This window comes from Thalia democratica, chromosome 5 (genome assembly GCF_965202585.1).
Source record: "Thalia democratica chromosome 5, ktThaDemo2.hap1.1, whole genome shotgun sequence".
NCBI lineage: Eukaryota > Metazoa > Chordata > Thaliacea > Salpida > Salpidae > Thalia > Thalia democratica.
The window spans coordinates 32,884,121-33,172,478 of NC_139169.1; the positions used below are offsets into that span (position 1 = coordinate 32,884,121).

Below are 288,358 nucleotides of genomic sequence, written 5' to 3' on the forward strand. Positions count from 1 at the left end.
TATTATTTTATATTATATATAGTAGATAAGTAATAAATACTCCAATCGTATATTGATACCTATTTAACTTGATTTTTGATTTATTACTATATCAATTAAAAATAAAAAAATTTGTGGTTTTCCGAGTTATAAACTCTACTTGCTTCTTCAATAGCAAATATTTTAATATTTTATTTACAACAAATATTCTTTTGTTAAACAAATATTTAGGCTTATCTACGTTTTCACTTTAAACTTCTGGGTTTGCGTATTTTTCGGTAGCGCAACAGAACGCTATTTTGAAAACATTTTTCCAGCTGCCAACTTCTTCTGTTAATCCCATTTGCAAACAGCCAAACTGTGTGTAAAGTGTCCCGTAACAAAGTTTATTTGATATACAAGCGCTTTGTTAACAGCTTTCGACGAAAACACCGAACAAAGAAGCCAAACAATCGTCGAAAGCATTTAAATTTGCTGCTAATTTATTTTGGGCCACTTGAAAAATAATTCTTTTGCACCTGAATAGTTGGATTTAAATTCGCCTGCGAACAGCGACTCTTTGTTGCGATGGGGGCAAGGCACTTCAAAGGAGAGACGGAAAAGTGAAAATTGAAACTTCCCCTATTGATTAAAAATAGAACTTTTTTTCAACTTGAAGTTGTTTTCTTGTTTGCTCAGGTGGGAAATTACTGTTTGGTTTTTCTTCGCACTTGAAACTGAATTGACACGGATTATCACTGTTGTTAAGAAAACAGCGAATTTTTTTTGCTTTGAGTAGCTTAAAGTTTTTATGGCGTTTTGAAAAATATTTTATTTAAAAACATGTTTTAAGTTAAGCTCTATACTTGAAGGCAAAAGTACAGTTTACAGGTGTGCAGGAAAATTGTTTTTATTTACTTTACATAAATGAAAATTTGGTTAAAGTTTCAACTAGCTTTAATTGATTGGCCTAACTACTAAATTGTATTAAATTTAGTCGAAAAGAAACGTTTTTGAATAGTTTCACAGATTCTGTCTTAGATATAGCATATAGACAAAAGCTGTTCTTTCTCATAGATAGTTTTTTGTTTAAAATAAAAACTATAAATGTGACAAAAAGTAGCTTTTCCATAATCTATCTAAACTAGTTACAAGTATATAGCTTTATTTGATCTAAACGTCACTTAAAAGTTTGTAGTAAAAAAAAAACTCAACATTCATTTTATTTAGTAAATAGTTTTAATCCGTTACGACTTAAGGTTTAACACATCTTAAAACGTTTATAATCAATACAGCTACATAACCTAACAGCACCAAATTGAAAATGATTTCAATAACAACAAGACAAACATTTAAACAACTGCAATCTTTTTGTTATCTGTCTTACTGCAATTTCAACAACCATCTTTGGAAGTTGTCAGCTACTCATACATTAACCAGATACAATTTGCTGATAGCAAGTCGTATCAATAAGCGGCCGCATACGTAATTAGTCATGATTACATTTAAAATACTTCAACTGTTTTACATTTTACTGAACTTTTAGGTGAAATATGACATAGTTGGTTTTAACACTTTAGCTAGAAAAAAAAATAGAAGAAAAAAATACAATTACCGCTGTATAATAAAATGTACTTGTATTAAACGACCGAAATATTTAAGTATCAAATTTTTTTAACATATACATATTTACCTGTTTTAAAACTAAAATTAACTCATTTAATTTTTAAGGTATTTGCAAAAAAAAATAATGTTAGCATTACGTTGCAGAATACTTAAACTTTAACTTTTATTAAAACTAACAGCGTAAATATTAAAAAAAATTAAACTAAAAATCTTTTTATTTTGACGAAAAAGTTTTGTAGTTTGAGATTCAACGAATTAGAAATATTTTTTTAAGTAAACTATTAAGGTACTTAAAGTATGTAATAATTCTACAAACTCACTAATAGTTATTAAAAACCTTAAAAAGCTAAAAACTAAATTGGTTGTTGTAAAAACATAAACAAAATTAAATTTATGAAATATATAAAACTTTGAATCGTTTTAAAACACTATTCTTTTAGTTTTCAGAACGCTATTAACATATTTATTGTAAATAAATTGTTTGTATAGAAGTAAGTTGTGATTTAAATTTGTGTACAAAGCATTAATTTTGACATTATCATAGTTGATGGTTCAAACTTCAACCTTGTTATGATAATTTGTTTACAGTTCATAACTAAATTTACTTTGATAAATTAAAGGTGGTTATCGTTTAAAAGTATTACACTGTAATTAAGTTGTAAATCATAAAATTCAAATTGAAAAATATTTTAAGAAAATGGTTAAGATTTTTTTTCAATGCTTACTAGAAAGCTAGTCAAAAAGTATTTTCTTTTGAGACTTTTTTTTATCACAAAAAGAAGAATCTCAAAAGTAGGCAAAGTTTGTTTAACCATTGCAATAAAATAAAAATGCATTTTATGAGAACATGTTTTACAATTTTCTCACCGTAATAAACTTTATGGTCGTTTTTAAAGTGAGAACATTTTCTTAGAAACACATTCTAGTTTTACAATGTCATTTAACATTGAAAATAAAATTTTACTTCCATGAATGTGCGAAAGTCATACTCACAATTACTTAAGATAATTTTTCATCAAAAAAGTTATTTACCAGAAACCATTAAAACCTCTAAATCTTTATTAGACGCTTTATTAGTAACAAAATCTAAGCACAAGTACTTATAAGAAATAAAGCTATTTTTTCGAAAGTTCTAATAACTTGAATAAACTTAAATAAACAACATAAGTAATTTATACACTACTTTTTAAAACAGTTTTTAAGTAATGTAGTACCAATTTTTATCAATATAAGCAATATTATTTTCAAGCATATTATACCTGTACACTTAATTGGCTAAATTGATAAGTTTAGATCTATGCAATATTAAATTTTAATTGCAGACAAACACTAAAGTAAACAAATGATAGGCAAAAGTTTTTAGGTAAAAACTAGAATAAAAGTCAAAACGTTTTGTTTAAATTATACAAACTAATAATTAGCTCAAAATTGTCTTACTAGTTATAAGTAACTTACAATTCATTAGAAAACAAAGTAATAGGATATTTTATGAAGATACTTGACAAAAGTTTTTAAATATGTAAGAACACCAAAAATCATTTTGTGTTTATTGCAAAACAAAAAGTCTAAAAAAAATAATTTAATAACATATGAAATGATAACTGTAACATTCACGCTCTAGCAACATCAGATGAATATAATTTCTACTGAAAGCCACATAAGAAGCAGATGACAGTTAGACTAACGATTAATCAGCTTGTTAAATTTGATGGATTAATATGGCTTGAAACGGGTCCAGCATTTATATTTTTTGAGTGCCTTTTTGGTAGTGTTTTAATTTTCACCGATTTCAGTTTATCATGATTAAGAACGTTTTAACTACTGATTAATAACTTTGCTTTGAATATTTTGTTCAATTTATAAGTTTGCCATTGGTATGGGACACAAAATGAATATTTAAAATTTCTGGTGTTAAATGCATTGATAATTTGAAAAGTAGTTTATGAAAAAATATTCGAAGTAATTTAGTCATTTTACAGTTTTTAAAGTAAATAAAAAGTTAATAATGTTATAAATGTTCCTAAAAATTTATTATTTCAATAATTGAGCTGTTTATAATTCAATTTACATAAATTTTACCTTTTATTTGCTCTATGCAAGTTTTCTTGAAAAGTTAAAGCGTTTGGTTTATAATTTTTCATAAAGTTTCATTAACCAAAACATGAAAGCTAGAAGTATTTGTGTGATTTAAAAGAATATGGTTGTTGCGTTTAAAAATAAACAAGCAATTTAAAGCAAAATCTTAGGAAATGTGTTATCATAATGTTGTTTTAAGAAGACGATCAAAGTTTTGTTTGTTTAGTGTTTTTTTTTTTCAACGCGTATTGAACTGGAGTAACTTCTGATGAAAATTAAATTGTTATTTTAGAGTTTATTTTTAATCCTGTAAACATTTCAAATACATTGTTACATTTGACACTCCTTTATGGACAAATTTAAGGTAAATAGCGTGTTAATGAGAGAAATTTGACAATATATACTTTTTTGTACTTGTAATGCGTAATAAAACCACGTAACATTACTATCAAAAATAAAAACTAAAAAAATTAACATTTTTTTGAAAGCTTTTATTTTGTTTATATAATTTGATTAGTATTTATAATTTGTTGACAATAGTTTTGTTCATTAGTTAACATAAACCATAATAATATAAAAGTTTACCTTACTTGTTATCTTACTTTATTAGTAATTCTAGGTTAACAATATGTTTGTGCTTATGTTTATAAACTTTATAAACTAGTTTGTTTGAATACATTTTTCAAAAATTCATTTGTGTTTGTTATAAGTACTAAATACAATGTTACATTCTAAATACGCTGCTATCTTTATACATGTAAGTGAAAGGGCATATAAAACACAAAGAAGCAAAATTTAAAATAACTTTTCAAATTTGCGAAGAACAACACAAGCTTTTCTCGTAATTTTTAACGCTTTTGAACACTTTTTATTGTAATCACTTTGAGCATTAAGCTAATTTTCCATCATCACAACTTTTTTTTCCTTCTAAACACCGTGTTTCGGTGGCGGAAGAGAATTTTGAAAAAAAAAGAGAGAGAACTTTTCCGACAAAAGAAGCATTTTTGGGCTTGATAAGATCAAACGTTAATTGTGTTTATATTGGATTTGTTAGAATTAATTCGGTGCAGATTAGCAGAATATGAAAAAGTGCGCTGAATTCGGTTGTGTATCAAAGTAAATTTTTGACAGTAAGTTTGTTTGTTAAACAAAATCAGTTTTTTTGAAGCTCAATGATAAAGTTTGCAAGACATATTATAAAACATTTGCAATTAAGTAAGCAAGATATGCCGAAATATTTTGTATACAAAGTTTTATTTCTTACAATAACTTCAATTTGATAATTTTTGACGACATAGCTTTGTTGAAATTGTTTGAATAAATTTCTATATTATTGGATTACTTACTTTAGCCTTCTCTAAAAGTAGCTTATGTTGATGATTTTTAGAAAGTAAGGAAGTAGTTAAATGTTAGAAAAACTAAATTAATTAAAAATGTATGTTTATTCAGCTAGTACTCTTACAGTGTTACAAAAAAAAATGTAAGTAAATTTCTTTTAATGCGATTTTTAGAGTAACAGTTTTCATTCAGTAGTATTTATTGACACTTTGATGTTTTTAAACATTTTTTAAAGGAAGAAATCTATGTATAACAAACAACAAATTTAAAAACGTTTTTTTTTACGGTATCACGATATTTTCATATTATTCACGGTAGTACTAACTGCTCATTTTGTCACATTTTCTCAATGTAATTATAAGGGTATTTTCTAAAAACTTTAAACTAAGTTTATTTTTTGAAAAGGTCAAATAACTGTTATATAAAGTTACAAGACAGAGCAAATAAAACATTTTTTTCATGTTTTGAATCCGACTTTATTAAAGACTAACACCTTGAGTTCAATTACTAAAACCAACACGTGCTCTTAATTTATATTAATTTATCAAAAACTTTTCCTAGACGTAGCAGCTAAAAAAACAATAAAAACTCCTAAGTTCGTTGAGTTTTAAGCACTGTTTTTTTTATCATGTTTACAGATTACTCAGAGCCTGAATCTTAAAGTTTTTTACCTAGACAGATTTATTCGAAATTATTCACATAAAAAGCAGTAAAATTACAGCGGCCACTTCTAATCCTACTTTTAATGCCTCTATAAATAGCTGTTTCTGTTGCTTTCAGTTGGATTCACCTTCCTGAAACGTCCAAATTTGTCGGTAATCCGCGGCAATTACCTCCGTGTTGTTTGTAAACAGCCACTTCCGCCTAATCTCCACGGCAACCGTCGCTTGGCGTCGTGCTTCACCGCGTTTCCACGGCAACAACCTACGTCGAGGCGACCCCGTTGATCCAATGCAGGGTTTGGGGTCGGATTACGAGTGATTTGATTGGTTGCCACCCAAATAGAGTTTCTAAGATTTCACCCAATGTGATTCGAAGCTAGTTTATTTAAATTAAGTAATAAATAAACAACGAGATGCAAATAAGATTGTAATCGCAACTGGTGAGGTTTGTTTAAGATTATAAAGGATTAAAGGTATTAAATGTTAATTATTTAACTACAAAACTTATGTTATTTTTACTTGGATTTAATTTACATTAAGATCGTTTTGCGGTCTGGCAGATGCTGAGTTTGTTTTCAAGCTTGAGGTTTAATGCTTATTAGTTCGTAATACACTGTAACTTCTTATAAATTTGAGATTTCTATATAGCGTATAATTGAAGTTAATTTTTCTAAAACGGTTAATTACAATTTTTTATTTCATAGCTTTTATAAGTTCTTTTTATACTATTGTGATTTGATTAAAGCTAATTAAACGTTATATAATTGTAACTTGGCTTTAATCTGCGTTTTGTTTTTGTTTTGCATGTATTACAGAATTAACTAAATCATATTGATGCTAAAAATCTTACTTAAAATCTGAATCCAATATAAAAGCAAGGCTTTGCCAATTATACATGTGTTTAAATAATTTGATTGAAATAAGTACTTTTGCAATTTTGCAGCTTCAACTGTGAAAAACATTATCAAAACCTAAGTAGTAACAGAAAATAAAAGTTTTTTTTCGAACATAAGTCCCGAACAAACAGAAAACAAATGGCAAAAAATACAAAGTTTGTTGGTTTTGTCTCACATGTGTGTAACAGGACACTGGTGCAACTTCCAAGCGAAATTATCTCATCGTTGTTTGTACAACCCCGTTTAATTTGGGCGCACATGCCTTTTAATTTCCACATGACGAGTCAGCATTTCTTGCCCATTTTCCAAGGTCAAAAGTTCAACGTGCTAATTTGGGGTTTCGAGTTAGATAAGAGTTTGAGTTTTGTCCAAGGCGTCGGATGTGAGGAGTAAATTTGTTTTGTAAACATAAGTTTTAATAATAGAATACATTTTAGTTTCAACTTCTGTTTGCTCATATTTTTTTGTATCTGTTAAAAGGCTAATATATATAAAGTTAGCTGACTAAGTTACAAATGCTGCAACTTAGTTGTTGGTGTGGTTCACTTAAATAAAAAAGTTAAGACAAACAAAATTTGTTTTAGGTGGTTACAAGCCTTCTGTTTCGGTTTTAAAACAAACTAATAAAAAACAAATATGTGCTTCTGACATATCAGCATAAAAGCAGCATCGCTTGGTAAACAAATGTTTTGCATTTTTGCAACTCAACTTTGGTGCGAGAAAAATCCGAACTTGTCCAGCTGCTAACGATTGCAAACAATGGACTGCTTCACAAACGGTCTTGAACGTTTCAACACCAAAATTAATCACTCATCATTAAGCTTTTCCAAACACATATCTCACATGAGAACCATCCAATTTAGCGCAATGAATGATTTGTAGATAACAGTTTTGGATTGCAATTCCCGTGAAGCTTCTCGTAAGCGATTTGTTTAACAGTTGCAGAAAATTAATTGTAAACAAATTAGTTTGGTGCTTCAGCATTGTAAGGGTCTTGTTGTTGGGCGTTTATAAGATTTTAAGTTAACTTCTACAAAGTTTAAACACAAAATTAATAAACTTCTTTATAAAATTAAAGTTGTACTTGGTAACTTTAATAGTCAACAAGCTTGAATAAACATTAACAATGTATTTAATCTAGATAAAAATGTTTTTAACGAGGTCACAATAAATGCTTTTAAAATGGTCTTAAAACACAATGTTTAAAATTAAATAAATTCAAACAAAGAGAAAAGCTAAACAAATATATTTACATTTAGTCTGTTTTAACGACACTTAACCAAACGAAGTTTTTACATAATTTTAATTGTTTATAAACAAATAAGTAACACAAAAATGCTTTTTAGTACATAAAAAATTATTTTACACCAGCATAGCTTATGTACAAACAAAAAATACTTAACTATCAACTTGTTTAGTTTTCTTTTTTTTTTAACTTAAATTTTTACTTGAATACAATTTTTTAACACAACAAAAAAAAAAGCTGAATGTCACCAGCTTTGATGATGCTTAAAAGATTTAAAAATTCCACGGTCACCTATTCAAAGCACAGTGTGTAGTTGAAACTACATAGCGGAGACGGAATACTTATTCATCATTCATTTACAAGCAAACAAAAAAGTCTGGACAGCAACAATGGTGATTAGCTCACACTATGTTGGTTCAACAGACGTAATTTAGAAAGTAATTATTTTACAAGTATTTCAAGAAATTCATTTCACTGAATCATAAGGTAGGTCAAAGTAATATATAAAGTTTTTAATTAAGTACACACTTTAATATTTTGTTGTAAGTTGAATGATTGTTATGTTTTTTATTACACTTTAGTTTGTACTTTTAACTTTTCAGATTTTAAATTGCTTCGACAAACTAAAACAGAAATTGTTGCAATAGCGTAAATCAGAATGCTAAAATAATAAGCTTTATACCTAGAAACTGTTTATTTTTTACTTGGCCAAAATCATTTAATTCAAATTAAAGTAATTTATAAGCAGCTTTACTTGACGAGTTTCGTTTTGATAGCATGACGTGTTTTATTGTAATGACAGCTTTGCCGACAGTAAACAAATAATTGAGTGTTTTAAATTTACAAGGTAGTTTGGTAAAAATTTACAAAAACTCCGGGCTTTAGTTAACTTTTTTGTTTGGGTAAAACTTTAATTCGGTATGTTAGCAAAGTTCAATAGGTTACTAGTAAGTTTTACAAAGTGTAAAAAATTATTAATTTAAACTTTTAATAACTAAAATAACATGTAAACTCAATAAATTTAATAAAATATTTCGTAAAAAGGTTTATTTTTTACGAAAGTTTTTATCTAAATATTATATCCTGTATTAAGTAATTTAATTAAAAGTCAAAATTTATGAATTTTTCAAGTAATTAAAGTAATCGTTTGAAGTATACTTTAAATGCCTGCCTTTATCATTAAAGCAGTCTACGTCATAAACGTTAAATGTTTAACAAACTTTTAAGTTTGACACACAAATAATTTTTAAACAATTTTTCTACTTTTGCACTATTATAAATTTTTCAGCACGCAATTTAAACATACTTTCGGTTAAATTGTCATTAAAATTTAAAACGACTTTATTCAAGTTAGCTTTGTTTTAGCAAAGAATAGTTTTACAAATACTTTTAGACAACCTAAAGACTTTTTATTTATACCAGATGTAAAGTATTTTTGTATATTAAGTTTTAAACATATTTACTATCAAAGAAAACTGACATCAAGTTTTTCAGTTAAGCAGCTTTATACTTGTATCCTTTTATCACGCAAAATTTTTCTGTTCTCTTAGTTAAAAGCTAAGTAAGTTTCAGATTAAAAATTTAACACATTGAAAAACCGCTTTTAAAGCTGTTTTTTATTTATGCAAACTTTATAAAGTTTTATTTTTCCTACATCAATTAAAATCGTATTAAGTTTCAGGTAACATATTTAACAATGAGGCATATTAGTTAGTAAGCAATGTTTATTTTTTACTATAAACGCTTGCATTATACCTAAAAGGACTGTTTTATTTTATTTTATTTTACAATTTTTTACATAATTTTTTATCAGCATAAACTTTTTTTCATTGAGTAAAAGTAAACTTCCTGCTGATGCTTTAACAAACAGAATAAATCTGTTTGAAAGCGTTATCTTTTTTTTTACTTATCACAAAAACAACACAAAAAATTCTTCAAACCAGATAAATATCACAACAAAACAACAAGTCATCGGCAAACGTTGTTATTCTAATTAAATAATAAAGATTCTCAGATTACAGATTTTAATTTCGATTACAACTTTTTCTTTACTCGCTGTTTTGTCATCGTCAGTCGAGATAAGCTCACGGCAACAATGATGAAATACACAATTGCCTCGCGTTGCCAAGCAATTTACTTCGAGTGCATCAGTTGTCATGAGAACGTAAACACCCATCACGCCCCATTTGACGCCTCAATCACCCAACAGCGAGTCCGGGCGATTCGAAATATTTCGGCATTAAAGTTTATCTCAACATCCACTTGAGTTGCCGTAGCAACCGAGCAATTACCGCTTCTCAGACGGGGCCGCCGCTCTCCAAGGCGCCCAGATTAGTTCCGGACACTTGAACCCGGCCTTTTATCGCCGAGATCAGCCCGCCCTGCGTCGCCAATAGCAACGCGAAGAAAAAAAAGCAAATATTTTGTTGCTAGGGAGCTGCTACTGCTTCTGGTGAACGTTCGTGTTTGCTTTCGTAATTATAACGAACGATCGTTAAAGAGCTGCTCGCCAGTTTCCCATGACAACCGAGCAAGTTGGCATGGTTACAATGATGCGCCACTGTTGCCATGGCAACCACCACTGCAGGTAGCAGCGGCGTCGGCAGGTTGGGCAATAAAAGCTGATGATGTTAATTACACGGCAGACTGGCATCATATGTATTATGATGATTAATTGCCGGTTGAAACGTTCGAATTTGGAAAAAACTGAGGTTAATTTGAATATATTTCAGCAAAAACAAATTATTGTTCATTTCTTTTTTAATGTTAACTTTATTGATATTGTTTAATTTTATTGCTTTTTAATGACTGAAGTGTGTATTAAAATTGTTGTTCTAGCTATGCAATTTTAACTAAGCCTTGTTGGCTTTAGGCTTTTAAACAATTAAATTTATGTTATACGCAATTTAAATAACTTAATTTTCAAAATTTCACACATTTGCCTGACAAATCAAAATATTTAAACACCTTTTAACACTTTCTTAAGCAAATTAGACTTAACATTAGCAGCCGTTTCAAAGGCGTCACGTACAATAGAAAGAACCCGAGAGAGCAAATACCTTTCACACACATGGACAACAATTGAAAATCAAACACTTTTGTCTGTTTTGCACAAAATTGTTGTGGGAGAAAGCTTCAATGGAGGGCTGGGCCCTGTAAGCACTGTGCAAACTTTGCAAAGTCGTGGGCATAAAAGGGCTATTAAACGTGCTTTTTCGTACTTTTTTTACTTTTGTGTGTGGAGAGTTTTCGTTTCTGTATGTTTTAAACTTGGATTAGCGGCCGATTTGTTGTTTGTTGACCTTTTCATACGGGGACGTTGGTTCTTGGGCCCGTTGTTATGGTGACGTTTTAATGGACGCGGGACGTCAGCGGTGGGCCCTTTGATTGTTTTGTTGCCATGGTGGCAGCGAACGATGGGGCTTATATTGTGTCGCTTCACAAAAGCATTTGATTTATAATGTAAAAAAAATGTTTTATGAAGCTCTATTTTTTCTAGAGAAAATTAATAATGGTTTTTATAGAAACAATTGTTGCGTTTTGACTCTAAAGAAAAGTTTATTCAAAGTTCAAAGCTTCTGGGAAATTTTCGAAGCCAATTTTTTTTTAGGTTCAAAGCAAACATCAGTACTCGTATTACTTTTTATTTTATAAAAGCTTAAAGTTGTTTACCTTTTTTACATTAAAAAGTCAAACTTTTAAACTTTAAAGCAAAATGACTTACTTCCATTCGGTACGTTTTGATACTTTAAATTATCAAAGACTCTAACAACGCATCAATAAGAGTTCAAAACTTTTAGCTTTAAAAAGGAAACATTTTATATTCATAAAAGCTTTTCAAGCGTGGGAAACAGTTCAACGCAGGAGGTATGAATTTTTCGCAAAAAATAAATGGAGACAAAAAGCGAAAATAGTTTTGTGTCGCCATGACAGCGGTTTTGGCGTCGTGATTGACAGCTGCTAGTTGCTAGGGAGTTCGGATGTCGGGAGTCTCTGACGCCCATGTGAGTTGCCAAGGCGAGAGAATTCGTTGTTAGGTGATAAAAAACACCTTAAAAAAAAGTGTACATATTTAAGAATTACATGACAATTTAGTTGACTAAAAATGCACGCCTAGTAGTTATTGGTGTTTATTGACTTAATCTATTGAATTGTATTTATTACTTTGATTATATTTCTTAGTGTGTGGTACTGAATCAAAATTACAGATTTATACATTTAGTTTTACAGCTGTTAATTATATCTATATACATATATCTTATTGAAAGTTGTGCGCAGATTTTAAAAGGTAAATGTTTGTTTTTTTAGTGATTTATTTATTTGTCAGCCAGTAAAATACTATAAATAAGTTTAGGTTTTAATTCTCAATAGTGACTATCGTGAGTTAAGTAGAATTACATTTCAGCAAAACAAACTTTTATTGCTTAGGAGAAAATGACTTTATTACGATGAAAGTGTTTACCTTTGAAATTAGCTTTAGAAAGTTTGATGAACTGCTAATTCATTTACAACGTCATAAACGATTTTTTTGTTTTATTTTAAGAAATTTTTTAAAGATTTTTTGTTGTTTGTTTGTATATAAAATTTAGCCGGCTTATTGAATTCGCTCAAAACCTTTGGTTTGTCTATCAAATTAAACTCAGAAGCAATCCAAGAAAACTATGAGAAAAGTAAAATGTGCATAACAAATTACCTTTAATTACCTTGATTATTTTATTTTTACGTAATCCTTTTTAAAACGAAAAAAAAGGCGTACACAGTACATTACCTAAAATAAAATTTCTTATCAGCTAGTTTCCATTACCAACATACATCGCAAAAATAATGGCCAGCAGAAACTACAATATCATGTCGTTGTAGTAACTCGGTTGATATTTCAAAACACTTTTTATCGGCAAGTGTTTTCACAAACTTTGTTTGCCGTTGAATTTGTTTTCTTCAAGTGTTGCATTGTTGTTATTGCGTTGAACATTTTCTTTTGAACCTCAGCACTCGATCATGTTTAGCTTTCTTTGACCCTGTCCGGTTTAAATACATAAAAGTCACTTTCAACGACAAAGTTTTTTAAAACGGATATTTTTTGTGAAAGATTACAGTATAGCAGTTTAGTTAGGCATGACTTGGCTTATAAAGATAAAGATTTACTTACAGCAAAGGTTAAATCTAGTCGTAGTACTTTTTTGAAATTTTTTTTAATATAGGAAAGTAAGCAGAAAATGAGTGTTTTACGTATAATTTAGATTAAAAAAGATAATATTTTAAGTAAAAAAAGTTAAGTATTTTTACGAAACTATTGTACAAAATTTAAAATAAAATAAAAAAATAGTTTTAATATTCATCATGTTAAAATTAATTAATTTAGTAGTCTACATATTAAACTGAAAATATTACATGACTATAGATAACAAAATATAAAATATATTCATGAAGTCCTTCGTTTATTGATTTAAAATATACCAAAATTTACTTGAAGGCACAGCATTAAAATAACACAATTTTCAAAAACCGAAAGTCTAGGTCGTAACTACATTCAAAAAATTAAACAACGTTTTATTAACTTTCTCCAAGTATTCAGTGTCTTAAACGAAAAAGACTCGAATTTGTTTGAATAAAGCTTCGACGCTTTGTCGGTAAACATAAAAGTCGCACAAAGCTCACACGAAAAACTCGCTCGAGATTTGCAATCAAAACAAAGCGGGCAGCATAACACAATCCCCCCCCACAACATCACAGCAGAAAGACGGATAGAAGTTATGGGGCATGCGACGGGTTAGTTGGTCGATCAGTCTGCATTTGCGATGATTTATGTCCGCCGGTGTCAGCACTAATGGACTTTATGCTACCGTAGATAAAAACTAGTTTCTGTTACGTCATTGTTTGTTTTCGCTGTTTTTTTCTTTGTACCAGGGTGAATATTTTTACAGTTTTTTTTTCATTTGGATTCGACGTGTGAGGTTTCGATTTATTAAGAACAGTTTAAAATGGTAGGTATTAAACTGTTTTTTGTAAAAACACGACAATAGTTTTTAGTTTTTTTATTATTTTATAATTAAATATTTATTATTAAAAAACAAAGTATAAAGATTAAACTAAAAAAAGGTTTAAATAAAACTGTTTTATTAAACCATGTATTTGGGTTCAGCAAAGTTCATAAAAGCGTTTTATGTGTTTAGCTCAGTTTTCGTTAATAGTGTGTTTCAAGTTTATAAATATATTTTACGGCACAATGCAGTAAGTACAAAAAGGTTGCTTTAATGTTTTTATACGTTTGATAACAACAATAGAGGTTATACATAGTATTTAAATTAGCAATGCAGAAAGTTTATTAATGGTTTTAAATCAATTAGATTTTAACTAGATTTGGTTGGCTTAACATTAGTTATTTTCAAAAGTTATACAATTATTTTCTCATAAGTTATATTTCTTAATACATCAGTTACTTGTAAATAAATTGGAATGGTTAAAAAATATAAAAAGATATGAATTTTAATTAGCTAAATTTAAACATTTGTACAGTCAAACACGCAACTAATTGCGAAAACATTTTGTTTAGCCGACCTTATTAGTTTACTAAAACAAATTTAAATGTTTCAAATTATACAAGCTAAGTTTTAGATAAACTTATTAAAGCATATACCGTTGAGTTTTTGCCAGTTTTTAATCTATCCTGAAAATAAGTTATGATCAAACATATTTGATCCATTTTTACATTGTGAAAAAATATATTCATGTTCTAAATTTTAGGAATAAATCTATACTTGTTCTAAATATAGACAATTTTTGTTCTTAAAAACTCTTAAAACAAAATAGCATACTAAGTGTTTAATAAATATTTAGCAGGTAGAGCTATCGAAGCTCTTTTTTATTATTTCAAACGAGCCCCGGTTTGTCTACCGAATGCTCGTCTTTTTCAAGTCGAAAGTGTAAACAAAAGCGCAGACACAAGAGAAGGCACGCACCTACAAAGAAAACATCACAAAAAGAAAACATCAAGAAGGCAATTAAACGTGTTGCGTTCAAAAGTCGGCGTACGTTTCAACGCTCGTCAGCACGTGATTGAGTGATTAGCACGTATCGCATCAAGACCAAACACTCACACACGAGCAGGAAGCTTTTCCATACGTTTTCGGTCAGTCGCTCGTGTTTGCTGCGAGCAAATAAACCAAAAGCGGCACCCCAAAAATAAAGCAGTCTTATCTTGTATGTTGAAGAGGCTGCTAAAGTTAATGATCAATTTCAAATTAGCTCGTAAAAACTTGTGTGGCGATGCTCGAACTTTGTTTAACTCAACGTGCGATGGACGAGCGCAGTGTTATGATAGTAGTAGCCCAACATGTTTGTTCTCGGATTTTCTTATTTGTTTTGCTTGTCTTTGAACACAATGTGCCTCGCTCGTCGCAGCTTCATTTTATTTTGGTTTTGAAACTGTTTTAAGTTGGTTTGTTTTTTGTAAGGTTGCGTTTAGTCGAGTATAAAATTATAATTTTTTTTTACTTAAATTCATACTTTGTAACTAGATTATTAATACGCTTGCTTTACATTTGACTATTTGTGTTGTTAGTTTTGAGAAAATTTGCAAAACTTGGTTAAGTTTGTTTATGACAAAAAAGCTGTTTATGTATTGTTGCTTTTCTTAAGACTATAATAGGTTCTTTTTGTATTAAAATTTCACTAAAAAGACTACTTACATAGAATAGTAATATATTTATGAAGAATACGATGTTTGCTTATTTAATGAATTAAACTTTTAATCGTAAACTTCAGTACAAGAAAAAATGTCAAACAGACTTCTACAACTTTATAGTCTTGTAAATCATTAATCAAAAATATAGTTGTAACAATTGTTGTAAGTAAAATACGTCAAGCACAATAAAAAAATGATGTTTTTAAAAAAATATAAAGTATCACAACTTTTAAATAATTTATTTTATATTATATTTATCTGTCAAATAAAATTACTTCAAAAACATAAAGAATTAGATTTTTAAGTGTGTAAAACCTATGTTTAACACTTTTTTTTTCGAAAATTCAAAGCAAAAAATTAAATACTCCTGTATAAAAACAATTTAAAATACATAGAAAATTTATTATCAAAAGCATTTTAAATTTAATGTTTTATTTAATTGCACAATTAAAGTATTTTAAACTTTAATGCGACAAAACTTGTTTTTGAAAAATATTATTGTTATGTAAATTTCAAGAACAAAAATGTTTCTTTTTATTATTAATTTTTAACCAAACTGTTAATTAAAAGTGTAATAAATACTGTTTAATTTTAACAAAGTACTTTTTACCAACTTTCATTTAAACTTAAAACATTTATACAACAGAACTTTTTATAAAAATGTTAATAAGCGCACTCCTCCTTCTGACAACCCTCCAACTCACCTCCTCACTCAGCTCGCGGAGGGTCTCATCATCGCACGAGGGTTGCGACAGCGCGCGTCCCAGGGAGTGCACGGTGACGGGGGTGAAGCACGAGATACTGGCCATGCTCGGGAGGGAGGACCGACCGCGACCCATATGGCACCACGGGAGGACGAACAGCAGCAGGATGGAATCAGGTTTCAGCAGGAAGGTGGGATGAGATTTTTGTATAGCATTTATTTTATTTTTAATTTTATTGTAAGTACTTTAATTTACTTTTAGGAACTAATTCTTTGCATTTGTTTTTTTATCTCTTTTTTATTTTTTGTTAATTACTCTAGAATAACTTTTTTTATAGTTGCATTAGGTAGAGGGGTTAAAAATTATTGTTGATTGTAACTTTTTTGGTATATAAATGCTTTTGTGAAAAGTTTAAATCTTTTTTTTATATATAAATAGACTCATATTTTAATAAAAAGTATTCAGTTCTTTTAAAATAAAAGGTACATGTTTTAAGGCTTCAAGTTTCCAGTACATGAAGGGGGTGTACGAGCTCAAAGACACTCTGAAGCGTCACGACCAAACAAATTCCCCCAACCAGCAACCCTCCCCCCTCCAACCCACCACCCAGCCCTCCACGCAACCCCCGACCACGGGAATTCCCCCGTACCGAGGCAGGTTCGGCAAGGTGTTCGACGTGGGCGAGGACGAGCTGCGGTTGGTGGAGAGCAGCAACGAGATCATCAGCTTCCAATCACTAAAGAAGAAGATCCATCAGAGTCAGTTTGCTTTCATGTAGCTAATTTGTACTTTTACATATTTATACGGATTACTAACGGTTTAAACGTTTAGGCTTGGTGTAAACTAAGTTTTGGATTAAAAATTGGCAAAACTTACTAAAAGTGTAGAAACTTATAATCTATAGATGAATTTAAAACTTATTCAAAATTACAATTTATTAAAAAACAGTTAAACAGCCTTTTAGTATAAGAATGATTTTATATTTTGACATTCATAAGTTTGAGAGTTCGAAATTCTTATTTTTTGCAAAACTTCAAAGAAATTTAATTTTTAATACAAAACAACTTATATTTCGTTATACATTTAAACAAACAAAATTTATATACTAAGTAGAAATCATGCAAGGCTTCATTTATCGAAAGTGTATCTCGTCATATTTGCATGTTTACAAAAAAGGTTTAACCATACGGTTTTATAAAATCTTTGAAAGATTGATTGATGAAAAATTATATTTTATTTTTCTTGTTAAAACAACTGATACGACATTTTTAACATAAGATTAGGTTGTTTTAACTGTTGTAAACACGTTAGTTACTAGCATAAGTTTTTTTTCAAGAATATTACGTACTAATGTAACAACTTTTTTAAACTTTAAACATAAAGTTTTAAAGACTTTACAACATCGCTACAAATATAACATTTTATACAATTTTGCAAAATGTTACACTAAAAAAAGCGTAATTTGAAACATTTAAGTGTGATTTTAAAATTGGAAAATGTTTATTTTTGTAAACGTTTTTAATCTTATTAGTAGTAATATTCCTTAAACTATTCCAGCACAGAAACAGATTAGCTAAGTAAAATTACTTTTTGTTTTTTAACTTTTTTTGAACTTTTCCAACTTCTAGTATAATTATTTTTTCGATTATACATTTGAAAAAAATGATCGTTTATAAACTTTTTGGTTCAATATGTACTATAAGTCAAGGTTAAACTTTTAGATCTGATTTACTAATCACATTAGTTTAAGAAAAAATGCTTATTTGCATTACATTTAACAATTAAGGTGTTTGTTTTCATGTTGCTATTTAAAAAATTAATAAATTAATTCAATTATATAAAACTTTAAACCGATATATGCAAATTATTAATTTTGAAACTATTTTCATGTTTAAGTTTTTTAAATGTTGTCGTAACTACATCTTTGAATAAATAACGACATGTTAACTCTGATTATGTTTTATTTTCACCAAAACATTATAATATCATATCCATAACAAAATACTGTTTGTTGTGTAGCAATAAAAATACACGACTAAATACGATTTATAAACATAGTTGTTGTGGCTTTGAACAGGTTTTTCTTGTAACGAGTGTATTTCGTCTTGCAAACTTTTGTTTACACAATTACTTTAAAGCTAATTTTAGTTTTTAAGTTTGACTTGAATTAATAACGGGTTTTGAAACTTGTTTTAAGTCACTGTAGAGTAAACATACTGTTTTATGGACGTCTGTTTTTTGCGTTGTTATGTAATGTATTTTAAGTATAAGTTATAATTTTTTTAATATTTACCAAAAAAAAAATAGTACGTGTTTAATGAGCTTTAATCCAAAAAGTTTTTGATTTAAAAAAAAAACAAATTCAATTATTACTTGCAATTAAACAAGTTGTAAATTATTAATACTTTATGTTTAAATAAGTAATTGCAACTTAGTTTGATTTACAATGATTCAATATACAGCTTTGTACTTTTGTAACTATGCCAAAAATTTTATTAAGTTTATTTTTAAATATCATACAAAAAGTAAATTTAAAATAATGACTTTAAAAACTAAAAGATATTTTAACATTTTAAAATTACTGAAAAGTAGTATTGGTATTCGATTAAACAAAAATAAGGTCGGCTAATGCATTTTTACACAAAAACTATAAAGTTTACATTTTGAACTTTGTACTTTGTCTTATTTACCAGTTTAAATTTAACATAAAGTATTAAAATACAATTATTAAAATACATTTAATAACAAAATAGTTGTAAATACATATAGTTAATATACATATTAATAACGGTTAAATAAGTTATTTCCTATATAGATTATAAAAATATCTATTTATGACATTAGACAACTATTGCTTACTTTTATACAAAAATAATTAAATGATAACTGCGTTTTTTCTTAGCTCACTTCAACAATTTACATCAAAAGTCTTATAAGCTCAAACTAAATATTTCATAATAGGTGTTTGACTTTTTGTTAAAAAACTATTTTTTGACTCGGAAATAAAATCAACACTATCTTATTACTATAAACAAAAACTCCTGTACCAATACTCTTACTCCTGAGCCCTCAAAACTTACTACCATAACACTAACTTGACACTTATATTTCAACAGGAAACTTCCGCATCGACTACTCGTACTTCCAGGTTCACCACTTCATCCTGCAGAGGGTTCAACCTACTAAGGAGCTGGCAGCAGCAAGGTTCAGGATATACTGCAGGTTGAACAACGAGTTCATCCACAGGTTGAACGGGAGCTTGACTATAAAGGTGTACGACGCATCCATCGCAAGAATGAGCAAGTATGTTTAGTTGGAGTATCATACTTTTCTATATTTTTATTTATGTAGGATACCGTAATTACAAAATATTAAAACGTGTTGAACTGCTACTTTTTATTTTCTTATTTTTATTGTAAGGCGCCTCAGCAGCTGAAAAAAAACACTATTTTTAAAAAGTTAAAATGTTATAATATTAAATATTTTATGTACTTTTTGAAAGAAGAATTTTTTATTATAGTATGAAAATTTAAAGTAAAGCATATTCATAAATTAATTTAACGTAAGTTCATAGGAAACAAACTCTTATTCTCATTATAAGTTTTTTTAATGCTTTAATTTAGTTTTAATTAAAAGTATTTTGATTAACTTTGAGATCTCAAGCGTATAATTAATCACTTTTAATTTTTGTCTATACACTTGAAAACCAAGATAAATTAATTTTTTGCTTTTACTACAATATAAATTACAAATCAGATTACAAAATATTTAAAAGAAAGTCATTTGCTACTAAAACAACTTGTAAATATCTTGAAACCAGTGCACGAATGAAAAAAAAAACAAAAACTTGTAAAACATCAATGATCGCCCAAAGTCTGATTTAAAACAATTAAGGCAATTGAAACAAAAACAACAAGCGCTCGTTTATGATCTGATCTGAACAGTTTGAACTTGAAACAGTAGCAGTGTTTAAAAGAAGGGGATTAATCGATTAAGGAGGGTTAACATGCTTTCACGTAGTCGCATGTCTGCTACCATACATACGGGGGGAAACGCTAATTAGCAAGCAGAAATAAGTATTTTGATATCGAAACAGTGGCTCAGTTTTTCGGATGATAGAGGGACACATCTTCATTTCGGTTCCCACACCAATAAAAAGCCATTTTTGGCACCGGCACAAAGCAGCGGGCAGGTCCGGTCTTTTCTTGAAATTTACTGCAGCGAGTAATCGCCAATGTAAACAAGCGAAAGTAAATTGCGGCGGATTAATGAGGCAAATATAAACAGAATCGCATTTTAATCCAATAAGACGCGCGGCTCTCATTGGCTGCCGGTTTTAATCCAATCAGGTGAGCCGATGTGTGTTTGTAAGCCGCGAGCTCAGCCGACTCTACTTGCGATTTTCCTCGTCAAAACTGTCATGCTGAATTTGAAATTAAATGTTAGCCTCATCTGTGTTAAGCTGATCTGGATTAATAAAAAATTACATAAAATTTCCTATCTCGTTGAAACTAAGCGTTTTACTCAAGAACAAAATAAACAATAAAAATTAATTAGTAACGTCGGTCTGAATATTTTTTTAATATTAGTAGTCGTACATTTTTAAATAAAACTCTATGTAAATATTGTTATCATAAAAAAGTTAAATTATAGAACTGTTTCAGTTCTTAAGTTAAACAAATTGAAACTTTAATTGTCTATTATAGCTTTTTATTTTATTTTAAAAAGTAGGAAAAATAATATATTAACAGTTTCTTTGAACTTTAACAGTTTAATATAACTATTTAACTGTTGCTACTATAGGCACTAATCTATTATTCTTTAACAAAAAAAAGGTTACTGTAACAAAATTAATTAAAATATTTTCTAAAAAACAACCAAATAAAAATATTTAGCAGCTGTAAAACAACTGTAACTTGGGCATTTAAGCTAAATTACTATTTTATGTTTATAACTTAATTTTCACACAGGGAAGATAGGTCGAGGGCGCAACCACTGGACGCGAAGAAGCTGACCAACCACAAGAAAGGGTGGACAATGTTCGACGTATCAAGATCACTCAACCAGTGGATGGAAAAGAGGAGGGGGAGGCTGGCCAGGAGCCAGGTCGCCGGTCCAGCAGGAATATTCACCCTGTTCGTCTCAGTTGAAGACGATAAAGGTGAGAAGGTTTTAATAAGGAGTTTTCCTTTTTTTTATGAACTTGTTCAATGGTGTGTTAGTCAAAGTACTGTATGAGTTAATAACAGGTTAATTACTAAAATTAACTATATCATAAATTCGAAGATATATATTGTTGGTATATATTTTTTGTTTTGATATATATATATAAAGGTTTATTTAAAGATGCAAAACTCAAAGGACTCGAGTTTCGTGACTATTCACTCATCAGCTTCAAAACAAGTTTAAAATAAAGCACAAAACAAAATCACTAATGAAAGTTAAAAATTTTTTGCATAAATATATTATGACGTAATTTTGAAAGTATCGAAAATTCATTAGTGATTTTGTTTTGTGCTTTATTTTAAACTTGTTTTGAAGCTGATGAGTGAATAGTCACGAAACTCGAGTCCTTTGAGTTTTGCATCTTTAAATAAACCTTTTTAATAATAAAGCCCTCAAGGTGGACTCAGTGTGAAAAATTTAATTTATTAAGTTAAATAACTTAATTCTATATATATATATAAATATATATTGTTGAATAAATATTGAAACTGTAATACTTTTATTACTTATAATACTAATGAAACTGTAGTTCTTTTTTCATAACTAAAAATGTTGTGTTTTTTTAAGTAGTTTAACTAAATGCAGCTTTTAGCAGTAAACTAAAACTTTTTAAACAGTTAAACAAATTTTTTACCTTTGTTTCTAAGTAAATGATGCCTTACTTTTTATTAAGCAAATAATTTATCAAATCACATTTTCAAATTACTTTTAAAAGATTTTTTTAATCACTGTTACCTTTATGAGTTTGTTTCAACGCTGTAGCATATGAAGCAAACAAAAAAGTCCAAAAACAATAGCTTTCATAAAACTGTCTGCTTTTGAAAACATTCAAAAAAGTTCGAATTTGTGGCATAACTGCTTTCATCTTTTCGTGTGAAAATTTATTAAATACCCGTGCACTTCACTGGCTAATTCCATTTTAATACAATGCCTCAGATACGAAAATTGTCCTTGAAAAGGGCCAATTAGGTCCAGGTGACACCCGTCATTATCACCCATCAGCACCCACGTAATCCAATCAGCAGCGCCGAATCAAAGTTTTAATCCAATCAAATTCATATGAACTGATATGTTGCGAAATTCCTCATAAAGGTTTTCGTGAGAAAGGCTTGTGTTGCACAAAGTTCAAACATTTTAAGTTTGATATGTATGTTTTTTAAACTTAAGGTCAACTTCGTCTAACCAATCCTAAAGTTTTAATATTAAATTTATTAATAAAACTAACATTTGACCACTTATTCATTTTATCTGTATAAAAAACCTTCAGTAGAAGCATGTTTTTTTTTTCTGTTGCAAGTTTGTAACACAGAAGCAAAAAATTCAAACTGTTAACTTATTTATTTTTAAACATTAAAGGATGACACTTTTCTTCATTAAGTCTTTATTTCGGCTTACAAAACTATTACATGCTCCATTTACAATATGCGCCATTTTGTCTTACTTCTTTTGCAACGTATAAACTTTGAAATATTTACTCTCTAAAAGTTTAACGTGCGTTTTATACACAACTTAAAGTTGTAATTTTAGCTGGGTTTATTTAGTTCATATACATATTAAATGCTTAAAAGGCTAACATTATTTAACAATTTAAACTTTAAGTTTAGCTTTTTATTAAGTAAATGTCTAGATCGCAGAGTACTTTCTAAGTTTTGACATGTTTATAGTTCATTCTGATCATTTAATTTTACAACTGCCTTTGTCTTATACACATTTTTTTAGGCAAACGTTTAGATGTTTAAAAATTTAACGACATTTATAAATTAAAGCGATTCAAAAACATTTTATAAATAATAGATCTTTTTAGAATTATTATGTAAAAAAAGTTAACGACATTTTTCGATACGTTAAAGAAGTATTTGTCAAAAAAAATATTGTTTAGTTGTATAAAAATCAAATCAGCAATGTTTTAAAATGTATAAAGAAAAACTTTGTTCAGTATTTTTTCAAAACTTCAAACACATTAAACAAAAAACAATGAGTGTTAAATTAAAATGGAATGCCTTTATAGTATAATAAAAAAAACAAAACAACCAACGTATAACACAGGCAGGAAGATCAGACCGGTGAAGTTGAAGGTGCTGGGCAGGAGGGCTCACGTCAGCCGCCAGTCCTTCCTGGCCGCCTTCTTCGCGGAGGAGGACGATCTCGCCACCAGGTCGCTGTACCACAGCAGGAGGAAGCTGAAGAGGAAGAAGAGGGAGGCACCGCAGAAGAGGGAGGCCACTCTGAGGGACAGGGGCTGGAAGGCCGGTCAGTTTGTGATAAAAATTGTTTTAATACAAGCTTTTTTAAGCTTACAAAAGTGTATCCGAAAGTAGGAAGTACTTAGAAATAAGTTGATTAAACTTGTTTGTGAAGAAAAAATAAACGAAAAATTATAAATTTTACAACACCTAAGAAGTACTTCTTAAAAACATGCTCTATAAAGTTTGTTGCAACATTAAGATTTATGTAATAATCAATTTCTATATACTGTCTCAATAAAGTTATTTTTTAGATGACGTCTACCCACCTGCATTTAAATTATATTTTAAAATTCTAAAATTATTCTAGACTTCTGTCAAACTCAACCCAGCATAATTGGTCCAATAATCGCAATTAAGGCTTTAGTCGGGCACAAAACGCAACATTAATACATGATTACGTTATGTTGAAACTGAAACCTCATTATTCCAGACTTTTTAAATAAGCACCTGCTGTTTAGACACATTAAAATGGCATTGCGGTATGGACAGTTTAATCATGTGGTTTCGCTAATCCTCAAACAACTGGTTGCATTTTAAAACATTCGTTGCGCTTGAACGGTTTTTGTTTGTTTTTTGTTGTCTAAGATTGCAGAAATTTACGGTTTATAAATCTTATAGTCGTTTAAACAGCTTTTTTTTAGAGTTAATAACAAACAAATGACCGTTTCTATAAATACTTTTAAAGAAAGCATGTTTATAACATTGGTTGTAAAAAGTAAACCTAATACTTAAACAGAAGCTATATACAAAAACTTAAGGAAATTGAAGCGATTAAATTAAGTTAGAAATTGTAAACATTGTTGTATTTAAACAACGATAAAAACTAATATGTTATAACGATGAGAGGAACTAAGAAGTGAAAAAAAAAATATTTACACGAGACAACTTATGTTTGTCTTTCTTTATAATGTCCTACAATGAAAACATACATTAAAGGTGCAGTTCTTATTGTTATTTTTTAACGTTAGCTTTTTAATGTATGAATAAAAATAAGATTGTTTGCTTTTTACAAGAGATATGAATAAAATGTTTATGTAAACTTTATTTAAAACACACAAAATTTGCTATAAATACTATTTTCATTCACATACAGACTCTTCATCGCAAAAGTACTCGGGAAACTCGCTGGCCAACTCAATACTGCCGCAGAATATCGGTGGTCAGAACGTTGACAGCAAACACCTTCCGTATGGTGGCGCAAAAGAGCAACCGCAGAGAAGGCACAGCAGAACCAACAAGGCGAGGAAGAACCGCAAGCGAAAGAAGAGTCAGTTGGACCATTTTTTAATAAATTTTCTTTATATACTCCGAGATATATTTTTTTGTTATTACGGTTTATTGAAATTTCTTGGAAAGTATTGTTATAACAAGTTTAGTATGTAAAATTTGTAGTTTGTTCGAAATGATTATTTTTATTTGTTTTTGTAGATCGCGGTCAGAAATATTCTCCACAGACGACAGCCCCACCCTCCGAAAATGAATTTTGTAGAAGGATGTCGCTGAAAGTCGACTTCAGAAAACTTAATTGGGAGGTTAATAACACCTTACCTATGTCCTAAGTCCTATAATTAAATAAAATTAGAAACTATATAAGGAACTTTTAACTTAGTCTTTTTCAAAACACAAGGTTTTAAAACTGTCCTTTTATCGGTTTTTGTTTTTTTTTAATAAAAATTTAGGATTTAAATTTATTAACTTATATAAAAAACTATATAGTTTTTTTAGCAAATTTTGTGTTCTGATAATTTTTAATCCACTTTCAACAGTTTTCCTAGGTTCTGATAATTAATTTTTTATTAATTAGTTACATTAGTTTTACCTAAACCACTTTAAAAGCTTAAATTAATTTGTTTGAGTGAAAGTATTAAAACGAGCAACAACTTTCAGGACTGGATAGTGGCACCGACCCACTACACGGCTTTCCGGTGCGAGGGCTTGTGCGCCTTTCCCCTCCAAAACCACATGAACGCCACCAACCACGCCATCATGCAGTCCCTGGTCAGCCTCATCCAGCAAAACTCCCCTCACCATGGCAACCGCCACCACCAGGAGCCGCTGTCGAACCCGTGCTGCTCGCCCATCGACCTCGACCCCATCACCGTCCTCTACTTCGACGACTCGAGGACGGTGCTGTACAAGAAGTACAAGGACATGATCGTCAGGTCGTGCGGCTGCAACTGATCGGGATTTTTGGCGGGAATTAAGTGACAGGTGAAAGAGTTTCGGCGGGTAAACAGTCAAGATGGTTGAGAACATAGCGAGAAGTTTTGTAATTCAAGACAGCTTTTTTTTTTGTGGGAGGTTTACTGAGTGTATGGCTGGTTTTCAAGAGTTAATGATGTCAGCTGAAGCGAACCAATGTTTTTTTTTTTAGTTTATCTTATAGAAAATTTCTTATTCCATTTTCTGTGTCTGTAGCCCTTTTCTTCAATACAAACTAAAAAATATTTTTTAATTTTCTTTTAACAATACCAATGATAAAAGTGTCAGTTTTGTTAAAGTAGGTTACAATAAAATTCACTGTGAGTACCTATTTATTGAATTAACTATTTTTCTTAATTCTTAGCTGTAGTTATATAGTTAAGTTTTTTAAAGCAAGAAATTACTTACTTATCTAGTTAATAATATTTTTGTATAACGTTAATTCTATTAGCAATTTAAAATATACAACCATGTATAAACTACTTTTTATCATATAAATGTAAATTTGTAGTAATACAACTTGAAAACAGTTTTTCTTGTACAAAAATTACTTATACCTATTTACTTGATTTTTTTTTTTGTAAGCTTTTTTATACTAATAAACTTTTTTTATTAACGTCATTGTTTAAATAACAAAAATATGCTACAGCTGTTTTAATTGTATCTATAAAAAAATGTTTGTAAAAGTTTATAAGGACTATTTACAAACAGAATGATGTATTACAATAAGTAGGTTAAAATTATTTTCTCTTGACAAAAATTTACAAACTATATATGTTCACAATATTTGTCATCTAAGATTTTGTAACTATGGATACTTAAATCACGGTCCTTAATCTATAATTTAATTGATACACATAAATCAAAAACTTAAAAAAAGTTTCTTAACGACAGACATTTTTATTTTTTAAAGTTTTACATTATAAACATCAAAAAAAACTAGATTTTAGCTAATTTTTAACAAAAATATATGAGAAAAGCTGCTAAACAATAGAAAATAAAAGACATTGCTTTATATGAAAATATCCGAATAAGTAATAGTTATATTAGATGCATACATATCAATTTATTTAATGCATTAAATCAGGGCGTACATTAGAACTTGATTTCTTTGATTTGATAAAATATCATTTAGGTAATAAAATGTTTTTTACGGAAAATATTTGTTTTGAATATTTGAATTTGACGAACCTTCTATTTTTATCATTAAAATTATCTATGTACAGTGTAAAGTACATTTTACATTATGAAAACAAAACTAACAAAATTTGTTAATAGAAAGAACTATAAACTAAATATCGAAATAACAACATAGCTTAAAACACTTTTATTATACTAAAAGCACAATATCAGAAATTACAGACTCTTAATATTAACTAATCAGTTAAACAGCAGTAAATGTACTAAATAATTCCAATGCAACAATTTTGTTGTTAAGACTATGAAACTAAAAAACAGCACAAGTATTAAAAAAAAACTGTCGCACCTTAAAAATTAAATTAAACTTTGCATCATTACAAGGAACACGAAATTACCTGAACAGTTTTAAATAGTTAATGTAAATTAATAAAGACAGAACTTACATAAAGTCTACCTATGGGATGAATTTTTATACTGGAAAAGTTAAATAAATGTAAAATTTAAATACTTGTCTAACTGACCAACGATCAACAAAGAGTGCATCTCCCTGGAAGAGTTGATTTTAGTCTGATCGCGCGATCGTAGCAGTGCAAATGAACAACACGTCCACAGCGTGAACAAGCTCTTCTGGGACAATCTACTTCGTTGATGCGGAGACACCTGTCGCACGGACCGGCAAGCGGTTTCAAGCATAAACAGCACGTTTCATCTTTCTTCCCCGGTTTTCCACTGGATCCAGATCCTTTGTTTCTCCTTGTTCTCATCGCACATTTGGAACTTTTAGTAGGCATTTGGCTGTTCATTTTTAATGTTATGCTGAAAATAAGCCAAAAAATAATGGTTTTAATATTTTTAAAGTTATGTTAAATTACTAGTTTTCTGAAAAAACCGCATTATTAGTCACAAAAAAAAATTATACCTCTGTATAAATGTTTAAAGTAAGATAATAAGTTAATTTAAGTAATTTGACAACTGTTTACTTCAAAAAATTGTGTTTTAATTTTGCTCTATGTTAGCATTATTAAGATAATACATACTTATACTTTAAACAATCGTTCATTTTCATTAAAGAAAAAGGTAATTTTTTAATATGATAATTAATAATCTACAATTTCATTTTAGCATTATGTTTAGCACAGTTTAATTTTATTAAAAAGGCAATACAAATGAAAACAATGCTTATTTTTGTTTAACTTTAATCAAAACTTGATATCAAAAGTTATATTGATGATATTTTTGAATCATTATTTCCCTCAATATAATATCTGTATTTGTACCTCTTTCAATATATTCAATTAAAATAATTTCGTAATTGGTTACCTTTAATTAGGTTACCTTAATAAGAAATAATAGTAATAAACAATAAATATCAAGGTATTTCTTCACTTTTTATAAAGACTTATATTACTAATAGACTTATAGCTAGTGTTGCTTTGTTTACTAAACACTGAACACTTAATATATTTTCTATTATAACCTCATATGCTCCTAAGTTTTGTGAATAATTGATATTCAAAATGGCAAGCCTAGTACAGAGTAACTGTTATATTTTTTTGTAGAAAATTAAACATTTAAGTTGCGCAACATTACTTACTTTTGAAATGTAAAATATCTTAATACCAATTAATTAGTTAAAAAATATTTTATACTAAAGCTTTAAATATTTTTTAATTACATTCAATTGTTGAATTAGTTTAACTCAAAGCACAGGGACAGACAAAGTTGCTATAAGTGTTATTTTTATTCAGACTTATCAAGGCAAAAGTACTCTGGAAACTCGCTGGCAAACTCAATACTGCCGCAGAACATCGGTGGTCAAAACATTGAAAACAAACACCTACCTTATGATGGCGCCAAAGAGCAACCACAGAGAAGACACAGCAAAACCAATTGGGCGAGGAAAAATCGCAAGCAAAAAAAGAATCGGTTTTGTTTTTATTTAAGTTGTACTATATAGCTCTAAAACTTATATTATACATCATAAAACGATTTCTCAGTTATTTTTGGAATGTATAACTTTAAAAGTTTTAAAACTTAAATTTTAAGTTTTGTAGAATAAAGTTTTTTTGTTGAAAATGGTCAGCAATATTCTCCGTAGACAACAGCCCCAACCTCTGAAAATGAATTTTGTAGAAGGATGTCGTTGAAAGTCGACTACAGAAAACTTAATTGGGAGGTTAATGACATTTTTAAAATAGTAACTAATCTTTTTAATTTAATTTTTAAAATAGTAACTACAATCATAAAGTTTTATAACAAATAAAAAATAGAAAATAGCTTAAGGAAATATTCCCCTAGATATTTTACAATTCATTTAAGATAGTCTATTTATAGCTGAGTTTATATTTTTGCTAAAATTTCTGTAAACAATTTAATTCAGTTAATATTCAGTTTATTAATATGTATTAAAAATATAATAAACGTTTTTTCAGCAAACTTTGTGTCAGCATTATTTTTAGGTCGTACGGCTGCAACTGATAGGGATTTTTTGCGGGAATTAAATGACAGGCTTCTGCGAGTAAACAAATAGTTGAGAACATAGCGGAAAGTTTTGTAATTTCAAGAAAACTTTGTTTTTTCTGTGGAATGTTTCTGTGGAAGAACTGAGGTATATAGGGGATTTTTAAGAGTTAATGGTGTCAGCTGGAACATTTTAATGTTTTATTTTTGTTCATTTTTTGGAATTTTTTTTATTAATTTTCTGTGTCTGTAACTCTCTTCTTCAAGATGAATTGCTTTACAAATATTTTTTGGTATATTATAAGCAAAAACATTGAAAAAAGTTTTTATTTTGTTAAGGTAAATTACTTTGAAATTCACTATGAATAGTTGTTTATTATACTGACTGTTCTTTTTCCTCAAACGCAATTCTCTTAAGTTTCCACAGCATAAAATATTCTGGCTAATTCCTTTTGTTTTGAAACACTTTCAAACAATATTCAGCAATTACATTGTTGTAAAAGTTTAAACTCTACAATCGTGTATAGTTGTTAGCTAAGATAGTTGTTTCTAAAAAAAAATCTTTAAAAATTAATTTTACGGACTGTTTAAAAAACTAAATATGTGATAAAGAAACTTGTAACAATTCATTTTATTTTATAGAAATCTTTCTTTTTTTTAACTTAACAGCTAAAAACTAAAACTGCACTTCAGTGTAGGATAGGCAACATTTCTTGTCGGCGAGCCAGATTAAATTAAAACATTTCTAGCTAGCACCGTTATTATGAAAAGTTTTACTTACTAGTGAAAAACGTGTTCAAAGTAGTAACAAACTATAATAACATTTTTATAAACAAAACTGTGCACTAAAAAGAAACTTAGAACAGCATCAATTTCTTACGGAAATCACTATACTTAATTAGCAAAATATTTTTTAGATTTTTCTGTAGAAGAAACTCTGGTCAAGTTCTTTAACACTATATTTTCAAAACATTTTGATTCAAAAATTTTTATTTCATTTTATTGTCTTATAATATTAATCAAAAGTACTATTGTAAAAACATGACATTAGTTGTTATTTAGTAATATTTGTTAAATATTGAAAAAAACTGAAGTGTATTTATATTCAAATCTGTTTAAAATTATTTTTGTACATTTCGTTTTTACAATGATGTCTTTTAAGATTTTGTTAACATGTTTGACGAATTTTCTTATATTATTAAAGTAAATATCAATGTTCAGTACATTGTACAACATGACGACGAATTTATTATATATAACACTTGCAATGATAACTTAAACTAGATATGCTAAAAATTATGCAAAAAACTACACAGCTTAGAATTCAATTTTCATTTTTTGATAGAAACAATAGCAGAAGAAATAACAGGTTTATAAAAAAAGTAAGTCACTTAACTATAATACACTAAGTTGATTTATTTTATTAAGTGTATGAAACTAAAAGCAGTAGTTATAGGTGTTCAAAATTAATTTTTTAATCTTAGAAATTTTTTAATTAAATTCTGTAAAGTTGAAATGAGCACGAATCTCACGAAGCTCTAACAAATCAATTTTTAAGACAGACAGTTTGCAATGCAGTCTACCCCTGTAGATAAACTATGCGATAAATGTTTTAACAAAAGAGATTGTACAAATGTACAGTTTAAAACAATTCACAATCACGACACCTGCTTTTAAGACGAGGAACTGGTTGTAGTGCTTTTGCGTTCTCATTGCAGTGCAAATGATAAGCACGTTTACAGGCATTATAAGATTTTGTAGGACATTCAACGCTTTTGATATTTCTACATCTTGAACACGGAACTGCGACAGGATCGTTACAAAACCAGCATCGTACATCGTTCTTCATTGGTTTCTCAGCAGATTCTGAACCTTAGTTTTTCTTAGCCTTCTTTTCAGAGCTGGAATTAGTGGTAAGTATTTGGCTTTTCATCATTTAAGTTATACTAGAATAAAAATAAACAAACATATGCTTAAAAACTTAGTAAAGATGTATTTAAACTAACTGTTTTTTACTGTATCGTATTGAAAGTTTTGAAAAGACTTTTAAAACTCAATGTACTTGCACAACAAACTAAGTTTGTTCAGAAACACTTAACTAATCAAGCAATTGTTAGTCTACCTTAAAAAACTTTAACATTTATTTTGTTCTATGTTAGCGCTATAATGATTATAACTTAATACTGTAAATAGAGATGAAATTATGTTAAGAAATTAAGTGAAACTTTAAAATTATTAACTACAAGGTGCAAAAACTGTTTAGCGTAAGTTTAACTAAAGTCAAAATGGAGTTTTAACTAAAAAAGACATACTCTAAGGCTTAGTTTTGATTAGCATTAATCAAACTAAGACAAAAATGTTTATAGTAATGTTATAGGTAAATTAATACTTCTTGGTAAATAGTGTCTTTATTTATACATTAATTAACATAATTTATTCAAAAAAAAAAGTAATAAAATGCTTAAAACCTTGATTAGAAGTATTAGTTTTGAAAAACTCAAATCAAGGTGTTTTCTACTTTTTTATATAGTCATATTTTAATTTAGCCAATAAAGTACAGTACAAAGTAGCTGCTATTTTAATATTTTTCTTCAGAAGTAAGTTAATTAATTTTAATAAGGAAACTATCTAAGTTTTCTTGAAATAGTAGTCAGTTATTTTATTTAAATATTAATAAAAGTAAAACAATTCGTTTAAGGTTTGCTAAACTAAATTAATTAAAAGCACAAGAGCACATAAATTAATTTAAGGTGAATTAAAAGAGGTTACAGAATTTAATACTTTTATTTCTAACCGATAAACTAGTTTTATCTTATTATCTTATTACTACGGGTGTGTTAAAAGTAGTGTTCAAAACTAAATATAGTTAAGGATTAGCCGACAAGTTATACTATAATTAATAAAATAAGTTTTGTTTATAATTATTTTAGCTGTTTTCTTAAAGTAATGTATTTTATTAGGTCTTTTATTTCTAAAATGTATATTTGCTAGTTATCTACTGTTTTAATATTTTAGGATATTGAAAATAAAGTACTTAGTAATAATAAGATTTATTATCAATCTTTCAACAAATTTATTGAGTTCTAAATATTTATATAGTAATAGTATTATGCATCTAATTTATGTTATATTTTTGAGACTTCGCAATTTTGTTTAGTACAAACAATAAAAGTCCGATGTAAAACTATCAAATTATTATCTTTTTATTTATAGCACTTTTGAGCCCAAAGTTGAAGTATGTTATCAAATTGTTTTTGTGTTTTACTAATGTTTTAAATGTTGAACTTTTAAACTGACAAGAAGTAAGTTCTAGCTGAGATATAGCACAACAATTTTGTAAAATCTGAAAACATTTCTTACTTAAGCATCTTTCCCAACATGTGTTCGAATTTTTCATAAAAAAATGAGCTAACCAACAAAAAAAAGTTATATACTTTCAATTAGAAATTATTAACAAGTGGGTGATATATCTTTTGGAGCCGAAAGTGGCATTTTAGTTAATAACTATTTAATTATAATCTATTTCTAGACTATACACTACAACTTTACTTTAACAATTTTAAGTGCTTTTTTGAATATTTTGTTTACACTTATTTAGTTGTAAGTTATTTAGTTGCTATTTTTTAAAGTTTTTTTTTTTTGAAAGTTTGGTCATGTTAAATGTAGACGTCAAACAACGTTAAAGTCCATGTTTTATTTTTGTATCTCATAATTTCTTAAGTTTAGATTTATGAGATTACTATATCAAGTTAATTTACTTACTTAATCAAAACATAATTGAAGTGATAATTTAACTTTCTTTAAACTTTGCATCCAAATTTCTCTTTAGCTTTTATAATACTTTCATTTTATCAACTTTAAACTTACTAATTACAAAGTTTCAAATAGTTTACTTCAGGTATAGATGAAGCGAATTAGTTTTAAAATAAGTCAGGCTAAGTACTTAGCAGTTATAAGAGATTAAACTACCAATATAAGTGGCTAAACTCAGCTAGTTATTGTTTTTTAAGTACATTAAGTTATCAGGTCTGGTTGTTGTACATTTTTGGGGTAATTTTTGTTCAAAATCTGTAAATGCAAAAGGTATTTCTAGATTCATTTTAGAGCAGCTTAAGACTGTGCTCAAATTTTTGATGGAGCAAACTTTATGGAAGGAAAGGAAAGATGAGTTCAGGCTAGAATAAAGAATGTCTAAAGAAGGGCCCACTACACAAATTTTCATTGGCATCATATGTAATTAGTCATTAAGAAATCATATAAGTAAAATAAGTATAGCATTAAGTTTTTTGAAAATTTTAGGAAAATTATTAATTTTTTTGATAAACTAGTTGAAAGTACAATAGTTAAAAAGACAAGAGGAATGATCTTATACTAGGTGGAGCTTTTTTAGTAGAACTTTAAACAGGTTAGTTTACTACTTCAGTGAGAACAAAACTTGTTCTCAGAAGGTATCTACCCAAAGCAAAGTAAGAAAAACTGTTTTAAAGGCCCTGAAGTTTAAGACTCTTTTTGTTAGGGATACCATTTTTTTTAATTTTATTTAACCTATTTTTCTTAGGTAAAATTGATTTTTCTGAGGTTAAAAAGTTTTAGGTTTGCAAAAAACCGTAAACAACAGCTTCAGGGAGTCTATATAATATATTGAAGGCATTTAAGTTCGTGATTTTATTTTTGACATCAGGAAACAGCAAGTGAGGTTATTAGTAAAACTTTAGTAAAGTTAGAGAAAAGCATTGAAAATTTTGAGATAGGTCATTCGGTAGCACGTCAGATGTTTAGAAAATATTTTTATAAAAGTTGTTCTAAATTGCAGTTAGAAAAGATTGTTAGTAATATTCCTTAAATTTATTCTTCAATTAATATTTGTAAACTTAGGCCACAGTTTAAAATATGTTACTAAAGGGATAGTTTGTGTGAAGAATCATTAAAAAAATTATTGAATAAAATTCAGGAATAAGGTTTAGATCAGGGTTTCCCAAAATGGGCCAAGTTGTTGTTTTTATTCCTAATTTCAAAGGTTTTTCATTATCACTGTATTTTTCTCTGTATTAATAAGTTTCAAGGTGGTTATGGTTTACAAAATTTTAAATAAAATTAAGTTAGCATTTTTTTGTAATTTTCAGTTAACTTAACCTCTTGAAAACTAGTTTTTGACTCTATTTTGTTTAATTACTGTAAACGTGGTATACTACGTGGTTTCTAAAAAAAATAGTTTTAAAGGTGAAAACGTTGAGAATATCACTTTAAATTAGAAATACTTATTCAGTACCTGTGATACTCAAAGTTATTAATAAATTCCGCCAATCCTGTATTTTGTGGAAACTCTTCAGTATTTGCAGGATCACGAGCATGGCCCTGCCACAGTTTTTCAGCTTCCTGCTTGTTGTACAGAAATATATCCTAGACAGTTTTTGTTGCTCTTTTATGCTGTTCACTTTAGTTTGTAATGAAAGAATTTTAGATGTGGCAAGATATCAAATCACACTTAATAACTGTTTAAGTTTTATGGAAAGTTTTTAGCTAAAGTCCTCGTTTATCCGAGCGTTTAAGAGAAATCTCGCAAGGTCAAGTGTTATACTGATGCAAGTTGAAATAAAAATAAAATAAAAATAAGATAAGAAATTCCCGATATAATGTTGAATAAAGTTAAAAACATTGCTGTATAAACCAGCCACAGAAAGGGGTGGAAGAATTCTAGCCACAGCCTGCTGCAGTAAACATGTTAATCAAAAAAAAAAAAATTGTATTATTCGATTGTTTTGTGTAGAGTTTTTATTTGACAATGTTTTTTTTTCTCATAAACGTTTTTATAATTTTATTTTCAAGCAATTAATTCTCATTTTAATGTAAACATTCTCAAAGTATAATATTGAAATAAAAACTTAATTAATTTTTATCTTATTCCATTTTTATTTTTATTTATTTCACATGTATTTAAAAATGTAAAAGCTACTGTTACATTTAATTTATGTGTAAAAGTTTTGACCATATATAAAATACAGGGTTGCTAATTTACCTAGAAACCTTGAAAAACCTTGAAAAAACCTGGAATTCGACAATTTAGGCAAAAATAACCTGGAAAAACCTGGAATTTGAGAAATTTTGAAAAAACATGGAAAAACCTGGAAATTTGATTAAAAAACCTGGAAAAACCTTGAATTTTTAATAATTTTAACATTATCAGTAGTAAAATTTCGATTTGACACGAAAAATCTATCATATAAATAAGATTTTTTTGTCATCATAAAAAAATTTTTTATTAAAAAACACAATTAAAGTAACTTCACAGTGTCTTTTCAATGTTTTTATACTATTTAATACAGTTTCTTATATAGAAATTAACCTAAAACTAAAAATAAACCCAGAAATGTGTACTTTTAAAAACTTGGAAGAAATTTAGAAAACCTAGAAAAAGAATTGAAAAACAAGTGGCAACCCTTTAAAGTATCTTATAAACTTTATGTTCTTTATAAATTTGTTAGTGTTATCAATTGTTCATTAATATAACATCTTCATTCTTTGTCATGTCTAGTTTTATATAGAATTTATCTGAGTATTATTGAATATTAGCTTTTATTATAAGTAAGTTTACATTAAACTATAGTTTATAGTATTATTGTACACTACATTAGAACCCTACACAGATAAAATGTTTTAGAAAAAGCTTAAATAGTGTGTTACAAAATAACTGCAAATAATGAGGTTTGTTTCAACTTGTTTAAAATAAAATTGCAATTTCTAGTTATTTTTACAAGCATTGTTGTTTAAAATATAAAGATTTTTTATATATTTTTTTTTTAAAGGATACATACTGTCTCTACTGTTTCAATTTCAATTTAAGGCAATTTAATGGTTTACAAAATTAATAAACTATTTCATAAATTTATTAAATAAACATTTTAATTTTTTGATAAATGTTTGTTTCCAGGTTATGTTAAATGTTTTAAAATGGATTATTTTTATAATCAAAAAATAAAAACAAAAAAGCCAACACCTTTTTATTTTAAGAATTGTGTATGTTTAGTATTTAATGATAACAAATGTTTCGAAAAGTTTTTTAGTAATTTCTATATTTTGCTATTTTATGAATTTACTTATAAATTTAAGATAAAAACTTATGTTTTTTTAACATATATGGCATACTTTGTGTCTAAAAAATGCAAATCGTTTTTTGTTAACTTACTTTTAATTTTAGCGTAATTTTTTGTTTATGGTTTTTTAAGTTTAACTTTTTATTTATAGGGCTTATACAAATCAGTTTCATTAAAAATCTGTTTGATTCTTTTTTACAGCTAACAATTTGGCTTAACAACTTAACTGGGGGTCAAGAGCAACATAAATTGCCTTGCATACAGTTATTACTCATGCTTTAAAATTCCATTTATTTTAGAATTTTTAACATAACTGCACGCTTTCAAACAAAATTTAATAAAATTAGAGGTAATTTAAAATTTTCTGTTCCCGCTATGACGTCATTCTTGATGTGTTTTTTTTTGTCAGTGTTTTTATAGGTACTATTTTATGAGCACTATTTTATGGGTAGAATTGCTGCAATCAATTCTGCCCATAGTTTGATGTGATGTCATTAAAATTATGGGTCGTATTGAGATGTTGCTGCAATTAAATAAAAATAGGACAGTGTCTAGGGGTTAAATAAATATTATAGATAATTTTTCTATTTAAGATTTATAAACAAAACAATAAAAAACAACTTAAATACAAATAAACTAATATCTGAATTATATTTACATATATTAAAATTATATTTTGTAAACTAACAAAAGTAGTGGCTAGACTTATTAAAAGGTTATCGGATTTTTATTTTTATTTTAGACTTAATAAAGAAAAATAAACAAAAACTTGAATACACTTAAACCAATTTTTTGATTAAAAGTATTTCTTTTTAATTTATATTTAGTAAACTTATAGAAGTAGTGGCATTGCTATATGTGTACTATTTTATAAGCACTATTTTATGCGTAGAATTACTTCAATCAATTATGTATATAGTTTGATGGGATTTCATTTAAATTATGGGTAGTATTGAGATTTTGCTGCAATAAAATGAAAAATAAAACAGTGTCTAGGCCTTATATAAATATTATGGGTAGTTTTTGTAGTTAACATTTTATAAATTAAAAAATAAAAAACAATTTAAATACAAACAAACTAGTTGTTTGAATTATATGTACACTTGTTTAACTTATATTTTGTAAACTAACAAAAGTAGTGGCTAAACTTATTAAAACATTATGACTAATTTTTTGTTTAAGATTTAATAAAGAAAAAAACAAAAACTTGTATACACTCAAACCAATTTCTTGATCTATAAGTATTTTTTTTGTAATTTATATTTTGTAAACAACCAAAATTAATGGCTTGGCATGTTATAAATATTTTGGATAGTTTTTGTAGTTAAACAAAATTTAAAAGTTAAACTTGAACAAACATAAACTAATTGTTTGATTTATAATTGTATATATGTAGTTTATATTAAGTAATCTTATAGAAGTAGTGGCTTGGCATTATGTGTGCTATTTTATGGGCACTGTTTTATAATTTAAACAAAATTTTTAATTATTAAACTAAAAAAATAATTTTAATAAATTTACATATAAATCAAACAACTAGTTTATTTGTATTTAAGTTGTTTTTTTGTTTTTTGTTTATAAAATTTTAACTAGAAAAACTATCCATAATATTTATATAAGGCCTAGACACTGTTTTATTTTATATTTAATTGCAGCAACGTCTCAATACTATTTATAATTTATATGAAATCACATCACATCAAATTATGGGCAAAATTGTCTGAAGCAATACTACACATAAAATAGTACATATAAGCCCAAGCTACTACTTCTATAAGTTTACTAAATCTAAACTTTAAAAAGCTTATAAATCAAAAAATTGGTTTAAGTGTATACAAGTTTTTGTTTATTTTTCTTTATGAAATAAGATAATTTTTGTAGCTAAGATTTTATGAACAAAAAAATAAAAAAACAACTTAAATATGAATAAACTAATAGTTTGATTTATATCTACATTTTTTTAAATTATATTTTGATAAAATTTAATAATTAAAATTTTGTTAAAATTATAAAATAGTGCCCATAAATTAGTACACTTGAGGCCAAGCCACCACTTTTATAAGATTACTTAATATAAACTACATATATACAATTATAAATCAAACAGTTGGTTTATGTGTGTTTAAGTTGTTTTTTATTTTTTAGTTTATAAAGTCTTAACTACAAAAACTATCCATTTAATTTATATAATACTTAGACACTGTTTTATTTTTCTTTTAGCTGCAGCAACATCTCAATACTACCCATAATCTTAATGACATCACATCAAATTATAGGCAGATTTCATTGCAGCAACTCTACCCATAAAATAGTGCCCATAAAAAGTCCAACTGTGTTTTTTTTCACATTCGTAACTTTTTATAGCTAGCCACGTCCCTGGTATCAAGTTTAGAAACAAATCAAATTGTAGTTAGAGTCCTCAAAATTTTAATAACAGTGAAAAAGTATATTACCTTTTCAATAGTAAACTTTTATATATTCCAGATTTTAATCTAAGTAAGTTTAGTTGAATTCAATTTCTTATAATTCAATTTTTTATAACCATGTTTTTTGATAAAAACTTGAATTATAACAATATTTAAATCATCAATTCAAGACAACTCAATACAGTTTCATTGGCAAAAAGATTGGCAAGCCTGTAAAATAATAAGACTACTCATATAATTTTAATATAAATAGTTTCTAACAGCTACATAGTTTATTTCTCCTTAATTAAAAATTTCAACTGCAAGGAAATTTATCAACATAAGTGAGAAAGACCCTTTTTTATGAAATTTGCAGTCTTTGCAATAAACTCACTAAAGGAGGTAATGCTAATACGTACAGCACTTCTTCTTTAATAAAGCATTTGCATTCAAAAAATCAAAGAGAAATTTTAGAGGCTTGAAAATCATCATCATCATCATCCATAAAGCAGTTAGTGACAATTCGGCTCTAACTCCAAAACATAAAATGTAGTCTCAATGAATCAAGCTAATATTGAGAGTTATCGCCCTGTTTATCAACGGAAAATAAACGATAAAAAACAATTAAAATGCATTAAAAAAATTATGAAAATGAATGCTATGTACAACCAACCATTTTCAATAACTAGTGATCAAGGTTCCATGTACCTGTTGGCTGCTTTAGTGGCAGATTACTTAATTCCAAGCACGAAGTACTTCAGTGATACAATGCTTCCTCAAAATTATGAAGGTTTGAAGATAAAAATACAAACTGAGTTTTCTAAAGCTTTATTTTTGTCATTTACAAGTGCCATATGGATAAATTTAAAAAAACAAAGACATCATATTTTTCTTTAACAGCACATTGGTTAAATGAAAGCTTTGAGTACAAACACCGATCTCTGCACTGTAAGGAAATAGAAAGTTCTCACAATGACTTTATTTTTTGAGGAAATATAAAGAAGATGCTTGAAAATTGGGATACTTTTATTAATCAAATCACGTTTTTCTGCGCGAAAATTCATTCAACATGAAGGCTTGTATGTTGATCTTCGAATCCTCTTCAGCACTCACACGCTTCAACTGAAAATTAAAGTTTTCAGAAAGTAACATAAGTTTTTTAATAGCCAAGGCCCGTCAAAACATTGGCCACTTTAACCATTCTTCTACAGCGTGCAAGAAACTTTAAAAACACAGGTCACTTAAGGTTCATCAGTGTCAAAGCAGAAAGCGTTGTTACTTGTGCAAAATGTTGAAAAAAGGTAGAACTCAACCTACCTAATGCAGAAAAGATTAAAAAATATAAAAACAAATGTTCTGAACTACGTGGCTAACAACAAATTAAACTCGAAAATATTCTTACAGCTGATGAATGGAAACTTGTTAGCCTCCTAAATGAACTGCTCGAACCTTTTTATATAGTGACGCAGAAGTGTAGTAAATAAAAAGCATTGCTGTTAAATGTAATTTCGCATGTAGTATACTGAAAACATTTTTTAATCATAAAGCTAATAGTAAACCAGGTCTAGATCAAAGTAGTTGTACAACCTTGGCAACCTTGGAAGAAAATATAAAAGAGACTTTCAAAAGGAGGTTTTATACTACTAATAACAGCACACATATAACAATATAACTTATTTTTAATCACAAAAGCTGTTGATCAACGGTATCAACTTTACTTTTTCCCTGTTAGGCTACTGAAATCAAAGTAAAAAGTCATAGTTGTCGTGAGACTGGTCAAAGTGGTCAAAGTCCTCTAGTACCGTCTAATAAACCTAAAACTCAAATACCTACAAATTATGTTCCCAAAATTTTTGTCGTTCTGTTCTACAATTAAATCGGAAAAAATGCAAACATTCACGAAAGTGAGCAACAAGATTCAGTTGATGAGCAAATTTAAACAGAAATTAAGTTTTTTTTTGGCTAAAGAAAATTTGTCTGCTAAAGAAATTGAAGAAGCTAAAGTCCTATCTTTGTGGAACTCAAACGAGAAAAAATACACATATCTTGCCAGCTTTGCAAGAAGGTATCTTTCGGCACCACCATATTTTGTTTATTTTGAAAGGTTATTTTTAGAAGCTGGTAACTTGTACAAAGAAAAGCGATTGCTTTCAAAAACCGGCAAAAAAAAATTTGTTTTTTCATCACAACCTGAGGAAACAAAAACAGATTTCTTTGTAGCTTAATGGCGTTGATATGAGTTAATGTTATTAACTAAACTACTTACTTTTGTATATGTAAAAAGTTGCTAAAAAAGTAATTGTAAGTAAAAGTCTAATGTAAAACCTATCATAAAAAAATGGTTTTAAAGCGTTATAACATTTAGTTTAGTTTTATTTTACGTCATAGACATACTAAATTCAAAGTTAGTCGTATAAGTAGCTTTAAATCTAATATTTAAACTGAGATTTTGTATAGATAGGTTTTTTTACAACGTTTTTTTTTTCTAGTTTTCAGTAAAATATTAGACAAAAGTTTTTTTTTTTAACAAGATATTTCTAATAAACAATTTTTACTAATTAATAGTATTATAATATTTAAATTTTATAAGTTTGTTCTCTACTAAAAGGGTAGGTGTCTAAATTGCGCGGGCGTACAAAATTGCACGAGGGGACAAAATTGCACGAAAACACAAAATTGCACGAAGATACTTTTGCACGATGACTAATTTGCACGAGAGCATAAAATTGCACGAAGATAAAATTGCACGCAGACAAAATTGCACGAAGGCTCACTTTTGCACGAAGACACTTTTGCACGAGGGTATATTTTTGCACGAGCAGACAATTTTGCACGCAGACACTTTTGCACGAAGGGTCATTTTTGCACGAGTGACAATTTAGCACGGAGGGTCAATTTTGCACGGGTTTTGTTTCCTTCCCAAGGACGGGTCAAAATTGCGCGTAGACATTTTTGCACGAGGGGACAAAATTGCACGAGAAGACTATTTTGCACGAAATTTTTTAATAATATTTAAAAAATAAGAAAATAAGAATTAAAAAATTTATAACTTAATAATAAAAAATACAAAACAAAACTATATAATATTCAAAAAAAAAATCTGAATTATAATATTTAATAACTAAATAACGAAAAATAAAAATCAGAATTAAAAAAGTTATAACTTAATAATAAAAAATACAAAACAAAATTATATATTGTTCAAAAAAATAAAAAAATCTGAGTTATTAAATTTAATAACTAAATAAGGAAAAATTAAACAAATTAAAAAAAAAACAGAGTTAAAAATTTTATAACTTAATAATAAAAAATACGAAACAAAATTACATATTATTCAAAAAAATAAAAAAATCTGAATTATAAAATTTAATAACTAAATAACGAAAAATTAAGAAAAAAATATTAAGTAAAAAATAAAAAATAAAATAGTGAAAAATTTAAGTGAATAAAAAAATATATATAGTACTTTTAAGTAAAAAAATATTTTCCAGTAAAAAAAAATTAAATGTTAATTAGATTCTTTTAAATAATAAAAAAAGTTAGAATATAAAAAATCAACTAACTCAATAATAAATAAGTTTTAAAAAATCAAAAACCATTTAAGATTTACAAAAATTTAAAATTAAATAATAAATACATTAAATAAAAGTCCAAAACAAAAGTTAATAAGATTAATATAAAAAGTCAAATTAAATGAAATAAATAACTAAATAAATTTAAATTAAATAATAATAAATATAAAAGTCAAAATGAACAATTTAAATAATAAACAAAAATCTATCAAAATAAATTATATAAATAAAAATAAAAACTAGATTATAAAATTAGATTCTAACCGTTATTAAAATACAATTACCAAAAAAAGAGTTTTGTTTAAACTTTTTTTTTTGTTAAAAATAGAAATTAACTAATTGTAGCTGTTGTATTATTTTGTTTGTTTCATTTAAGTCTAAAGCTTATATTTCCTTTTTCTTCTAAAAATGTAAAAATAAAATTGCTTCTGACAGTGCTTTTTCGCAAGTCTTGGTTAGATAAAGAGAAAATACAGAGCAGGAGAAACTTAAGAGCTAATTAGACTAAAACGCGTGCAAATACTGATGCAACTAAGATAAAGTTTAGAAAAATATAAAATAATGATATATAAATTAGGTTTAAAACTTTTATATAAAACAAAAAAGTACAATTTTAAGTATAATTTATGGAATTACAAAGCCGTAACAGAACTTTTTGTACAATGCATGATAAAAATTTCAAAAGACGGATTTTCTCTTTTCTAAATTTATTTAATTGTTTCACTATTTCGCATGCTCGTTTTTTCTGTACAAAAGTATCTTCGTGCAATTTTGTCCCCTTGTGCAATTTTGTACACTCGCGCAATTTTAACACCTACCCATGTAAAATTTTATTTATTATATTTTTTTTAATCTTGTTTTATTTCATATTTAAATTAAGTATAATTATAATATAATTTATGTTTACATCAATACATGTCTATTTTTAAATAAGGATTATTTTAAGTATGATAAAACTCCAGTTTTATTTTTATTAAAATAAAATTTTAATTTATAATAGTTTTTAAACACATTAATTTAGTTTAAATAAAAAAAAGGTTTTACATATTGAAAAAAAATTAAATAAAATTAATTTAAACCTGGTTAAATTAGAATGAACTACACTAGCACATGCTTATTATTTTTTTTTATAAAACATAAAGGTTTTATTATATTTTTTATTTAGTTATTTTAAGTTGATATTTTTTGTGCAAAATTGACCCTCCGTGCAAAACTGTCTGTCGTGCAAAATTGACCTTCCGTGCAAAATTGTAACTCGTGCAAATTCGACCTTCCGTGCAAAATAGTCTTCGTGCAATTTTGTCCCCTCGTGCAATTTTGTGCCCGCGTGCAAATTAGTCTTCGTGCAAAAGTATCTTCGTGCAATTTTGTACACTCGTGCAATTTTGTTCTCGTGCAATTTAGTCCCCGCGTGCAATTTAGTAACCTCGCGCACTTTTGTCTTCGCGCAATTTAGACCCGTTCCCCTACTAAAACTACATAAAACTTAAACATTTAGTATTCAAAACCGGAACCGGCGAAATTAAAAAATAGATCCGGAACCGGTCAAATCTTAATTTGAAAAATTAGATTCGAAACCGGATCTGGCCGGATAACAAATTAGAAAAAAGATTCGGAACCAGACGGATCTCAAATATTGGATCCGGTAGATCACTAATTTTAACACAAACTGTATTACTTCAGGAACAAAACTTTCTAACATTGATAAAAATCGTATTTTCCAGATAGTTAAGTTATTATTGAACATTTCAAAAAGGTAGTTTTTAAAAACTATTACATAATGAGTAATAAACGAAAACACATCAAAATCTCAAAAACCAAAAAAGTTGGTAAAAATTTAAAAGAACAAGAATTTGTTGGGTTCTGCAAAAACAAAATTTTTGAAACGAAAGATGAAAAAGTTTTGAAAACTCACTTCTATCAAAAAGGTTTTTTTTTACACAAATATTTCAAAACACTTTTGAAAAACTATCATTTATACTAAATGTTTTAAAGATATGTGTATAGTTTCTAACAGTTTATTTTTGCAATTTATATCTTTAATAGTTAAGATTTGGTTCTTATTCAGTGTAAAAACTATATAACAATACTTTTGTTAACATTGGTAAAAAAAATTTCTTTTGAAATAAAACTACTGCACTTTAAAATCAAAAATATAGTTTGTGTTAGACTGTTTATTTTTTTTGTTGTGCTAGTGCAATTAGCATATATATTTTCACGTAATTATTGACCAGCAGTTTTAATTTATTTTGTATATGCAGTGCCAATCAAAGGTAAATATCCAGCTTATTTTCTATAAATTAAACTAGCTTAGTTTGTACAACACTGAAAACAGTTTAAATTTTTACTTAATTCTGTAACTTAAATTATTTGTTGATATGTGTATTTACTTTGAAAACATTTCTTAAAAATAGTTATCATTTAATTTAACTTATTTTCTTTATAATATACTTTAAGAACGAAATTTGCAAATGCATATATAAATACCTACACTTTTTTAATTTAGTTATGTATTTTTATAAATGACATTAATAACATAAAAGTGTATTTTTATTATGCCATAATGTTTATTACCAGGTTTGGTTGAAGAGATTTTCCGACCTTGTAAAATATTAAAAATATTTTAAACTGCACTTAACAATGTTATTTATCTAAAATGTTATTTGTAACTTATTTATGCATGAAAAGTTAAACGAAAGTAAGATGTTGCATATTCAAATATTTCAAATTTATAAGTTTATAATTGGGTAAAATATGTACTAACTTTAAAATATTGAATTAAATGATTTATGTTAAATTAAGATAATCTAAAGAAAAGTAACTAAAAAGGCTTAAATCTAAACTAAGTATCAACAAATCATCAACATCATCAACATTACTCAAAAATCGATGAAAAATTCGAAACCTATTTTGTACTATTTTTGAATACTCATATAAGTCTTATCTACTTTCCAGTTTATTAAAATCGAATAGTTAATCTTTACTTTACAATAAACTGAGCAATGTTTTTTTAGTTAAGACAAATATTTATATATGTATAATATTATATAAACTTTAACAGTTAACGCTTTTCTACTGTTTTTTTTCAAACAGATAGTACGGTATCTATTGAAACTCTGAAGATGAGCAAAATTTTGTTATGTGAAAATAGAAAAAACAAGGTTCAAAAGGTTTTGAAAAACAAAACAACTTTTAAAAGTGTGGCGACTTACTATGAAATAGCTGCCATATATGGTTTGCAAAGTCTTTCTAAAGATTTATTGTGCTACATAGAACGATGCTTTACTGCAGTTGCGGAAACCAAAAACTTTCTTGAGCTAAGTTTTGCTCTTGTTGCAAAAATATTCTCAAGTCCTTCTCTGCACATCACTTCTGAGCTAGAAGTTTACGATGCAGTTAATGATTGGTTGAGCCACAATTTCGACGAAAGAAGGACTTTTGCAAGCGATCTTTTACTAAACGTCCGTCTCTGTTTATTAGAAAAAAATGATTTGAAGTGCTTTTTAGGTAAAAGTTCGGCTTTTACAAGAGATGATGAATGTATTACAATCATGCAAAACGTGTTAGATGGGAAAAGTAAACATTATCAAAATAAGCTTGCAACTAGTTACAGATATTGTGAACAAAACATGTTTGACATACATGTTTGTGGAGGTTTTTCCGGACCAATATGGGATACAGTCGTTTTAAGGAGTGTATATAAAATAGATGGCACAAATTTAAACAATGCAGTTACCAATCAACCTGACATGAAAAAATATAGATGCTACTGTAAAGCAGTTTACCTGAAAGGTGAAATTTTCACAGTCTACGGACGTGGAGAGGTTGCTGGACGTTTGTTAAGTATAAGCACATCTGTGGATAAGTATTCAATTTCAACTGAAACTTGGCAATGCGTAGCGGAGGACAGTGTGGGGCAAACAGATTTTTGCGCTTGCGCTTTGATGGACAAAATATACATTTGCGGAGGTTTCAGGTGTGACAAGTCTAGAAATCTCTCTACACGCGACACTGAAAAGATTTTTGACACAAAAAACTGCTCGTTCAGACAAATTTGCCAGATGAGGCACAAGAGCCATGCGGCTTGTTCGGCTTACCGAGGAAAAGTGGTCGTTTCTGGTGGAATTGTTAATCGTGTAGCTTCGAAAATTGTTGAAGCGTACGACCACACAGCTGATGAATGGGTGGAAATGGCAAGCATGGTAGACGCTAGGTATTACCACTCTCAGATAACCGTGAAAAATAAATTGTTTATAATCGGATCCGAGAGAGAAAGTTGTGAAGTTTTCGATGTCAATTGCGGAAGGTTTGTATTGATAAGTGATCCGAAAAGAAGTGTACGAAGTGAATTTCCGACATTCCAAGTAGTTTCCATCGGTGATAAGATTGTTGTGTACGACTACCGAGTGCATTACTTTTCTTGTTACGACGTGGAAAAAGACGAATGGACTGAAGAAGCGTTTGAGTTGTCAAAAATGCTGAACGCCTTCTTCTGTGTGAAAGTACCTCAGTTGAATATCTAATGGCATGATAGAATTATATAAACTCATCTATTTTTCCCAGCGCTTGTAACTGCAATAAAAGCATGTATTTCACCTTTTGATCATTTTCAATATTTTATTAAACTAAAACTGATGAAACAAATTTTCGATAAACGAAGCTTCGAACTTTGATTTAAGTTGTTTCATGTTTAACCTTTTTTATTTTAAGCCGCTTTAGTACTTTTTCTAAAAGATTTTTTTATATACAAGGTATCACTAGGATATTTAAATATATAGCAATATAATTTTTACTCTAACGTTCTTTTAAAATGAAGTAGTGCATTATTTCTTGATATAATCAAGAAAAATTTCCATAACATGGATGGTAACTTAAATTTAGCGGTCACAAATCATTATTAAGCTATTGTGACGATACACCTATCCTTTATTTAGTTTGCTACAAAAAATGAGTCGGACGTTTTTTTTTACATAAAACATAATTATACATTTACAATTTGGATACTACAAAAAATTAACAATTGTAATATTTACTTTGTTTTAAGGGTGAAATAACTCTTTTTGTTTAGTTATGAAATGCATACTTAAAATATTTTATGGAACCTACTTAATTGAAGTCTGACAACTTTTCTCGAAACTATTTTAGTCATTTTTTATAATCAATAGATAGTGTATTAGGAGTAATTTAGGACACATTGAAAATTTCATAAATATTTACAAATGATGTTTTTATACAGAACTTCATTCTCTTTTTACAGTTAAACGCGATTTTAATCTACTGTAAAGTATTTTTACTTTAAATAAAACCATTTTTTAACTAGCAAGAGTTTATATAGAACTTTAAAAGCAACGCTTATAAAAATTATCATAAGGTTACAGTATAGCTATGTCAATAAAAAATAAAATTTCCATCGCTTGTACTTTAATGTAACTACGCCAAAGCTCAAATGATGTAGAGTTAATTCTAAATAAAATAATGCTAGTTTTAGTATAACAGTCAGCTGTTTTATTGACCTTGAGTATATTTTGATTTCAACCAACAGCACTATTTACCAGGGAAAATTAATTAAGTTTTACCAAAAAATTAGTTGAGATATCCTGCTTGCGGCTGATGTTTATACATTTGTAACTACCAAGTTTTGGTTTTTTATTAAGCATTTCTTAAGTTAAACCTTTTTTGCTATGTCAATTTAGTTAAACACTTTAGATGATATATTTCCTTATATAATCATTATAAAGTTAGTTCAACTTGGTTAGACAACTAAACTACAACTATTATAAGTCAGCTGATTTTATAAGGTTGTTAAACAGTTATCAAACGAAGTATTCTACAATTTGTGCTTAAAAAAAAAAACAATTATTTAGTCTTAAATTACAACAAATGCAAGGTTGTAAAATCTGATCAAGCGCATAAAAAACAGTGTTAAGTAACAAACTTTGAATAAAAAAATTTCCCGATGTTGTTTATATTCTCTCCTTTTCAGTAGAGCTCTTTCCGATAGACCAGCGGTTTTTAACCTTTTTTTTTTTTTTTTTACCGCTTTTTGAAAGGTTATTAGCAAATATATCCCCAATATACAAAATAGGGTTTTATTTTGAAAATAAAACTAAATTTTTGAACTTTAAACGTATTAAACATAAAAAATGGTAAAGTATAAAGAGTTTATTTAACTTTTAAAAATTAGAAATAGATAATAAATTATAAATTAAAAAGCCATAAATAAACATTAATTTACATAACTTGTAATAATAGAAATTTTACACCTAAAACAAGAGAATTTAACCAGGTTAAGGATCTCTATTATAGACCAATAACTAATCCTAAAATTTATTACTGTTAAACATTTAGGACGTCAAAGAAATACACTTTAAAAATAGTATAATTTATTAAGAAATACCTTTTTATAGTTTAAGTGCGTTAAGGTGATTAAAACTTGTATTTTATTAAACAATATACTACATAATTTCAGCAAAAAAAGATATTGTTTGATCTTTAACGTATACATGACTTGATTTAGAAATTCATTTCTTTAAAACCTTTATATTTCAAGCTGAGAAAACCCTTGGTTATAGGATAGGCAACATTTATAGTTTACGGGCAAGATTTATTTTAAAAAACTCGGCTAAACCTGTTAAAAGTTTCATAAGGGGCAGCAAAAAGGTAATCTTTTTAAATTGTACTTAACAATCAAACAACTTTTAAAAATCAGCATTACATTGAATTAATCATTGTATAAACACTATATTTCAGTGTGTACTATTTAAGTTAAAGTAGTTTAAATAGATATTGACTAACAAGATCCATGATTTTCCATTCATCAAAAAACAAACGTTTTGGAAAAAATGAATGTTAGTACAAACTTAGGTACAACACTAATAAAAGTAGTATATAACTTTGAGTATTTTATTAGATAAAAATCTTAAATAGACAGTAGTTATTACAGCCATTATCAACAGAGTTGATATGTTTCGCGCCATCAATAATAATAAATGAACTTTACCGCAAGATCGACAACACCAGCATCCAAGACAACCTACGACCGGTTTCGTCCTAATAAGGACTCATCAGGCAGGCATAGTTTCGAGAAACTGCTGTTGTGATCTAACCAAGCGGGCTTAAGTACGAAGTACTAAAATTTAAAAAACTGACACAGCTAAATCGTTCACAGCCCAACGTCTCGAACATTGTCAGCTTATTTAAGCTTAACAGACACGGTCATAAATCTTTGGCATACCAAGGTAACACACCATAGACTACCATACCTAATGACTTAAAAGTGCAGAATCATTTTTTAAGGTACTAGGTCGTTCTAAGAGACTTTTCACTAAATAAACAACTGAATCATCAAATATTATATGTAGGATAAAATGTATTACTATTTTCATATTTTTAGAACTGTACTAATAGTTATTACACCAAAAAATACTCCCTGCTGATTATGTTGGCTTGATTCTAATGCAACCATCCAGTTTACAACGTAGAAAGTACTATTGTATTATATTTATTTTATTAATACAACTTAATTAATAAACTAATGTATCTTTTGTATTGCTACATTCACAAAGTCTTGGGTGTAATTGCTTTAAATTATTAAATAACTAGCTAAATTACTGATGAAAAAATATTTGAAATATCTAATCTGAAAGAATCAGTTACTTTTTATCAAAACATGTACAGTTTAACTTAACAATGAAATATATATACTAAATAGCATATAAAGTTATGCTTACTTTCGATATACTTTTATCAAAACAAGATATAGAAAGTAATGTTATAGCATTATTTGAACAATTTTTCTCTCCTTAATAACATTTTTATTTTAACTTTTTTAGCGTATTTAACTAAAATAAAACCGTAATAAAGTATTAGCTTATCATACTATAAATACTTTTAATGAGTTATAAGATTACAACCACGGCAACTTTTTACTTTTTATATCAGCATTTACTTTCTATTAGTATAGTACAGTACAATGCAGCTGCTATATTTACTGTATACAATAAAAAAAATAAGTGGAAGGTTTGCTGAGACGTATGGCTGTTTTTCAAGAGTAATGATGTCAACTGAAGCGGATCAATGTTTTTTTAGTTTATCTTTCATATAATTTCATATTTTATTTTTGTGTCTGTAGCCCTTTTTGTCAATACAAACTTAAAAACTATTTTTTTGAGTTTTATTTAATCAATACCAAGGATAAAATTGTCAGTTTTGTTAAATAGGCTAATATAAAATTTACTGTGAGTACTTATTCATTAAATTAACTAGTTTTCTTTATTCTTAGCTGTTGTTATATAGTTAAATTTTCTAAAGCAAGAAAATACTTACTAATTCTAACTTATAATGTTTTTGTACAACGTTTATTTTATTAGCAATTTAAAATATACAACCGTGTATAAACTACTTTTAATCATATAAATGTAAATTTGTAGTAATACTATTTTAAAACAGTTTTTCTTGTATAAAAAACTACTTAAATCTACTTACTTGAATATTTAAATTGTAACTTTTTTTTATACTAATTAACTTTTTTTATTAACATCATTGATAAAATAACAAAAATATCTTAAAGCTGTCTAAATTGCATCGATGAAAAACTTTTATAAAAGTTTATAAGGTCTGTTTACAAACAGAATGATGAATTACAAAAAGTAGGTTAAAGTTATTTTCTCTGGACAAAAATTTTACACATTATATTTATTCACAATATCTATCATCTTAGATATAGTAACTATGGATACTTAAATCACGGTACTTAATCTATAATTTAATTGATACCGACTAATCAAAAATAAAAAAATATTTTTTTTATGATGTACATATGTTTGAATATCTCACAGTATAACTGTTAAAAAAACAAGATTTTAGTTAATTTCTAACAAAAAGCATGAGAAAAGCTACTAAACATTAGAATACAAAGTACTTTATTTTGTAGCTTTATATATGAAAAATCGTATAAACAAAAATTATATTAGTTGCGTACATTTATTTTTATATATTAATTTATCAAATGTACTAAACCAGAGCAAACATTGAAACTCGGTATCTTTCATTTAATAAAGTATTAATTAACGAAAAAAATGTTTTTAAGGAAACTATTTTTAACATTTTTGAGTTCAATTAATATTCCTCTTTTATAATTATAATTATTGAAATACAGTGTACAGTATATTGTACTTTACTTTGTACGCAACTGATTGGTATTTTTGGCGGGAATTAAGTGACAGGAGAAAAAGTTTCGGCGGGTAAACAGTGATGATGGTTGAGAACATAGCGGGAAGTTTTGTAATTTCAAGACAGTTTTTTTTTGTGGAAGGTTTACTGAGATGTATGGCTGGTTTTCAAGAGTTAATGATGTCAGCTGAAGCGAACCAATTTTTTTTTCTAGAATTTATTTTTTTAAGACATTATTGTGTGTAACCCTGTTCTTTAAAATAAAATTATTTACAAGCATTTTTTCTTACATTTTAAACTAAACTAATGTAAAAAATATATTGTTAAGGTAAATTAGTTTAAAATTCACTGTGAAAACTTGTTTATTATATTGACTGTTTTTCTTTCCTTAACTGCAATTTTCTAAAGTTTCCACAGCATGAAAAGTATGGCTAATTCCTTTGATTTTGAATCATTTTAAAACAAAGTTCGGCATTTATATTTTTGTAACAGTTTAAAATCTACAATCGTGTATAGTTTACGTTTTGTCTTTTAACTGTGAATTTGTAGTAATAATATTTTTTAGTAGAAGTTTGTGTGAAATAAAAGTTTTTTATCCATTTTATGATTTCAACTTCTATACACTTATAAACTTCCTTTTAATATTAATGACTTGAATTAAAAACAGTTTATAGCTAAGATAGTTGTTTCTAAGAAAATCTTTAAAACTTGTTTGTCGGACTGTTAAAAATACTAAATATGTGATAAACAAACTTGTAACAGTTCATTTTAATTTTAAAGAAACTTTTTACTTTTTTAAATTTAACAGCTAAATATTAAAAGATCCTTGACTATAGGATAGACAAAATTTTTTGTCGGCAAGCCCGACTTATAATTTAAAATTTCTAGCTAGCACCGTAATTATGAAAAGTTTTGCTTACTAGTGAAAAACTTGTTTTTAAAGTAGTAACACACTATAATAACAATTTTATAAGTCAAACTGTGCACTAAAAAGAAATTGAGAACAGCATCAAACACATTTCTTACGGAAATCACTATACTTAATTAGCAAAATATTTTTCTGATTTTTTTTGTAGAAGAGACTCTGGTCAAGGTCTTTATTACAAGGTTTTCAATAAATAAAATATTTTGATTCAAAAAATCTTATTTCATATTATGGTTTCATTTAAGTTATACTAGATTAAAAATAAATAAACATATGCTCAAAAACTTAGTAAAAACACTCAATAAACTAAAAACAACTCAACTCTAAAATTTTAGTTTGTTTAGAAAAGTTTAACTAAAGAAGCACCTGTTTATTTTTATACAAAAACCAAACATTTAGTTTACTTTATGTTATCATTATAATCATTTTTGCTTAACACTGTAAAAAAAATAAAATTCTGTTGAGAAATTAAGTAAAACTTCTAAATTATTAACTAAAAGGTGCAATAACTGTTTAGCACAATAATCTGCAAAGTTTAACTTTAGTTAGAAAAAATCATTTCAAAATAAAATATAATTAAAGGCTTTAGTTGAAACAAGTTATGAAAATTTACAGTTTACCATAAATAAATTACTATGTACTTGCTTTTAAATAAAAACTTTGGTTCTACATTAATTAACATAATTAACTTCAAAACAACAGTTAATCAAATATTATTAGATATTTAGTTAAAAACATTAGTAGTGAACAACCAAAACAAAGTACTTTTCTGCATTTTATATAGTCATGTTTTACTAATAACCAACATATTACAGTATAAAAAAACTAATATGTATATACTTTTTTTAAATAAATTGTTAACCCACTAATTAATTTTACAACAAAATCTATCTTAATTTCTTTTGAAATAATAGTAAAAAACTTTATTTTAATACTTATATGCATTTAACACTTTGTTATAACTCTTGCTTAATTAATTTAAAGCACAAGAACTCATATTATAAATGATACCAATTGTATAGGATTTACGGGAGATTACAAAATTTAATACTTTTATATTAATAATTTGACCGAGAAACTTTTTTACTACGATTATTTTAAGAGTAGTGTTAACAATTACATATAGCAGACAATTTATACTATGAATAGCAAAGAAGACTATTTTATTTTATTATTTTGAAGTATTTTAGTTTTTTGACCTATTTTTTAACTAATGTGATTTGTTAATAGGTCTTTTATTGGTTATGTATATTTTGACTAAATATCTATTGTATTGCCACACTGAACATTAAAACAAAGATATGAAATTTGTAAGAAGTAAAATCGAATATTAATTTTCAGATATTTTTTTAGTTTTTAAATATTTATTTAGTAATGTTATTATGTATAAGTCTGTTATATTTTTAAAACGTCAAACTTTTAGTTTTAAAAACAAAAATAGTTTGATGTTTAAACTATTGAAAGTTGTTGTTATTTTTTGATAGCATTTTTGAGCCAAACGTTGAATTGTTTTACTAAATCAATTTTTGTTCCTTACTTAATTTTTGAATGTTGAATTTTTAAATTGACAAGAAGTCAGCATAAAGCTAGCACAAAATTTTTGAGACATCTTGAAATCATATGTTAATCACACATATATTTCCCACATGAGTTTAGATTTTTCATTAAAAAAACTTGAGCCAAACAAATAAAAATATTTCATCCTTTTTAACTTAGAAACAAGTGGGAGATATAACTTTTAGAACCAAATTTGAAACTTAAATTAAAAACCATTTAATTACAATCTACTTCTAGACCAGATGCTACAACTTTACTATAACAAATTTCAGTGCTTTTTTTTCAATTTTTGTTTAAATTTATTTATTTATTTGTATAATAAACATTTAATTGTAAAGTTGCGCTACTTTTGAAAAATTGTTATTTTAGTTAGGTTGTATTTAACGAGCTTTAAAAAAATTTCAAGTCTATTTTTTTTTGTAATAGTTTCTAAGTTTAGATTTAATAAATTACTGTACTAAGTTTATTTAATTTACTTTAACTTAATATAGTTGAAGTGACATTTAAACATTTTTTAAACTTTGCAACCAAGAGTTGCTTTAGCTTTTAAAATACCTTTTTTTTATAAATGCTAAAATCCCTGGCTTTTATCAAAGTGATATCTAGATGTGTTATCTTTAAACTTTGAATTTTTATTTTTATTCCAAATAGATATCTTTATTGATAGAAATTATTAAGTTTTAAGCTTAAATTATGTTAATTATAAAAGTTGAAATGTCTATAAAGTGATAATTTTGAAATGTCATAATAAATTCTTTTGTAAAGAACAAAAGCAAAATCTAAAAAATTTTAGAAAAATTATAGAGTGTTGTAAAAACTTCATACTAAAAATCGCACGGAGATCTACTTTTTTTAGTTAGATACTTGCTAACTCGATTTAATGATCTTATAATTCTTTAGATAAAGTTTTTAATACATTTTTTAATATAGTTAAAAGATTTATGTTGTACATCTTTGTTACACACTCTAGATAACTCTAGAATATTTAGAATTTTATTCTGACCTCAGGCTACTAACTTTTTCTATGAAAAACTCAGCATAGTTTTAGGTATTTTAATAATCTCAGAACTGATTTTTTTCAAGATTTTGAATGAGATTTAGTTGATCTTTTTTTATAACTTTGTAATTTTATAACCAATTTTGTAGAATTAATTTTTATCATTTGACAAACATTCAGATTGGTTCAGATAGTTAAAGATTACTCAGGACACTGGTTTTTTTTTACTTAAAGAGTGACATGGCAACCCTGTGTATTTAGAAATAGTTCAACCCTAAGGGCTAATAAAGACTATCAAATTTGATAGTGTAGTTTTAGTTGGCTTATTTAAAAATTTAACCAAAGTGACACTTAATGGCCATAATGGGGTACTACATTTTGTTTTCAAAAATTTACCACTATTTCAAAGATAGAATTTAGAAAGTATAAAATGCATACTATAGAAAACAAAACTTCTGATCAGTTTTTGAAAAATAGTCTGTTTAGTATTTTTTATTGTTAGTTATCATAGAATTTTGAACTATCAGGTTTGCCAAGGGTCAGACTAAGTCAGTTTTCTTGGAAAAAGTCAAGCTAATCAGTTTTATGAATTAAAACTACCAAAAGTCAGTTTTTTTAGGTTAAAGTGGCAAAACCTTTTCACCAGTTCTAATTTACAAAATTCATTAACTTTGAAAGCCATAAATGGTAAAAAAATTACAAGAAATCCATTAAGTCAGACTAAAATTGCAAAATTTTCTAACAAATTTACCTACAAAATAATTAACCTTTATAGACTTCAAATTATAAAATTAGGATGAAGTCTGGTTTTACTAATATTGGTTGTATTGCTGTGAAGATGAGAGAACATGAGAATACTGAGGGCCATATAGATAGTTTAGTTAGCCTTAAGGTTTTAACTAAATCAGATATTGAATAAAGTTTAAAGTAAACTTTTTATTAGGTTTTCATGATTTACCATTTAAGGGAGATAGTGAAGGATATTTTTCTTTAAACAAGGGGGTATTTATAGACATGTTGGATCTTTTAACAGATGATAACCCTATACTTAAGCCCATTTAAATAGTACCTTAAGACCAATTTGTAAGCTAACTTCCCTGATATCAAAAATAAAGTTTTAGATAATGTACTTCAGGTATAAAGGAGACAAGTTGATCTTTAAATAAGTCAGGCTAAATATTAAGTAGTTATAGCAGATGAAAGTAATGGTATAAGTGACCAAACTCGAATAGTTATTTTTTTATGTACATTTAGTTATCAGGTCAGGTTGTTGACCGTTTTTGGGGTTATTTTTGTCCGGAATCTTTAAATGCAGAAGTTATTACTTAATGCATTTTAGAGCAGCTTAAGATTGTGCTACAGGAAAATCAGAAAAAGGCCTTTTAGCTCTAAGTGTTGATTGAACAAACGTAAGGGAAGGAAAGGAAAAAATAGTTCAGGCTAGAATTAAGAACATCTATAGAAGGGCCCACTACACACATTGTCATTGCCATCAAATGCAGTATATCATTATGAAAGCATGTGGAAAGAATGGTCTTGGAAATTTATAAAATTTCGTCTTTTTTAAATAAGTCAATTGTATGAAAGTAAAATTTTATAAAATGTACAGAACTAAGTTTACCAACAGGATCTAATACTAGGTGGAGCTTTTTCAGTAAAGCTTTAAACAGCTTAGTTTACTACTTCAATGAGTACAAAACTTGTTCTCAGGAAGTATCTACCCAAAGAAAGAAAGAAATCAATTTTTTTAAGGCTAAGAAGTTTTTCACTCTTATTGATTTTGTTTTTTTAAGCTTTTTTAAATCTATTTTTCTCAGGAAATTTTTTTTTGTGGTTACAGAGTGTTAGATCTAAAGCAAGTTGTGTAAACAATAGTTCCAGAAAATAGAGATAGTATATTGAAGGTGTTAAAGTTAGAGGTTTACCTTTTGACATTCAAGAAAAGGCAATAGAGGTCGTTAGTGAAATTTTAGTTAAGTTAGAGAAAAGGTTTAAAAGTTTTGAGATAAGTCATATAGTAGCATTTCAGATATTTAGAAAATATTTTAATAACACAGGTTCCGAATTACAGTTAGGTAAGTTTTTTTTTATTTCTGAAATTTATCCTTCAATTTAATATTTGTAAGCTTGGATCACAACTTAAAATATAATACCAAAGGGACTATTCCTGCATGATGAGTCCTAGTAAGGACGAAACCGGTCATAGGTTGTCTTAGATGCTGTTGTTGTTGGTCGTATGGTGAAGTTCATTATTTATTGTTGATGGCGCGAACATCTCAACTTTGTTGATAGGTATACTGCATAAGGTTTGGATAGTATTTTTAGTGAAATAGTGAATTTAGCATAGTTTTTTATTAAAGCCCCTTACATCAACTGCGGATGCTAAAAGGAAGATTTTTGTATGAAAAGGATTAAAAACAGGTTAACAAAGCAAAATGAGCAATACCAGGTTAAATACATTAGGTGTACATACAATGGAAAAGTTCTTGGTTAATGAAAAGGTTCTAGCAGGGATGAAAAATTTTCATGAAAGAACTTTACAACGTTTTGTTAGGCAAAATAAAATAAACATGTTTAAGAAATAAAAAAATACTATTTTATAACTTATTATTTTATTTTCTTTTTAACCTTCTCTGGTTAGTGCGAGTTATTATTTTTTAAAGATTCTAAAAATAATTTTCTCGATTTAGTGTTGACCAGAAGGTAGTGCTGTCCCTTTTATTTTAAAGTGATTTTGTGAAAAAGTGTCCCCTCGTGCAAAAATGATCCGTCTCGTTTCTGTATAACATAAGAAAAGATTAGTATTTTTTTTATTTAAATTGGTTACAAAAAATAATTAACTAATTTAAACTGTATTACAAAAAATTATCAAAATAGAATTTTTTGTAGTAATAGTTTTTTCAAACACCCCTATGTACAAACTTCCTAAATATTTTTAGAGTACTTCCACCTATAAATTTAAAAAAGTAAAAATTACTTATATTTATTTGTTCTTTTTAACAAAAACTGCTTTGTTTGAGGAACAAAAATTTTTAACACTAATAAGAACTCGTTTTTTTTCAGATAGTTAAGTTCTTATCAAACAGTTCAAAACCATAATTTTCTTAATACGTAGTGGGTAGGAAACGAAAACGCATCAAAATCTCAAAAACCGGGAAATACGGTAAAAATTTCAAAAAACAAGATTTTATTGGGCTGTGCAAGGATAATGCTTTTAAAAAGAAAGACGAAAAAGTTTTGAAAACTCGTTCTTGTCAAAAAGGTATTTTTATATTTTTTACACAAATATTTGAAAGTACTATTAAAAAATTATTGTTTATACCAAATAATAATAAAAAAGGATAAGTATAGTTTTTTACAATTTATTTTTGAAATTTATGTTATTAATAGTAAAAACTTGGTTGTTATTCAGTCTAAGCACTACATAATAATACTTTTGTTAACATTGATAAAAACTAATCTTTTAGAATTACTGTATTTTAAAATATAAAACCTCTTTAGTGATAGACTGTTTTTTTTTATTCTACTAGTGAAAAGAACGTATGTATTTTAAAATAATCATTGACCAACAGTTTGAACTTATTTTTGTACATGCATTGCCACTTAAAAGCAAACAGCCAGCTTATTGTTTATAATTTAAACTGGCTTAGTTAGTACAAAACCCAAAACAATTAAGTTTTATACTTAATTTGTTTCTAAAACTATTGTGCATTTACTTTGAAAACATGTATTAAAAATAGTTATCATTATATTTAATAATGTGTAAGTAGATGTATAAACAACTAAACTTTTTAAATTAAGTTGTGTGTTTTTATAAATGATATGAATAATAATAAAAGTACAAATTAATTGTTCTATTTATTACCAGGTTTGGTGGAAAAAAATGTTCCGACCTTGTAAAAATTAATAAAATAGTAAACTGCATTAAACGTTGTTATTAATCTAAAATGTTATTTAAAACTTGGGCATGCATGAAAGTATAAAAAAAACTAAGATGTTGCATATTCGAAAATTTATATCTATAAGTGTATGATTGGGTAAAATATGAACTTAATTCAAAAATATATTAAATTATTTAACGAGTCAAAATTTGAGTTGAATTAAAAACTGTCAAATATAAATTAATTGAAAAAGTTTAAATTTATACGGCCATTTAATTTAAAGCTAAGTCGTAAGTCGTGACCATAATAGTCGCTTACGTTTGCTAAGTCAGCAAAGATAAAGCTGTTTTTGGTGTTATATTTAAATTTTTATTTGAAACTTTAATTTTTTGAGTAATTATTAACATGTTTTGGAAAGGTAGGTTAGGGATAATAGTATATAAAAAGTTTTTAAACTTTTGCTGATTCAGCAAAAATGCAAATCAGACTGAACCTTAGGTTTACTTTTTAATCTAAACTAAGTATCAACAAATCATCAACAGCACTCAAAGAACAACGAAAAGTTTAAAACCTATTTTTAATTAAAATCAAATAGTTAGTCATTACTTTACAATAAATCAGGCATTATCTTTTATATAAAACTAATAATTATATGTAAATGATATGATATAAACTTTAACAGTTTGACGCTTTTTTACTAATTTTTTTAAACAGATAGTACGATATCTATTGAAACTCTGAAGATGAGCAAAATTTTGTTATGTGAAAATAGAACAAACAAGGTTCAAAATGTTTTGAAAAACAAAACAACTTTCAAAAGTGTGACGACTTACTATGAGATAGCTGCCATATATGGTTTGCAAAGTCTTTCTAAAGATTTATTAAGCTACATAGAACGATGCTTTACTGCAGTTGCGGAAACCAAAAATTTTCTTGAGCTAAGTTTTGCTCTTGTTGCAAAAATATTCTCAAGTCCTTCTCTGCACATCACTTCTGAGCTAGAAGTTTACGATGCAGTTAATGATTGGTTGAGCCACAATTTCGACGAAAGAAGGACTTTTGCAAGCGATATTTTACTAAACGTCCGTCTCTGTTTATTAGAAAAAAATGATTTGAAGTGCTTTTTAGGTAAAAGTTCGGCTTTTACAAGAGATGATGAATGTGTTACAATCATGCAAAACGTGTTAGATGGGAAAAGTAAACATTATCAAAATAAGCTTGCAACTAGTTACAGATATTGTGAACAAAACATGTTTGACATACATGTATGTGGAGGTTTTTCCGGACCAATATGGGATACAGTCGTTTTAAGGAGTGTATACAAAATAGATGGCAGAAATTTAAACAATGCAGTTACCAGTCAACCTGATATGAAAAAATATAGATGCTACTGTAAAGCAGTTTACCTGAAAGGTGAAATTTTCACAGTCTACGGACGTGGAGAGGTTGCTGGACGTTTGTTAAGTATAAGCACATCTGTGGATAAGTATTCAATTTCAACTGAAACTTGGCAATGCGTAGCGGAGGACAGTGTGGGGCAAACTGATTTTTGCGCTTGCGCTTTGATGGACAAAATATACATTTGCGGAGGTTTCAGGTGTGACAAGTCTAGAAATCTCTCTACACGCGACACTGAAAAGATTTTTGACACAAAAAACTGCTCGTTCAGACAAATTTCGCAGATGAGGCACAAGAGCCATGCGGCTTGTTCGGCTTACCGAGGAAAAGTGGTCGTTTCTGGTGGAATTGTTGATCGTGTAGCTTCGAAAATTGTTGAAGCGTACGACCACACAGTTGATTAATGGGTGGAAATGGCAAGCATGGTAGACGCTAGGTATTACCACTCTCAGATAACCGTGAAAAATAAATTGTTTATAATCGGATCCGAGAGAGAAAGTTGTGAAGTGTTCGATGTCAATTGCGGAAGGTTTGTATTGATAAGTGATCCGAAAAGAAGTATACGAAGTGAATTTCCGACATTCCAAGTAGTTTCCATCGGTGATAAGATTGTTGTGTACGACTACCGAGTGCATTACTTTTCTTGTTACGACGTGGAAAAAGACGAATGGACTGAAGAAGCGTTTGAGTTGTCACAAAAGCTTAATGGATTCTTCTGTGTGAAAGTACCTCAATTGAATATCTAATGGCATGAAAGAAAAGTATAAAATCTCGTCATTTTTTCACATCGTTTATAATTAAAATAAAAGCATGTATTTCAACTGTTGTTCCTTGTTAACACATTACATTATTAAACTAAAATTGATGAAACAAACTTTCGATAAACGAAGATTGAACTTTTAAAGAGTTGTTTCATGTTTAAATGTTTATTTTTTTAAACCGCTTCAATACTTTTACTAAATGATACTTTTTTTATTTTCAAGGTATCATTAAGATTTTAAAATATATACCAGTATCATTAAAATTTTGAAAACCTTTTTATCTATAGAACAAGGTTTAGCTATACACTAAAAAACTATAAAAGATTATAAGATGAAGTAGAACATTATTTCTTAATATATAAGCAAAATTTCCATAACACGATTATTAATCTAACTTTAGAGGTCTCAAAACATTGTTAGGCTATTGTGTCGATACACGTACTTATTTTGTTTGTTACAAAAAATGAGTCGAACGTTTTTAACACAAAGCATAACTTTACATTTACAATTTGGATTTTAAAAAAGTTTAAGAATAGAAATATTTACTTGTTTTTTAGGTTGAAAAAACTATTTTTGTTTAATTATAAAACTCATATATTAAAACATTTTAGGAACCTATTTTGTTGAATTCTGACAAATTTTTCTCGGAACAGATTTTTTTTAATCATTTTTTTTAATCAATAGATAAAGACTTAAGACAAATTGAAAATTTTTAAACTATTTACAAATAATGATTTTATACAAAACTTCATTCTTTATTTACAGTTAAATGCGATTCAAATCTAATGTGAAGTATTTCTACATTAAATAAAACCAGATTTAAACTAAGCAAGAATTTGTATAAAATTTTAAAAGCAACGCTTATAAAATGTATCATAATGATTTGGTATAGTTATGTCAAAAAAATTATAAATCCCATCGCTTGTACTTTAATGCAACTACGTCGAAGCTCATACTATCTAAATGCAGAGTCAATTCTAAATAAGTTAGGGTTAATTTTAGTATTATAGTCAGCAGTTTTATTGACCTTGAGTATATTTTCTCTTCAACCATCAGCACTTTTTACCGGTGAATATTAATCAAGTTTTAGCAAAAAATTAGTTGAGATTTCCTGCTTGCGTTTGTTGTTTAAACATTTTAAACTACAAAGTTGTAGTTGTTTATTAAGAATTTCTTAATTTAAACCTTTTTTTATATGTCAAATAAGTTAACCGCTTTAGATATAATATTTTTTTATATAGTCATTATAAAATTAGTATATATGGACAGACAATTAAACTACAACTATTGCAAGTTAGCTTCTGTTTTATTTTTAAGTGCTACAAAATAGCTGTCAAATTAAATGTTATACAGTTAAGTCCAATTAAAATAATTGAATAATCATTGACAATAATACGAGGTTGTTAAATGTTAACAAGCGCATGAAAAACAGTGTTAAGTAACAAACTCTGAATTTAAAATTTTCTCATCAAACCAGGCTGATTATATTTGTTCATTTTAAGTAGAATTCTTTTCTGTAAAATAATGAATTATCCTAACATTTATTACGGTTATATAGTTAAAAAGTCAAAGAATCATCTTTAAAAAAAACAACTTATGTAAAAATGCTATTTTATATTTTAATACTTTTTAACTAGCTAATAAAACTTGAAATGAATGCTAATATATTTGAAGTGAACAAAAGTTATTATAACAAATATCTTATTAAACAAATTATAACACAATACTAGCGACAAATAAAAAGGTTTGTTTGATCTTTACCGTATACACTAATTGAAATATAGAAATTTTTTTAGTTAGAACCTTAATATTTCAAGCTGAGAAAATCCGTGCTTGTAGGAAAAGTAACATTTCAAGTCTGTGGGCAAGATTTATTATAAAAGAATGACAGTCTGTGGGCTGGACTTGTTAAGAATTTCATAAGGGGAGCAAAAATGTAGTTCCTTAAAATTTAACTTGCTAGTTAAAAACCTTTTTTAAATCACCATCAAACCAAAGAAATTATTTTACAAACACTATTTTGTAGTGTGTACTATTTAAGCCAAAATAGTTTAGTAAAGTATTGACAAAAAGGTGCATGGTTTTTCTGTAGAACCTGAACCTTGGTTTTTGTTAAGCTTAGTCGCAGATGTGGAACAGGTAGTAGGCACAAGGCTTTTCATCATTCAAGTTATGCTGACGTGAAGTCAAAAACCATATGCTTTGAAATTTACAAAAGGTGTTATCAAGCTATGTATTTTTGACCGTAGGATTTTGTATACTTTAAAAAACCTTTAAACGTTTTTAAGATAAATTTTCTCAACGAATCAAAATAAGTTGATATAAGTTTAATTCACTAAGCATTTATTTTCATATAATCTTTATTTATATAATGAATAACAAAGTTAATTAAAAGAAAGCTAATTAAGTGTTAGATTCTCATAACCAAAATATTAAAATGAACAATTTAAAAGAAGTTATTTCTCTACGTTTAATATAGTTATCTATTTCGTTTAACCAACATAGTACAGTAACTTGATGTATTAATAGATTTTTCAAATAAGTTTTTTAGCAAAATGTACTTAGGTAACAGAAATCTATTTAATACCCATGAACTAATGATAAGTGTTTTTATATTAAAGCCTTACACTTCGTATAAAAAATAAAAAAGTTAGTAAAAGCATAGAGACCCATAGCTTAAATTAGATTATAGAAGGTGAAACACAGAAAACTAAAATTTAGATACTTGTATATCTGGTTGAGAGGTTTTTATACTGATTAATGCGTGTGTTTTAAAATTACTTGACACATATTGTTTATAATTAAGCAACAAGTTAAACTTTAAATAACACAGTAAAAAATCTCTTTTTAATACCTTAAACTTTTTTTTAAGTAAGGTAATATTTGATTAACTGTCTTGCAACAATTGTCTGTTTTTTTTTTAAATCTATGTGATGAAGTTAAAACAGAATAAATTGAAAAATGTCAGGTTAATACTGCCTCACTGGTAAACACAGCACAAACAGAACATTTTTCTCTGTTTGTAAGACTGCGTGTACATAGCAGTGGAAATTAAAAACAAGTTACATTGCCGAGAACGTCTATTAGGAAAAAAAAAGGATCATCTCTGTCGTTGAATTTACACCGGTAATACGGGTCTGCAATACGATTTTTTTTTAATCTACATGGTGTATCAATCTTCGCAAGTTTATGTTTTAGTTTTTTTTTGTTTTATTTATTTTTTTACTCTCGTGCAAAAATATAACTCGTGCAAAATTGACCCTTGGTGCGAAATCATCTTCGTGCAGCTTTGTTCCCTCGTGCAATTTTATGCCCTCGTGCATATTTGGCTTCGTGCGATATTGTGCACTCGTGCAATTTTGTTCTCGTGAAAGTTATTTCCCCTCGTGCAGTTTAGTAACCTCATGCACTTTTGTCTTCGTGCAATTTAGACCTGTTCCCATTTTTACTCATGGTTTCAATATATTATACTTTAAACTAATAAAAAACAGTACAAAATAGTAACTTTATTTATAGTTTTTCGAAAAAAACTTAGTTATTCAACAATAATTAGTAATTTAACAGAAAACCTCTTAGTTCCCCTGAAATAATTATCAGTTATTTCATACTTCGACTAAAAGAAAATTTCAAACTAAGATAAAGACTAAAAACACAGGGCACATTAGTTGTATTTGATCAATAATACACAGAAGATTACAGAATTAGTTTTTATATTCAGTTAATAATTGCTTCTACTAATCTACACGAGTTTTTTAATGTTATTTTCTATTGGCAATTATGTGGTGTTTAACCGACTAATACACTATGAAGTTTTATAAATTTTATAGATAAATATTTTTAAGTGAATTGTTATTTATTTAATATTTATTATATTTATTTTCTATGAGCTCACTTTTTTTTTGTTTTTATTGGAAATGAAGTATTATTTTTTAGTACTTATTAAGAACTATTTATCAATAATTCAGATTATTTTGGGTTTTACATACTTCAGTTTACGTCGGTTTGCACTTTAAAATAATTAAACTTATTTGGATTTTAAATATTAACTTAGGAATACAATTACTTGATAAATGAATGATATTAAAAGTAATATTGACTTGATAACCGAAAGTTTCCTTAATGCAACTGGTATTTAGAACAAATACTTTGAGCGCTTTTTTGCCGTTCAGTAAACTATTTTATACATATGACTTTTATATTTTTACGACTTCAAATAAATTTTCAAAGTCATTGATAACTAGATGTCTTTCAAACAAGTTAAATTGTTTTAAATTTTAGTTTAATAACTACATTTCAAAAACTTAGAGTAATTATTATTTTTTAATGATTTTTAGTATTACTCTTTTACAATACTTTTTATTGTAAAAAAATATAATTTTTTTTTACTTGGTTGTTTTTTTATATTCATTATACTAACAGTTTTTGCATTAATACTAGTAATTTGAAAAAAAAAATTACAGGTTTGAAAACTATTAAAGAAAACTTTGTATCATTTTACAAACTATTTAAAACCATATGAAATCTGGTGCAAAAAATTGTATCGATTGATTTTGTATGATAAAAATCCTTATGCATTGAAAAAACAAATTAGAGCTTAAGCTGAGAAACTTCTTTATAATAGGATGGGTTGGGTAACAATCCAGTCAACGGGCCAGATTTACCACTAAAAAACTTGCAGGCCGGACTTGTTAAAAAAATAAATAAAGGTCTGTAACTTTTACTAAATTACTTGCTAATCAAAAAAACTATTTAAAAAGAGCATAACGATTAAATTCTCATTTCATAAGCTCTACTGTGTACTAAAAAATAAAGCAGATTAAAAACATTTATAGTTGAGAAAATTTTGTAATACTAAATTTTAACAAGATTTTATAGAGCTAAAAAAGCGAACAGAGAATTTTGTTAAAAGACTCGAGTCCCAATAGCCGTTTATTTCCCACCCCTACTTTAATTCAACACTTGTTTATTTTGTTTAGAAAATAAAGTGCAAAGTTTTATTAGAAATAAACTTATTTATGTAGTAGTTTTTCGTCAAACGACCAACTTTGTCAAGAGTTTTAAGAGTAGTAAACCACTAGTGTTTTTTAACATTTTCATTTATAGACATTATATCATTGTAACTATGGCTTCACAAGGTTTAACAAAGAGATTTTTTTTTAAACAAAAAAATTAATTTGTTATATTATACATAAAAAAATAACGATTTCAGTGTACCATTTAACAAACTAGTTTTTAATAGATATTTACTAACTATTGCCGATTATTTATAACCGGTTTTATTCATATAGAAGTTAATTTCAATACAAAAGCGGTTTAAACACGAAGTGTTTCGTACATGTATTTCTTGAAATATTCAACCACTATTAATACAAAAACATTAACATTAAAAACTCTTCAAACTTGTTTTATCAAGTTTATATTGAAATAATTCACAAGTCAGATTATATTTTTAGGGTTATTTTTTTCTTTTATATATAATAAACCTTCCAACTGTTTTTACATAATTTGTATAGTATTTTAATAAAACTATCCAAAAACATATGTTCAAACTACAAAAAAAAAACCTACAAAGGTTGAAACTTTTGCTTTATTTTACTAATAGCACAAAAGTGGAAATAACAGCAATTTCTTAACAACAACAGTCAATGAAACCGAAGTACTTCATTTTAATAATAAAAGGTTATTGTTTTTTTATGAAACTATTTAGCAGTACTTAAAAATAAATAAAATATTTCGGTTATCTTGATGTTTAGATTTTAATTTCAAGACATTACAAGAAAATGGAATCGAATCAAAATGAATCTGATAAATTTATAAGATAACTGAAAGCCTTAAAAACAAGTATTTACAACGATATTGTTTAGTAAAAAACCTGTGTAATTAAGTCAAAAGTTAAATTAACTTGACAAATGCGCCGTAAAACCCATTACCAACATGCAGGTAGGACAGTAACCGGTAGATAAAATACCCTTAGTTCTTTTTTTTGCCAACAATCTTTTAAGGCAATGCGAATGAAAAACAGTTTCACATGACTGACATTGAACAGGAAGACACTGCTTTTTGGCACGATCGCAACTTTTACACGGGAAAGGTTCGAAACAAATCCAGCACTCTTCGTCGTTCTTCCCAGGAGATCCAGAACCTTTGTTTTTCTTAACCTTCTTTTCGGAGGCGGAACTGGAAGTAGAAGTAGTTGCTTGGCGTTTCATTTATTAATCTATGCTGGAAGTAAAGTCGGTAACGTGTTTTAAGTACTTGTAAAATTGTAGTTAGACTAAAGTAAAGTCTTAAGTAAGCTGTAGAGTAAGTTTTGAAAGACTTGTTTGAAGTAACAAACAAAACAACTTAGAACAATTGCATCTAATTACACAGTTATATTTCCTTAAATAAAATCATATTTGTTTTTTTTTTTGCTCTATTTTAGCTTAAAAAGATTTTTAGTTACTGCTTAAAACAATAGAGGTATAGAGGTAAAACAAAAACATCAAATTAAAATAAGTAAAGTTAAGCTTACTTTTAATAAACTTTAACCTAAACAAAATATAAAAAACTTAAATAGTTTAAGTTACTTATACATTTCAAATAGTATCGTTATTTTTATGCTAATTATATGTTAACATACTTAAGAACGTAAATAGTGTTGATTAAAATTGAAGTATCTCAATTAAAATGATATGAATAATGAACAATTAAATCGAAGTTTTTTTTTTCTTTATAAAAACATATTTTACTTTTAACCAATATAGCACAGTACAAAGCAGCTGCTATGTTTATAATTAAAGTTGAAAAAATTAGTTGTTCAACCATAATTAACTTTGAAAGATAAAATATCTTATTAGCCTTGATCTAATAAAGGTGATTCAATGTTAAGTTTTATATATGGTGTACGACTCGATAACCGGAACGTTTTTAGCATACCTTGTCCTTGGACAAAATTTTTTAAGCGCTTTTCTTTTGTCGTTCAAAAAACACTAGTTATAAATATTTTATATCCTGTCTTAAAAGTTGTTACATCAATTTCACTAAAAGCACAGGTACACACACGTTGATTTATTTCAGTTAGACATTAAACACAGAAGTTTCATAATCAATTAATTCAATATCTAGACGAGAATTTTTTACCAGAGAATGCAGGTGTTTTTAAGTACCTGATCTTTACATATACAGTATATCTAGCGTTAGCCAAAAAATTTTGCTTTAAATGATATAGGTTTTTTTATAGTTTTTTAATAAAAATTTTAAGTAATATTTTTTTATTATGTATTTTTATTTATTATCTAGTTCAAAAACCCTAATAAACGATTAAAAGTATTAGTTACAAATTTATTTTAATTTTTAGAATTTTTGGGATTTTAAATACTGACAAAGCTTACGTAAGTTTGTTCTTCAAAATATACAGAATTTTTAAGGTGGAATAGTTTTTTCTATTTTGTTATATTTTTAAGATCAAAAATAAAACTTGAAATGGTAATATTTTATTTATAAATAGTTTAATATACTTTATTTGAAACTTTTTAAGATATAGAATAAAGTTTTATAGGCATACCAACGAATTTCAAGTATGTTAAAGTTATTGAGACTTCTATTTATTTAAATAAAACGTTCTACATTTTTAGATACAAAAAATAAGTCGTCATTTATATTTAAATATTGCATGACTTTTAACATGCAATGCAACATTATATGTTTAAAACAACTCATGCTGAAAAAGTCCTTGATTGTACAATGGGCAACATTTCTAGTCGGCGGACTTCCCATCAAAAAATTATATACTGAGAAAGTACAAACTGGAAGTATCTAAGCCAGTTCTTTATTTATTTTCTACTTATAATGAAAAAAATGGTAGTAAACAGTCTCACTGGATTTGTTTTGCTGTATGCTTACTTGGTTTATTTAACTTTATAAATAATTTAAAACAAGTCAGTAGCCCTACACTAATGTTCTTAGTAAATTTGTTTTCAAAATTTAAATACCTTATTTTTTAATATTTTAAATTTTATCATTATAAGTTATTCTATGTTAAATATAATTTTATGTATTGTTTTTCCTTTAGTTTTCATTTCTGTTCCAATAACACTTTTTATTTAGTTACAAATTGAGAATTATATAATATAATTTTAATTTCTGTTTGTTTTACAACACAAAATCAATAACGTAAGTATTTGGTGTTTAGCTCGATTTCCGAAATATTTTAGTGTTGACATTTTATCCTGTTCAATAAACTACAACTACTAAATACAATCTAAAAGCATCAAAATTATTTTATATACTTGAATTTTCTATTATTTTGTTTTATTTATTCTATTTTTATACGTTGTTTATTACACTTAACTCGCGCAAAACAGTTTAAAGCTAATTAATGCGTCGCAGGCCAGAGATTTTTGCTGAAGAGCGTTTATTATCTACCCATACTTATTAAAAAAACCTGTATGAAATAAGTAATCGATAAACATTTACGTACAATGTATCATTTTTATCTTAACTTTTACAGTGGTAAATTGTTTTGTACAAGGTTTTCAAACATTGTACTTATTTGATTCAAAAAACAATTGTTTAATGATACACATTACACGTATATGAAATAAGATATCATTGTAGTATTAATGATATAAACAAACTTTTAGTTGAAATTTAGTAACAGTTGATAAACACAAAAACAAATTGTACCAATATTATATTTGTTTCAACAAATAAAGGCGGTTTCAAAAACTTTTTCAATTTCTACAATAGTTTTTGATGAATAAATTACCAACACTAAATCAATTACGGATATTATTAAAACTAAAACTTTATTGAATCTTAAAGTGCTAGTTATATTTTTTATATTAAAAATTTCTTTATTTCTATTTGATGCTTTTAAAGAAATTATTTTTACAAATCAAATAATACTTCTTTTATGATAAATATAATCATACAATATAATTATTTAATAGAATTTTGAAACGAAACTACCGGAAATCATATTACTTTAAGAAAATACTGGAAAATGACGAAATAATTACATAGCCTATTAGGCTTACTTTATTTATTAGACGTTTTCACGATTAACACAAAAGAAGAAATGATAATGAGTATACTTTGATAATTAGTCAGATAAATAAACTGCATTTTTTTTTGTTTAGCCTATGAAACTAAATTTAGTAATTAAATGCAGTTAAAGCTATTTTTGTACCTTGCAAAGTTGATAATAAATCATTTAATATAAAAAACACCAGCAAAGCCGAAATGAATTGGATAAGACTTAATAAATAACTTAAGCTTTGAAGACGGATAAATAAAAATATAATACACTTCTTTAGATGGTCTGTGTAATTAAATTTTAAACAGAATAGGTTGAACAAAAGTGCTGGCTAAATTTTCGTCTAACTAAATATCAATTTACAGACAGTACATCTTCCAGTGTTAAAACGACTATATATCCTTTTCAACCTTATCTAAGTTTTATAGCAGTGCAAATGATAATTGCGTCCACAGCTTTTGCATGGTCAAGCCGGACACCCAGCGTTGGAGCTGCTAATTCGGCACCTTGTACACGGAACTGCAACATGGCAGCCACAAATCCAGCATGGTGCAACATTCCTTCCCGGTTCCATAGTAGAACCTTCGTTTTTCTTAGCCTTTTTTGTAGAGGTGGAACTAGTGGTATGTACGCTGCGTTTCATCATTTATATTATGCTGGAAGTTAAGATATAAAATTGATAAAATTAAAATTAATATATGTGATTTGACTCAATCAAAAACAAGTTTTTAACACTTAATTGACTGTTTAAATTAACAAAATTAAATTATTTTTAAGAATTTAAATAAAACAACAACCACTTATTTTCAAAAACTTTATACGTCTTTTTATTTTGCTCTACGTTAGCACTTTAAAATTTTACTTTAAATTCAAAATAAAGGTAAAGTTTGCTTAAGAAAGCTCGCTAATCTTAATAAAATTACTACAATTTCAATTACATTTTAATTTTAATGTCCACAATTTAACTTAAGTCAGAGATCAATACAAAAATTTTAATAATGCTTAGTTTTAATCTACTTTGCTGACAACAAGATTTAAGAAAGGCTATGTTAACGCCATATATGAGTTGCATTAGTATTTAAATAAACTTACTTTAATTTAAACATATTTAAATTTGAAAGATGTTAATAAAATACTTGAGTATTCTTATTCGAAATATTACTAAAAAAGTCAAAACCAAGCTATTTTTAATTTTTTATGTAGTATGCTTTACTTTTAGTCAGGTTGGTAAAGTATAATGTAGCTGCTATAATAATCCTTAAAATTTATTAATTTTTAGACCAAAATGCTACCCACAAACTAGTAAATGAAAATGATAAGCAATTTAAACTTAGTCTTAAATAGTTTAAACCTTATTTAAATATTTCTAAACGAATTTTTTTTTTATAAGCATTAAACTTTTTACTTCAAAATTAATAACATCTACTGTGTAACATTGTAAAATAAAAAGAAAGTTTATATATTACTACTATCTAGAATAGCGGTTCTTAACCTCTTTACATGTTTTACCCCTTTTTGGAAAGTTATTACCAAATTTACCCATTAAAAAAAAAAGTGTTTTATTTTTTAAACTTGAAGCTTTTCAAATAAAAAATTGTAAAATTTATAAAGTGTATTTAACTTTGAAAAGGTTACAGTTAGATATTAACCTATAAATTAAAAGCCAATTAATAAACATTAATTTACATAACCTTTAATAAAGAAAATTTACCCCCGAAAAAAGGAAATTCACTTTCAGGGGTAAATTTAACCCAGGTTAAGAATTTTTTTCAGTTGCTTATACTTTCAAAATCTAACATAGCTTATACGTTGTTCTTTAGACGGATAACATTTTTAACGAGTTTTATATTTTTTTAGCAACAATACTGTATATGAATTTGTTTAATTTTAAGACGTCAAGAAAATTTACTTTACAGCGATAGTTGTAACTTATTAGTAATGGATACATTTACTTTTTATAAAAATTTTTTAGTCATCTAAAAATAGTTTTAAATGCATAGCCTTATGCTAATATAGTAACTAAGTAACTTAAATAAAATTAAACTTTCCATTTTTAAACAACCTGTTCTTACATTTTACGAAAAAAACAGTTTTAACTCATACTTTAATTTTTAGCCTATATTGCAATTTAAAAAATTGATGCTTCAAACGAATGCTTTAAATTCTTCTCAGTAGAATTTTGTTAGTAGTAAAAAATTCCAGCATTTCTAATAACTACGATAAAATATATCGATATTTTGATATTCTAAATCAAATAACTAAACAAGCTGGCAAAAAAATAGTGAAAATACAATTAACAATGTTTGAAAATTGTTTTTATACATTTAATACTTAATATTAAAATAAAATACAATGTAAAAATAGCTTTTAGTAAGCTTAGAGTAATCGTAATCAAGATTTTATATCCTTAGATAGTTTTTTTAAATATTAACTTAAACTTATTAATGAAAAATTATATACTGCAGTTTTAGCGAAGAAGGCTTTTATTTTAAGCATTTTCTCGTTATTTAATATTTTGTATTGGGTTTTTTTGTTAATTTTAAGTTAGGTAGAGGTAGCCGTATAGTACTTTTATTTTTTTATTCATAAACATTTAAATTCATTATTCTTAAAAGTTTTAATTTTTGTCAATTAATTGGTGTTTATGTTCAATATATTAAATAATAATTAACAAAATTTAGATAAACTTTATTTAGAAATTATTAACTGTTTGAGACATAAAAACTTTTTCTAAAATTTTCAAAATGTTTTTGTATCATAAAGTTTATTGTCAATAAAAAGTGTACAAAAGTTAGCATAACTCTTAGACCAATTTTTTTACCACTAGTTAAGTTTTAACATAAAATATTTAAGCTGAAAAGAAAGTAATATTAATTTTTATTTTTTACAATGCTAAACAAATTTTTTTTTTTGTTTTTTTCGATTTATATAACTACTCTTATTAATCATAAAAAATATGTAGTTGTAATATTATAGATTGAATTTTTAACATTTACATACATTTTCTAGTATTTTCGAAGCCATTGTATCTGTAGTAACACGTGTAACTAAAATGTCTTTTTATTTCATTGTTTAGTTTAAGCTGACCAATCAGAATTAGACACAAATATTCATAAAGATTTACAACACACACTAGAGGCTAAATTTGAACATAAATACACGTATGCTGCAATCATAGCAAAATGTAGTAATATTTGTTCTTGTGTATAAAATTTACTTCCAGTAAACTTTAAGATAGTAGAATAAATAGATTTATTGTAATAATTTTTTCTAGGTAATAAATTGTAAAACTGTTGTATGATACTGAATGTAAATTTTTGAAGGAAATTGTTTGTATATAATTTATTTAACTAAGAAAAAGTTTAAGTTAGTTAAAGCTTTTCATAAAATCCTGAAATTTGATATTTGTTTTTAATAACTACTATAATCTTTAAGACCATAGATAATCATAAGTCTTACTTTTGACAACAAAAAATCTTCTTGTTAGCAGAAGTTGAGTTATTTTAGATTAGACATTAGTGAATAAAAATTTATTAATATATAGGAAATCAATATTTTTAAAGGCGAAATATTTCAAATTTAAAAATGTGCCCTCACATTTTTATTTTTTGAGAAAATTTCAAAATCAACTTGGAAAAATATCGATATAGATAAAACATTTTTTTTTGACAATAATTATTAGGTTTTTATAAGCAATTGGACACATTTTTATTACTTTTACTAAGTAAAAAACATCAATTTTATTCCCCCTGTAATACTAAACAATCTAGTTTCTTTATTGCACAGATATTAAACAAGTTATTGTAGTATTTTAATTACAGAAAAAGTAATGCCTGGTTGATGTAAGTGAAGTTACAAGAAATATGTAAACATGCATACAACTACGAGTTAAGAACAATTTTATTATCAAAATTCCTGTTTGAACCTTAAGGTAGCAGGAATTGTATTTGATATTTCTTTCAACAATTTTTGTAGGTACTTGTTAAAAATATTATAAAACTATGAATCTGGTCAGGTTAAAGGTACAATTTTTTTATAAAGAATTACTTTTTACAGTTTCAGACTGCTTCAGTTCAGTGTTTGTACATTGAAGGGACTCGGAGTTTAAATAGAAAAAGTTAAAAGTTGTTACTTTGTTGCAAGGGGTATAATTTGAGATTGATGTTTTTTACTGTTAAAAGTAGTAAGTGGAAATTATGTTAAGAAAATAAATAAAATATTTTTTTGTTTAAACTACATATATTTAGTAAATATTTCTTCAGATATTTATTATATATAAAATGTATTTAAATGATATATAATCTATTTAAGTTTAAACGTTGAATATTTTTTCAGAATCAAAATTTTAAATAAAGTAAGGTTTTAAAGGGAAATAATGAACTGCCTATTATTGTTAGGTAAGTTACTTGAATGTGTTCTACTTCGGTTTTATGTTTTACTTAGTATTACTATTAAATGGCAACTAACATACAAAACTTAGTTTAGAGCTTATAGTTGAAAAAATATTATTGAATAAAAATGATATGTTTTTAGTTCCAAAGATTAATATAAAAGTTTTCTTAGTGTAAGATTTTAAATACAATTTATGTAGTATAAAAGTTGTTAAATTTTGTATATTATAAAAAATTTAATCTAACAAAGTTGTTAGTGGCTACTTTAGATAAGTAGCAATACTCTATTATGATTAGAAGTTGCTTTTTAAAAATTCATATGTATTGGAATTTCAAATATAACTAAAAAAAATTACTTTAAAAATTATTTACTGATTATATACTTTTTTGTCTGAAAGAACTAAAATTATAAACGAATTTTTTTTAAACAACTTGAAATTTTTATTTTATATTTTGAATTGTATAATAATTTAAGCTGTTAAATATGTAAATTTCAAAAAAATAAATTCTTGTTAGGTCTGTTAGTTGGCACAGCCAGTTTAGTGTCAGCTGGCTACTCATCAGACGATGCAGTGGTGGAACTTACATCTATGAACCAAGTTATCAACAGTGATGAATTATGGTTTGTTTTAATTTTCAGTTTTTTCACATAGCAAAAGTTTTTTAATTGTATTAACAATGTGTTCTAATTTTGAATTTATTTCAGTTTTATTAATTAACAATTAAAAACAATTATCTTCTGTAAAGACCATAGGGTGTGTCTATAATTTTGTACAAAAAATATCATTGACTCTTAAATGAAAACTTAAATAAGCTAGTTTTTAAGGTTCTAATTAACTTTTGAGATATTGTGATTTTTGAAAAAAAGTTTCAGATACAAACAAATGATCAGCAAATTTTTCAGGTTTAATTTTTTTGGTAACTTAAAAAATCACTTTAAATCTATCATCTCTTTCATTCTTTAGACTAGAGTCCTTAAACTCTCCGAAAAATTTGCTATTATAGCTTAAAAGACTTTCAATGTTGCAAATTTAAACATTATAAGATAAAACTTTATAGTAAAAAAAAAATTTAATTTTTGAATGAAGTTTTTATATTTATTAATTAAAAAAGTTCCTTAATTCAATCAGTTTTTATAATAGTAGTAGACTTTCTGTGAAAATTTGAAGGAGTTTGATTAAAAAATGAAGGAGGAGGTAGATTTTAGTTAAATAGTCTTTTTTTGCATTTTGGTTTGCATTCTATTAGGTACTTATTGAGCTCATGGACCTTGAAGTCTTATTTCTTAAAAGCTACTTTTAATATTTTTAAGCAATTAAATATTTCTGATAGCTCAGATAAAACTTTTCAAAATAAGATCAACTTCTTAATATCAAGGTGGACCCCCCTATGGCCTTAACTGATAAATTAAAGCTTTAACAGTATGAACTACAATAAGTCAGTCTGTATAGAATATAAGATGGATGGTGCTAACTTGAGTGTTGTTATTTTGTACATGATTAAATTTTGAGCCAAAACATTTATAGCTGATTTGGGCTGAAAGTTGCCCTGTTATTATAATAAAGTATGAAATTCTAATTATCTTTTTATGTATGCTCATTTTTGTTAAAATTTTACAATACAGACCTACAGAATACAAACTTTTCATCATCAGTTTTCTCACAAACAAAAAATGTAACTAAACTTTTTTAACCTTAAATTTGAGAACTAAAACTTCCAGGAAATGTTTCTTGAAATTTTTAGATAAAAAAAAACAAGCAGATTAAAACATAAAAAAAGTTTTGTGACTAAAAATAAAAGTCCATTTTTTGTTCATTTATAAATTTGACAAAACTTATTGGTAGTTACCTCAAAAGCAACATTTAAGGTATTATTTGAAAAACTTATTTTATTTATTATTTAAAATATACTTTTTGTACTTAACATAAAAATGTATAATTTTACCTATACAGAAATTAAAATATCAATGAATAAGTATAAAAATAAATGTTTTGTTATTTTGCCATTTAGTTACTAACCATTATGTTTTATGTAGTATTAATTATGTAATAAGTAATTTTACAAGTGTGTTAGTAATATTTATCATTTTTTAGGTTAGTTGAATTTTATGCGCCTTGGTGTGGCCATTGTCAAAGGTTGGAACCAGAATGGAAAAAAGCTGCAAAAAATCTTAAGGTTTGTTTACTTTTTTAAAGATGTTTTAGAGAGCAATATGAAATATATGATGTTTAGTCATTTTAACTTTTATTTATATGCATAAGTGTCTAAATTTATTATGTATTCATTTTATTCATTAAGTCATTCAAATAACTGTTGCGCTTTTATTCGATTTATTCTTAAATTTGCAGCTAAATTTAAAGTTTTTGTAAAGTTAATTAATTTTATTTAAAATAAAAATAAAATAACAAGAAGCGTACATCAACTGATCTAAAAATTAAATATTTTTTATAATCTAAGTTTTTACTAAAAACTCCACTTTTTCTAAATAGTATTATTGAAGACTATCATTCGTTTTGATATTTGCTTAAATTTTACTAATAAATACCAAAATAACTTTTTAAATTGAATTAGTTTTCACTATTTTTTATCATTTGAAAAAACTTTAATAATTCCTTATGTTATAAAGAATTCACATAATTTATATACTACATAATTTTTTTCATAATGCATAATTTTCAAATAACATTTGCAAAGACATATGTCCACTAAGTTTTATTTTTAACCTATTCATAAAGAAACCCAACTTTTTTTAATTTTCTAAAACTTAGCTTTGAAAATAAGAAAACAAAGTATATTTTTACAATAGAATGTGTTATCAATTTGTATTTTTGATTATGTTTTAAAGATTTTATTCTATATTAAAGGGTGTAACTAAAATAGCCTATATCAATTTTGACAAGAAAAAAAAGTTGGCTAAAAAGTACAAAGTAAAAAAGCCTGGAATAATTTTGACTTTTCAAAACAATAAGAAAAAACCTAAGCGTTATAAAGGTAAACTTTTGCTGTGAAGTAGACAGTTATAGGTTTTTCATTTTCCATTGGTGTTTGTATTTTGGTTTCTCTGTTTTGTTTGTCCGTTAGCTAAAACTGTTTGAAGTAGTTCGTTTGTAGGAGTGTTTTATATATTTATTGTGCTTTGTTATTCAAGTATTTGAAAAATGTTTTTTAAGTAGAAGGGTTAGTACTTTATTGTATTTCCTATTTTTTCCAAAAGATTTATATACTTAATAATTTTTTTAAATATGTCCATTTGTTATGTTATACTAGGGTTAAATCAATTAGTCTTATTTTCAAAATTTTAAAGCTATATCAGCAAAAAAAAAAAGTAGATTTCAAGAAAGTCATCTAGAAATTTTCATACTATTATATCATAATTTGATTTTATATAGTATACAAGTCTTGATGAGCTTATATTTCACATTTTTTCAACTTATTTAGTAACTGTATGAAAAGTAACTTTTAAAATAAATTAAGTTGAAATAGTTAAAATAGTGTTGTTTCAATATTTAAATCATAGTTTGTTTGTACAAAATTTATACTAATCTGTAATAACAACATTTTACCAAAAAAAGTGCAATGTTTACTAAATATCATGACTTTTAATTAAAGGCTTAGGGGGGGGGGTATACTATAATATTTATATTTATAAGCAAATAATGCCCAAACAGGATGATAAATTTATTAAACAAGCAAAGGTTAAGGGCATAGGGGGGTATTCTCCTTTTTTGCAATTTAGTCTTATCTCATATAGTTTTAACTAAGCTACAAGATGCTTTTTACAGAACTTAAAACTTCATAATAATTTTTGACATATGGTAGGTCAAAGTCGGAGGCAACAATAGGTCCCTATGGGAGGCGAAAATTAAAACAAAAAAAAGAATTTTTCACTAAAAATTTATCTTCTATTTTTTTTTAGATAACTACCTCAAACTTTAAGGAAATGTTCCTTGCATTATTTAGAAAATTGTGGTGGAAAGAATAGAAAAAAAAAAATTGTCATAAAATTTTTATTTTTAACTTTTGTTCCGCAGAAATTTCTAAATATTGCAAGGAAAATTTCCTGAAAGTTTAAGGTAGTTATCTCAAAAACGTAAGAGGAGATAAATTATTAGTACTTTCTAGATATTTGCTGTTTAAGTTTCTGCTTCCCATAAGGAACCTATTGTGTTCTCAGACTTTGACCGTCTATATCTTAAAATTAATTTTGGGTTTAAATTCTGTAAAAGTAATTTGTTGCTTAGTTTAAACTCAATAGAATAAGAACAAATTGTGAAAAAAGTGTTTAACTCTCCTATGCCCTTAACCTTGGCTTGTATAACAAATATATCTTTCAGTTTAATCATTACTTGCTTATAAATATAGTTTAAGCTTCATTTAACTGTAATCATTATACTTTTTGAATTATTTAGTTTTACATATACTCTGTAACATTAATTATTAACAAAACATAATTATAGTTGCTATTTAAAAAAAGCTAACATACTTTAAAAAAGTTAGTTTCATCATAGTCGTTTTTATATTACTTAAAACAAACAGCAAATTCAAAAAAATAAGAGCAAACATATCAATTATGTGAAACATTTATATCATCTTCAATACTGAAAAGTTCAAAACATATGCTAATGTTTAACACAAATTGACGACTAGCAAACAATCACATAGCAATTATACATAGTCATAAGAATAATTTTACTTCAACCTTACAACAATTAGTAAAGTGACATAGTGACAAAACATCATCACATTTTTAAATGAACATCTTACTCTAGATATAAGTATTATTCTTGATAAAATTCTATTTCAATAACACAGATAACAATTATGACTGTTGTAAAGTTTCATCATAGTTGTATTAATTTTATGTATTGTAACAAAATAGCAATGTAACAGGGAATAGCAAACGTAGCAGCAGTTGATATGGACGCCCATGGCCACGTGGGTCAGCCATACGGCGTCAGAGGTTTCCCCACCATCAAGGTTTTCGGTTACGATAAATCAAAACCCGCCGATTATCAAGGTGAGTTACAATCGGAAGCATAGTTATATTGATGTAAATTGTGTATTGAAATATCGAAAAATTATGTTTAAAATAAGTTTTTAATAATTAAAGTATTTTTTGTAGTGTAGAATTATTTTAGTTGCTTTGAAAACTAGTAGCTAATTAAATGAATTTGCAGAAGCTTTTTTTGATTTAAGTGTGCTTATGAATAAGTTGAATTTCTAATAATTATATATGCCAAATATAATACTATGCCTGATTTATATTTTTGATATAGTTTTACTTCAAACGAACTAGTTCTGATAATATAAATAAATTTTAAACTCACACAAAACAAGAAAGAACTAAACATTTTATGTTTTTTTTTTTGAAAACTGACAATAAAGATTTGAATATTGATTTTTGTTATTGTAAATTATTAAACCTACTAACTTTAAACAATTTAAAATACTGATAAGTCCAAAAGTTTTTCGACTTTCAACTTAAATCAATCTGTTTTGTCATATGTTAAAAATTTGAGTTTTTTTTAATAAAAACAATTTTTTTTTTAAATTTATACTAAGCATGATATCATTAAAATTTTATCACATTAAAACTTTTTTTCAAGTTTATTTTATGTAATAAAATAAAAGTTTCTCATAAAGTTTTTTCATAGTATAGTAAAAAGTTAACGAACTTTGCATATAGCAAAAAGTTAACATAAACTTTGCATATAGTACAAATTTAATATAAACTTTGCATATACCATGCTCTATTATTATTCTAATAAAAATAAATTTTACACTCAATAAACTTAACTATAAAATTAATCAGATTAAAAATTAAAATACACATTTAGTTTTATCAAACGTTTTAAGCACTCTTATTATCTCAAGCACTCTCATTATACATATGAATGCAAACGTTTCAAGTACATATATTATCTCAGGAGCCAGGTCAGCAGATGCAATCACACAGCACGCCATGCAAGCTCTTCAACAAATGGTCCAAGATCGCGCTAATGGTGGCTCAAGCAAGGTATTTTGTTTCATACATTTACAACTTAACTAGCTTTGTAGCATTAAAGCTTCCGTAGTATACTTTTTGTGACCTATTTACATAGTAATAAAACTAAAAGTTTAATACATAGTTCTTAAGTTTTATGTATTAATTTGTACTGGTTTATCATATCTATTGTATTATTAGTAATAAATATTTAATTTTATTTGTTGTTGTCTAAATTTATTCAGTTCTTTTAAATATGAAAACATAATCTAAATTTTTAAAGTTGTAATTGAAAAATATATAAAATGTGTTACATGGTAGCTCAACCAAAGTAAAATTAACCTGTTCAATATTCCTATGAATAGACGTGCATTTGATATTCTGTATTAGCCAAATGCTGCATTAAACAATATATATAGTACCAACAAAAGGTTAAAGTCGTGTGAACAATTTTTTTCCAAAATTATTTTTTACATTTAAGGGTTGTTTACATCTAACTTGAATAGAAATACTGGTGAAAAAATATAAACTGAACAGTACAGTAACACTTTTTATTTTGTATATCAGTCAGTTTTCCTTTTATGTTAAGGTTTATTATTCATTTTGAGAACAAATCTATGTTTAATTAAAAAAAGAACAGTTAAAACAAGTCATTCTGTTCATTATTGTTGCACACTCTGAATAAAAACTTGCAAATAAATGTAAATTTTTTAACTATATGATTAACCATTGCTATAAAAACGCTTGAGTGTTTATATCAAACAAATTATAAAAAATTAATATTTTTAAAGGTTAATATAAAATATTCTTTTATAAAAAAAGTATTATAAAACAGTTTTAAAAATGTTTTTTTTAATATATGTATATATGCTTGCCAAACTTTTCTTCTTAGTTTGTTTAGAAATTAGTGTAAGTATTTGTCTGTTATTATTAACAGTAAAATATTCATACAAATACAGCGTGGGTGCAAAAAATTTTAAATTCTAATAATTGTAAGTTATCTCTTTTAAATTATGCTACTTTTTTATCATCTTAACTTTTAGAAGATGGACTTTGGTACATTTTAAGTTATTTAATATTAGACTAACATTTTTAACATTGCCCTGATGAATATAAATTTTAAAGAGTTTGAATTGTCATATAGTCTATATAGTAGTTGTTTAGCTATGTTCTTAAATCAATGCTAAGTGTCCTTGTTTTTAAACTCAATGATATTATGACGTCACATAAATCCTATCATGACCTTGACGAACATTTTTGTTTTTAAACTCAAGTTTAAGTTGGTTTTTGAAGTATGACCCCTTTAAAAATTAGAATTTAAGGAGCTTGAATTGTCGCATAACCACTATAAAAAACTGTATTAAAAACTTAAAACGATAAGTGTTATTGTTTTTAAACTCAATTACAACGTCACAGAGATCATCAGGAGGATCATCAAGTGGTGGATCATCAGGAAGCTCAGACGATGTGGTCACACTTACTGATGACAACTTCGAACAGCTCGTACTGAAGGGTGATGACACGTGGCTTGTTGAATTCTATGCTCCGTGGTGCGGACACTGCAAAAAGTTTGTTCATATTCAAGTACTTGATTAAGTTTTTAAGGGATTTAAGGGAAAAGCTGAAAGCAATTAAATTTGATTTTTGGTATTTATTTTTTGATATAGGCAAGTTTTGAAAAAAGTATTTGTTTTTTTACTAAACTAAAACTTAATTTTCTATTTCCACAGCTTGAGACTGATTACTCATCCGTAACTAATTATTTATGTTCTGTTTTTGAAAAGTTTTCAAGATTATATTTGATGCAAAGATCTAAAATTTCTAAAAATATCAATTTGTTCAAACACTTTATGTAAAGATCAATATTATTTCAACAGCTTGGCACCAGAATGGGCCCGTGCAGCCACCGAAGTAAAAGAAAAATCCGAAGGACAAGTTAAATTGGGTGCTTTGGATGCAACTCAACACCAGAGAATGGCCTCCAAATACGGAGTTTGTTATTATGTACTTTAGAAAAAAATTAAAATGTATAACATAGGAAAAACTTAACTCAAGGTATTTTCACAATGTGTAAAAATGTTTTTGTAAAAAATAATTAACGGTTTTACTTTTGCAGTTTGTTTTTGAATAAACTCTGTTTCAATACAACTTATGATTAAAATACTTGCAAAGAGTATTTTAAGTTATGCAGCAACAACAAACAAATATTTACTTTTAATTTGCATTTAGTTTGTTTATGCAAACTTATGTTGCAACTTTGTACGGTAAAACATTGACTAACCAGCTAAAATATTATAGATACTAAAACTTGTTTTTTAAATATGTAAGGTGACTTTTATTTTCCATACAAATTATAGTTAATATAAATGGTGGACCATTTTGAAATGAAACTAGATAAATAATTACTCACTATAATTTAAATATAACAAATCTAAACTTTCAAGTAAAATAAAGACGATTTGTTTTAGAAACAATTATTAAGTTTTAGTAGTTCTTTAACAGAGGTATCAGAATGATATTATGCCACTTGTAAAAAAAAAATTGTCGCTAGATCAATAACTAAACTGTACTAATGATGTTGTTTACAAAACACTCGAATGAAATTAATTAAAGTAATTAAGTTGCTGGTTGCTTTTTTTGCAATACAATTATTTAAATGTAAGACAAAAAAATCTATACCCCGTTTAACCATTGTAATAATTTTTTTAAATCTCAAATTTTAAAAATATTTAAATTCTAAGGTCCGGGGATATCCAGCAATCAATGTATTTACTTGAAATTAAACTTAGATCTCCTAGAAAAAGTTACAAATTTTTTTGACCAAAATAAGTTATAAAAGCATTTGTAATTGATAACTTCTTTATGTTCTCAGGTAACGTTACAAAAATATTAAAATTGTTTATCATCTCAGGTAAGGGGATACCCCACAATCAAGGTGTTCAGGAGAGGATTCAAGGACGAGGCACCGATTGATTACCAGGGAGGCAGGGACGCTTCATCCATCGCATCCACCGCGCTCGGTTACTACGAGGAGCACATCGAGCCTCCCACCGTTGATGAGTTGGTCAATCAGGAGGTGTTGGATGAAAAGTGCTCCAAGGGAATCTGCATCATCGCCTTCCTGCCTGATATCTATGAAGGAGGTTAGAATCGTATGAATCGATTGAATTTTGTAGTAGTATTTTACACCTCAACTAATAAATAAGTTTATGGTTTGATATTATTTAATTTTCAAACATAGTTTTTATGAAGATTTTAAAAGTTATTTTGTATGATTTTGTGCAATACTGTTTAAACGAGCATTTACAGTAAAGGCGAACTAAATTACTTATTCTAGTAAAAATAAATATAGTGCTTATTTGTTTTTTAAGTTAACGAACTGTTTAAAAACTCTTGTGAGTTTATAAAAAATTTTGGCAAAAATTAATATTTTTTCTAAAATGTTACGAACCGTATATACAGGAAAAGCAAAGAGGAACGAGTTTATTGAGATGCTGACCGCATTGGGTGACAAATACAAGAAGCAAAAGTGGGGATGGACCTGGAGTGCGGCCATGAGGCAGGAAAAATTGGAAAAAACACTGAATGTGGGCGGTTCCGGATACCCCGTACGTTTTATTTGTAAAATTGGTTGTGAATGTTCATATTGTTTGTTGTATGTTGCGTTTGACATTTTGAATTAGTTATGTTTATTAATTAAAATAAGTTCACAATAAGTTTACAAATTAAGTTCATCATAAAAGAATTAACTTGATGTCAATCTTAATGTACTTTTTCCACGACAAGCAGGAATAGTGATGTATCAAAATATATTAAAACAAAATATATGAAAAATATATAAACTACTTAAATAAGAATTCGCGCCTACGATATAAAAAAAATAAAAAAATGATGTTTTTATAAAAAAAAAAAAAAGAACATGTAAAAATTTAAGTGTTCCCTATTCATACCTCTTAGTAGAAATTAACTTTATCGATAACGAAAAGTATTGAAATAACAATTGAAAAAAACAATTCAATAAAAACAACTTTCTCATAACAGATGCTAGCAGCGATGAACCTGCGCAAGGAAGTGTTCGCGCTGCACATGGGTTCGTTCAGCGCGGAGGGAATCAAACCTTTCCTGTCGGTGCTCACTTACGGCAAGTCATCCAGGAACACCTTCCCTCTTCAGAAGGGGACTTCACCCGAAGTGAAAACCGTTGACAAGTGGGACGGTGAAGACGGTGCTCCTGTTAGTTTTTGATTTTGTATATATTTGATATATTTTGGTTGTTTAGGTAATAAAGTTTGGTGTTGAGTTTTTATGTTAGTAAGCTATTTAAATTTTTTCAACAAGATAGTTATTTAATTGTTGTGTAAGTTATTTGTTATGTTTTGTTTAAAACTAAGGTTTCTTCTGTGTTTTCTTGTTGTTAATATAAATGGTGTTTTACTTATAAATTTGTTAAATATTCATTTACTTGTGAATTTTAATTTAAAACTGAATTAATCATATGATAAAAGTGGCTGTACTTTGCTGCTTTTAATTATAGTTAAAATCTATGTTTAACAACTAGTTTATAAATGTTGGATGAAAAGTAAATATTCTGTTAACTGAAACTTTTTGGTTAAAAAGCAAAAAAAAAAGTTAATAGTTAAATAAAGTTTTATTTATTTAATTATAAATAGTTGAAAAATGGTATTTTTATTTAAGATATGGTTTTGTTATAAAATTAAACCTTATGCGGTAATCGGAATCACACTTCAGATGTTTCATAGAATGATTTGCTTTATAATTATTATTATTAACAATATTATAACAAGTATAACTGATAGCATCATGTCTTATATATAAGTTGTAGTAATATTTGTAGTTGTAATATGTTGTTATGGTTAAGTTTTTATTTAACTAGTTTGAAGTTTTACAAAGTTGTTTTAAAGTCGCTAGGATAATGTTTTAAAATATTATTTACATTAACTTTTTATCATAAAAGACTAAATTACATAAATTTTATCATATAACTTCATTACCTGGAAATTAATTTTACAACAAAGAACTATAACGTTAAATATATGCTTACATTATTAGTGAAAGCTCATTTATATTAAATTGAATATTTGCTAGAAAATGCAAAGATAAATTAACTGATTAAAAATATTATGCATAATAAGTTAAAATACAAAATATATTTTTGTAAGTGATAGTTTTTAAAAAAATATATTAGTTTAAAGTTTTTTTTTCCATATCTATATGTACAAAGTTCATCAAAGTGTTACTTTGATAATATTTTTCACAATTTTATCTCTTATAAAATTGATGTATTTAAGCAAAATTTACTCAAAACCTCAAGTTTATAGTAATAACTCAAAGTATAAACAAATTAAATATGTGATTATTTGGTCAGATTGAAGAGGAAGAGTTCGATTTAAGCGATTTCAGTTGGGATGATGAACCGGCAAAAGACGAATTATAATTGTGACGTCATATGACATCATCAGAAGCTTTGAAAGTGTACTACATTTTAACTTATATCTGTGCAGTTTTTAATACAATTTTTAAATTATTTTTCACTTTCGTTAGGTATTACTTTTTCTCTTTTATTTTGTTCTTTTGTATTGAGAAATGACATTTGTTAAATAATTGTTGATTTTTTTATTGAAAATAAGTAAAAGAAATATTGATACGTTTTTTTTTGGTTTCCAAATATTGATTTTAAGTATTAAGTTCGCTTAATAAAAACTTAGATATGCCAAAATAATTAGAAACAAAAATCTTAAGAGTTATAAAAAGTGTTTTTTCTACGATTTAAACATCTAAGTATATTAAACTTTGTTTACTTACAAAAAAAAGCTACTTATACAAAACAGGGTGGCTATTTAACCTTATATTTTTAATTCTTAAGAAGATCTTGGATATTAAGTACAAAACTCTTAATTAAACCAAATATTTTTCATTTTAAAACAAAGTCTTGATGAACAAGAATTATCTATTGTACGAAACAGTAAATATTTTTTTTATAAAAAATTTAAAGTAGCATTGCAGTAGTTTGATACTATCAAATGCATTTCATAAACTTTATGTTTTACTAAAAAAATTAAAGAAACATCTACAAGATAGTAGTCACCCCGATAAAAGTATTATCTGGAATCAAAAAACTAGAATTTCATTATCAATTTCAAAATACCCAATGCTTCTGAATGCAGTTGCTATAATTTGAAATCTCTCCGTGTATGATAGGTACTATTTAGCTCTATTCTTTTTGTTTTGTAACAAATAATAAGTAGTTTGGTTTTGAAAAGTAAATTTTTTTAATAAGAGGCAAATAAAATTGTTATTTTACGCATACTTTTTTATATAATTAATAAAAAAATATCGTAACAAACATTTACTTATGTTTATAATCGAAATAAAGCCATCTAAAAAACTTAAATACACATAATATCTTGACTGATAAAAAAACTTGAAGCTTTTTCTTGTTTATTCATATGTTTATTGCAAAGCTACAAAAATATACATAGAAAAAAAAATTTTTCTATTCAGGAAACACTAAAAAAATGAAGTCTTTATTTAATAACTGTAATGCCTTTGATTAAGCGAAAAACTTATTATTAAAGCAATTTATCTGAAAAAACAAATTGTTGACGACTTCGTAAATGAAATGTTTATATTAATTGCATTGAAAACAACCATTTATATAAATATAGTAGTGGACATAGTTAAGCAGTGAGTTTGCATTTTTGTCCAAGTATGAGAACTTTCACACAAATTTGAGCCTGTAAGTGAATAGGAGTATCGGCTAAAAAGAAAACAATAGTATGAGTAAAACACTTAAAAAAAATTCTACTTTAACAAATTCTAATGCTATCAATTTTAACTTATGGAAATGTCAGAAAAAAGTTGTAGCCACATTCAGCACTCGAGGAAGTCAAATCTGACTGCTATGTGGTTGTGATACGAAATCGCATTTAAGCGAAAAATTTGAGCTGTGATGGGTTGAGAAAAATCATTAATTACTAGAGTGTTGGCGTCTGTATTACCCGGAAACATCTGTGCGAATTAAATTAAGATAATTGAATGTCTTTTGTTTTACATTGTAATATAACTAAAAAAAATATAGCAATTTTAAGCAGATTATAAACAAGCAAAAAAATGTTTAAACTTTTATACAAAACCCATATACAGTTATTTTAGATGTTCAACAAGGCATTTAAACGATCCAGTCAAACTAACTAAATAAAATTAGGTTATTAATTAAAACTGAACGCATTAATCACTTTATAAAGGACTAGAACTGTACCACTTGACTTGAGTTTTTGTAAACAACTTCTTTTTTTTTAGTTCAAAAATTAAGGTACTTTTGTGTCAATTAGTATTATTCTAACCTTTAAACAAACATAATAAAAGTAACAGTCTTAATTTATAATTCAAAATTAGTATAGCAAAAATCTTAGATAAAAATACGTATTTAGATTTATAAGACAAGCTTAAAAAGTTGTGAACTCGGCACCCATACTTTAACAGTTTCTATAACACAGAAAGAAACTCACTTTAGGTTCACCGCTCTCATCAGATACATATTCAAAATTGTCAGATTCCAGCCTTTTGTAAAGAATGTTGAATGATTTTACGTAGCTGTTGGTCGTGCCCCTTCCTTGTGTGACTACAGCTGTTATTGTTCTGTTTGACTCAAAATCAACTTGTATCCATCTATCTTTTTCTGTAAAAAACAATTCGGCATCAACAGCTTATCATAGAGGCAACATAAATCTAAAAGCCTAAAACTACCAAAGGAAAAATAAGACAACTGCTTTTAGTAAACTTTATAAAATTTTTTTTTAAAGTTTTTGTAATCAAAAGAACTAGTAAGTGAATTTTTATAGTTAAACAAAAGGAAGTGTCTTAGCTTACAAACAAGAAATTAGGCTATGGTCTTGCAAGTTTTAACCAAGAAAAATGTTTGTGCTACTCAATATATTATTCTACCAAAAAATTCTACTTATTTCCCCTATCTTAAACTTACGACCAGAGTTGTGCTTCGCTATCCCGGCAATCCAAGATCCTCCGTGCGATTCGCTGAACAATCTCGCGTATTTCGGCAGATGGAAATTTTGGTCATCAAAGGAAGACACGGCTTGTATTTGGTCGTCTCGCACCATGTTTGCACTCTGAACGCCCGAACCGCACACGTAAGCTGCGAGCAATTAACTAATTAGTGAGCATGGTACTTTTATGCCTACTATCGGTCAAATGAATAACAGAGTATAATGTCAAGATTTATTTAAACAACTGTTTTAAACTCATAATAAATGTTTATTAACTAGTAAACTTGTTAATAAAATGCAAAAGTTTTTTTCGAAATATCGATAAAGCGTTAAAAGTGTATATACGTTATATTTGTTATTTATTTCATTCATACTACAAGAATCATACCAAGAACACGAAATATTCAATTTTTATTGTAACAAAGTTAAAAATTTTCAGGTGTTAAAAAAAGTTCAACCACGTGTTTATTAGATTAAACTGAAAAGTTTTTAACAAAATATGAAGATTTTTATTTTAGAACTATTGAAATAATTAGAAAAATAACATGACTGAAAATCTAAAAATATTGATAACAAATACTCTTACTTCTTAACATTTTATTGCGATGTATTCTGCTGACGAACCACGAAATATTTCTCTTCAACTCTGAATACTCCTCCTTCAAATTTTCTCCTAAGTCACATGCCACTCCGGGTTCACCCTTCGGACCCTGCTTGCCCCGAATCAGGTTTCCATGACGACCAGAACGTCCGATTTCGCCGCATGTCACCTGGCAACTTTCAAATCCGTATTTAAACGAGTTTTGTGACGTCACAAGGGACGTGAAGAGGAAAAATGAAAACAAAACTGCTTTGTTCATTTTGTTACAAGTCTAAGTATTTTATTCTGTTGCACTACGATTAAAAACTTAAAAATTGTGAGGTATTTGAACATTTTTACTGACAGTACTGAATTAAAAATACATAAAATTTATTTAAAAAAAATAAAAGCCAAAGATTTAAAAATAATTACTGTTCAGTCTTAAATTTGTAAAACTGTCATGTTTATCAAAATGACAAAAGCTTAATCTTAATTTTAACAGGGTGTAAAAGTATTTACACCTCAGGGAAAATAATGTTTAAAATCTAAATTATTATCATTTAGTTTATAAAACTGGCTTTTCTTAAAAAAATACTCTATAAAAAGTTTTAAAACAAAAATACTTTAACACTACAGTTTCGTCAAACTAAAGTTGTACTCATTTTCCGTATCTATTAAAATTTTTTACTTCATTTAAAGAAGTAATAGTTTTGTAATTTTAATAATACTTTGTCACTGCTAAAAACAAAACACATGAAAAAGCTACCAGTTTGCTTTTATAAAGTTTTTCATTGAGTAAAAAAGGATGTTTTAATTATTTGCATTTTTAAAAGGTGCTCGACAATCCCAACTGTTAAAACAAAACCAGCTGAAAGGAAATTAAAATTTAAAAAAATTAATTAGTAGGAAGTTATTTTTTGGTGGCTATAAAAAAACTGTTCAATTGATCCATAAAAAGATATTAAATGTTTTTTTTTTGTGAATTCATTTTCTATCCAAGTATGTATATTTACAATAAATAAGTTATTCATAAAAACACGTATACATATATTAAAATAAGTTTAGCTGTATAAAAATCTAAAGTTTTTTAGTATATTTTGTAAGTTAAAACTCTAATTTATGTTTTTTAGTTTTTTTGATAGAAAGTAAATAAATTGTGTGCTTCTTTTTGCAACTGTTTATCATTGAAAAAAAGGTCATAAACGATTGTATGCTCCGTATTGACAACGTTGTGTTTTAAAGATTAACTAAAACTGAAAATTAAACACAAAAACACTAAAACAGTAAAAAGATACTATTAAGAATGTTTTTTAAAATATGTGTGCTAAAATACTAATACATTTTGGTACCAACTCGACAAAAAGCTATTTTACATATTTGTGATTTATGAAATTAAACCTATGATAAACTGACGTCTTGCAAAAGTATCTTTGTGTAAAAAAGAGCCTTCGTGAAAAATGGGCGCCGAGCAAAAGTTTTTTTGTCCATTTTTGACACTTACCCATATTTGGTACATACACAAACAAATATATTAAATCTTTTTTGTAATTGGTCCAATGCTTTTACGTTACAAAATTTATTGCTCTGAATAGTCTTTATGAAAAAATATTCGAATAAAGCTGATTTTGAGACTTTTAGGCGTATTAAAAACCACATGTAAAGCTTAAAAAAAGTTTTATATCTGTTTGGAATTACTTGTTAAAAAATATTATGCTTTAGCTAGTTTGTTTGAAAAACACTTTAGTTTTTGCACCAACATGTATCGCACTCATGCTAAAATTACGCTATCGTTTTTATTGTTAATTTTTTAATTTTTTAAATTTTCCTGTGTAATTTTGTTAGTAACTAAAACAAAATGCTTTAGAAGTTGGAAGAAAAAACTTAAAATTTATTCCTCGCATTTTATAAACAAGATTTATAAAAACAAAAAAGAAAACTTAAACTATAGTGTTTTTTTCTCGAATTAATTGTCAAGTATTAAACAAGTTATTTGGCTATTAAATTAACTTTATTCGATGAAAAAAACTTAAGCTTAATTGATCAATATTTAACTAGTTTATTTGTCCTTTAAAAACCACTAAAAGTAGATCAAAAGCTTTTTTTGTGGTTTACTTCAGTTGTCTTGAATGTATAAAACAAAACTATTTATTTAAAAAAATTTAAGTCAGTGATTATTCTAACATATTTTTTAGTTTAAACTAATGGTAAATAAAAGCAATTTTGAATATTTTCAGTTTATATTCACATTTCTAAAGTACTTAACCGTGTTTAGGAAATTGATTATTTCGTAATATAATAATTGGTTGAACTTACTTTAAAAACTTTTGAAAAAAACTTGAAACCTTTCGCAAAAAAAAAATATTTATAACAATTAAGTTTTAATAATCAAGTTCAGATTTTTGAAAAACTTTAGAACTTCCTTAATTATAAAAAACTTTAAAAAATATACTTGATTATCAGAAGTTGTATTAAAATTAACAACATAATTTAACTAATACTGCTAATTTTCTAAAAGTTTTATCTCTAAGCTGATTATTCTAAATTCTTTCAACATTTCTTTTAAAATAAAGTAAAATAAGTTCAGTAAGTTTATAGTAGTTTGCCTTTTTAAACTACGATTTACACTTGACTTAAAATACTAAAAAATTACGTTCTTAAAAAAAATATTAATCATATGTAAACAATTTCGTAAACAAACACAGCAAGTATAATCCCATTGCCGAGATTAAAATAACCATTGACAAGTTGCAAACATTAATTATTTTAATTTGTTTTGTTGTTATAATTTAATAACTGAAGTAATTTTAATAAGATTATTTTTCACGCTAAAATGCTTTAATAGATTATAGATACATTTTTAGCTTAATAAGTTAAATCTTTATGAAGGTTTTAATATTAACTTTGCTCCGAATTGTATCAATATTATAACTTGTCTTAAGGTGATAAATAAGTTATTTAATTAATTTAAGTAATTTAGCTAAAACTTTAAATTGGTATTTTTTACGAACATATGAAATTAATTCTTTATTTTCAAACTAAAATCAATGTTTATTTAATTAAACAATTAACTAGAATTTAGTTAATCTCAAGTATACTTAAATTTGAACGACTTTAAATAGAAGATGAAACATTTGCTTTGCGTTTTTAATTAAAATTTTTGCTTAACTAAAAAAATTTTAAATGCACTTCGTAATTGAAAATTTTTAATCATAAATAGGTTTTCGCTTGAAGCTAAATTAACTTTAATTAGATGTCGACTAGAACTTTTTTCTAAATAATTTATATTGTACAAATTACTCATACGTTTTTGAAATATTTAAGATTAAGTCAATTTATAGTAGAAATCAATAAAAGATACAATAGTATCAAAAATAAAGTTAAAAAAAAAACAAAAACTTTTTCAAACATATCAAATATTCACACAAAGATATACTATATACATAGCGCTAAATGGTAAACAAAAGTATAAACCAGAGCTTATGTTATATGATAATACTATTTGGCTGTTCATCGAAACGATAAACTTATACAGTTTTAAAATATTATATGTTGTAGAATAAAAAACGTCAAGTTATAATCTAAAAAACCTTAAGTTTTTGCTACAGCTAGGTCATATACTAGTGTTTAAATTTAAAACTAATGTGTGTTCGCTCTATCCTTAGCGTAATAAAATTAAAGTGTGAGTTATAAAAAAGAACAATGCTGTAACTAAAAATGATTTAATTTTCAAATTTTGTCGAATGTCAAAATATTTTCGTGCTAAGTTTTATCGCTTTAAGCCAAAACTAACCTTTGTGAACCCAAAACTTTCAAACACTCTGAAGTGTTTGTTTACAAAAAAGCAGGTTAAATTCCTTACGGGATGTATGCTGCCACAACAGCAACAAAATCTGATTTGTTATATTTTTTAGAAGCAAAAAAAAACCAGAAAACCTGTTGGTCTACTTAATGCAGCCTAAGCCAGTTAGACATGTAGGAAAACAACTTTAGTATAAAACAGAAAGTGAAATCGTTTTAGCAACCAGAAAAATGAAGCTTGCCTACATAACCATTCTACTTATCGTTTGCTCAATGCTTGCAGGTGCTGACGAGGTGGCAGTTGATTGCAAAGAATGTGAAAATTGCGCTTATAAAGTTGGAGAAAAATGCGGACGTGATTGCAACCTCGGTTAGTTTTGGTTTAGTATTAAACACCATGGCACGTAGTTTGTTGGATATTCAAAACATTATTATCTTAAACTGTGTCCAAAGATACGTTTATTTTAGAACGTAATCAAACTTGTTTTTTTAGTTAAAAACTAAGTGCTTTAAATATTTTTAAACTTTAAATATATTAAAGACGGCTAGTGTGTTATTACTAATTAAAATTACGTCCCGGGTTTTTAATAAAAATGTCAGTATTTGTATAAACATAGAATAAATAAACACAACGTTTTACTGAAACAATTGGATCATTAACTTTCTAAAGTCAAATAATACTATACCAGTTTATAAAAAAACAAAACATAAATTGATACGTACAGATTTTAGATACAATTTTGTACACATTCCTTTTTCATTTATTTATTCAGTTTTACTCTAAGTAATATACGGTTGAAAGCTTACTACCTAAATTAAGATATTAACGAATAATGTTAAAATTTGCTAATAAACAGAATAACAATCTGGTATATACTGGAGCAAAATAAATTACTCGAGAAAACCTCTTCATTTTAACCTTTGTTTTTTTGAAAAATAATACATATATATAGTTTTTTTTCACAAGTTAGAAACAAAAGCAACTATAACTAAATATTACCTTTCCGATTTTCAGTACTAAGTTTAGTATGAAAATAAAAAATAAATGCAAATCTAAATACATTGTACAAATAGTCACAAAAAACTTTTTATGTTATTTTATAGAAAATATGGGAAATGTTAATGATAAAATTTAAGTTTTTGTGAAATAAACTAAAACTTTGTTTTAATCGCCTCCAAAATTACTTTGAAGTCAGTTTTTTTTTTTGTGCTTTAAGCTTAAACATAACTTGGAAGCTTAGTATTGTTTCATATGATTATGGTTGACGTACCTGCAGGTGAACTTAGTTGAGTATAAAACTCAGATTGAAATGTAACTTGTAAACATTGTTTAATTCCCGTTATAACGGATATTTGCAGCACGTTTTTATTAAAACTCACTAGTTTTTTATTTTTAGTTTGGTCGCTTGAATAGTTCTCTCTGAAACTGTCATTTATAAATCACTAGTGTTCGTGTAAAGTTTCTCAAAAGTTTATTTCTTCGGTTGCCTTTATCAATTCTTATTTTAGTAAATTCAGAAATTTACTGACAGTGTTTGTTTTTACCAAGTGTAGTGTTTTTTGGTAGTCTAAATTGCGAGAATTTTAAAAATTGTGTGAATGCAGTCGGTGTCTACTTAACTTCACTGTTGAGTTAGCTAATCTTTATAAGTAATATAAATTTGACATATAAAAGAAAAAGACAAGAACTATTTTTACAGAAAAAAAGAATTTATTAAAAAGATACTAATCTCAATTACACACAACAAACAAAACATAAAGCTACAATTTAAAACGTGCACCTGGACACGATGTCAAAAGGTATCCGTGGTGTGCAACTCGATAACCGTAAGGTTTCTTCGTCCACCAGGTCCTAGGACCAAATGTTTTGAGCGTTTTTTTATTGCTCAACAGTTTATAATGATATAGTGTATGATTAATTTTTTGGAATATCCAAGTTGTTTTCATTTTCACTAGTTATAGTACATAGTAATTTAAGTACGTTTAACCGTAAAGTTTCATTCTTAATAAACTTTTTATTTACTTTAGTACTTGATATAGTCGGTGAAACATTGTAAGCGATTTTTAAACATAGTTGTTTCTGTTCTACATTTATTATTAAATATGTGTTTTCATGTTAAATACATAATAAATATATGTATGTACGAACAAGAGTTGTTAAAAAAAATAGTTTAATTATTTAAAAATATTATATTTAAACTATTGTTTAAGCAAGCAGATAATTATATTTTAAATACAAACTATACTAAATAATATACTGTTTTAAAATAATTAGTTTAAAGTAATTCGCATCATAAACAAAATCATAATTTAAAATTTCAAAAAGATTTAAAACAGTAACTCTTCAAGTTTAACATAAATTCAAATCATATAACAAAATCATAGAACAGTTTTTATTAAGTCTTTCATTAAGTTTTAGTAAGATTTTGTAAATTTTTATGAATATCCGAATAACTTTCACCAGTTCTAACAAAATAAATAGCCAAATTAAAATTAGTATCGAGAATCGTAAGAGCCGAAGTGACAAAACATGCAGTTTGTACCTTGTTGATTTATAATAGTAAATGCTTATAAGTGCTTCAAAAACAGACTGTCAAATAAATCAAACCAAACGATGTTTTCAAAGTTAATTTAAGTCGTCAAATCAAATGTTTCATATCAACTTATTTTAAAATAAACTTTTGAAACTTAGATCGGATCGTTAAGATTTATTAATAAATTATTACGTCAAACCACTTGAATTTTTCTATGTAATACTAACTTAGCACCAAAATAAATGCTCATTCTGAGGAAGGTTTGGTGTATAAGCTTGTTTCTATATATCTGTAGACAATTTTATGTCTAAATACCCTAACGTCGAAAAATCACGTATTCTAACTTTTTAATTAGTCTGATAAAATATAATTTATAGCTTTATATAAAAATTTACACTGAATTTATTTTTGTCATAAAGCACATTTTAATTACTTAACATCAAGTTCTAACTACTAAAAATTACAGCAGAAAAAATATCAAATGCAGGTCAAAATAAAATTGCAAACTAATTGATTAGAAAACTTTAACAAAATCTAAATCGATTATAACCATTTACCCATAATAAATTGTTTATTTTTTGTAACAGAAGGGAATTTTAGCGAAATGCCTGAAGAGTGTCAGAGTTGCTTTTTCGATCACAAAGTAGTGGAAACGTGTTGGTATTGCAAAAACATGTTCACACACTGCAAGCACGATTAATATAAACAGGCAGATAACTGGTTTAAACTCACTTTTACCTTTTTCATTTTTGTGGTTTTACATGTTTTTCTATTTAGAAATAAAATAAAATTTGAGCTTGTAAAAATGGTTTTAGAAACCGTTTTGTGTTTTACTCTTTTGCGAATATAAAATATTTATCTATATAGTATTTTTTTGTACTCACGAAGTTTTATCAAAAACAAAAGTCAGTATAAGTATATGTATATGTATGTTGTTTTACGTACAATAATAATTGATAGCATAAACAACTTTATAACTGGTTATATATGAAACTTTAAAGTTTTATTTAGAATTATTTTTCATTGTGCTTTTATTAAAACTTAGTTTTGTTCAAAAATTATTTATTACCAAGTACACTAAATTATATTTATAAATCTAGGTTTTCTATAAAATACTAATAAAAAATAATGACTAGATAATCTCTTTTTTAGCTTAAACGCTTTTTCTTAAAATAACACTTGCTAATATTATGTGTGATTTAAAATAAACTTTAACTCATTTATCTAACTATGTGTTTTTTTATAAGAAAAACATTTTTAATCCAGTATATAACTACTGTTAGTTGACCGTTTTTATGATAACTAAAGCTTTTTTATGTGACTATTATGACGTCATATGACGTCGACCCTTGATTACAGTACTTGTTTAAACTAAATAAACTGGTTTTACTTCTTAGTACAGTGCATCATCGCTAATCTGGCCAAGTTGGGCAAGCTTTTTTGTACTTATGGCTGTACTAGCCTTTGGCCGATAAGTAATTGTATCTTTATTCTTTAAACAATTCAACTCTTTGTTATTATTCAACGCATATGTTAAAACGCATTTTATTTTTTATTTATTTAGTGTACTTCTTTCTTTTTTAACGAGTAAATAAGCACTAGTAAACTGAGGACAAAATAAAGAGAAAGTTTCAAAGCGTTTGGTAAAAAGCTCTATTAAAGAAATTTTTTTAACAGCAAAATACGTCGTTAGCTGTACGTTTCTCAACCTTACTTTGAACCAATGAGTACTTAACCTATTATGAGATTTTAAGTGCGACTTATTTGACAACATAATTTCTCTTCAGCCAAGTAGTTTGGTTTTGATAATCATGTTTTAAAAACATTAAAACTGTTGTTTCCGTAAAAGTTAATAATTGTTTTTTTAAAGTTTTAAACCGTTTAAAGACTAAAAAACAGTTCTAGTGAAACTGCTTTCTATATAGAGTTTTTCCTCAATTGTATTTTACTTATATTGAAATTTACTTGTAACTAAAACACAGTTTGTATTACTCACTGCAAACATAATCCTAGTACCCAGAAAAATATCATTAATATGTTGGAAAGTTAGTCAAATTTTAAAAGGCTGTTAACCTTTAATTAATAACTAGAGTACTTTCAACAAGATTATTTATTACGCATTAATGTATTATACCTACTTTATTATTTTAGACTACTATACATTCTTAACATGAAAAAAATCAGCAGTGAGTTTTACTGTATATTTTTAAATGTATGAAAAGTTATTAAAGTGTGTAAACTTTAATTAATAAATTAGATTACGTACTTCAGTTTAAAGTTTTAATAATTGTTATTTTCTAAATTATACTTAAATTTTGTTCGTCTTAAAATAAACATAAGGTTAAATAAGAATTATATTTCAAATTAAACGTATAGCTAAAGCTATATACATTGTAAAAAGAAACTAATTTTTTAGATAATTTTTTTTTGTTTAAATACTAAAAAGATATTATGAATATTTTCACTTAACTTATAATATAGATAAATCGTAGATAAATAAATTTAGTTTTTAACGTTAGTTAGATGTCTAGTAGAACTTACAATGGTACATGTTAAATATTCATGTTAAAATACAAACTCATATATTTTAAATAAAATCTTAAAACTAAATCTTTTTTTGTAGAAGTTAGTAAAACATAAATTTTTTAACAGTAAATAAAAAAAATAAAAAACAATTTTTAAGTATTATTGAATATTCATAAGTAGATTTTCTACAACACAATTTGTAATTGTTTGTGTTGACTACAAAATATGTTTTCTACCACACATTACTTAATTGTTTGTGTTGATTATAAAAAAAGCTAAAATTAATGGGTAAAGAGCTGACTTAAATAATAACACAAGTGTGAATTAACTATCAATTAATTAACTAACTAATTAACTACTACATAAACAGTATTGTTTAATACAGTTTTATTATTTAATTAATATTTGGTAAAATTTAGAATTTTTCCCACTGAAACTAAGGTAATAAACAGAGTTTTCAATTTGCAGTTGTATTATCAAATAAGTTCATAACATATCATGATAAACAAAAGTAAATAAGAACTCACTATGAGAAGAACTGTTTGTTAATTTATTTAATATTAACCATTTGAATCGTATATAGTTATAATCAACAGCGTTTTTACTAAAGAAAAGGAAATCTTTTTAACATTAGAACTTGTTCTGTATTAAAATATGCATTTTGTTGTATTTTAAATGACCGCCAGGGGGCGTTAGACGATTTTTTATCAAATCAACACACAATAAAACTTTAACAATGTTTTTTGATTGTGACATTCAGATATTTTAAGAATATTTTTAAGAAATTTTAATTTGTAGAATTTGGTGTCTATTTATTAGGTTTATTTTCGCAGTTTTATTCTACTGATAAATTGGCTGCTTTATCATTTCTACACTAAAATCACATATTCAATAAACTCACTTCACTATAGAAATTATTTGTATAAAGTTTATTACATACTTATTCATTACTAAATTAGACCTAATGAGTAAGGTAAATTCAGTAAAAGCCTTAAGAGCTAAACGCGCTAAGCGTTTAGCACAGAAAAGGGGATTTCCCTTTATTAAAGCTAGTTTCTACCACAGGCCCTTGAGGACTACATTTCGATATAATAAATTTTCATTTCAAAAAATAAAAAAGTTAAAACAGCTTAAACTGTACATTAAACTAAGTCAAGAAGTTTTAACTATTTAAAAATATTTTGCTTTCAGTTCAGCAGTTATCTGTACTGGTTTAATTTCAGTTCATTTTACTTTTAGGGTTCTAAAAATGAAGAAAAAGTTATATAAAGTTGTAACAATAGTGTTATAAAAAAAAAGTATTAATTTAAGCTGATTTCGTAAAGCATCAAACTGTTTTGTGCTTAGTTTTATTGTTTCTAACTTAAAGCTAAATTTTGTAAACTAAACTTTCAAAATCCTTTCAAAAAACTGTTTTAAACATTTAATTTAGCAGATAAAATTCCTTACGCGATATATGCTGTAACAGTTTCTGTGGAAAATTGCCCTAGTTTTGATAATATAAAAATGTGGAAAAACCCGTTTGCCTACTAAAAGCAGCCCTTGAGCTAAATGGTAATGTTGGAAAGCTTTCGTATAAATATTATTTTACAAAACAAATGCAAAACACATGTATGAAGTTTGCCTGCATCATAGTTTTAAGTTTTGTTTGCTCCATGTTCGGAGGTGCTGATGCTCAACTACGCATGCACACAAGAATGCAAAAAAGTGTAAGCAATGTGCTATTGACGCTGAAAATATATGTGGTCATAAATGAAAATGATACAATTTTTTATTTCATTGAAAACTTAAAAAACTTTCTGATTAGAAACTGTGTAACATTTTTTTTCCTCTCTAAAAAAATAAACGATCTTAAATGTCTTAGGTTAAGTTTTTATGTGCTTATAACAACTTTATGCTCGTTAAAAATTCATTTGTGTAAATTTCAAACAAGCTACGTCTCTAACTCAAAAAAAGTACTATAAAAAACAGTTTTTAAAATGAAATAAACTATAATTTAATTATTAAACAAACTAGCTGATAGTTTCAATGCATATAAGTACATACTTTTATTAGACTTAAAACACAAACACAAATTGCCTTTGATACAATAAGTTTCAAACTCCTCTTAACCTCTATGACGTCATCACGCGCAACCCCTGGATTAGATTAAACCTTATAAAATTATATATGCATTTATCTAAAAGGTATACAACAAAAAAGAACATATTTTTAAAATTGTTAATAAAAGTTGCTTTTATCACTTAACATTTGTAAGCTGTTTGTTAAACCGAACAAACACTCAGAGCTTTATTAATGTTTTTTGATATGTCGGCAATATAAGCTCGGACCGACGATGTTTATTCTGATAATTTCTGTTAGAATACTGCACAGGAAGTGATTTAACAGTGGTGTAAATGCGATTTTTCATAAAAGTGTAGGAAATTCTCGGAAAGTTGAAAAGTCACTATAATTTTTTAAATTTATTTTGTATTACTACAGTGGTTTTTGTTAATAATATATAAATGAATAACTTTCTGTTTAGAAAAAAGTACTAACATTTTAATTTTTTAATTTTTAACATTTTATTAAAAAAAAAAACAATTTTTTACAAAATATTGAAAAATCATGCATCATAATAATTAACTTCGAATGTAAAACTTGTGACTTTATTATTTTTTGATAAAGTATAGTGTTTTAAATTTAGTTAGTGTTATAGAAAAATTTAACATAGAATCTTATTAAAAAAAAACCTATGAAATACTGGATTTTTTGATGAAAAAACTACGATTATTTAAGCTAGTTAGATACAAACAACTTTCCAAAAAATACTATATGTTCTAAACCGATAAACATCATTTATACCAATCAACTTGTTTAAAACTTATAGCATATTTTGGCTCCAGTTACTGCTTGATGTTAATGGTAATAAATCGTGGTGTAAAACACTGCATTCCAAATATGATTGTGATCAACCACTTTGGGTATGCGGCAAGGAAAATACCGGACAGTAGCAGTCAATTGGCCCAATTTGTTTTACTTAAATGTTTTTTTGCGATTTATTTTATCAACTGTACTTCGTACAGCTTTTATTTCCATATAGCAGTTGCAACCTACTGAAAATGTTTAAACCTATGACTTGTTACTATTTTAGTAAACTGTTAGAGAGTAACAAATGTAAACGTTTAACTTAAAAACGGCTTGCAAAATAAAACTATTTTTTGTGTTTTAAACAGTTTTATTTTTTAACTGCTCTCTTTAAAAATAAATTAAATGTAAATTTTAAAGTAAACAACAATTAGATTTTTGTTTATTTTTTTTTGCTCGGATTAATTTTACTTAAACTTTTTAAAGCATATGTAAGTGTCGGTAGTAGCAGCAGTTCAAATTGTCGCTAACTTTTTCAGACAGGTCCATTCGAAACTTTCTTTTACAATAAATTATTCAATTAAATCTCTCTGTTACAAAATTGAAAAAAATGGTAACTGATAGAAAAAAATATTTTAACACATGGTCTTTTAAGTTATTTTGTTAATATAGATAAATAGCTTTTTATTCACCTTACACAGGTATATTTCGACAACGTTTATCAGTGTTTTTATAATTACAAAAATACTTAAACTTTAAAGTTTTATAGCCTCTAGTTATATAAAAATAAACAGTACTGTTGAATCAAACTAAAAACTAAGAAAAACTAAATAAAAAACATTTTAGCTACCCATATATATTAACTTTAAAAACATTTGTTTGCGGTTCTGTTAAATAACTAACTCATAAAAACCAGGTTTAAATTAATACTGTTTCCTAATTAAGGGTAGTTAATATAGACTTTTTTTTAAGTTTAACTTTATTTTATTACACCGTCTAATTGCAGTGCAGCTCACCAGACACATCAAAAAAATTTTTTAAACTTTCTTTGCCAACGATTGTTACTTCTGTTTTATATACTTTTTTACCCAAAAAATATTTTTTTATCCTCTACTATTTCAATTTGTGGTCTAATAAAGTTTTTAGGTAAGTTACAATAATAAAAAAGAATACATAGTGTATGCACAAATTCAAATGTTTGGTTTAGATAATAAAGTATGGTATTGACATTATTGTTAGTTTGTTTTTATTTACCATCAGTTTTGTCTAAACATTGTTTTGTTTGAAGTTTAAACATCTAGTTTGATGTCTTTCAAAACAGTTATGTATTAATTACAATATACTTAAATGCTTAGAAGAAATTACAATTCGGCCTGTTATTTTACAGATTATGCTGCAAAGAATGCAAATGAAAAATATCACAAAAACATTTTTGTCAAATGTATTTTTAGTATTCTTTCAAAAAAAAAGTTAAACAAAACTTAATCAAGGCTTACGCTTAGTAAAACTATTGTTTATTAAATTAATACTACCTTTTAAATCATTTTCAGTTTTAACTAATTGTCATTTATAATATAATACTTGTTTTAGTGAGCCATAAAACTAAGACATATTTATAAAGAAAGCATTTATTTTGTTATCATAAAACTCAAAGAAATTTAGCTTAGTCAGAACTAGAGCTACGTCAAAATAAACTCAGAAAATTCTTAATATTATAACTTTAAACTTAAAGTCAATGCTGCTTGCAGACGTTTGTTTTTACCATACAAAGGTTATACTTAAATAACATAAAACAGAACGATGTTTTATTTGTTGCCCTTGGAAAGTTAACATGTCTTTGAGCTCACGTTTACGGTTTCTAACACAAAGGTGTGTTGCATGAACTAAAACCTTAAAAAGTTCTTACGAGTTCGTTTTAAACAATTAGCTCAGCAGATAAAATTCCATACGGGTATGTGCTGCGAGAATTGATGCAAAAAATTGCTCTAATTTTGATATTAAAAAATGCGGAAAAACCTGTTGGCCTACTTAAGGCGGCCCTTGAGCTATATGGTAATGTTGGACAGCTTTTGTATAAAAGACCAAAGCACACGCCAATTGCAAACACAAGTATGAAGTTTGCCTGCGTAGCCGTTTCGATTCTTATTTGCTCCATCCTTGGAGTTGCCGAGTGCGAAATGTCTGAAGCCATGAAGTATGAATGTGCGTAAAAATGTAATAAAGACGTTTTGGAGATATGCGGTCCTTGGTGCAACGGTCAGTTGTTGTTGTTTTTCTTACAGGAACGTAGTTTGCTCAAAACTTATAAAGCCTTATTTTTGACAAAAAATCATGAGCGAAGTGCCTATGCCAAGTTTTGAGGTAGGTAATACGTCAGCTGTTTTAATTCTAATCAAAAGTTTTGTTTAAGTAGTAGGTATAAAACACATTGACTAAAACATGAAAAATAGATAGTACTAAACAAAGTTTTTAACTTTTCGTATTTTCTGTCTTGTTTTGCTTTAAGTTTAGTTTTGATATAAAAATTTATGGCAATTGATTCATATTTTTTCCTTTTCGCTTTTCTTGTTTAGTGATTCAATCCTATCTGTTTTATTTATTTAGATTTTTTCTAAGTTACAAGTTCTAACTAACGTTCAATTTAATTTTCTTATGACGTCATAATGTGTTGCCTCTGAAGTAGAGTAGGCTAAAAACAGGTAAATGTTTTAAAAAGACAAAAAATAATATAGTTTTATTCTAAAAGTGCTAGACAACTTAATACTTTTTAAGACTTTGTATAGTAGTATAATTGTAGCTTATTTTACAGTACATATTAAATATATTTCAGTTTAAGCACTTTAGAGAGTAGTTTTTACCTACTTTTTATTAGAAGATTTTATAGTAAAAAATAAAACAGAAGACTTTAAATGTGTTCATTTAATGTTTGAAAACACAAAAGTAAAAGTAGACTACTTTTCTTTAAACCTAAACTTGAGTTTAAAAAACAGATTAAATTTTGTATAGACATTTATACTAATTTTTTTTCGCTTGAAACATTAAAACCAGGTTAAATTTTTACCGACATGTTAGTCAAAAAATAAAACTACTTAATGTTAACAGGCAGCATTAAAACAGACACAACTTAAAACCTAAATACGTACATAAACTTTCCAGAAAAAGACTAGACGTTCTAAATAAATTAAAAAAAACGTCAACAGGTTATGGAATATATGATGTAGAAGGTAAGGAACAAGGACATTATAGTAACTGCATGCAGTGCATTCGTAATCCAGCAAACAATCAAATTAACCGCTGTACCCCGACTTGCCACGAGTTTTATACTAGATACTGCTAAAAATAAATTACTCGGTGGAGTAAGATATACTTTTGCCTTTTTAAACTTTACTGCATACAGCTCTTCTATGGAACAATAATTGTATATATTGAAACCAAAGTTTTAAACGTATGAACTATTACTTTTAACAGCTAAATGTTAAAGAGTAACCCTAACGTGTTTATAATTTTATTTAAATAAATTATCTTCCAGTCAATAAAAACTTCATTAGTGTTTTTTTGTAAATAAACCAACAATAGTCATTTTATTCTTTTGCTTTTTCGAGGTATTTTCAGAATAAAAGTAAATCAATGTACGTATATGTTTTTATTTAACTTAAGTTATGATAGAGAAAACAGTCTTATAACTGGTTATAAATGCATCTGTACTACTAAAGTAAGAATTTATACATTGATTTTTTGTTAAAATTAAAAACAGTCTAAATTTAAATTGAAAGAGACAATTATTTGACCAAAAAGTATCTTTTTTTTAAGATATAAATTTTATACGATAAACTGTTTGAACAAAAAATCTTTAAATTTACGATTTCATTCGTAAAACTACTTTTAAATGTTGCTTTTAAAACAAGCTAAAATTTTACAACAAACATCTTAAACCAATTGTTTATAATAAAATAATTCTTTTTATACAAACAATAATATTTTATCTAAATTTTTTGTTTTATAGTGAAATACTTTAGTAAGATTACGTTAAATTTTAGATTTTAATATGTGCAAATATTTAAAAACTATTCAGCTTAAAACTTTGTAGAAAATAATGATACGTTAAATGAAATTAACTTAATTATCTGTTGAGTTTTCTTAATAAACTATTTTTGCCAAAGTTGCCCGTGACATTTTTTTTTAAACTTTAATAACTTTGTTTATACAGAATTTCATTTTAAAACAATATTTTATACTACCATACAACTTAAGTTATAGTTGATTTGTTAGTAAAACATAAAATATTGAAAATATCATTTAAAATGTAGTACATTTTTTAAAATAAATACACTAAAATTCTAAAAAAACTAACTAATTTTAAAACCATATAAAATAAAAACAAAAAAAAAATTCGTGCTGTATAGAAAACATTTAGTTAAAAATTATATTTTCTAAGATACAGAAATACCGTTTTAACTTGATAAAGATAAATTTTACAAAAACTATGTTTACTACTGGGAAGTTTAAGGTTCATATATAAATATTTTAACATTGCTTTTTCTGGTAGTGATTTTTTCGTAATATTTTTGAGGCAGTCAAACTTTTTGACCGTTTAAATTCCTTTTTAAAAGTGCTTGTCTGAAAGTTTTTGTAAATTAATCTTATGAAGTATATTTGTTGCCTAAAATCGCATTGTATATTTTCACAAGTTTAATATAGAAATCCGCTTTTTCGCTTATTTATATCCACAAATGTGCATAAAAAAAGACTCTGGGTAACATTAAATTAAGTATTTTACACACAAAACAAAAATAAGTAGTACATAGTGTTTTTAATTTTTTTTTATCACAATAAGATTGTTATTACAATACAGCAAAAAAAAAAAAAGAAAGAACTCTTAAAAGTTTAACTATTGTAAAACTATTTACTAAGCCTAGTTTTTTGTAAAAAGCAAATCATACAAATGAAACAAAAAAAAAACAAAATAATCACAAGTTTATCTCAACAGTGTTCAAAAGTCGTATGCAATTGTACTTGTAGAAAATCCTCAATCAAAACAGCTACATGTACGGGATCTCGGGACCCTCGAGATCCCCGTGAGCCTTCTTCCTCAGCAACGACGTTTTGCACGGTCCGCTGATCAGGGAGCTGTCGATGTGGTCTTCGGACGGCTTCTCCTTCCACGCCGCTGATATCTGTTGTTTGTTTCAATACACGTTTTATTTATGTAGATTGTAATAGAGCGATTTTATATAGCTCTGTTATGAGTCCGCTTTTTTTACAAATTACACGTTTACTGATGACTATGTTTATTGTAAATTGTTTTAAGACGGTTGTAATAAATATAATGTTTATTATAACAGTAGTATATACTTTGTTGTTATAATTAACATACTAACAGTTTAACCTGTTTCTACTGTACTACGATTTCGTAACAAAAAATGTTAAATAAATGTAAGATTTGAAAAAATATTCAAGACACTTAATTTTAATTGTATTTTTATCTTTCCAAACACAAAAATAGAATTTTCGCTAAAAGTAAATATTACTTTTATCGTTTAAAACAACTTATAAACTTTGATAAATTATTCTGGTTACCTATCTTTTCAAATATAGTTTAATTCTACGAGCTTTTTAAGATTGAAGGATTTTTAAGATTTCGAAACAAATTAGTTAATTTACTAAATGAAGCCACCAGGATTCAAACCTCTTCATTTCTCCTCATCACCCTCTTGATGTTCCTCCCGGACACTTTTTGAACCTCTTCCTTGTTCCAACCCCTCATCAGGAGTTCCGCTATCAGCTGCGGATACTTGGAAACATCCTCCAAACCTTCCGGTGTGCTGAAAAGTTTTAGTTGTAGTTTTTTGTTGGTTAGCTGAAAAATACTAGTTTTGTGTTGAAGTAGGGTTGAGAGAATTTTATTTTCTTAAAACTATTATTTCAAATGTTCGCACATAAAAGAAAATAATCAAGCTTTAACATATTTATAGTGTTATGTAGCCTATCTAGGTTAAAAGTCTATTTAGGTTATTTAGTTTAAACACTTATCTAGACTTAACAGTTAGACCAATGATATCCATTGTTGAATTAAAACAAACTTTAGTGTTAATCTACTAAATAATACCTAGAAAAAGCAGCTGCCAGCACAAGTTGTACGTGTACAAACAAAAATCTAAACAAAATAAGTAAATAAAAGAATCGAAAATTACATACGATCCGACACCATCGTAATCTCCACCGATGCCAATATAATCAACACCAATGAGGTTCTTTACGTAATCGAAATGGTCTGAAATATTACTTTGTACATCAAATTGTCGAATTAGTTTATACAATACATTCGTTTAGTTAGGATACATTAAATCAATAACTATCTGTTTTATTAAGTTAAATTTTGTATTAGTAAATAATTTGTATAAGTAAAATAAACTAATACTTTGCCTTGAAAGGTTTCTACACTTACTTCTAAGCCATTGATATTATGAGAATTAGCAAGAAATTACAAAACAAGACTTATCTTAAAACTTATCGGCTTAAACTTGAACGTAGAAATTACTTTATTGAATTCATTTATACTATATACTTCAGTTTAAAGTTGTTATTTCTTGTTTACATCTAAGGGTGATGATTTTAGTTTTTTTAAACTAAAAAACTAACTAACAAACAAAAAAACCTAATATTTATGTTTTCAATGTACTCAAATTGTATGTAATGGTCATTGTTGTTGGAAGCTATATATTCTATTTTATAAGATGTATTTAAGCTATAAGACATAATAAAGCTTGACGACATAAAAAAGTTTTAAATAAAAATAATAACTATCATTAGTTGGTTTTGCAAGTTTTTTAAAAAGTTATAAATAAAGTTTATAGAAACTAATTGTTTTAACCTGCAACTTCGGCAAGAGTTGCATTTTCATTGCAAGAGATGTAATAATTGTAAAAATTTATCATCAAAACTCCTTCGTTTTCTTTCTGAATTTTGATTAATTTATCTTTGTAATAATCGTACTTAAATACATTACATCACAAACTTTTCTACAGAAAAATAGCAAAACTGTTTAAAAGCATGTATTAACAAGTTTAAAGTGAAAATACAAATACTTACTTTTATAAAAAATGTTTTTTTTTGTTTAAAATATACTATGACTGGGTTATAAAAAGTAATTAGTATTACGTTTTGCTTTGTGAGCAATATAAGTTACATTTATTCTGTAACAAAGTGATATCAAGGCTCAAGCTATTTAGCCATATATCCAACAATTAAGTTCACGAAATATTTTTATAAGTTAAAACTGTTTAAACTTTTGCATTTATACACATTGAGTTTTTAGTTAAAATCTGTACATTTATGGTAGTAAATTCAATTTTGTAAAAAACAAAATCTAAAACCATTAAAAAAAAACTTACAATTTTGACAGTTTATAAAGGTTATTAAACCCAATTGTTAGCGTTTATTCACCATTTGATTATTAAAAACTCAAACTTATATAAGAAATATTCAAAAAAAAAACGAAGTAATTTGAAGTAAAAAAGTTTTAACAACTTCAACTTCCCACTGACCAGTTTGAGCAGTATGTGGTCCGGCACGTTCCTGCCCGACCCGCACTCAGACCTGGCGGAGGAGTGGCTGTAGATGACGGGTGACACCGAAACCTCCAGCGCGTCCAGCATGGTCTGGTCGGACACGTGTGACAAGTCAACCAGCATTCCCAGCCTGTTCATTTCCAACACCACTTCCTGTGAAAAAAAAGTGTTTGTTTTTTGCATAAACGAATACAGAATATTTACCTTTGTGTTTATGTGTATGATGCAATGTTCATTTTCAATACCACTACATGAGAAGGTTTGTTGTGTGAAAAAAAAATTATTCTTATTTTATCATAAAAAATTAAAAAAGAGTTAACTTTTTGTTTATGTGTATCATGAATTTTTTCTGTCTGGAACATAACTAATGGCCGTTGTAAATATTTACTTAGTCTTTGTAAAAACTTTATCAATACTATTTTTATGACTGGAAAAAAAAAATTAGTTTGAACAGTTTTTAAAGAGGGGGAAAATTGTTTTGTTAAATTCAAAACAAACAATAAAACAAAACTAATAAATAATAGAATAATGTTTCAACACTACATTGAAAGCTGAATGTAAATAACCTATTAAAAACTATTCCGTGAAATAGAAAAAAGTGTATATGAAACTTAAAACCTTAAAAATAAAATAATTAAAAATATTTAGTTTTAAAATAAATTTTAAATTTTTTAGTGTACTCTTTTTTAGTTTTTGTCAGACTTAGAAAATATCATTTTCTAGAAACTTGTCTTAATATAAATTAACATTTTAAATAGGTTAAGTGTTAAAAATTAAATATAACAAAACAGTTTTGTATAAATATTTTGAAGATTTATATATTGTTAAACTGATTTATATATTTTTTGTATTTTGAAGTAAATATTAAATCAGCCTTATAGAATAATACAATTTAGTTTGAGTATTATTAAAACAACCAACTTTTCCAAAAGATGTGAGGCCTTGAGTAGGGTTGTCGGTGTTCCAAGCAGTCGCCCTGGAAAATTTAAATAAATAAGGTTTAAACTTAATTAGAATTTGATTAACGAAGTAAATTTGTTGAAATATAAAAAAATAAGTTTTAGTCTATCAACTTTCATATGCTCTTTGTTTTTTACCTTTTTTACTAAAATAAAAAGTATGTATATTTTTAAATATTTAAATACACTTTAATTAAACTATTTAAATTTTTTTTATTAAGTTTTAATTTGTTATCTACAGCTATTAATTAAATGTATCAAAACTTTGTTCAAAGTCTCGTAGAATAGTTTTTTATTATTTGTTGCTCCTTAAATTTAGTGGCAAATTTAGCAATCTTTTTATATTGCTTGTAATCTATAATCAGTTCTAAAACAATAAATCTTTGACTTCTATTAGTTAGTGTTCTCAAACTATTTTCCACGGAAAAGTTCTGCGCGTCCAAACTGTTAGTACGTCCATTTACAAAACATTGAGTATTTCATACTTTGATAAATCATATTCTTATAGATAACAAATTTAAAACCATGGAATATCGCAGGAATGCGTCAACGTCATGTATCTCGCTCCTAGTAAATAAAACATCCGCAAGGTGGCCAGTGAGCTGTCGATCATGTGACCTCCCTCTACGCCAATCGTTGAAGCGATCTTTCCGCGTGACTGCGCTTCTTCTATTTCTATTAAGAAAAAATTGTATAGTGCAGTAAATAAAAATTTAGATGACTTATACAATTTAAAAACACCTTATATTAAAACTAACCCATGTTAGGTTCATAAAAACCTTTACTTTTGACTATGCTGATACATTTTAAGAAGATTTACCTCTGTAACTTACCCTTAACTTACATAAAACAAAACAAAGTTATCAGCCAACCTTTAACGTTGGTGACGAAAACGAGATCGTCAGGATAATAATCGATGAACCTCCTGATCGTGTCAAACTGCTCCAAACTTTGACGGATCGCATCTTTTCCCGATGAACTGCATGTCCCGTAGCAGGCCCAAAACTTTATTACAATATCAAATAAAAGCTAATCCATTAAAAATGAATACTTTATGCTGACGAGTAACTACTATATGGTGAAACAATGCTTAAAAGTATAGAGGCTTAACATTGGTAAATTAGCATTAAACTATATAGTTTAAAGCAAATCACAACTTAATTTGTTTATACGTTGTTATTATACTAAAAAAAATTCGTTTGATAAAGTTTTAATTATGGTAAAAAGTTTTGTAATTGAGGTAAACATTGACTTTTTTCTAACCTGCGCACCGACCCTGCCTTCCCTAAGTCTGGGTATGTCTGTGTGAGCCGGACCGCCGTACACCTGTGACAGGTCCTGATCGAGGTCGACATCGTTGAACTTGTTGTCCAGTTGTCCTCTCAACTGCCACGCCCAGTCGTTGTGACTGTCATTTTTAAATGATATATAAATGTTTGTTTTGATAATTTGAGTACATTTTACACTATTTTAATCCTTGTATGGTGTTTTTAGAAAGATATGTGTTTATTTTTTCATATATAGCTTCTACTTTCGTTTAATATTGTATATGAAAAATTAGTAAGATAAACTATGCTAAAAATATAAACTATATTGTTTTTGTATATTATAAGGCAAGCAGCATCCTAAATAAAATTTTTAAGTACTTTTCTAAAACTAATTAAAATAAAAAGGCTAATGATTAAAATATATTAATTATCGTAACTATATATTAGTTAAAAGAAAAACACAACTGTGAATAAAATTTAGCTATAAAGGGTGATTTTGTGTATTAATGATATTATTATAAAAAAGTTTAAGCCGATAAAAAGTCATGTTAAAGCCTTACAAATCATTCTATGATAACAATTTAAATTTTTTTCTCTTTGCCGATTGACAATATGACGTAGTTATGTTTTATTCATAACAGATATAAAAATTGCAAAATTTTCGTAATCAACACAAAAAGTTAAGACCTGATTGCAGACATATTAAAAAAAGCCAGATTTTTTTATGTTTACTAACCCATCAAATATAGGTTCTTCGTCCAGATAAGCATTAGCAGCACTCAGGTAATTGCCCTCCCCGGAGAGCGGTATCACTATTGCCAGTGATATCGACAATGCCACCGCTATGCTTACTGTTGATTTATAAAAAGTTTTTTTATGTTGTTACATTTAAAAAAGTATTAAAAAATTGAAGATCGGCCTTTTAGTTTTGTATTTGTACCAAATGAAACTAAAAGGCCGATTTTAAATTTTCTTAAATTATTATGAAATTTATTATTATTATATGATGATATGTTTTTTTAATGGTTACAAAAATAAAAAAACAGTTTAAACAGAAAATATGTATACTACACAATTTTTATAAAATAATACATTTCATAAACACAGTAAGTATAATAAACAAAAGTGATTTTTAAACTAACACAAAATTGTTTTAGCTAAAGAATTAGATAGTGTTTATTATTCTTATCTTAATTCAATTTACTTGAAGTGATAATTGATTCATTTAATAAAATCCTTCGATACAAACGTATAAAATACGATACTGATGAGTAAGAAATTAATTAATTTTTTTTTTAAAGTTTATTTAGTCATGCATTTGTACTTACATGTTTTAATTTTATGCATACATTGTTAGATTAGGCAACTAATTCTAAAACGTATAGTAGGAACTTACCAAACCCAAAAACTAAAACTTTAGTTTGCATTTCTTTGTAGATTTGTTAACTGTATAAAAAATCAATACTAATAAATTAAAAATATACAAACTTTATAAGTTTTATAAGTTTTCAGTACGAAATAGTTTCTTAACTACTTTTTTTTCTCACAAAACTAAAATTAATGCACTTTTAACTTAAATTCAATGCCTTTTAAATACTTTTTTAATGTTTTACTTAATAAAACCAACATGTATTGTCTTTGTTAATGTTTAAAAGCTCTAAATAACAAAACTGTTACATGTTCGGTTTAAATGTTTTAAAGTTTTGTTATATGAAAGAAACTTATGATCACAAATAAACTGGTTAATAATTTAAATTAAAAATATTTGTTTTCAACGTTTAAACGAAAATATTTGCTTAATTACATGAAAGACAAATAAAAAATCTCCTACTTAAATAAATAGTGTATAATAGATAACAATACTTTTGTTAAAACTTCAAAGTATTCAACAGGTGTTAGAATATTATTTTGATAAATGCGAATTTATATAAAGGTTTGTTTATTTTGCACTTTCTATACATTATCTTTTGTTGGTAAAACAAAAAAACTCATTGTTGTCTGAATTAAAAAAAACCTGCTATGTATTATTTGGACTTCGCTAACACTTTTGTTAAGGTTATACTTAAGCAATTTTTGTGTTTTTTTGCTCAATGTACTAATTTGATAAGTTTTTTTTTGTTGACTTTTTTAAAATTATTAGTATTAAAATTCTTCTTAAAATATATTTCTTTATAACTTTAGCATTTAAAACTAGCGACCTAAACAAAATTAACTTCATAAAACTAAGTGTTTTTGTTTTATAAGCTTTAGTTTAGTAAGTCTGTAAGATTTTGACAAACTAAGCAAACAAACTTGGTGAAACAATTTCGGCGCTCTCAAAATTAAACATATGGCCAAATTTATTTTACTTAAATACATAGTTAAACAAAACTACCTTTAATTTAAATCGATGAACTTGAAGTTAATAGTTTGACTGTTGTCGAAATATTAAGCATTTTAAATAAAATTAATAATAATTTTGAAAGTTATAACATTTTCAAAACTAACAATTATTGAATGGTAATTGTCGTTGTTCGAAGTTCTATAATAAAGTACCAAAATTTTCTTTAAAAAAAAAATAATTAAATCTTAACGTATTTGAAAAAATATTTCTTAAAAGTTTTAAGTATTTATTCGCAAAGTAATTTCATAATCATACGGCTGAATAAAGTTATATATCAAACGAATTTTCATTTTAAAAGCTTATTTATTTAATTCTAACGCTTACTATTTTGTTTTTGTTTCCTTTTAATTTAAATAAAGAAACATTTCATAGTTGATTAACAATTTTTTTTTCTACTTGTTTTTAAATCAAATATCAAAACAATTCTATGAACTACAAATTATGAAAAAAAAAACATAAAAACATGCATCTTAGTTTTATATATTTTAATTTATGTAACCTAAAATCTCATAAGCAAAACTAACATGCTGTTATTATCATGTTGTAAACGTTAATTGGTGAACTTATAACACAGTTTCATACTTAAGTACCAAAGCTATTAATCTGAAAAAAAGTGGAGTGCAGGACTATCGGTGGGTTAAGGAGGCAAGCATGAAATGTTATCAAGGCACGTTTGAAAAATGTTTTGTAAAATTCGACTTATAATTATTTTTAAGTTTAAATTATATGTCTTATTTAGATACTAAATTACTAATTAAGTCGTTTTATACACAGAGTGCAGCAGCATTTCAACTGTAGCTTTCTCAACAGCGTATTTTGATATATAAACACCAGTCATCCCGATCACTTACAATACCTAGATTACTAATGTTTGCAATGATGGGTATTTCCCAAGTACAAAAAGTCGGCGGAGTGCAGAACTTTTGGTGAGTTAACGAGGCAAACATCAAATGTTACCAAGGCACGTTTGAAAACTATTTTGTAAAATTCAATTTATAAGTATATTAATTTAACTAAATACCTAATTTAAATATTAAATTACTAATTAAGTCGTTTTACATACAGAGTGCAGCATTATTTCAACTTAGCTTTCGCAACAGCGTATTTTGATATAATAACACCCGTCAGTCCGTTCACTAGCAATATCTAGGTTGATTGTGATTGTTATTATGGTTATTCCCCATGTGCGAATAAGTAGGCGTAGTGCAGGACTTTCGGTAGGGTTAACGAGGCAAGTATCAAGTATTACCAAAACATGTTTTAAATAATTTTGTAAAATCTAATTATAAATATTTATAATTTTAAACTAAATGCCTTATTTAAATATATGATTAATAATTAAGTCGTTTTAAACACAGAGTGCAGTAGCATTTCAACTGTAGCTTTTGTATTAGCGTTTTTAGATATAGTAACACCCGTTAGCTCGATCACTGACAATACCTAGGTTGATTGTGATTTCGATTATGGGTATTACCCAAATACAAATAAGTCGGCGGAGTGCAGGACTTTCGGTGGTTTAACGAGGCAAGCATGAAATGTTACCAAGGCACGTTTGAAAAATATTTTGTAAAATTCGATTTATATATTTTCATCAATTTAAACTACATACCTTATTTAAATATTCAACAAAAAACATCGGCGAAAGTCTGCAGAACAGAAGTTTGGACTTTCGTTTGCTGTGAAACAAGCTCAAATTTAACAAAAGGGTTGATTATGCCAATTCGATCATCAGACCACAAGTTTCGGTAGACTGAGACCGACAAGATTATTTAAGTATTAAATTAAATTACTAGTTAAGTCGTTTTACACACAGAGTGCAGAAGCATTTCAACTGCAGCTTTCGCAACAGCGTATTTTGATATAGTAACACCCGTCAGTCCGATCACTATACCTAGATTTAATATTTTTGCAATGATGGGTATTCCCCATGTACGAATAAGTAGGCGGGGTGCAAGAATTTTGGTGGGTTAACGAGGCAAACATCAAATGTTACCACGGCACGTTTGAAAAGTATTTTGTAAAATTTGATTTATAGGTATATAAGTTTAAACTTTACGCCTTATTTAAATATTTAATTACTAATTAAGTTGTATTTTACACATGGTGCACAGCATTTCAATTGTAGTTTTCGCAAAAAAGTATTTTGATATAAGAACTCCTGTCAGCCCGATCACTAGCAATATCTAGGTTGATTGTGGTTGTGATTATGGGTATTCCCCAAGTATAAATAATTCGGCGTAGTGCAGGACTTTCGGTGGGTTAACGATGCAAGCATCAAATGTTATCAAAGCACGTTTGAAAAATATTTTGTAAAATTAGATTTACATATATTTATTAATTTAAACTATATGTTTTATTCAAATATTAAAATACTAATTCAGTCGTTTTACACACAGCGTGCAGCCGTATTTCAACTGTAGCTTTCGCAACAGCGTATTTTGATATAAGAACATCCGTCAGCCTAATCACTTACAATACCTATGTTGATTGTGATTGTGATTATGGGTATTCACCCAGTACGAATAAGACAGCGGAGTGCAGGCTTTCGGTGGGTTAACGAGGTAAGCATCAAATGTTACCAAGGCACGTTTGAAAACTATTTTGTAAAATTTTGATTTATAGGTACATAAATTTAAACTTTATACCTTATTTAAATATTAGATTCTTAATTAAGGGGTTTTACACAAATAGTGCAGCATTATTTCAACTGTAGCTTTGGCATTAGCGTATTTTGATATAAGAACACACGTCAGCCTGATTACTTACAATACTCAGATTACATATGTTTGTAATGATGGGTATTCCCCAAGTACGAATAAGTCAGCGTAGTGCAGGACTTTCGGTGGGTTAACGAGGCAAGCATAAAATGTTACTATGGCACGTTTGAAAAATATTTTGTAAAATTTGATTTATAAATATTTATAAATTTAATCTAAATGCCTTATTTAAATAATCAACTTACTAATTAAGTCGTTTTACACACAGAGTGCAGCATTTCAACTGTAGCTTTCTCAACAGCGTGTTTTGATATAATAACTACCGTCAGCCTGATTACTTACAATACCTAGATTAAATATTTTTTCGAAGAAACGTGTTTTTTCAGTAGTACACGCAAAAAAAGTGGAAACTAAGGTTGATTTGAATCTATTGTAATGCAATGATATAATTGTTGTCACGTGTACAAAAATTCAGACTAACAGATACACTTACAAAGTATTTTACACGTACTTTGTTTAAATATAGTTTTTATCTTCAAAAGCATTGTTCACGAAACTGCGTATATGTTTCAAGTTTGGGATATTTACAATATAAAAGTTTGATTATGAATAACAAAGTTATGATTGTTTGAAAAATAATTAAATTAGAAAAAGTATTGCTCTGTTTAACTTAATAATTCAAAATTAGTTAGTGATCAGCTCAATTAGAAGTATAAAAAAAAGTTAATACTAACTTTATTGACCGAAATTTGATCTACAAGTTTAAATGATAGTTATTCAAAACTGTTTCAAACTAGTTTGATATGAATTAAAAATATACTTTCAAATAAAACTTCTATTTTAACCATATCATTTTTAAATTTAACTATCATATTTTTAAAGTAAATAAGGTTTTACTAGTAAAATAAATGACGAGGCTTTGATTAAGTGTAAGTAATTAATTTAATAATGAGAATTATAAAAAGCAAGCTGTTAATTACAGTTTGTTTTTATTTTAATTTTAAAAATTTTTGCTGTACTCTGTTTTCAATACATATTTTTTTTTAAGAGTCAACTCTGGATTTTTTAATCTTTATATTTTGTTTAGCGTAACTACTTTTATAAAAATCGGTTTATATATATATTATTTTGTTGAAACACATTAAACTTAAATGACTATTGACCTTATGAAGAGCTCAAATTTAGCTATTAAAATTTTATTTATATTACTGTTAGAATTTTTTTATCTACAAATAGTGGTTTTAAGTCATGGTAAAAAATAAATGTTATCAATTTTATCTAATTTTTCTAAAAGTATTAATTGAGTTAATTTGCTACTGACAAACAATTCAACTTCAAAAACTAATTAAAGCTTTTGTTTAAATTAAAAAAAAAGCGGTTTTAACCAAATACTTTTCATTTAAATAACTCTTTTCCTATAAAATATAAAGTATTTTTAAACTAAAAAATTATTTAAAATATTATGTTGATTCTTTTCCAAGAATGTAATTTAATTTTTTTTTTAATACAGTAGACTACCGCTTAAGTACGCACTTTTTTTAGTACGCACCCCGCCTTAAGTACGCTCTTAATCCAGAAATACAAAAAAAATTCTAAATTTTCTCTATATTTTTTTCTAAATTCTTTATATATTTAGATCAAATTTAAATAAACAAATAACCTGAATTATTGCTTTCACAGATTTTTTGCGAGAATCAATTCTCATTTCAGCATCGAAAATCCTAAGAAGTTCTCTCATATTATCACGGGAGACATATGTTGGCTTTGGTGGTGCAACTTTTTTTTAAATTTTAATGTGACATAATAAAAAACTAGTAAACAACAAAAAAGTTAAAAAAACCTACAAGTACAACATAGTTAAGTCATAATTTAATTTTAATGTACACACATTGATGTTTTGAAAATGTTTGGTAAACACAATGTAGTTTGGTACCTCCCTCTAACAATACGAAATATGGAAAAAATTGCTTAATTTTTTTTTTTATATCATTGACTGACATTGACTTTCTATATTAAATGTATGTATTAATTATGTAGAAACTTTTAATAGAAAAAAATATCATTTTAAAATCTATTAAAAAATTTTGCAGATTAGAATTATGTATTTAATGTTATTCAAAATAAAAAGACTAGTTTATTTGGCTTAACTATTTAGTGGCTAGTTGTAAGAAAGAAAACAAACAACTAAATTTCATATTATACTATGTCGTCAAAAAGTACGCACTACCCGTGCTAAGTACGCACTTTTTGGTCGGGTTCAATTTGCGTACTTAAGCGGTAGTCTACTGTAATTTTATTTCTATGGCAAAAAATTATTGTTGAGACAATAAGATAGATTTAAAACTAAATTTTAAAAAGTTAACGAACATTAATCTAGTTTGTTTTTGTTAGATATAGACAACGAAACAGTCAGTTTGGGTTTCAAAAGTTCAAATAAAAAATATTTCCGCTATCTTTTTTTTAATTTACAATAAACTGGAATTTAAAAAGAAACTATTTTATCAAGACTTTTTGGCATTATATCACATAAGCTATAACAACATTTATATTTTTATATACCGGCTAAATAGTTTTTTGAATAATAAAATATCGAAGTAAAAAAAAAAGATCGAATGACATAATGTACAAAACATACCAAACTAAGTTATTACTGAATAGTAATTAACTTTAATAGTTAGGTAACAGAATAGTTATTTCTCATATTAGAGTTTTTAAGAATAACAAAGATTTGAAAGCAGTTTAGTATAGTAATATTACCAAGTTATTTATACTTTTTTTCTTTCAATATTAATAATTTTCTAAATTTTAAAATTTTACAGACTAAACTTATGAATTTAATTTGTTTATAATGCTTCTATAATTTACCTTTGCAGGCTTCGCTTAGTTTAAAGCATATCGGATATACTGTTATATGCCTGACTTAAGTAAACAATCTCTACTTTTATTTTAAATTGATATTTTCACTTAATTTAGCAAAGACGTTTTAGACTAGTTAAAGTAAAAATACTTGTTTTAAAAAACTTATTTAGGTTATTAAAATAACTAAAAACAAAAATAATATTTTATCTAGAAAGTTGTATTTGTAGCTTTAATCATTTTTAAAGTGTTCAATAAAAAGCTGACTTGAGTATTCAACTCATTTATGCTGAACATTATTTTAGATAAAACTTGCAGTACCTTAAAAAATAAAACTTGTTTTAATTCTTGTATTTTATATGAGCATAAAACAAAAACATATTTAAAAAGTAAAGCTTCTAACCTATTATTTAATACGGTATATAAGTAATATCGTTAAATAAATTATATAATTAAACTAGAAAAATCATATGGTCCTAAAGAAAATGTTCATTAACTGTACTTTACTTTAAAATTTACACTACTACTTTTTATATGTGAATATTTTTATTTATGCTTTTAGTTAACAATTAGTTTATCACAAGTTACATACATTAAACAATAAGTAAAAAAGATGCCAGTCAATGCGAATTAAAGTATCTAAACAAACAAATTTGGTTAATAAGTGTTTACGTTTAATTTAATAACGGTTTAGTTATTGCCGAAAACTAACGATTTACGTACAAATACAACAGAACAATATATCCGCTACAAGGCGCAAATGAGCAACTGGTTTTGTTAACAGCAGACGGAGCGTGAATTCAAAGCAGGGAATACAATACAATGTGCTATACAGCCAAAGGGCACACACGGCAGTGCAATTGATTAACAATGCTAAGCTGATTTATATTAGAAAATATTAGTCTGAGAATGATTTGTTAAACTTGTTTTTTTAAGTTTTAATTTTATTTTTGAAATTACATTCTTTTCAAAATTTAGCAGGTAGTTAGCAAAGCAGCAATAGATTGATTAAAAAAAAATTGAAAAGTTTATTCAGGGTTGCTCGAGTAGCCGGTGTCTTTTGTTGATTTTTGAACTATTCGCTTGCACACATTGTGTTTTGTTTGTACAACTTGCTAGTGAATAGTTTTCAGCGGTAATGAAATATCAGTTTGAATTTTACTACGCTTTACTTTTGTTTGAATTAGTTTACGGTCTGGTTTTGTGCACAGTTTTGGTGAAATATGAAAATAATGTTTTATTACTTTTATACAACAATACTTTTTTTGACTTGTTTGTCAAAAACTCTTTTTTACTACAGATATTTTTAACAAATTACCTTTGGATGCATTGGTATAATTAACTAAATCTTTATTTAGTAAGTTTTATCTTACACTTACATGCGTATAATAAAACTAATTTCCGTTTTCTATTTTTCAGAAAGTGAATAATGTTTAAGTTTACAAATTAAAATGTTTTTTGTTTTAATTATTTTAAAATATTTAATAAGTTACAAAACATAAGTTACTTAATTTAATTGATGTAAAAGTTCCGATGTTTATTAAAGTCCTTTCTTTCGTTAAATTTAAAATAAAAACCAATTTTAACCAGCACAAATGCTTAAGTCTTTATATAAAATGAAATTAGTTTGAAGAAGTCTTACAAACTTAAGATACAGCCAACAATTTATTTAAATTTTACATAAAGTAAATATACATAACAGATTCTGTTAGTGCTTCGGTATAAACTAATTGAAATTTATACTACAATAGAAATCAAGAAACTTTTTGAAATGACATTTTTTCTGGGTTTATTTGTTAAATATCTTACCTTTTGTTCAAAATTGAAAAACCACAAGTTAAATTACATAAAATGAACTTCACAACATTATGTTTTATATCATAAACAAAGAAAAAATACATAGAAGGAAAAACAAAGTAGAAGCGACATTTATTAGGCACATTTTTCTACTAAAACTTTAATTTTATGTAATTGCCTCGACCATTTAAAAATAGAAGTTTCAGTCGAACACGTACCTACAGCTACATGGATATGAATAGCACGCATTCTTCTACTTATGAGCGCTTAAAACCAGAAATTTTTCAGCTTTAATTCTCAGCAAGGCGACCACGTAAAAGGGTTACGCCCAGTGCAAAGCTACCAGAGAAATTTTGCAAAAACTTTCGCGTTAAAATCGTCACGTTTACGACTGAAATATCGGAAATTTCACATCAAAAGTTGAATTTTTGTCTTGTACTTTAATTACCATAATCTATGTTACATTCGGTCGTAAAATTGAATTGATATTTGTAGTAAAATGCTTGTTATGTGGTAGTTGGTAAAGATAATAAGCATAAGTAAATTTCAAAAAAGCTTTATATAAACATTGGTTGTTTGTTTTCTTAAGTCAAAACTGGAGTAAAACTTTATTAGTAAAAATGGTTCAACAAATGAATAAAAAATATAATATAATTTTTTTACGCATGCACTTTTACTTTTAGATGTAAAGTAATGAGCTAGACTGCTGGAGAGTTTTCAAAAGTGCATTATTGATTTTTTGAAAAGGTGTTTTGTTTACCTTAACTTTGTTTATATTTTAGTAAAAAAACAATTTATTAAATCTTTAAAAAAATAAGTACATTTGTAGGCAACTCGTGTAAAACAGAAATATTTTTGCATTATGTGTTACAAAAGTTTTTACTTCTCCAAGAAAATAAAAACTTTAAAACTTTTTATTATGTTTTGATTTGAAACATATTATTTACCGGTTTTTATTTTTATTTTATAAAATTAGCTAAGTTCAAGGTAAAAATACAGAAAGAAAAATGTTTAACTTCAAGTTTACATAACTCCTTCACATATACATGTTAATCAAACATAACAGAATTTATCAGAACTGTTTTTAAATTTTATTAAAATAAAACTTTAGCTTTTAAAGAATCTAACATTTTGCATTTTGCATTTAACATGTTTGTTAAGAATAAAATAAAGCATTTTATCGTAAATATCTAGTTACATTTATTTTATTGTGAACATTTCTTTTTGTTTAATTTTTGTACAACATTTTTTATAATTGTGTTTGTTTTTTGTAAAGTTTTTAATGTTCGGCATTTTAAATTAAACCAAATTTAGCTAAGAATGTGTTTTATTTGTTTGTATACTTTTTTTTAACAAAATTTGAGAAATATAATAGTTAAAGTATTTATATTAGTTTGTATTAGATGTGTTTACTTATATTTAAAAAAGTATTTCTCAAAAATAAAAACATGATTTATGTAAAAGTAAACGTTTTAGAAGTTTGCGTTTTGGTTATAGATTTAACTTTAAATTAGTAAATATGTTTAAATAGTATAATGCTGTTTTATAACCTTTAGTTAAGCTATTTACTAAAAATTTGCTTAAAACAATTAAAGAAGTTGTTTGTATTATTTTTTTACTCGACAAAAAATCTAAAAATAGCTAAGTAAAATGATTAAATAAAAAGCGAATAAATCAAACATGAATTAATAAATTAATAGTATTGTTAGTTTTATGAGTCAAACAAATACTGTAAAATATAAAGTGACTCATCTATAAAAGTCAAGGTCAGTGATACTCATCCAATTAGAGAGTTAAGAACTCAAAATTAAAGGAAATTAGTAACGCCTATTTTGGTTATTGCAACACAAAAAGAAATACCTAACTTTTCTTGTTTGAGTTCAAAACTAGAAAAAACCAAATGTAAAAAAATACTTTTACACATACTTCGCTATGAATATTTAGTAAAACCATGCAAAACAATTGTATTTTCTTCAAACTAAGTTAATTAATGCCAACAATCGGTGAAATTAATGCCACACTTCACGGAATGTTGCAATTCGTATTTCTCCTCTTAATCTTTCCACTTTCTTCTAAATACTAGTCAGTCTAGTGACAGCTGCTGCATTTTACGTCATTATCAGTCAGTTTTTATCGCTAGCTTGCTTCATTGTTATAAGTACGAAAAATTAGACAGCAATTTATTAGTTTTGCAGTTTATTTAGGTGTAAATGTAGTAAAAAAAAAACAAATTCATCTTTTAGTATGCTTTTTGTATGTTCATAGAAGTTTTTATTTGTAAACATTGTTTGTTTTATAGATTTCTATTATAAACAAAGACGTGGTTTAGTTTGTTAATGTTTCTTTTTTAGTTTAAGAGGTATGAATGTTTAAAATCGTTTTTAAACATTTCAAGTGATTTTTGAGAAAAAAAGATTCTGTGTTTTGCTTTGAGAAAAAGAAACTTTTTTAAAACATATTTTTTTTGGATATTTTGCTTAAGAATATAAAAATGAATTAGTACAAAATATTAATTATAACTAATACCTTAACACTTTTCTTTACATTAAACATACCTGGTTTTGTTTATAAAGTTTAGTTTAATAATTAGTTGAATTTCATTTATTGAAAAAAAAATTTAAATCAAAGAGTAGAAGTTGAATGCTTTTACAATATATAGATGCAATTAAAAACTATTTGAATTATTGTATCAAGATTTACATTAAATAATAATCGTTTCTTTTTCAGCTTTGGGTTTTTTAGCCCTTTTTGTTATCCGAATAACTTCGGTAACTACTTGTTAGTAATTTGCACATTCAAATAGTTCCAAGATTCTTGTATTTTATTTTGTTCCAGCACTGATGAAATTATTATAAGGAAACTCAAGTAAAAAACATTCAATTAAAGACAAAGATTACAAGGTAAGGAGTCATAAAATTTTCGTATAAAAACTAAGTAGATATAGAGTCATAATGTAGATGTAGAGTAACTATTGTAATTGCTTTTGTTACATTTAAAATGTCTGTAAAATTTTCTGATCTAATTAATTTATTTTAGAATATATATCTTGATTTTATACATGATACAACTTATAAATTTCGTTTTTAAAATGTAGCTCCCTTTTTAACTGTAACAGCTATTTGCGTATTATTAACTCATCATTTAAAGTAAAACTCAATTTAAGGCTTAGCTGTTTTACCTTTTACTTAATAATGTTAGTTTACAATTGTTATATCACAGGAAAGAAATCAAAGAAGTAAATATGAGGTTTGCCTCATTAGGAAGCATTTTCCTTGCTCTACTATTGTTGTTAAGCTGCCACACTACTAATGGACAAGATTCTACTGAGTCTAAAGGTTAAAAAGAATACTCCTTTAATGTATTTAAATCTGTGATTGGATATGTTTCAAAATTTGTTAGAAATTAGTTCCAAATAACCAAAATGATTGATTAATATATTGTTGATTTGATTTCCTTTAGATCTTTAATTAAACTCAACAGTTTGACTAGTTTTTGAAACACTAGTAAATGAAAACCAAAACAAATATTATTGATGAAGTTTATAATTTTGAATTATTTTAAATCTTAGTTTAATTCAACCGTGAAATTTTTGTATTTATTTACTAAAATAATCAAAATGTATGGAGAAAGACAAATATTTGACATATGCTCGTTAGAAAAGTTTACCTTAAGCAAAGTTTAACTTGTTTTGACTTAAATTTGCTTTGATTGTAACATTTTTTGGTTTTGTATCTTTCTGAAAAAAAACTTGCTTTTAAAAAACGGCATTGTTCAACCTTTCACATTAAAGGTTAAAGCATGATTTATAAGTAGTTAAAAGTTGAAAAACTATACAACAAAACATATTTTTATTTTATGCTAAAGTGTTAATATAAAACGACAAAGTAAATAAAGTGAACAATTTTTTAAAAAGACTTTGTGAATGTCTTATGTGTAACAGAGATTAAAAATAGAATAAATTGTAAAAATTAATTTTATTTTTTATTCAAATCCTTGCAAAAAATACTATTAAATGTAAAGTTTAAACAGCTGACTAAATATTCGCTAAAGATAAGCAAATGACAAAATGTATCAGTGTAAATAAATCTTTTTTGATGTATAAATGGTAAGAAGTAAAATTATTTTGCGGTTGTTATTTTTAAGACAGCTAAATTAATATTTTTTGTTTGTTTTAAAACATACAGAGTGCATAAAACCAAAATAATCCTTAAAATGGAAACTTTGCATTGAATAGATATTGTCACGTCTTAATTTAGTTAAACTGGTATGATATATATTTTTTCAAGGTTATATTTTTAGAAACTGTTTTTTAAATTTATCGAGAAACTTTTAATACTTATTCATTCAAGAGTACGTATTTTTAAACAAATCAGAATTAAAACAATTTTGACTTAAAACTGTAAAAAATACTAAACTTCATTAATACGAAACTCAAAAGAAAAGTTGTTTGTTTCATAGTGAAAACAGCTAGTGTTCAAAATATATTTTCCAGATATTTCTGTACTACGTGCTGCTTTTATTTGCTATTATTACGTCACAATCTAAACAATCATTTTGTTTCCCCATAGTAAGAATTTTACACAGCTAATCAATTATGCTTTTTCTAAAGGGTTTTGTACATTTTTTGATTTCTTGTTCAGTTTTTAAGGCACAAAATATTTTATTCATTGCGAAGAAAGCTTTTATGATAAAAATTTGCAATTGTTTAAATACAAATAATAAATGTTGTGAGTCAAACTATAAAAAAAACGTTCCTGTATTTGTTTTATCACAGTTTTATATTTAAATGATCAAAAGCGAGGGTTTTTTTTTGACAAACATAATTTAATAATATGTTGCTTAGTAAAACATTTATAATAGGTTACTGTAATTTCTTAACTAAAATCCTAGTAGTCACTATTTTAAGGACAAGTTGAGCTTTTAAGATGTACTTAATCTATGGTGTCTTGTGTTTTTGTTTACTATTCCTTCAAAATAAAGTAAATGTTTATCACTTAGATACTTATGCTGGATAAATACTCAAGTATTTTTAAACAGATAAAGACAAAACAAACTTAAAATTGAAATTTTTCATGTTACCGCAAAACCTTTTTAGTATTTCAAACACTATTAATTTTTTTTAATAATTAAAGAATATCTGCAAGAAATATATTATTTAAGACAATATAGTAAAATAGATAAAAACTGTAAAGAAATAACAAAAATCAACTAAATAATTTTTCATTTCAGACCTGTGCAAAGCATCAGCTGGATGGCAATACTCCGCCTCCTCATCCAGGTATTTCTCCTCATCATCAGGAGGAGGTTTCTCCTACTCCATGTCGGAGTTAAGTGTTATTTGCGGGGATTCCCTCGTTCCGCAAGAGTGCATCAGAGCGCATCCGCAGTGCCAGTGGTGCGCGCAAGAAGTAAATTGATTTTATTAATTTCAAACTATTAAACTTTGTTGACCAAATATTTAGAGTGATTTTTATTTTAGGTTAATGAAAACTTTTACATAAGTTTACCAAGTATTTATAAAACTTTTCAACTATTTTGATGCACAAAAATTACTTTAAAATCATTTTTTAAGTCACATTTTTAACTCATAGTTTTATTTTTCCTTCTTATTTTGGTATTTATCATGGTTCATTCTTAACTTTTATATTAATTAGTAACATTTTACAAACAAAACTTATCAATCATTTTGTAACAGTCTTAGTTTATTATTATTCACGTTTGATAACTTAAAATATTATTACTTTTCATCAGTTGTTTCTTCAAAAGATCTTTGATAAAACTAAATTTTTTAATAATCTTTATAAACCTCAACATAGAGAAAAACTTGAATTTTTAGTTTAAAATCCTTTAACTTTTGTGAAAGCTTGCTTTTAAGTAAATACGTTTAAAGTTGTGGATATGTTTTAAAATAGATAAAATTTCACAAAGTTAATAGAGTTTTTATTTCAAACTGTTTTTACTACTTCAAATGAAGCAGTTTAACTAAATTGTAATCAAAACTTAAAACACTATTTTAAATAATTAAAATATTTTTTTTTAATACAAATTAGTTCATGATGCTTATATCTAGCTTAAACTTAAATTATATATATTTAATGAAGATTTATTGTCCAGAATTGTATTCTTTAACTGTAATCCAAAGTAAAACGGAAAAACCATAAAACACATAATTTATACTCTATACGGCTTTAGTATAATATCGAAATTCCTATATCATGTTCAAATATCCCAAAGTCATGAAGCGTAAGAAGAACTATCAATATGTTTAAACTTAGAATTTGTAGATTTTTTTTTGATAAAGTGAGAGTAGCAAAGTGGCAAAAAAACGTTTACTAAGTAAAACAGGAGTGATAGGTTGCTTATCTTTTAAAAGATAGTTTGAAAACTTATGAAAATGCTAAACAATGTTTTCTGAAAAAGCTGTTTTAAAAAAAGTTTTTATTCAGCTAAAGAAAAAAATCTGCATTTTTTCAAACTGAATAAAACATACACAATAGCTTTGTATATAAAAAATATTAGTTTGTAAATACAATATTTATGTTTTAAAATATCGGTAGAAAATAATTTATTTTAAATATCAAAAAAAACCTTACAATCTACGTTTATAAAATAAAAGTCAACTATAAGTGACCTTTTTTAAAAATTTTTGTTAAAAACGATTTTTGTTACAGCTATCTATATACATGTTTTTGTTTTGACTGGAATAAAATACGACTTCTGTGTAATTTTCTTATTAATAGTAGAATTTAAGACACTTATTAAGCTTCATCAACACTAAACAGGGATTTAAAAAGAAAAGATGCAATGTGGAGAGCGTGCTGCAAGAACAAAACTGCACTCAGTTGGAAGTTGTCAAGTCGGAAGCCAAAGGGGAATATTATAAAGGCGAATACCAGCGATTTAACGCAAAATCTTCTCAGGTGGGTGAAATTTTGGAGATTTAAATTTTTCCACAAAGAGCAAATTATAAGCTCAGTTACAATAAATTATATGGTGTTAAGTAACAAATAGATGAAGTAATAGCTGTCCTTTTTATTAAAAAAGCAAATTTTTCGAAATCTTTAAAGTTTATTTTACTTAAAACAGACAAATGCTTTACTTTAATTTGTAAGAGTTTTTAAAGCACTTGTGTTTAATTCAAAAATAAATTAAGTTTAGAAAATAGATATCTTAATTAAGCTTATAATTAAAATAACTAATGCATGCTTCTGTTAAAAGCAGATAATTTTTAAATTCGATCATCTTTTACAAAAAAAAAAGTTATTAATAAGAACACATGTTTCCAAAATTTTTTTTTCAGCTTCACACAAGTGACTATAAAAATAAATTTCATTATAGTTTGAACTTCAAAACCTACTTTAAAACAAAATATTACTAACATAATTGCTGTTCAGTTTTTATTCGCTCAAGCATAACGAAATTTACAGGTTATTAAAGGTTAAAACGCTTTGGAAATAGCAATAATTTAACATGAACTAGATAAAACACTTAGGCGTAATTTGTTTAAATTTGCAGCTTTATTTAGATTAAAACATAAACATAAACAAACTAAGTTGCAATCTAGGTAAATTAATAGTTGTCAGAAGATACGCTTAACTAATTAATTAGTTATAAAGTATTCTTACACGTGGAAATAATGTATACAAATATAATCAACATTCAATTATGACGTATAACGATATCAGATAGTTTATCTTTGGAAAATGACGCAAGCTTGCAAGCTCTTGAGATAGACAAAGTTGTTCTCTCTTTCGCACAGATAAAATTTACTTGTGATCGTTTTTGCTCGATTCTTTTTATATGAAACCTAATCTAACAATAATTAGTCATTTTCCAGGCTTAAATCAATACAAAATGGTTGTGTAAAGTAGATAAACTTTACCTAAAATAACTTACTCTAACTTTATTAATACTTTTTTAGTTTGAGTTGACACTCAAATTTAAATTTCAAGGTAAAAATTTAAATAAACAAAACAAGTAAAAAAAAAACTTCAAGCTGTTTTTTAACAAAAAATTAAAAAAAACATCAAAAACGTTATTATATAACAGGTTTATACTACAAAAAAACTAAATCCTTAAAAGTCTGAATGTAAAATTAAGATAACCTAGTTTGTGGTAACTTTGTTTAAAAAATATTTCTTGATCTAAATAATATAAAAGATGAATTACTACTTCTACAAACATTGAAAGAGTTTAATTTTTGTTTTTAGTGTTATAGGCGTAAAACACAATTTTTTAAACAAGTTAGAAATACTTGCCAGACAAGCGACAATTAAATCTTGATTGAAAAATATAACTATACGATAATTAATCATAGCTTTACTATTTAACTGTTTCATCTTTATCTTCAACAACTCTTTTTAATAGATATATTTTTGATATTTTTTGTTGTTATGTAAAAGTTTTTAGTTTTATAATTAACAAAATTTATAAATTGGTTTTGACATGTATTTGACTATTCTAAATACTCTTTTATATCAATGATAGTTATAGTTATACAAATGCTCACATGAACTTATTGTTTTAAATACAACATTAAAAATTTATGCAAGCTATCATAAATTTTAGAATAATAATTTACCTTTATGGTTATTAAAGCTGTTAAAACTTTTATCTATTAGTAAAACATTACGAAACTTGTAGCACTTGTAGAACTTTTAAAAACTAAAATAATTACCATCGGTTAAATTTTAAAAAAATTAAAAAAAATCTTATTAGCTTCTAAATCAGTTGTTATACAGGTAAATGTACGCATCGGTGACACAGTACCATTTGAATTCAAAGTTAAAGAACCAGAAGTCTACCCTGTCGATTTGTACTACCTTATGGACCTTTCGTTCAGTATGAAGGACGATTTGAAAAATGTTAACAAACTCGCAATTAAAATTGGTTTGTTTTGTTTGAACTATAGAAAAATTAACAAAGTTTTTTATAACTTTTGCACTATGAGTTTTATAAAAGTTGAAATATATTAAATCAAACAAACAAAAACAAAAAAATGTTGTCTAAAAATAACTCAGAATTTGTTTTGATTATTTAATAAAGTTTTACATAACGTTTATAAAATTTTTAGTAATTGTTAAAACAAAAACTTTTCATTATAATATCAAAGATTTTTACTAATACTTCTTCAGTTGAAACACTTAAAATGCTGACATCTGGAGCCGACGGAACCGTCAGATTGGGATTCGGAACTTTTGTTGATAAAGTTCAAAGCCCCATGACACAAATGACACCTTACAAGTTCGTTGCATTATTAACACTATCAATTTAAAAACAAAATCAAGTTATTTTGTTGAAATTAAAAAATTACATCAAATTATTTTCTAAGTTGTTTATATTAGTCGAATTTAGAATTTTTATCAAAAAATTAGTTTTACTGATCTGCTGAAAATCAAACAGACCTAAATATGACAATTACGGTGACTTAGGACTAAAATTTGGTTTACAGAGCTTAACGCTAAAAAAAAAACTATCGTTTGAAACAATATGTAAGGTTTTCAACAAAACTCCAATTTCTTCATTTACAAATATTTTTCAGACTGCAGCACCCATACTTTAACGACACGGAGCCACCCTTCTTATACGAGAACAGGATAGGGATGACAGACAACATCACCCTGTTTCAGGAAGTCGTGGGTGACGTGAAAGTTTCAGGTAACCTGGATCCCCCAGAAGCCGCACTGGATGCCATGTTGCAGGTATGATTGATGTTTGGTTTAAAATTGCTTTTATTTGCTACGATATGATAAACACAAAAATAAATAATATTGTTCTTAAAATACGTTTATTTTTTGAGTTGGTTAGCTTAATATTGTAAATTTATTCTAGCGTAAAATAAATTTAGTAGTAAAACTAAATTATATCAGGTGGCGAAATGCAACGATCTGATTGGTTGGAAGGGTGAAGCTTTGAGGTTGATGCTGGTTGCCACGGAATCAGCTTATCACTACGGGGGTGACGGTATGGACAAGATGGCAGGGTTCACCAGGAGCAACGACGGTGAATGCCACACCGACAAGGAAAACGGAAAGTTAGTTTCTTATAAGGGGAATTAAATATAATTTTGATTTGTTTATAACTTTCATACTTTTAATTTACTTGAATTTTTATAATTGTTTACTTCGATTTATTGGCTAGATAAAAGTTACTATGTTTAACGACATTTAAATCATCTTTGATTTTTGAACAGTGAAGTTTATTTCAAGTTTGATAAATAAGCAAACAAACTAAACCTTATATTTGTGTCTTTTATGAGCATTAAAGTTGAAATTGTGCCAACTTTCGATTTTTGAATGGTTTTAGGATTAATTAAATTTATCAAAAAAGTTATTTTATTAGTTATTTTAGTGCTTTTAAGACAATATAATTAATCAAAACTTTAATACAAAAAATATCTTTAAAACTATAACTTTTAGAAAAAAATATAAAAATGTTTTAAGGTATTAACTTTACAGATATATGGACGATGGAACAATGGACTACCCAACAATCACACAAGTAGTAGATGCAGTAGAAGAAAGCTCCATTACACCGGTATTTGCTATCGGAAGAACTTACGAAAACATGTACCAGGTTATAAGAACTATTTTTTACTTATATTGTAACAATATTACTTTTCACAGCTCTTAATACGATTATGAGCACCATGTAAGATTTTTAATGGTGGAGTTGTTTTATACTCATAGAATTTTTGTTAATTTTTTTTTAGTCATACTACTGTACAAACCGAACGACTAAGATAATACATTGTCCATCAATTGTTTATGACGCAGTAATTAAAACTTAATATTGCTAAAGTTTAGGTTCGTTATTTTTTTTATATGTGTTGATTCTATTTTTTGAAAACTAGTATTAGAAGTTTTTAATCACCAACGTTGTGGAATTATTCTACAAAAAATTGTATTATTATTTAATCAAATTCATAAAAAATCAAAGTTTTTTTAGTTGTTGTATAACATCTTTTATTTCACTTAAGCAATTTTTGAATTTATTGAAAGTTATATGATTTATTTTTGTTGTCTAAAATCTATTTGAATTTACAAAAAAAAAAGTTTTCAACTAGTAGTAATTTGTTATTTGATTGCCATAATTTAAATATGTGCTTTGAGTTATAAAAAACTACATACTTTCACAGTTAGTTTACATTATGAGGCGAACATTTAAAGCTTAACTGTCAAATAAGACAAGTTAAAAACACTTTTCTTCATACATAAACAAATCTAACGCGAGTAAACAAAACAACTTCTAAATCAATTTTATGAATGAAAATAAGCAAGCTCTGACTAATTTTGACATTTGTAAACAACAACTACAAAAAACAATTTAAAATCTCTGTCTCAAGTATCTAAGTATGTATCAACAAACTTAATTCAGTGCTTACGAATATCACAAACATTTTGAAAAGATTATAAAAGTTTGGTTTAAACCCTTACAACTACTTTTATCTTAATAGTTGATGTTTTAAACATTATATGCTACTTAAGTTTGCTAAGCTAGTTTGGTGTTTATTCATTATTAACAATTTAGGTAATTAATCAACAAATGTTCAAAATTTTGAATACGTTATTTTTGTAACAGCACGTCTCGAAGAATGTATTCAAAGGTTCAACATTCGGAGTATTGAAAAACGATTCAAGTAACATAGTAGACCTCGTTGAAAAGGCGTATCTAGATATTTCTGGTTCGTTTTGAATAAAACTCTTCAACTTTTATTTGTATACTAACGTATTTGTTACAATTAAATAACACGTTATATTTTTTCAACAAAGTACCATAATACAAATACTTAAAGAACTAAATTTTCAAAATAAATTGTTTTTTTTAGTAGTGAGATAAGAACTTAACTATATCCTACTAATAAATTACATAATTTATGAGCAAAAGTAATTAACAAAAACGTTATTGTAATACTTGCAATAACAGGTCAGCAGGATCTTAGGACAGCCAATCCGAACGAAGATAACTTGTGTGTGTGGTATGATGTACAGTTACCTTACAAAAACGTAAAAGATACATTGGAAGTTTCAAACGCTGTTGTCACAAAACTCAAGTCCGGTGACGAGGTAAGCGTGTTGTGATGACGCAGAAGTGTTAGAGGTCTAACTAATCAGTTTAAACAATAGAGTTTTCATTGTTACTTAATTAGATGTGCTAAGCTTAGTAATCAGATGGCACATCAATCCTCTTTATAAAACAGTATAGGTGATTTGAAAACATAGTTTAAAATTTTACGTTTTTAATATAAAAACTAGGTGAAATACGATATGAACATCAATGCGAACTTGGAAGCTTGCGATAAATCAGCTCTGAACTGTTCAGGAGGCGTCATCAGCCTGAAAACTAGGAAGTACGAGGAAACGTTGCCTGTTGAAACCACCATACTAGCTGCATTCGGCTGCTCTGAATTCGTTGAAGTAATAAATTAAATATTTGGTCACTTTAAATTAATATTGTTGTTTCACTTTACATTGTTGTTTTTGAAAACCAAGAATAACTATAAGTTAATTGTACATTAATTTCGAGGTAAAAACGTTGATATATTAACATAAGTGTTGTTAAATTTTGTATAATATTTAAAATACCGGAAAAAAAAGATAATAGTTTTGCTATGCTTATGTATTTAAAACCAAAGCTTTATTAAACAACTTTTAAATTTACACAATATATCTATACATTTTTTAACATTCATTGAAATAATGTTTTTTATAGGAAAACAGTGCAAAATGTAGTGGCAGAGGTAACTTTTCCTGTGGTATCTGTTTCTGCCCTACTGGCTGGCTCGGCATTGCATGCGAGAAAAGCACGATTCCTAAAGGGTGCATTGGTCATGACGGAAAAACATGTTCAGGTTAGTTTTTGTAGATTCATAGTTTTCTCACTAGTTAGTTTTAACTTGATAGTCATTTTGCCATAAAACATTATTTAAAAAACCTTTAAAGAGGTATTTAATTCTGTGTTAAAATTGCGGGTTATTTTTTTCAAGCTTTGTAAGTTACGCTCGATTTAATTCATTAAAGTTCGGTTTAGTGTATAAACTTAGTGGTGTGAAACTTTAGTCTAGTTTTATACTTATTAAAACTAATTTCAATAGGATAATGTGCTGAAAAAAACTTTTTTTAAGTTGTACATATGCTTAAAAACCATTATATTTCAAAAAAAGTTTTCAAAGTTTGTTTGGTAAACAAAGTGAGTTTAATACTTAATTTAACGTTTAGTGTGACAAAATTTTATTTAGAGCGAAGTAAATGTTTAGAAATAACATACTTTTTAAAAGGTGCACTAATATAACTCTTGTTTTAAAAGATGTTTAACTATTTTGAAAAAAATATGAAAATTTGAAACAGACACGAATCAGTGAATGTATTATATATCAGATTTAAAGCTTTGACATAAAAAACATTTAATTTTAGAGCGAGGCGATTGTTCGCCGATAACAAACGAGTGTCAGTGTTTTCCCGGGTACAACTATAATAAGGAGCGGATATACGGGGACTTCTGTGAGTGCGATGAGTGCCCGAAAAACGCGGGAGTCGTCTGTAGTGGACACGGAACGTAAGTTAAACTTTCTTATTTATTTTAAGAGTAGTAATTACAATTTTTTTAAGTATACTTTTGTTTACTTTAAAGAGTTTGTTTTCAGACTTTAAAATACTGTTAAACCAAAAGATAAAAAATAAATTTTTCTAAATGGTTTGAGAGTTGCTAACAAAATATACTACTTATCTGTACTTTTATGCAAACAGTGGTTTTCCTAAATTCATTTAAGATTTTTTATATATTGTCTAGAACTTTTCAGTTTTAAATAACATTAAAAATTATTTAGTTACAGTAAAAATACAATTTACACTCAAAATACCATCAACGCGACAAATTTATGCTTTACCAGTTTTATACAAAAGCTTCCACATTCAAACTGCAACAGTTTATTAAAATTTCACCTTTTTACAATTCAAATGAAATAGGCCCACCAAGGTGAGAGAGTGCGGGTGCGAGTGCTTGTGCGACGAGGGGTGGGGCAGGATCGACTGCAGCTGCAGCATGTCGCGGCTCACGTGCACCTCTCCCGCGGGGGCCATCTGCAGCGGGAAGGGCGTCTGCAAGTGCGGGACCTGCAAGTGCGAGACCGGGTACACCGGGCCCTACTGTACCGAGTGCATAGAAGGGCCTAACAATGTTAGTTGTTGCAAATGTTGTGAATATGTTTGGTGTTTTGTTCGTTATGTTTGAAGATATTGATAAAATTTGAATTGTGGCTGAACTTTTTTTTTCTTTCGTTTTGACTTTTTACAAGTTAATTTGAAAATAAAGGTGTTTGATTATATGCATAATAAATGAAAATAACATTTAAAAACTTTATCTGCAACTTTTTAATGAATTGTAGATTTATGCAAATGAAAATTTTACAACATTTGTTTATTTTAATAACAAAAAAAAACTTTAACTGGCATCTAAAATATTTTAAGTTAAGTTACAAACATGTATAAACTGGAATAGAGATCTTTAAACCAAGATTAGACATAAAAAAATGTGTTTGTAGATAACTTTTACAAAAAGTGTATCTAATCCATATATTCATACTCAAACGACAATATAACACAAACTAAAAAATATAAAATGATACAAAAGTGTTACAAAACCTAAGTTTTCTTTTACTTTAACCCAACTATGCTTTACACAGGAATGTCCAAGCTGCGACAAGTTTGAAAACTGTGTCAAGTGCACCATGCACGGTACCGGACCTCTGCGAGAAAGCTGCGCGGAATCGTGCCCTCATCCCATACAAGCAGCAGATGTTTACTCGCTCGACGACGGTTGGTTTGCAGAATAATTACTCATGCGTGCGATAATCTATTTGAACTTGAAAGTTTACTTTGAACAAAAATGTGAACAAAAAGTTTTTTAACAACTAGCTAAACCATTTTTTTTTATTTCAATTGAGTTACCCAACAACGCATAAAACTTTAAACCAATATATAAACATATATTTTTGTAAACTAATATTTTGACATTGAACTTTGTAGAAGTACTTGACCGTGTAAAAAATAATTAACTTTTTTTACGCTTTAGCATTCAATGAAAATAAAATATCACCCGGAAATAAGGCACACGTTAACGAAGTGTAAAATTTAAATTATCATCAAATTGCAGAGGAAGCAGATAAAAGGGGGATGACGCTGTGCAGTAAAACTGACCCGCTTGACGACTGTGCTTTTTACTACGAGTTTGCCACCATCGGAGATGACGAGTACACCATCATTGCTGAGAAAAATAAACGTTTGTATCATATGTACTTTATTTCAGTTTAGATTTGTTTAGCTTTGTAAATAATCGCAAAAACTAAAATAATTTTTGATAAAAGTGTTTTGACTTTAAAAATATTTTATAAACAGTAAAAAATAAAAAATTGTTTGTAAAGTTTTACGTGAAAAAGAATTCTTTTTGAAATGAAACTTTTGTATTGTTTCGTTGTTTTTAAGACACGAAAAACTTAATAACAGATTAATTAAACTTTTGTTTAAATTGTAAACTTCAACGTTTTTACATTGATTGAAACAAAACCAATTTTTTTCTTATAAAAGCAATAAAATAAAGTTAACTCTAAAGTGCTTTTCTATTTAAACTAAAAATCTATTAAATAGTAATGTAAACAAAACAAGCCATTTTGAGACTTTGGAAATTTAAAGTTAAAATTTATTCAGATTAATTATTCTACTCTCTACTAAACATTCTTTTTTTTCGTCAAAATTTCGTTTAAGCAATGTAGTTGTCAATAAACCAAGTAATTTACAAACAAAACATTCCCTTCAGGTTGCAGGAAATCGTACTCCTTGTTGATAATCCTGTGGTGCGTCCTTCTCTTCCTCCTCATCGGGTTGATCCTCCTCTGCTGCTGGAGGTGCTGCGTGTACGTCATAGACAAGGAAAAGGAGAAAACGTTCTTGAAGGAGAACATTCCATTACCGACACTCATACCCCTCGTTCCTACTATTGGCGCAGGTTTTATGTTTATTTATACAAATTGTAAATAAAAGCTTAACTAGTTGAAAATTTCTTTTAAATTTTTTCGGACATATTTAAAAAACTTTTTTCTTTTTTTTTTATGAACAACCACATTATTTTATTTACTACGTAAATAGTAATGTTTGAAATATTGAATAGTAATTTTTGAAAAAGTCTTTTTAAATGTTATTTGTAAATATCTAGGAAGCGTGATTGAGTTCATCAAAGCCAAGTACCTGATGAGAAAGAGCGACAAGGTGGCAATCATCCCTGTAAGAAGAAGTTTTACTCGCGGGGAAACCCGGCTCAACTACCGCACTTACAAAGGTTTGGCGGGAAATTGTAATAACTTATTAATTTTTCAATATGTAAGCTAAAATCTAACTTTTACTAATAAGTAACTTATTACACTAGTTGTTTTGAATATTACTGGTTCATTTATCTTTAAATGTTTTATTGTTAACGATGTTTCAGTTGTTGTTGAGCTGATTATACTTTTGTTAACCTTTGCACTAGATATACATTTTTTTAATTTTACACTTATCAACATCGTTGAACATTAGTGCATTGGTATTGTTTTAACTTTGTATTAATTAATTTCATCACAGGTTCTGCTGAAGACAACGATTTTGAAGTTTTGAGTCAAGGTGAGGAAGGAACCATGATCAGAAAACGAATCATGTCAAGAGAAAGGTTATTTGCTTTAAATGAAAGTATAAACTGCTTTCTTGTTTAATGCTGTATAGTTTTTAAATTCTAACTGTTAGACTAACAGTACGGAAGATAAGAATACGATAAAACCGAAAAAAACTATTAGTTGATTCTATTATCATGATGCAATGAAATTTTATCACCGTCTTAAAAAGGAGTGAAAAGATCTAACAAGGTTCTTATATTAAAAATTAATCATAACTAAAATTTATCAGTGCAAGCCAACAAGAGTCAGAACCTCTGTTGGGCGCCGGCCAAGTTCAAGAAGAGAGAATAAAGAAGGTTGAGACTGGAGTTACTCAGAGCGGAGTGCATTTCGAGGTCTTGGACGAAAACGACCAGAATCGTCCGTTAGTCCAAGACGATGAAGCTTTCCAGCAAGAGGAAATCAGCAGTTACGGAATGGGAGAAGTTGTGTGAGTGTTTGTTTTAAGAAAAAGTTATACTTATAACTATGTTTATAATCTAAGTTCAGGTTTACTTTAATTTAGCCTTTCTTTAAACGTTTACGGTAGTTTATATAGTTTGTGAAAAAATCTATTGTATTATTTTAATTTAAAATTTTATTTTAGTAATGTTTTAACTAATGCATTAAAAAAACTGACATCCTACATTATTAATCAATAATCTTGATTAATTTTTATCAGTTAACATTTTTCTGTAGTTTCAAAGACGGTGAGGAATATGCAAATATCGAAATTCCCCTAATATACGATTTCGAAGGTAAGGAGGACGCCTTTTGGGTGGAACTTTACAATCAGGAGAGAGGAACAGCACTTGGACTGAAAAGAACTAAAGTTGTTGTTATCAAGGATGAAGGTTAGCATGTTTTATTGTTATTATTACAATTTTAATAGTAATAACTGTAAATAATTTAATCTTTTTGACTTTAATATTTTTTAAACTTATGGTTTTATTTACTTTTAACTAAAGAAAATTGTATCTTAAGTATTCCTGTTGCAACCTAAACATAACAGAAATTAAGCAGTTGTATTCTACAATTGTTTCGATACCATAAAACTTAAAACCAAACAGACCACGGAGTAATCGGATTCCCGAAACCCAGCTACGTGTTCAAAGAGAATGACGGGATCGCTAAAATCCCCATCCACAGAACTGTTGGCATGGACGGACCTGTTAGCGTTGCCTGGGTTACTAGGGACATGTCGGCGTTGGCAGGAACCCATTTCGTCGGAGGAAGGGGCGTGTGCAATTTCGCTGATGGACAGGTTTGATTTAAGTTAACGATTATTTTAGCTTTGATTTTGTTATATAATTTAATGAAATACTTTACTATAGTTATACTTATGTATTTTAATTATAAAGTAAACTTATATTCAACATGTTTTGTATAAAAGTTTATTAATGTTTGTTTTGAACTTAAATGATGTATAACAATCAACGAAAATGAAACATTTAATAATAACACAAAAACGTTTTTTTACAAATTTTTAAGTTGTTTACAGCTTAAGGCTGGGTTTTAAAGAAGTTAATGTTTTAATATTTATTTTTGTAAGCAAATCTTATATTGTTATGATTTATTTAATGAAAAAAATTACAGTGTTACGTAAGGATAAATTAAATTTTGGAAAATGTGCGTTTGGTGATTTAATTGCTTTCTTATTTTGCATATTGTGAGTATATTATAAATTTTAAGTATTTCTTTTTGTAACTGCTGTTAATTATCATTTTTAAAGGATTAATTCAACTTTACTCGTTTAAAAAGTTCAAGGAGTTTGCCAAAAAGCATTAAAAACTAATTCAGTTCAATGTTTTTTGTACTCTTCTCCTTTTATCTGTTTTACGTATATTTAAGTGGTTGAGTTATGGTTCTGGAAACTTTCAACACTGTTTTAACGAAATATTTTTATTTAAGAAGTATTAAAAAAGTAATAAAAAAAATATAGGTGACGCAAACAATAGAAATCCAGCTGATAAACGACCACATATACGACGAGAATGAGAAGGCGTTCAACATTCAACTGGAAGATGTGAAGGGTGGCGCCGAACTGGACCTGGACCACTGCATGGTGACCATGCTGTCCGATGACGAGTGCCCGCTTGTACAATTTCCCAAGGACGCCTACCCCTTCATGGGTTCGTTGATTGATAATTAACTAAAAATTATTAAAAACAATCTCACGAAGTATGTGACATATACAGCGTATGACTTTTGACTGATAGAGCTTAAACAAAAGAAGTAATTGTAAGGTCAATACTCGTAAAAGCAATACTTTTATATAAAATCTTATTACTTGGATTTATCGTGTTTCCCGCTATAAATTATTTTTTAGTCACAATGTAATATTTTTAAAACAGAAACGATTGACATAACTAGTTACTTTTTACATGATTGTTAGTGTTAAAATTACATATCTAAAACTTTAACCTAATTAACACTTAAAACGAGTTTATTTAAGCTAAAAAATGTAAATAACAACTCATAACAGAGAACTGCGGTGAAGCTGATGTGACAGTGTTGCGTACTAGGAGCACCAGAGGTATATCGATGGTAAAATGGCACACAGAAGACGACACTGCAATTGCTGGAAAGGACTACGTACAATCATCGGTTTGTTGTTATATGTAAGACCTATATTTAAACAACATAGGATTTCATACACTCTATAGGAAAAGGAAATAAAAAAACTGCAAGTTTCGGTTGCTTGATGCAAAAAATATTCTGAAATAAGACAGCGAAATTTTAACAGTTTTTAAATTTTCATTATCGAAAAATTAACTTAGTTATCATATATTATTGAAAATTAATCAATTTTTGTAAACAATATGCTATATGCAAGCTATGTTCGTGTGGAAGTTTGAAAAAACCTTATCACACACTAACAGGGAGTAGTAACGTTCGAGGATGCAGAAACGGAATCCCACATATTCGTTCCGATCATTGATAACGACGAGTACGTCACAACAGGAAGATCGTTCAGAATCGTTTTATCTGATCCGTCAACCGGAACGAAACTGGCACCGCTCAACACCGTCAACATTTCCATCATCGAAGATGACGGTTTGTGCTCTCAGTTGTAAATAACCTGTAAGCTTAGACGTTTCCAAACTCGCCAAATAACATATTTAAGTATAGTAGCTCCTTAAATAAAAAGAAATGTAGTATGAAACGTATAATTATGACCGATTTGTCTAGTTCAATTTTCGGACTTTTTATAAATTTTTGCTACTACAAGGTTTTAAGAAAGAGATTTAGAATTAGTTTATTTTTGTCATTTAACGCTTCGAACTTAAAGTGGCCGAGCAGTTCATCTGTTGTGTAAACATAAAACTTGCTACTTAAAATCTTAAAATAGAAAACAAGTACAAAACAAGCTATACATAAAGAAAATAAATAAAACACTTTAAGATAAAACATCAAAACCTTTAAAACAAAAAAAAATAATCTGGAAAAGGGAATACCTAGCTTAAATTAAAATGTAATTTATAGTCGCACACATACTCTATTCCACCGACCGCGAATTCTATCAAGAAACAAGAGAACGCTTTCAAATGAAAAAAATTCTAACCTCAAATGACATTTAGATAGGAAATGCGCCCGTGGCTAAAACATAAAGTAGCATAACTTTTATTAAAATCGTAGTTTCGCAAGCCCACATGAAACTGTTACACTAGCTTTTGAAATGAATTAAAAAAAATGTTTAGAACTTGAAAAGTGTCTGAAAAAAGCTAATAGGTGATTAAGCGCGCTTATTTTGTACTTGTAAAAATATCTGTCTAATTCGTATTTAATTGCTCGTGAACTTTCAAAAACCGCATTAGATAGCGATTGTTAAAGTACATATTTAAATGATTAAATCAATTATAAAAAAATCTCTTTAAACATTGAAACAACACAGTTTATTTTTTACCGAATTGCTGATACTTAAAAACAGTTTGTTTTATATTAAAAAACAGATTGTTTTCAAAAGCTTAATTGTTTTTACTTGTTATTAAAAACTAGACACGCTTTTTACAAATTTATTATTTCTAAAACGTAAATGATTGAACTGCTTTTATTATTAGAAAAAAAACTAAAAACAACTTATTTATAAGACTAAAATATTAGTATCTGCGGAATTTATCTAAAACTTGTACAGAACCCGGAGTGTTTGAGTTTTCGAAGCCGCTGCTCATAATGAGATCACACAAGACCCTCGGGAGACTGACTATTATCAGGTCTCTTGGATCAGACGGCGAGATCAGAATCCCATGGATACTTTCTGCCAACGAAGGAAACGTCGGAGCTATTCCAGATGGTTTGTGTTAAATTTAGTTTGTTTGTAGGTAAGCACAATAGTTAAATGAAAAAACTATTTGATTTTAAATTTAAGTTGAAGTACATAGTTGCTGTTATTTTTGCATATAGTTTAAAACTTGGCTATTATGAAGTTGCATAACTTTTTATTTAGAAATATGTTATGTTGTTTAGTTATATGGAGCTTATTTTAAATGAGTTGCTTAAAAAAATTCAATTTAAAAAATGTAGTTAAAAATCAACACTTTAGATATCATAAACTAAATCAAAAAACACATTGAATTATTAAACATATACAATATAAATTATATTACCCAAAATACAAATTATAAGCGATTATCTCATGTTTGCCGACGCCACTGGAAATAAACAGGCGAAACCTCAAATATTCAAAATTTGAAATATTCGGTTACTTCCGTCCGCAATTTATTCTACATGCCAAAGGAGAATTTCTTCAAAGCGTTTTAATTAATATTAAATCTTATTAGATAAATTATTTTGTGGTTTACAGAAGAATATGTCGAAAAATATAACCTTTTTTCAACCTTTTTGTAAAATTTATGTAACAAATGCGTAACAAAAGACAACTTCACAAAATTTTACTAATCAAGATAAGAGTCTGTATTTAAAATATAACGTAAACAAATTCGTTACTAAATACACTTAAAAACGTTTTTCGACAAAAGGCCTTCTGAGCATGAAAGGAGAAATGTTGTTCGGCAACGGAGAAATAAGCAAGCACTTGGACCTCGACTTGTCGGAATATAAAGTTGTTGAGGATATCTCATTCTTGTGCTGCATGCTCCCACCTAGCGGAGGGGCGAAACTGGGCGTTAAATCGAAATCAGTCGTTCGTGTGTTCGCCGAAGAAGGTTTGTATTAATTGATTTTAACCTGATATAGTGATATTAGTTTACATAATTGATGAATACTTTGTTTTATAAGATGTTTTCATTATAAAATCTTTCTAAAATGTTTATATTCTACATTAACTACAAAATGATAGTTGTGGTGCAAATCAGTAAAAATAGTTTTTTTTTCAATAACTTGTTACGAGTTTTACACAGTTCAAATATAAAACTTTTATTAAGTTTAGATAATTTTAATTTTTCACAGAAATTAAAAAAAAATTGGTTTCAGTTTTCAAAAGTTTAGAATAAGCACAACTATATTAGCTTGTAACTCTCGTAACTGAATCGTTTACTAATAAATACTAATTGAAAACATGTTCTAGCAAAAAGTAAAATTTGTTTAGATCTCGGAACAATTTCGTTCGCGCAACCCAGCTTCGATGTCATGGCAACCCAGGGAATAGTGACCCTGTTGGTAACCAGATCAGGAACCTGCGAGAATGCTGCATTTGTTATTTGCGAGACTGGTGACGGAACCGCGCAGAGTGGACTTCACTACAGAGGTGAGTACACTATAATTTGAAAAAAAGTTTATTTGTTGTATACTTATTTAGTACGCTTTTAAACGCAGAAAATAAAAATATTTTTCAAAAAAATAAAATGGAAAAGTTAAAAATTTTACAAACAAAATTAGCTTTTGTTTTTTTATTCGATAGACGAAACAGAACATAAAGTTTTAATGCGAGTTTCAAAAATATACTTTCAAACAAAATTGGCGACTTGCTGTGTGTTTATTTAAAATATTCTTACATGTTCAAAAGCAAATCCTTTTACTTCCATTAAATTTATCCAAAACCACGAGTTCATTTAAATTATCCGCGTGTGCAATGCAAATCATTTTATGGATTATCGAAACCGATTATTTGCATTTTTGCTGCAACGTGCTTCGCGCTTGAGTGATTGTTCAAGCACCGTTATGACGTAATAACACACGTGTTTGTAATTACCGCCTCAACACAGAGAGGTGTTACATTCAAGTGTAGTTCAAATTTCGTTGATTTACCGCAGCAGCTTTTAAACCGGTTTCGCACGCTTTGTATTTTTTAACAATTTTTTAGTAGAGTTTAGTTATCATTTAAAACGTTTTAAACATTTTTTTGTGTTTTAAAAATAAATTACAATAGCCATTGAATTGTAAATCAAAGAAATAATTTAGTTAAGGAGTTAAAGTTTTCAAAATGAACTAAACATTTTTAAGTTTATTTATAAATATTTTGTTGTCAAAACTTTCGTTTTTACATAACAATACGAATGTAAAGCTGACCAATATACAATGCTTATTTATTTTTTGTAATTTGATAATGATGCTTACGATAGTTATATCAAATAGATTGTAAAAGACGGTAAAAAATGAATAAAACCTTTAACTCAATCTAAACAGTAAACGCAATAATTCTAGTTTAATGCAAATAAGTAAACTCACAGGTGGCAAGATGAGCGTGGTGTTCGATACTGGCGAGGCGACGAAGCAGGTGCAGATTGCAATATACAACGACCCGAACCACCAGGGTGTGCTGAACTTCACCGCGACACTGCACGGGTCGCCCGGCGGACCCAGCATTGGCGATGTGGGCAAGGCGCAAGTTAACATGACTTGCGTCTCTGCAGGTTTGATGGTTGAAATTAAACAAGTTTAAAAGTTGATTTGATATGCGCTTAAAAAATAAAAACACTTGGTACGTCAAGTTTAAACTAAAGCCTAAAATTATCAAAACGGTTTTTGTTTAAATAAGTATGACTTTTGTTTAGAATTGGTTGTAATTCTGACTTACAAGCCCTTATAAAAGTCAAGTTTTAAGTTTCTATTAAATTCGTTTAAATTTCGAAGTGGAATAAAATGCTTAGAAGTTTTGAATACTCAATTTAGTTTTTCAAGTTTTGAATGCACACTTTAGTTTTTTAACTTTTCAATACGTTACAAAAAAATACATTTTTTTTGTTTTAACAAAACAACTATTAAAATAACTTCAGAAATATCTTTAAAATAATACTTGAATTTTCCAAATGTGTAAAAAGTAATTTCTTTATAAGAATGATTCTCATACGAAAAACAAACGTTTTGTTTCTTTAATTTTTTCTTTGGTATTGTTAATTTGAGACTTAGGAAATAGTATAAATTTTAACATCAAGTTAAACCAAAGATAGAAATGAGTTAAGTTTAGAAGAGTAGTAGAAACTACAGTTTTTATTGGGTAAACATAAATTGATCGCTTAAAACTGTTTCAAATATTTCAAAATAGTATTTAGTATACTGCTGTATTTTAAGAGCTTTCAAAATACTATTTTTTTAACAAGTTTGTTGTCAAATTAATTTGATCTTAACAAAAGTACAAATTTAGCTATTAAATTTTTTTGAAAATTTTTTACAAACAAATATTTACTTGTCTCGTTCATTGTGCTTTCAATTTCAATGCGGTTTCGCTGAAAAGTTTACTACTTTAGCAAACAACTGAAACCACTGCTCTAAAGCAAAAATATATGATTAAGTAGCCAACACTTTTATCTTTTTATTGAAAGGCAGAAACTAGAGAAAATAGTGAAATAAATCTTTTTTTGACATTTTATACGGGATTACTGGTCCATTATGTAAAACATGATAAATTTGGTTGTGAAATACCAAGACATAACACTTCGTGATGTATTACAAATGTATAAAGTGCGGTTGGATTGGATATCAATCTGTAGCTGTAGGCTATACGCTTGATAGCTTTAAATCTAAGCGCTAAGGAATTTGTGAATTCATCTCCATAAAGATTAAATTGCGTCGCTCTAAGAAGCCATTATCACGTAATTACATTTTATTACGAGGGCTTTCCAATTTAACATTGAATACACACTTGACAGCTTTTGCAAATTACTTGAAAAAACTACACAGCTATGCACAGCTGAGAAATAACTTTGATATTTTTTTATTATCATATAATGTTAAATTAGTTGTAACCAAACACCATTTTTAAGAGCTGCTGTAATTTGAGGTAAATTTTAACTTAAAAAAAAACGACGAAATTTTTCATGTTATTTAAATGTATTTAAATACTTTTAAACAGCGGTTTTTGATAAACTATAAAAATTAACAATATTGTCTTCTCTAATGAGGACAAATATTGTCTTACTAATCTATAAAACTTATGTTTTACTGGTGTTTGTTTAAAAAAGATGCCTTATACTCAAACAACTTTTTTGGTAGAACAAATACAACAAAACTAGTAATTTTAATAAACAATTTTTTAGTGTTAATATATATACCTATGCCGACTAAAACAAAACTAACTTTTTGAAAAAAATCGCAAAATTACCTAAAATTTAGTATTAGTATAACCTTTTTACAAAAGATACCTATGACTTTATTTATATAAACAGTTCCAGTGATACCTGTGGGTCTTGCTCCAACATCAGGACCTTGCACTGTCGAATTTGCTAAAGGAAAATACATTACAAGAAGAAGTGCAAAGGTGAAAATTTAACGTTTTACTTTTGTGGAATGTGAACTCGACACGATAAATTTATAATAAGTTTACGCTCTAGTGCAGTGAACTATACCAAAATAAAAATGTAAAATATTCTGTATATTAAATAAAACTCTATTATGGAAATTATAAGCTAGCTACGCTACAATTTTTGGTGATTCACTGTGTATTTTAAACAACATATAAGTAGATATTTTTTGCATTTGAACTGAATATAAAATTTGGACTTGAAGTTTTAAACATTTTTCTTTTTCAGTAAAACAAATATTTTAACAATTTTAAGTTTTTTAACAGAAGTCAGTTCATTTGGTCAATCGAAAAAGTTAACCCCAATAAAAGTAACCAAGATAAAAAAAAATGAAAAATGTATATTTTACGCAGAACTTGCGCATTCCAGTACATCGTTCTAACACCGAAGGATGCTGCGAGGCCACTTGGGTTTGTGACGTCACTGAAGACGATCTTGACGTCATAATCAAGGTTGAGGAGAACAAGAGAAAGTCCGTCATTTCCATGATATCAGCATCTTCTCTTCAGTCCTCAGGGGAAAACTCCTCCGACGAAGATGGTCTCCTAACTGGAACGGTCTGTTGAACAAAATTAATTTTAATGACAATATCTGTTTTAGACTGTGAATGATTAATAAAACAAATATAATACTGTGCGCATAATTTCTTATTAGTCCTCATGAGTACTTTGTGAATTTTTTTCGAGTTTAAACTTACAACATGCAAAATAAATTTTAATTGTTTTTCTTAATAAAAGTTTCTTAAATTAAAAAAAACCCTTAGTTTAAAAGGATATTTTGAGTAGACTCTATTGCAAAATTACGCATTAATACTTCAAACAGCACCTTGTCCTTATCAAAACGACCTATTTCAGATAAGATTCGAAGACGGAGTGAGCACGGTTGAGATCGAACTCCCACTGAGGGCAAAGAAGGCGTCAACCTCCCCGCAGAACGAAGCACTGGTCAGCTTGTCCGGATTGAGGTGGGTTGAAGCCGACAAGGATCCCGAAGACTTGAGGTTGGGACTCAAAGAGGCTCAAGTCATCATACTCAACGATATCGGTAAGAAAATTTAAACTATTTTATTCAATTAACTATAAAAATTAGTATAACAAGTTTATTACTAAGATTTTAAGTCTTAGATCGATTAAGTTTTTTTAAATTCTACAAAGTAAAAGCTAATTAAAGTACATACAAAACATTTAGATGGTTTTATCTAATAAAGTATAAGTACTTTTTTACTATAATGAAACAGTTAAAAAAATAACTAAACTTTCAAATCAACAATACAGACGCTGGAACGCTGGGATTTTCCAAATCGACGTACTCAGTGAAGCAGAACGAAGGAGTGATCACCGTTCCGGTCCACCGACTTGGCGGCATGGACGGAAAGGTGACGACAAAATGGCGCACGACGGAAAAGAGCGCGAAGGAGGGCAGAGATTTCGAGGGAGGAAGCGGAACCCTCACCTTCCTCCACAATCAGGTTTGAAAGTAGAAAATAACAAAGTGTCTATCTTTTTTAAGAAAATATTGTATATTAGTGCTAATTAAGTTGTTTTTATATGTTCGGAAAATATGATTTTGTTATAATTTTATTTAAATTTTTTTAATTGTCTGTTTTAGTTTTATGAATCCTGAACTTATAATTTTTTTAAATACCAAAAAACGCTATTTTAGTTTCGTAAACATCTTAACTTCTTTTAGAAAACTGCACTACTTAAAAAGTGTTCCATATAAAACAGTTTCTGAAAGTTTCCATTTTGTCGTTAAAAAAATGTGTATAGGTACAGCAAACAATAGAATTGAAGTTGAAGGATGCCATCAGAGATGACAGCGATGAAAGGAAGTTCACGATTGAGTTGTACAAGATAAGAGGAGGTGCAAAATCTGGGTTGAGACAAGCAACTGTTTACATACTTGCTGATGAAGGTATTGTGTTTTTATATGTATAATAGAAATCTACTTTCACTTTAGAAATGTTAAAAAGTTTTATGCAACGTTTCAGACTGTCTTTTAAAATTTTGACTTGTTTATTGATAAAAAGGATAGGTAAAGTTTACTTTTAATAAACGAATTTTAACAACTGACCGTTTTATTTAAAATAAGTATATACTAAATATATACAATTAATAGATAAGTTAGCTAAAGTATGTTTTACCTTTTAGTTAAGATAATTGAACTTAATTCCATAAAATGTTTGCAAAACACCCGAAAAAAATCAATCAAATTGAAAAGAAAAATTAAAATAAAAAAAGATACAAAAACTTATAGATACAAAAAAAAATCTTAAATTTTACAAAACAAAATATTTTTAGACCGCAGCATTGTGCAGTTCAGCAAGGAATCATACCCGGTTATAGGAAACGCAACAAGCGTCAAAATTCCCATCCTCCGCACTGGAAGTTGTCAGAAGAAATCAGTTGCAGTTTACAAGACTGTTGAGGGAACTGCGAAGCCTGGTGTTGACTTTGATGATAAACAGGTATAGTTGTGCAGTAAAACTATAAACTAAAGTAACAGACAAACAATTTACTAAATTTTGAAATTCTATACTAATTTTGGTGCTAGATAATGTTTTAAACCTCTTTTTAATTGATAATTTTTATTACTTATTAGTAAATTGATACTTTAATAAGTCCTTAATACTTAAAGTTTATAATTATTATAACTTATGGTGTACTATAGTTATAATTTACATTATTGTAACTGTAAAGTATTATTGCTTTTATATTTTTCATATTTTTTTGTTATACAAAAAAGTATTTAAAAATATGAAATAAATTCTTACACAAAAAACTACTTTTTAAAAACTCTTATTGCATTATTAGGACTACGTGGTGTTTGAGCCCGGTATGACTCGCGCCACCATTGAAGTCGGGTTGTCGGGTAAAGCTATTGAGGCTAAGGAGTTCACTGTGGAGCTGTCAACCGAATACGATGCTGAAGATGAAAACGCTCCTCAAGATAAGGATCTCGGTAAATCCGTGCTAGGAGCTGTGAAGACGGCAACCGTGTCTATTGTCAGCGCCAGAGGTTAAGTGATATTTTAAGTATTTTTTTAAACTTAAAATTTATTTTAAAGCATTTTAAAATAAAAGTTTAAATAAGAAATGTATTGTTAAAGTACACGAAGAATAATACTTTAAATTGAATTTCATAAATACATAAATAAAATATCAAAAAAATTCAAACTATTATTGAGATAGTAAATAAAAGTTTATTTGCTTAAGTAAGTTTAACAAAAGTTTACCAGATATTTAAAACAACAAACATTTTAGTCATGCAATTAAGAAATTTTGTTGCACACAGAACCAGGTCAGTTCGACTTCAGCAAGCCGTCGTTCGTGTTCCGAACCAGCAAACCGGTCGGAATGGTCCCCATAATCAGGTCGGGTGGCACGGACGGTCAAGTTGACGTACCGTGGCGCATCGAGTCACTGGACAAACCTTCGCCGTTCGCCGGTGCCGAGGGAACACTCAAGTTTCAGGACGGGGAAGTCACCAAGAACGTGGAGATCACGCTGGAGGGCGTGCCTAGCGACGAGTTCGTCATGGTGCTGTTGCCAAGCGACGACGGCTGCCTGGTGCTGGGCAGCTCGACCAGGGCTACTGTGACCATCATCGGTGAAGCAGGTTTGTCGAACTTTAAAACATTAATGAGATTTAGATTTTAAAACTCTCTGTAAGGACTGTGTTTTTTAAATATTATTGTTTTTTTTTTAAATAGACACTAAATGTGTTAAAGCTATTTTATTTTTTGTAAACTCTGCCTGGTTCTAGCACAAAGTTTTTATATAATCTAAAGCGTGACAATTGTACCTAAATAGTATTAGTTTAATAAAGTTTATGTTTTAGCTTGATCAACTATTGATTTTGTTTCATTTATACTAACAAAATTGTTTGTACTTTAAAACAATTCACAGAGGAGCCAATGATAGTGATGAGAAGGCCTGAGCTGCAGCTGAAGTCGGCCGAAGTGGTCGAAATCACCGTGTTACGTCACGGAAACGTCAATGACGTCACTTTTGTCGGCTGGGAGAGCGCTAACGGAACGGCCATCGAAGGTGTCAACTATTTGGGCGGATCCGGTAATTGCTAATATTTTTTGAATTTTGTTTGTACATTTTGTATGGTACTTAGTGTAAAAAGAAACTGTTTTTTGATAATTTCAATAGTAATAAATAAAACTTTTATCAGAACATACGTAAACTTTTGTAACTTTTCTAGTTTCTAAAAACTTATACTACCGTGAAGTAAACAAAATATCATAAATTAACATTTGCTTGTTTAAGAAATAGTATTTTTTCAAATTTTACTTCAATTGTTGAACTTATTTAGGAAACATGGTGTTTGATCCTTATGAAACAAAGAAGAAGATTCTGATACCAGTTTTGAAATTGTCCGAAGAAGAACCAATAAATTTCACAGTCACTTTGTCGCATGTTCGCGGAATCGGTAAACTCGGTTCATCCAACTCCACTGAAGTTATACTCGAACCATTAGAAAGTATGTAGCTTGTATTTTTTGGTTTCGTGATATTTATAACATTTATTTTTACTTTGCAGAAATCACACTTCAAGGCGAAGCAGCTCCAATGCCACAATCAGGTAAAAATTTTATTAATTTATTTTAAATTGAATTTTGTTCTGGTAAATAGCGTAAAATTAAATTAGTTTTTGTAATAACCAAATCAAAACTTAATGTATTAAGCAAATATAAATAAATACTTCAAGTACCAGAACATCTGGCGATCAAACGAAACTTAAACTAACAAACCGTAAACTACTGTAAGTTAAGATTGTTAAAAATTCCAAGTAAATGTTTATCATTCGAACAGACATAGAAGTAGAGTTCGTGCGCAAGAGGTACTTGTTCCGTCAATCGCAACCGTCAGCCAACATAACAGTCAAGCGTTCCTCATCCGACGGCCCCTGCACCGTTCAGTGGCAATCGGTGAACCTGCACCCCTTGTTCATGGACAACTACTCTCCGATCAGGGCCAGGCTGGACACCACCATGTCGTCGACGGGCTTCAGCGAGCACGACGACCAGTCCATGATCACTTCGCAGGGCCACAGGAGCGTGACGAGCATCGGGGACGTGCTCGATGAAGATCAGATCGATTGGGGATCCGGTTGGTGTTTTGTGTATAAGTTTATGCTAGTTTTTATCTTTTTAAAGTTTATTAATAAGTTTTACCGTAATCTCAGCCTGTTTTAATCTGTAATAGTATTTTATGTCAGCTAAAGCTCGTTCTTTTAATTTTCAAAGTATTTTGATTACTGTATGTCTTTAGAAAGCGTTGATAAAGTTTTACTACTCTAATCAATGAAAACCAATCTTGTAACAACAATAGTAAATAAAACTCACATTGCTTTAAAGGTTCAGTGACATTCGAGGACGGACAAGAGGAAGCGAACATCGAAATAGTTTTGGGCAGGGAGATGCCGATGAGGGAGATGAGCTTCAAATTGGAACTGTTGGATCCTCTGGATGATAACGTCAAACTCGGATTCCTTCCCACGACTCTCGTGACTGTCATCAGGGATAAAGGTAAATTATTAGCATATATCTTTTTAAACGGTCATTTTATATTACATTGTGTAAAGCTTTATATTATGCGTTGCCCTTTTGAATATAACTTGATGGGTAATATTAAGACAAAACATCAGTATTGTTTAAAATAAGAACTTTAGGAAAAGTGGTGTTTTTAAAAATTAAGATAAAAGCCGAACTCACAAAAATATCATATTATTCTACTTTTATAGACGCGGGAATTGTTGGTTTCCCCAACTCAAGGTACGGCTACAACGTTACCACGGAAATTATTTTGGTTCCGGTTCAGCGAACATCCGGGGCCGACGGAACCATTTCAGTTTCGTGGAGCACTAAAGACGCAACTGCAGTCGGTGAGTTTTCTTGTGATATTGAACAAGTAGAAATATTTTTTGTGGACTTAAGCTTTCTTCAACGAGTCAACTACACGAAACATATATAAAATAGTTTTTAGATGGTTGTTTGTCAAGTTTTTAATTGTTTTAGTTTATAAAACACAATAAACTAAATAACAAATTCATCAGGTGGCAAGCACTACCTGCCAGCGGAAGGAAACCTGATCTTCCAGGACGGTGAGGTGAGAAAGGAGATAGAACTGAAGATGCCGGTGAGGGTGGAGTTTTTTGAGGAAGACGAACTCGCATTCCACGTTGTACTCAGCAATCCCACAGGAGGTGCTAATATCAACGTGGCCGAGACTAAAGTAGTACTCGAAAACGATTTGAGTGAGTTTTATATTGGTTTTAACAAAAAAAAAAAAAAAAGTTATGAGCTTAATTAATCGCAAAAAATTACTAAAATTAAAACAAAAACTTAAAATGCTGTTTTATAAGTTGAAAGAAAAAAAATTAAAGCACAAATAGTTAAAAAATGTACAATAATTACATTAATTTTTTACACATTAAACTTACAATTATTTGTATCTAAAAGAGTTTATTTTTAATCTTAGTGAATTTTAATTTTTGAAAAACTAAACCTTTACTTGGCCACTAAAAAAACTTAAAACTTTTTAACTACTCTACAGTTTTTTATCTTGATTGAAACTTTAAAAGGGTGTATTACAAAAATACAATAAGAAAATTAAAAAATAGTTAAACGATTTTTGTCAACTGTTTAGTAGAACGACTAGTATCACTTGTCAAATATTTTTTTCCAAATAAGCTACAACTATCGATAATAAAAAATTTACAAAATACAAAACTATTAAATCGTATACTTTAGAATTGTTATTACCTGTCAAGCAGTTTCGTCGAATAAAACAGCTAATTACTCAATAACCTAAACACAGCTCGCGGTGAACTTTCGTTCGAGGCGGACAACGCCAGTTTCAACCAATCAGACGGAAGCATCAACCTTCCAGTCCACCGCAGCAAGGACCAGAGCGGCATAGTGACGGCGTTCTGGCAGGCGAGGGGAATGCCCGGCAAACCGAGGTGCAGGTACGAGGGAATGAACGGCACCGTTGTGTTCCAAGATGGGGAAAGTGTTAAAGGTGATTGTTTTGATTGATGCGTACAAAAATATTTTTCTTATTATGACCGGTACTGTTGTGTTCAATGATGGTGAAAGTTTGTATAGTGATTGTTAATTTTGTTTGGTATTTTATTTAGAGAACTTTTCACAACTTTCATTGATAATCATATTAAGAAAATGTTATTTAAACAGTTAAATGGTTCAGAAAAACATTATAAGAAACTTAATGACTTCTTTATTTGTGCTGAATTTGAAAATAGTCCGTTGTGGTTTAATTCTATTAATAAACTAATTTGTAAACATTTTCAATATGAACAGATATAACAATCAAGTTGGTGCCACAAGTTCAATCAGTGACTACCGACCACGTGGTACTCGAAATTGATCCACCTAGTGGTAGAGCCTTGTTAGGGGAATACCCTGATTGCTCCGTAGTAATCAACAACGACGTTTGTGAGTAAAAAAACATCTTTTGTTGAACTTATATAGAAAAAAAGTTTTAAGTTTTAAAACACAAGGCTACTCAAGCATTTTTATAGAAAAAAGAATAATGATCAATAACAGCAAACTTGTTTTGTTACGTAATATATAGTTGTTTTTTATAGTGTTTTACTTTAAAACTCGTTTTTTTATCACTTGTTAAATAATTTCAATGGTGTAAAAATGTTATAAAGTAAACAAATTATCTTGAATGTAACATTTATTAAATATTTTTTAAAGCTTAAACATTTTAAACTTTCAGTCCCAGGAAACTTCAGTTTGGAGCACAGTGACTACAAGTTCCAACAGAGCGAGGGTAAAGGAATTGTTAAAGTATTGAGAACTGAAGGAAAACGCGGCAATGTTTCACTCTCTTGGAAGGTTTTGATTGTTTATCATTAAAACTACAAACTATCTCAAGTTTTGTGAGAGATCTTTGAAAAGTTTTTTTAAATAAATAGTCATATTTAAAAAATTAACATTTTCTTGTTTATAAACACTTTGGTTTATATTATAAGTAGATAAACAAAGTTGAAACAACATTGAGCTGCTTTGTAAGTTTTAATGCAGTTGTACTAACATAGAACACTAAAAATAACAATTTTAGTTAGAATGTTTCTCTATAAATTAGTTTAAACAAAATTTAAAGTTATTTTTAACTTTTTAAAATTTTTGCAAATACTAATTTTCACATTAATTGTTTGCAATAAATTATGATAAAAACATCCCATTCAGATCGTACCAGCTTCAGATGCTGCTTCATTCTCCACTATGATTGGACAAAACGGAACAATTGAGTTTGAAGACGAACAAAGCTTCGGTGAAATTGAAATAAAATTCCCTGAAGACACAGTCGAGGAACAAGAAGAGTTAGTTTATTTTGTTTTAATAGATTATTTTTTGACATTCAAACTTTGTAAACCAAGTATATTTAGAGTGATACTTTTGTAATACATCACTTGCTTAGCTTTTTTCATCTAGACTATATGTTTAATAAGAAAAAGAGTTACAAGTGGCGCTGTTGTATTATTCTGGATGATTATGACAATTAATTACCTATCATTACTATAACAAAGTGTTGTGTTAGATTTTGACAAAGTGTTTCAATCAACAGAGTAATGATAATGCTTCTGCCACCCGACGGTAGAGCTGACCTTTTGGACCCATACAAATCACATTTACTGGTAGACAACGACCTCCAGTGTTCAATCAATTTCACATCTGATGTTTATAACATTCGTGGAGATGTGGACAGCTTTTTGTTGCCGCTTGTGAGGGACGGACCCAAGTACAGACCCATCACCGTCGCGTATAAAACTATTGGTGATTAAGTTTATTGTAAAGACCATTTAAATTTGATTGTAAAAATTTTCTAATAAGTCATGTTTTTATTAATTTATTGCATTGAACTAACTAAGGTATTAATATTATTTTGTAACGGCACAAAACCTGAGATTCTTAATTACAATTATTTTTAAATTAAAATTTAACTTAATTATTACTTTTACGTTGTTTAAAACTATTTATTCAAAACCGTACTTACTATAAAAAATTTTGACAAAAGTAAGTCACCACATAGTATCACTATAATCAAAAACAGACGGAACAGCTATTGATTGCAAGAATTTCATCGGAGGCGACGGAGAGGTGGAGTTCGGACCTGGTGAGGTGAAAAAGGATATTTTGCTGCCTGTTATGAACGACAACCAGGGAGGTGTGCTGACATTCCAATGTCAATTGACCAACGTGCAGAGTGGTGGTCCCGGAAAGATCGGTGTCATCGGGGACTGCACTGTCAATATTGAGAACATTCCTGGTCAGTTCTAACAAAATGTTTTAGAATAACGAGATATTGATAGTTTGTGCATTACCCAGTTGTTTTTGTCATTCATACTCAATTGACGAATTTTTACTTTCAAACGACAAAAGTTGTGATGTGAATTTATTCCGTAGACTGTTTAAAAGCTTACTTATTTGATTACTTTCAAGTATCTGAAAACTACGAAACAAAAACATAGGCTGTATTGTTTCACATTTAACCGTAATTTACTGACTTTACGATATCAATATAAAAGTATCCTTTTAAATATCTAATATTTTTATTCTCACAGCTGCGGGTCGTGTGGACATGTCATCTCCTGAAGTGATGACGAAGCAGAGCAGCGGAGTGGCGATGATCGGAGTGACAAGATCTTCAGGTAGGAAGGGAAGAGCGGAGGTTCCGTGGTTCGTGGAAGTCATACAGGGAACGAGTAAGGAGGATGATGACCACTACAACAAATTGGAAGGAAAAGTTGGTTTTTTGAAAAATCATTTTAAAAACTTACTGTTCAAAATACTTTTTTAGTGTTTTATTCATTTGTTTCAAATATTTATCTTTCAATAAATGATTTTGAAATACAATTTTGTTAGAGCACTATGTTTTTTTGTCAATTTTGATCAATTAGTGCTATTTAAGTAGATAAAGCTATACAATGTTATTTTTTGTTATCCAAGTTATCCAAACACGTTTGCATTATTTTTTAAAATTAATCCTCGTGAAAGCTTAAATCTAAAAGTTTAATTTGTAAACTAAATATAACTAAAGTACATTTTCATGTACCTAGGTTATAAGCTATACATTCTTCGCAGCTCATCTTCGAGGATGGGGAAACGGACAAAGTGATTGACGTCACGTTGAGCGACAAACCGAGCAATTATGACGTCACGATACTCGACGTCACATTGATGACGCCGATTTCACAAGACGGTGTCGTTCTCGGTGATTCCCCAACTTCAAGAGTAACCGTCGACAATGACATTGGTTATTTTGAACTTATATACAAATAATGTAAAACGTAAAACTAAGTTTTAAGCTTAAAGCATCAGTCTTTTTACAATTGTTTGAATTTCGCTTTTTAATTAAGCTATGAAAAATAAGTTACATGATTAAAACTGGGTTTACTAATAAAACTTTGGATGTTTTGATAATTTAAAGTTTTGACACCGAAAAACTCTTAAAAATTATTTAAAACAAAGCTGTATCTTAAAACTTTATATAAACAAAACAAAATTTCCAGACGCGGGCGTGATTGAAACGGAGCAGGAGCAGATAATAGTGTTTGGAACCGACGCAAACGTCAGGATTCCCATTCAGAGGAACGGACCGGGAGTCAGGTTTCCTGCTACTTGCACTTGGGAAGCTGAAGACGATACCGCAATCAGGGGCAAGCACTACAGAGCGTGGAAGGGAATCATAGAGTTTGAAGAAGGAGAAAACAAGTTGGTGTATATTAAAAAAGAAAATTCTTAGTTTTGTAGTTTTATTTTACAACATTTCGTTTTGAAGTTTTTAATGGTCTATGAGCACAGAATGTTTGGAAAAGGTTTTTAACTTATAAATGAAGGTTACTTACTATTTAACGATGTATTGTTTTTTATGTTTAAAAACAAAGTGCTTTGATATAATGTAGATAAAGCTAACATAACTTTTATTGAAAACCAATGATCAAAGCTGCTTTGTATTTAAATTCAAGTTTTTAGTTTTAAGCTTTTTTTTAAAAGTTCTGTTAGCTATTTCCTTATACTACTAAATAAAATCGAAACAATTTAGCTTAGATTGTTTTCTATAGAATTTTTAAAAGTTTAAAAGTAGAAAAAGATATAGCAACAGTGGTGAAACAACAACTTTCATCAACAGAGGTGAAATTGTTATTCCAATCGCTAACGACCCGAGTGGTGACGTCATGTTTTTCAACGTTAAACTCATTGAAGCGCAAAATGGCGCGAAAATTGGACCAATGAAAAACACGCAAGTTATGATCGATCACGTTGAAGGTTTGTTTACTTTAACTACACTTAAACATCATTTCGAAAAAAAAATCTGTAAATCATTTTCAAATTATTTTTGATAGAAAGAAAAAGTTCTAACATAAAACAAAAACTTGTTTTTTATAAAATTTTGATATAGTTGTTTTAAAACACAAAATTTGTAAAATAATCTTTAGAAAAAAATTGATGTCTTTAATAGATATACCGACCTTTAAATTTTTTTTTTAATAATTCATTATCATAATTTGTATAAAATTTTACAATGTGTTGTTAAAAGCTTAAAGATAATAATATGTTACTTAAAACTCTAAACCGAAAATAAAACATAATCATAATTTCAGAAAAGACCCAAGAAATTCTCGTACAACGACCTTGGAGCCCGGATGTGAACGTCGCTGGCGAGATATCATTCAGTGACGTCACAATGAAAGTGCAACAAAGCGAGGGAGAACTGGTTTGCAAGGTTTTGAGAAGTATTGAGAATGAGGCGAAGGGAAGAGTTGTGGTTCCTTGGAGCATCCAAGGAGGCGGTCCTTTGTACGAGGTTTGTAAAGTTTCATATTTTTTTTGAAAATTGTACGAAAGTAATTGAAACTAAATTTTTCAAAATATAAAACAAAACTTTTAAAATAGTTAAACAATGTTTTCTTGTGGTCTATAGGATAAACTATACTGTTCAAAGACTAAAATTAAAAACTATCAGCTTTTTTTAAATTTTATAAAGTTTTATAGGGTAAAAACTTTGTATTAAATTTTTACAAAAAGTAGATTGGGTTGTTTTTAAACGACTAAGTTAACTTGATAGTAAACAAGTTTTTTTTAAAATTAATTCAAACAAAATGAACAAATGACAGAAACTTTTCGGACAAGAGACTTTCAAAGAAGGTGAAACGGAAAGCCATATAAAAATTGAGCTGACAGACGCGCCTCTCCAAGAAGAAGAAAACAACTTCACGTATGTTTTGCTTACAAGCTGTTACAAGTTTTAACTACTTTAAATAAAATGCTACAACTTTATAATAAGTTATGTTTAAAGCATATATTACAACTCGTTGTGTTTATATATACTAAGTAGCAATTTGTTAGCCACACATAATTTATTGATTAAAACTAAATTCAACAGCAATTACTTTTAGCTTGAGGTTATTATTAATCAGTTGTTTTAAAATATAGGTACTGTCTTTAAAATAAAAAATAAGTTTTATTGCTTAAACAAACAGCATTGTGCTCGGCAAGCCAACCGGAGGATTTGCACTTGACGAAGATGCAAGCGAGTGCAAGGTGACGGTTGTGAATGACGCCAGGAAGGGAGAAATAAGCTTCGATAAAGATCAGATCACCGTGGATCAGTCGAGTGAAAAGATCGTCATTCCAGTACACCGAACTATCAATAATAAAAGTAAGTGTATATAAACACATTGGAAAGAGTAATTGTATCTAACTAATTAAACTTTAATTTTTTTTTGTAAGACATATTTTAAGGTACCCTTTAAATTAGAGTATCTAATAAAATAATGATTAACAAAAGTTAGTATCTAAAGTGAAATATATTTTATTCAAAAGTATTACAAACATTTAAAACCAAAGTTGTAGTGATTTCGTTATTAATATGAAAGTAGCTTAACTTGTTTGTTAAAAGTTTTAACCACATATACAAAAAATTATAAATTAAAGTTTACAAAAACTATATTTTTTACAGAGAAAGTTCGCGTTCAATGGAAAACAAAATCTGTTGACGGTAAAGAAAACGGTTTCGACAACTTGTCTGGAATTGAGACGTTTTCAAGTGGCGAGGAACTTTCTCACATCGAGATCAAGATCGATCAGAAGCCGCTGGATAGTTCACAGGACACATTCGTCGTTGAGCTGATCGAACCAAAGAACATTTTTGCCACTTTGGGAGAAATTCCAACGTGCAATATTACGATAAACAACGATATTGGTTAGTACTTAAAAAGCTTACAGGTATTTTTTTGTTTTAAATATGTAATTTAAAACCCTTATATAAATTTAATGTTACTAAGAAGATATCAACAAAAAAAAAACATTAAATTAAAAGCTTTTTTAAAATCAACAAAACTTAAAAAAGTTGGGAAAAAGTTTTTTTTATTTTGAATTATTTCTTAAAATTTATAAACTCATAATGCAATTAGTTTAAAATAGTATAGATAAAATGTATCAAATCTCTAAAAAAGTTATAAAATATTCGAGAAATAAGCTTCATGTTAAAACAGTTGCTTATATTTTAGCACAAGCGGTGATAGACTTGAGTGAAACGAGCAAGCAAGTTAAACAGAGCGACGGCAAATTGCAGCTGAAACTATTGAGAACAAAACAACCGCTAGGTAGCGTGCAAGTGCCATGGAAAATTGAACCTGATAAAAACGATTCAGTTTACTATGATATAACAGGTCTATATGCTTGTTATTTAGTACTACATGTAGTAATTGTTGAATTTAATATAACTCTAAAAGCTTTAACTTTTTTATTGAAAAAAAAAATTGTTATCGAGTTTATCAAAAAAATTAACAGTTTAAGAAGAATATTTTTACTAATTTTAACTTTTTGTTAAAACCGTTTAATTATTTTAAACATTTGATAGCTGCTATATCTAACTCAGAAAATAATCGCATAAAGCCAAAAAAAAAAATAAAGTACTCTTTTTAATAACTACTTCGGAGCAAAATGTTTAAATAAAGTTCGAAAATAATGAAACTTAACTGTGACGTCATAGGAGACGTGTTGTTACGCGACGATCAGATGGAGCAGGACATCGACATTCTCCTCCCAGAACTTCCACTGTCCAACAGTGAGGAGAAGGTGAAAGTGGTGTTGGGACACCCCATCAAATCTGCAGCCGTCCTCGGACCTAACCAGAGCTGTGACGTAACAATTCAACACGATCTTGGTAAGAATTAATATGTTTTTCTATTCATTAAAATCTAAACGTAGTAATTTTATTAAATGATATATGAAAATTATTTGATTACTAATGAATACCGATTAAGACATCGCAGAATTTTATCAGTTGAAGAAAATATGATTGAAAATAAGTACCTGAAAATACTTTAAACGATTAGTTTTAAACACTATAACAGCTTTATACTTAATAAATAAGTACTTAATTAAACTATCAGGACAAGGAATAGTCCAGATGGCGGCGGATGAAGTGACTTGTTCAAGCGAAGATGGAGAAGCTGTAGTGATTGTTAAGCGGGAAGTCGGAAGCGCTTTTCCCGCCGAAATTGATTGGATCGCCGAAGACGAATCAGCTGTTTTCAAAAATCATTACGAAATCAATGAAGGTGAATCTATAACTGTGTTAAAATCTAAAAACTTCATCTCAAAAGTTGTAGTGATTAATCTATTTTAAGCAGTAGTGTTTAGATATTTCTTGCTTTTTAGCACTTAAATTTTATTTTAAGCTATCTCTAGCTACTTTAGACAAAAACATTTGTAAGCAATATACTATATGGTACTTTATTGTGAATAAATATACACAAAAGTAATGTTTTTATACAGGTACCATCAAGTTAAAGTCTGGAGAGTTGCAAAAAGCAATAAGAATTCCAGTTTTCAACGACCCAAGTGGTGAAACGTTTACTTTCAACGTCAATTTGCTTGAAATCAGGGGCCGTGACGAACTCGGATTCAAAATCAACACTCAAGTTTCAATTGAAAACACTCCAAGTAAATACACAGTATTTTCTATAGTTTGATAACATTTGAGTTTGAGCTGAATTAACACAAAGTATTTTTTTAATCCACATAAAATTTTAAATCAAATTAAGCTTTATTTGTTGTAAATTGATGCGATACAAACCAATTAAGAAGATTTATTTAAGTAAAACTATGCTTTAAACATACCTGTTTTAACCTAGAATGTATAAAAAACACAAAGTAAAAATCATTTTTACATTCATCTAAAACAGTAGCTAATTTTTAACTTAAAGTTTACAATAGTTTAAACCAGTGGTCGTCAAGGTGTACACTGGTGCACATTAGTGTACACAAAACTTTTTTTGGGTTGCACGAAATTTTTAGGTACACGAAACTCATTAAAGGGGGCACGAAATTTTGATATTACAAAAAAAAATACATAGAGTTAGGTTAAGTATGTAGTTAATGTTTAATAAAGTATTTAAAGAATACTAAACTTGGGATTTTGTAGTAATTGCGGAGAAGTGTTTAATTAATAAGTATTTAGGATAAAGCCATATAACTAAAACATCATTGTGAAAATAAGGTAAAACAAATAAAGAGGTCAATTAAAAAGAGTATCAAATAAAAAAGTTCAGCTTCAGTTCTTAAATGGTTTGCATGTAAATACAAACTGAGTTATGACTTTTAAGGAGAAATGCACTAGTAAAAAATTTACGTAGTCCCGCCACTAGCGGTGCTTATTGAAATTAGATCTTGTTGTGCACCAATTGTTATTTTTTACAGCTTTGCGTACACAGAATTTGATTAGCTTGACGACCACTGGTTTAAACTGTTCTAAATTATTTGACTTGCAAATTATTAACCTTAAAACTTTTCAGTGCTCCCCGGACCGGTGTTGGACTTCAAAGCGGGTCTGAACACTCCACAGACCATAGGAGCTTCGTGGTCTGCTCCCGAAGCAGGCGGTCCCGTGTCAGGATACCGGGTTTCATACTGGGACAAACCTGAAAACATCAAACAAGTCGAAGTCGCCAACGACGTGAGTAGTAGTAGTTGGCATTTTTGTTGAATTTATTACTTTTGTTAAGTTCTTATTTATAAATAGTAAGATATAAACTTAATTCGCAAAAAATAAGTCTTAAATAACTACGAAAAAAATTGTTAAAAAAACATGTTTAATCTAACAGATCAATGAAATAGAAATAGAAGACGTGAAGGCAAACACACATTACCAAATCAATGTCAGACCTTTTAACTCAGTTGGTAATGGACCAATTTCAGAAACACTAACAGTTGATACTCCACCAGGTATAAAGCAAAAGATGTATAAACTCAAGAATCTATTACTATTAAAATATGAACTAAGTTTTCATTATAAACTTCTTTTTTAACCAAACTACTATTAATATTAATAATATTAATAAACTACTAATTCTAAAATAATATTTAATACTCTTATAAAAATAAACTTTTATGTGTACTAAACTTTAATTTTAATGATAGTGCACGGAGTGATATCGGTGGCTGAGGACAAGATCGAGTTGAAGCAGACAGACGGTAAACTGAAGTTAAAAATACTGAGGGAAGGTGAAAATAGGGGTAGGGTTGTTGTGCCTTGGATGGTTAAAACAACATTGCCGAAATCTGCTTACAAAGTTAGTGATACATGCAATTGATAACTAAAATTATAATTTACTATAATATTGTTTTGTTCTTTAACTGTTATGTTTTTAATAAGTTATAAATATAAAACAAACGTCTAAAAAAATTTCAAGAAAAAAAAAAGGATTTAAAAAAAAAATGATAACAAAATATTTTTTTTACTAGAATTCATTAAATATTTGAAGTATGACTTTTTTTCGCAGAACTTTAGCGGTCATGAAACTTTCAAGGACGGCGAAAAAGAGAGCACAATTAAGTTTGATTTACCCAGCAATCCTCAAAATAACGAAAAAGAAGACTTCAGGTAAAATCTGAATAAAGAGTTAATGTATGTTTAAACAACTAATCAACTTTGCGTCTTGCATCAAAATCATAACTAGTTGTTTTTTAGCTATAACTCAAGCTCCCTAATGATATCTGTTTTAGTAATGTAAAATAAGTTTCTTAAATAAATCTTTAAACATCAATTCAGCATCATACTGGGTCAACCCACCGGCGGCTCGGTCCTCTCAGAAAAGGCCGAGTGTCACGTCATAGTCACGCACGACATCCAGCCCGGAAAAATACAATTCCACAAACCCTCGTACGAGTTCAACCAGACAGATGTGGAGGTCGTTGTGAAGGTGGTGAGGTCGGTGAACTGCAGCGGAAAGGTCAGGGTTCCGTGGAGGGCCATTGTTGAGGACGATCAGTTTTCTCCCTACATGGAAATCGGGGGTCACGAGACCTTCAAGAGCGGCGAGGAAGAATCTCACATCAAAATCAAGATTCCACAGGTGAGGATCGTTTAACCTTCTAAAATATATTTATTACAAGTTTTTCTACAACTAAAACAAGCTTTACCTTTAAAGAAATAAATGAATATAGTTAAAACTTTATTGCATTCGCTTGATTATAAAGATTTTCAGTATTCATTTTTTAATGCTGTTTTTGATTACTTTAGTAAACCTTAAGGTTTAGCAGTTCTGTGAGTAAAAGTAAAAACAGCACAAAATACTTTTAAAATTTTACAGGATCCGCGCCCTGTCCTCAAGGACAATTTTAAGATCATCTTGATGAAGCCAAAACCTGATAGCAGCATCATTGACGCAGATTGCAGTTGTGACGTCACAGTTGTGAACGACATAACACCGGCAGTCATTGAAATGCTGGAGGAGGATGTTAAGGTGAAGCAGTCGGATGGAGAACTGTCATTACACGTGCTCAGGAGCGAGGAACTGAAGGGAAGGATCGTGGTTCCGTGGAAGATCTTGCCGGAAAGCGACGACTCCGTTTACATGAACGTCACAGGTAATGAAAACTTATTTATAATAAACACTTAAAAAAGTTTGAGCAACTAGCTGTTGTTAATCATCAATATTTTGATTTGCTTAATATACATGTCTGTGATTATGTTTTTACATTCAAAATTTTATTTTTCAATTTCATTAGAGACTTGTATGATTTGATAAGTCTGCTAAAGTTATAATACATAAAGTTTAATACATAATTTTTAATATAACATAGTTAAACTTTTTTTTTTTTGCATAGATTACAGATGGTTAACAAAATAAATATTACAGGTGAAGAGACATTGGAAGACGACGAAGAGAGATCAACGATTGAAATCCAACTTCCTCAACTGCCTCTGTCCAACACAGAAGAAACTGTTTCTGTTGTGTTGGACGAACCGTACGGTGCTCCCGGAAAACTGGGCAACAAGAGAAGTTGCATCGTTACTATCAGACACGATAAAGGTTTGCTGAAAGTGATACTGTTTTACTACTTGACTCAGACTTTGATTTTACTTAGATGTAACTTATGATTTTTTTTTACTGTACACAATGAAAGTTCTAAAATATGTTCAAAACAAAGTTCATATGATATCAAAAATCACTTTTTATCAGTATCAAAAAAGCAAAACGTAATTTTCTAAAAACTAAAAATACATTTTAATTGCATCTGTAGCTTTTGCGCACCTTATAGTTATACCCAAAAGTTTTAAACATAAAACCTAAAAGTGTCTTTAGTAGCTTTAATATAAATTCAATAAAAAACTCACAGGAGAGGGAGTCATTGAAATGGAGAAGGCGCAGGTCACGTGCAAGAGTTCAGACGAGGAGGTCGTGGTTGTGGTGTTGAGAAAAGAAGGAAGAGGTTTCGCCAATGAGGTTGACTGGACCGCTGCTGATGGCAGCGCTAAAATCGGTGAAAACTATGGACTCAACAAAGGTATGTAATTGAGGACTATCATTTTGACTCAAAGCTACATTCACGTTTTTGTATCAAACTTGTAATGTTACAACTAACAGTTAGTAAAACTGTAGATGTGTTTAGAATACTGAACTGCTGAAATATAAAAAAAAATGTTAAAACATTTACATTACCAAACTTAAGTAGATAATAGTTTTTTTTTATACTCCCATCTGCTACTAAAACTAAAAAATAAATGTTTTGTTATTTTGTTGTGAATAAAAAAAATATTATCAGGAGTGGTGAGCTTCAAAGCTGGAGAAGCTTCGAGCGAAATCAGGATCCCTATTACTAACGATCCATCGGGAGTTGAGAGAGACTTTGTTGTTAGTTTAGGCGAAGTTGGTGGCAGAGATGTTGCTGGAGAGATCATGTCGACGAAAGTAACCATCTCTAATGAAGCATGTAAGCATTTGAATCTTATCTCAACTTTGTAATTAAAACAACTTTTTGTACAAAATCTATTATTCAAATATTTTATAGATAATATATCAAAATTTACAATTTATAAATTTACCTAGTTTTTTAAAATAAAAACAATCGATTAGTTTGTTCAAATTTTCTAATAATTTCCAACAGTGCTTCCAGGAGCTGTCAGTAACTTGGAAGGTGAACTCGCCAGTCCTTCATCCATACAAGTCAAGTGGGCCGAACCCGAAGAAGGGGGCCCCATTGACGGGTACAAAATAATATACTGGAAACCCAACCAAGACCCTAAAGTTATTCCGGTAGACAAAGATGTGAGTGTTATATATTAGCTTTGTTGAACCCAATGTTTGCTACACTGAAAGGATAAAAAAAGGATAGTTTAACATAATGTTGAATTAAACTGTAAAAAAAACAATAAATGTATTTAAGCTACTACTTTACTTAAAACTTTTTTTTTTCAATTTAGACAAGCTAAAGCTTTCTGTTACTGACACTTCATTTTCCTTAAGTCTTAAACTTAAGTCTTAATCGTTTGTATCTTCGAAGTAACTCAAAAGTAAATTTTGAACGAGTCTAAGCTAACATTTTTACCATCAACTTATGAATTAGGTGACCCAAGGTGTAATCGAAAACTTGGACCCATTGGTTCCTTACAAAATCAAAGTGGTTGCCACGAACAGTGTTGGTGATGGTCCTCCGTCTAAAACCTCATCTGTCGAAACTCCTGGAAGTTAGTATATGCAGTAATTTCTTATAAAGTTTTGGACTTGTTATAATATAAGTAGTTGTTTTACTTAAACTATAAAAATGATATAATGCAGATTATATTACAACTATTTTCACAAAATACTTGAGATAGAACTGACTGTGTATTAAAATATGAAAGTAGAGTAAATGAAACATTATGGTAATGTAAAAATAAAAATAAGATAACGATAATATATTATTTATAACAATTTGCTTGTAGCAGTAACATTCGAAAACTGTTATGCGATATTTAAGCTTTTAAATAAATAATGTTTAGCAACTTTGAGTAAACTTTAAGCTATAAGCTTAAGCATAACTTAGTTGTAATTGGTAAAAGTTTATTTTATTTTCACAGTACCCGGAATGTTTGAGTTTGAAAACAATGAGACTGCTGTTAATCAAAGCGATAAGAAGCTTGTAGTGAAAGTAGTGAGAAAGGACGGTAAGAATGGAAGAGTAATTGTTCCGTGGAGTACTTGTGGTTGCGAGGAGGATTCTTATTATAAGGTAATTAATTATTTTATTAGCAAATAGTAAGTATAAAAAATCAACCTAAAAAAATTATATTCCATTCCAGTTAAGCTAATAGTTTTTGATTTATTTTAAGTAAAAATTATACTTAAACTCGAAAGTAAAAACTGTTACTTAAACTGAGTTTTAAAACAATGGAATTTACGTTTGAAATTATTTTATTATAACTTTTTTTAATTTCCAGGACTTAAATGATCAAGAAACATTTAAGAATGAAGAATTAGACAGTCACATTGAAATAGATCTACCAACAAAACCTCAGTCGAATGATAAAGATTCTTTTGTGTTAGTTATCATTAAGTTTTGCCAGGTGTAATTCTTATTATGACGCATTTAAAAAAAAAAATGCTATAAATATTAGTAGAAGCTTGTGGCTAAAATTTTGTATAATATTCAAGTAACATTAACAGTATGTTAAAGGATAATTAAGTAATACTTAATCTACAGTATAAAACTGGGTCAACCTTCTGGTGGAGCAAGTTTGGGTGAAAATGTTGAATGTCGAATCACAGTTACCAACGATATTTTGCCGGGAAAAATTTATTTTGCCTCACCGACAGTATCAGCTAAACAAACTGATGAAGAAATTGTTGTGAAAATAATAAGAAGCCAATACACTGAAGGTAAAAATAGCTTAAAAAACTATTTGATTAAATTCATTCATTTCGATATTCATATAGGAATGTAGTTTACTAAAATAAGTATACATAATAAAAAAAAAACAGACAAAGTAAAAGTTGGGTGGAAAACAGTCTGCAAAGACGAGAACTCTCCGTTCGCAAACATTTCCGGAGTGGAGACATTCGAAGAAGATGAGGACGAATCCCACATCGAGATAAAAAATCCCCAGGAAGCCAGAAACGAAACAAAAGATAATTTCGACATCGTGCTTAGTGATCCGAAACCTTCGACTTCTGTTGTCGACAAAAACAACAAGTGCAGCGTCACCGTCGATAATGACGTCATAGAAGCTGTGCTGCAAATGACGAAGGATAATGTTAAGGCGAAGCAGAGTGATGAGAAAGTAGTCGTTCCGGTTGAGAGGACAGACCAGTTGAAGGGAAAAGTTACTGTTCCGTGGAAGATCCAACCTGTGAGCTCAGACTCCGTTTACATGAACATAGGAGGTTTGTTAATTTCTAACAAGAACTTTAGTTGTTAATATATAAGGTTGAGGTGTTTTAACATTAAATTTGACTTTAAAATATTATATTAACAAGTTAAGTGAAAACATAAGTTATACTAGTTTTTGGGACTGTAGATTTTAGTTTTTGACTACTCTGAGTACAGTCAAGCTTTAAATTACTGTTTTTAATAGTTTTTTTTGTTGTCTATCTTAAACAGAACAACAAAATGTTTTTTTTTTTTTCTACAGGCGAACTTAAATTAGACGATGATGAGAAAGAAGGAGAAATTGTCATTGAAATTCCTCAACTTCCGCTGTCGAACACAGAAGAAACGGTGACTGTTGTTCTTGAACAACCATACGGTGTTCCTGCTAAATTAGGAAAGAACAACAGCTGCAAGATGTCCATCACACACGACAAAGGTCAGTTTTATTATATAATTATTCAAATGATTGGAAAATTTCAGAACGAAAAACATCAAAAAATATTTCAATTACACGTTTATAGAATATTTAAAACTAAATTGTGCTAATTATATTACCAATTTAATATTTTTTGATGACTATTATAAGTTTTATAATATTTTAACTAAGTTTAGAAATAATTATTTGTAGCTTGATGCTAATTCAACTAAAAAATATTTGTACTCAATGCAGGAAAAGGAATAGTCGAGATGGGATCTTCACAAGTAACTTGTTCAAGCGAAGACGATGAAGCTCACATTTCAGTTATCAGAAAATTTGCATGCGCTTTTGCAGCTCAAGTTCACTGGTCAGCTACTGATGGTGACGCTTTATTGCAGCAGCATTACGACATGAAATCGGGAGTTCTCAATTTCAAAGCTGGTGAGTCTCAGGCCAATATAAAGATCCCGATCTTGAACGACCCCAGTGGCAAGACGCGTCATTTCACCGTGTTTATCGATGACGTAATTGGTAGGGACAAGAAAGGAGAAAAGCTGGAAACAAAAGTGGTTGTTGCCAACAAAGCAGGTTATTGTTGTTCTTTAATTTAAACCATCTTTTTTTTTTCGTTCAAGTAGATTAAGTAAAGCAAATTTCATTTCTTAAAGGTAAATATACTAACAGCTTGTCAAACTTAAAAAAAGATAGTAAAAAAACTAACCTGTTTAAACTTGTAACTACTTATTTTTTGTAGTTGAATTTGCATCAGGGTACTACTAATATTTTCAAACAGTCCTCCCTGGAAAAGTGAAAGACTTGTCGGCCGAGTTGGAATCCCCCACATCGATACACGTGGCATGGAAGAAGCCGGAGGAGGGTGGTCCGATTACTGGGTACAAATTTATGTATTGGGACAGACCCGAGGAAATCATCGCTGCTAATGTCGACCATGATGTATGTTTATATAATTTTTTTTGAGCTCTATACTTATCAAATTATTTTCACGACCTTTATAAGTAACTCTTTAAGAAACAGTTTGTTGATGAAAACCTGATTTTAATATTTTTTTTATTAACTCATTGTAAGAATTTAACTAATTAAAAAGTTTTATTTTATTTTAAGTATGCCTACACATAAGTATAAGTAGTACACATTCCTGAAATAAATAAACCAGTTCAGCTCAACGATACTTTTCTGTTTTTCTGATAGTTTAGGAATATCAAGGTTCAAATTGTGTCTAATTGAAAAGTTTCAGATTAACAAACCAGTTTAACAAGAGTAGTTTTGTAGAAGTAGTTTTCACGAATAGTTGTGCTAAACTGTTTTTTTTTCACAAAACTTAAATTTTAATTTAAAAAAGAAATGTACTACAAAGTATAAATTTAATTTTGTTTGCGATAATGTTATAAAGAAAAATAATAATGCCATTAAAATTTCAGGTGAACGAAATGATAATAGAGCACTTGGAGCCGATGGTAAAGTACAACATGAAAGTTGTACCTTTCAATGAAGTAGGCGATGGCCCAGATTCTAAAGTCGTCTCTGTCGAAACTTCACCAAGTAAATACATTTTCCGTTAAGTTTAACTAGTTAAACGATGATATCTACATTAATTCATCGTAATAATCAATTGAAAAAAAAAATATTACTTATTTATCATAAAACATTATAACTGATTTATGTTAAACCAACTTTTACTAACTCTGCAAAAATATTTTTACTTAAAAGTTTAAGTTAAAATATTCTAAGTGCTAGAGACCAATTAAATACCCTAAACCGTGCAACCTTTTAAGCTCGCACATGATATTTTTTAGTACCTGGTGTAATTAGTCACGAGAAACCAGAGGCTTCTGTCAAGCAAAGTGATAAGAAGCTGGTGTTGAAACTGACCAGAGATTCAGGTGTTAATGGTCGGGTTATTGTACCTTGGAAATTGTGTGCTTGCAATGATGATTCGCCTTACAAGGTAATATTAATCATAAAATACTGTAATTTTTGCGTATATAGTGAAGGACGTTCTACATAAGTGTGTATTAAAGTAGAAATATTAGATATTACATATATAAACAAATATACAGCAAATTATTTCTTATATAAAATCTAAAGTATTAACTGTAAAATAAAATGAAGGCATAGTCATAGTAAAACAAAGTAGTTATCAAAGTAACATAAATATATATATTTTTAAATTAGCAAGGTTTATAAGCAAGATAAACAATTCTAGGAAATGGAAGGTCAGGAAACATTCAAAGACGGTGAAATTGAAAGTCACATTGAAATTGAACTTTCTGAAACTCCACAAAAATCAGACTCTGAAACATTCACGTGAGTTTGATCAACTAATGTACAAATTCGTTATTCGTTATTTTTCAACAAAGCAAAACTTGGAAGTTTAAATTCATAATAGCAAAAAAGTTTCTATAGCATAAATAGACATAATGGTACTTTTATATAATCGAAACTGTAAGTTACAATTCCATTTTTTTTTTTTTTCAAAAAAATTATTTAGCTTTTTAATATAAGTAGAAAAAACACTGCAATAACTTTTCAGCGTTACTTTGGGTCAACCTTCTGGTGGAGCAAGTTTGGGTGAAAATGTTGAATGTCGAATCACAGTTACCAACGATATTTTGCCGGGAAAAATTGATTTTGCTTCACCGACAATATCAGCGAAACAAACTGATGAAGAAATTGTTGTGAAAATATTAAGAAGCCAATACACTGAAGGTAACTATAAATAGCACAGAATTAAAGCTAAACATTACTTAAGATAGAAAAGTATGGAATTTGATTTATCTGCCAGGAGGTTTTAGTAAAGAAACTTTAAACATAAACACTTATACTTTAATAAATTAGTAGTAAAAATTAAAAAAAAGTAACATTACCAGTTAACTTTTTTTTACACAGACAAAGTAAAAGTAGCGTGGAAGGTGGTTTCAAAAGACCCCGACTCCCCGTTCGCCGGCCTTTCTGGAGTTGAGACTTTCGACGAGGGCGAGGAGGAATCCCACATCGAAATCGACGTGCCCCAGGACCCGCGTGACGTCACAAAGGATTTGTTCGACATTGTGCTCAGCGACCCGAAACCTTCCACTTCCGTCGTGGAGAAAAACAACAAGTGCCAAGTCACAGTCGACAATGACGTCATAGAAGCTGTTGTCAACCTGGACAAGGACGAGGTTGACGCGAAGCAGTCAGACGGGAAGATCGAGCTGACGGTCAGGAGGAGCGAGCAGTTGCAAGGAAACGTTGTAGTTCCGTGGAAGGTTCTTCCAAGCAGCTCCGACTCTGTTTACACCAATCTTTCAGGTATCTTAAAATTTAAACTATCTAAACATCTTTAAACTTTAACATCTAAACTTTTGAGCGGTTCGTTTTAAAATCACTACAGAGTGTTTACAACTAGTGTACAAAGAGCAACTTAAAAAATTGTATTTAATTCTTTAAATAAAAGTTTTATAATTATTATAATTGTAAAAATCTTAATCAGGTGATGTAAAGCTCAAAGAAGGTGAAGATGAAGGTTTGATAAAAATAAAACTTCCACAAGTAGCTTTGTTAGACGAAGAAGAAAAGGTCACAGTCGTCATAGAAGAACCCCACGGTAGCCCATCTAAACTAGGGCCAGAAAGAAGTTGCCTAGTAACCATCAGGCACGACAGGGGAGAAGGAATAATCGAGATGGGATCTCCACAAGTAACTTGTTCAAGCGAAGACGATGAAGCTCACATATCAGTGATCAGAAAGTTTGCATGCGCTTTTGCAGCTCAAGTTCAGTGGTCGGCTGCTGATGGTGACGCAATATTGAACGAGCATTACGACACACAAACTGGTGTCCTTAAGTTCAAAGCTGGAGAGGCACAGAAGCTTATCAAGATTCCGCTTCTCAATGACCCAAGCGGTAAGACGCGCTTCTTTACCGTTTCAATCGATGACGTAATTGGCAGGGACACGAAAGGGGAAAGTCTGACCACTAAAGTCGTTGTCGCAAACAAAGCAGGTAATTGGTAAAAGTGTTGAGTTTGTTTTGAATATTAAATTTTTTTTGTATTGGTTTTTAGAAATTAGTAGTACGTTTTGTGAATAATGTTTGGTTATATTTTTTAATTTTTCATAGTTCTTCCTGGAAAAGTGAAATCCCTGAAAGGAGAGTTAGAAGGACCATCAGTAATAAACGTGAAATGGGAGAAACCTGAACAAGGTGGGCCCATTGACGGATACAAAGTTATTTTCTGGGACAAACCTGGAGATGAGAAGACTGTATCCGTAGATCCTGATGTTAGTTTTTGTTGTACCACAAACGCCATTGATAGTTTTATATTTAAGTTATTAGGAAATATATTTAAGTAATCAAACTAACATATTACTCTTTGAAAACATACATTTCCGAGAACTTTCAAGCCTAAGTAGATACTTCTAAACTAATTTAAACTATAACTTTAATTTTAATTATAATTCTTTTATAAGTACTTTAAATAATCTTCTAAATTTTAATTCAAACAAATATTGACAATGTGAAACAACTTTTAAGGTTGAAGAAATGAACATAGATAATGTCGAACCTTTGACAAAATACAACATCAAAGTTGTTCCGTTCAACAATGTCGGAGATGGTCCATCGTCTAAAGCAGTCTCAGTAGAAACTCCTGGAAGTCAGTCTATCTAACTTTCATTTATTACTAGTATAAATTTCTATCACACCAAACTACTTGAGATCATAATAAAATAATATCTACAAAAATATAAATTTTACTTACTTTTCTTTGTATACAACACAGTTTACATCATATATTAAAACTCAGTTCCGGGATCGGTTCAGTTCGAGAACTACTTGAAAGAAGTGGGTCAGACAGATAAGAAGCTGGTCATCAAGTTGGTAAGAAGCAGTGGCAAAAATGGTAGGATTGTTGTTCCGTGGTCAGTGTCAAAATGCGATGATGGATCCGGTTTCAAGGTAAATTTACTTTTAGTAGTATGAAATTTGTCTTATAAAGTAATTGACTTTTAAAGTCATAACAACAACTGATTTTTTTGTATCTTTTATTCTATTTAAGAGTAATTTCGAAAAGTATACCTATTTGTTCACTAATTGTTAACTTAATTTAAAAGAATATTTAATATGCTTATAACTAAACACTTTATAGGACTTGAACGGACAAGAAACTTTCAGAAACGGAGAAACAGAAAGTCACATTGAAATAGAACTACCAGAGGAGCCCCAGTCAGCTGATAACGAAACATTTGTGTAAGTTTACACTTTTAACTATAAATTCGACATTTTAACGTAAACTAATGTTGAAACTCGCATGAGTGAGCAAAATTTATGTACGCTTAAGTATGTCTTTAAATTTATAAACTAATAATGTTAGCCTGTTTATATAACTATGTAGTTTAAAAAAAAACATTTGTGACAAAATAAAAAAGCAAAGTGTAATGCACATGTAAGTTCGAACAAAACATCACAGCATAACCCTCGGAGAGCCATCGGGAGGAGCCAGTTTGGGAGACAACACTGAATGCAAGGTGGTTGTTACTTACGACGTGCTTCCTGGTCTGGTTGATTTCGTAAAATCTTCTGTGAATGCCAAACAGACCGATAAGGAAATCGTTGTTGCTCTGAAAAGAACTCAGTATAAACAAGGTAATTTTGAATAATTTATTTTTGTTTTCATTATTTTTTCAATTTTTTTTTTTACAAAAACTGTTGCTAGCTTTTTTCACACAAGTTGAAATAACTAAGTAATCACCTAGCTTAGTTTTGAAACTAAATGCTTTTTTAAAAATAAAATGATTTGTCAGTTTATTATGATATTCTAGTTTTGCTAACTAAAAAACCTTGTTAACAAAACAGACAAAGTAAAAGTTGGGTGGAAAACAGTCTGCAAAGACGAGAACTCTCCGTTCGCAAACATTTCCGGAGTGGAGACGTTCGAAGAAGATGAGGACGAATCCCACATCGAGATAAAAATTCCCCAGGAAGCACGTGACATCAGCAAGGACGTTTTTGACGTCATGCTCATTGACCCGAAGTCACCCACCGCCACTGTCAAGAAGAACAACAAGTGCGTTGTGCAAGTGCAGAACGACGTCGTTCAGAGCTTGATTAGCATGGACGATGACGAGGTTGGTGCGAATCAGACTGACGGGAAAGTTGAGCTGAAACTGACGAGGAACGATGGAACGAAAGGAAAAGTCGTGGTGCCTTGGAAAGTGCTGCCTGACAGTCCTGATTCAGTGTATGCCAATATTGGAGGTGACTGCTTAGAAAAATATCAAGATATTTTATATTACTTTTAAGATATGTAATAGTTATTCTTAGTTTTAACGTTTAATACTTTAAACAATATTGAAGTTTTACATGTTTGATTCAAGTCTAAGCAAATGTTACTGTAAGTCTAAGTAAAATAAGATTAATATTAAATTGAAATTACCTTGATTTATGATCTTGTTAGTTTTCAGCTAAGTAACAATAACATTTCTTAAATTTACAAATGCAAATAAATACTAGGTGAAAGTGTATTTGATGATGGTGACTCTACAACTGTCATCAACTTCGAATTACCACAAACTGCACTTGCTAACCTAGAAGAAAAAGTCACAGTTGCTTTGGAAGAACCCCACGGTAGCCCTGCTAAACTGGGGCCAGACAGAAGTTGCCTAGTAACCATTAGACATGACAGGGGAGAAGGAATAGTCGAGATGGGTTCTCCTCAAGTAACTTGTTCGAGCGAAGACGATGAAGCTCACATATCAGTGATCAGAAAGTTTGCATGCGCTTTTGCAGCTCAAGTTCAATGGTCGGCTGCTGATGGTGACGCTGAATTTGGAAAACACTACAACCTAAATAAAGGTGAGAAAAAAAAAGCGTTGTAAACATGTTTTATTTTAATATTCTATAGCTAAACTAAAGTAAGACAATAATTATTTAAAAGCTTAAGCTTTAATACTTTTAAAATATGAAACTTTGTTTTATGCTTACCTTTAAAAAAATAGTTATATTAATTTAGATTTTTTGTAGCCTTTTATATACTAGTCTTTGTACATAAATTTAAAGAAGCTGTTATAGTTCTTACTTAATCGTATATTCATTTTCTTAAGGTGTTGTAAAAATGAAACCGGGAGAGTCGAAGAAAAGGATAAGAATACCTCTTTTGAACGATCCGAGCGGAAAGACAAGAAACTTCAGCGTTTCAATTAAAGAAGTGACTGGAAGGGACTCGAAAGGAGATTTGCTAACTACTAAAGTTGTTGTTGCTAACAAAGCAAGTAAGTAACTTTTTAAAACACCTTTTGTATCTTTTTCTTATTGAATAAGAAATGCATAAAGACTGATTATTTTATTCTTTTTACAACAATTTTTTTGTTTCACATTTTGTTTGTAAAATAAAATTTTTATTTGAATATTAGTAAAATTTATTGCTAATTGTTGTTTTGTCTCTTTTTCACAGTCCTCCCTGGAAAGGTAGATGACATTGAGGCTGAATTGAACGGACCATCAGCAATAAATGTTAGTTGGAAGAAACCTGAAGAAGGAGGTCCTGTCGACGGATACAAAATATTATATTGGGACAAACCTGAAAGTGTCGAGACTGCTGAAGTCGATAAAGATGTAAGTTTTTTTGCTTTTCAAACTTATTTTTTATTTTTCTTCTAAATTTTTTTTTGTTCTGTTACTATTATTTCCTTAAAAACATAACATTTTAGTAATCGCTTCTTATAAATGCATAAAACTTTCATAATAATTATACTTAACAATAGAAACTTATTAATTCAAATGTAATGTTATTATATATAAACCATATTGTAAAAAGAGCAAAAATGTTACAGACTGAGACTTATGCTGTTGAAGACTTGAAGCCGTTGACGAAATACAACATTAAAGTTTTGCCGTTCAACGACGTTGGAGACGGTCCTTCGTCTAAAGTGGTCTCTGTTGAAACACCGGGAAGTAAGTAGCTCAAAAAAAAAAACAGTTTTTAAAAATTATAAACAGAATTTTAAATCGAAACTTTCCAGAGATTTGCTCAATAATTAGCTAAATACTTAAATTGATTTAAAGTGATATTTTTAATCATATTTATATCTACAGGAGCAGGAACAGTGTCTTTTGACAACAGTGACGTTACAGTTCATCAGACAGACAAGGATGTGATTGTGAAGTTGGTGAGGAGAAATGGCGAAAACGGAAGAGTGGTTGTTCCGTGGTCCGTTTGTTCTTGTGACGAGAATTCAATTTACAAGGTTATTTGAAAAATGCAAATAAAGTACAACATTGATTGACTAAATGTTTTTTCTTGTTGCATAAATTTGGATTTACTAAAGTTGTTTTAAACTTATAAGTTTATTAGGACTTAAATGGTCAAGAAACATTCAAAGACGGCGAAAATGACAGCCACATTGAAATTGAACTTCCAAAAGAGCCTCAAGATTCTGACAGAGAAAGTTTCATGTTAGTTAACTAACAAGCAAACTAGTCTGTTGAAAATTTAATAAATAAAAACATGTTTTTTTTTTCAGAATAAAACTGGGACAACCTTCTGGTGGGGCAAGTGTAGACGAGAATGATCAATGTTCGATTACTGTTCTCAATGATGTGCCATGCGGAAGAATCAACTTCAAAAAACCGAAGATAACTGTAAAGCAAACTAGAAAACACATGTTCATCACCATTAAGCGAACAGACTACACTAATGGTAATTATTAAACTAAATGATTTTTTAATTGGTATATTATAAAAAAGTACATTTAAAAATTTTTAAGACAAAAAAAAATATTTTACTAAGATTTAGTTAAATAGAAAAAAATATTAAAGCTAACTTAAATTATTGTTTTTGGTTATTCATAAGCATTAAATCTTAGTATTCTACATTTAAGTTTGCAAAAGAGATAAAAAAAGTTAAACGTACATTTATTTTTAGACAAAGTAAAAGTTCCATGGCAAACGATCTGCCAAGACACCACTTCCCCGTTCGCTAACCTGAGCGGAGTGGAAACTTTTGAGAAAGGAGAAGAGGAATCCAACATCGAGATCAAGATTCCTCAGGATCCTCGTGACGTTACAAAAGACAAGTTTGATGTCATACTGGGCGACCCGAAGCCTTCCACTTCGCAGGTACCGAAAAAGAACAAGTGCAACGTCACTATTGAAAATGACGTCATACCGTCGGTGATCAACGTCGACCTCGACGAGTTGGAAGTGGTTCAGAGCGACGGCAGCTTCGAGGTTCCGGTGAGGAGGACGGAACAGAAGAAGGGAAAAGTGGTGGTCCCGTGGAAGGTGGTGCCGAAGAGCTCAGATTCCGTGTACGCCAACATTGCCGGTTAGTGAGAATGTTCTGACAAGTTGTTTGAGAAGATTAAGACTTTTTAGATAAAAAACTATGCTTGATTAACCTTTCATTACATAGGGTAAAAATCACTTTAGTAGTATATTTTTACTGAAAACAATTGTAAATTATTAAATAATGAGTTTTGTTTTTGTTTAAAGCACAACTTAAAGTGATCATATTACTCAAAAATTTTCAATACAAATTTTATCTATGCTTCAAGTTGAAGAAAAAACCACGAGCTAAAATTTATTTTGATATCTCACACAGGGGAAGTCATCTTGCAAGGAGGTGAGGTAGACGGTTTGATTAAAGTTGAGCTTCCTCAGGCAGCTCTATCAAACACCGATGAAAATGTCAGTGTTATATTAGAAGAACCGCATGGAAGCCCATCTAAACTTGGACCCGACAGAAACTGCTTTGTTACCATAAGACACGATAGAGGTAAGTCTTGTTATATTTGTATAGTATGTATGCATTTAATAATTTTCATAAGTATTTATTTTCTAACATGTTTTTTTATTTAAGCATGTAGTTTTTAGGTTTGTAATTTTTTATTTAAACTGCAGGAGAAGGAATAGTCGAGATGGGATCTCCACAAGTAACTTGTTCAAGCGAAGACGATGAAGCTCACATATCAGTAATCAGAAAAGTTGCATGCGCTTTTGCAGCTCATGTTCAATGGTCAACTACTGATGCTGACGCAGCTATACAACAACAATCTGGGTCTTTACAAGGTAGTTAATGTTTACTATATTAAGCTGCTTCTTAATACTCAATTTTTGTAAAGCTGCACATCTTTTTCTCGTTTTATTATTATATTTGTATTTTTTCTGTTATGTAACTGCATCTTTTGAAAAAAAAATCGTATTTACTTAATTTATATTTATTTATTCGATTAATGCTGATAATTGTTTTTGAATACCGAGAAACTATTGTAGGTACTCTGTCATTCAAACCCGGAGAGTCACACCAACTGATCAAGATTCCGCTATCGAACGACCCGAGTGGAAAGTCGCGTCACTTCACAGTATACCTTGATGACGTGTCAGGCCGTGACGTGATGGGCAAGAATGTCGAAACTAAAGTGACAGTTGCAAGTAAAGCAGGTTAGATTGAAAGCTGTTAAATAATAATTTTGTAAAGAATTCAATTTCTATTCCTTTATATAAACTATCGATAAATTTTTAGAATTGTTCAAAGTATTTTTGTCATTGTTAAGTAACCTAAAAACTGTTTTAACATAATTAATATAAGTTTATACTCTAGCTTTTTTAAAGGAAAGGTACATCTTTTTAACGTTTATCTCTTTGTCCTACAGTTCTCCCCGGTAAAGTAGATTACATTGAGGCTGAATTGAACGGACCATCAGCAATAAATGTTAGTTGGAAGAAACCTGAAGAAGGAGGTCCTGTCGACGGATACAAAATATTATACTGGGACAAACCTGAAAGTGTCAAGACTGCCGAAGTTGAAAAAGAAGTTAGTTTAAAAAAAATGTTTTTGTCAAATTCCTGTCCTTTTTTCTACTTTACTTTTACTTGAGATATAGTTAGTCGTTCAAATTTGTGTCAAGACTATTTAAGTAAAATTACTTATTTAATTTTTACTTAAATTAAACTAGATCAAAGATTTTATTATCATGGACTTAGAGCCCTTAGTAAAGTACAATGTCAAAGTCGTTCCATTTAACAACGTTGGAGATGGGCCATCATCTAAAACGGTATCAATTGAAACTCCTGGGTGTTAGTATACTTTTTAGAAAACTAAATAATACTAAGTTTGTAGTTTTAGCTAATAATGCTTATAAACTAAGACTAATCAAATTGAATATGTCAAGTAATAGTATTGAATGTTTATTTAGAGCAGCAGATAATTTATTAAAAACTGTGCTTTACTGTTTTTAAAACTTAGAATAAAGACCTAAAAATTGAAATACTCTTGTACTTAATGTTTATTTCGCATTATAGTACCTGGTCAAGTGAGCTTCAAAGACGCAGAAATAAGCATAATTCAGAGTATTAAGAAGCTGAAGATACCTGTAAACCGAAGAAACGGTAAGAATGGTAGAATTCTTGTACCGTGGAGCATTGAAAACAGCTCAGAAGATTCTCCTTACAAGGTAGTTAGATAATTTAAACTGAACTGAAAATTAAAATTGTTTCTACTTCCCATTAAGAAGCCTACTGGTGTTATCAAGTTATTTTCAGTACAATATGCTAACTAATGCTCTGTAATTATAAAATTACTGAAAACAATATTTTTTCAGAATCTGAGCGGCCAAGAGACGTTTAAAGATGGTGAATTAGTCAGCCATATCGAAATTGATCTGCTTACAGAACCAGTCGCTAACAACAATGAAGCTTTCACGTACGTTTATAGGATTTTTACAACTATAGTACAAATTCTCACAAAACTGTAAAAATAAAAAAGTTCTTAAATGATATATGATCTCTACTTGTGATGAACATAAAAAATGGTTTATTAACATACAAAATGGTGACAAATATTTTTTTTGCAGCAAGTTTTATAAATATAAAAATAAGTTTATTTATAATTTATTCTGCAGTATCACTCTCGGAGAACCTTCTGGTGGAGCAAGTTTAGGTGAAAATGTTGAATGTCGAATTACAGTTACCAACGATATTTTGCCAGGAAAAATTGATTTTGCCTCACCAACAGTATGTGCTATACAAACTGATAAGAAGCTCGAAATTAAATTGATCAGAAGCCAATACTTAGAAGGTAAAATTAAACATGAACTACTAATGACTTAAATTTAAGATTTTTTTAAACTAGAAGTCTTATTATATTTTAACTTTTATACTTATATTGTAGAATTCAATTTCGACAGATAGTTTTTAGAATTTTATCAAACTTAAGCTGTTATTAATGCATAAAAATAAAATTGGTCAAGTTTTTGAATACCAACCATTTCAGGCAAAGTGAAAGTGGCTTGGAAAACAGTGTGTAGCTCGGAAGACAACCCGTTCTATGGCCTAAGCGGTGTTGAGACCTTCAAGGACAACGAGGAAGACTCCACCATCGAGATCAAGATTCCTCAGGACACCCGTGACGTCACTAAAGATCACTTTGACGTCGTTCTCGGCGAGCCAAGACCTTCTACGGCAACCGTGGACAAGAACAACAAATGTCAAGTGGTTGTGGAGAACGATTTGATACCGGCGATCGTCAGCTTGGAGAGTGATGAGCAGGAAGCGAAACAGAGCGATGGTAAGATCGAGTTGGTTGTTGCCAGGACAGAACAGTTAGGAGGGAAAGTTGTTGTTCCGTGGAAGGTGCTTCCGACAAGTTCAGACTCCGTATACGTTAACATCGGCGGTAAGTCACATTTGAAGATCTGTTTCGACCAAATAAGTGGTACTAAACTGTTTCACTGCAAAAATCTATTAAAAATTATAAAATTTATATTTTGCAATTTTTTTATAATTCTTAACTTATTTGGTTAACAAAGTTAACATATTAACCGAAAACTTAAATAATAGTAATTTTAGTAACTTTATTTGAAGTATCAAATACAATGCTTCATTAAAAAAGAGCTGAATTAGAAAATTAAAAAGAAATAATTAAGGTGAGGTAAAACTTGACGACGGTGACAAAGATGGAAAGATCAAAATCGACCTGCCCCAGCTTCCACTCTCAAATACTGAGGAAAAGGTCACAGTTGCTTTGGAAGAACCCCACGGTAGCCCTGCTAAATTGGGGTCAGACAGAAGTTGCCTAGTAACCATCAGGCACGACAGGGGAGAAGGAATAATCGAGATGGGTTCTCCTCAAGTAACTTGTTCGAGCGAAGACGATGAAGCTCACATATCAGTGATCAGAAAAATTGCATGCGCTTTTGCAGCTCAAGTTCAATGGTCAGCTACTGATGGTGACGCTGAATTTGGGAAACATTACAATCTAAAAGAAGGTAAATAAAAGATAATTTCAAAGTGTAAGATCATACGTCCATTTTTTTTTCTTAAGCCACTTTTTTCTATATTATTAAATGTCTTAAATGTTTTTAAAAACCATTCATCAAAGTTCATGAATGTTTCAAAAGTAAACTGTTAAAATACTTTTAGTACATAACGCTCAACTATCTTTTTTAGGATCACTAAGATTCAAACCAGGCGAGGCGGAAAGTGTGATAAAGATACCTCTTTTGAATGATCCAACTGGAAAAGACAGGAAGTTCTCAGTGAAGCTCGCAGACGTAAAAGGACGAGACAAAATGGGAGAAATTACATCTTCTATTGTTAACGTTGCAAATAAAGCTTGTAAGTTTTAAATGCTACTAATAATTAAAAAAAACTTTTAATTAAAATATAGTAAAAAGTATACTAAAGGGCTTTGTAACTTGTTAAAAGTTATTACTTGTAAAGAAAGTATTTGAAATTTAATATTTTACTGCGTTTAATCAACGTATAAATTAACAGTTGAACCATTGAAGTTTGTTAGAAACTTTATGTTTAACAACATTTTTTTGTAAAACAAAAACATATACTCAGTTTTCAAATTTACAAACATCTGTGCAGTGCTACCAGGAAGATTAACAGTACTGGAGGCAGCATTGGACGGACCATCATCTATCCACGTGAGCTGGCAGGAACCATCGGAAGGAGGTCCAATTGAAGGATACAATATTTGCTACTGGAGCAGCCCGGATAACGTCACTGACATCCCTGTTGATAATGACGTAAGTGCTGATTTTTATACTTGTTGTGAGGTTTTGGTTAATAGTAATACTAACTACACTTTCTAAGCAGCTTATATTTTAATACATAGTTGCAACATATGCAGATGAAAGTTACTATACTTTAAACTAAAGCGCTTTGATTTCTTTCTTTTTAAAATGTTTTAAAAAATTAAGACTTGAGTTTTATTTTTTATCTATTTATATTATAGACAAATAAGGGTAGTAGTAAAGTAAAATAACTTATTTTAATCTCATAAAGCCCAGTATATTAATAGCGATATAGTATACTGTTGAATATTTTTTGCATTGAATTATGCAAAAATTGCTTCATAAAATTGAACAAAAAAGTTATGCTTAACAGTATTTAACTTTTTATGTCGATACAACCAATATATTATAACTTCATACTGTAATAAACGTTTATTAATTAAATTATACAGGTAAATGAAGTTATAATAGAGCATCTTGATCCATTAACTCAGTACAATATTAAAGTTGTTCCATTCAATAGTGTTGGAGACGGACCATCTTCAAAAACTGTTTCAATTGAAACTCCTGGAAGTTAGTTTGATATTTAAATAAGAAAACAAGTATTTTAAAATGTGTTTATATCATGTTTATTTGAAGCATTAAATAAAAGTTCTAAAATATTAAAAAACCTGTTTATTATTTCAGACATAAATCGCTTAATTTTGTTTTTAAGAAACTAATATAAAAAACCAATAATTAGATAAAATAGCAAACTTTTATGATTTCAAACAAATGTACTAAAATTAAAACCGATTTTTAAAATCTTCATATTTCTAACAGTACCGGGAGAAGTTTTGTTTGAAGAAAACGACAAATCCGTAGATCAAAGCTCAAAGAACCTTGTACTCAAGTTGGTCAGAGAAAACGGCAAAAACGGAAGAATTGTCGTTCCGTGGTCCATATTCTCATGCCCAGACAATTCTCCTTACAAAGTATGATTTATGCTCGTCCAAAAACTGATTGTTTTTAGGTACAATTTTTTAATAACTAATATTTTCAGGGTCTTCACGGACAAGAAACGTTTAAAGACGGTGAAACAGAAAGTCATATTGAAATTGAGTTGCCAGAAGAACCTCAGAGTTCTGTTGATGAAAATTTCGTGTAAGTAATCTGCTGTTAAGTTTTGTAACTGATATATAAATATAAGCTTGATATACATTAATGTTAAAAATAAAACAATTATTTTCCAAGTTTATTGCCATATGGTTACTATAGGTGTAACTTTTAATAATCCTTGGTATAGTACTTTCGTATATATTTACTATCTAAAAAAAAATCTTTAGCGTAACTTTGGGTCAACCTTCTGGTGGAGCAAGTTTAGGTGAAAATGTTGAATGTCGAATTACAGTTACCAACGATATTTTGCCGGGAAAAATTGATTTCGCTTCACCGACAGTATCTGCTAAACAAACTGATGAAGAAATTGTTGTTAAGATATTAAGAAGCCATTACACTGAAGGTAACTTAAAAATTATATTTGGACGACTTATTAGTTTGAGTATATATTGTTCTTTCTGAAATTATTTTAGATATAACAGTTTTGAAATGAAAATGTACCAAAAGCTTAATTACGTACAATTAAACATTGAGAGATTTCGTTTCAACAAATAATAAAATTACAGACAAAGCAAAGGTCGGATGGAAGACGGCCTGCAAAGACCCATCCTCTCCATTCGCCAACCTCAGCGGAGTGGAAACGTTTGAGAAGGGAGACGAAAAATCCCACATCGAGATCAAAATCCCGCAGGACGCCAGGGGTGTGACCAGGGACTTTTTCGAAATATTCCTGGACGAACCCACGCCATCTACTAACATTTTGGGCAAAAACAAGAAGTGCCGTGTCACAGTAAGCAATGACGTTATTCCAGCAGTGGTCGTTTGTGAGGAGAAGGAGATGGAGGTGAAGCAGAGCGAGGAGAAAGTGAAGATTCCTGTAAGGAGAAAGGAGCAGAGCAAGGGAAAAGTGGTGGTTCCGTGGAAGGTGCTGCCGGAGAGCTCCGATTCCGTTTACATGAACATAAACGGTGTGTTCATAAAATAGAAAAATTTAGAATTAAGAATTAATTTATTTATTTTAAGTATTGCTGACTATGTATAAAGTATTTTAAATTTTACTTTAATTTCAAACAAGTAGTACAACCAGTTTATTTTACAAAACTGTATTATATGAAAAAAGTTTATGAATTTACAATCAATTACTAACTTTCAATATATCAACAGGAACTGTCAAGTTTGACGATGGCGAGGAAAAAGCCGACATCGAGTTGGTTCTTCCTCAATTCCCATTGACAGAGTTGGAAGAACAAGTAACATTAGCTTTGGACGAGCCAACAGGAGCTCCGGCTAAACTGGGATCCGAAAGAAGCTGCTTGATAACTGTCAAACACGACAAAGGTACAAAAAGTATTTCTTAGAAGCAAAAAAAAGAAGTGTTGCACAAGTTTAAAAAGCATGACTTACGTAAAATAACTTTTTTGTAAAGAATTTTTTGCAATTAAACGCCTTAAAACAGTTACAACTTTTTAAAAGGCTAGTCCTAATATTATGATACTTTAGGTCAAGGAATTGTCGAGATGGGATCTCCTCAAGTAACTTGTTCAAGCGAAGACGATGAAGCTCATATTTCAGTGATCAGAAAAATTGCATGCGCTTTTGCAGCTCAAGTTCATTGGTCAGCTGCTGATGGTGACGCTGAATTTGGAAAACATTACAATCTTAAAGAAGGTAAAATCACCGTTCACAGCTTTTTAATTTTATTTACTTGAAACAGTTTAAAAAATCACTTTTGAAGTACAAGTGTAAAACCAGCTCATTTTGCAGGTGTGATAAAGTTCAAACCTAGAGAGTCTCAGACCTTCATTAAAATTCCGCTCTTGAACGATCCAAGCGGAAAGAACCGTCATTTTAACATCAGCCTTGGTAAGGTAGAAGGTAGAGATACACTTGGTAAACTGACAACGAGTAAAGTGATCGTTGCTAACAAAGCCAGTAAGTTTTTGTACATTTATAACACCTCTGTTCTTTTTAGTTATATTTTTTGTATAACATGTAGCAATTACCTATGAATAAAAGCTTTTACTATGGCCTTATTTATTATAGAGGTATAAATGAAATTGGTTTAATCACTTTTTTACGTAGCTAATTGAATTCCTATACTACATAAAATATTAACAAACCACATCTTGTAGTAAAACAGCTTGTTTATTTGCGTATACTATATAACTAAAGTAGAATTTCAAGTTTCACAATTACAAATTCAAAGCGAACTTCTTTTACAGTGCTACCCGGCAAGCTGAAGGGTATTGAAGCTGAGCTTGAAGGACCGTCTTCTGTGCACGTCAGCTGGGAAGGACCGGATAAGAATGAAGGAGGACCAATTAAGGGGTACAAGATCATGTACTGGGACAAACCAGAGTCAACTGAAACCATACCTGTTGGAAGCGATGTTAGTTTGAATTTATCATTTTTCTTAATTCAAATTAAGTCAACTAGTTTTGTGTTTTAAACGTATAGCTATTTCACTACTATTTTGTGTTAATCCTTTCCAATACCAATTTAAAAAACAATAATTAAAAATTATTCCACATTGTTTATAGCAAACTTTTTTCAGATTTGTGACGCAATAATTGAAAATTTGGACCCAATTACTCGCTACCACATTCGCTTGGTACCTTTTAACGATGTTGGTGAGGGAGTTCCGAGCAAAATTGTTTCAATCAAAACTCCTGGAGGTAAAAACTTACTAAAATTTTAACACTTTTATTTAATACGTTCCAATAACCAGTATAAAATCTTTAAAATCTAAGAAAGTTAAGTGAACAGAAATATTTTTCTAACTATTTTTTTTTAATTTAGTACCTGGTGAGTTTGTGTTTGCCGAAAAAGATATGGAAGTTAAACAATCAGACAACCACGTGACAGTCAAATTGTTACGTCATAGTGGCAATAACGGAAGAGTTGTTGTGCCATGGTCGGTTAGCTCTTGTAGCAGAAATTCCATCTACGAGGTAACTTAGATATTTTTTTAACAACTCTGTAAGCTTTAAAATATTATTTTATTCTGAGAACCTTTTATTTTTTCATATTATTTCAAGAATGTTTTACGTATTGTATGTAAGTTATATACTCTTAATAAATATTAACTAATTTTATAAATTAACTTCAATAAAATATTTTATTTTGAAGAAAAATACAAAATTTAAATTTTCGCTTAGTAATAATTATGCATAATTAATATAGGACTTGAGCGGTCAAGAAACATTTAGAGACGGCGAGCTTGAAAGCCACATTGAAATCGAACTTCCAGAAGAACCGCAGGACAGTACTCAAGAGATGTTTGTGTAAGTAAAACAAGTTTCAATACGTTTCAAATGTATTTACACGATTATTATTGTTTGAACAAGTATTGAGCAACTAGTTTGTTGAAAAGTTAAGATTTAAAAAATAATTTATAATTCAATACATTAGGTTGACTCTCGGAGAACCTTCTGGTGGAGCAAGTTTGGGTGAAAATGTTGAATGTCGAATCACAGTTACCAACGACATTTTGCCGGGAAAAATTGATTTTGCTTCACCGACAGTATCAGCTAAACAAACTGATGAAGAAATTGTTATCCAACTAGTCAGAAGTCAGCTTCTTGCAGGTAAGAAATAGTTTTATAACTACCATTTTAAAATTAATTGTTTGCTTTTCAACAACTACGTTTAAAAAATAAAACTGAAAGTTTTCTTTGAAGTTGTTAGTAAACTAAAAATGTTTGTATGGCTTTTAAACTGTGTTTTGCATAAACTATCAAATATGTAGACGTATTGTATGTAACTATACTTAAAAAAAGTTTTGTTAATCTAATACTTTTATTGACAAATATTTCTTAAAATAAACTAAACTTTTTTAGTTAAATAGTTTTATTTTTATCAGGAAAAGTAAAAGTGCCGTGGAAAGTGAAATGCAGAGACCCGAAATCTCCGTACGCTAACCTTTCAGGGGTGGAAACTTTCTCGGACGGGGAAGAAACCTCACACATTCACATCACCGTTCCCCAGGAACCCCGTGACGTCACAAAAGACAAGTTCGACGTCATACTCGAGGAACCAAGGCCTCCCGTTGCTATGGTTGCTAGGAGCAACAGGTTTGGAGTTTTTGTAAACTTTGCACAAGCTTTTAATCAGTCTGCCAATGTCTTGCAGATTTAAATGAATATCATTTATGTTAAGACCAAATATATTTTATAGCGACAGTAATCTTTATATATTTTACAAATTATTGATAAGAAGGAGGTTATTGTCTAAAATATTTAGATAGCTCACCAAGTATTCTTTTATAGTTTATTAAAATTACAACTAATAACAGGTGCTCAGTGACTGTAACCAATGACGTCATTCCTTCCGTTATCAACCTGATGGTGGACGAGGCTTCAGCCGATCAGAGCCAAGGAAAGATTGAACTTCCAATCAGGAGAAGCGAACAATTGAAGGGAAAAGTCGTGGTCCCGTGGAAGGTTCTTCCGGGAAGCTCAGATTCCGTTTACACCAACCTCACTGGTCAGTTTGAAGTATTAGAATATTTAAGTATCGGAGTGTTTAATATTTTTAAACTTCTTAGGTAGTTTTTGTTTTGTCATTTAAGCAAGCATGAATTAGCCTAGTTTCACTAAGTGATAATATCTTATGTCTTAAAGCTAAAATTAATGACTAATATTGAATAAAACTAATTTGTTTAATCGTTTTTATATATTTAACAAGTTTGTATAATCAATAAATAACAACACAACAGGCGATGTCGTGTTAGACGACGGTGAAGGCGATGGATCAATTGAGATAAATCTACCTCAGCTGCCGATGAGTGAGAAGAGCGAAATTGTGAGTGTTGTGTTGGACGAACCTTACGGAACTCCATCCAAGCTGGGAATGGCAAGAAGCTGCCTGCTCACTGTTAATCACGATCGTGGTACGTTTAAGAACGAGAATGGGTAAAACAGTTTTGTTGTTAAATAAAAATTTTCTGGCCAAAATTGAAACGAAAGTAGTAAACAACGATAAATCAAAGCTCCAAAACATTTTTAAAAGCTATTCTCGGTATAATATTTTAATAAGAGTTAAAGTAACGTGTATTCATCACAACGTTACAAAGTTAATATTTAATACAACATTTTTTTTTTTGAAATTAGATGAATTAGGTAGTAAATTATTTTCCATTATTTGTTTGCAAACAATCAACTCTGTAAATAGGTGAGGGAGTGTTCGAGGTACAATCGGAGCAAGTGACGTGTCCGAGCGAGGAAGGAGAAGCTGTCGTGGTGGTATTGAGAAAATCAGGATCCTCCTTCCCAGCTCAAGTCACGTGGGTTGCTGAGGATGGCGATGCCGTGTTCAAACAGCACTACAATGAAAACAATGGTAACTTATAAATATGTACTACTAAAACATAATTTTTACTACTTTTTAGGTAAACAAGCTTTAGAAAAAAAAAACAATTGAACTGATACTGTTGTTTTTATATTAGTTACCTATAAAAGACATTTTTCTAAAATGTTTTTAAACAATAGTTAGTTTATAAGTCTAAATCAGCTGTTGTCTAGTACGTTTTAACTTTATTTTTATCTAGTTTTCAAATAACTTTATACTTATGCTGTGAACCTTAATAACTTCACAGGAACATTGAAGTTCAGAGCAGGAGAGTCGAGGAGGATCATCAAGATACCTCTGTTGAACGATCCGAGTGGAAAGAATAGATACTTCAATGTGAAGCTTGCAGGTTGCGAGGGCAGAGACGTCATCGGTGATAAATCCACTTCTAAGGTCATCGTGGCCAACAAAGCTGGTTTGTTTCTTTTCAGTTTATGACTTTTTTTTTTTCCTTTTGCAAAAAGAAAAAATCAGGTTAGAGCTTTTTTTTCGCTGTCGTTTGTCAAAAACTTGATCCTATAAACCATATTAACAAAACATAACTAGCCTATACAAAATTTACAGTACTTCCCGGCAAAGTCAACAAGTTCGACGCTGCCCTGGCTTCACTGTCATCCGTCCACTTGAAATGGGACGCCCCCGAGAAAGGCGGTCCGGTCGGCGGTTACAACGTCATGTACTGGCTCGATTCTGATGATGTACAGAACTTCAAAGTCAACAAGAACGTTAGTTGATGCTTGTTTTTATAAAGTTAGTAGTTTAAAGTGAATCTCGTTAACAGTCAAACAAAATAAAAATGTTGTACAGAAAATAAGTAATGAGCGCAGTACGTACAAGTAATTTTTTATTGCAGAATTGTTTGTAAAACTACGTCAAACCTTACAATTGATTTAAAGCGAAAGTTAATCTTTAAAAACAATTATTCAGCAAAAAATACTTGTTTATTTAACTCAATAAAAATTTTAATTTACAAAAAGTTCATTTACGTTAGGTGAAAGAAGCAATGATCGAAGATTTGGAGCCACTCAAGAAGTACAAATTCAAAGTGCAGGCTTACAATGATGTAGGAGACGGTATTGCTTCAAAAGTAATCGACATCAAAACACCTGCTGGTAAATTGTTTTTTAATATAAACCAATATTTTATACATCAATCAAAATATGATAAAAAACTGTTTTATGTTTTCAACTAGAATACTTTCATAGTAGTATTTTATTGAAATTTTTTACAGCAAAAGGTTCGATAAAAACATGTTTTAATTTAAAATTTTGCTCATTTGTTTCTTAAACAATCATTTGTTTACAGTACCGGGACAAGTGATGTTTAAGAACAACGTGGAAGGAACCAATCAGAGTGATGAAAGACTGAAGATAAAACTTGTGAGAAAATCAGGACTAAACGGTCGCATTATAGTGCCATGGTCCGTCACATCTGCTGATGATGATTCCATATATAAGGTATCAAATTAATTTGTAGTTTTGCTCAAATTTTTAAACAAAAACTGTTGTGTTTTTGATGTTTTCGAAAATAAACTGCATACTAATTTACATATCTTTTAAATTGGTGAAGTAATTTGGTTTACATTTTCTTTTTCATATACGTAAAATACAAACAGGACTTGCACGGTAATGAGACGTTTAAAGACGAGGAAGATGACAGCCACATTGAAATTGATCTGCCGAAACTGCCACAACTGAAAGGAAAAGAACATTTCACGTTAGTACCAACTTAAATACATTATAAACAAGATTTATTTGCTTAACAATTTTGCTTGTACAGAATCAGTCTTGGTGAGCCTTCGGGTGGAGCTAGTTTGGGTGAAAATGTCGAATGCCGAGTAACAGTGACAAATGACATTCTGCTCGGAAGAATTTACTTCGAAGACAACACTATGAAGGTTCAACAGACGAAGGAAGAAATAAAAATACAGTTGAACAGAAATCAGTTCACTAAAGGTATTTAAAGTTAACTTAGTGAATTTGAAAATTTTGTAAACAAACGTGTTTTCAAGTTTAAAATACCTTGTGCTCTATATTAGTCTGATTTAGTTAACATTAAAATAACTGGTATTATAAGTTAAATTAAGATTAAAATAATTTAAATTCAAACAAGCTAAAGACAATACCTTTTAAACGTTTAGTAAAGCAAGCATAGTATGTTTTCACAAAGAGTTTTTATATTATACTTTCCATCCAGACAAAGTGAAAGTGGGATGGAGGACTGTCTGCAAAGACTCCAGCTCCCCGTTCGCCGACCTCAGCGGAGTTGAGACCTTTGAAAAGGGTGAAGAGGAATCCAACATCGAGATCAAGATCCCTCAAGATCCACGCGACGTGCAATACGACATGTTCGACGTCATACTGGAAGATTGTAAGCCTATGACGTCACAGGTGGACAAAAACAACAAGTGTTTGGTCACCATTGAGAATGACGTCATACCGGCGGTGGTGAACCTTGAGGTTAGTGAGTTGAAGGTGGTGCAATCAGATAAGGAGGTTGAGCTGCCTATAAGTAGAAACGACCAGCTCAAGGGAGAAATTGTGGTGCCGTGGAAGGTGCTGCCGAAGAGCGCGGACTCGATCTACGCCAACATTTACGGTTTGTGATATAGTTGTTTTGTTGTTAACCAAATAAGTTTTGTTGTTTACAACTGATAAGCTGTAAGTATACCTTTTGCATTTTCAAATGACCAATACAATATAAAACGAGAGCACAAAACTAAAATAAGAACATGTTAACTTAAGTAATAAAACACTTCTCTAAAACAGGTGAAACCAAGTTTGTTGATGGTCAGAGCGAAGAAGTTATCAACTTGAAACTTCCACAATTCCCTCTTCTCAACAAGAACGAAGTGGTATCAGTTGTCATAGAAACCCCATCCGGCTCATTGGCCCAACTCGGACAGAGAAGAAGCTGCTTGATGGATATCAGACACGATAAAGGTGAAATCTTAAACTTAAACCCAAATAAAAAACTACGTCTTAACATATTTACTTTATTTAACTATTAAACATTTCCAACTAACAAGCTATTGCTAATTTAAACACAACGGAGTAATAACGTAGAAAAACAAATTTTAATAAGCAAAGTTTTTGAATAAATATTTTTCGACTGACGCACAAATTGTATGCTAATTAACAAAGAAAGGGAAACTTAATTACCTCAGTAAAGCAACAAATATAAACTTTTTACTAAAAACAACTTATGACGTCACAGGCGAGGGAACGATCGAGATGCTGACGGATCAGGTCACGTGTTCGCCACAAGATGGAGACGAACAGGTGCAGATCGGAGTGGTGAGAAAATCGGCTTCCGCGTTTGCAACCGACGTTTACTGGTCGGCTCACGACGGTGATGCGGTGCACGGTAAACACTACAACAACAAGAAAGGTAAGTTGTTTGTTATAGAAGAGGGGGGTTAGTTAATACTTTCTAACTGTATCAATAATAAAAATAGATACGTAAACTAGGGTTGATGAATTATTTGTAAATGCAAAAAATATAAAAACAAAAGTTTTAAGTCTTTACTCTTTGTGTATTGACTGGGGTTGTAAGCATAAAGGGTAGCTTGAGAATTGTGAAAATCATTAGCATAATTTGGCAAATCATTTGCATATTTGCTGAGTCATCAACTTTTTTAAAGCTTTTTTAATTTATATCCTTATACCTAGCCAACCTTAACCAAAAACATTAAAAATAAACCAGATAGTAAAGTTTTAATGATTCAAATCCATAAAATCATGAAAAAAATCTTTTTTGCAGACTCAGAAAATATGATTAGCTACACTTTGCTAATGATTTGCACAACTCTCAAGCTACCCAGCATAACACTCTTATTATAAAAAGACAAGTAATGGCTTTATTTAACTTTAAGGGTATTAAGTTCAAGCTTGTGGTCTTCTAATACTTAAGTAAAAAACTAACTCTAACAAAAAAACTAAAGTTGACATATTTAATCTAAAATATGTAACTCTTAAAACGTCACAACTAAATCAGTTTATTTACTAATAAAACATTTCAGGTGTGTTGAGGTTCAAACCAGGCGAATCTACTAGCTTCATCAACGTCACTCTCGTCAACGACCCAAGCGGTAAAACGAGGTACTTCACATTGACGCTCGATGACGTCAGAGGCAGGGATGACGTAGGAAAGCTGACGTCGTGCAAGGTCGTCGTCGCAAACAAAGCATGTAAGTTTCAGTACTTATTTTTATTTATAACTATGTTTACGAAAATTTCTCAAGTTTTTAAATCAATAATTTGAAAAAAAAAAACTTTATCCGGCTAATGAAATATATGTTTTTAGAAAATTTAAAATCTTAAGTAATAGCTTTTAAAAAAACTTTCTTAGTAGAAATAAATGCTAAAAATTGTTAAAGTGCTGCAATACTGAGATTATTTTTTCAAATAGAATAGTATACACGATTAGTTATTAAATAAAATATTGTTTACAGTGCTTCCGGGACCGTTGCAGAAATTCACAGCAGATTTGCGTGGAACTTCCGACATCGAAGTTAACTGGACAGAGCCAGCTAGTGGTGGGCCCACTGACGGGTACAAGGTAATGTACTGGGTGAAACCTGAAGATGTCAGCTCAATTTCGGTTGATAAAGACGTATGTTTGCTTTGTATTGAATTGCTTGATTAGTGTTAAATATTATATTAGAAGTTTAAAAGTTTTTCAATAGATAAGTTGTTGATAAACTTTTGTACTTTTAATCAAATGATAATCTAAAAACAAGAGTTTTGGTTTATATAACACTTATCTTTTAATATGTATTTTAGATCAATCAAGCAACGATCGAGGGTCTTGAGCCGCTCACAACTTACAAAGTACAAGTGCAACCTTATAACAACGTTGGTGAAGGTCCTGCTTCTAAAGTTATCGAAATTGAAACACCTGCTAGTATGTCGGACTTTATGTTATTTTTATTTTATGTTTTAGATGCATTCATCAAGTTTTATTTACCTCTGAAATTAATATAACTTAAACTTATGTAATAAAATATTTTTCATTAAAATATTATAAGCAAGTTTAGGATATTAAAATAAATTTTCACTTTGAATGTTATTTATTTTTTCTTGTTAAGTTAAAAACTCTTAACAAAACTTTTTTTTTCTTTTCAGTTCCCGGTGAAATTTCATTTGAAACCACTGATGTCAATATCAATCAGAGTGAGAAGCAACTGGTTCTCAAATTGGTTCGTAAGAATGGTTCTAATGGTAGAGTTGTTGCACCATGGTCCATTTCTCCAGATGAGTCGAATTCGCCTTACAAAGTATGCACTGTTCACGTGATTTTGTCTACTTTTGATTTTTACAACTTATTGAGCCCTTACTATGTACTTCTTTTACTTGAAACGTGAATATTGTAGTTACCAGTTTTACTTATACATTTACAATACTACATGAGAAGTGTATTTTAATTTTTTTTTGTCTTCTGTAACGTTACTAAAAAAAAATTCTTGTACACAGGACCTTTACGGCCACGAAACATTCCACGACGGGGAGCTAGAGAGCCACATAGAAATAGACTTGCCCTCATTGCCACAAGAAGGAACTCAAGCTAGTTTTACGTTAGTTTAAGTATACTTCTAAACAGGACTAAATTTTTTAAGTTATAAAGTATATCTAGGTATATAGGTTGAAGATAAATAAGTATATCATTTGTTTTTTTGTATAGTAAATGCTGGACTACTACACTTATAAGTAGTAAACAATATTAAAAAATAGTATTTAGTGTATTAGTTTTAAAACTTTAAAAATTTGTAGTGTGCATTTGGGCAAACCATCCGGAGGTTCGACACTAGGAAGCGCTAACGAGTGCTATGTAAATATTTCCAACGATATACTGCAGGGCAAGATCAAGTTCGAAAAATCTTCAGTAGTCGTCGAACAAACACAGGCTGTAGCAAAACTCACACTCAAGCGAAGCCTTTACATTTCTGGTTAGTTCGCTGGTAAATTTTTTATTTGATTAAAACACCTAAAACTAAAGTCATCGTATACTTTGAGGTTGCAATCACACTCTTAAGATTATTAATCCAATTTCAAACTTTAACTTAGAGTGTATAAAAGTTTATACATAGATATACCAAAATCCTACTAAATTATTATATTTAAGCAAAAAAACCTATTAAATGCAGACAAAGTGAAGGTGGCTTGGACGACTGTGTGTAAAGACCAGAACTCGCCGTTTGCCAACCTCAGCGGAGTTGAGACCTTCGAGAAGGGAGAAGAGGAATCTAACATCGAGATCAAGGTTCCTCAGGATCCACGTGACGTCACGAAAGACAAGTTTGACGTCATACTGGGTGATCCGAAACCTTCCACTTCGATAGTGGACAAGAACAACAAGTGCAGCGTGACGGTGGAGAATGACGTCATACCGGCGGTGGTTTCCCTCGATGAAGAACAGATTGAGGTGACGCAGAGCGACAAGACGGTGGAGATCAGCGTGGTAAGAAGCGTGCAGAAGAAGGGAAAGATCGTGGTTCCGTGGAAGATTTTACCGGAGAGCCCCGACTCCGTGTACCTCAACATATCAGGTTTGACGTCAGGGTTTTTGTTTGTAAATCTAATATCATTTTTCTTAATTGCCTCTAAACCTATGTGTTTAGCTAAAGTTACATCAGTTTTTCTGTACAATGATAGGTTTTGATTATCAAAAAATCTATATGATTATATGATAATAACCGAAAAAAAAAAGGTTTAATTTTACTCCATCCTATATGAAACTAACCACGACTACAGGTGAAGCGGTGCTTGAAAGCGGTGAGGATAGCGGAATAATCAAAATAAAACTTCCGCAATTCCCACTTTCAAACGAGGAGGAAACAGTATCGGTTGTAATTGATGAGCCAAGCGGTGTTCCAGCAAAACTCGGATCACAAAGAAGCTGCATAATGACCGTCAAACACGACAGAGGTATTATTAAGTAACAACAGTATTTAAATATTGAAAAATTATAGTGTATATTCCATCAACAAAAGTATAAAGGTTAAGGTTAAACAAGCTAATGTATGCTAATGTATATGGTAGTTCATCTAAAACAAATCAATAAAAACAGTAATTTTTAGCTAATAAAGAAAGACTAAAACAAATTAAGATTTAGGTGTTCGCTATTTATCACTATAAAACATTTCAAACAGGTGAGGGAACGATCGAGATGTTATCGGAGCAAGTGACGTCATCATCCGAAGACGGGGAAGTTTTCGTTCCAGTGGTGAGAAAGATGGGAAGCAGTTTTCCCGCCAAAATCACCTGGTCATGCGTGGATGGCGACGCTGTCTTCGGTGATCACTACAACCTGAACGAAGGTAACTGTAAAAATTCAATCTATGTTTTTTCTGTATTTAAAAATGTGTTAACTACTTTATTTAAAGTAAAAGTGAACAATCATATTAAATATGTAACAAACTTAGGTGAAACAAGTTAGAAACTTCGCTTTTTTGTATTAACAATTTATTTTTTCTTTAACTTTTCAATATAAGTTACTTTTTGCTTTATTTGCTTAAAATTTCAGTTGACTTAAACTCTTAGTAATTATGTTTTACAAATATGCATTGTATATTCATATACTAAAATCACGTCAAATAATCCAGGCGTACTGAAGTTTAAGCCTGGCGAGTCGCAAGCAGTGATAAAGATCCCTCTGTTGAACGACCCCAGCGGCAAAAAGCGCCATTTTGTTGTGAATTTGGACGAAGTTGAGGGCAGAGACAATGTTGGAGACAGAACATCGAGCAAAGTTGTCGTTGCTAACAAAGCTAGTTAGTCGAGTGAAAAAATAATCTTTTGTATTATTTTATGAGTGCTAAAAAGTGATTAAGTGTTTTTGTACACTGTTCTAAACATTCTCTTCAATTATTTCGCTTTCTTAAATGAGTAACTGTTACAATTCGTAGACAAATAGACTTTTAATTTTTAAGCATTATGTAACAAAGGAAAATAAATTGCTTATATTGAGTTTGCAAAACACTTGTAACTTTTTCCGAGGTAGTTTTTTACGATATCAATAGCAGATAATGTCCACAACTAATATGGTTTTTAGAACCTTCAAAAAAATTTAAGCCTAACTATTTCCCAAGACTAGTTGATTTCTTCCCAACAGTGTTACCGGGTGCAGTTGTTGATTTTGAGGCTGACTTGAGGGGACCTTCCTCAATTATGATGAAATGGGGAATACCCGAAAACGGGGGTCCGATCCACGGGTATACCATCACTTATTGGGACAAACCTGAAAGTACCATAGAAGTCAACGTCGGAGAGGATGTTAGTGATAAAATAAATTAAATTATAATTAAGTCTAGTTGTTATATCAAAGAATTATTAAAATACTTTACATTCAAACACAAAAAGATTATGTTTGATAGGCTAATAATTACAAACTATTCAATCTAAAAGTTTTTTTTTAAGCTGGTAAAAAACTTGATTAATTAAATGTCTAACACTAACATTTTGGTTATTTTTAAAGTATATTTTTTACAGATCAACCAAGCATTGATAGAAGAATTGGAGCCACTGACAACTTACAAGATAAAACTTCAATCTTACAACGATGTAGGAGACGGTCCATCTTCTAAGATCATCTTGATTGAAACGCCGCCAGGTTTTATATCTTGTTTTGACTTAGCTGCTGACACAATTACTTATGCTAATATAACAATAAAGTATAGCAAATACAAACTCCCATGAAATGTTATCTGTTGACAAAAAGGTTTTGGAAAAAACAAAAATATATTGCACTTAGTTTGCTGTCACATTTAAACTTTAAGTTTTTTGTAGTGTGATAAATGATAGATAAAATGTTTAAACATACTGCTTTCACTTTAAATTAAACTCATCAGTACCGGGAGAAGTGGACTTCGATGAGGCGATCGCGTCAGTGAAGCAGTCTGACAGGAAACTGGTACTTGAGCTGGTGAGGAGAAACGGATCCAACGGGAGAGTTGTTGTTCCGTGGCACGTGGAGACTGAGTTTGTTGATCTACCCTACGCTGTTAGTTGGAAGAAAAACTATACTCAAATTAATTATTAAAAATTTAATGGTTTGTCTGCATCTTCTTAAACTTTATGTAAAAGTACTTATAACTTAATTTACAAGTTTTGTACTTGTTTCGCAATATTTGATTCTTCATATGGTTAAATATGTTTTTCTTTTAGGAGCTAAGTGGACATGAAACGTTTAAGGACGGAGAACAAGTTAGCCACATTGAAATTGACTTGCCGGAAACTCCTCAAGAAAGCACAAGAGATGTTTTCAAGTTTGTATTTTTATTATTGTTGTATACTTATTATTTCTAATAGTCTTATCATTTATATAATTTTAATATAAATGTAAACCCAAATCAAAGTTAATTGCCGACGGTTTGGTGTTTTTAAATCAAAATTTTAGATATCTATATGCGTCATAATAAGCGGTATACATATTAACTTTTATATTGAAACTTAATTGATCTCTCCCAAAAGTTAAATCTTATTAGTTTTAATTATCAATTTTTTAGTATCAAACTGGGTCAACCTTCTGGTGGAGCAAGTTTGGGTGAAAATGTTGAATGTCGAATTACAGTTACCAACGATGTTTTGCCGGGAAAAATTGATTTCGCTTCACCGGCAATATCTGCTAAACAAACTGATGAAGAAATTGTTGTGAAAATAATAAGAAGCCAATACACTGAAGGTTAAATTAATTCTAACTATTAAGAAAATAGCTAGATAAAGTACTTATAGTTCTATAACATTTAAAATAGGTTTAAACCTCCATAAAAATTAATGTTTAAAATTGTTCAAACAGATAAAGTAAAAGTCGAATGGAAGACAGTTTGCAACGATCCAAACTCTCCATTTGCAAACATATCCGGAGTGGAGACATTCGAAGAAGACGAAGAAAAGTCCCACATCGAAATAAAAATTCCCCAGGAAGCCAGAAACGTCACAAAAGACAATTTCGACATCGTGCTTAGTGATCCGAAACCTTCCACTTCTGTTGTCGACAAGAACAACAAGTGCAGTATAACTGTCGACAATGACGTCATAGAAGCTGTTATCTCGTTGGCTGAGGACAGCATCAAGGCGAACCAGACGGACAAGAAGGTGGACTTGTTGCTGAAGAGGAAGAAGGAGCACAAGGGAAGGATCACTGTTCCGTGGAAGGCCATCCCGCAGAGCTCTGATTCCGTCTACGCCAATTTGTCAGGTTTGTAACTAAAAATAAAACTGTACAGTTTATTAAGTATCTTTTATAAATAGTGTGGAAAAACTTCTATAAAAAAAAGTAAACAAGCACATAAGTTTATTTTTACTTCTTTGAAATTACTGTAATCTATTCATTTTTAAAATTTTTGCTTTTGAAAACATAAACTTCATAAGTTTTTAAAGCAATTTTTTTATTGCTAAAGTACAAGTTCAATAGATTATTTTATTTTTTGCTACTACAGATAACAGCAACAAAAACACTAAAAATGTTTGTCTTTTATAGGTGAAGCAGTATTGAGAGACGGGGAGGAAAAAACGGTTATCGAGATGCCGTTACCAGAGGTACCTCTATCTAACGACGAGGAAATTATCCAGATAGTCCTCGATGATCCCTCCGGCGCTCCTGCTAAGTTGAGCGAAGACAGAAGCTGCTCCGTTCAAATCAGACACGATAAAGGTCTAGTATGATTATAAGAGTTAACAATAATAAAATTACTTTCTTATATGTTAGTGTTGAAAAATATTTTCAATAAGAACTATACATAGTTAGTTCATTACTTTATTATTGCTAAGTAGTAATGATAAATTAAGTCAGTCTTATATTTTTAATCACATTTTTCAAACTAAAAGCACTTAAAGTTGAATACAGTTTTAGAAGTTCATTAATTTTTTTATACGATATGAAGTAAATATTAAAGCTAACCAAACATTATTATTCCAAATCACAAAAAATCTTTACACTAGTTCAATTTTTTTTAACCAATGAATTTTACCACGACTTTATTTATTTAACAACATATAATTTTTTAACCAGGCGAGGGAGTTGTAGAGCTGCTGTCCAATCAGGTCACGTGTACAGCTGAGGATGGGGAAGTCCCTATTACGGTAGTGAGAAAGACAGGAAGCTCCTTCCCCGCCGAAGTCAACTGGTCGTGCAAGGATGGCGACGCTGAGTTCGGTAAACACTACAGTCTTAATGAAGGTTGGTGAAAATAGCTTGGTTCGAATGTATATTTCAGTTAAACAAACTCACTGTATTGTGCTTGGTAAAATGATTATTTTAAAATTATCTTGTAACCACAAAGCGTTACAAATTTAAGTAAAGTAATCGTAATTAACAAAATATAAAATATAAAGTTTTGTAACTGTGATCATAAAACAATTTAAATCTGTAAGTTAGGTAAGACTAACTTCTAATAAATATAAATTTATAAGTAGCTTTCTAACCTTTTTGATTATGTATAACATTTTTAATGAATAAAACACATTTTCAACCAGGAGTTATCAAGTTCAAGTCAGGAGAATCTCACCAGGTGATCAGCATCCCGTTACTGAACGATCCTACAGGTATCACCAGGTCTTTCACACTGCAATTGGATGATGTGGAGGGAAGAGACAAGATGGGACAAGTGAAGAGCTGCAAAGTTAAAGTGGCTAATCGCGCATGTTAGTATATATATATGGTTGTGAACTTTTCTCTAAACTAAAACATTAATAAAATCAAATATAAGGAGAGTATTTATAGTAAACTGATATACCTAAAGTGTTTTTTTTATTTTGTTTGTACTTTTCTCGTAAGCAATAACAAAACAAATGTTTTATTAGTGCTTATGCAAAAACACGAACATTAACAACGATTTATAAACTTCCATTACTATCAACAATTTAGTACTACCCGGAAAACTGGAAAAGTTCGAGTCTGAACTGAGAGGACCTTCTACTATCAAGATCGAGTGGATGGCTTCCTCTAATGGCGGTCCCGTGCATGGTTACAAGATCATGTACTGGGACTCCCCCGAATCGTTGATGACCATTCCCGTTGATAAAGATGTTAGTGTGAATGTTGATTTTGTAAATGATCAGTTTTGTATTATTAAATATTTTAATAAGCTTTGTGTATTTAAATTTACGTTAAAGAGACAATCTTTTTTTTTGCAAAATAGGTCGGGCTAGCACTTGAATTTTTAGCAGTTTAATTTCCTGAATAGGATTTTTCCCTTTATTGTTCTGCTAAAATGAAATAATTTTGAGAAAGAATTAACTTATTTCTTTTAGCAATACATAGATCTTTGGAAGTTGAACTAAATTTTATAAAAAGTTTAATGCAAATATGTTGTACTAAACACTAACTTAAAACCGATCAAAAAATGTTGTATAATAATTATCGCAACGATAATGTATCCTTATGCTAAAGGTGAACCAAGCCATCATTGAAGAATTGGACCCACTTGTGGTTTACAAAATAAAGATAGTTCCGTTCAATGATGTCGGTGACGGTCCTGCTTCTAAAGTTTTGGAAGTTGAAACACCTGCCAGTAAGTTAAAATATTTATTACTACAAACTAGTTAAAGTTTACCACTCATATAAAAATTAAAATACGATCTGTTTTGTTTTAAATTTTTTTCTTAAGTATCATTAGATGTCGTTTTGAGTAATTAAAAATAATATTGTAACAGTTTAGAAAAATCAAAAGTCCTTGAATAAAAGCATATTTAACTTATTTCAATTTCTAGTACCCGGAAAAGTATCATTTGAGGAAGACAGCGCCACAGCTGTTCAAAGTGACAAGAAACTGGTACTGAAGATTGTCAGATTGGAAGGATCGAACGGAAGAGTTGTTGTTCCTTGGTCGGCCGTATGCGATGACGAAGAATCTCCTTATAATGTATGTATGAACTGGTATATTTTCATATAAAAAAAAGTTGTTTTAAGTTGAAATTGTAAAGAGATTAGAGATGTGAAAAAATGGCAAAATTAAAACACCTTAAAAAATTTTTATTTTAAAGTTAGTTTTAGCGTTTATTCTTATAAAAACTTTAATATTATGAAGTGACTGTTTTATTTATTTTTTAACAAAATTCATCAGAATCTGAACGGACATGAAGTATTCAAAGATGGAGAAATTGACAGTCACATTGAAATTGAAATGCCAGATGTTCCTCAAAACACTTCAAAAGAATCATTCATGTTTGTTTCTTTTTACATTCCAAAAATCTTACTGATTGTTTTAAAATTTGATAGCGTTTTATATTTCTAATAATTAAAATTCGAGTTGAAAAACTAAAAATTAATTTAAATTAAAACTTTTTTTTTAATATTTTAAACTACCGGACTTGTATTTTGTCGAAGTATTCATTTTAATTACCTTCTAAATGTTAAACAACATTGTTTCATACTGTAATCTAGTAACTTTAAAGACAATTTACAACTAAAGTTTTTTTTTTCCAAACATTCAACATAGTGTCAATCACATACTCCTATCAGGATCACGCTCGGACAGCCCTCAGGAGGATCAACTTTGGGAGAAGTTGCCGAATGCAGAGTTTTCGTTACGCATGATGTACTTGCAGGTAAAATCGAGTTTGTCAAGAACAATGTTGAGTCTCATCAGACCGCCAAGAAGATCAAAATACCCATCAAGAGGACTCAATTTACTAAAGGTTTTTAATTATGCCCATTACTTGTGAATTAATGTTTTTTAAGCTAGTTAACAAAAAAATTGTAAAACATAAATTTCAATTAACTTTTTATATTGTTTTCAAATCAATAAACCTTGGAAAATATAAAAATATTTTTTTATGACAATCATAAATGTTCACAATAGACAAGGTGAAAGTTGAATGGAAGTCGGAATGTAGAGAAGAAAACTCACCGTTCAGCAACCTTGGCGGAGTGGAAACTTTCGAGGAGGGTGAGGAGAAATCCACCATCGAGATTGCCATACCGCAAGATCCGCGCGGTATCGTCAGGGACACATTCTCCTTGATCTTGCTCAACCCAACCACATCCACTGCGGTCGTCGGCACCAACCACTCATGCAACGTCACAATCAATAATGACGTCATACCGGCAATGGTTTCCCTCGACTGCGACGACGAGCTCGCGGTTGTACAGAGCGACAGCGTTGCCAGGGTGACGGTCGTTAGGGAGGAGCAGATGAAGGGAAGGGTGGTTGTTCCGTGGAAAGTTCTTCCGCGAAGCTTCGATTCCGTCTACGTCAATATTTCAGGTCGGTTATAGTTTTTGTTAAATTTTTTTTTTATTGTGCAATTATCTTCAGAGAATAAATAAAAAAAAATTTAACGGATAACTTTTGGTTAACATTATAAACATGGCGTATTCATGAATAAACTTATGATTTTATAATCAGGCGAAGTTGTGTTCAATAATGACGAGAAGAAATCGGTCATCGAAGTTCCATTGCCACAGTTCCCGCTTTCAAACGAAGTTGAAACAGTCAGTTTGGTATTGGATGAACCGACAGGAGAAACTCCCGCCGAACTGGGCAATATGAGAAGCACCCTCTTGAATGTCAAACACGATAAGGGTGATTTAAAAGTTATAAACAACTTAAAAGTTCTAGTTTTGTACTATATTGTAAGTAACAAGTGTCGATTTTAACAATTTTGAATAAAATCTTGCATAACATTCACCTTAACTACTTTAAACTAAACTTCTGAACAACTAGTTTTAAAATCTAAAACAAAATTAAAAAGCGTTCCCAATAAAGTTATTAAACTAAACTTTTTAACCACGATTAAGTTGGAGTTTTAAATTGAAATACAAAAACATTTATGTCAATGTTAACAATGACTTATGAAAAAATGTTATAAATAAAAGCCTAAGAAGTATTTAAACGGCTTAAAACTCCCTTGAAAGACAGCAAATATTGCATTTTAGAAATAAGCAATGAATTAATTTTTCCCAACCAGGAGAGGGAGTAGTGGAGCTGCTGAGGGATCAGGTGACATGCGCAGGAGAAGACGGTGACGTAGAAGTTGTTGTTAGTAGGAAGCAGGGAAGAGCGTTCCCAGCTGAAATCACGTGGTACGCTCAAGACGGCAACGCTTTGTATGGAAAACATTACACTACTAATCAAGGTAAAATAAGTGTTTATATATAACTTGTATATTTGATGTTTTGCGCTATACATCTTAAAGTATTATCCTTTTACTCTTTAAAATTAAAACTCTACTGATGTTTAAAAAATTTCCGATAAAATTATTATTTATTGAAAGTGTTTAACATTACCATACATTTTCATCATAAAAACTCGCTTTGAATAGGTAATTCAATCAAACAAACCTGACTAACTAAAAAACTTCCGAACGCAGGTACTGTAACAATGAAGGCGGGTGAATCGCAGGTTGCAATCAAAGTGGGACTTAAGAACGATCCGACAGGAGTGACCAGGAACTTCACTGTACAGCTAAAGAGCGTGGAAGGGAGAGACAAGATGGGAAGCAAGAAATTGTGCAAAGTTAAAGTTGCCAACAGAGCTCGTGAGTGTATTTCAGTTTTAAAATTACCAAACGTTGCAGGAAAAAGTGCTTTAAATCTGTTATGAAAAATTATTTATAAAAAAGTTTTAAAAATAATTAATAAACATTCTCACTTCAGTACTACCTGGACCTGTTGATAGTTTCAAAGCAGAACTTTCTAGTGTGAATTCAGTATTAGTGGGATGGAAGGCACCAACTAAGGGAGGTCCAATCGACGGGTACAAGATCATTTATTACGCTGATTCCAAAGATCCAATCGTCAACGAAGTTCCGAAAGACGTTTGTTATGTTTATTATTTTTTATCTGTAATTTGACTGTTTATTAACAATGTTGTTAACACATTCGAAACAACTTTTTATACTTTTGTTGCATATGTTCACATTTTAAAGTTCTACAACAAGTAATATAAAAGTATATATTTTTAAACTTAAATCTATTTTTTATCATGACAATTATTTTAGGATGTTACTGGGCTTTTTTACTTCCTATTATAAATATGCTAAGAATTTTTTGTACTTGGTCAACTTTTTATTTGTAAACGTATTACCAATATTCTTATATTGTTGTCATTCTCTTGTACAGGTAAACGGAGCGGAGATCACGGATCTTGAACCTTTAGTGAGCTACCACGTGATGGTGCAAGCTTATAACGATGTAGGGGACGGCCCATCTGTGAAACCCGTTGTACTTGAAACACCAGCAGGTCGGTTATGTACAAAGTGTTTTCAATATTGTTATTAAAGAGATTACATTTAAAACGTTAACATTAAAAACTTGATTTTAACTTTTCTAAAAGGATTTCTTATTTTATTATACTTGAAAAGGTTGTTATTTTCTTACCACCAAAATCTGGTAGAAATTAAAATATTTAATTCATAGATTATTATTTAAAACGATTTACAAAAATAAATTTTTTTACAGACATATTTGTTTGTCTAGCTAGTACATATCTTTAACTTTATTAGCTTTAGCAATATAGTAGTCAGCTTTAGTGCTACATAAATTAAAGGTAAAAGTATACTGTACTTTAATGAAAACGTTGTACTTTCATTTAAATATTAACTTTGTCAATACAGTACCGGGAGTAGTGCATGTAACCAAGAAGGAGATCTTCATAAACCAGACTAAGAAGAAGTTTGTGTTAAAACTTAGGAGAAAGGACGGTAGCAATGGAAGGATAGTGGTGCCTTGGAGTGTCAAGTCTGAAAATGAGAATTCTCCTTACCAAGTACGTTGTTGTTTTTTAAAGCAGTTAACATTTTATAATTATATAATCATTATTAATTCTAAATAAAAATTTTATAATAAGTATAGTATTAAGTAAGGTATTTTTTAGACATAACCAACAAGTTTTTACAATAAACGTATAACAATTTTAATATATATTTCTTTAAACTCATTATTTACTTTATTCAAAGGACTTGCGCGGACACGAGCACTTTAAGGATGGAGAAATGGAAAGTCACATTGAGTTTGGACTACCTAAACTACCACAAAGCACAAAACAAGACGAGTTTATGTAAGTTTGAACTTCACAAAAGAACTTAAAAATAAATTTAGTCTTTAATTCAAATAACTTATAATAATTCTAAAACATAATGTATAGAAATAACTTTTTAACTTTTATACAGTATTTTTTTTATTACTTATTGTAATATAAACTGCAGTAATACTTTACCGAAAAAGTTATACTAAGTTTTTTTTTAATTTTTAAGACCACGAAATCTTTTTTGAAGAAACGTAAAATTTTGAACAATAAAGATCAAAAAATTACATCATAATAAGTGCAAACGCAATTAAACTTTCATCTTTCTTAATTAATTATGTGAAAAAATTTAAATTTTTGAAGTATTTACTTTCAAAATTTAAATAATTTCATTTACTTTCAAAACAGCATCACACTGGGCGAACCATCAGGGGGCGCGAGTTTGGGTGAGGAAGTGGAATGCAAGGTTACTGTTAGCAACGACATTCTCGCGGGCAAAATCGATTTCGATAGAAACCAGTTGAATGTCTACCAATCATCCAAGAACATCAACATCAAGCTGAAGAGAACCCAGTTTACTAAAGGTATTTAATATAAAAAACTCTTTAACTACTATTTGAATTACATTTAAAATACAACTGCTTTTGTTACAACTTTATCGCTTGTTTTATACATTTAATATATAAAATGAAGATTAACAGAAATAAGATTAGTTTAATGTAAATATTTTAGTATTATCAACTAAATAAAATAAATTTTTAAATCATAAAAAATAATTAAGATTTCACACTAAAAACTCTGTACGTATTACGCTGTATAAACATTGATAACAAAAATTGGTCAACAAGTCTTCAAATTTAAAAGAATATTAGTAAACACAAAACTTTTTATCACTTAACAGACAAGGTGAAGGTGGGATGGAAGACAGTGACGTCGGACGAGACATCCCCGTTCAACAACTTGAAAGGAGTGGAGACGTTCGAAGAAGGAGACAAGACGTCTACAATCGAGATACCAATCAGCCAGGAACCTCGTGATGTCAACAAGGACAAGTTCCAAGTTGTTCTCGATCAACCGCAACCTCATACATCCGTCGTTGATGAGAATAACCAGATACAGGTTTGATAATTAATCAGTCATATTGAATAATAAGATCCATAACTATAAAAAGTATGAACGAAAATAAATGCAGATTAGGTTTTCGCTTTAAGAACTTTTGTAATTTTCACAAATTCACTTTTTAAATTACAAAAGCATACGTTAGTGGAAAAAAGGTTTAATAAACAACACAATAGAGGTAATTTTAAACCGTGCAGAAGATTACATAAAGTAACTATAATACAAAATACTGAACATGAAACAAGTAAATTTAAAAGGTAATTGTTGACAACGACGTGATACCTGCGGTGGTCGCGATGAAGAAGAGCGAAGTGGAGGTCCAACAAGGAGAAGGAAGACTGAAGCTGGAGGTAAAGAGAAGCAAGCAGAAGAAGGGAGATGTAACGGTGCCGTGGAAAGTGGTGCCCAAGAGCAACGATTCCGTTTACATGAACATTTCAGGTTAGTAAGAATGTTTGTATATGATTAGCAAAACTAAGTTAAGTTCGATCAAACATTGTAAGTTCTTTAAAAGTGTTAATTACCTTTAAAGAATACTTTTCTTTGGTTATATATTTTTTTTATATTACACGTACATGTATTTACACTTACTATGTTATCAAATTTGGTTTGTTTTAGTTTAAACTATTTAAAATTTTACATAGAATCTGTGTATAACAATTAATAAAATTTATTGTTATTCAGGTGAACTGATACTGAAGAACGGTCAAAGCGAAGGACTCATCATAGTAGAGTTGCCTCAGGTGCCACTATCAAACGAGAAGGAAGTTATTGTGGTTGCTCTTGAGAATCCTACCAGCGGAGTTGCTAAGATTGGAAGTGTCGGAAGCTGCAATGTTACTGTCAATCATAACAACGGTAGACTTATATTGAAACATTTATAAAACATTAATTACACTAATTAAATTTAATGGTTTTGTTTGCTGTCTTTAAACTTAAGTATTAATTCTTTATCCTCATTAAATTTAATTGTATTTAGTTTTGAATAAGTCTTTCTAAGACTTAAATTTTTTGACAATTGTTAAAAAAACTGAACTGTCTATTAACGCAACATTCCAATACTAAAATACCAAAAGTTTAAACATTTTAAAATATTTATCAACCACAACTCACAGGCGAGGGAGTAGTTGAAATGGCATCATCGAAAATAACAGCGTCATCAGACGACGGTGACGTCACAGTGAGAATGGTGAGGAGAATGGGAGGCGCTTTCCCGGCTGAAGTCAATTGGTCGGCTAAAGACGGTGATGCGCTGTTCGGCGAACATTACGACCTTAGTTCAGGTTTGTGTAGGAATTTATTTTAAAGTATCGATGCATATAAAGCTTGGTTTTGTTTTTAGGTCACAGCAATTAAGAAATATCAAAAAACAAGATTTTATGTTCAAGTTAAAAGTTTTATTTTGTTCTTAGTATCGTTGATAAGAAGAACAACTTATATATACTACCTCACCGGCTTAAACTTAAAATCAATAAAAAGTTAATAATTATTAAACTTATGAATTCTCAACAGGAACAATCCGGTTCAAGTCGGGTGAGACGACAGCTGATATTTCAATTCCTCTATTGAACGATCCGAGCGGAGGAAAGAGGAGTTTTTCAGTTACAATTGATGAAGTTAGGGGAAGAGACCGTGTCGGAGACAAATCCACATCGAAGATAATCGTTGCCAACCAAGCCAGTGAGTTTTGAAATTTTATATAAAAAAGAAAAGCCTTAACATCAATGTGTTATACGTAGAGCATAAAATACTTTAAACATTAAAAAAAAAGTTTAGTTTGATAAGTATCTGAACTAAGTTTAAACTTTTCTTCTATAACTTTAATCATATGTAAAAAGCTCTTTTAAATTTATAATGATTTTTTTAGTAAATTAGGTTTAATAATACACACAATTTGTCTTCCACAGTGCTACCAAGTTCAATCACGAACGTGGAGGCGGAACTGACGGACGCAAGGACGATCATCGTGAAATGGGAGGACACTGTGAAGGGAGGACCAACCGACGGGTACAAGGTCACTGTGTGGGACAGCTCAAATAAGGCGCAGACTATCAACGTGTCAAGTGATGTCAGTTTGAATATTTGCTTGGAAATATTTTCTTTTGGATATGAACGATAATAAAAAAACACGATTTATATGATCTAAATATTTTTGGGAACAACTATAATAGAATGGTAAAGAATCGCTGAAATATAAACATAGTTATCGTACAACCTTTAATAACCTTTTTTGTATCTTATAACACTTAATAGTAATTTGGACTGTTCTTATAATACAGGTCGACCAAGTGGTTATCCAGGACTTGGTACCACTCGCCCAATACCAGATAATGGTCCAACCTTACAACGAGGTTGGAGACGGTCCCGCTTCTAAAAAGATCACTATCGAAACACCAGCTGGTAAGTTTAATACAAGTATTAAGTCTTGAAGTTTGCTGTCATGAAGGAATAACTCAAATTGAGTTTTTTGTTAATAATTTTTTTTTTGTTAAGTCTATAGACAATACAAAAGTTATAGTTTAAAAAATTTTCAAAAAATAAGGAAAGTGAAGCGATCAAAATATAAGCAGTATTATTATTTACAAATTGTCCTTAAAATTTAATGAACTTGTATTTTAATGTGCCTATTAGAAAAACCTACAACTTGATATTCAACACAGTTCCGGGTACAATTGGATTCGCTAAGGAGAAAGTGCAAGTAAAACAGACTGAAAAGAAACTTGTGTTGAAATTAGTAAGAAGATGTGGATCTAACGGAAGAATTGTTGTACCCTGGGCGATCAAGTCTGATGTTGATAGCTCTGTTTATAAGGTAAATTAAGTTGTCTACATAAGTAAGAGAGTTATAAAGTTTTTAAGAATACTTATTTATCAGTGAAGCATAAAAACCAACTAAAAAAGTCAATATTTTTTTTATTATTTGCGACGAAGTACCTAACTGTCTTTTTATACGTATTCGGTTTTTAGAACTTTACTTTCTTTAGAAAAGCTTTAGAAAACACTACTAAAATTATAAGTTTAATATAGTTAATAGAATATAAATTATATAAAAACTAAACAGGATATGCACGGTCATGAGACATTCAAAGACGGTGAAAAAGAAAGTCACATCAACATTGACTTGCCAAGATCGCCACAAAAGAGCGAGAAAGAAAACTTTATGTTAGTAGATGCTTAGCAATCAAACTAAACATTTATATTTACAACTAAATAATTAAATAAAAATTACGAAAATAGTGTTTGAAATTTTTCACCAAAGTAATAACTTAGTTTATTTTCTGACTAAAAATACAGTTTTATTTTATTGAAAAACAAACAGCGTCACTCTCGGTCAACCGTCGGGCGGTTCGACGCTGAATGACGTCACGGAATGTCACGTGACAGTAAGTCATGACGTCATGTGCGGAAAAGTTGAGTTTGACAAGAACGTGGTGAAAGTTGTGCAGACGGACGGTGAGATCAGCATTCCGATAAAGAGAAGCTTCTACACCGAAGGTATATTTACTACTTAACAATTAGAACTTTGCTAAAAATTTAAGGTTGTTATTTTTTAGTTCTGCCAGATAAACCATTTTAGTATTGTAAAACTATAATAAAACTAAACTATTTTAAACTTAATACTAAACTTTTAAGTTGTTTAACACATGTGTCACAGACCTTAAGCATAAAGTCTTATGCGATATTGAACTAATGTTTCAAGTCGGTATTAAAAATTATAATGATTTAATGTAAAGTATAAAAATAAAGTAAAAATATTTACTCTATTAAAACAAGTTATTTGAAATTTGTTTAAGATTTAAACTTTTATACAACTACTTTTTCTTTACTTAGCGTTTTTTATCTTTTTAATTGTTATAAGAAATATTATTGTTTGTAATTGTAGCTTCATAGCAATTTGTTTTAGTTTAATAAAAACCACAACTGTTTCATACATATAAAAATTCTACACACAGTTACATTTTCTTTTCCCAACTTAATGAAAGTTGCGAAATTTCAAAGCGCGCTCAAACTTTCAAAAGCCACTTGAAACACAACAAAGAACATATTATAGGTAAGGTGAAAATCCCGTGGAAAACAATAGTCGGCGACGACCAAGCAGATTCTCCATACGCCAACCTCAGCGGCATTGAGACGTTTGAGGATGGAGAAAAGAGCTCGCACATAGAAGTGAAGATTCCTCAGTTACCACGCGACTGCAAGCAGGATCTTTTCGAAGTTGTGCTTAGTAATCCTTCAAGTGATGTGGTGCAAGTCGATGACGGGGAGAAATGCTCCGTCGTTGTTAAAAATAACATTGGTTCGTACTTAATTACTTTAAATAACCTTTTCTTATTATAAATTTCATAATATAAAATTGTAAAAAAAAAAATGTTTTGGTTTTGTATTAGTCTGATTGTACTATCGGGTATTTTTTTTAGTGTACAACTGTTGATCATTAAATCTTAAGAAAATCTTATATAATAAAGCTTTTTTACAGCAAACGCCAAACTGTCGTTCACTGAAACAACGAGAGAAGTGAACCAGAGCGAGGGAAGAGTGCAGCTGGTAGTGAGGAGAGAAGAGCAGATGAGAGGAGAAATTATCCTTCCGTGGAAGATTGTTCCACAGAGTCCCGACTCCGTGTACGTTGGAATGAGAGGTTTGAAATTATTTCAAGAACTCAATTTGTTTTTATTTTTATTTTTAGTATCTGTTTTACCTTTAAAGCTTGAATAAGCTATGTAATCACAAGTTGTACACTTATACTTAAAAAAATTGTACTCAAGTTAACTAAAAAACAAAATGAAATTCTGAAAACAACACAGGAGAAACGATAATGAAGGACGGTAATGACGAGGGAATTGTCACTGTTGCCCTGCCGCAATTACCGCTTCCAGACCAGCACGAGACAATTGTGGTCATCATGGACCATCCACAAGGAGCTCCAGCAGTCCTTGCTGATGAATGCATATCTACCATCACCGTCAGAAACGACCTCGGTATGTGTTCAAAATTTTTGTGACGTAGTAAATATAGGAATGATTGGTGATTATTTTTTTCAATTAAATATTTAATAGTATTTTAAAACATTATTTTCTCTTTTAACTTTATCAATTTTGTTTATTAAAGTTTTTAAAAACATATTGCTCTTTTTACTTATTAAAGTTAGTTAAAAAGAAACAGTCTCGGCAATGCTTGTATAAATAAACTTTTTATCCTTAACTTCATAGGCGAGGGAGTGATCGAGATGAAGAGCAACGAAGTGAATGGAAGCAGCAGAGATGGCGAAGCTAACGTGACTTTGTTGAGGAAAATAGCTGACGAGTTTGCAGCTACTGTTAGTTGGTCGGCTCAGAATGGAAGCGCATTGTACAAAACTCATTACACTCTCAATCAAGGTTAGAAAGTGTGAAAGTGTTAGAAATAATAGAGCTGGTAGTTGTTAAGTTTAAAAGCTTATATACTACATAAAGTACTTAGCCTACTTAAAGATAACTGTTTAAATGTTTATCTATTTATTGCAAACTGTAAATAAATAAAAACTTTTAATTATACTTTTAATCTAAAAGGTTATCATAAATTTTTGCTTCTTATACATTTTATAAAAAAAGAGATTTAAAAAATTAATAGAAATAAAAAAAAGTTATAAGTTATTTTTTGTATGATAATTTTTTTTATTAATTAATTTAAGCATTTAATTGATTCTTATTTTTACCTATAACGTATTCATAGATTATTTTTTGATTTTAAGTTTGAATACTAAGTACTAATGTGATCAAATTTGTATGCAAAAAGGTGTTGTCAAGTTCAAGCCTGGTGAGAAGGAAAGGAGAATTACAATTCCATTGCTGAACGACCCGTCTGCCCAATCACGTGATTTTTACGTCACAATCGACAGTGTGGAAGGAAGAGACCAGAAAGGAGAAAAGACTAAATGCAAGGTGGTAGTCAGCAATGAAGCAGGTTAGATGATATTTTTTTTACATGACTGTTTATAAAAAATAAACCTAAAACTATAATAGTATTTTGTTTGTAAAAAATAAAATACAACTTTTTATGTATTAGTATTTCTTCAACAGCTATGTATGTTATGCAAAGTAGACACACTATTACTTTCTAACTAAACATCAAAGTTTCAACATATTTTTTCGGCTTAGAGTTTTGGAAATTTGAATTTTAAAAATATTCTATTAATTTTCTTAATCAAGACACATTTTTGTTTATGTTTTAATATAGTTTGTTAATGAATACAGTTACAGATGTAAAGCAATATATCCTAGTTAGCATTTTTTCAAGTAGTATTTTTTTAATTATAAATCAATATAATTAACTTCACCACAGTACCACCATCGGCTGTAAGCGATTTGTTTGTGAGCGTGCTGAACGAGAGAAGCGTCATGGTGACGTGGAACGCCGCGGATGACGTCATACCCGTCACCGGTTACGTCATTAGCTACTGGAAGGAGTCGTCGAGGAGCGAAGTTGAAACAATCATCATTCCTCCCGAGGTTTGAACATGTTTTATAAACTATCTATTTTATTACTGTTATAACATATTTTGTATAAAAAATCACAAGCCTGTGTTTACGTTCTTATAAACAATGCAGGCGGAACAAGCAAGTTTGGAAGGATTGGAGCCCAACACATCTTATCACTTCAATGTTCGTGCGACCAATGATGCTGGAGAGTCCATTCCATCAGAAACAATTGATGTTGAAACCCCGCCAGGTTTTTAAAAATATATGTTTTTACTTTTTTTAACTTGAGATGCTTTAATTGAGAATTTTGGATAATTATCTATACTTATTTTGTTCAAAATTTAAAAACATTTTTTTTTAAATATTTTTATGCAAAAAATGGAATTAAAACTAGTCTGTTTCAAAATTAATATATTAAAAAAAACTATAAAAACATACATCTAAATATGCTATTGACAATAATAAAACAGTAATAAAAAATACTTTCTTACCAACAGAACTTGGAGTGATATCTGTTGCACTGAAATCTGCAGCGTGCAAGCAGAGCGACGGCAAGATCAAGGTGAAAGTGTTGAGGGAAGTGCTCACTAGGGGTCGCGTCGTCGTGCCTTGGAGCATTACGTGCCCCGACGCCACTTCTCCCTACAAGGACCTTCACGGTCTGGAGACGTTCAAGGACGGCGAGGGAGAAAGTCACATTGAGATCGAGCTTATGGAAGAACCGAGAGCGACAACTAGCGACGGATTCATGTTTAAATTTTTTATAATTTTTCATTTTACCTTAGTTTATATTGAAGATCATACTTTCTTTAGAATATTTTTCTTCGGCCTTTTTAAGTAATAAAGAATTATGTGACGAACTATAACTTATTTTTGAAATTTTGATTATCAGTTTTGGGCATACTAATTTTAGTTTGGTTTATTAAAGCCGTTTCATTTTGATAAGTGTGAAGTATTTATTCCTTTATTAACAATTAAACTGAAAGTAAAGCATAACAAACTTAATAAAATCGCATCATATTTCACAGCATCAAGCTGGGTCAGCCCACTGGAAGCGCTCTCCTGTCAACCGACAACTCGACGTGTCACGTGACCATTCAAAACGACATCAAGCCAGGACTAATATCCTTCAAAGAAACAAGTATCAAGTTCGACCAATCGTCGAAGGACAAGATCGTGCTAAAGGTGCTCAGAAGCGAACCGCGCAAGGGCAAGGTCCAAGTTCCGTGGAGCGTGACGAGCCACACTCAGGATTCCCCCTACCAGAAACTCAACGGCGTTGAGACGTTTGAGGACGGCGAGAAGGACTCGCACATCGAGATAGACGTGCACAAGCTGCCGAGGAACGCGGTGGTCGACAAGCTGGCGGTGGTGCTGGGCAAGCCGAAGTCGGCGAACGCAGTGTTGGATGACAAGTTGAGCAGGTGCGACATCACCATCAACAATAACATTGGTTGGTTTTTGTTTTAGTTTTTTTTTTTTTGATTGCTGAAAACTTTAAGGAATAGTTGATTTGTTTAAAAATGATCGTCTCATTATAAAATAGTTACAAGAAAAGTTTTATGTGGTTGATTAAAATAAAATTAAATTAAAATTTCTGTACAAATTCAAATAAAAGTCACTTTAAAACTACTTTCATATTTTTAACTAAAATACTGATTTAGTTTTAGTACTTATATTAAGTGTAGTATACATTCTGTTCTATTCAAATACAAATTTATGAATGCATATTTGTTTTATTTGTAGCACCGGGAATAGTCGAGTTGGTGCCAATCAAAGATGAAGTTCGTCAATCAGACGGAAAAGTTCAGGTGAAAGTAACAAGAACCACAAGAACAATTGGAACTTGCTCCGTGCCGTGGAAAATAATTACCAAGTCTAATGACTCTGTATACACCAACCTGAATGGTTAATATTTGTTGTAGTGAATTTTATTTTCTAAACTAAACAGTAACTTTTGTTGCAACATTTTTTGAGACAACTTTAAAATGAAAAAACAATTAATGAAAAAAATCCTTATACAGGCAACTAATGTATTTTATAGTTAACATAGATTCGAACATAAAAAGGCAATAAGCTATCAGTAAAAACACAATACTTTAAAACTACAAGCTCTCTGTTCAATAAGAAATACTTTCCGCTAACAGGCACACTCGTCATCGACGACGGTAAGGACCAGGCCACGGTCGACGTCCCACTACCAAGAACGGCCTTGCCAAACCAGCACGAGGAAATCAACTTGGTCATCAACGAGCCGTTCCCGCGCGACCAGTTCAAACTGGGCAAGGTGACGTCATGCGGCATTGACGTCACGCACGACGTGGGAGAGGGAGTGGTTGAGATGTTCGCCGACGAGATCAGCTGCCCGACGGTGGAGAACGTCGAGGCCAACGTGAGAGTGCTGAGGAAGATTGCTAGCTCGTTCGCTGCAGAGGTTCAGTGGGTGGCGGTTGATAAGGACGCTGTGTTCAACAAGCATTACAGAGCTAACAAAGGTTAGAAAATAAGTGATGCTCATTTTAAATAGCTTTTTTTTTTAATAGAAACTAGCTTGAAATTAAAAACTCAGTTATTAATTTTTAGTTACATTAATTAATTATACTAATTTCATTAATCTTTTTTTTTCTTAAGAAAAATATAAGTTTATAAACTGTGCATAATTTTGTTTACTATGTCTCGATAAACTTCAACAAACTTGAAGCAACGAAAAAAAAATTGTTCTAGCAGTTTAACCACTAACTAGTAAAACTTTTTAAACATTTGATTCAGGCACAATCAAGATGAAGGCGGGAGAGTCGGAAGCGAGCATCAAGATCCCACTCGTCAACGATCCATCGGGAACATCCAGGCACTTCGTGGTGAAACTTGTTAAAGTTGTGGGAAGAGATCAGATGGGAGACAAGACGAATTGTAAAGTTAACATCGTCAACAAAGCCAGTAAGTTGCTCGAAAGAGTCTATAGGGTTCAAATATACTAAATATAATAAATTTAATTTAAAAATTGTTTCTTTATATTCAATACGTACATGAACTGTAGATTGTTAGGTGGTTGCTGTTAAATAGTTCTGTAAGACTTACTCACTTTCCGTAAATGTTATTTAACTTTAAGTTTTTTAGCAGTTGATCAAAGTAGCTCTTAAGATAGTTCTAAGCTTTTAGTATTTAAAAAAAGTTGTTAATAAAATTACTTTAAAGTATTTTTCAACTAATTGTTTCTTTTAACGTAAAGATAATTACCAAAACTAAAACATTCCTAACTATTTAAATTTAACACAGTGCCACCGAAAGAAGTGAGCAAATTTGAAGCGAAACTGACTGCTCCGACCACAATCAGGTCAACTTGGACGGCACCCAAGTCAGGAGGAGGAGTCGAAAGTTACAGGGTCAGCTACTGGAAGGCGCCTAATAAAGTTAAAACAATGGAAATACCGCAAAATGTAAGATTGCTTTGTAAACACTAATATTTTCACAAAAAAAATTATTAGAAGATTATAAAAATAAAATTTTATACGCACTTAGAAACTTATTTTTGGTAAAAAAAGTAGTCAAAGAAACTATTTTTTAATAATCTCAACAAAAAAATATTTTTTTTATCTTTTAAAAACTATTAGGTGCAAGAAGCGATTTTGGAAGACTTGGAAGCAAACACTCAGTATTCAGTAAATGTGAGAGCATGCAATCAGGCCGGAGTTGGTGAAGCAAGCAAAACAATAAATGTACAAACTCAACCAGGTTTGTATAAAAAAAATATTAACAGCTCTTTGAATTATATTATAGATTAATTTAATATCTTACACATTTATAAATTCTAAATATGCATTCATTAGTCTTGCACAGTTAAGATAACTTAATACTTCCCAATTTTCTACTTTATAGACTAGTTGCTGTTATTCATAGTAGTCTTTCAAATTACAACTATAGAGATATAGATAAGCAAATAAATATTTTTACACTCTTAATGTATGTTTTTGTTTTTTTTTTATTTAACAGGTAATAACTAAATATTCTTGTTTATGTTTGTAAAACTTTAGTCTTAAAACTGTAGACCGTATTATACAGAAAGTATAACAATCTATTACAGATCTAGCAATTTCATACCAAGCTCTGCAGAGAGTCAAGGCAAGCGAAAAGAAGGCAAACTTCAAACTGACCAGGAACAGGAGCACTTTCAGAGAGACGGTCATATGGAACATTGTCAAGCAAGTGAAGAAATCCTCAACAAAATCAACTGGATCCATGCTTAGCTCTGCCTCTAGGTAGAAAAAAAATTAGTGCAGTCAAATACAAGTGTTTTTGAAAAATTAAGCATAAATCATACTTCGACTTTGAAATCCTTTGAAAGCTGACTTTAAACTGTACTATATTTTACTCATTTTTATTAAGCCTTATTAAGTATTTTTAAGTTTTCTTTGTGTTTATGAAAAATCTTACTATGTATTAATTAATACGGTAGTTTATAGGTTGTTTTAGAAATTGCTGTAAAAAAATATTACATATAGTGAAAACCTTAAGTTTATATAAACATAACAGAAAACTGCTATAGTTTTCAGTTAAAACATAAATAAATGTCTAATAAACCAAATTCCACAGTACATTGTCGATAATGTCGAGTAGTGATGATGAGCAGCAACAACAGACTTTCACAAAAACTTCAGGAATGCTTGGTACCAAGAAAGTTACCCACGTCACAAAGGGGGTTATTGAGTTTCCTGAGAAATCTGATCAGGTCAGCATAACATACTACTATTTAGCTAAATTTAATTCAAAACTATAAATGTCTATGTAACCATAATAAGAAGTATTTCGCTCATAGTAAGTTTACTAAAATTGTATAAAACCTCATGGAGGTTATATTCTTTTTTTTTTACAACAAGGATTATTACAGTTTTAGAAAACACCAGTACAATGAAAATATTTATAAAACTACTACCTGTACTAACTTATCGAAATACTTTCAGGTAATCATCGAATTCCCACTCCCTCAACGAATGAAGCACTCTTCCTCAATCTACCACCTGATAGTGAGGAGAAAGGCGAAGAAGGAAGAGACAGAAGAAATGGTTGAAAGGGAAAGCCCCTTGGTTAATGCCGAGTTACATGTCATCAATGATTGTGGTAAGATTTTTATTTCATTTTTGCTACGGAAAATAACTTTAAGTTTTACATCATTTAGCTCATAGTCTTTTTTGTCATTATTTATGAGAATTTGAAAACTCGTCGTAAAATCATAAAGTTTATGAGTTATTTTTTATGTTATTAAGAGTTACATATTTCGGTGTAAAAAAACACTTTGTAGAATTTATTTTTAATTAAAAAGCTTTTTTTTTGTAACTTACAACAAACCTTACTTTACACAGTTGACAACTAAAAACAAGTTATTCAAACAACAACATATTATCACAGGATACCCAGGACGAGTGAAGAAGCCGATAGTGAGCACGGAAGTTCCAGGAGAAATGACGGTTAATTGGGAGCAGCCGGAAGAGGGAGGTCCCGTGGAAGGATATAAAATTATTGCCAGGACTAAAGGTTAAACATAGTTTAATGTTTGATAAAAATATACCGAAAGGATAAAATACTTTATGTTTAAAGTCCAAAAAAAGTTTTGTTACACTGTGCAAAAAAAATTAGTTGAATATAATTATGTATAAACTAAATAAAAGATAGTATAAAATGTTAGTAATAAATAAAGTTTGTCTCCTTAAATTCAAACAAGTTGAGAACTATTTGTGTTCAATTTAGAACCTAAATTATATACATCTATATAAACTAAATATCTAAAACAAAGCACAATTACAGGACAAAAGGATATTATTCAGCGAGTTAGCAAAGGAGTGTACACATACACGTTTACACAGCTGACTTCATCGACCCAGTATGACGTCACAATATACGCTTACAATCACGTTGGCGAGGCGAGAGCGTCAAAGACTGTACATTACACCACACAAGAAGGTAATATAAGGATTCTTAATACGTTTTAACTCTGCTTTTTATGTATGGTGTTTGTTTTTAGTTTGTGTAAGTTAGTTACACTTATTTTTGTCAACGACAACTGTTTTTATTATTCAAAATTGAACTTATAAAAAAGTATTAGTTTGCTATAGCTGTTTGCAAACCTTTTTTGCTCAAACTTTCTACAGACTTTATTAATTTTGTCGATATGCAACAGAGACGATCACGGTAGTGAGGAAGTACGAGCAGGCGACCAAGCACTCATCTGAGAGATACTTCTCGTACAAGAGGAGTGACAAGGTAGCGTTGATACCGCTCAACAGAGGGTTCAGCAAGGGAGACGTTCAGTTGACGTGGCACGCCAGGATGAGAAGGAGGAAGGAAGAAGGAGAAGAAAGCTCAGAAGATGACGATCAAACCGATATTGGGGTAAAAGCATTTAAATCTTAATGAAAACATTTTTAAGAAAAGTTAAATAAACTTGAATTATTTTTTTTATTGCCAGCATGAACTTAAACCTGATCAAACAACTTTATTTTTAGAAATTACTTAGTACTTGAACAAGAATTTTATTAGCTTTTTTTACTACTGAATGTTTTTTGCTTAAACAAAACGACTTTTTTCTTCAAGTCTAATGATGGAGACTGGGCGACCGGAACAGTTCAATTCAAGGACGGCCAATCTACAGCCGAAGTGAAGATACCGTTGGAAGACGTTCCTACTACGGACGAGAAGTTCAGAAGCTCCTTCTACATCTACGTCGTCGATCAGAAGAAAAAGAAGAGAATGACAACAGTCAAGTGCGACTTTATCGATGACAGGAGTTAGTGCTTGAATGTTTGCTGTGGAAATGTTAATTAAATTAGCGTTGTGCTTTTTCACTGTTTTTCTGTGAAAGTCTTTTTTGCAGTGATAACAATTACCATGATAAAACAGGTTTAAAACAGTTTTAACTCACGTTTTAGCTTTGTTTCAGTGTTCTGAATTTTTATTAACCTTTAAATACGTCATTTAGTGTCAACGACACTAGAAGACTGTTACAAAATTTGAATCCAGCAGACGGAATGCCTATTTAAGTATTTTGTTAATACTTTTTAACTATTTTTTTCCAGCATTCGGGGAAGTTGGCTTCAGCCAGCCCACTTACGTCCTGCGCGCCGGAGTGGCGAAATCAGCCGAGAGGTTCGCGTTGATACTCAAGCGGGAGAAAGGAAGCGACGGTGACGTCACTATATCATGGAAGGCGCGGAACGATGATTTCGCCGACTTGCTGTTGAAAGCAACCTCAATGGAGGGCGAAGTTAAATTGAGGGAGGGAGAGAAGAGCGCCTCGTTGTGGCTGCACCTGTGCGAGGGGTGGCGCGATTTGTTGAAAGAGGTTAACGTAGGGGTCGATCTGGTGAAGGCTTCGGGTGGAGCTTCACTGAATACGGAGAAAATGACGAGCACAGTTTCACTTGTTCCTGGTGAGAAGTTTGATTGGTTGAAACTTTCTTTTCGCTTCCTTTCTAATCTCTTCTCTTTATTCTTTATTTTCAAAATTTGATTTGTCTTCTGGAATTTATATGACTATCTCATCTACCATTCTCTACTTATCTACGTTCTAATAAAAAACTCTATTCAGTGTTTCGTTTGAAGATTATTTTACTTTCGCTAGATTTTATTTAACTTCTAGTTATTTTTTGTACTTGAACTCATGTAATTTTTCTTTCTTTGTTTCAATTGTAACCTTTTTTTCAACTATTATTTTCAGACAGGTTTTTGTTCTTCTTTATTTATACCTTTTTTTTTTAATTAATGTAGAACATAGTTATGTTTTAAAATATAATTTTTTTTGTTTTAAAATCAAATTAATTCACAAGTAAACATTATAATAAACCATGCAAAATTATTTATAGCGGAAAGAGGTGTGCTTCAGGTTCACCCAAGAAAGGTCAAATTGAAGTGGCCGCTTGTTGAAAGAAGCATGAAGTTTGAAGTTGAAAGACTCGAGGGCTGCCACGGATCGGCCAAATTCGCGTGGAACATTGAGAAGGGAGAAAAGTCCAAGGAGGACATTATCGGGTATTTCCCGACCAAGCAGGGCGAGTTTGAAATGAGGTCGGGAGAGAAGAAGGGCAAGTTCTCCTTACCTTTATCCAAGGAAAGCGAGGGACCTGCTTCGGAAGCGCTTGCTGACCTCAGGATCGTCGCCATGACGAAGGGGGTGCAGGTTCACCCGGACAGCTCCAAGGTAAGGATGCGGCTGGTCGCCGAGAGGGGAGTGATGGTGGTGAGACCGACTTCAGAGAGGGTCGAGTGCCCGAAGAAGGACGGGTTCGTCACTTTCTACGTGGACAGGCAGCAGGGCGCGTACGGGAAGGCGTACAGCAGGTGGAAGGTGGAGACTGGGGACGAGAGGCTGACCAGGCAGATGTTCAGCAAGATGGAGGGAGACTTGCACATGAGCAACGCGGAGAGCACCGCCACGCTGAAGATCCCCGTGAAGACGCCGACAGAGTACCAAGTGAAAGACGTCAGGATCAAGCTGACGTTACTGCCGCTGACTCCAGGAGTGAGCGTGAAGAGCGGAGGAGAGTCTACGTCCTGCGAGGTGCAGATGGTCTTACCCGAGAAGAAGGACAAGATCCAGTTCGCTTCTGAGAATCTTAACGTGGTGACGTTGGGCATGAAGCAGATCAGAGTGCCAATAGTGAGGGAAGGTAGTCTGAAGGGCGACGCGTACGCGGTGTTCACATTGTCAGGAGAAGGGGAGAAAGTGGTGATGACGCACGACAGAAGGGTGAGGTTCAAGAACAGAGAGGCGACGGCAACAGCCGACATCATGCTCAGAAAGGACGCCAAGTTCAGGGATGCGCAGAAGTTGAAGCTGACCTTAAACAGCGCTAGCGGAGCCGAACTGGGCCTAAGAAAGGAGATTCTTCTAAACCTGCAGCCCAACGACGACTCGCCACCGTTCGAGCTCAGACTTGGAAACTCTCCGGACGACGTCCAGGTACCGATGAAGTTCGACGCCAGGAAGGTCAGTCAGATCATGATCCCGATCACCAGAGACGGCGACCTCAGCGAGGACTTTGAGGGGTACGTGACGACGAGGTCGGTGACCGCCGTGGACGGCAGCCACTACGAGGGCGTGGAGAGAAAGCGGGTGCTGATCAGGAAGGGGGAGAGGACGACGTACGTGGTTATCAAGGTGATCAAAACCAAGTATACCAAGACGATGCACTTTGATCTTCACTTGACGGCCACCAAAAAGACGTACAAGTGGAACAAGACCATGAAGATACACCTCCTACCTACAGAGAGACCGGCTACTAGGTTGCTGATGCCCAAGCCGAGCGCTATTGAGGTTGACGAGGCGGGCAACAGGGTCGTTGTCGACATCGGCAGGAGGGGAAGCGGTGAGATCAACGCCGAGTACGAGACGGTGGACGGTTCGGCCAAGTCCGGGGTGGACTACGAGCACTTGCAGGGCACTTTCAAGATGACCGAGGACCAGGAAGTTGCCAGGTTGGTGGTTCCCCTGATAGCCGGGGTGAGAAGAAACGTCGAGAAGAACTTCCAGCTGGTTGTGAGGGACGACCTGGCCGAAGACGAAGCGACGATTCTCCTTCCAGCGTGGGACCCCGCCAACGAGGTCGTCTACCCCGACGTGCTGACGGTGTCGGCCAAGAAGAGCGACACGGCAATATTGCTGATAAAGCGCAAGAACCCAGACGACAGGGAACTGGACCTCGTGATACCGTACAGGACTTTTGACGGCAGCGCCAAGTCCGACATCAACTACGTGGACACCAGAGACGAAGTGGTGATCGGCAAGGGCGACGTCGAAGCGCAGATAGAAATTCCCCTATTGCACGGCAAGAACAGGAGAATAATCACCTTCTTCGTGCTTCTTGGCACCTACAAGAAGCACCGGGTACAGATCGACCTCGCCCCTGTTCGCAAGGACGGACCCGGGGTTTTGGGATTCCCCGTGGCGCAACTGGATGTCGCAATGGACAACATGGAGCCCGGGGTGGACGTCGTTAGGGTGCCGGTGGTGCGAAGGAACGGCGTCAAGGGCCAGGTTTCGGTGGACTTTTACACTAGGGACAACACTGCCGTGGCTGAAGAGCATTACCGCGAGAAATCCGGTCAGGTTGTGTTCGACGACGGCGAGCAGAGAAAGTACGTGGAAGTTGACTTGATAGAAGGAGCCGACTACAAGAAGGACCGCAGTTTCACCGTGGAGCTTGGAGTCACGGAAGGAGGAGCCGATCTTGGATCGAAGTACGAGATAGAGGTGCGATTGAACGCCGCACTGGACCCGACCCAACCCGGCGTTCTGGGCTTCGACTCGCCTCGGGTGCCTTTCACGTCGCAGTACCTGAGCGACCACAACCGGGAAGCCATCATCGTGTACGTGCCGGTGCGGAGGACGATCGGGTACAAGGGAGATGTGTCGGTGGACTACTTCACCAGGGACAACACGGCGGTGGCCGGCAGGCACTACGAGGAGAGCGAGGGCCAGCTGGAGTTCGGGCCGACGGAGACGCTGAAGAGGATCGAGATCATGATCCTGCCGGGGGCGCACTTCGACAAGAACTACTCGTTCAGCGTGGAGTTGGGAGCGGCTTACGGCGGCGCGGAGATCGGAACTTACGAGACGGAGGTCGTCTTGACCCCGCTGCAGAGGAGAAGGAGATCGGAGGACAGCATGTCTTCGTCCGACGACCCTTCGTCCTCTTCGAGCTCGTCTTCGTCGAGTTCTTCTTCGGATTCGGATGACGAGGACAGCGTGTTCAAGAGGAACCAGAAATTGAGGAAGAGAAGCAGGAAGATAAAAACCATAATAACCACCAGGACCAAAACGATAAGGAAGACCACCAAGCAGCATAAGAAGCTTTCGAGTCGAGGTATGTTTTATTTAATTCTTGTTTTTTTTTAATTTTTAGTTAAAATATATTTGTGTAGCTAAGCGGTGGTTATTTAGTTGGTGTTATGGTGTAAATATCATAAAAAATATCGGTGTATTGTATATCGGTGATAAAACGAACATTAAGTTTTTTAAAGGTGTTAAAATCATACAAAGTACTTTTTTGCACAAATGAACCACTTGCAGCGCAAGAGAGCGCCGGCGAAGTGGGTTGCACCCGCGACGGGGTCAAAGTCGAGCTGGGTAGCAAACACGTGGACGTGCCCATACTCAGAACTGAAGGCAGCAAGGGCGCCGTCTCGGTCGAGTGGTTCGTGCGTGAGGACACGGCGATAGAAGGAACTGATTTCAGGGAGTGTCAGGGGGTGGCGTACTTTGCCGACGGGCAGACGAAGTCGATGGCTAGGGTCGATTTGGTGCACAGTTCGAACTTGGACGGGGACCAGGAGAGGAGGTTCATACTGGAGCTGGGCAACACCGACGGGGGTTGCACCCTCGGTTGCTACGAGACCAGCGTGACTATTTACAGGCCCCAAGGTAGTTTACTTCGTGGACAAGGGTTTTTCCCTATGATTAGTTAGAAATTCTCTTTTTGTAGAAATTTTCTAAATAATCAATAATATTTTTACAGGATAACTTCTCTGGTGGCAATTCCTTTCAAAAATTAATTTGACTAACAAAATCTTTTTTTAATTACTAACTGCATGCCTATAGCTAAAAGCTGCTTGTTTTTGTTTTGTGTTTTTATGCATGGTAATTGCTAAATATTTTCAATAGTTTAGAAGTATGCAACTTGTAATTATATAGGTCTACTTAACATAAATTTAAAAATAAACAAAACTTATGACATTTTAATAAGCTTATAACTTCTTTAAACTTAAATATACTCCTACTAACACATCAAGTAATGAAACTGGATTCAAGATAGAAATAAGGGTGGGTGATAAAACAATTTAAACTAGGCATGATTAGGCTTAAAAGAGCAAGGCAAAGCTAACAGTTATAACAAAATTTAAACAGGCAAAGCTTATAATATGTTGAATATTTTCACTCTTTTAGACTTTAAATTTTTATTGAAATTAATACATAAAAAAGTAAATTGGTTACTGGATAATTAATTACTTACAAGAGTTTTATTTATTTGAGCTAAAATTACTTTTTTTTAAAAGAAGCATGCAAGTAATATTGTAAAAAATTGTTAAGTTTGAACATTTTTTTTGTACTTTGTTACAATTTCTAAAACTTTTCTAAACTAAAAATAAAACATTTAGTTTAAATCTTAATACTTAGAAAAAATAAAATGTTTGTTTGTCAAACACTAAAAGTTTTACAAAGCTACCCGAAAAGTTTATTTGAAATCTACATAAATTTTCAGAGTATAAATAGCTATTAAGTAAAGTTTTCGAAATGTTATTAATGTTAAGTATTAAACATATCTTAAAACATTTTAATTAATATTTTAGTACCTGTTGTTGCCCCACAAAACGTCAGAGTTCAAGCTGGAAGTTCTTCAAGTCTCAAAATTACATGGTTGAGTCAGGAAGCTAAAATTATCGAATATGTTGTAAGTTTTATGCTGAAAATATCTAAAACTAAGTTGATGGATTTAAATAGTATTTTAACATCAAATATGCTTTTTATCTAAACTTTGTCCAATTCTAATTATAAAAATTACTGTTACAAGTTCGCTCAATTTAGTGTAAAATGATGCATATATGTATTGAATTTTTAAAATACTTTTCACTCTGTATAAAGTTTATTCGTAAAACAAACATAATATATTTCAATAAAAACAATTTGTTGTAAAAGTTTCAACTTTCTTTTTTACTCTAAAAAATCAAAAAAATTGTGCTAAAACTTATATTTAATCGCCAGGTGGCGTACAGACGCACTGGAGAATCGAGCAACCAGCTGGTGAAGAGAAAAGTGCCCTCATCCGAGACGTCCTACGTCATAGAGGGGTTGAAGGCTAATAGTAGCTACATCGTGGTGGTGACGGCGGTTGCCGAGGGCGGCCACAGGATGTCGTCGCAGATCGTCACTTGCAAGACTTTTGGTGCCGGTTGGTTGTTTAGTTTTAAACTTGTTTAAATAAATTTGCACTATAAGCGGATTGGTTGTTATAATCTACTATGTATTATTTCGGATAGATAAAACAACATCATAACTGTTTATCCAATTGTTTAAAATTTATTTATTAAAAAATAAAATTGGTCATTAATCAGTTTTCTTTTTTCAAAATACTTTCAAAACACTTAATAATAAAATCAGAAATATGTTATAAATTTTATTTAGTACTTTTCATAAATCGCTTTGTACGAAGTTCTTCAAAAGGCTAACAAAATACAAGTCTAAAATGTTTCTAACAGTTCCAGGATCACCAAACAGACTTGCATTCCAAGTAACCTCACCAACCTCCTTGAACGTGTCTTGGGGAGAACCTGCCGTTACTAATGGAAAGATTATCGGTTACGAAGTCAAATACGAACCTTCAGGTATTTATTAAGTATTATTATGACTTTTGTACTTAAACATGGAAGACTTAACGTAGTATTTTTCTCAATTTTTCTATTTACTAAAACTTCTGCAAACTAGTTCCAAATTGATTACATACATTTAAAAAAATTTTAAATACTAAAGTTAAACAAAAAAACTTGATTGGGATAACAATAGGTATAGTTTACAGCTATTGCAGTATTAAACAAAAATGCTTAACCAAAATCCACTTCAAAGTAAAGCTAAATAGTTTTTTGCTACTACGTCATAACTGATCGTATTTGTTTTCATGCGAGTTATAAAACCACAGACGAATCGAACGTACCGCCCACAGTGGTGAAGATTCCCAACGGAAGTTACAGATCCCTGTTGGTTGAGGGCCTGATTGAAAACACCACCTACCTGTACTCTGTCAGGGCTGAAAACCAGGCCGGCTATGGCCCGTGGCAACAAGCCAAGATGCTCATCGACCACAAAGTCGGCACTAGACCGCCATCTAGTAAGTATTCGTGATGATAAATATATTCATTATTTTTTACAAATTATTTAAAAGTAGGCTGGTGTTTACAGTTGTAAAAGTCGTTGTTTACCTACACAGTATTCTTAAATTATGTAAAGTTTTATGAATTTTGTAAAATAACTTACATTAACTGAGCTGTAATTAAAAAAAAAACTCTTTTATATTGAATGAAATAGAAATTAAAAACACTTTATTTTTAGACCTTAGTTCAAAGTTTTGTTAATTGCAATTAGCGTATATAACATTTTGTAAAAACAATACTTGGGAGTGTTTTTTATTATAAATTGTTATATCATATTGCTTTTATACTTTTATTTTCTTAATCTTATTTCCACAAACAGCCGTATTCTTGGACGAACAAGGAGTGCAGTCTTACATGGAGCAGCAGACGAAAGAAGAACAAACGAAGAAGACACAGCAGGTTGTGGTTACCAAGCAACAGAAGAAGAAAACATCAGGAAAGAAAGTTGTAGAGTCTACAGATGTTACTACACGTATCACTAGGTACTTTATACTTAGTTTTTATTGCTTAGTTAACTATATAATTACTGTATACAAAATAATAATTTAAAGTTTAAAAAATTTTACTTATATTCAGAAAGTTTATTAATTTATTTTATATTTGATAAAACATGAAACTGTCTTGCTGCTGTTGATTTTGGAAAAAAACTGTTTTATAATAAACTAATTTCAAATAAAACGGTTAAGATCTACTACTTAATCTATAATTTTCTACACAAGCTTCTAAGCGACGTTAAAAATAAATTTCTAGTTCTATTTCATGCATTATATCTGTATTACTATAGCAAACGAATAACTTAAAACCAAATGTTATACAATATATTTATATTTTTGTAGTTTGATGTCATCAATACGAATTTCTTAGCAACTTAATATTCTTATCAAAGTACAATAGTTAAAACGTATGAGATAATTCATGTTATTTTATTTATTTTTTATATAAACAACAATACAAAGGCAATTTTTTGTAAATATTTTAGTTAATAAGTACTTGGAATATTACTCAAAACTGTTTATTTAAACTTGTAGATTGAATTTCTACTAAAATATGATTTATAAAATTACATTTAATAACAAAAAAGTATATCTTTTAAAGTTTTATAAAAAGATATTGTCATGTTTTCAGGTTTAAGTTATTACGCTTAACATACCTTACAATAAACTTATGAAATCCCTTTTGTACTTGTTAACAATAAACCAGCAGGCTCAGAAATAATCTATTTCACACAAAACTTATTAATAGAAGCTTATTTACAACAATAGCACGTGCTTTTGCCACCCCGTATAAAAATCACGGTGTGTGTTTGCGAGCTCGTTAAAAAACAAGTAGCAACTTGAATGTTTACCTTCCAAAGGCACAACCTCTTACAAACTTGTAAGCAGCTCATGTTGGCTTGTAACTTTATTGTGCGGCTGTCAACTTTCAAAGCCTTTTAACGCGCGCGCTTACGTCATAATCGAGCTGCAACGTCATAGTGCATGTTTACACAGGCACCTGAGGGCGAAGGGGGGCAAGCCGGCGGAGAAGGAAGTTACAGAGTACCCGGGAAGGCTGTCGAGGGAGGAAATTGAAAAGCTGGCGTCAGGCTGCGAAAGGGTCGAGGTAATGAGAAGTTGTTGATATTTTTTGAGAAATTCGTTGAAAGTATACTTTGTTTATTTTCTTTATTGTGGTCACAAGACTTGAAATATGACTCATAGAGTTTAATTAAACATAAGTCTGAGTGTAAACTAAACATTTGTCTGAACAGTAGCCTTTGTGTAAATACGTTAATTCTCCGAGTTTAAATAACATATACATGTACATGTTTTAAGTTTTGTATTCTTACCGTTTAAACTTCAAAAAAAAAAGGGCTTTTTGTAAGGTGTTTAAGGTTTAAAAAATCATGTTTACAATTAATCCGAAAAAAATAATTGATAATAGTTCATAAACAGAGCTTTATTTGGTGTAAACCAACTTTCAGGTAAATGTGATGACAAGAAGCCTGAAGAAAACGGTTCCTGTTGAGAGCGGTGCATCATCGAGCTCCGTTGTGCAGTCGTCCGGAACATCAGGCGGCCAATCAAAAGTCACCAAAACCGAAAAGAAAACTAAGGAAGGAGGGGTAAGTACTTTGTAGTGTGATATTATATTATAGACTATTTTTGTTTTAATTAGTTTGGTAATGGTTTGTTTGGCTTTTTAAAGTATTTTAATGTAAGTTAGTTAAGTGCGATGATCAATACTTTTGTTTACTTTGTTTTGAATTCAGTTTGGTTATAGTTCAAAAGCAAATTATTGTTTTAAAATTTGTAGCCGTTGTTTAGTGATTTTTAAATGCTGAATTATTGTTTTTAAGTTTTATACAACGTCTTATACAAAGTAGCAACACTGATTTATAAATTTTACAAGTTTTAATGCAAATATTGTGAGATAAATTTATTCTCTTATAATCAAACAGGTAACAACAATAACTAGAACAATCAAAACAACATCATCCGGAAGTCAGCAACAAAAATCAAACAAATTTTCAACTAGCACTGGCAAAAGAATCGTCAGAAAATAATAACATTTAAATTTTACTAACCTTTAACCAATACGATTTAAATAAAAGCAATAAAATTAAGAGGCTCTTTCGTTATGCACCTTTTTTTAGTTTTTTTTTAAACTCGTTATTCTTAGCCAAAGTTTTTACTTTTTTAATTTTCACTAACCGCATGCCTTCTTATTTATCTTTTTTTTTTATCTTTTACTTTTTTTATTTTTAAAGCCTCAAGTATTGCTTTTACGAGTTTTCTAACAACAGAATAAAGTATTAACAATGAATTTCGTGTTTGTTTGTTTATTTTATTTAAACTGAACTGTCATCTTAACAAGTAAGAATACTACCTGGACTAATTTGAAAAAGAAAAATTACATAAAAAATCAAACAAAGTGCAAATATGTATTACCTACTATAAAACAAAAAAGAAAAAAAAACTTAAATGTAATCTGGGAAACATTTTACAAATAGGTATAAACTCAGTTAGGGTCAAACTAAGTTGAAATGTATTTACAAGTGTAGGCGCTTCAAGTTTCAAATAAAGATAGATGCCAACCCATTGTCTTGTAATTAAGCAAACAATAGGCAAGCTACTTCACTCGAGCTTTTTGAAAACCAACTAGTTGTAGTTTCTTGTTCCGTTGAAAGTTGTAAAATGAAAAAAAAAACAGACTTTATTTTCAGAATCACGTAAGGTGATCAGTCAGTTTTAACGGAAAATGAACATACAGTAATTTATAATACCATTTGTATTTCGATAATAAGTAAATTTTTAAAACATCTTTAACACATTTGAAAAATTACTAGAGTTGTTAAAAACATTTTACTGTCTTTTTTTTAAACTCATTTTAACTTGTAGTTCTATAAGTAAAATTTAAGAAAATATTTCAAAAAACAAAGTTAAACAAATATGGTCGCTTTTGGAAAAGATATATGTTGCTCAAACAAAACAAGCACAAACACGTATTTTCGTTACAATTTTCGAGTGCTAATAGTAAAAATTGCTTTAAAAGGTTTAATATATTCGACATATGTACATCAAAAGTCTTTACAACTTTAAAAACATTTTTCTTATAGGTATTAAAGCTGACAAAACAATAAATGAAAAAATAAACATTAAGTTTTGTCTCTTTATGTAACTATTGTTTTTTTTTCAGTTTTACATAACCATTACAAGGGATTAGTTTCACTGTTCTTTTTCAGAATGTGTATTGGTTTTATTTCAAACTCGTTATGTTTTATTAGGCACGAATTACGAAACAAACTTTTATAGTGATTAAATACAAACAGCTATAAACTAAAATATTTAAGTATGTCTACTAGTAATAACAAGTATAAACTGTTTCACGAGTTACAACAACAAATAAAACGTTTTTATTAAAACAACAAGTTTCATGTGGTTTATAAGCACGTAATATACTGATAAAAAAGTGTTCGATTACTTTTATTGGTGTTTCAATATAAACAAAAAAGAAGACAACTATCGTAATTTACTATTGTGTTGTTGTTTTTATAGTGTTTGTGGTTGCATACAAAAGACTTTTGCAAAAGCGATTTTACGTTTACAAACAAAATAGTGTGACGTAGATTTTTATAAAAAATGTATAACTTTCTACTATTCAAACACGACATGATGAAACTCTTGTTTGATTATATATTTTTAAAGATGTCTAAAAGTATATAGTAAATGCTAACCATTGTAATTCAATTATATTTACATATTTCCACGTACCTACTTAAGGATTATCTAATGATAATTTTGGTCACAAATGAAAAATATCTCGCTTATAAGGAAGAGCTTTCATAAATATGTTTATTAAATGTTATAAAACAAGATTGATTAAAACTTCTTTGTTTATTAGGCCAGTTTATATTGTAGAACCATCCTTTTTTGTTAAATATAACACTAAATTCTATATGTATTGCTACTGGGTGTAGTATTAGGCAGTTCAGTTTACTTTGGATTGCCACTTGAAAGGCTATTAAATTAAGCAATTTAAAAACAGGTGTGTGTTTTGTGTTTTGTAAGTATGTGAAAGTTTATTACACAGGAAATGTCGAAAAAGCTTTCAACCAAAAAGACAAAAAACTCAATAGCAGATTAATACAAGCACTATGAAAAGTCACTTAAATCAAAAAGGTTTATCTAAGTCTTTTCGCTTGAAGTTGTCTATTTATAAACATCAGTGTTTCTTTTTCTTTTACGTGTTTTCTGTTTCAAAGCAGTTGTTTATCCCTTTAAAGTATTCAAGTGCCGACTTCAATCGATTGTTTCCTTTGTTCTTTTTTACTTGAAATGGTAGTTTTGATGCTTCAGTTAAAAAAATGCTTAAGGTTGTACCAATTATTGGTTAAATGACGTTATAACTTTTGCTTAAAAAAACATTTTGTTTATCAAATTTTTAGCAAAGATTGAAAGTTTATAGTAACAATGTATAAACTTACTGTTTTGGCAATTAAAGCAACAATTTTGTTGTTTTTTTAGTCGTAATAAACGTTTTTAAAAATATTTGTCCAGCTTTTTACTAACAGATTTACTTATGGTTGTCCAGTGCTTAATAAAGCTATAACTTTTAAGTTATATACAAAGTTCGATAGTAATTACCGCTTAATTTATTTGTTTAAAGTGTGCTTTGTTGTTGCTATAAAACATTATTGACGTATTACTTTTAATGTAACACAATGTTTATTTGCACAAAAATCTACTTCCATTAATCAAAATAGTGCCTTTTCAAACAATAAGCAGTTATAAAAAACTTTTTCTCGATAGTAATCTAGGTCATTCTATTTTTGAAATACGTCAGACAAAATAAAATTCGTAAGTATAATCTGTGATTCATTGAGTTTTAAGTGTTTTTTTAGTTTAGTTTAACTTATTTCTTAAACTTTTAGCTTAAGTTTTCAAACAATTTGTTAGTTAAAATAAAATGTCTACAATAAAGTAAAAATTGAAAGCTTAAATCTAAACATTTAAAACCTTATTGAATCTTATATACTTTTACCATCCTTAAAATAGTTTACTATGAAATTAGTAGAAGCCTCAGCTTATTATGTTAATCTAATTAGGGTCTGAAAAATAACAAAAACTGTAAAAGTTACAATACTAAAAATATTTGTTTTAATTCAAGGTTATTCTGATCAAAACTTTATTTTATTTACTTTTTTAGTGTAAAGCAAGCGTAGAACTTTCTTTAAAAACAAATTATTTCAGTTTTGTGTAAGGAAAACACTGTTTTATAATGAAACCTTTAACCTTGTGTAAAACCTGTGGTTACAACTCAAAATATCAGTGTTTACTTTTAAGGATTAAGGTTTACAAAAGACCTTTTATACATCAAAAAACTTTTTTTTATAAATCTAAATCGTTCAAACACTGTATTAAACAAAAAATGCAAACATACAAAAAGCTTCAAATATTTGCACTCATTTTTATACAATTGTTAGCCTTTTATTTATTTTTAATAAACATAGATAAAATCAGTTCACCGAATACATTTTTTGTGACTTTCATAACTTTCATTGTGGTCTGAAATAACATTTGCTCTGGCCGCAGCTTTTCAAACAAAAGGCCGCAATAAAAATTTTCATTGTTTCGAGTATATTGGGCATGAGTAGGTAATTTAGTGTTTTGAGCACACACTTGTTGTTTTAATATCGTAACCCGATCAAATTTATAGTAAAAAACAACACAAATGTAGTTGAGAAGCTGTAAGTGGGTTTTCATGTAAAAGTTATACTTTTGAGCTTGTTTGTTTAAGGTAAAGCATGCTTAACAGTTTTTTTTTATACTTTAAAACAAGTATTTTCAAGGTTTAAACATTTGTTGACTGGATCTAACTTTCGTACTACTACAGAATTAAGTTTAAATAACTCAAACAACTGTTTATTAGCTTTAGTGTAGTAACTTTTGTAATTTAGAACTACTTTCAACTCTTTCTTTCATAATACTCTAAGTAATTATCAACTTTTAATAGTTGTTAAAGTAACACTAAAGTACAACATAGGTTCTAGCTTGTTAACAACTGCTTGTATTCTTGAAACTTAATATTGTTAAATACTTAATATCAAATATGTCATTTCTAAGTTGGACTAACTTAATAAGACTTACACTAAGTTAAAAGTTTTAAAAATTTTGAAAGTTATGCTTTTGTATTCTCGCCTTATATCATTATTGTTACTTGCGTCTACTTTTAAATAGTAATATAGACTTTATACTGTAGTGGTTTTTTAAACAGTCATTTTAAAAAATAGCAACGTTTGAGTGTATTTAAATATTTTTTATTAGCTTTTAAAGTTTTCATAAAATAAGGAAAACATTATAAAAGACAGTATTTTACAACACTCAATTAACAATATTTAAATAGATATTCAACTAATAACTTATAGTATTCAAATTAAATAAATTTTGGAAAACCGTACTTTATATTTAACCAAAATATAAATAAACAAGTTATTCATTTTCAGTTTATTTTCTCAAAAAACGATGAGTAATTCTCTAATGGCAGATACACAAATCACACAGTGTGAAAAATAATGTCATTTATCACAAATAACTTAACAGTGATTGAAAAGTGTCTAATAAAACAGTGAGAAACTAAGTTTTAAGTAAGTCTTTGTCATAACCACTAAAGGAATAATGAACCTAATAAAAAATATGTTAACATTTTATATAGTGTTGTCATTATATCGACTTAAAACTAAGTAAAAAAATCAATAAGTTGATGTTTCGAGTATATAGAAAAAAATTATAAGAAGCATTTTGTAAAACATATAAATTTTTAAACATTCCTTAATAAACAAATTTCAAATAATTTTTTTTTGACTAAGTTAAACTTCTAACCAAAACAACCACTTATCTAAAACCATTTGTATTAATCTCATTGGAAGAAACTTAACAAAACAAATACTTTACTCAATCAAACATTTTTACAAAAATCTTGGTAATTTAGTTCTACAAAATTTACAAGTAAGACAAGTTCTAACGCAGGTATTTCCAACCCAATATGGTTTTTCAGTTTCGGGGAATTTCACACGTAGAACTCCACGCAACCCTTGTCGGCGCAGGTACTTGCCGCGCCCCCGCGGTCCAAATACCTCACTTGCCTCGGGTCTGTCGTGTGCTGCCCGCTGAAACAGTGACCTGTGAGGAAGAAATGATTTTTATAGTTAAGTAATACAAAATATTTTTAATAGAAAGTTTGACTTTACTTTGAGGTGAACTAAGCTGTTGAGTTTGTATAGGATGAGATAAGAAAACTTTCGTGAAGTGCATTTCAAAGAAAACGATGATTTTATCTGTACACAAAAGGGCTGATAAAACAACACTGCGTTGCCCTACCATCAGTTTTATTATGTGATAAAATATTTCTTTTAAACCAGGTTTGCTGAAACAACATATTTTCCTCCATTTTTAAGAGAAAGTTTTTAAATGTTTATTCCGTTTCCTACACTACATAACTTTTAAAAGTTTTTTTTTGAAGTTTCCAGAAGTATCATATTTAACAATGCTAACGGATATGGTTTAATTAGTTAAATAAATTTCTAATCTGTTTTGTCACGTAATCAAAGTTAATGCCCTAATTAATGTTTATCTTTAGAATTTCTGTAAATGCGTAAGACAATGATGTAAGTTTAGTGCGTTTGTTGTACTAAGGAGCGCCTCTTTTCTGGAATATTTCAGGACGTATAAACTAAAACAAACAAAAGTGTATCAGTTTCAAGTGCTAACTATAGATAAGGAAATAAAATAATTATAAATATCACAAAATCACTATTTATTGAAATAGTAATAAAAAACTGCATCATCACTACACAAACTTATACTTGTTAGAAAAAACTTTTAATTTGTCAAACAAACCCAGGTCTTAAGTGTTTGCGTGTAATGAAATACAAACAAGTTTTTGAACATTAGCTAAAAATCAATTAATTTTATCACCGTTATACAACAAATACTATATTTTAAATGCTCTTATTAATGGTAAATATTAAGACTAATCAAATAAGTTTGAAGAAAGCACTACAAAACCACATCAGTGTTACAAGTGTTTTATAAAATTCAATGTTTTAGCTCATAAAATGATAATAAAAAGTAATCAAAAGTATATTTGCTGTTCATGAGATGAAGAGATATAGAAAAAAAAACGTAAGCAAAACCCTAACAAACTACTCTGAAGGTTTTTGTTTGAAATATTGAGCTTGAAATTATAGTATAAAACAGAATAACATTGAATTCGAACACACTTTATTAATTATAAAACTAACCAGTGAAAAGTGAGTTGGTGGATTCCTCGTAAAAGTCCATTTTGTACAGTCTGAAGGTGTGGTTGCAGCAGGTGCATATGAAATCTGTTCCTTCACTGTCCTCCCCAATCACATGCACCATTGATTCTGGATGCGGCAGGCGGCATCTGCTCTTCTGATTGGCTGAGAAGTTCTAAGATTTTTTTTTGATAAACTAGTTGTTGTTGAACTAAGCTAAGTTGAAAGTTTTCTTTTAAAATTAAGCATCCATATTTACATAAAAAAACTTCAATACTGTTATTGTTTATAATTTGTTTTTTAAAGCTTTTAACAGAAACATAATTCTAAAAGAAATTAAAAATGTTAAATTATTTACAAAGAACATCAAAAGCTTACTTTGTGACATCTCACGCAATGTTGTTCTCTTTCTACCTTTTTTGAACTTCTGGTATCTTCTTTTGGTAGCATCAGAGACTTGAGAGATTCTATGACTTTCATGTCTTCTGTTTGAATGCTCCTCTGTAACAACAGTTTCAAGTCCTTGCTAGAAATGTCGTTTATTTTGGTCTTCATCAACTTCACGTCTCTTTTTTCGCATTTCTTATTTTCTTGATTGCTCGAACTGCTTTTTCGTCTAGTTTTAGACTTGCATAAGTGTTTTGTTTGATTCCCAGAGCTAAAGATGCAAGGTTTTTTATTTTGAGTCTTGCAATCTTTGACGCTTAAAACGTTCTTTTGTGATGTCTTAACGCAATTTTTGTCCCTCCTGACGGCAACTGGCTTGTGCAGCTCCGTAGCGGCTGTTTCAACGAAACTGAGTAGGCTGCTTTCGTTGCTGGCCACAGAGTCATCGAAGATCGACGACCCCTCGCTCAACTTCCTGATTACCACCTCCTTCTTCTTAAAAGGCTTGAATGCGGACTTTTGTGAGCCGATGACCACCGAAGAAAATCCACTGTCGTTAGAAACCTGGGTCAGCGACTTAAAGTTATCACGTTTTGTGTTGATCTTCTTAACAGGACTCATTGGTTCCGAAACGGGGACTTTTTTAGAATGGTACACGTTGTTGTAATTTTCGAAACCGAAATTTGGTAGGTCTGGCATTGTATATTGGTCTGTTTCAAAGAGCAAATCGTGCAGAGGATCTTTGGTAGATCTTGTGTGTTTGATGTTCGATGAAGCGCAACTCCTCAGTTCATCAGACTCGAAAGATTCAGCAGTGGTGGAGTATCCGCTTTCAGATTGGCTTAAAAGGCGTTTTTGCTGCTTCAACAAGGCGAAAACCCGCTTTTCATTTTCCATTGCTTTTAAATGTATAATATCTGGAAAATATTGGTAACTTGTTCTTTATTCTAAAAACCTACTTGAACTTCGAAGAAAAAAAATGTATAGCTGAAAAAACTAATAACCTAATAAAGTTCTTTATTAAAATAATTTACGTAAAACAAAAATATAATAAATATAATAAAGATAATAATTTAAAGTTTCTATTTGTTTGATAAAACTTTTTTATACCAATATTTTTTTCAAACTACCTGAAGAAACCAAAACAGTTGTTACAAAGAATATGTCTTCTATACTAACCAAAGACTATAAATGTTTTTCAAAAAGTATACTAGCGTGTATTAATTTATTTTACTTGGTTAAACAAGAAATAAACATTATACAAAAAGTCAGTAATTAAATGACAAATAAAAGCTTTATGTTTAATTCTTGACAACCCAAAATATTTGAGGTTACGAAAAAACTGACTAATTTTTTTAAATTGAAAAAAAGATCAACAAACTTTAGCTAAAATTTTTGTATGTGAGATGATAGACAAAGTGACACGAAAGTTTATTGTCGCAAAAAAAACTTCGTGAACTTTTTTCTGTCCAAAACAAGCAAAACTCTCTCTTTTTCAAGTAAAGTGCAAACATTCGATGCCTTATGCCTACGACGCTGCGTTGTTTTATTTGCTCTTTTGTATGCCCAGATAATACACTTAATGTTTGAAACTCGTTCTCTACAGTTTTTTTTTTAAGCTAACTGGATGAAAGTTTTCATTGGTTGTAAAAATGTGCAAAAATTTGTAAAAAATGTTTTTTAATAATTTAAGTGCTATATGATAAAAGAAACACGGAACTAACAACTTATTACGAGAAGTATAAGTTGTGTCATAAATTTCTAATTGATAAAAGTTTTTCATACATTATTTAAATATTATAATTACTTCCAAGTTAAGCCTTTTTCAACTAAGTATTAATCTAAATAATTTTTTTTGGGATGTTAGATTAAATATAAAGATATCTATCGATTTTTTGTTTGAAAATCAAATTGAAAACCGTTTTCTTGATTTCTTGCAATAATTTTGAAACATTAAATTGGCTGTTTTCTATTTGTATCGGTGAAGAATAAATAAATTGAATTAATGTAAATTAATATTAATTCAATTTATATTACAAATAAATGCATAAAAAATCACTTTATAACAAATTTCTAAATAAACAAATGCATTAAGTCTAAAAATAACTTTCGTATAAAGAAACGTCTTGGAAAAAGTTTAAAAACTAACCGGCATTCAAAACAAATTATAACTTTGTGCCGGGAAAAGTTGTTTTACACAAAAAGTTTGTGGGAGGTAAAATACCAACGCTGTGTTTATAAGAAAGTACCTGCTGAGATAAATACTTTCTAACAATATATAAACTTTTATAAAATTACTTTCTCTCTAAGTTTAATATCTCTACAGTTAATATTTATTCGCTTCTTGTTTTAACGTATAAAATTGAAAATTAGTTTGCAAATAGTTTTTGTTGTTAAGTAACTAGTTTTATAAGTTATCTATAACCGTTTTTTTAATTTATTTGTCCAATAGTATAAATTAAATAAACAACTTAAAAGTGATTAGAATAAAACAGCTTAAAACTTTTTAAAGCATAAGTTCATACTAATTTTCATAATGATTTTCATACTAGTTTTCTCACCACTTAAACATGTTTACATACACAAGTAATATAACAAAAAGAAAAAATGATAAATGAATGTTTAAAAACAAAGCTGTTAAAAATTAATTAAAGAATGATAACAAAATCATAATTTGAGTAAAAAAGTGACTTAGTGAAAGTAGTAATATTTTTTATAGACATGTAGATTTCTTAAATAGAATTTCTTTTGAAAAACAGTAACAGAAATTTATTAAACATCGTGACAGTTTTACTAATTACTGAAAAACTTTAAAAAAACTCTATAAAAAATAGTTACAAAAAATATTTTATTTTTCATTTATTGAGCACCCAAAAAAATTTTTCATTTCTTATAGAAAAGTTTTTGCATAAAAAGTTACTAGATTTATTGATTAACTTCGGCTTTATCTAATGTTCTATACATAAAAATGTATTTGATAATTTTTTTTTTGTTTTAGTAAATAAATGAAAGTTGTATTTTACTGCTCGCAAGTGACGGTTTTAGTCAAAAATTCTATTTTACATTTATAACTCCTTTAAACATTTTTCTAAAGTTAAAAAGTGTTTCAATTTTTTTCTTCTTATTTATAACTAGTACTTTAATATTTAGTATTTAATCAATATTCAAAAGAAAGTTGATAGTAATTTTTCAACAAACTTTTTTCTTTACCAAGTTGTCTAGAATAACGTTTTCAGTTATACCAATACAAACTGTATTTGTACTCTAAAAAGATACTTTTAGAACTGTCAACTGTTATTGATACATTTTTTATACTAACAAAAATATCTTTTGGTTAATGAGTTTTTTATTTTTTGTTTTATACAACTTTATTTTTCTCTGAATAGCTATCTTTTTTTCGAATACAGTTAAAAGATTTATACTAAACTTAAGTAGTTATATTTCTATATAAACAAAGTATATATAATTTTATAAGTCGTTTATCCTAATTTCTTTCATTTGCTTTTTTTCTAAGTAAACTACATGATATGTAACATAATGAAAGGCTAATTAAATTTAATTTACGCTGTATTACATAGCGAAAACTTAATCACTTTTAGATGAGCTTTATTGAGACTAATTAGTCTTGTCCATAATATTTCATTAAATTGGTAAAAATTGATAAGAACTTAAGTAACAATACTGAAGCTTGTTTCATAGTCTTATGAAAACATTAAAAATGTGCATTGAATCTAAAAAATAAAGTTATAATAGTGCTTAAAGACAAAACTTTTTACGCGTTATCTGTATATATTAAATAAAATGTGTCAGTTGAATTTATTACATTACAGTTTTATGTTTAGATAGTTTAATTTTACTTAGTTTAATTTACTACTTGTTTTTATTTTTTTATGATTTTTTATCGTTTTATGTATACTTTGTTTTAAAATTTCTTAATTTTTGTACAAAATAGTTTTAAACCATCTTTTGTTACTAGATTCAAACATAAATGGAAACACTTATGTAATTTTAGTGCATCAAAACTTTTTAAATATAAAAACTTAGTTTATAACTATATAAAAAAAATGTTTCAAAACTTACTTTTTAGATATTTTGTAATTGCTTACAGAGATAAAACGACAATTTTTTTCTAATTTTACTTATAAACTATAAAACATTAAACTATTTTTAAAATTAGAGCAATTTGTTGTTTTTTATTATTAAAAATTTATTCAGGTTAACTAAACTGAAATGAAAAAGCAGACTAGTTTAGAAAAAAAGTTTGGAAATACTTTGAACTAAAACTTATTTAGAAAAATCTCAATTAGTGATGTTTTAAAAAACTTATTTAAAAACCAACTTAATATTAAAAGTATATTCGATGTTTTTAAACATAGCATTAGTATTTGTTGTTTTATCTTTCAAATATCATTCTAAAATATAGACAAGTACCAATGTTAAACTTGTGTTGTTTCTTTAAATTGATTTACATGGTTTACAAAAGTAGCTTTAATTCGCAGTTCGTTAAGTTTTAACTTATTAGAAAAAAGTTACTTAAGATTGATTTCTTAATACCAACACTTTTGAAAAAGCTATAATAGTTAAAAGTAAAAATAAAACTTTAATATTTTTGTTTTTCATAAGTCAATTTAAGTTTTTTAAGTTTTACTTTCAACAGTACATCAAAATAGTTATTACAATCTTTAATTTTCTAAAACATTTATAATGCATAACTTTTTCTGATAGAAAACATTCAACATAAAATAATTAGATGAATAGTTCGTTGTCAAACTACACATTAAAGAGTTTTTATGATGGAAAAGAATATATACTAACTGAAGTGAGCTCTTTTCTCCTACTAGCGGATAATTTATTACTCTTCACGTTTATTTACAAAATCTACTACCAGAAGAACATCAAGGTTTTCGGAAACAAGAAAACTGCCAGATCAGTTTTAGACATAATGTTCCTCACACTTTTTACGTTGCGGGCTACTCAAGGTATTTTATGCATTATAATGTCTCTGAACTACATGACACTTCCAAGCGGTGTAAAGTGTTCAGCTCAAAACTTCGTTTTCACGTGGTTGCACACAGTCCTGAAGGCAATCTCCTGCTCGATAATATTTCAGTTTCACTACATTTGGATCAAGCAAAGAGCTTTGAGATTTTTACACTCTTTCATTCCTGTTCAGAAATATGTTAAGTTCATTTTCGTGTTTGTCGTTAGCTTTTGCGTGTTGATTCCGTTTAAAGCCAACATAGACATCGTTTTCATAGTTAAGCATGGCAAGTGTTTTGCAAAAAGACTGCAAAATCATCATACCTTGGTAATAATTTCACTTATTTGCGCCCTTTTAGTAATATTTAACCTATTTTTAGTTCAGATATACTATATACACAGAACGAGAAAAGCGAAATATGAATACCGTTTAATGTGCTCAATCGGTACAAGTTATACTACACTTTCGGCCTCGGATGCGGATTTAATTTTTGGACTCATACGCAAACAAATAGTTTTGTTTTCAAAATTTTTGTCTGTGTTTTTTGTTCATTTGTTACTGCATTTTTTGTTTATAACGTCTTTAGGATATATCCGAAACTTTTCAGTTTTGCATTATATTGTTCGGCATCTTTATAGCTTTCTGTATTGTTTAGTTCTATGCATATATCGGTTTATTGTTCCTAAACTGAGTTTAAAAGAAAAATACCTGCAACTACGTAAAAAATAGTTCATAATAACAAAACAAACACTAAAATAAACGACAAAATTCAAACAAAATTAAATAAAATTGAAAAAAAAATCTATTTAATTTTATTTGAATTTTGTCCTTTATTTTAATTTTTGTTTTGTTTATGTTGCTTATCTTAGTTAAATTTAAATATTTGTTTATGAATTGTGAATGTCTAATTAACTTTTGCTTAATTATGCTAACTAGTGTAAATTGATTTTTCTGATGTAACCTATAAGTATTTATTTACTCAAAATTTGATCTTAAAATTAGTTGCTAACGAAAGTAGTTAAAAAGCGTTAGCCGAAATCGATTTTATTTGTAGTTTGCTTTAATAAAAAATGTTTTTAAACGAATCCTGTCTTAGATTTTTGTACAATATATGTAGTACTAAAATGTTTACACCTGTTAATGTACAAATTTAGCTTATTTAATCTTGTTCGACACTTGTATAGCTTTTTGTATTATTTAGTTCTATCCACATATCGGCTCATTGATACCAAACTGATTTTAAAAGAGTTAAACTTAGTTTTTGAATTTAAAAAACTATTTTAACACTTTAAGCAAATATATAAAACAGTTAGATTAAAGATTAATGGTAATAAATTAAATTTAAAACGTTTATTGTTTAAAACTATACTTTTGAACTGTTTAGTTTTTAATCATTCAAATCTAGAGCATTTATTAAGGCTTTGGTTTATTGTTTAAAAAGTTATAAACAATGTTATATGTTTTATAAGATTATTAGTTGTTATTTTTATCAGAAATGTTATTCAAACAATGAACTTTTACGATAAAAACAATTAAAGTATTTCTAAACTCTTAATGGTAATAGTTTCTTATTGGATTTCCAAACTTTAACATTTAAGTGACCCTCTATTACTCACAAACATCAATACATAACATTATAATATGATTTGCTAAACTAAAAAAAACATGACAGAAAAAAGACGAAACGAAGTTTTGTATTAGTGATATCACAAATATTAGTAATTAAAATAATTTATAAATTGAAATTGTATAGGAAAAAAAGTAGTAAAAAACTATTTAATTGAATATTTTACAAACTAAATAGTATAATATGAACTTAAAGGTTAGAAGTTTTTTTTTTAAGATTTAATGTTATGTGAGTTATGAAAAATAATAAGGAAAATGAGTTTAGTAAGCTGTACATTGTTAATGTTATTTTTAAAACTTTTCTACTTTTACAAACATGTTTGTAAACTTGATCTTTTAGCAAAACTAAACTGTTATTTTAAGTACTACAATTTTGTTTCTTAAGTGTACATATTTATTCAAACTTACAAATAATATGTTTATATAAAGTTTTATGAAAAAACACATAAGTGAAAACTAAGCATTCATCAAAAAATAAACTTATTTTCAAACGTAATTATAACATCAATAAAGTCACTAATGCTCATATTAAAGGTATTTTTGTTAGCAAATGATATAGTGATTTCTACTGCTAGGCTCAAGTATAAACTAACAGTAAGTTTAGAAATTTAGCGTTATAGAACTTATGGTAAATAAAACCTTCAGAAAAAAAAATTACTGTTAATATTTTGATGGTTCACATCTAAAAATTATTTATATTTTATAACATAGTTGTTGTTTTCTATAGACCTCTGTATAAGTTATTAAAAAAAAAGCATAACAAAAGCATCATGTACAAATTACAGCTTGTTTTGTAAAACATTTTCATAATAATAACAGCTTATGTTGTTAGTTTAAACAAAATATTTTTGAAAACATTTGCTTCTCAAAACACGTCAGTGAAAAACTAAAATAAACTTTAAGTAAAAAATATATTGAGTATTTTGTTTTGGAACTAGTCAGAACTATTATATTTAAGCTGCATGAAATTGTTTATTACTAGATATTGTTTAATTTCGGTAGAAACTAATTTTTGAAATACCTGAAAAGCTTTAGAAGTTGAATTTTATACTGTAATTTTAAGTGCCTACAATTTTATTTCTTAAATGTACTTTTTTAGTGAAACTAACATATAATATATTTTTTTAAAGTTTCATAAACAAATGAACAGGTAAAAAACAAGCATTGATTGATGAATTTTTTTTAAACTTTATTTTTTCAGTAACATAATAATTAATACCTATATTAAAGATAGGTAGGTTTGTTTAGAATCGATATAGCGGTTTTGCTAAAAGGGGCAAGTAAAAATTAACAGTTAAGTTTGAGAATTTTACGTCATAGAATTTGTTGTATAACAAATTTCTTAAATTAAAAGGTTTAATATTTTGCTTGTTTACTTCGTAAGCTAATTTATCTTTTACAAGATTGATATTGATTTCTCCAGACCTTTGTATAAGTTATTTAACCAAAACAAAGTGATAACTAATATACCATCTGTTTTGTATAACATGTTCAAAATAATAACATATCTTGTTATGAATTTAAACAAAACATTTTTAAAAACAAGTGTTTCTCAAAACACGTCAGTGAAAACTAAAATAAACTTTAAATAAATTAAAAATATTGTGTATTTTGTTTGAATACAGTATGATTTTTTATATTTAAGCTGCAAAATTTGAACAAGATTAAATGAAACAGAACTGTTTTTTAATTAATTTTTTACTTTTTTTTGAACAAATGATAAAACGTAATGTAAGGACAGTGTTACATAGTTTTGACTTAATCATTGAAAATAAATCAAGCTCTATTTACGTAGAGTTTCATACGATAACGTTAGTAAATATCATAAACTACTGTTTTTATTACTACTAGTATTCTACTACATGTTGAAACCGTAACGAAAGTAGCTAATAAACTACTGTACGTGTTTAGTTTAATTATGTCCTAAACACTATTTTACTTCGTTTTTTAAAACTAGCATGTTTCACATAATCAACTAACAAACTAAAAATTAACTGAGTTTACATCTTTAAAAAGCTTCGGTTTTGAATGCATTTCATTTAAACAGGATAGTACAATACTAAAAATTACAAAAAAAAAACCGTGTATAAACTCGATTTATAAAAACAGTTTAAGTTGAAATTACAAAACATTATAACGTTATTCACAAGTTAAGCAAAAATCATGCTAAACAAGTTTTTTAAAATTATCTTAAGTAATTAAAAACCGAATTGAAAAGTGTTATATATTCTATTAAAAATAGTTTGAAAAGGTATAAGATGATAAAGTAAGAAATTCTGCTTTAATTACGTTAGGTTTAAAAAATAACTTGATAAAAAAAACAACTCAAAAAGGTTTTAAAAGTGTAGTAAATTATAAAAGTATGAAAAATTAAGAAACGAAAATACAAAACTAGTATAAATTTTAAACAGATTTTATTATAGTTTTAAACAGTAATGTTTAGTATGCATATTTTTTTTTAATGACTGCTGAGTATATTAGTATTATTTCAACTAAAAAAAAATATATAATTATTAACAAAGTAACTTATTTTTCTATTTTATAATAAACTTTATAAAAATATATACTATCGTAACAAGTATAAGTTTTATTCTAAATGAAATCCACATAGTAATCAATATTATATTATAAAAGTTTTTTTACACCCTAAGTTCAACTGAAATCTTATTTTTGAGTATTTTTTTCTTTTCGTAAAATTATGTTCTGTTGTACATATTTAGAATTTATTACATAAAAGTAGGTATAATGCAAATCGCAATTGTGTTAACTCTTCCATTGATATTTGTAAGGTTAATGATAAATGAACTTAAATAAATATAAGAATAACTTTAATAAGTAGCAATTAGATTTTGAGACAACTAAAAAAAAGGCGTTAAGCTTATATTTTAAATTTTTTCAGTTTGTTTTTTTTTTGTCTTCTTAAACCACTATGTACTGGAAAGTGTTTGTTGCTTTAGTCGTTTGCCTCTTCGGTGCATCTTCTGGACTACAATGTTACCAGTGTCAATACCCCGATTTGAATACTTCATCTGAAAATGTCTGCAAAGATCTGAAAGTTAAAACCTGCGTCTCGGTACAAAGTAAGACGTTTTGTGGCACGTTCACTTTTTCTGGTATAGAAGGTGGCTCATATACTGTAAAACGATGTTTAAGGGCAGAATGGGACCTTTAGTGTAAAATAGGGAGTATAAGCAATGGGTTTAATCCAAAAGGAAGGGAAATAAATTTGCAGTGTTGCAAAGGAAACCTGTGTAACAACACAGCAAAACTATTAAATGGAAACAGTTTATTTAACATGTTTGTCCTATATAGTGTTTTAAATCTAGTTGACTGCATGTTTGATTAGGTAACACATGCTTTACATGTGTTTATGAAGATTATGAAACAGGTATGTAGAAAAACTTTAATTTAAGTTACAAAAAGTATGCAGTTTTGTTTTGTAACTTAAACAAATATCAAAAAAGTATATTAGCTCACTTTTTTATAAACAAAAAAAGTTTAGATTTTAAATTGTTTTTTATATACCAAAAAGTTTTTATTTTATACCCTAAATGATCGGTAAAGTTAACTGAAAAAACTATAATTTTTAAATTATGTTGATGCTTGTTTACGTTTCGGATAATTAAAATAAAATAAAGTGTAGACTACGAATTGTTTTAGCGTAGACTGTTATAAATCTAAGTTAAGTTTCAACATTATTAACTTAAAATATTACCAACGACCGAGTTTTTAATATATTTAATGCTACAAAGCATAGAGTTTAAAGATACTTTTAAATATATAAGTAGCTGTTCTAAACACGTATTAAAAAAGTTTTATTAAAAACAGAAACTTTAACTTATATAAACGTTTTATAATAACAATTAATTACCATTTAAATCTTATCTCTGTTGCAGAAATAAATAAAAAGTTAACATACTTTAGTTGTTTAATCAACATTTTTCTTAAGTTACAAAAAACGCTCTATATCAATTGAACACAAACATTGAACGTTAAAAATAGTTGTTTAGCTACACACCATTTGTTTAAATAAATATTTTTGGCAGTATATAAAAAAAAAATTATCATAAATTATAAATTATAGTTTACTATATACTTAATTGTATGTTTTTTGTCACTTAGTGTGTAAATTATGTTTAAAAAATATGAATAGACAGCTATTAATAAAATCGAAACTTTTTTTTCTTTGAAATTTCCAAAAATAACAAAAAATTAACTTATTTAGTTACAAAATAATCTACTTAATTCGAATTAACACTAAAGTTAATTAAATACAAATAAAAGTAAGATAGTGTAAAAGTGTAAGCAACAAATTAATTCCAGATTGTTTTCGTTTTGGTTTTTATTAGAAAAATGTTTAAAAATAGTTATGTTTAAACTACTGTTTATACAGAAATGTGTAAACAAATGCTTTTCAAAGCAAATTATTATAATAAAATCGGTTTAAAGATATTATTTTATTAAAAAAGTTAAATCTGTTTTTTGAAATTTTAAAGTGTTAACATTTATTGTTTTTGCACATCTTAAAAGTAATTTTTGTGAAAACTGGAGATATAAAACTTAAAACTATTAAAACTTAAACCACAATAATTAAAGTTCTTAAAAAACTTTCATTGGCCCCACCTTAAATAATATTTTCAAAAAAAAAAACGTACCAAAAGGTCAAACTAATAACATTATGACAGTAATATGACTTAAAGAAAAAGTTTATTAATAAAAAAATTTTCAGAAAAGCCAAAAATGTTAATATTTTTTTAAGTTTAAATAACATGTTTTTTACTTTTCAAAAACCAAAAATATATGAAAAATTAGACGTACAAGTACGTCTAATTTGTTAATATTTTCATTCTGAACACTAACAAAAATAACGAATAAAAAAAAATTATTTTAAAATCATTACAAATGAACTAAAGTAAATTGTTAGAATTTAAAATTTTGTAAACTCTTTTAATAGTAATATACTACTCTATAATTTAAATTAAAATAAAATTTTTTTTTACTCTTTTATAATATAGTATTATTTAGTTTTTGTATATATTTTTCTATAGCTCTACTTTACCTTACTTTAATGCTTTAAAAACCTATTTTCATTTTAGTTAACTTTTGTTTTTGTAAATTAAGATAGTTTATTTAACCAAAAGATCGTAAAATTATATTAAGTAATAAACAAACTAGTTATCAAATATATATTATTGCTAAAGTATTTTCAAAAGCTAGTTAAAATAATAGAACTAAATACAAAAATTTGCGAAAATAAAAGAATATTTCAAAACAAAGTTGATAAAAAATCAGTTTTTTGAAAACTAAATACCAGTATATAAGCACAATTTTATCTTGTTGGAGTAAAATGTTTTTATTTTAATTTTATTTTTGAAATAAACAAATTCTTAGTACAGCCTATAATTGTTTTTATATGATTGTAGATTTTGAACTAAACAGCAAGAATAATATAAACCAAACTAAAACATAACTGAGTATTTTAAATTAAAATACAAAAAAAAGTATCTAGTTTACGTGGGTATATAACTAAGTAATTTAAAAAAATTCTTGATTAAAAAACATTAATAAATACTTAGAAAAATCAAGAGATAAAAATAATAAAATTACAAGATATATCTAACAAGATTACATTAAAACATGCGCTAAAATTGTATAAAAGATTAAAATTTGTAGAATTATAAAAAAATTTATGTTTTAAACATTTAAAATGATTTCTTTTTATTGATTTGAAGTTGTTTCAAAATTAGTTTATATTAAACGAATTCTTTTGTTTTAAAATCTTTTATTTAGTTAAACTTGTTGTATTAATAAACTGTGTTTAAATATAGAAATTTGTTCAATAAATTCAAAGTTTGTTTTAATGTTTTTCATTAAATGTATAACTATGTTACTATTCCTTATTATCACATGATATTATGTAAATACATTAACAAATAAAAATACTTTTAGTAAAACAAGCACTATGTTACATTTTAACAAAAAACAAAAAATAGTAATTAAAAATACTTAATTGTAATTACATTTTATTGCAATAATAAAGACAAGCAAATACTTTAAAGCTTTTGTGTTTAGTTCAATTAAAGAGGTTAATTTACAACTTAGGTTTTAAGCATCAAAGAAAAATTTTATTGCTTCAAAAGCAATTAAAAGTACTACTAATTTTATTAAAAAATCTAAATTTCTAAGACTCAATAAAGTTTAACCATATAAATATAAAAGAAAATGATAAGAGCATATATATGTGTTTAGTTATTTTAGGAATATAGTAATTCACTAAACTAAATTAATTTGTTTTTTTATAATAGAAAAAAAGTGCTTTATGCTATTTTTTAAATCAAAAAACTGATTGCTAATCCTAACATAGTAATAAAATGACCTTACGTTAGTACAAAATTTATTAAATAAATAAAATTTCAGTTCTAATTATGCAATCAAACCGATTTTAAATTTATTTAAGTGTGTATTTTTTTCGAGGTACAAAAATTTTTATAAAAAAGTGAAACAAAAAATGAGTTATGTAACAACATCAAACGAAACAATTAGCAGCAGAAGGAGTTATAGCTTAACAATCTTTATAACTGGGGTAAATTGGCAATTTGATTTATGTTCTGATAGATTTTATGGTGTAATCAGTATGTTTATTTTTGAGTTACTTTTGTTATAGAAAATTAAGTTATGATTATTTAAACTCTTGAATATTCTTCAGTGAAAAATTTATTTTTAAACTAAATGTGTTTAACAAAAAGTTAACAAAAAAACATCGTAAGTAAATCATACACTTCCAACTAGATTTTTAAAATACCATGTATTTTCACGAAGAAAAATACTTAAGGTAGTTAAGCAATTTTAAGAAATTTTAATGTAAACTATTAAATATGTTTAATTTTTTGTACATAAACAGGTATTACTAACAGTAATAGGAGTATTACGAACATTACTGGAGTTGAATGCAATGTCAAATTACGTAAAAACAATGTCTTATGTTTCATTATATTCAATGTATTGTTCTTTTTTTCTTGGATTATACGTTAGTTTATTTATCATTGAATAGTTATATTGATGTCTTGAGTATAGTTACACGTTAATATACTTCATGTCACGAGTTTATATAGAGTTTTTAAGCTTCAAGCTCGGATTAAATTTATGCTTTTTCTATTGGTGATAATTTATAAATTATCTTCGTAATAGTTAATTGATACAACATAAAGAGTTTTTTTAAACATATTTTTATTGACAAATTGAGTTTTATTAGAAACTAAACTCTATTTTGATTTTAACATGTGTAAGTTTGAACATAGTTTTAGCTAAAGGTATTTATAGTACTTTGAGAAAATTCATATTTAAATACAATAAGAAACAAGAATAAAATAATGTAACTACAAACGTTATTATATAGACGGCGACTTTAGGAATATTATGCTGTCAAAAATCACTTGATTCTACACAAATAAAGGTGAGGTAAATATTTCTATAAACTGTTATAAAAACTTAAAATCGTTAAGAGGTTATTAACAGATATTTTTAATTTTTCCTGATACTTTAATAACACAGTTCGTAAGTTATTTGTTTACAGTATCATTACTATCAATATTTAGTTAAATAAATGTATGATGTTTTAAAGTATTACTTTTAAAGTATTTTCTGATACAAGTTACTTTATAGATAAATATCAAATATTCAGGCAAAACTAAAAACTAGTAGTCTAACACTTCAACAAAAGTATTTTTCTAACTAAATGTGTTGAACATTTGACTGCAAATTACGACAACCAAAACAACCTAAAGTAGTGAAACATGCTACTAGTAAACAGTAAAATGCAATAAAAGTTTTCTAAAGTCATTATGTTTTACACCTCTAAAAAAAATCTATTTTTATCAAGTGTTCTTTTTTATACAAGTGAACGCTTCTAGGTCTTACTGTGTTTGACGTTTGTTGGGTTTATGTCTAACATAATCTACTTAGTAGTGGATTTGCTAATATTTACTTCGAATGAATGGTTTTGGGGATTGATAAAATTCGACTACATGATGTTATTAAAGGTTACTGAACGAAAGTTTAATATTTTTTGTTCATTTATAAACAATATACTTTTATGTTATTTTTTATATTTTAGAACGTAAATAACATACAAATAAAATATTATGTTTATTTTTCATGTTCATGCGTGTTCTGAAATTAAATAAAATATTAACTTATATATATTAAACTATAATATTAAGTTAAATGCAGTTTGTAAAAGCTGACTAATAACCGAAAAATATTCAAAAAACTAAATAATTTTGTTTAGAAATGATTAAAGTGTTGTTAAAGCTGCTGATGCATTGTTTAGTTTTAAATTGGTAACGTTAAGGCTTAATACTAGTTTCAAAGATTAATTTCTTTGTAAGGTAAACTAATCATATTTTAACGTGATACTAAAAACTGTAATAGTTAATTTATTTTTACTTTTAACCTTTTCAATACTATAATATAAATTACAAAACAATATTGTATGTTAGGTTTACAGTTTACCAGGTACTTGTATTTTGTTAGAAGGGTATTTCGTTTGATTAAAAGAATGAAAATAAAATAAGTTTTTTAAGTACTTAAGGGTATTTTGTTTAAATAAAATGTCACTAAACTTGTATAATATAGAACATGACAACCCTTTATGACGTAGTAACTGATGGATTAGGGGTTGCAATATTTTTCATCAGTGCAATCGTGTTATCAAGACAACTCTATTTGTGTAAACAACTGGTTAGTTTCTTTTTTAACTCTTCAATAGAGTTTCCTTTTATTAGCTTAAAAAATTTTGTATAAATTTCAATAAATTCTAAAATATACTCTTGTTAGCAATAACTAAAAACTTAAATCAAGTTAGAACTTAGAACTCTCATAAAAACCTTTATGTTTAATTACATAGTAGGTTTGAAACTAAAATTTTCTAACCTTATCATGGTTTTAATTTTATTATACTTGGTAAAAGTTTCTTCATTAATTTTATTTTTTACAGTACATTTCTTTTTTTTTAAGTAGTATAGGACTAACAACAAATTTTAAAGCATGTACTTAAACTATAAAAATGCTGTAAATTAATTGTTATCAAGAAAGAGGATTTCAAATGTTTTATATTATAATATATACTTTTAGATGAAACGAAGAAAGGTAGACATGCAAGAAGTTTAAAGAATTATTCTAACTTGAATATCTTTAAAAAAATTGTAAGACTCTGATATCAACTTTAAAACTCGTAACACATACTGTTGTATTTTAGAACTTAATTACTTGTTTTTAAAAGTAGTTTTAAAATGTTTATTTGACTTTTTTTTTTCTTTACAAGTTTTACAAGCATTTAATCAATTTACGTTTTTTGGTTCAAATTAAAAACAATTATTAAATTTTTGTAGTTTTAAAGTTTTATTAATACAACAAAAGATATAATACTTTCAAAATCATTATTTTCACAAAAAACTTTTTAACATATCAAGTAATAAAAAATGTAAGTAAGTCAAAGCTTAGTCTTGGTTCATAAGATATGTGACTTTGATATTTATAGTAATTGTACTCAATTAATATTGAATAATACAATGCTTATCAACTAAAATAAGTGAAACTTAATGCTTTTTCTGGACCTTTTCACTCAGTACTTTAGCAATATTCTTAAAAATATGTTTAACAAGAAAAAAAGTTTTATTTATCTTTTTGTTATATTTAGAAATGTTAAGGGCTTGAAATTAAGACTACAAAACTAAGTTTAACTTTATCCAAAATACAACTAATATTTTTTGTTACTTAAACTAAAGTTTATTTTCATGAAAGTAGAGTATTGATAGATCAAAAACTATTAAAATATAAAACACAAAATATAAACTAAATAAATGTATAAAAGATTAAGTTTTTAGAACGATGCAAAAAATAACAGATAAAACACATTTAATACAAACAGAGAAAATTGTAGTACAGCAAACTATTATCTGCTTAAAATAAAGTTAAAATGTATTAATTTTGCTTAATAAAAAACATATTAATCATTAACAAAAAAGTTATTTTGCAAAGACTACAGTGTGGTGCGCCCAAAGAGCTTATGAAAATATATAAGTTTGATTTATGTCAGTGTGTTTCACAACTTATTTAGAATAACCTAGGTGAGCCAAGTACTAATTAAAATTTGAACTATAAAAACAAAAATCAAAGTTTTGTTTACCTTGTTCAAGGTATTTATTTTTCTTAAACAAAGTAGAACTATAACTGAAATATTAGATACATTTTATAAATAAATGAACTCAAGCAGTTTATATATTATTCTTATCTTACAACTATTCTGCTTATTTATTTGTTTTGGAGTCTAAAATAAAATTAAGAAAAGAAAGTTTTTACCTTAACTAAAAATTTAAAATTTAGCTCTAGAAATACTAAATATTTCTGCTTTATTTTTCAATATTTTATCTCATTCTTTATTTAGTTGAATAACTGCAGTCAACAATAGCTTATTTCTATAAAGTGCAGTCCGCAAGCAACTTTTACTAACGAAATCGGCTCGCGGTTTGAACAGTATTCAGTCCTTGTTCTAATTATTCTTATTCTTATTTAAAACCTAGATAGCATTTAAACTTTATTTAAAGAATAATACAAATACTGTCTTTTCTCTAAAACAAACTTAGAAATAATAACTAATCAAATAACACATACAGTTAACATGTAATATAACAAAGAATAAATAAGTAAATAAAGTAATGAAAAAATATATTTAAAAACAATACTTCTTTAGAAGTGAACAGAACTTAGGCATATTATACGCAGAGTTTTTATTGGCTTTCAAACAAGTTTGTTTTTGTTTAAAAAATAAGAAGTCTAAAAACAGCGCCCGTAGAACAAAAGTTTACAGCCTGCAAGCTACTTTTTATATATTGAAACAAATAATTCTTAACTCACTTTAAAAGTATAAAATAATATAAGTTTAAAAATAGGGTAAAGAAGTAAAGGTTGTAGTCATACTATAGTATAATGCATTTAGCATAAATAGAAAAAAAAAAAAAAAAATTCAGCGAACATGTACCAAGTATTTTTCATTGTCGATATGTTCGATTATTTAGCATTTACTTATAACGACAAATATCTTGAACTTTAAACATGGATTTCTAGTTTTCAAGTTGATATTTCTAGCAGTCGTTTTTAACGGTATAAATAAACTAATATTGAACCTACTACTAATAGAAAATATAACAGTATATTAAACCGCTTCTAAATAAACTCAATTGTTTTCGCTGTACTAAATGTTAAATATACAAACAGCAAAAACGAATCAAAAAAATGATGCAGCTTTCAACAAAATATCATTTAACTACACAATTTATTGAACACTTTAGAATGCTTGTACACTCTGGGAGGAAAAAGAAAAGGACTTGTACTTGTCACCATGTAAAAATTACCATTATTTTTATGTAATTTTTAGTCATACTTATTTTATCAGGTTGTGTTTTTTAATTATGTTAATTTAAAAAAACATATAAGCAAGAACTTTGAAAAAATGAAACTAAAAAAGTGATATAAAGTTGATGCGATCATAATGGAACAAGAAAAAGAACTTATATATATCGCCGTGTTTGTTAATCACTATATAAAGCAGTGTTGTTTATTTATATTTTTTTAATAAATTTTGTTCTTTTGTTATGTTCATTTTAATCAAAAGGCTATGCTAAAACTTTGCGTAAAATGAAACTTTAATTTTTTAAAATGCTTGTGTAATCTAATCGGAAAAAGAAAAATATTTTTTATCTGTCACTCTGTATGCTAATCAGTAAATAAAGCTGTTTTGTTCAAGAATATTTATTAAATTGTATTTTATACTTAAGCTTAATTTGTTTTAAAGTGCTCTATTTACAATAAGTAAAGAATAGAATTAAATTGTTGTTTGATTATTCTGCGATCTGAGCGTTAGAAAAGCGAATATTTTACTTGTTATTATGTATGTAAGTAATTTTGAATAAATTTATTGTTAAGTCAAACTGATTTTATTATCTGTTGTTTTTTAATTAGGTTTATTTTGATTAAAGATTTTTACAAAACTTTGCATAAATTAAACTAAAACATTATTACCATTCTAATGCGATCTTAGCAGAACACCAAACAATAAAATTAGATTGCAACACTGTTTCTTATTATTTTTTTATTAAACTCTTTTTTAGTATGTTAATTTTAGTCAAAGGGTCATATAGAACTTTAAATGAAATTAAACTTAATTGCTGCTAATGCAATCTTAGCGAAATAATAAACAGGAATATTAAATTGCCATAATGTGGGTTAATCATTATATTTTGTTTATATTTATTTATGTTTATTTTTATTTAAGGATAGAAAAGCAAATTTATTAACAATTTATCAACAAAATTACCTTTACTTTAGTTTTACTTGCTAAATCTCTAAGTTTTGTATTTATTTGAATTTATTCACACGTCATAAACAGAAGTTGTTCTTTAAACTGTTCACAATTCAAAAATTTTTTTCAATATTCATTAACATTCATCACTTGAAAATGGAACTAGTATAGTTTTGAAAAGCTTTGTGAAATGAAAAATAAAACAAAATGAATAATCTGTTTGTAATAAGTTGCAACTGTTATATAAATATGTTTAAAAACATTCCTATAATAGTATTATAATGTGTAATTTATTTTTCGTTTTTTATTAAAAATTAAAAAGTTAAATTGTTTGCTAGTCACAATTAATTTTGATACCTACCCAGCAAGTTTTGTAAAGAATTGTTATAAACAGATAAGAACTCAAGCTTAAACTCTTTATTTGTGAGCTTTAAAAAAGAATGTGAAGTTACCAAAATGTTTTACTAGTAGTTTATATAAAACTAAAAACCTGTATTTCTCAGAACCTTAGCTCAAGCCGACAATTTTTTTTTTTGAGCAAGTTTACAACTAAAAAAAAAATCAGTTTTAATCTTTTTATTTGTACTAAATGATTTTTGTCTTTTGTTTTGATGTTTTCATGAACAAGTTTAATTGATCTAAAATTAGAAAAAAAAACTTAAGATATTCAACTTTTATCTACAGTTTCTTTTATTTTTGATCGTTCTGTTAAAACTTTTAATTTTAGGTGCAAATATTTATCCTTAAGTTATTTACAGTACTATAAAAAACTTTAAGTAATTTAGATAACAAATCACTTTAAAGCTATATCAACGTCCTTAAGATGTTATTACTAACTTTCAATTTACTCGAATCATCAGCTATTTTGAAAAAAAAGAAATCTTTAAAGTATTTTTCTCACATTTATCTGCTTTTAGTCACAATTTTTCACATCCTTATTAGAAAAAAATTAGAAATAAGGCAAATGACTAAAACACTTTTTGTTGAACAAGTAGGTGTGTCACATTCGAAACGATAAACATTAAAAATATAGTATTTTAAAAATTTTATTCTGTCAAAAATTGCTTACTCCTACACTGGTTAAGGTAAGGTAGACTATTTTTACTTTCTGCTACATAATATTGTTATGAATAAACTCTTGCTGGCTGACTTTTTAACTGTGTATTTTTTCGCTAATATTTTCAAAACAGTACTTAAAAACACTTAATAACGTCACAATTTAAATTAAGTTTTGGTTTGATAATTTTCAACTATTTTAAAGTTTTATTTTTATAAGTATGGTTATTGTTGTTATAATGATCTAATTAACGAAACTAAGAAAACTATACTTTCCAAAATAGTCATACAAAACTTGTGTTACTTGAATGCACTGAACAACATTTAATTTTGTTTTATACATAAATCACAAACTAAAATGCTGTACAGAAAGATTATTTGTTGTACTAACCAAATCTAAAAAACTTTTTTATCATTCTAATGTATAATATTACTTAATTTGACTAGATTAACAAACACTGTAAAAGTTTTTATAATCGTCGATATCAAACTGTACAATGCAATATAAAATAAAGGTTTTTGAGATGTAAAAATTACTTTCTTTAAAAAAACAAGTGATTATATTTAAAACAATAACTTATTAGAAAATTTAGCAATTTTTTATTAATTTTCTAAGGTTTTCACAGTTTTTTACTGTTTCTTAAATTATTTAGTAATTATTGTTGTTATTCAGCAAATTTCATAGAATTCTAAAAATAAGTTGCGATTTTTATCTAGTTATTGACTTATTCGTAACTAGTGCTATAAAAAATTGTACAGGCATAAATTAATATTCAAATGATCTGATAGATAAGTTATATTATAAACAAAAAATAATTCTTTACAGGGATAGTCAAAAGTATAAACCCAGTGTATCAATATTATGTCTAACAAAATACATGTGAAAGAATTTTTAGCTGCAGTTTCAAGACTAAAAGCTTTTCATCCAAAATGCGAAATCTATTCTTCTAAAACACAAAAACGCTTCATTCATGAATTTAATGAAAAAGAAATACGTATCTTGACTTGCGAAATACAAAAAGTGTTAGTTGTTGATGATTTGCTTTTACCTTTTCAAGCGAATTTCGCTAGCAAGGCAGTAGATGCATTGAAGTACTCGAGAAAAGTCGCAAAATGTTGTTATTGCGTGTTTGCATTCTTAGTGAGTTTGTTTTTGGTGCCATTTTTGGTGCAAAACTTTCGGCTGCTCTTTGTAGATGAAAGTTCTTCAAAAAGTGCTAATTTTGTGAACGTTTTGAAAATGCTTGTTTTTCCCTTTGCTCTAGCGACGGTGCCATTAATAATGTTATGGAAGCATTTTGAGGAACACACAATTACTACTAAAACGTTTTGGGAATACTATACAGTAAAAAAACAAATTCAAGAGTTAAGAGAAAGGGCAATGCAAAAGCTTGTTGAATCCAGCATACACCAAAGACTACATGGTTTAAATGAAAAACAAGATTAATTATAAAAATTGTTTTTATTTCAAAGATATATCGAAACTACTTATTTTTCTGTTAGCAACATATATGATTAATGTTTATATTTGTTACTTAATCTTATTTAGAATTTTTAATTTTACATAAGTGCATATCAATTAACTTATTAGATAAACTTTTTCAAAATGACTTAGAACTTATTTATTTAATTTGAAGTAATTAACTTTTGTCTTCCTAACAATTTAAGCTTTAATCAATAATATTCAGTAATGAGTCAACCAAAGCTAAAAATAGAAACAGTTTAGAGTGAATCTTTTTAAAGTCGTGTTTTCATAACACATGTTTTATGTTACTAGAATGAATTTGTGTTAATAAGCTATTGTGAAACCTAGTTTTAAGTTAAAGGTGAACGGAAAAAAAGAAAATGCTTAAACTTATTCTTAAATTATGAGTTAAATTGTTGTTTGCTGTATAATAAGAAAAAAAATACTACATATTATCATGCTTTTAAATTTATTTCAATAGCTGTGTTTGCATGCTTTTTAAATTAACACATACTTTATACCATGTCTATCGATATTTTCATGAACAGATAATACTTTAAGCTGTTTAAACATATAATAATCAAGTAACATGTAAAATGTAACACAGTCACTTAAAAGGAAGGTGTTAAACTGTACGTAAGTAAACGTTTTTATTGTTTTGTTTAAAGGAAATATATAGTTTAAATTACAGAGTACTTCTAAAAAACTTCCTTCAAACAGCATAACATTTTAGCAATCCAACATATCAGTTTAACCTATTTTTCTTCTTATGTTTCACAAATGTACAAATTTTTTAAAAGAATAACTTCTTTTTAATAAACAGACGTAAAATTTTTGATAAAAATTAAATAAAAACTGTTAGAAAATAAATAACAAACAGTGAATAATGTAGTATAAGAAACTAACATTGATTACAATGTTTTAAAAATTCAAAAAAAAAAGCTTTAAGTTTACCACGAAAAATAATTTTGTCGTTTAACTTCATAAATTTATTTTTAATATAAGTTTTGCTCAATGATCTCGTCAGTATAAATAATTCTGAATTGCGTGTATATTTTAGCATATAGTATACAGATTTAGGTCAAAGTCATAAAAATATCAAACGTTCAGCATTCAGGCAACTGTGCTTTAGGATAAAACTTAAAGTTACAAGCGTTTATTAAATATTTACAATTTAGATGACATTAAATTATTAGCATTCTGCAAACTCTGCACTTGTTGGAAAGTTAAAGAGTTGTATAATTAAACATATACAATTTTAAATTATTTATATTTTGTAATCAATAAAGATTTACAGTAGACCAACGTTGTTTTTGTAAAACCCATAAAGTATAACGAAGAGTTTTTATAACCAAGTAAACTCATTAATAGTATTTCATAAAAAAAAATAGCTAGATAAAGTTGTGTTTAGAAATAGGTATTTTAGAGTAATTTTTAAGTTTATTTAGCTGAATTAACAGTTTAATTTAAATGCATTGAGTAAAAATAGTTTTGTTTTTTACATAAATCACAAACTAGTTTTTATTGTTAGTCTATGGTCTGTTTGTTTATTCAACGCTTTTAGGTTTCACTTTGTTTAACGTTTGTTGGACTTGTGTCAAATATTGGCTACTTAGTATTGGACTTACTCATGTTAACATCAAACGAATGGTTGTTGAACTTACTCACCTATTTCGATTTTATTTCACAGGTTATTTAACAAAATAAAAAAAGAATTTAAAAGTTTTGTACATAATATTTTAAAGTATTCGTTGTAAAATATCCAAATCTGTCAGATTCAAAATAAAGTAATTAATTTCATATTGAATTTTTTTTACCTTTTCTAGTATTTTTTTTTAATACTTAACTAGTTTAAGCGCGTGCTAATGAATTTTCTTTTTATTATTTACTTTTTTTAGAACTAAGACTTTTTTTTTTTTATAGCAAATGAGATGAACTTTTGTTTTATAAAGGAATTTGGAAAATATATTTAATTTCTTTTTCATTATAAAGTCAATTCATGATATAAAAGTTAAAAATAATTACAGAAGATCATTTGTTTATTTAAAAGTAATTAGCTATAAAAATTATAAAAGCAATGTAATCTGTTATGCTTACAGTTTACTAGTTACCTATATTTAAGTTATCTACAAGGATTTTTTGACATAACTAAATTTATGAATATAAAATAAAGTTTAAATAAAATAATGGGTTTATAACTTATTTTTAGTACTACTTAAATTGTGTATTGTACTCTAGAACTTAACATCTTATTACGACATAGTAACTGACGGATTAGCAGTTGTAATATTGTTATTCAGCTCATTTGTGTTATCAAAACGACTCTACATGTTCAAATAAGTGGTTAGTTCACTTTCTAATTTCTTAATATTATTGCCAACAAACATTTTAAGTATTTGTTTAATGGCATATTTCATAACAAAAATTATAATCTATATATGTTCATATATTTTAAGCTTAAAGCAAGATGGTTTTATCATTTTGATCTATAATAGTTTTATTAGTTTAAGGTGTTATGGTAATTTTAATGACTTTAAACTAAACACTCGTATCTTTATTTAGCTTCTAGTATATTGACTTTATCAATTTTACAATTTAACGCTGAGGCAAATAGCACGTTTAAAAAAATAGTATATACCAAACAGTAGCTATTTGAAAGCTGTTAATACATTTAAACTATTAAAAAACTAACATATTGTATTAAAAATTTTAAAACATATTATATATCTCACAATTTTTTTTTATTTTGTTTTAGATGAAACGAAGAAAGCTAGAGACGCAAAAAGTTTAATAAAGTTACTAATTGAAATATTTCTATTAGCAAACACAAAATATCGAATTGAAAACAAATTGAAAACCCTTTTAAAACTTACTTATAATTGTACAATTTAATTAATTTATTCACTGTTTCGCACATTTCAACTAGAAAAACTTGCACAGCTTTTAATAAGACAAAGATATGTATTTTCTAGTTTTTTTACCTAATTTCTTTTACAAAAAGTATAATTATAATGGTACGATTAATATTTGATATTAGTATACAAATAAATCTTACCAGCATTAAGTCAATTATTACCAGTGATGTACCGGACCCACAATTTCGGGTCCGGCCGGACCCGGATTCGGACTTTTTTTTCAAATTAGAATCCGGCCGGAACCGGTTCCGGACTTTTTTTTCAAATTAGAGTCCGGCCGGAACCGGATCCGGACTTTTTTTTCAAATTAGAATCCGGCCGGATCCGGATATCAGACGAAAATGGCAATATCCGGCCGGACCCGGACCCGGATAGTTCGGTACATCACTAGAATAAACTAGCCTGAGTCAGAATGAGGTTTTTAAAAACTGAAAAAAAGAACTTTAATCTAATAATAAGTAGAACAGCTAGCCACAAGGTTTACAAATTTAGGTGTTATTTACAATTCAAATCTGAAATCAAGTTCTTGAACAAAATACATTAGAAAATTACAAAGTATTGAAAACTGGATCAGCTCAAACTTGTTCAAAATCTAAAAGTAAACTAGCCTGAGTTTTTATAAAAAACAAAAGTAGCCTGAGGCAGTCCAAGATTTTTTAAAATTCCCAAAAATTTTCAAACTAGCAGGGTTGCCACAGTTTAAGTCAATAAAACAACTAGAGTGATTATAAACAAGCCTGAGTCAGAATGAGGTTTACTTTAATCTAATAATCAGTAGAACAGCTAGCAAAGGTTGACAATTTGGTAGTAAAGTTGTGGACTGACTGTGGTACACTTAACTTATTACTACTACCCATCATAATTAAATCCTACCTTATTTAATTAATATCTAACAAATGCTAAATTCTAACTGAGACTACTTTCTATAATCAGACACGACAGTTTTGAGTGATGAATCTTTTATATAAAAAACAACAAGAAATACTAGCATATACAAAATTATTAGTTACTTTGGTAACACTTTAAAAACTGGAAGCTATATAAATCTATATCAAAAGACTTAAAACAAAAAACCAAAATTTAAATAAAACTTTTAGTAAACAAGAAACTTTAAAATTTTTAATAAACTATTAAACTATAAACCTGGCTTATATATTTAAATTAAACAATTAAACACCTGCTGAAATATTCACTTTTAAAACAAAACACTACTTACAATAAGCATTCACAAAAACGTTCAAGATATTTTGTTGCTTCAAGCTACACACCAAACTAACTAACTGCTTACATATAAACTGACTGTCATGTTCTGATATTTTGCTGCATCTGTATTTAGTTTAAAACATTTCGTCATATGATTCTCATTGGCTCCTACATTCAACCGTATTAACTCTAAATATTCTCTGAGCTCAACTTTGAACAATAAATAATGCAAGTATTCATTCCAAAGTTTTTAATTTTACAACATAGTTGCATTTCATGAAATGTTTATTTCATAGTTTGAATGTTAACAAATGTAAATTAGTCACGTGTACAAAATGAGCCAATCACGGTAGGTGTTTAATTTTAACTGACGAAAATGACTCTTATTAGTTTATACATGGTTTGTTTTTGAAAAAATAATTTTCAGTATGCTCTTTTTTACTAACTAGATCCGGGTCCGGCCGGACCCGGATCCGGACTTTTTTTTCAAATTAGAATCCGGCCGGAACTGGACCCGGACTTTTTTTTCAAATTAATGTCCGGCCGGAACCGGATCCGGACTTTTTTTTTCAAATTAGAATCCGGCCGGATCCGGATATCGGACAAAAATGGCAATATCCGGCCGGACCCGGACCCGGATAGTGAGTCCGGTACATCACTAATTATTACATACAGATATTTTTTTCGTCAAATTTGAAAAATAACAATCTTTATTTTTTGTCTTTATTTATCAAATTTATTTTTACATCAACTTTTTTATTTAAAACTATTTTTTTATTTAACGGAAATATTTTGACTAATTTAAAAAAATAAAGCTTATTTTACATTAGTTTTGATTTATGTTAAAATTTACATAAATCTATTCTAATTAATTAAGTTTAAAAATATAGGCAGAGTTATAAAGCTTTTATTTATAAGTTAAAAGGGTTTTAATTCTGTAATTTTATTATTTGTTTCTGTTTAGAGTTAAGAGCATTTCATGTATTATAAAATACTTACACCTAGCTATTTATTATTTTTTATATTTTCATAACTATAAATAGAAATAGATTTAAATAGATTTATGCAAATTTTATACTTTATTCGCGACCGGTTTCGGTGGCAAGAGATTGCGACCTTTTCAAGCAAAAGTAAAATATGAAACTGCATATAATAATGTTAGTTAATTATACTGTTGTTTAAAAACTTATTCATGCGTGAAGAAAATAAACAAAAACAAAAATGTTGCATATTCAAAAATTGAAGCATATCAGAGTATATTTAGGTAAAACTGGTACTACTTTAAAAAAAAAGGATTGAATTAATATTAATACAATGAGTCAAATAAAAACACTGAATCCAGAGCTTTTCTTTATGAAAATATTAATAAAATATTTATACCTTTTCTTTAAAAAAATAATAGTAATAATAAAACATTTATACCTTGAAATTTATCTAAATGAAATTAAGAATTGTCTAAAATTGTGGTTTTAAGCCAAGAGTCAACAAAAGATTAATAAAACAAAAAGTCGCTGAAGATTTCAAAATCTAATTTGTGTTAAGTTAACATAACAGTCAAAATTTAAATTGATTTAATAACTATTTAAAAAAAAATTCTAAAAATTTATCTAAGTTGAATTAAGAACTGTCTAAAAATTTTTTTTTTCCAATTTAAGTCAAATAACAAAAACTTATTTTCATAACTAATATTTTTGAAAACATATCAAAAAAGTTGTAGTGTAATATAATTATAGTTAAAATTATTCAGAAAAATTGAGATCCCAATCAGAAGCTTTATAAAGTTGATAAAAGTTTGAAATACCTTCAAAAAACTTGCTTAAAATTTGTAAAGTAAAAACTTACTTGTTTTTTTTTACGATGTCTTTACGATTCTATGTGTTTACAGTAAAATATTGTTTAATGTTTAATTTATGCATAATACTTTTTACTATAAGGTTATCGTTTACTTTTATATATAATACTCTATGTTTAATTTCTTATAAAAACTCCACTATTTAAATATTGTTATTTTTAAGTATGTTAAATTTATAGAAGACAAAACATAAAGTTTAGTAAATAAAATTTTTAGAAAAAAATTATTACTACTATTTTAAAAGAAGTTTTATTATACTTTAAAATACACTATTTACTTTTAATTGTCTTAGATTATGTTAGATTATTGTTGTACACTATGCTGTACAGAAAGATTATTTGTTGTACTAACCAAATTTAAAACAATTTTATAATTCTAATGTATAATATTATTATTTTATTTGTAGATTATCAAACACTGTAAAATTTATTATAATCTTTGAGATCAAATTATACAATGCACTATAAAAAAAAACTTTATAAAATGTAAAAAACTTCTTTGTTTTAAAAAACAAGGGATTATGTTAAAAATAAAAGTTCGTTAGCAAATTTAACAAACTTTTGTTAATTTTATAAAGTTTTGACAGTTTTTTTTAATATTTCTTAAATTATTGAACAAGTTTTTGTTATTCAACTAGTTTCACGAAATTCTAAAAATGAGTTACGTTTTTTTGTTTAGTAATTGACTTGTTCGTAACTAGTACCATAAAAACCTGTAATGGCATATAATCACATTCAAATGTTTTGGCTGATAAGTTATATCATAAAAATAAATTTAATCTTTACAGGGATTGTTAAAAGTATAAACGTAGTTTTATCAGTAATATGTTTAACAAAATACATGTGAAAGAATTTTTGGCTGCAGTTTCAAAGTTAAAAGCTGTCCACCCAGAATGCGAAATATATTCTTCTAAAACACAAAAACTTTTTATTCATGAATTTAATGAAAAAGAAATACGTAGCTTGACTTGTGAAATACGTAAGGTGTTAGAAGTAGACCAGTTGCTTTTACCTTTTCAAGCGGATTTTGCAAACAAAGCAATAGATGCTTTGAAGTACTCGAGAAAAGTTGCGAAATTTTGTTTCTACGTGTTCGCATTCTTTGTGACTTTGTTTTTGGTGTCATTTTTGATGCACAACTTTCGGCTGCTCTTTGTAGATGAAAGTTCTTCAGAAAGTCCTGAGTTTGTGAATGTTTTAAAAATGCTTGTTTTTCCATTTGCTCTAGCGACGGTGCCATTAGTACTGTTATGGAGGTTTTTTGAGGAATACACAATTAATACTAGAAGTTTTTGTGAATACACTACAGTGATAGAAAAATTTCAAGAGTCTAGAGATAGAGCAATGCAAAGGCTTGTTGATTCCTCCATACACCAAAGACTACTTGGAATAAATAAAAAACAAGAATAATTAATAAATAGAATTTTGTTTCAAAGTTACATAATAATTACTTGTTTTATTTAACAAAATTTTTGATATATGTTTTTTTGTGTTACTTAATCTTACTTAGAATATTGAGTTGTTTAAATGTTCATTTGAGTTAAGTTAATATATAATAAACTAGATATATTTTTTTTAAATGACTTAACAGAACTCATGTGTTCAAGTTGAAGTAATTAAATTTTGTTTACTTCCTAACAACTTAAGTTTTAAACAACAATATTCAGTTATAAGTCAACCAAAGCTAAAAATAAAAACAGTTTAGAATATTTTAAAGTCGTATTTTCATAACCCGTATTGTATGTTACTAAACAAATGTTGTGTTAATAAACTATTGTAAAACCTAATTGTTTATTAAAGTTGAACGAAAAAAAATACTTAAACTTGTTCTTAAATTATGAGTCGTATTGTTGTTTGCCGTATAATAAGAAATAAAATAAAATAATATCTCATATTATCATGCTTTCAAGTTTACTTCAATAGCTGTGTTTGCATGCTTTTTGAATTAACACATACTTTGTATCATGTCTATCAAAGTTTTCTAAATAGATAATATTTTATGCTGTTAGCATATAGTCATTCAAAAGGAATGTGACTGTATTACATTATACGAAAGTAGAAGTTTTTATTATTTTGTTTACAGGAAATATATAGTTTAAATCTAAAAGTATTTCTAATAAAATTCTTTCAAACAATATAACATTTTAGCAATAACAGCATATCATAACCTATTTTTCTTCTTATGTTTCACAAATGTACAAAGTTTTTTAAGAATAACTTCTTTTTAATAAATAGAAATACTGGAACAGACCGTAAAAATTTTGATAAAAATGAATAAAAAAACTATAAGAAAATAAAGAACAAAAAGTGAATATCGTAGTATAAGAAACTAATATTGATTACAATGTTTTAAAAATTCAAAAAAAAGCTTTAAGTTTACCACGAAAAATAATTTTGTCGTTTAACTTCATAAATTTATTTTTAATATAAGTTTTGCTCAATGATCTCGTCAGTATAAATAGTTCTGAATTGCGAGTATATTTTAGTATATAGTTTCCAGATTTAGATTAAAGTCATAAAACAAGTCATAAAAATATCAAACGTTCAGCATTCAGGCAACTGTGCTTAAGCATAAAACTTAAAGTTACAAGCGTTTATTAAATATTTATAATTTAGATTACATTAAATTATTAGCATTCTGCAAACTCTGCACTTGTTGGAAAGTTAAAGAGTTGTGTTATTAAACATATACAATTTTGAATTATTTATATGTTGTAATCAATAAAAATTTACAGTAGACCAACGTTGTTTTTGTAAAACCCATAAAGTATAACGAAAAGTTTTTATAACCAAGTAAACTCATTAATAGTATTTCATAAAAAAAATATCTAGATAAAGTTGTATTAAAAAAAAAGGTATTTTAGAGTAATTTTTAAGTTTATTTAGCTGAATTAACAGTTTAAACTCCTAGTAAGGTTGTTGCTAATATTTTATTGACTTTGCTTTATAAGGTTATGTTAATAAAAACCCGTGTATTGTGAAAAACTTTTGAGTTTGAATCACTTGTTAAATGTTGTACTGTTAATTTGCGTAATATTACGGTATTTGTAACTATGAAAGTTAGAAAACTAAAATAAAAAGAAATTTTTACTATTAAAAATATTTAATTATAATTTATTTAATTAGACAAAAAACAGATATAACAAACAAAAGTTATTTAAATTTAAAGTTGTTTTTTAATAAATCTTTCAAAAACTAGTTTTATTAAAAACATAAAAATAAAAATTAACTTATAAAATAAGAAATATACTCAGGATTAACTGATCTATATTTATATTTGCTTCTTTTTCAGAAGACTTAATCTTCAGTTTTTACAGTTAGTATATTACACATTTTTGAAAACAAATCTATATAAATAGCAACTAGTTGTTTTTTTTTTGCAAACATAATTTGAAATTAATTTTCTGGTTTAGACTTTCAAAGTTACTTATAATAAACTGATTTAAATTTATCGTATATATATGATTAGCGAGAGTTTTAATGTGAAAGTAACAAGAAAAAATTGTACATCAAACAAATTATGTTTATTGTTATTATAAGGAGATGTATAGTTTGTATGCTTTATTTTGTCAACCGTATTAAATACATTAATTTTTGCCCTAAGTTACGGAGTAAAACGTTTTTTTTTTAATATTAAAATATATTACATATTACTTTGCTAAATTTTATTAGCTTATTGGGACAATACCCTCTGTTACTTACCTGACTTAAACTTTGTCACCAATTTTTTGTTACTAAAGGACTTACATTGTATCAATAAACTGTTTTAATTTAATAACTAATTTAATTAATTTACTTTAAATTAAACATTGTCACCGACTTTCTGTGACTGATTAGGACTTGAAATGTGTCATTGCACCTTTGTGGTTTAATTTGACTTAAATATTGTCACCTACTTTCTGTGTCCTTTAAACTTAGATTGTGTCAATATCCTTTGATGTTTACTTTTTATTTTCTCTTAGGCATTTTTATCAACATGGCCCCTTATTGCCTGTGATAGTTTTTTCAACCATCTATGTCTTTCTGTTTAAGGTTAATTCTCATACGATTTTAAAAGATCAGACAGTAAATTCGAGTATTAATTCTTAAAAATTAAATACAAGCTTTATTGTTAAATTTCTCTAAATCTACTGTTCAATAAAATGTACTTCATAATAAAAATGAAAAAAGTAAGAATGTTAGAAAGAAATGTAATTAGAACTACCTGAAAAATGAAAGGTAATATGGTGGTAAAATTAATTTGGGTAATATACTGTCTTGATTTTATTTAACTTTTACCTAAAAGACTGGTGATTCGTAACCTGAAGGATTCCAAGTTAATCTAGTATGTATATGGGTAACTTAAATACAAAACAGTATGGTTAGAGTATATTTTAAACAACACTATTAACCATAATAAATAAACTACAAAATTAGTTTAACTGATACTGATATTAATGATACTTAAAACTATTCTATACTACCTATAAAAACTAGGCATGACAAAAATTAACATATTGTATTAAAGAACAATTGTAAACACTAACAAATATAACTACTTAGAATTTAAATAAAAAAAACTTATCATAAGTAACATTGCTAAGTAAATACTTTATATAACACAGGAAAACAATATAAGTGTCTATTCTAGAATTACATCTCTACTGTAGAAAAACTGTGGCAGGATTTCAACTCCACCACTCTCTATGGCTGGTTAAAATATTACTCTCTCTATTTAATTCAACACTACACCAAAAAAACTTGCTTTTTGATTGACTTATTTTATGTTATTCAATATAAACTAAGCACAATAGCAAGTAAAACTGGTATTCCATTACATGGCCGTTCATTTTAAAGCTTATGGCACCGTATATTTCTATTTTGTTTTAATAATATCTAGGATAAGCTTCAAAACTACTTTTATTAACGCCTTAGACCTTAATTTTTGTTCTTCAGCATGAACTCCAAAATATTTAATGTAAGTTTTAAAATATAGCTTCATAACCCCCTTTTAACCCTTTAAAACTCCCTACTTTTTTCAAAACTCAGTCATATTTTCTCAGCTGTTGAAAAGTATACCGACTAAAAAAATATTTGTACTTTATTAGATTTAATTCTAAACATTTTTTTATGCAATAATTTGTATTAGTATTTAATTAAGTAATTTTTTATCACTTTTTTTAATTTTAAATGAGTTGTTAAGCCGACAAGTATAAAAAATATTAAGTGTTGTATGCGATATAAAGTTAAATATTTTTTATATTGATTAACAAACTTAATTAAAACTAAAAAAAATCTATTTTTAACTCTTAATTAATATTTTTCTAACACTAAACCATATTTTGTTGCTATTCATTAACCAGTTTTCTTATATTACTAAACCCAAAATCTTAATAAATTAACCTATAAATAATTTTTTTTTGGTTAGTTTTTATATTATGCTAATTTTGTTTCTTTTTTAAACTTATCGTATCTTAAACTTTAAAAAAAATATTTTTATAATTTGAGGTTATAGTACGCTAAATATAGAAGGTGAAACTATTGTTGTTTAGTTTTAGTATAAATACAAACAGTAAGTGTAAAACTACAATAACAAACAAAAAAGCTTGATTAAAAAGTCAACGACAATATATTTAAAAGTTACTATGTAGCAAAGCAAATGAAAAGAGAAACTATTCAAGATTGAAATTGTCTTATTAGTTTGTTATACTTTATCTAAGTACTATGTGTGTTGAAGTATACCAAAAACCTGGATAAAGCAGTTCAACTGTTATTTAGAATTAAAAGTTATTGTCGAAAACAGCAATTTTACATTTAATACATGTATGTATATCTATACGTAGTAAAATGTTCATTTTTAAAATAAACAGTGAGTGTTGATTTAAACTAATCTAAAGCATTACAGTTAAACTTTTAAGTATAACTATATAGTTTTTTAGATAGTTTAATTAAATAGCTTAGACATTTTAAAAACTAATATGTACTTATATAATAATTTCTTTGTTTATTTGTATCCATTTTAATCCCATTGTCTGTTTTAATAATTACATACGAAACAATAGCCAAGTAGCTTTAATCTAAAAACAGTAAAAATATAAAGCATAAGGCGTATCAAAACTGTTCAGTTAAACTAGTATGATTTTATTTTTTGTTAAAAAATTATAATTCTTTTTTATTTTCATTTTTATACTGTTATGCAGGCGTTTTAAAGGTTTTTGTTTATGCTTTATAAAAATTTCGTGTACTTTGATTAATGAAAGCCTTTTTGAGTTACTCTTTGTTTTATCTACCTTAGGTTAAAAAGTATTAAAACAAAATAGTTTTTAAGAAAAACGAGAATACTAATTATATTTTTATTTTTGAAAGAGAAAGTTAATAAACAACCTTATTTTTTAAGTAGTATGTTAATGATTATTTGTAACCTTATAACTAAAAGTTAAAACTAAAATAATAAAAAATAATCATGATATTAATTTTTTTACTTTTTGATTTGCACATTAAAGGCTCTTTTATGATATTAATGTGTAAATTAACAAACAGCTTAGTTATACTTTACTCAAAGAGAAACATTTACTTTTTAAATATACCAGTTAATCAAATGATACGGAAATAAACCTTTTTTGTACAACAAACAAAAAAACTGTTTAACTCTATAGATATAGAAAAAAGCTTTTCTTATAAATTGACTGCGAGTTAGATGACAATAAAACTGTTTAAACTTTACTTGATGTGTTATAGTTTTGAAATATTTTTTGTTATTTATAAAACAATTTATATTTTTTAAGATTATATTATACTGATCATCGTTTTTCACAAGTTTAATTATAACAAAAATTTATTTTTTTTTTTGTTTTAATACAATTTTTTGCTTTATGCAGTGTATACAAAATAATTAAAGATATGGAAACAACTAATCGAATTAGAATTTTTACTGACTAAAGTAAAACTATCTATTTTTAGTCAAGTATTAACTATATTTAACATCTCTCGGGAAAAAAGTCTTACTTATGTAATTTAAAAACAAATGAATCAGTATTTTAAACTTAAATTGAAGGTTTTTGCGTTTCTTAAAATAGTATTTGTTTACTTTAATTTACTTTGCAGGGTTTATAAAACTTTCAAAATGGTGGTTTAATAAAAAAAAAAGTTTTACTAAGTTTGTTTACAAAACAAACTTTGTTTTCAACTTTATTAGTCTTATTGTTGTTCAGTACAATTAAACGTTTTTGTTGTTAAAGTTTTTTTACAATGCAATTTAAAACAAATCAACAATAAGAATAGTTTTGTAAGTTTTTTGAACTAACTTATTTTATTTTTAGACACATTAGAAACAACTTATTATGACGAGTATAATTCCTTTGGAACAAGAAGTTTTAAACAGGACTTGGACTCAAAAAGATCGCAATTTACTTGGATTTACCATAACACTGCTAATAGCTGATATTACTCTACTTAGATGCTTTCTATACAAAATTTTCTACAAAAAGAACCACCAAATTTTCGGCAACCAGAAAACAACACCAAATTTGGACAAAGTGATCACTTTTACACTAATTTTATTGGTGTTGCAATCCATTGTCTGCCTTAACATGATTTTGATTTCAAAAAGTGTAACGCACGGCTTAACATGCTCAATTAACAATTTGTTTTTTCATATTTTACACTCCTTACTAAAAATTATGAAATTTTTTATCATATTCCTGCACTACTACATTTGGATCAAACAGAGACTTTTAGGGTTTTTACAACCATATGGTGACTCACACACTTTTTTTAAGATGTTTTTTGTGTTCATACTCAGTGTAAGCGTAATAATACCGTTTAAAATGAATATTGATACAAATTTTGTACTAATTGATGGATTGTGTTTTGGAAAAACTCTTTCTTTTAAAAAAACACTTTCGTTTATTAGCATAATGGCCGCTTTTACAGTTGTTATATTTCTTATTTGTGTGCAAATTTATTATCTCTTTCGAACCAAGCAAGAGGAAAACAAACATATTTCTAATGAGAAGGCTAAAATAGTTTTCAAAATTGTGCGTAAACAAGTCTGTTTGTTTTTAGTTCTTCACATTATTGTTGCCATTCTTTTGGCGTTATATTTTGGAAAGTTGAAACTTCTACATTCGGACGGAATGATAGAGTTTGCTAATTTAAACTATTTTGCACGTCATCTTTACAATTTTGTCTTTTGTTCTGTTTTGTGTATTTTCCGATCTATTACTCCTAAGCTTGATATAAGAAGCGAGTTTTTGAATATTAAAAAAGAAAACTTTGTCAAAAACTAAAAGTATTATATACTTAGATTTAATTTGAAATGGTTTTGTTACAAAACATAAGTTTTGATTTCGTAAAGATGCTGCAGAAATCTATTAATTTTTTCTAATAGTTTTTCAGTAAATTTATCGAAAGTTTTAGTATATTTCAATTTTACAAATTAAAATAAGAGAAATAACTTTAAACTTAGCTATATTCTATCTGTCACCCTATTATTTGACTAAGGTGTCTATGTTTAATGTATGATTAAAGTGTAAAAATATAAGCTGGATACAGTATTGTAATTTAAACTTCAAAAAAAAATATTTTAAAACATCTAATTACAAATCAAATCTGATTCAGTTAAAGCTGTGACTAAATAATTTTACATATTTTTGTATATTATAATATCTTATCTGATAATAATTATGTATTTTTAAGATAATATTGTCGTGTGAATAACTTAAATAAATTAAAACTAAAGTTTTTATATATGATCGTCGCATTTAGTTGAGTTTTTTTTTATGCACTTTTTTACAAGTTTTTATTGTGAATTTTTTTTCTACAGAGTTTATGTTTTGACTGTAGTTTTTTTTAGCTCATTATAGTTTTAATTCAAACCTGTGGTGACTTCTAATCGAAAAGTCGTTTTGTAAACTAAGTACTTAGACCAATTTGTTTTCAACATATTCGCCTTTTTTGTTTGTTTGTGATAAATAATTTGAATCTAACGAATTGTAAAGTTATTTAATTCTCATTAAACTCTTATACTATTTAAAAAAAGTTGATTAAAAGTAAACTGCTTTTTATTTTTTGAATGTTTTGTTTGAATTGATATCTTCCACTTTTGTATATAAACAAAGCTACGTCATAATTACTTTTACAACCTGAATAAATTTTAAGCTTTGCCGTTAATTTTTATTTTCTCATAACCAACTACTAAAACATCATGAAGGCAAAACTTAAGTCTATATGTATTTTATTTGTATTTTCAAATAAATTTTGTTAGACTCTTACAAAGCAACCTCAATTACTAAAAGTTGATTCAATAAATTATAAAAGCTTTAAAACAGATTTAAGCTACTGACAAAGTATTAACATTAGTGTAACATAACTCTCGGACAGTTTTCTGACCGTTGACAAAATAATTTTTAAACGCAAGCGACACGTTAAATTTGATTTTCAAGCATAAACTTAAATTTGTTTTTATTACGTCAGTGGTGTCCTAATTTAATGTATTATAAAGTATTTTTCTATTATTGTGCCTTCATGTTTGATTTAAGTTTTTTTCACATTTAACAAAGTTGAGGGATTATAAACTAAGTGATAAACAATTGATATTTAAGTAATAAAAAACTAACTGAAAAATTTATTTTATTTTGGAAATTTTTTCTCAATTTTATTTTCTTAAATCTTAAATCGTGGGTCATCAAATTGCGGACCACGGGTTGAAGGTGGCCCTTTATATAAAAGCTTCTGGTCTGTCAATCATTCCTTTTAGCTAATTTAACACCTAACGCATTCGAAGCAATTCAATCTTTTTCTGTAATAACAGTTTACAATATGTTATTGTTTGCTTCATTGAGAGAAGTTTAGCGGTTTTTGTGTTTACTTCATTGCTTATTGACTCATATATAAATTTTTAAGTAAAATTTTCGGACGTAAAATAAAACGCTTAGAGCTTTTTGTGTTTAATGTTGCCCACCAAAATAGTTTTCGATAATACTGCAGACTTATATATAACACCACGAACTAATGTACAGTGCAACGGTTTATTAAAATTTGTATTTAATCAGCTGAACAGTTAAAACAAACTGATAAACTATAAATAGTATATAAGTCAATAGGTAATAACATACATAGGAAAATAGGTAAAATTAGTTTGCATAAACGCTAAAAATTAAGCAGAAATATAATTTTAAAATTTGTATAAACAAAACTTTTAACTTAAAATATACATCCTAAACTTTTAAACGAATACTCAGTTAAAAAAAATTTGAATGTTATAATTTTACTTTTTTCTAATACTTACAAACATATGTTTGTTGAAAATAGGAAGTGTTGAAGCAAAGCACCTTTTTAATAAAAAAAGCGTCAAATAAAAATGATAAGAATCTGAAGCAGCTTTAAGTATAATTACAGTTGCTTTTAATTTAAATTAAAAAAAAATATTTTAACAAAGTTGAAGCAGATTAAATTTAAATTTAATTGAAGTGTTTGTAAACATATCATCCAGAAACTTTAAGGACGTCGCTAAATTTTTCTTTCTAATGCTCAAGTATTCGCTTTTTATATCATCTGTAGAAACTTTAAAACGAAAGTAGCACACTATTGAACAACATAAAAAGTTGTAAAGATGGCTCACAAAATAGCCGACATCTGCAAAGTGTACTATTCCGTCTGATGGAAAACCAGTCTTCTTTACAAAGTAGACTACCAAAGAAAGTGCTATAGCTATATGAAGTTTCAAAAACAAATATATCTGTCGACGTATGAGTTCAAAAATCAGTTTGTTCTTTTCGTTCGATGTGTGCTTTTTCTCTTCTTTGTTTGTTTTGAACAAATAGTAACTTTGAGCGCCTATGAGGCTAAGTACGACTAGAAAAGAAGCAATGAGGCTAATGAGTGCGAGATCTTTCTTGAAAGCCAGACTTTTTCCGTAGCACAGACCATTGACAAGTACAAAGGTGGTATCCGTGTTCATTTTAAACGAAATAACTGTGCTCACACTGAGAATGAACGCGAACGTCAGTTTGAAAATGGTGTGGGAAACGCCGTTGAACTCCAAGTACCCCAAGCATTTCTGTTTGATCCAAATGTAGTAGTGGAAGAAAATTGTGCACAGGGTCAGCACCTTCACCCAGCAGTTGAGCGTGTAAAATACGAAGCTGTAAACTGAACACGTGACTCCGCTTGTGACGTTTTCGGAAACTAACACCATGACCAAGTAAACCACGGCATGTGTTATCAATAAAACTAGCGTGAAGAGTAAAACTTTGTCAAGGATTGGCGTGGTTTTTTTGTCGCCAAAAATCTGATGGTTATTTTGGTGAAATATTTTGTTTAAGTAAATTGCAATTAGAACAATGTCGGCAAACAGTAAAGTGATGCTGAGCCCAGTTAAAGCTTTGTCATTAACATTCCAAGACCTTTCGGTATTGTTTAGTTGATTTTGTTGATAAATATAAGTGTTCATTTTAGTTTTTAAGAGTGTAGTTTTATAAAAAGCTGTGAAAATTAAATAAACTCAAATATAAATTATTTACTTTTACTTTATTTAAACTTGCTATTTTTCTCTTATAGCCTCCTTGCTTTCAAATAGAAACTTTATCAAATGTCAAAATGATTGAAAGCCCACTGAGCTAGAAATAAAGGTTTATTTACTTTAAAGCTTTTAAACCAAAACTTACCGTGTCCTAAGATTTTAGTACTCCAATTAAAAAAAATCCTTATATAATAAACATTTTTAACAATAGTCCTTAAATTATTCTTTGTTAACTGACATAACTTCAGTTGTTGATAGTAGTTTCAAAATTATTTTAAAGTTGTCAATTTATTAAATGTTAGCTTTCCTCGTTATTATTTCTCGAAGATATATTTACAAGTAATATTCTCAACTTTGGACTCACTATGGATGGTTAATATAAAAATTTATAACAAGATTACTATTCTACTTTTAGAACAGCTTACTAATTTTCTCTATTGGAAGTCTTTACATTTTAAAAGAAATGTTTTATAAAATCTTGTTAGTTATTGATTGTTAAGTTTCTAATATTTTTCACAAGAACTCGACAATTAAGGTTTCCTGATAAGTCTCAGACTGAAAGCAAAATAAAGCCGTGATTATGTAGAATAGTTGTTTACCGGGTCCAAATGCTGAAACCTGGTCAGATACGGTCATAGTTCGCCGATATCCGCGTCCGATCAGATTTTAATTTAAACAATGACTTGAACATCGTTCCATCTAGATTTCGATTTTAATAAAAGTTCTTTTTTGTAATAATCAGGTCTAAATTTAAACCTTGATCCGTTAAAACTTGTTTTAGAATTAAGCTTGGCAAGATCTGAACCTTATTTTGAAATTGAGATCTGTCCAGGACCAGACTAAAAATTTTTTTTAGTCAAAATTTTGTTTTATCCGTACCTTACAAACTATGGCTAGATTTGATTCGATTCTGCACTTGGAATCGTTAAGTAAATAATATAATCTTTTATTTATAAAGTTTAATACTTAGCAAAATTCTATCATGAAACAAAGTGAATATGTATTAAGAAAAACTTTTTGCAGTCTCTGTTACTTTTGTATATGAATCATCAGAACACAAATTTAAGTTTATAAAGTTTCTAAGAACTAATTACACATAACACTACATTTTGGTCGAATGTTATAACATGATATATCAAAAGAAACTTTTTGTTTAAGCCATATTTAAACTATTTTTGAATCATCTTTTCATTATGTTATTTCAATTTAAAAAAAGGAAAATTGACAGGTTCTTAATTTATAATTTTCAAATTGTGAAAACCATTATATAATAAAAATAAACGCTTATATATTACTCAAAGATAATATTTTGTTTAAAAACTTACTTTAACTAGTTGCACTTATATTTTTGCATAAAAACTACATTAATAAAACAAATTAAAAAATTCAACTAAGTCTTTAATAAATTGATAATAAACTGAAATTTATAGAATTAACGTAATCTTCATAGGAATTAAAACACGAAATATATTATATAAATAGAAGGTGTCACTAACAGTTATATAAAATTAAATAGTTTAAATATACACATCTATAAAACGTTCTTGTTGTAATCAAATTATGCTTATTTAGGTTTGCTCTGTAAAATATAAGTTACTAGAACAGCTTAAAGACATAATCCATTGGAATAACTTTAAACCCTAAATGTAAATTTCAATTAAACCTAAAAACCTGTTTTTTTTTTAATTCGTTTGTATAGCTTAAGCCTGTCTTAGTCAATTAGATTTACTAAAAAAAACTGAATATGGAAACTAAATGTTTAAGAAGTTAAAAACTACAAAAAAACTAAAAGATAAAAAGTTAAGTACTTTCGAATTAGTAACAGATTAAAATGTGTCATTAAATGGCTGATTAACAAACTTTGTTATGCTGTTTTTATAAGTAATGATTTTTGCAAGTACAAAAATAATCGATTTTATCTTTATTAGACTTTATCTAATAAGACACTAAACTGAATTATGATTGATTTAAGTAATCTACACACTAAAATTGGTTCTCTTATCTTGTAACCGATTTTTACTCATATCAGTTTAAATCATAGTAGATTAAAACATTATCTTTCTGTGAAATTTTTTACGACTAGATTAGTGATTATTTTTTTTTCTTTATTACTAAATTATCATAAATTTTAGTAAAACTTAAAGTGTTTTAAATTATTATAATTGTATTTAAAGTACGCTATTGCTTTGAACTTTACTTTTATAAAACAAATTTTAATTTCGGTAGTTTTAAAATAACAACAATTACTTCTTAGAAGCATTTTTCAAATTGTTATTTTGTTTGAAAACAACTTTTAGTTCTCTTAAGTTTTAAAAACAACTAAAATACTTATATAACTCCATGTCCTTATAAGTTTATTTTTAGTTTTAAAAACTTCACTGATTTATGTTTTTCTAATGCAACCAAATTCTTAAAGCATTTTAACTTTATCATAACTTTTTAATACAACACCTTTTTATGGTCTCCAACTATTACTAATTAAAAGTTTATTTCAATTTTAGAACGAATATTCTTAAACTTAATAAAGCAAATGACATACCAAGAACAATGTACTACAAAATAACCACCTTGTTTTTTATTTGAAGATGTCAAATCAAATGTAAGCTCAAAGTCTATAAATTGTCTTCGTTTTTTTGACCAAAAATAAATACTAGTGATAAGTTATAGAGTATATTTTTTTTAACTTTATGCAGCTTTCTAACTGTTGTAGGGTTTTTTTTTCTTACTTTAGCTTGTTAGCAGTTTTACCAATCAAATTTACAACTAAGACTTTAAAAAGTACAACTACAACAATGAAAATAAGTTTGTTTCAAAATATCCGCAAGTAATTGCAAATACAAGTTTAGAATTAAAGCTTAAATTGTTATAAGTAAACTCATGAGGATAAGTTTTCAATTTATGATGTTACTGGAAAGCTGCATAAAAATGCTAAAGTATTTTGTATAGTGAATATTTATTTTTAGTTTTTATTTCAATATAAACAACATTAACTTTTTAATATAAAAACCGTGGTTTACCAGAACAATATAATTTGTTCAGAACTTAGTTATTTACTACCATGCCAAAAATTTTATAAAGTAATTATTTTTGTATACCTTGTAAAGTTATTTAAAACGGTATACCATCATTGGAACGATTGTTAGTGGCTTGTTTCTAAAATTATTTTCATTAGTGTCAATTATAAGTACATAACCAATTTGAAAGTGACAATTTATAAAAAAATGTTATAAAATCTTAAAATTTCTGGTCAAAAAGTTTGAAACTTCTTTTTATGACGTATTAAGAACCTCGTTCTAATTTTTTTTAAAAAGTCTGAAATTGCTGTGAAACTTTTTCCAATGATGATCATAACTAGATGAGTGGTAGTTTTCATTCTGTTCGACGTGAATTCAGGTCAACAGAGATGTAATAATAGCAAAATACAACGAAAAGTGGTTACAACCGCCAGAGTCCTTCGACCAATTAAAGAAATCGAGAATTCCCTGACGTGAATTCGTGAAGATTCGCAGGGTGCGGTGCAAATGACTAAATTCTGACGAATGTTATTTTTTAGGGATGATCCGCAAAGCTGCCTTATTTTTGCTGCGGGTTGCTGTACATTGAAAAAATATATTTAAAAATATGTTTATATATGGATTAAAAGATCATACAATTACCAATGCGGAAGGGACTTTTGGAGTGGAAATAGTATCAGGAGAAGACGAACTCAATCCTGTAGATAAGGCAAAAAAAAAACTTTGCGATGAGGGTTCATTTATTCAACCATTAGGAATGGCTATATCATCAGCTATATAGATTAAAAAAACACATAATTATCAAGGCGTAAGAGACTTATGGAGTCATTGAGAATAATTATAAGCAGACATACATGCTCAATATGCATTACGAAGAAAACTGATCAAGGGTTGAGCTTAATTTCATTTGTAAGCAGTTAGTTTTATATTTTTTCACTTCTTCTAGAAAAGAGAAAAGCTTAAAATTACATAATTAACTTTGTGTTTTATACACATAGTTGCACTTAACATAGAATTAAGGACATAGTAGATCAGTTTCTCAAAAATAAAAAATTCCTGGCAACTTTAGTAAATCGAAGTGCAACAGTCAGTAAGGGGACTATAACTAGTAAGGCGGCAATAAGTAGCTCAATACTACAACGAACAATTCTATGGCTTGTAATTGAAAACTGCACAAGTTCTGAAGGAAAATTAACGGGAGATTAGAAAGTTACACTAAATGATCTGGACTTGTAATAAAGATAAGCGGTTGTTTTAAAAAGTTTTTAAAAAAGAGGCATCTATGGAAATGAGTTAGGGAAAACCTTGTTTGAACGTACACGATCAACAAAAAAATTGGTACACATATATAGCTCTCTAATTAACCTTACAGGGTTGCCAAAGGTTAAGAAAATCCCAGTTTTTAAAGTACAATTTTTTTAGTCCAATTCTAGTATAAGATTAGATTTAAGGTAAAAAATTGTAAAAAAAATAAAACATATTGAAAAGATACTGGGTATGTTTTATATTATTATTATTGGAGTTTATTGTGCAAAGATGGACTTGGGCATTAAAACTTGAGCCGCTAAAACAATACACACGAAAAAAGAAACAAACAAATTATATTCAATGAAAATAAAAAAACTAAACATAATATAGTAAGAAATACAAACAAGTAGTCCTGTATGATCAATTATAACTTAGTATGCACAAAAAATAAAACGAAATAAATTCTCATATAAAAACTTATGCATTAACTATAAAAGATTACACATTTACAAAAATTATTTATAACAACTTATAATCTGTAGGGGGAAGGCGTAGGGAAAAAAATTATTGTTAGTCATACTAGTACTTAAAAATAAGTAAATAAAATTTATTTCAAACCATCCTAGCATTATAGTGAATTTTGCAATCGATAATCACTGTATTTTACTTGTGTTTATATCATTTAAATCTTTTTTTTTTTTAGTTTTAATCGAAATTGTTCCACCCTCCCACACGAAACCACATCCTGCGGTAACCTATTCCACATATTTATTGTTCTGCAGAAAAAAGAATTATGCCACTGACTGCTATTGAAATTATATATTTACATTTATTTTTTTATCATTTGCTCTCGAATTATAATTGGTCTGAGAAACAACAAAAAACTGATTGAGAAATTCTTTATATTTACCTTTAACAATTTTGAAAAGTGCTATCAAATCAAACTGCCATCTTCTATATTCTAGAGACTCCAATCTGAGCTTTACCAATCTATCTTTGTATGAGGTATTTTAAATGTTGCATCTATTACAAACAAAACGGGTAAAATTTTCCTGCACAGACTCAATCCTAATAATGTCTTTTTTTAAATAGGGGGACCATATTGAGGTATTGTATTCGAGTTTAGGGCAAACGTAGATTTTCAATAGTTTAGAAAGAATGCTGGCAGAACTGGTCTTAAAACTTTTAAGTATTTCATAAGATGAATTTTGAGCAATTTTGTATAAATTATGTTCCATTTTATATTTTCAGATATATATATTCCTAAGTTTTTTAAAAAGTTTTCTGCTGGTATTTTAGTTTTATTGGTTAAAACGTTGATAGGGAAGGGTTTATTTTTATTAATGTTTAGAATTTGGAATTTTTTTGGATTTAAATCAAGTTTTCTTGTTTTCAGCCATTCGTGAATATTATCTAATGTTAATTGTAAGGAAGTTTCCGACTTGCTAAATACTTTTGCGTCATCTGCAAATAGACTTATTTCGCTTTGAATGTAAGTATTTTAAGTGATATCGTTAATGTAGATTAAAAAAAGAAGAGGATAAATGACTCCACTTATATATATTTACTTTTTTTAAAAGTAACATAAAAAAAATTAGTGTTCATAATATATTTTTTTATTTCTGGTCTAATTTTTATTATTTTTAATTAAAAATTGTTTGAAAATCCATATATTTCCAGTTTTTAAGTGATTTCTGTTCAAAACTCCAGATTTTTTAATGATTTTTCAAGATTTTTTAAATTGCAATTATTTTCCAGATTTTTTTGCCTTTATTGTAAAATTTCAGGTATTTCTAGGTTTTTTTTTTATTTTTGGCAACCCTGACCATAGCTATAACTTTTTTGTTGTTCCTTTTTTTAATAACTATGACTTTACAAATTTCAAATCTAGAATATAAAATATGTTCTAAAGCATTTAATCAACAAAATAAACTAATTCAAATTAGACTTCGTAATAGAACATTGTTTTGCTTGAAAAAAAAAACGATATAAAGTAAACAGACTTTTTATATTTTAAGTTTACTTTTAAGCTAGCTAGCTCATACATTTAAACCTACTGATTTCATATATTAAAACTATAAGCATTCGGATATACATTAGAGTTGTCAGAACTTTAGTAACAAAGAATTCTTAATATACGTTTAATTTTTAAACTCAAAGTGTCATGCTAAAGTTGCCTGTGCAGACTTTCTCATAGAATTATAGTGACTATGGTAAACATTTACCTAAGTTGCTTGAATTGTACACAACCTGAAGTGTGCTATGATTTTTAACTACGCATAACTTTGGAAACAACAGTAGTTTTCAACTTTTTACGCTAAAAATGTCAATCACAAGAGTCAACCCCCAAACCTAAGTATTGATTTTAAAATAATATAAAATTTAAAAAAAAATGAAAGTTTGAAATAGTGTTTTATCTTTAATTTTATGTAACACATTTTATCAATGTGTTACAATTAGATAAATGCTTAATTGTATTTTTTAAGTTGGTAATTACTGCAATTTTTTCTAAAAAGCGTAGTAACACTACAATTTTTCTGGTTAACTAATGCATATATATAAATTTTTGCTTTATGTAGTTCAATTTAGTCATTTTAAGTTGAAACTTTACTAAACAAAACCATTTATAATACTCTGTACACCTAAATTATATTAGATAAAAGAAAATTTTAATTACAAACTTTATAAAAAAGACTATGATAAATTATTTCAACAAAACTTGTTCACAATAATCAGCAAAGTGTTTATAGGAATTTATTAAAATACGCCTAAATTACAATTCGAGTCAAATATTTATATTTTCTATTTATGAAGACTAATTAACAATTTTCCTGCTTTTGGTCTATTTAATCGATAGTTCTATTTTTGTTACACATCTGACTCGAGGCAAAACCTGTTAATAAATATGTTTTTTATCGTACGAACAGCTAGTTTTACATTAACAATAATTTAAATACTATTAATTAATAAAATAGCAATTTATGCTTTACTTGCACAACTCATAGTTTGAGTTTGAAATAGTAGTTTAAAATCTTCACTAGAAAAATTAAAGTATAGTATAACTCATGAAACTTATGTTAAAATAACATAAAACAGTATCAATTTATGATTTATTTTAAAATCAAGATCCGGCCAAACTCAAATAAAATTAATTAAATATTTTTATAGACATTTATTTATCTAGTTTACACTTTGAAGTTAAGTTTTCTTTATTTGTTACCAACAGTAGATCTGAGAAATTATTGTGGTCGACGGATAAAACTAATCAGAGAGAAATTTGACGGAATTTGCAAGGATTCGTAATTTAGGGAAGTTTCAAAGTTAATAATATCAAAACAATAGTTGCTTCGAAATTATCATTAACAAGTACATCTAGAATGACATGAAATAGTAGTAAGTTTTAATAATTATTTTCTATATAAAAGCTCACTGTTACCCAGTAAGCTATAAACGGTAAGCACTTTTTTGGTGATTAGTAAACTAAACAAAAAGTTTTATAATTCTAATGAGGAATTAATCTTTTCGAAAGTAGATTTTTTAAGTTTTTAAGAATTACTGTAGTTTAAGTGCCGCCCATTTCTAAAAATTATCTCATCAAGAAACAACTGAAATACATTTCTAAAATTAATACGATGAAATTAAACATAGTAAAAACTATACAAAAATACTTTTTGTACTCGTTAATTTATTTTTATCCTCTTTTATCTGATGCAGTATAGTTTAAGATAAAATACTAAAAAAAGTATTTGAGATTTCTAAACAAATACTTAATTTTTTTTTTATAATTTTTGTTTTCAAATACTCAATTGTGTATTAATGGAAGTCTTAGGAGTACTAAGAGTTATATAGTTAAAATACTTTTAAATAGCAATTTCAACTTTTTTTAGACTAGATCAAACAAATTGGAGAAACTAAAAAATAGTATTCACAAAATTTGTTAAAAGCGACGTGAGCTTTATTAAGATTTCTTTATAAAATATTATTTTGTTGAAAAACCGACAACTGGCTTAGAAAAATAACCAAAAAAAATTTTTTTGACACTTTAATAATTTATTTCAAAAAACATACATAAGACTCAAGTTTCAGAACAATATATATTTCATGGTTTTTTTTAATCAGTTGTATACTAAATAATTAAGTTAAAGTTTCAAATCTAGCTTATATAGTGAAAATTTATTTAACGTAAAAGTTATTATGATAAAGCAAAGGGTAATTAACTATACGTAAGTACTTCTAATTACAATGCAAATATAAAAGAAAAAAAACATACTAATAACTTATAAAACTGTTTATAAAAAGAACGAAACAATATAATCAAAATCTTTATGTACACACAATTTAGTTTTTCTTAACAAAATACATATAGCCTCAAGTTTAATTAAATAAAAAATGTTAAAACATTTTTTTATTAATATAAATATTTTCAATTTATAATTACTTGGACAATCAAGGTTATCTTCTTGGTGTTCTGCAATAGCAGATCTTTTAATAGTATATACTACTCTGATAGATTTACTTTCCTTATTACTCGTTTTACAAAATTCATCAATACTTTTTGGAATATTCTCCTTTATTCTTTTGCCAAACTGCCTTGAAGTCATTCCGACATAACACTGTACAGACTTGGGACACCCAGTATAAGTAAACAGTTTTTGTTAACTTTTAAAGTTAACAACTAGTGGTGTACAATTTACATTAAACTCACAAATGTATTCACAACATGATGGAATAGCCATGGGCTCCTTATTAGGGCCCACTTTGTCAAATATATCCATGGGCTTTATAGAAAGAAGGTGATCTCTAAGTACAATGTGACTTGTTTTAGATATGTTGACGATTGTGTTGTGTTACGAAAAGATAAGGAAGAGATTGATGAACTGCTTAGTATGTTGAACAAAACACATTCATCAATAACATTTACATCAGAAAAAGAAAATAACGATGAATTGGGTTTTCTTGACGTTTTAGTTAAACGACACAATAACCAATTTTTATCATCTGTTTATAAAAAGAAAACTTTTACTGGGAACTATTTAAACTTTCATTCATTTTGTAGAATGAAGAGAAATACAAATTTGATAAGAAAGCTCCTGCCATCGAGCACATAAAATCTGTTCAAGTGAATTATTTACTGATGAAAAAAAAAATAAAATAAAATTGATACTAAATAAAAATGGTTATCCACAAGAACTTGTAAATACATAATTAATTTACATCTTGAAAGTTTAAACAAAATAAAGCCAGCAGGGCCGGAGAAATATTTAATTCCTTTAGTACTACCTTATGTCAATAAGAACTCAAGAATTAAAAAGAGAAATATAAATCAATTAATAAGTAAAACTTATCATAAAACAAAACCAATCGTTAATTTCTTATCCAAACAATTGATTAGACCTGGGGCAAAGATCCGATATCAGAAAATAAAAAAAGTATGGTAGTTTACCAGTTGAACTGCTTCTATATAGATATGTTATATCGGAATGACTTCAATTTGGCAAAAGTATAAAGGAGCATATTCCAAAAAGTATTGATGAATTTTGTTAAACGAGTAATAAAGAAAGTAAATCTATCAGAGTAGTAAATGCTACGAAAAGATCTGCTATTGCAGAACACTTTCTTAATAACCTTTATTGTCCAAGTAATTATAACTTGAAAAGATTTATATTTATTAAAAATTTTTTTCACATTTTTTATTTAATTAAACTTGAGGCTATATGTATTTTGTTAAGAAAATCTAAATTGTGTAAACATAAAGACTTTGATTATATTGTTTTATAACGTGGTTTTCATAAATTGTTTTTAAAGTTTCTACGTATGTTTATTTTTTTTAATACCTGCATTGTATTCAGAAGTACTTGTGTATTGTTAAATACCCTTTGGTTTATTATTTTTTTTTTTTACGTTGATTACATTTTCACTATATAAGCTAAATTTGAAACTTTTTTTTTTACTGCTTAGTATTTAACTGATGAAATATATACTGTTCTGAAATTTGAGTCTTATGTATACTTTTTGAAATAAGTTAGAAAAATAAAATAAAGCTTGTATAGTTTTGAATTTTCAAACAACTGATGTTGTTTTAGTTAAGCATTATATTAGAATAAAGAAGTTTTATAAAGTTTTTTTCAAAAAAAAAAATTTAAGTTTTTTGTGTAGTTTTTGTGAGTGACTGTGTGAGAAAAGTGTTGAAAGTTTACTATAAACTCATTGCATTTAAACACTGCTTTTTAATTGCTTGAAGAAAAGAATAAAACAGAAACATTTTTAAAAGTAAGTGGTGAAGTTCTACCCATATATTTGCCAGACCTGATTATAGTTTTTGTTCAATAAAACTAATTTTCTCTCTTTGATCGTTGTTTTGTTTTCAGAGTAGTATCTAAAAAGATGTTTTGATGCGGAATATAAACTTTCTTTACACTATTTGAATTTAAATACTGCTCAATTTAATGTAAAGTAAAAATCATATTTGAATAAAAATAATAATGAAAGTCACGATGATATTTATAACCATATTTCAGTGGGAAAATTCCTGACCTTATTAAATAATAATAGCCAGTATGTATTTCGGCCATCATCAACAAAGTTGAGATGTTTTATGCCATTGATAATAAACAATGAACTTCACCGCACGATCAACAACAACAGCATCCTTGACAATCCTACAACCGGTTTCGTCCTAATTAGGACTCATCAGGCAGGAATAGTAGCGAGAAACCGCTGTTGTGATCTAATCAAACGGGCTTAAGTACGAAGCGGTAATATAAACATATAAATAATAATAGAATAGTAAATTGAACTGAGCCTTGTTGTTTATGTAAACTAAAACTTATTCTTGCATGAAAGTATAAACAAAAACTATGATGTTTGCATACTCAATACTTCAAATATATAATTTATAAATAGGTAACTACGCGCTATTTTGCAAAACAAAATTAATACAACTAGTTGAAATATAAGTTAAAAGTTATCTAAGTAGTCCTATTTTAAACTAGTTTTTTAGATTTCTTGCATTTATATAACCACATACAAGATATTAGTTTAGATTTTATTTCAATTTTTTTATTGATTTTAGAGTTTTGTTGATGTTTACGATGATACTTGGTTTAAATAAAAACTGTTTGAAAATTTTTTTTATTGATAGTTTTTTTTTTCATAAATTTTCATAATTTTTTAACAATTTTAAATCCTAAGTGATGTCATAATAATACTTTCATTAATTTTTTAAACTTTAAGATAACTTTTAATTTTATTGAACTTTTTAATAAACAATTACTTATTTACTGAATTATACCATTATAATTTAAGATTTTTAAAATATCCAACATCGTTATTTTGTTTATTCTATCATGCATGAACAGATTTTAACTTTCATTACATCCAACAACATTGCAATTTACTACTTTATTAATACTTGACAAGGTTAAAATTCTTCCTACTGAAACCTGGTATTAAATAATAGTTATTGATTTAATTATCATCTGATACAGTATCTTCAATATAAAGTATTTATACTCTGTAAAGTAACTGGCAGTTAAGTTTTTTTGTTTGAAAATTACTTAAAAACAGCTGTTGTAGAAGTTATAAAAAAAATAAATAACTAGCGATTCGGAAATATAGAATATCTGTCCTCAGTTCTTATAAACACAACCTACCTATTTAAACATAGTTAACTAAAATAACTCAAAATCGTTATATTTTATGTCTACATGGGTTATTACGAAGACTCTGAAACTTGTGAGCTGATTGGGTAAACAATAAACTCAATGAGGCTCCTTCCGAGGCAAATTTTTTTATTACAGAAGAAGATTGGTTTTTAAACACTAAAACATTTTTGACTGTATAGCTTCAAACCATAAAAAAGTATAGATGCTCTACTTTTGGTCATAACAACAAAACTAAAGTATAGCTACACGGTAATAAAATACTTTTATGCACATATTAAATGATTTGCAAGTAAAAAATATTATAAATTTTAAAAACATATCTTAAAATAAATTTATATCGATCAAAAGTTAAAGACTTAAATTTTTTAGCATAAATGTACACAAAAAACTTCTTGAAAAAACTATAAAATTTCAAAACATCTAAAAATATTAATTAATACCTTTGTTAACAAAAGATCTTATCGAAACAAGTTCACTGATATATATAATAAAAAATTATACAGCATCCTTTTACTTTTACACAAACACACCTCAACGGAGCTCTGTCAAAAAATAAATACTTTTAGGAAAGAATAGATTCTAAAGTAGGTATATACATGTGTCCATTAAAAATAAAAATAGCTGCTATAAACTTTCATAGGTTAATGGTTAATATTAGATACAATACGTAATGTTAAATCCGACTGCTATAAAACTATATAATATTAGTAATTATTAGTCTTAATTAAATAGGTTAAATTAAAACTACAAAATAAAATAACTAAAAACAATATTAAATACATGCATGAAATCAGGAAGCACTAGTTCTAAATATTTACTGGTTACTAATTCATGAAAAAACATCTAACATTTATTTCACAATGTTAAGCTGTTATATGTAAACATTAGGGCAAGTTAGTTAATTTATACTACAAAGTTAAATAACTTAATATTTATGTATAGAAAAAGTGGTAGCTTTTATTTACGCTTTTAAAAAATAACTTGCAATTTGTTATGAATATAAAAAAGTAAAGCAACAAACATTAATTTTTGAATCAATAAATTAAACAATAATAAAGGTAATGAAAGCGACAGAAACCTGGAGTATTATTATTAAATGCTTATTTTGGTTAAATTTAAGTTTCAACAATATTGAAGTTAGATACAATTAAAAGCAAATTGAATTAAATAATTTTAAAAAACTAAGCACAAAAATCAAACTTGACATTAAGACTCAAAAGCACCGAACAGTTATTAAATTACAGCGCCATACATAAAACCAACATGACTTAAACTACACATATATTACAGAGTAATAATTAATTATTGTTTTAGAAAAGAGCAGTCGGGTATATAAATTAAAGATCTTATACAGATGTTTTAAATATGTAATAAACTACGGGTTTGTCTTTAGTATGAAAGTTAAAATGTAAAATATAAAACAACAAGGTATGTGGTTATATGCTA

At 28.4% G+C, this 288,358-nt stretch overlaps 8 protein-coding genes across 10 annotated transcripts; 5 read left to right on the plus strand and 3 right to left on the minus strand.

The window, feature by feature from the left end:
- Positions 1-16,146: 16,146 nt before the first annotated feature.
- On the plus strand, positions 16,147-26,077 carry LOC145836423 (bone morphogenetic protein 7-like). Its single transcript, XM_082944223.1, has 8 exons — positions 16,147-16,380; positions 16,687-16,948; positions 19,307-19,493; positions 21,161-21,351; positions 23,463-23,666; positions 24,756-24,929; positions 25,091-25,194; positions 25,550-26,077. Exons 1-8 carry the CDS (start codon positions 16,147-16,149, stop codon positions 25,841-25,843), a joined length of 1,650 nt encoding a protein of 549 aa, XP_082800349.1. The 3' UTR covers positions 25,844-26,077.
- A 13,534-nt stretch (positions 26,078-39,611) lies between these two features.
- On the plus strand, positions 39,612-47,055 carry LOC145836424 (kelch-like protein 25). The gene is made up of 3 exons (XM_082944224.1): positions 39,612-39,750; positions 40,929-41,025; positions 45,732-47,055. The coding sequence occupies exons 1-3, from the start codon at positions 39,612-39,614 to the stop codon at positions 47,053-47,055; spliced, it is 1,560 nt and encodes a 519-aa protein (XP_082800350.1).
- Positions 47,056-59,806: 12,751 nt separating this feature from the next.
- LOC145836425 (kelch-like protein 6) lies at positions 59,807-60,865 on the plus strand. Its single transcript, XM_082944225.1, has one exon. It carries the CDS (start codon positions 59,807-59,809, stop codon positions 60,863-60,865), a length of 1,059 nt encoding a protein of 352 aa, XP_082800351.1.
- Positions 60,866-74,564: 13,699 nt separating this feature from the next.
- On the plus strand, positions 74,565-86,280 carry LOC145836114 (protein disulfide-isomerase A6-like). Of its 2 annotated transcripts, none has more exons than XM_082943922.1 (11): positions 74,565-74,638; positions 75,149-75,254; positions 76,726-76,807; positions 77,497-77,623; positions 80,560-80,648; positions 82,032-82,183; positions 82,493-82,607; positions 83,527-83,758; positions 84,078-84,223; positions 84,657-84,848; positions 86,002-86,280. In XM_082943922.1, the coding sequence occupies exons 1-11, from the start codon at positions 74,617-74,619 to the stop codon at positions 86,068-86,070; spliced, it is 1,332 nt and encodes a 443-aa protein (XP_082800048.1). In that variant the 5' UTR covers positions 74,565-74,616; the 3' UTR covers positions 86,071-86,280. The 2 variants fall into 2 exon arrangements, with proteins under 2 accessions (XP_082800048.1, XP_082800047.1); XM_082943921.1 differs by lacking the exon at positions 77,497-77,623 and adding an exon at positions 79,523-79,649.
- A 790-nt stretch (positions 86,281-87,070) lies between these two features.
- Positions 87,071-89,507, minus strand: LOC145835883 (lactadherin-like). Of its 2 annotated transcripts, none has more exons than XM_082943633.1 (4): positions 89,226-89,507; positions 88,621-88,788; positions 88,145-88,314; positions 87,071-87,644 (listed from the first exon to the last, which is right to left on the minus strand). In XM_082943633.1, the coding sequence occupies exons 1-4, from the start codon at positions 89,497-89,499 to the stop codon at positions 87,507-87,509; spliced, it is 750 nt and encodes a 249-aa protein (XP_082799759.1). In that variant the 5' UTR covers positions 89,500-89,507; the 3' UTR covers positions 87,071-87,506. The 2 variants fall into 2 exon arrangements, with proteins under 2 accessions (XP_082799759.1, XP_082799758.1); XM_082943632.1 differs by having other exon boundaries at positions 88,618-88,788.
- Positions 89,508-105,963: 16,456 nt separating this feature from the next.
- On the minus strand, positions 105,964-113,642 carry LOC145836426 (dipeptidase 1-like). Its single transcript, XM_082944227.1, has 11 exons — positions 113,627-113,642; positions 111,456-111,570; positions 110,715-110,859; positions 110,324-110,456; positions 109,976-110,126; positions 109,414-109,468; positions 108,469-108,645; positions 107,796-107,880; positions 107,120-107,195; positions 106,611-106,746; positions 105,964-106,098 (listed from the first exon to the last, which is right to left on the minus strand). The coding sequence occupies exons 1-11, from the start codon at positions 113,640-113,642 to the stop codon at positions 105,964-105,966; spliced, it is 1,224 nt and encodes a 407-aa protein (XP_082800353.1).
- A 327-nt stretch (positions 113,643-113,969) lies between these two features.
- On the plus strand, positions 113,970-229,664 carry LOC145836427 (uncharacterized). The gene is made up of 214 exons (XM_082944228.1): positions 113,970-114,028; positions 123,692-123,807; positions 125,702-125,880; positions 127,255-127,392; positions 129,214-129,361; positions 129,607-129,715; positions 130,014-130,173; positions 130,342-130,505; positions 130,930-131,047; positions 132,053-132,155; positions 132,398-132,537; positions 132,727-132,888; positions 133,184-133,322; positions 133,885-134,026; positions 134,437-134,647; positions 135,153-135,285; positions 135,623-135,748; positions 136,283-136,471; positions 136,679-136,801; positions 137,083-137,167; positions 137,401-137,601; positions 137,850-138,004; positions 138,221-138,414; positions 139,093-139,282; positions 139,636-139,757; positions 140,033-140,207; positions 141,286-141,444; positions 142,130-142,315; positions 142,699-142,857; positions 143,780-143,962; positions 145,715-145,806; positions 146,203-146,406; positions 146,704-146,893; positions 147,124-147,317; positions 147,619-147,763; positions 148,150-148,316; positions 148,663-148,867; positions 149,144-149,467; positions 149,758-149,922; positions 150,173-150,340; positions 150,400-150,441; positions 150,672-150,968; positions 151,217-151,387; positions 151,603-151,743; positions 151,915-152,115; positions 152,679-152,882; positions 153,182-153,316; positions 153,606-153,724; positions 154,079-154,212; positions 154,458-154,666; positions 154,944-155,159; positions 155,455-155,636; positions 155,975-156,146; positions 156,403-156,604; positions 157,023-157,159; positions 157,495-157,697; positions 158,008-158,108; positions 158,374-158,552; positions 158,853-159,095; positions 159,403-159,564; positions 159,888-160,061; positions 160,291-160,458; positions 160,676-160,843; positions 161,695-161,855; positions 162,004-162,124; positions 162,320-162,471; positions 162,682-162,782; positions 162,951-163,254; positions 163,492-163,768; positions 164,041-164,214; positions 164,522-164,689; positions 164,948-165,115; positions 165,290-165,450; positions 165,749-165,869; positions 166,242-166,393; positions 166,602-166,702; positions 166,865-167,040; positions 167,143-167,544; positions 167,793-167,966; positions 168,201-168,536; positions 168,742-168,902; positions 169,388-169,508; positions 169,763-169,914; positions 170,173-170,273; positions 170,500-170,675; positions 170,856-171,257; positions 171,439-171,948; positions 172,066-172,226; positions 172,480-172,600; positions 172,751-172,902; positions 173,093-173,193; positions 173,414-173,589; positions 173,800-174,201; positions 174,457-174,798; positions 175,047-175,214; positions 175,397-175,557; positions 175,776-175,896; positions 176,038-176,189; positions 176,297-176,397; positions 176,466-176,641; positions 176,867-177,268; positions 177,545-177,718; positions 177,844-178,011; positions 178,216-178,383; positions 178,596-178,756; positions 178,899-179,019; positions 179,245-179,396; positions 179,544-179,644; positions 179,844-180,019; positions 180,215-180,616; positions 180,867-181,208; positions 181,390-181,557; positions 181,816-181,976; positions 182,417-182,537; positions 182,787-182,938; positions 183,007-183,107; positions 183,290-183,465; positions 183,629-184,030; positions 184,227-184,400; positions 184,563-184,730; positions 184,827-184,994; positions 185,285-185,451; positions 185,617-185,737; positions 185,862-186,013; positions 186,246-186,346; positions 186,474-186,649; positions 186,925-187,135; positions 187,357-187,547; positions 187,780-187,953; positions 188,235-188,402; positions 188,659-188,826; positions 188,976-189,136; positions 189,403-189,523; positions 189,717-189,868; positions 190,027-190,127; positions 190,191-190,366; positions 190,608-191,009; positions 191,180-191,353; positions 191,628-191,801; positions 192,433-192,600; positions 192,865-193,025; positions 193,196-193,316; positions 193,538-193,689; positions 193,886-193,986; positions 194,183-194,358; positions 194,557-194,958; positions 195,164-195,337; positions 195,562-195,729; positions 196,015-196,182; positions 196,524-196,684; positions 196,901-197,021; positions 197,260-197,411; positions 197,576-197,676; positions 197,917-198,092; positions 198,207-198,608; positions 198,891-199,064; positions 199,422-199,589; positions 199,886-200,053; positions 200,277-200,437; positions 200,802-200,922; positions 201,122-201,273; positions 201,475-201,575; positions 201,873-202,048; positions 202,213-202,617; positions 202,759-202,935; positions 203,321-203,488; positions 203,723-203,890; positions 204,009-204,169; positions 204,474-204,594; positions 204,968-205,119; positions 205,310-205,410; positions 205,786-205,961; positions 206,279-206,496; positions 206,754-206,937; positions 207,181-207,354; positions 207,612-207,779; positions 208,009-208,176; positions 208,404-208,564; positions 208,776-208,896; positions 209,157-209,308; positions 209,558-209,658; positions 209,816-209,991; positions 210,548-210,793; positions 210,974-211,135; positions 211,302-211,475; positions 211,707-211,874; positions 212,272-212,439; positions 212,818-212,984; positions 213,084-213,204; positions 213,452-213,704; positions 213,983-214,407; positions 214,701-214,862; positions 215,102-215,449; positions 215,724-215,891; positions 216,231-216,391; positions 216,566-216,686; positions 217,036-217,210; positions 217,545-217,680; positions 217,913-218,069; positions 218,358-218,483; positions 218,754-218,909; positions 219,127-219,338; positions 219,540-219,732; positions 220,022-220,375; positions 220,808-223,807; positions 224,014-224,364; positions 225,291-225,391; positions 225,703-225,889; positions 226,197-226,322; positions 226,634-226,822; positions 227,185-227,347; positions 228,356-228,467; positions 228,829-228,969; positions 229,306-229,664. Exons 1-214 carry the CDS (start codon positions 113,970-113,972, stop codon positions 229,408-229,410), a joined length of 40,941 nt encoding a protein of 13,646 aa, XP_082800354.1. The 3' UTR covers positions 229,411-229,664.
- A 4,466-nt stretch (positions 229,665-234,130) lies between these two features.
- On the minus strand, positions 234,131-236,944 carry LOC145836204 (uncharacterized). The gene is made up of 3 exons (XM_082944022.1): positions 236,023-236,944; positions 235,648-235,819; positions 234,131-234,526 (listed from the first exon to the last, which is right to left on the minus strand). Exons 1-3 carry the CDS (start codon positions 236,926-236,928, stop codon positions 234,414-234,416), a joined length of 1,191 nt encoding a protein of 396 aa, XP_082800148.1. The 5' UTR covers positions 236,929-236,944; the 3' UTR covers positions 234,131-234,413.
- Between the last annotated feature and the right edge of the window lie 51,414 nt (positions 236,945-288,358).

What these genes read in the sequence shown, in the direction of transcription:
- LOC145836423 (XM_082944223.1), top strand. Translation starts at nt 16,147, where the DNA reads ATGTTAATAAGCGCACTCCTCCTTCTGACAACCCTCCAACTCACCTCC. An exon ending in AAAGAAGAAGATCCATCAGA is followed by an intron (nt 16,949 to 19,306) that starts GTCAGTTTGCTT and finishes ATATTTCAACAG; the next exon opens with GAAACTTCCGCATCGACTAC. An exon ending in CTCAGTTGAAGACGATAAAG is followed by an intron (nt 21,352 to 23,462) that starts GTGAGAAGGTTT and finishes CGTATAACACAG; the next exon opens with GCAGGAAGATCAGACCGGTG.
- LOC145836424 (XM_082944224.1), top strand. Translation starts at nt 39,612, where the DNA reads ATGAATGCTATGTACAACCAACCATTTTCAATAACTAGTGATCAAGGT. An exon ending in GCTTCCTCAAAATTATGAAG is followed by an intron (nt 39,751 to 40,928) that starts GTTTGAAGATAA and finishes TTTTGGCTAAAG; the next exon opens with AAAATTTGTCTGCTAAAGAA. An exon ending in CTTGCCAGCTTTGCAAGAAG is followed by an intron (nt 41,026 to 45,731) that starts GTATCTTTCGGC and finishes AACTTTTAAAAG; the next exon opens with TGTGGCGACTTACTATGAAA.
- LOC145836425 (XM_082944225.1), top strand. Translation starts at nt 59,807, where the DNA reads ATGAGCAAAATTTTGTTATGTGAAAATAGAACAAACAAGGTTCAAAAT.
- LOC145836114 (XM_082943922.1), top strand. Translation starts at nt 74,617, where the DNA reads ATGAACTGCCTATTATTGTTAG. An exon ending in GAACTGCCTATTATTGTTAG is followed by an intron (nt 74,639 to 75,148) that starts GTAAGTTACTTG and finishes AATTCTTGTTAG; the next exon opens with GTCTGTTAGTTGGCACAGCC. An exon ending in GCCTGATATCTATGAAGGAG is followed by an intron (nt 83,759 to 84,077) that starts GTTAGAATCGTA and finishes CCGTATATACAG; the next exon opens with GAAAAGCAAAGAGGAACGAG.
- LOC145835883 (XM_082943632.1), bottom strand. Translation starts at nt 89,499, where the DNA reads ATGAACAAAGCAGTTTTGTTTTCATTTTTCCTCTTCACGTCCCTTGTG. An exon ending in AGCGAAGCACAACTCTGGTC is followed by an intron (nt 88,315 to 88,617) that starts GTAAGTTTAAGA and finishes TGTTTTTTACAG; the next exon opens with AAAAAGATAGATGGATACAA. An exon ending in ATGAGAGCGGTGAACCTAAA is followed by an intron (nt 87,645 to 88,144) that starts GTGAGTTTCTTT and finishes TAATTCGCACAG; the next exon opens with ATGTTTCCGGGTAATACAGA.
- LOC145836426 (XM_082944227.1), bottom strand. An exon ending in GCCTCACATCTTTTGGAAAA is followed by an intron (nt 108,646 to 109,413) that starts GTTGGTTGTTTT and finishes TTTTTTTCACAG; the next exon opens with GAAGTGGTGTTGGAAATGAA. An exon ending in GATTACGATGGTGTCGGATC is followed by an intron (nt 106,747 to 107,119) that starts GTATGTAATTTT and finishes AAAACTTTTCAG; the next exon opens with CACACCGGAAGGTTTGGAGG.
- LOC145836427 (XM_082944228.1), top strand. Translation starts at nt 113,970, where the DNA reads ATGTTTGCAATGATGGGTATTTCCCAAGTACAAAAAGTCGGCGGAGTG. An exon ending in GGCGTATCTAGATATTTCTG is followed by an intron (nt 132,156 to 132,397) that starts GTTCGTTTTGAA and finishes TTGCAATAACAG; the next exon opens with GTCAGCAGGATCTTAGGACA. An exon ending in GCTGATAACGAAACATTTGT is followed by an intron (nt 173,194 to 173,413) that starts GTAAGTTTACAC and finishes AAAACATCACAG; the next exon opens with CATAACCCTCGGAGAGCCAT.
- LOC145836204 (XM_082944022.1), bottom strand. Translation starts at nt 236,928, where the DNA reads ATGGAAAATGAAAAGCGGGTTTTCGCCTTGTTGAAGCAGCAAAAACGC. An exon ending in ATTGCGTGAGATGTCACAAA is followed by an intron (nt 235,820 to 236,022) that starts GTAAGCTTTTGA and finishes AAAAAATCTTAG; the next exon opens with AACTTCTCAGCCAATCAGAA. An exon ending in CACCAACTCACTTTTCACTG is followed by an intron (nt 234,527 to 235,647) that starts GTTAGTTTTATA and finishes TCTTCCTCACAG; the next exon opens with GTCACTGTTTCAGCGGGCAG.